General features: G+C 41.9%; 13 protein-coding genes, 2 long non-coding RNA genes and 3 pseudogenes across 38 annotated transcripts; 8 read left to right on the top strand and 10 right to left on the bottom strand.

Annotated features, from left to right (window-relative positions):
- Nucleotides 1-20765: 20765 nt before the first annotated feature.
- Nucleotides 20766-37021, top strand: LOC103718762 (pentatricopeptide repeat-containing protein At1g77360, mitochondrial-like). 4 transcript variants are annotated; one of them, XR_005510787.1, is made up of 4 exons: nt 20766-22464; nt 36301-36490; nt 36611-36817; nt 36917-37018. XR_005510787.1 is itself a non-coding variant. In XM_039123892.1 (2 exons), the coding sequence occupies exon 1, from the start codon at nt 20979-20981 to the stop codon at nt 22425-22427; it is 1449 nt and encodes a 482-aa protein (XP_038979820.1). In that variant the 5' UTR covers nt 20766-20978; the 3' UTR covers nt 22428-22464; nt 35904-36093. The 4 variants fall into 4 exon arrangements, 2 of the variants coding, with proteins under 2 accessions (XP_038979820.1, XP_008805936.2); XR_003387839.2 differs by having other exon boundaries at nt 36611-37021; XM_039123892.1 differs by lacking the exons at nt 36301-36490; nt 36611-36817; nt 36917-37018 and adding an exon at nt 35904-36093.
- Nucleotides 37022-37340: 319 nt separating this feature from the next.
- Nucleotides 37341-46384, top strand: LOC103718761 (syntaxin-22-like). Its single transcript, XM_039123893.1, has 7 exons — nt 37341-38107; nt 42565-42658; nt 44611-44750; nt 45034-45108; nt 45590-45747; nt 45825-45925; nt 46006-46384. The coding sequence occupies exons 1-7, from the start codon at nt 37920-37922 to the stop codon at nt 46069-46071; spliced, it is 822 nt and encodes a 273-aa protein (XP_038979821.1). The 5' UTR covers nt 37341-37919; the 3' UTR covers nt 46072-46384.
- A 266-nt stretch (nt 46385-46650) lies between these two features.
- Nucleotides 46651-54947, top strand: LOC103718760. 5 transcript variants are annotated; one of them, XM_008807710.3, is made up of 6 exons: nt 46651-47513; nt 47959-48035; nt 48184-48252; nt 48429-48708; nt 50781-50960; nt 54064-54947. In XM_008807710.3, exons 2-6 carry the CDS (start codon nt 48025-48027, stop codon nt 54649-54651), a joined length of 1128 nt encoding a protein of 375 aa, XP_008805932.2. In that variant the 5' UTR covers nt 46651-47513; nt 47959-48024; the 3' UTR covers nt 54652-54947. The 5 variants fall into 5 exon arrangements, with proteins under 5 accessions (XP_008805932.2, XP_008805933.2, XP_026664949.2 ...); XM_008807711.3 differs by having other exon boundaries at nt 54070-54947; XM_026809148.2 differs by having other exon boundaries at nt 48435-48708.
- A 6130-nt stretch (nt 54948-61077) lies between these two features.
- LOC103718759 lies at nt 61078-63516 on the top strand. The gene is made up of 2 exons (XR_005510788.1): nt 61078-61723; nt 61810-63516. It is a non-coding gene; the product is annotated as an uncharacterized LOC103718759 (long non-coding RNA).
- Nucleotides 63517-72741: 9225 nt separating this feature from the next.
- On the bottom strand, nt 72742-76898 carry LOC103718751 (superoxide dismutase [Fe], chloroplastic). Of its 3 annotated transcripts, XM_026809145.2 has the most exons (8): nt 76664-76898; nt 76458-76535; nt 76187-76375; nt 75786-75957; nt 75574-75692; nt 73310-73336; nt 73154-73177; nt 72742-73057 (listed from the first exon to the last, which is right to left on the bottom strand). In XM_026809145.2, exons 1-8 carry the CDS (start codon nt 76760-76762, stop codon nt 72851-72853), a joined length of 915 nt encoding a protein of 304 aa, XP_026664946.1. In that variant the 5' UTR covers nt 76763-76898; the 3' UTR covers nt 72742-72850. The 3 variants fall into 3 exon arrangements, with proteins under 3 accessions (XP_026664946.1, XP_008805922.1, XP_026664947.1); XM_008807700.3 differs by having other exon boundaries at nt 73154-73336; XM_026809146.2 differs by lacking the exons at nt 73154-73177; nt 73310-73336.
- A 7288-nt stretch (nt 76899-84186) lies between these two features.
- On the top strand, nt 84187-90548 carry LOC103718749 (rop guanine nucleotide exchange factor 14-like). 2 transcript variants are annotated; one of them, XM_008807698.4, is made up of 9 exons: nt 84187-84381; nt 84465-84527; nt 84922-85014; nt 87238-87654; nt 88398-88552; nt 88641-88715; nt 88884-89159; nt 89318-89665; nt 89949-90548. In XM_008807698.4, exons 3-9 carry the CDS (start codon nt 84948-84950, stop codon nt 90270-90272), a joined length of 1662 nt encoding a protein of 553 aa, XP_008805920.1. In that variant the 5' UTR covers nt 84187-84381; nt 84465-84527; nt 84922-84947; the 3' UTR covers nt 90273-90548. The 2 variants fall into 2 exon arrangements, with proteins under 2 accessions (XP_008805920.1, XP_038979823.1); XM_039123895.1 differs by lacking the exons at nt 84187-84381; nt 84465-84527; nt 84922-85014 and adding an exon at nt 85410-87129.
- A 1812-nt stretch (nt 90549-92360) lies between these two features.
- Nucleotides 92361-116987, top strand: LOC103718768 (dual specificity protein kinase YAK1 homolog). Of its 2 annotated transcripts, XM_039123896.1 has the most exons (18): nt 92365-92997; nt 98424-98623; nt 101031-101184; nt 101276-101385; nt 101503-101572; nt 101664-101746; nt 101844-101922; nt 102054-102094; nt 102434-102556; nt 106013-106163; nt 106255-106369; nt 106483-106565; nt 106672-106746; nt 107017-107091; nt 107284-108110; nt 108880-109026; nt 113427-113698; nt 116689-116987. In XM_039123896.1, exons 1-18 carry the CDS (start codon nt 92800-92802, stop codon nt 116763-116765), a joined length of 2880 nt encoding a protein of 959 aa, XP_038979824.1. In that variant the 5' UTR covers nt 92365-92799; the 3' UTR covers nt 116766-116987. The 2 variants fall into 2 exon arrangements, with proteins under 2 accessions (XP_026664945.1, XP_038979824.1); XM_026809144.2 differs by lacking the exons at nt 108880-109026; nt 113427-113698; nt 116689-116987 and having other exon boundaries at nt 92361-92997; nt 107284-107334; nt 107415-107821.
- Nucleotides 116988-122188: 5201 nt separating this feature from the next.
- Nucleotides 122189-125694, bottom strand: LOC120109971 (pentatricopeptide repeat-containing protein At3g22150, chloroplastic-like). The gene has a single exon (XM_039123897.1). The coding sequence runs from the start codon at nt 125562-125564 to the stop codon at nt 123066-123068; it is 2499 nt and encodes an 832-aa protein (XP_038979825.1). The 5' UTR covers nt 125565-125694; the 3' UTR covers nt 122189-123065.
- Nucleotides 125695-127521: 1827 nt separating this feature from the next.
- Nucleotides 127522-133957, bottom strand: LOC120109972. 4 transcript variants are annotated; one of them, XM_039123898.1, is made up of 6 exons: nt 133598-133957; nt 131609-132568; nt 131342-131536; nt 131087-131241; nt 128826-128936; nt 127522-127894 (listed from the first exon to the last, which is right to left on the bottom strand). In XM_039123898.1, exons 1-6 carry the CDS (start codon nt 133718-133720, stop codon nt 127828-127830), a joined length of 1611 nt encoding a protein of 536 aa, XP_038979826.1. In that variant the 5' UTR covers nt 133721-133957; the 3' UTR covers nt 127522-127827. The 4 variants fall into 4 exon arrangements, with proteins under 4 accessions (XP_038979826.1, XP_038979828.1, XP_038979829.1 ...); XM_039123900.1 differs by lacking the exon at nt 127522-127894 and adding an exon at nt 129635-129772; XM_039123901.1 differs by lacking the exons at nt 127522-127894; nt 128826-128936 and adding exons at nt 128957-129406; nt 129635-129772.
- A 6146-nt stretch (nt 133958-140103) lies between these two features.
- LOC120110026 (pectin acetylesterase 8-like) lies at nt 140104-141748 on the bottom strand. The gene is made up of 5 exons (XM_039123993.1): nt 141689-141748; nt 141579-141618; nt 140491-140676; nt 140334-140398; nt 140104-140226 (listed from the first exon to the last, which is right to left on the bottom strand). Exons 1-5 carry the CDS (start codon nt 141746-141748, stop codon nt 140104-140106), a joined length of 474 nt encoding a protein of 157 aa, XP_038979921.1.
- Nucleotides 140597-145124, bottom strand: LOC120110027 (pectin acetylesterase 8-like). The gene is made up of 7 exons (XM_039123995.1): nt 145085-145124; nt 143166-143245; nt 142936-143022; nt 142739-142863; nt 141689-141897; nt 141017-141121; nt 140597-140676 (listed from the first exon to the last, which is right to left on the bottom strand). The coding sequence occupies exons 1-5, from the start codon at nt 145122-145124 to the stop codon at nt 141855-141857; spliced, it is 375 nt and encodes a 124-aa protein (XP_038979923.1). The 3' UTR covers nt 140597-140676; nt 141017-141121; nt 141689-141854.
- LOC120110028 lies at nt 144498-146161 on the bottom strand (annotated as a pseudogene).
- A 2274-nt stretch (nt 146162-148435) lies between these two features.
- On the top strand, nt 148436-150459 carry LOC103708673. Of its 5 annotated transcripts, XM_039123904.1 has the most exons (5): nt 148914-149059; nt 149285-149352; nt 149464-149527; nt 149651-149733; nt 149955-150459. In XM_039123904.1, the coding sequence occupies exons 1-4, from the start codon at nt 148933-148935 to the stop codon at nt 149710-149712; spliced, it is 321 nt and encodes a 106-aa protein (XP_038979832.1). In that variant the 5' UTR covers nt 148914-148932; the 3' UTR covers nt 149713-149733; nt 149955-150459. The 5 variants fall into 5 exon arrangements, 3 of the variants coding, with proteins under 3 accessions (XP_038979833.1, XP_038979831.1, XP_038979832.1); XM_039123905.1 differs by lacking the exons at nt 149464-149527; nt 149651-149733 and adding an exon at nt 148436-148827 and having other exon boundaries at nt 148980-149059; XR_005510790.1 differs by lacking the exon at nt 149464-149527 and having other exon boundaries at nt 148921-149059.
- A 44374-nt stretch (nt 150460-194833) lies between these two features.
- LOC120104499 lies at nt 194834-196772 on the top strand (annotated as a pseudogene).
- A 2139-nt stretch (nt 196773-198911) lies between these two features.
- On the bottom strand, nt 198912-200191 carry LOC120104500. The gene is made up of 2 exons (XR_005506888.1): nt 199742-200191; nt 198912-199140 (listed from the first exon to the last, which is right to left on the bottom strand). It is a non-coding gene; the product is annotated as an uncharacterized LOC120104500 (long non-coding RNA).
- A 3359-nt stretch (nt 200192-203550) lies between these two features.
- Nucleotides 203551-210077, bottom strand: LOC103720444 (pectin acetylesterase 8-like). Of its 4 annotated transcripts, XM_039123906.1 has the most exons (13): nt 209973-210077; nt 207991-208112; nt 207709-207791; nt 207340-207469; nt 206302-206381; nt 206060-206146; nt 205863-205987; nt 205613-205673; nt 205372-205425; nt 205217-205294; nt 204759-204864; nt 204272-204417; nt 203551-203967 (listed from the first exon to the last, which is right to left on the bottom strand). In XM_039123906.1, exons 2-13 carry the CDS (start codon nt 208109-208111, stop codon nt 203845-203847), a joined length of 1194 nt encoding a protein of 397 aa, XP_038979834.1. In that variant the 5' UTR covers nt 208112; nt 209973-210077; the 3' UTR covers nt 203551-203844. The 4 variants fall into 4 exon arrangements, with proteins under 4 accessions (XP_038979834.1, XP_038979835.1, XP_038979838.1 ...); XM_039123907.1 differs by lacking the exon at nt 209973-210077 and having other exon boundaries at nt 207921-208044; XM_039123910.1 differs by lacking the exons at nt 203551-203967; nt 204272-204417 and having other exon boundaries at nt 204827-204930.
- Nucleotides 210078-214600: 4523 nt separating this feature from the next.
- Nucleotides 214601-221328, bottom strand: LOC103720446 (pectin acetylesterase 8-like). 3 transcript variants are annotated; one of them, XM_039123912.1, is made up of 13 exons: nt 221076-221328; nt 219763-219890; nt 219500-219582; nt 218810-218936; nt 217538-217617; nt 217321-217407; nt 217121-217245; nt 216933-216993; nt 216603-216656; nt 216442-216519; nt 215884-215989; nt 215362-215501; nt 214601-214950 (listed from the first exon to the last, which is right to left on the bottom strand). In XM_039123912.1, the coding sequence occupies exons 2-13, from the start codon at nt 219887-219889 to the stop codon at nt 214843-214845; spliced, it is 1176 nt and encodes a 391-aa protein (XP_038979840.1). In that variant the 5' UTR covers nt 219890; nt 221076-221328; the 3' UTR covers nt 214601-214842. The 3 variants fall into 3 exon arrangements, with proteins under 3 accessions (XP_038979840.1, XP_038979839.1, XP_038979841.1); XM_039123911.1 differs by lacking the exon at nt 221076-221328 and adding an exon at nt 220625-220647; XM_039123913.1 differs by lacking the exon at nt 221076-221328 and adding an exon at nt 220325-220348.
- A 7997-nt stretch (nt 221329-229325) lies between these two features.
- Nucleotides 229326-280024, bottom strand: LOC103720448 (annotated as a pseudogene).
- Between the last annotated feature and the right edge of the window lie 8334 nt (nt 280025-288358).

Genomic DNA, 288358 nt, shown 5'->3' on the forward strand with positions numbered 1-288358 from the left:
AGGCGGAAAGGCAAGTGACGCCTCGATGACGCCAGAGGACGCCTGGCTGCCGAAGGGTCGCTCGCGCCCCAAAGGCGAATCGACACCATTAAGGAAGGATGTCCGCCGAAATCCTCAGACTGCCAGGTCAGCAATAACCGCCATACGCCATAAAAAGGGCGGGGAGCTCGAAGCGCGCGCGCCTCTCCGAGGAACGGCGGCAATCCCGAAACATCACTCCCTTCACCTGTTCCCCTTCTGGTTCCAGGCTCGGAAGTGGGGGGCTACTGTTACGGGGGAAATAAGCCGCCATGCCCCACGTGACCGGCACGCGCGCCCAGGAAGACTACGGCTGCCCTTTGATCCAGCAATCCGACCCCGAGTCGGACATCCTCGGCTCCGCAGCCCGACCCCGAGTCGGCTGCCCTTTGATCCAGCGCTCCGACCCCGAGTCGGACGTCCTCGGCTCCGCAGCCCGACCCCGAGTCGGCTGCCCTTTGATCCAGCAATCCGACCCCGAGTCGGATATCCTCGGCTCCGCAGCCCGACCCCGAGTCGGCTGCCCCTTGATCCAGCGCTCCGACCCCGAGTCGGAGATCTCTTGATAACGACAGGCTATTCCCCAGAGGCACGCCGCGGCCTCCTGCTCCACTACTCCCTGCAACGGCTGTATCCGATGCTGCTCCACGATCTCCTGCATCAGCCGTACAAAGCGGAGCCCCACTATGCCCTGACGTGGCCGTACCCGGTGCTGCTCCACGACGCCCTGTAACGGCCATGTCAGTGGCCACACCATCGTGCCCCACGATAACGAACCCCCCTGAGAGACCCCCCAGCCAGGTATATATGCGGCTGGGGGGAGAAAGGGGGGGTGAGCAATATCTCCCAGAGCACTCTCTTACTTGCGATTATCACCTCTCCTCCTCCTCCAATCTCCTCTGACTTGACCGTCGGAGGGCCATCACCACCCTGGTGGTGGTGCAAGGCTTGTTTGCAGGTTTCTTGGCGGAAGGTGGAGCGCAACCAACACCAACCAAGACAACTCAGACGGAACCCCGTTCACACCGCAGTGCCAATCGTTCTCGGTTTGGACCACCAGCAACATCTACCATAAAATAATTTAATTATATGTTGTACATAAAGTGCTTGTGTACTTTATTTAACTATATTTACCTTGCTGTGTTGTATAATTATGTAGGTGCACCCTAATAAAATTTCAATGAATCTAATACTAGCCCAACCAAAGGACTTGAAGCCTTTTCCCTATCTTAAATTATTTGTTCAACCAAGCTAACTCGGTCCATCCCAACGCTAACTGAATCCAACCCAAATTTGGTCTAAGAGAGGGTTAGATTGGATACATCAAGTTGGACTAGATTATGATCAAGCGATATGCAACGGCAAAATTAGGTTAAAGTTAGCTCCTAATCTAACTTGACATTAACTAAGCACAACTTGAATCTAGACTAAAATGGAGTTAGGTTGTGTTTGATTTGAGAAAATCCAATACAAAGATCAAGTTTAATTGGGTTAGAAATAGGAGGTAAATACCGAACTAGGTTAAATATAACTTTCATGAGGTTACGGATACCTATGAAGCAAAGTTGATCATGGACTAGGCCTCGAGCCTAAACTATATTCATTTTTATTCAGTCTTCAGGTGAGCCTATTTCAAATTTAACATTTTTTGTGCCCAATCCCAGCCCATGATCAGCTCTGCTATAGAGACTCTAGATAACAGGACATAATATATGGGCCATTGCAAGACCTTCCATTGATTGACTACGATTTTGTTGTAATGATCACTATCTACTGTTCTGAATATTCCATTGAAGTAAAGTATGTCTTTCAAAAATGAAGAAATATTTTTAAGTTCGATTCCTATGCCAACTAATTGAAATAATTTTTTTATCTAATAGGCATTATTTCAAGCATATAATATTGATAATTTTTGGTATTGTTCATTCTTTCTCTTATAGTGATTAGCATTGATTATTATAATATCCTTTATTTTATTTATACGCAAATCTAACTAGGACTAAATTATAAAATTAATTGATATTATTTTTCTCTACAATGATAATTACTGGTGTCAAAGAGAGTTTACTGCATAAGGAAGTTGGTATATTGGAAGCTTTCTCTTTGTGCCAATCGCATGGGTTTGCTTTTCATGGTTTTGATTCATCAGAAGAAATGCCCTTTCATATGTGCGATGTCTCAAGTTGGATTCTTTATATATCTATCTATATATGTGTGTGTGTGTGTGTGTTACATAATAATTTTTAAGATGTGTCTGTTAAATCTAACTAGGACTAAATTATAAAATTAATTGATATTATTTTTCTCTACAATGATAATTGCTGGTGTCAAAGAGAGTTTACTGCATGAGGAAGTTGGTATATTGGAAGCTTTCTCATTGTGCCAATCACATGGGTTTGCTTTTTATGGTTTTGATTCATCAGAAGAAATGCCCTTTCATACGTACGATGTCTCAAGTTGAATTCTTTATCTATCTATATATGTGTGTGTGTGTGTGTATTACCTAATAATTTTTAAGATGTCGCATGCTACGTAGTTGTTGATTGGACATGCAAAAACTGAGGAAAAAAAAGGAAGGATATTTTTGGTCAAAGTCCTAAACTAATCTCAACTGAAAGGAACTATCCAACTCTTGAATTTTGACTTTGCTGATTTTGAGCATAGATTTTAGACTATAGTTGATCACGTGTGTCCTTCCCTATTTCAAGATATTTATTTTTTATGAACAAGCATATTTACAGTGCACTAAACAAATTATATAGCTAGACGTTTATTTTCAATTGTTATACTAATCTTTCACATACATGTGCAAGCATGCATATGCGGGCTGCGCATAAGAGACAAAGATAGAGAGAGAGATTGTAAACCATACTTATAAAAAACCTAATATTGTTTCTTATGTGGACTCATTTTTATATAGAATATACACAAGTAGGTTTACCGAAAAAGAAAAAGGCCAAAAAGTATTTAAAATAGGGATCTATATTTGTCAAAATTCTATGTTTGGAGGTTGGGCTTCTCCAAAATCCTAACATCTCCATATTGTAGATGTTGATCGGTCGGTATCACTATCGACCTAGCTTATCATAGGATACAATATAGTATGTGTGGTGTTTGGTATTAGACAAGAGATCACAAATATAAGTCTCTCGGCCTTCTTTGCTATCAAGGTCAAGGATGCCTTGTGTTACTCCATAAATGGCCTTAGAATAGCAGCTACTTAGCTAGTCGCAACTTTCGATAAGTCTCTCTAGTCGTTATCCATATAGAATTTAATCTATGAGATCATTTCCTACAAGGAACCGACTGATGAATGTATATTCTCAATTGAGGATTATGGCTTTCAAAGCTAAGATCCCAAGAAAGAGTAGAGTCGATCTAGTCACTATGAACTTGGATGTCGGCTGAGCCTGAGGACCTTATCCATTCAGCTTAGTCTAAGAACTCTAAGGTTCTTTAGCAACATTATGAATTGGACTTCCTACCAATATATCTTGATGACTGGGCATCATTCTCAATAGCTATCATGTCCCATTGGGCATGCCAGAAAAAGGCTTTTTAGCTTATTTTTTTCCCTTGTTCGAGGTGGGATAGGGTTGCACGATCGTGCGGGCGTGCCATCGGTATCTAAACCAAAAAGAGGTAGGAGTGGAAGTCAATCATACTACCATGAGTGATAACGACTTCCGCTACTAAAATGTTGCCTTCTTGCAAAAAGGGTAGCTGGGACTATGAAACTAAGGTACGGGCTGAAGGTAAACTAGAATAAACTAAAGCAACTGAAGCTAAAGATAAAATAAAAGAAACTAATAAGTGTTTAATTGGCAAATGGCCTATTTATAGAGTTATATTCTAATATTTACACGGTTCATTCTAACAATCAAGTAATTGCTTACTTTTCTCACTAACATCTATCTTTGTCTGATCTCCACTTTCCTCTACCAATTTCAGCAGTTAGTTTCAACCATTTTCCACTTTCCATGTTCTAGTAATTGCCCACATTTTATACCACATCATGAGCTAGGTTGATAGTTTGATCTCCACAGAACACCATATCTGGTCGGCCTCAAGCTCGATACTTAGCATTTGGACAAGTCCTCTTGACTCAGTTTATGCCCTTGATTCGCACTTCTAATGATTTTTCAGCCTCACTTGGACAATATCCTTTTCACTCATCTTATCAGATGTCATGTGCTAGTTTAATTATTTTGAATCATCTCCTTCAATCCATTTGGACTATCCACATGGCACAATTTGGGTAAATCCATAATCAATGTGCCATCATCTCGAATTTTGAATATCATCACAAAGCTACTATTTGCATATATACCCTTATCAATTTTTTTTTTTTTGCATATCTACCCATTAAGGGCATCTTAATCATTTCGATTTTAAATGTCTAATTCTTAACCACATTAGATGGCATGGGTATAGATAATATATATATATATATATATATATATATACTTATAAAAAATATTTTATAAGTATATACATGCAAATATTAATTTTGGAAGGGTATTCATGCAAATTTCAATATTTTGAGGTATGCAAAATACCCTTTCTAATATATCCCGTTGGTTCTTTTGTTCCTCCTTGATGTGGTCCAACTTCACCTTTGCTTGAGTCCCCACCTACTGCTCCTACACCTCCTCCTCCATTCCTTGTCTTCTCCCCCCTTAGCTACCCAACCTCTAGTTGACTCCCTATTTCTCTCTCTTGTTGCTGCTATTAGAGAGCCCCCACCCTCTTCTCCTCTTCCTCCTTTCCTTCTCTCCTCCCCATCATCTCACCTTCTTATTGACCCCCTCTTCCCCCCTTTTCCTGCTGCTACACGAGACACCCCGGTCCTCCTCTCCCCCACCCTCCCTCCTCTCTCCCCTTAATGCAATGAAGAATCTGTGCTCCTCCTCCTCTCCCTCTCGACTTAGCTATGGCGGCACTGCCGTTGCTTTCCTAAGCTCCTCCCACCCTTGGGTCTAAAGGAATCGACCTATGCCTTCGGATTGATCAGGTCGAGCCAAACCATGCCCAGGCTTGACCATTACAAAGTTGGGTCGGGCTGAGCTTTGGCCAACCTCAAGGTTCTCGATATCTTATGATCGCATGAGCACTGCATGGCCCCATGTAGTATATGGGGACTACAGGCCATGCATTTCAAGGAGCCTATACGATGCATTGATGGTTGTGATATATGAACTGGACTTTGTCAGTTCAAGCACGAAGTGGAAAGGATCCAAACATAATGAGAATTATATGAGACAAGAATTTTGCATGTATTATTTATATAACCAATCTACTTGGTGCGGATAAGAGGAAAAAATAAAATCATCGTATGAGAAAGAAAAGAGGGTACATGGAAATATAGATGCACAGGAAAATTTTTTTTATTCTTGGAACTGTTGGATAAACTTCAATAATTAGATAAGGCTAGAGTTCTTGGAGATGTAGGGTAAGTGTTAGAGTTTAAATTTTAATAAGATTTAATTTTTTTCTTATCTTCAAAATTTTAGTTGGTCTAAATGCTTTAAAATATTTTTTTTGTCGTACGCCTCTTTCAGAAGAGTTACCACTCTTCCAAACAAATGTTGGTTTCTGAAAAGATATGGTATATTATGTATCGTTAAGAAACCATCGCATCTTCTCGATTGTCGGACGTCTCTTTCAGAAGTGCTGTAACTCTTCAGAAGAAAATATTGTTTTCCGAAAATATACAGTGTTTTCGAAATATTACATATCTTTAGAAACAGTCACATTTTCTCGATCATCCTATTAGATTCTATAAATAGGCTCTCGATCCAACATCCAAAATTAATCCAACATAATCTAATCTCTTGCTCACACTCATTGGTGCTATATTTCTCGAGAGTTTCTTCCACAGACAGAGAATCTTTCCACTCTTCAACTTTCTGTTTTTTGTTTTTTATTTTTAATTTTTGTGCATATGAAAGAGTTGTTTGGGTCAAGCCTCCCCAGCAATTGTGCTCGTTAGAGAAAGATTGGGTTAAGTAGGGTTGTTGTACCTTAGGGACGAGAATGCTGTAAGCCTATACATAGGGAGCAAATAACATAAACTTTATAAACATAAACTTTATCACTATAATATAATATAATTGTTACGGGGGAAATAAGCCGCCATGCCCCACGTGACCGGCACGCGCGCCCAGGAAGACTACGGCTGCCCTTTGATCCAGCAATCCGACCCCGAGTCGGACATCCTCGGCCCCGCAGCCCGACCCCGAGTCGGCTGCCCTTTGATCCAGCAATCCGACCCCGAGTCGGACATCCTCGGCTCCGCAGCCCGACCCCGAGTCGGCTGCCCTTTGATCCAGCAATCCGACCCCGAGTCGGACATCCTCGGCTCCGCAGCCCGACCCCGAGTCGGCTGCCCTTTGATCCAGCAATCCGACCCCGAGTCGGACATCCTCGGCTCCGCAGCCCGACCCCGAGTCGGCTGCCCCTTGATCCAGCGCTCCGACCCCGAGTCGGAGATCTCCTGATAACGACAGGCTATTCCCCAGAGGCACGCCGCGGCCTCCTGCTCCACTACTCCCTGCAACGGCTGTATTCGATGCTGCTCCACGATCTCCTGCATCAGCCGTACAAAGCGGAGCCCCACTATGCCCTGACGTGGCCGTACCCGGTGCTGCTCCACGACGCCCTGTAACGGCCATGTCAGTGGCCACACCATCGTGCCCCACGATAACGAACCCCCCTGAGAGACCCCCCGGTCAGGTATATATGCGGCTGGGGGGAGAAAGGGGGGGAGGTGAGCAATATCTCCCAGAGCACTCTCTTACTTGCGATTATCACCTCTCCTCCTCCTCCAATCTCCTCTGACTTGACCGTCGGAGGGCCATCACCACCCTGGTGGTGGTGCAAGGCTTGTTTGCAGGTTTCTTGGCGGAAGGTGGAGCGCAACCAACACCAACCAAGACAACTCAGACGGAACCCCGTTCACACCGCAGTGCCAATCGTTCACGGTTTGGACCACCAGCAACAGTTGGCGCTAGAGGAAGGGCACCGAATCTTAGAACGATCGTAATGGCACGGCGAGGTGGTCGTGGAGCTTCCAATGCTTCCGGTCGCGGAGCCTCTCGCGCCTCCGGCCGAGAGGCTGCTGCGTCCCCAACGCACTCTCAGCAGCACTCCACCGCCCCTTCTCCCATTCAGACGGTCGAAGCTGCCCAGTTCGACCAGCTAGCCCAGCAGGTTCGCACCCTCGCGGAGGCAGTGCAGAATCTGCAGGGCGTGATCTCTCGGGTGCCGCAACGGGCTCAGGAGCCGCTGCCCCCCGAGCACTCGCCTCTTCCTCACAACCCGCGCTCCTTCCTCTCCCATGGAGAGGAGCGCCGGCGCGAGGAGGATTCTCGAGTGCGGTCCATTCTGCCAGGACCTTCTCATCGGAGCTGTGCGGGGTACGAGAGGCGGACCCGGGCGCGTTCTCAGACACCCCAGTCCTCGAGGGGCCCGCACTCCAGTCGGTCCCCCTCGCGCCGCTCCTTGTCCCCCACCCACCGGTCGCGCTCCCTGGACCGGCGGGTGGACGATCTCCACAGACAACTCCAGGTCCTGAAGGGCCACTCCAAAGATCCCTTCGCTGACTTGGAGATCTCCTCCCAGCCGGCGCTTGCCTCGAGGATCCTGCGGACCCCGAACCCGCCGGGGTTCAAAATGCCGGCGATCGAACCCTACGACGGGGCGGCGGACCCGCGGGACCACGTGGAGAGTTTCAGGACTCTTATGCTCCTCCATGGAGCATCGGATCCGCTCCTCTGCAAGGCCTTCCCGGCGACCCTCCGTGGCCCGGCAAGGGCATGGTTCGCCGGCCTGGAGGCTAACTCCATCCAGTCCTTCGACCAGTTCACCCGCTTCTTCATCAGCCATTTCGCCGTCAGTAGCAGGCGGCGACTGGTCTCCGACTCCCTCTTTGATGTCCGGCAAAACGAGGGCGAAAGCCTGCGGGATTATCTCACCCGCTTCAACAAGGCTACACTGGAGGTCCGGAACCTGAGCCAGGAAGTGGCTCTCTCAGCCCTGAAGCGTGGCTTCCGGAAGGGCAGACTCACCTTCTTCCTGGACAAACGCCTGCCGCGGAGCTTCCCGGAGCTGTTATCTCGGGCAAACCAGTATGCAGACGCCGAGGAGGCAGCCTCCCACCGGAACAAGGAGGCCGCCGAGGCCCCTCTAAAGCCCGGGAAGAAAAGGCGAAAAGAGGCACCCCAGAGGAGGAGCCCGACGCCTCAACGTCGGCGCAGAAGCCCGTCACCAGCAAGGAACCACGGCGCCACACGCCCTCGTTCTCCGCACCGACGCTTCAACCGGTACACCCCACTCCTGGCCCCCCGGGCCCAGATCCTCATGGAGGTCAAGGGGCGGGAGGACCTCCCGGTCCCGAGGCAGATGAAGAAGATCCCTGGGAGGAGGCCTTCTCGGGCGTACTGTGAGTACCACCGAGACCACGGCCACGATACCGAAGACTGCTTCCAGCTTCGGGACGAGATCGAGGCTCTCATTCGCCGAGGGCGTCTCGGTCGATATGTAAACGACCGACGTCCCCCGGCAGACCCGCGTCCGGTCGACCCGGCCCCTCAGGAGCCTCGGGAGCGGAATCGACCCGTTGCGGGAGTGATCCACACCATCACTGGGGGCTGCTCTCGGCCCGTGAGGAACGCAGGGGGCTCGGCGGAAGCATCAGGAGTGGCCGTCGCGAAGAGACAGCGGGTCGGAAATGTAATCACTTTTTGTGATGAAGATGTAAAGGGGGTTCAGACTCCCCACGATGACGCCATGGTGATCTCTCTCACTATGGCGAACTATGATGTAAGGCGTGTTCTTGTGGATAGTGGAAGCTCAGCTGATATTTTGTATTACGAGGCCTTCCAAAAGATGAGCTTGTCCCGACAATTGTTGCACAAAACATCCACCCCCTCATAGGATTCACTGGAGACGCTATCTCGGCCGAAGGTGTCATTGAGCTGCCTGTGACTGCGGGCGTTGCACCCGCAGAAGCCACGGTGCGACTCGGGTTCTTGGTCGTCCGTGTCCCCTCGGCCTACAACGCTATCCTCGGACGACCCGGACTGAACGCCCTTCGCGCGGTGGTTTCTACCTACCATTTGCTCATGCGGTTCCCCACGGCGGCCGGGATTGGAGAGGTCCGAGGTGACCAACCAACCGCACGGCAGTGTTTCCTAGCAACTCTCAAAGGGAAGAAGCCCATAGAGGCCCTAAGCGTCGAGTCCCTTGACGCCAGAGACGAAGTGGCCTTGCGGCACGGGGAGCCGGCCGAGGGCGTAATCGAAGTTCCCCTCGAAGAAGGCCGCCCGGACCGCACGGTCCGAGTCGGTGCCAACCTCGACTTGGAAGCTCGGCTCCGATTAGTGGAATTCCTCCGAGCCAATGCTGATGTGTTTGCCTGGTCGGCGGCCGATGTACCTGGGATCGACCCTGAGGTCATTTCTCACGCCCTCAACGTCGACCCGACCCACCGACCAGTAAAGCAAAAGAAGAGACACTGTGCCCCGGATCGGATCCGGATGGTCGACCAGGAGGTAGACAAACTCTTGGAGGCAGGTTTCATAAGGGAAGTGAGCTACCCCGAGTGGCTGGCAAACGTCGTACTTGTCCGGAAGGCGAGCGGAAAGTGGAGGATGTGCGTCGACTACACCGACCTGAACAAGGCGTGCCCCAAGGATAGCTTTCCGCTTCCACGAATAGACCAACTGGTCGACGCGACTTCCGGATATCAGCTGCTGTCTTTCATGGACGCCTTCTCCGGCTACAACCAAATAATGATGGCTCCACAGGACGAGGAGAAAACGGCCTTCATAACAGACAGGGGGCTGTACTGTTACAAGGTAATGCCCTTCGGTCTGAAGAACGCTGGCGCTACTTACCAGCGCCTCGTCAATAAAATCTTCAAGGAGCAGATCGGCCGGAACATGGAGGTGTACGTGGACGATATGCTGGTAAAGAGCCGCCATGCGGATCAGCACATTGCGGATCTGGAGGAGACCTTCGCCACCTTGCGGAAGTTTCGTATGAAGCTAAACCCAGCGAAGTGCGCCTTTGGTGCTTCGGCCGGGAGGTTCCTCGGCTTCATTGTCAACCAGCGGGGGATCGAGGCCAACCCGGACAAAATCAAGGCCATCCAAGATATGTCCCCTCCGACCAAAGTGAAGGAGGTTCAGGAGCTCGCTGGGAGGGTCGCCGCGCTCGGACGATTTGTGGCAAAATCGGCCGAACGCTGCCAACCGTTCTTCAAGGTGTTGAAGCGCCCGAAAGACTTCCTCTGGACGGCTGAATGTCAAGTGGCGTTCGACCAGCTCAAGGAGTACATGGCGTCTCCTCCCCTGCTGTCCAAGCCGCAAGAGGGGGAGATGCTCTACCTTTACCTGGCGGTCTCCCCAACCGCAGTCAGCGCAGTACTGGTTCGGGAAGAGACAAAACTTCAGAAGCCCGTGTACTACACTAGCCGAGTCCTCCGGGATGCCGAGATGCGGTACACGAAGGCTGAAAAGATCGCCTTCGCGCTGCTGACTGCGACCAGGAGGCTTCGCCCCTATTTCCAGGCTCATTCTGTCACCCTTTTGACCGATCAACCACTGCGGCAGATCCTCAGCAATCCTGAGAATGCGGGACGGCTGGTGAAGTGGGCAGTAGAACTTGGTGAGTTCGACATCCGCTACCAGCCCCGGCCCGCCATCAAGGCCCAGGTGCTCGCGGACTTTCTCGCTGAGTGCACTGTGCAGGAGGCGGAACCTAGGCCGCCGGAAACACCCAGCCTCGATCTCCCGATCTGGACGCTCCACATTGACGGGTCGTCGAACCCTGAAGGTGGAGGGGCTGGGCTAGTCCTTACCAATCCCGATGGAGTGATAGCCGAGTATGCCTTGAGGTTCGGATTTCCAGTGACCAACAATGAGGCGGAGTACGAGGCCCTAGTCACGGGACTCAAACTCGCCAAGGAGCTCGGCATCCGGCGTCTGAAGGTCTTCACCGACTCCCAGCTGGTGGTCGGGCAGGTTCGAGGGGAGTTCGAGGCACGGAGCCCGACCATGCAGAGCTACGTCCGGAAGGTGCAAGCACTCATTCCCGACCTCGGCAATATTGACATTCAGCAGGTCCCAAGGAGCGAAAATGCTAGGGCCGACAGGTTGTCCCGCTTGGTGGGCGCTGAGGCACACAACTTGTCAAGGGCGATATACCTGGAGACCCTAGATGCCCCGAGCATCGGCGAAGCTGAAGCGGTAATGGCAATTGATCCGGAACCATCATGGATGGACCCGCTTGTAGCTTACCTCGCCGAAGGGATCCTCCCCGAAGATGAAGATCAAGCTCGGCGACTTGTTATGAAGTCCGCCCACTACGTACTCTACGAAGGGAGGCTGTACCGGACCTCGTTCACCGCCCCCCTCTTAAGGTGCCTCCGCCCTTCGGAAGCGGCTTACGTCCTCGGCGAAGTCCACGAAGGCATCTGCGGATCGCACCTGGGGGCTAGGTCCCTGGCACATAAGATCATGAGGCAAGGCTACTATTGGCCGACCTTATTGGAAGACTCAAAGGATCACGTACGGAAATGCGACGCCTGCCAGCGCCACGCCAACATCCAGAGAGTCCCCTCTGTTCCCTTGGCGCCAATCACCGCCCCCTGGCCCTTTGCACAGTGGGGAATGGATATCCTCGGACCATTCCCCATCGCTTCGGCCCAGCGGAAATTTTTGATTGTCGCCATCGACTACTTCACCAAGTGGGTGGAGGCAGAGCCACTGGCCACCATCACGGAGGCGCAAGTCCGGAAGTTCGTAAAGAAGAACATCATTGTCCGATTTGGGGTACCTCGGGTCCTCATCTCGGATAACGGTCGACAGTTTGATAACAAGCATTTCCGAGACTTCTGCGAGGAGTTCGGGATCGAACATCGGTTCACGTCCGTGTCGCATCCCCAAACCAACGGCGAGGCCGAGGTCACAAATCGGACAATCCTCCAAGGTATCAAAGCGCGGATCGGACGGACGGGGCAAGCTTGGGTCGAGGAACTCGAGAATGTCCTTTGGGCGTATCGGACCACGCATCGGACTCCTACCGGGGAGACGCCTTTCAGCCTAACCTATGGCACGGAAGCCGTTGTCCCCGTAGAGCTCGGACTTCCCTCACCTCGGGTAGCCGCACACCGACCCGAGGCCAACTCGGAGCAACTCCGAGGGAACCTGGATCTCTTGGAAGAAGCAAGGGAAATGGCGCAGGTTCGGATGGCAATGTATCAGCGGAGGGTGGCCCGATATTACAACTCTAAAGTCCGACCGAAGCTTTTCAGAATTGGAGATCTGGTGCTGAGGCGAGCTAAGGCATCTCAACCTACAGAAGGTGGGAAGCTAGCGCCGAATTGGGAAGGCCCGTATAAAGTTCGTTGGGTAAACCGACCTGGCTCCTACCAGTTGGAAGCCCTAGATGGCCGAGAAATTTCAAGGGGCTGGAATTCCGCTAACCTGCGGATGTATTACCAGTAGAACAACAAGGCCAGAAAGACAATTTGAAAAGGTGCAACACTTTTCATTTCAATAATTGCTGGTTACAATGGCGTGCTCGTGTGATTACAAGGAATTCCCAGAGGGGAATTAGGGAGTAAAGAAAGCAAAGAAGAGGTGGAGAATCCGTGGAGCTGAGGACCGAGGATCCCAAACCCTCAACCCAAAGCAGCTGCAATCCCACCGGAAGTGGGTGCTTCTAACCGGAGGCGCCATCCAGCACCTCACCAAAAAGACGAGGAGCCGCCGCAGAAGAAGCTCCCGCTGCCCCCAGGGGAACGCCGCCTCCAAAGGATATTCCCATCCTCCCCAGTGGTAGGAAAGAGAAGGAATACGAGGGGGAAGAGCATATGGAGGCGCGGTCCCGGACTGAGCGTCTGGTGCAGAGCTCGATCGGGAGGCTGAACTTCAAGGAGGGGAGATGTGATCCCGGATGAAACGCCTAGAGCGGAGTTCCGCCGGAAAGACCCTCCTTGTTGATCCCAGATGAAACGGCTAGTTGGCTGAAGTCGCAAGGGGAGCGTCTCCCCTTTCCTTCAACAGGAGTCTCTCAGTCATATGCCAAGGAGGAGGTCCGCGATCCATGGCAACCTGAACAGCTCCGGCTTGGCAAACTCCATCGTACCTGCACCTGTATTTATAGCCAAACTGCGGCCCCCTGGTCGTTCCGATGCGGGTGGCTCCAATAAATGCAGGCGCATTGAAACCGGAGCCGTTCCAGTTCCCGAGGCGTATCTCCCCGCGATTTCCTAAGCGTCATTCTCCTTAAACCGCATTCTTTGCGCAGGACAATCCGGGTGTCATGTACCCCTAGGTCCACATATCTCCGCTCGCGCCCAGGCCGTATCCTCCTCGAAGAACCCGCGTATCGCGGCCGCTCAACTAACACTCCTCGCAAGCAGCAGCTGGCGATCCGATTTCCCAGGTAACGCATTAATTAGCGTTTAATGCCCTTCTCGTGTTCCCCCAGGCAACGCTTAGAGAAAAGGAGAAACATGATCGCGGCTGGCCACGGAGAAACCCCGTCGGGCAGCGAGCGACAAGCGCACGACCAGCGAGCGGAATTTTCCGAGGCTCGGCCCTCGGATGCCTGGCTAGCCCGATGATCATCCCGGGAGCAGACTAGCCGGAAGCCCCGACCGGTCGCCTCGGCTTGCGCCAGCCTTGGCCGACCAACGAGTGGAATGTCCCGAGGCTCGGCCCTCGGATGCCTGGCTAGCCCGATGATCATCCCGGGAGCAGACTAGCCGGAAGCCCCGACCGGTCGCCTCGGCTTGCGCCAGCCTTGGCCGACCAACGAGCGGAATGTCCCGAGGCTTGACAACCCTCGGATGCCAGGCTAACCCGACGATCATCCCGGGAGCAGACTAGCCTGAAGCCCCGACCGGTCGCCTCGGCTTGCGCCAGCCTTGGCCGACCAACGAGCGGAATTTCCTGAGGCTTGACGGCCCTCGGATGCCAGGCTAGCCCGATGATCATCCCGGGAGCAGACTAGCCGGAAGCCCCGACCGGTCGCCTCGACTTGCGCCAGCCTTGGCCGACCAACGAGCGGAATGTCCCGAGGCTTGACAACCCTCGGATGCCAGGCTAACCCGACGATCATCCCGGGAGCAGACTAGCCTGAAGCCCCGACCGGTCGCCTCGGCTTGCGCCAGCCTTGGCCGACCAACGAGCGGAATTTCCTGAGGCTTGACGGCCCTCGGATGCCAGGCTAACCCGACGATCATCCCGGGAGCAGACTAGCCTGAAGCCCCGACCGGTCGCCTCGGCTTGCGCCAGCCTTGGCCGACCAACGAGCGGAATTTCCTGAGGCTTGACGGCCCTCGGATGCCTGGCTAGCCCGATGATCATCCCGGGAGCAGACTAGCCGGAAGCCCCGACCGGTCGCCTCGGCTTGCGCCAGCCTTGGCCGACCAACGAGTGGAATGTCCCGAGGCTCGGCCCTCGGATGCCTGGCTAGCCCGATGATCATCCCGGGAGCAGACTAGCCGGAAGCCCCGACCGGTCGCCTCGGCTTGCGCCAGCCTTGGCCGACCAACGAGTGGAATGTCCCGAGGCTCGGCCCTCGGATGCCTGGCTAGCCCGATGATCATCCCGGGAGCAGACTAGCCGGAAGCCCCGACCGGTCGCCTCGGCTTGCGCCAGCCTTGGCCGACCAACGAGCGGAATTTTCTGAGGCTTGACGGCCCTCGGATGCCTGGCTAGCCCGATGATCATCCCGGGAGCAGACTAGCCGGAAGCCCCGACCGGTCGCCTCGGCTTGCGCCAGCCTTGGCCGACCAACGAGTGGAATGTCCCGAGGCTCGGCCCTCGGATGCCTGGCTAGCCCGATGATCATCCCGGGAGCAGACTAGCCGGAAGCCCCGACCGGTCGCCTCGGCTTGCGCCAGCCTTGGCCGACCAACGAGTGGAATGTCCCGAGGCTCGGCCCTCGGATGCCTGGCTAGCCCGATGATCATCCCGGGAGCAGACTAGCCGGAAGCCCCGACCGGTCGCCTCGGCTTGCGCCAGCCTTGGCCGACCAACGAGTGGAATGTCCCGAGGCTCGGCCCTCGGATGCCTGGCTAGCCCGATGATCATCTCGGGAGCAGACTAGCCGGAAGCCCCGACCGGTCGCCTCGGCTTGCGCCAGCCTTGGCCGACCAACGAGCGGAATGTCCTGAGGCTTGACAACCCTCGGATGCCAGGCTAACCCGACGATCATCCCGGGAGCAGACTAGCCTGAAGCCCCGACCGGTCGCCTCGGCTTGCGCCAGCCTTGGCCGACCAACGAGCGGAATTTCCTGAGGCTTGACAACCCTCGGATGCCAGGCTAACCCGACGATCATCCCGGGAGCAGACTAGCCTGAAGCCCCGACCGGTCGCCTCGGCTTGCGCCAGCCTTGGCCGACCAACGAGCGGAATTTCCTGAGGCTTGACGGCCCTCGGATGCCTGGCTAGCCCGATGATCATCCCGGGAGCAGACTAGCCGGAAGCCCCGACCGGTCGCCTCGGCTTGCGCCAGCCTTGGCCGACCAACGAGTGGAAGGTCCCGAGGCTCGGCCCTCGGATGCCAGGCTAACCCGATGACCATCCCGAGAGCAGACTAGCCTGAAGCCCCGACTAGTTGCCTCGGCATGCGCCAGCCTTGGTCGACCAACGAGTGGAATGTCCTGAGGCCTAACCCTCGGATGCCTGGCTTGGCGCCGGAAGAATTTCCTGAGGCCTAACCCTCGGATGCCTGGCTTAGCGCCGGAAGAATTTCCTGAGGCCTAACCCTCGGATGCCTGGCTTAGCGCCGGAAGAATTTCCTGAGGCCTAACCCTCGGATGCCTGGCTTAGCGCCGGAAGAATTTCCTGAGGCCTAACCCTCGGATGCCTGGCTTAGCGCCGGAAGAGTTTCCTGAGGCCTAACCCTCGGATGCCTGGCTTAGCGCCGGAAGAATTTCCTGAGGCCTAACCCTCGAATGCCTGGCTTAGCGCCGGAAGAATTTCCTGAGGCCTAACCCTCGGATGCCTGGCCTAGCGCCGGAAGAATTTCGGGAGCCAGGAGTCAGCAAGACGCTACCGAGAGTTAAAAGAAAAAGAAGGACGAAGGCGAGATGAAGAAACATTCAACTTGTATTAATTTTCATTGTTTCAGGGCCGAGGCCCATACAATTTGGCAAAACCCTGGTATACAAAAAAAAGAGAAGACAACGAAAGGTACAAGAGGTCAGCTTGGAGGAACTCCCGGGTCGGGAACGTCGGGCTCGTCCGCAGGAGGTAGGGAAGCAGCAGGAGAACCAGCAGGCAATGGCGCCGGAGAGGAGTCGAGAAGGGAAATCTCGCTCAGGTCAACTTCGGGGTACTTAGCCGACACCCTTGCCAGGCCCTCCTCGAAGCCTAAGATAAAGGCTTCGGCCCCCGCGTCCGACGCGTCACGGACAAACTCGTCGGACTGACGATAGGTCTGTACTGCCTCCGACATATCATGAGCGAACTCGGCGGACTGGCGATAAGCCTCTACCGCCTGACGCCCGATTTCCGCACTCCCCTCGGCCAGCGCCACCTCTGCCCGCTCCATAATCTGGGCTTTCGCCTCCAAGACCTTCGCCACAATCCGGCCTTCCGCCTCGGTGGAGACCCTCAGCAGCTCAGCCCGAGCCTCCTTGTGCTTCGCTTCGACAGCAATGCGAGCAGCCTCAGCCTCCGTCAGGCGCGAATGAAGCTCCTGATCGCTCGCACGGGACTTCTCCAAGGCCGACTCCAATTTGCCCAGCTTAGCTTCAAGAGACCGGATTCGGTTGCGGGCGTTGTCGGCTGACCGCTGGGCCTTCTCCCACCTCTCCCGGTAGTCGGCAGCCTTCCGGGACTGCTTCTCGGCCCGCTCATCCGCCTTCTTGACCTCGCCCTCGAGACCCGAGGCAACCTTGAGCTGCTCCTGAGCCTCCAACAGTTGCTTCTCGAGGGCAGCAAAGCCGAGTGCCCACTCTTCGGCCTCCCGGAGCCTCGCCTCGAAGTCCCCGGTCGTCCTGCCTGCCACAGCCTGGCCTCCCTTTTCCACTGCTTTCAGCCGGTCCTCGGCCTTCGCCAGAAGCCCCGCCTGTTCCTTGTAGCACTCCTCCAGACGGATCATGTACTGGGCGAGCTAAGAAATAGGAAAAATAAGGGAGTCAGGCGGAGAACAACAGAGCCAATAAATGGTGAAAAGAGGCTAGAAGAACACTCACCGACATGAGACAGACACAGCTGGCAGCCCCAACGTCAGAGACCTCCAACTCCCGGACCCGCCGACGGTCCTTCTCCAGCAGCACTGTTTCGATGAGATTTCGGGCGCCATCGGTAGTGAAGGCAGACCCCGATTTCTCCCCAGAGCCGGACGGTGGTTCTGCAGCCTTACCCCTATCCATCGCCTGGGGAAGAGTCCGGCCGATCGCGCTCGGGGCGGGGGTCACCCCAGGAATTGATAGGGTCCCGCTCGGTCGGGGCCTCGGCGCGTCCCTCCTCGAGTCATCAGGAGCCGACCGAGTCGAAGGCCGGGTCGGGGACCGATCACGTCCGACCCGTCCGTCTCGGGCAGGCTCGGATGATACCTCCGGAGTAGCGGCAATCTTACCACCGGAGGGCTGATACAGCGTCAGCTGCCGGTCCGTGCCCACGACGTCTCCCTGATCGGTGGGCCCGGACTCGTCGGTCGGCGTCGGAGGCACCTCCTTACGGGACTTCTTCGCCGGTGGGGCCCCGCTCGGAAGAGCTCGTTTCCTCCTCTGGGCTGCTTCCAGCAGGGACGCCCTACCAACAGCCTTTGTCTTCACCGACCGCATGACGTCGTCGATCTCTGCAAAAAGGACGGGATAGTCGGAGACGGAGAAACCAAAGGAAAGAACGGGACGAAAGAAGGGAAAAAGTCAAGAAAGAATCGGTGGCGGACTCACGGTCGGTGGGGACCGAGCTCAGACCGACATTCACCAAAGTATCCTCGGAAATAAGGCGGGCCACCGGGGGGAGCTGGCCCTCGGCAACCAACCCCTTCAAGGCGGCCAAGCCATCGGACTCCTCCCTTGACAGTCTCGATAGGCCGATCGGAGACTTCATCGGGGTCTCCCAGGTCGCCCTGATTTCCCAAGAGGGATCTGCATCAACAAAAAAGAAGCGCTCCTTCCATTTGTGAATGGAGGTAGGAGCCTCCTTGACAAGGCCGCATCCTCGCCGCGCTGCGAAGCACCACCACCCTTTGTCCTGGGGGTGGCCGCTCAGGCTGTAGAACTCCCAAAAAACATTCAGGGTGGCGGGGATCTCGTGCATACGGCAGAGAACCTGGAAGACCGTCAGGGCCCGCCACGAGTTCGGCACCAGTTGCGTCGGTGCCACTCTTAAACCCCGTAGCACCTGCATGACCAAGTCCGAAGGGGGAAAGCGGAACCCGGCCTGGAGAATGCCCTCATTGATGGCGATCTTCCCTGGAGGAGGATGGGACATCCTCTCCTCAGGCCCCGGGAGCGTGGCGTTGCAGGCCTCGGGAAGGTGGTACCGAGCCACGAGTCTGTCTAAGTCTGTGGCGACCAGCTCCGACTTAATTTGGTCTGCTCTCACTTCGCCCATTCCTAATGGCCAATAAACCTACGGTCAGGACGGGGACAGGAAGGGGGGAAAGACCGGAGCGACTGGAGTACACTAGTATAAGAGGGGAAAGTATGGAGAGCCCTAAGTAGAAGAATGGGGAAAACTCACCGGAAAAGAGGTAAGAACGGCTCCGAGAGCGCCAAAGGAGAAACAAGTGAACAGTCCGACGGCAGCAACAGCAGCGCAAAGGGGAAACTTGAAAATATCTGTAAAGAAGAAGACGGACGGGGAAAGGCCCCCGATTAAATAGGCGGAAAGGCAAGTGACGCCTCGATGACGCCAGAGGACGCCTGGCTGCCGAAGGGTCGCTCGCGCCCCAAAGGCGAATCGACACCATTAAGGAAGGATGTCCGCCGAAATCCTCAGACTGCCAGGTCGGCAATAACCGCCATACGCCATAAAAAGGGCGGGGAGCTCGAAGCGCGCGCGCCTCTCCGAGGAACGGCGGCAATCCCGAAACATCACTCCCTTCACCTGTTCCCCTTCTGGTTCCAGGCTCGGAAGTGGGGGGCTACTGTTACGGGGGAAATAAGCCGCCATGCCCCACGTGACCGGCACGCGCGCCCAGGAAGACTACGGCTGCCCTTTGATCCAGCAATCCGACCCCGAGTCGGACATCCTCGGCCCCGCAGCCCGACCCCGAGTCGGCTGCCCTTTGATCCAGCAATCCGACCCCGAGTCGGACATCCTCGGCTCCGCAGCCCGACCCCGAGTCGGCTGCCCTTTGATCCAGCAATCCGACCCCGAGTCGGACATCCTCGGCTCCGCAGCCCGACCCCGAGTCGGCTGCCCTTTGATCCAGCAATCCGACCCCGAGTCGGACATCCTCGGCTCCGCAGCCCGACCCCGAGTCGGCTGCCCCTTGATCCAGCGCTCCGACCCCGAGTCGGAGATCTCCTGATAACGACAGGCTATTCCCCAGAGGCACGCCGCGGCCTCCTGCTCCACTACTCCCTGCAACGGCTGTATCCGATGCTGCTCCACGATCTCCTGCATCAGCCGTACAAAGCGGAGCCCCACTATGCCCTGACGTGGCCGTACCCGGTGCTGCTCCACGACGCCCTGTAACGGCCATGTCAGTGGCCACACCATCGTGCCCCACGATAACGAACCCCCCTGAGAGACCCCCCGGTCAGGTATATATGCGGCTGGGGGGAGAAAGGGGGGGAGGTGAGCAATATCTCCCAGAGCACTCTCTTACTTGCGATTATCACCTCTCCTCCTCCTCCAATCTCCTCTGACTTGACCGTCGGAGGGCCATCACCACCCTGGTGGTGGTGCAAGGCTTGTTTGCAGGTTTCTTGGCGGAAGGTGGAGCGCAACCAACACCAACCAAGACAACTCAGACGGAACCCCGTTCACACCGCAGTGCCAATCGTTCACGGTTTGGACCACCAGCAACAATAATATAGCACTTGGATTTAATATAAATATATAGTAACATATATATATATATATATATTCATATTCAACATAAATATAAATATATTTACATTCACAAACTTTAGGAAAAATAAAAATATACTATAATAACAAATTAGGATAAACTAATTTAAAAATAGAAATATAGAGTATTGAATACTAATTATGTAAATTTAAGTGCGTGCAATATATGTGGAACATCTTTTCATAGCGATAACTCTGTAAATTTGATTGAGTTAGATCCTTGATATGCTCAGAAACATGGCTGTCATTAAGTTAGATCTTCGGGTTTTCTAATGAATTGTTTACACGAATGTGAGAGGTCTAATGAGAGACCTAACCATGAACCCTATTGATCGGATGATTCTTGAGTTTGGATTAATGAATTTTAAGTAGTGATCGAATCTCATCGCTTGTCTCATTCTTTATTTCTCCTACTTCGTGCCAATTCTTGAATTTGAATGTGAAAACTATATAACAGATAGGATTTTTTTTTTTTTTTTGGTAGAGAGAATTTTATTTGTGCAAGTACTACTGTTATATCTGGAGTGAACATAATAAGTTGTTTCCATCCCATCAATCCAAATTTTATTCTCCTCGACGTTCTCTAGCTTCTTTCAAACAATAACATGGTTAGGCGGAAAAAAAAAAAAACAAAAATCTGTGGCTTCGGTAAGATATTCCGCAGCGGTCCTTGGTTTCTCTCATTCTCACGTGTATCGGAAATGCGATGGTGTCGGTCGGCTTAAAACGACCCTCCGTGCTCCGGTGTTCCTTAATGCGACTGGAGCGGGTTCCACTTCTAGGCCTGGTGGTCGTCTTTTTTTCTTTTTTTGGTTTGAGCGGTAGCCTGCGTCTTCTTACTATTCTCCTCCGACTCTCCCTTCCTTCCTCCCTTCCCGGCCGCGGGAACCCTAGACTGGAATGATCGCGGCGAAGTCCGCTGAAGTCCCTAGGAACACTTCCTCCGCCGCCGCGGCGTCGGCGAAGGCTATGCTGCCCCCCGTGGATACCCCACCGGCGGAGGATATCGTGGACTCCCGAGTTCACACCTTCTGCGCGATCCTCTCCCGCGTGTCCCTGGGCGAGGTGGAGGCCGTCCTCACGGCCTCCGGCATCGCCCCCCTCCCCGAGCTCGTGGAGGCCGTCCTCCGCCGTTCCTACTCCAACGCCGGCGCCGCCATCAAGTTCTTCCGGTGGTCCGGCCTCTCCCTCCGCCACTCTTCCTACGCTTGGAACCTCATGGTCGACATCCTTGGCAAGAACGGCCTTTTCGACGCCATGTGGGACGCCATCCGCTCCATGAAGCAGGAGGGCGCCCTCTCCCTCGCCACCTTCGCGTCCGCATTCTCCGCCTACTGCTCCGCAGGCCGCATCAAGGAGGCCGTCATGACCTTCGATGTCATGGACCGCTATGCCGTCCCCCCCGACATCGTTGCCGTCAATTCCGTCATCTCCGCCATCTGCCGCCAAGACGGCCGCACCGCCGACGCCGCCGACTTCCTCGACCGCGTCAAGTCTCGCATAGCCCCCGACGCCGACTCCTTCGCCATCCTCCTCGAGGGCTGGGAGAAGGAGGGCAACGTCGCCCGCGCCAAGAGCACTTTCGGCGAGATGGTCGTCCGCGTCGGCTGGAACACCGGTAACATGTCGGCCTACGACGCATTCCTGGCCACCCTCGTCCGCGGCGCACAGGCCGAGGAGGCCGTCAAGTTCCTCAAGGTCATGAAGGCCAAAAACTGCCTCCCCAGCCTCAAGTTTTTCGCCAACGCCCTTGACATCCTCATCAAACAGAATAACCACGCCAGCGCCCTCGCCCTCTGGGACATCATGGTCGGTGACAGCGGCCTTGTTCCCAACCTCTCCATGTACAACGCCATGATCGCCCTCCTTGCTAACAATGGCGACATCAACTCCGCCTACCGGTTGCTTGACGATATGCCCTTCCTTGGTGTCTTCCCCGATTCTCTCACCTACAACACTATTTTTGAGTCTTTGATCAGGAATAAGATGGCCCATGAGGCCGAGAGGTTCCTCGCCGAGATGAGGAAGAACGAGCAGCTGCCGTCGCTGACCAACTGCGCTGCCGCCATCAAGATGTTTTTTGACAAGTACGACCCGTCTGCTGCAATCGAGGTGTGGAACTGCATGGTGGAGGAATGCACGCAACTGGACGAGGAGTGTGCCGATGAGCTGCTCGTCGGGCTAAGGGACTTGGGCAGGTTGAGTGAGGTGAGAAGGCATGCTGAGGATATGATTGACAGGGGGATTGTGCTGCGCTCGTCCACAATGGAGGGACTGAAGAGTGCCTTCTACAAGGCAGGAAAGGAGGATGCCTATGATCGCATTTCAAGGAGGATGAAGCAGCAGTAGGGCTGTGACAGTTGAATCGAAGCATGGTGGATGGTCGGTATGTCTGCTTCTCTGCTTTTGGATTCTATGTTAATATTGTATTAAGATGTTATAGATATGAACGCAATTGGGGATGCAAGAAGAACAACTTTCTTTATGGATCCAACATATGCTTGTATTGCAATCCCTATTTTAATTGAAATGAACCTATATACAGTTCATTTTTGAATGAGCCTCAAACTTCTTGTCATTCCACCGGCTCTTTATCAGGTTCAATTATGCAGCCAGACATATGAGCAATGGGGGCAATAAGTACTTGGCTGTTATTTATCAATCTTTCCGTTCTTAGGAAGCATCAAGAGTCTGTATTCATAGTCCTTGATGCTTCTTAATAAGTTTAATATGGAGATGATTTCAGTTTGCAGATTCCCTATTCTTCATGATTACTTTGACAAATGCTGTACTGGATATTTATTTATGCTCTTCATAGATGTTTTATGGTGTTTTAATTACTTCCTTATGCTGTTTCTCTCTGCACCCCCTTAAAGGAGGGAATTAAGGTCCTGCTAAGTTGTAGGGGGTACATGAGTCTAATATGAGCATGTTCAATGAGCTTGATCTTAGCTCATTTAATTTCGAGCCACCTCAAGCTCAGCTCGCCTCAGCTCAATTATTTATTTTCTGGATTTTTGCCTTAATTCCTCCATGTCTTCATCTCTCACCTTTCTTCTCTCTAGTCTTGCAACCAGATGTTGGCTTTGAAGCTCTTCCAAGTGGAGGACCAGCTGAATTAGCAAGGTTGTAGCGGAAGGAGGATGCCAAGGTTTTAGATACTGGTGGGATGGTGGGGCGTCCCACCATCTTGAATGTGGGGCACTGTCCTGACTCCTGAGTGTTGAGAAAGAACATCCACCATCTGAATATCGAGATGCCGGCCATCCCATTTCATGGAAATTCTATGGGAAAACCGGGCATCCCCCTTCCCACGGTCTTTAAAACCTTGGACGATGGCAAGTTGAATGTCTAGATGATGGAAATCTTATCAAGCCACTAAATTGGTGGCACCTTGATACATACATTATTCTGATTTCCTAATTTAGGTTTAGTTGTGGTAGAAGTTCAGTTATAGGGAGAGTCTAAATCCATTTTGGATTGGCCATCATATGTTTCTTATTTCATTTCTCCTTTTCTAGTAAGTTGAAGAGTCATGGATTGCCAAACTATTTCATGAGTACTGTTTTTCCATTTTGCATTCCTTATTCTTGTAGGATGAGTAATTATGAATATATAAATATGCAATGATGGTATAGGACACATGCTTTGTGCATGTGAGAAGTTCCCTATTCCATGCAGCACAAGAGGATTGGTGTAAATCTTGCAATTGGTGCAGTACATGTGGTTATTTGAATGCTAAGTGGGAAGCTGGCAGTATGTGGGCTTCTATAACTCCTTATGTGCACTAACTTGCACCCCAAATCATTTCCCATAAATGTGTAGTTCCCTAGGGGCTGTCTATATAAGTAATCAATTTAATGAAATCAGCTTAAAAGTTTTTGTAGGTTTTTGTCCCCTTGAAGTATTGGAATATCCCTTCTTCAACATTTTTTCCCTTTTTTCTTTTTTACTGGTAGAGATATAGGATGCTACCACTCTACCATATTGAGTGTTTGTTGTCCTTGGGGCTTCGATCCAATATAGAGAGAACAAAGATGCAATTGAAGTTAGGGCCTAGAGGCAAAAGAGATATGTTGAAATTCTTGGTGAGAGTGTGGATATTTGGGTAGAAGATTTAGGTTGAAGGTGGTAGAGTGAAGGGATATAGATGCTGCCGCAGTTATCATTGTTGGAGAGATATAGGGAGAAGAATGGGACAGTTAGAGATTCATTTGGCTGTCCAATTGATCATATCCATTAAATATCAAATGTTGTAGGTGTTAGTTCGACATCTAGTTAGGCATTTGTTTTACTCATAGGCAGATTGGAAATTGAAAACGTGAGGCATTGAGGTCAATGTTTCACTATTTTCTTTTTTTTTCTTTTTTTGTTAAAAGGTATGTTTGTGACATTTTTTGAAATGGAAATCCTTTCTATCAAAAGGTATGGGGAAGTCGAGGGGTATCTTGTGATGGAAAAAAGCTTGCCATTGCCAAATTTTGATTTAAAGTTGCCATTAGTAACCATTCCATCAAGTGTTTTAAATGGTGGTTTCATTATGCAGGTGGTCAGGGGACCACATAGCACATATGCAGTATGCGGATTGCATATGCGGGTGCGTATGTGATACTATGCTTTAGCTATCTAAAAATAAGTATAATATATTAAATGCAATAATGACAATAATGGTAGTAATTGTTTGGATGGAGAAACAACAATATCAATAACAATGATTACTATTAATTAGTGCTTATTGCTTAGTACTTAATACCTTATAGTAATAATTATAACGTAATTATTAATATCTAGATCAGGCTCAGTGGAAACCTACATCAAACCTAACTGTTAACTTGAACTCGCTTTCCCTGCATGGGGCCACACAAGAGTAGCTGTAAATTTTGGCTCTAGAATGCTAAGCGAGCTCCCATATGCAATAGAACAATACTAAGTAGGCCATATATGTGGCAACATAATGTTATGTGGACCACCTTTTTGGTCTATATGCAGTCTAACTGCATGTATGCAATGTGGTGTGGTTAAGGGACTGCATATGCAGTAGTATGCACCACATTCTAAAACACTGGTTCCATCATTCGCAGTTGCCTCCAAGGTCCATAGGACATCACTTTTATAGGTGCACTCTCACAAGTTCTTGAGAACTTAATATTATAGTTGGTAATGCAAGATAACCTTTTCGTAGCCTGTTTACTCAATTTGGCCCCACATTGGGGAGGAGTGGGTAAATTCTTGTCTCTCCTTTCTCCTTTGGTTGGATACTTGTTCCAGTCCAGGAATTTAGAACTTGATTATCTTTTCTCTTGCCTTAGGGGCAGTTAGTAAACATTTTGTTCAGCATATTAAAGGTTTTTTTACAGGAACTCGCTGTTTGATAAATATAAGTGATAGAGAGTCAATATTTTGGCCATCCTAGCAATGCTAGCTCTGTCTATAATGCATTGGAAGTTTACATGCATACAATATTGCCTAGAGTTAAATGCCCATCTAAATCTACGGTTGCTTCGCCTCTTTGATGCTTGTAATTTTGCATATGAACTTATGATGTATGTAATGCATAAGGGGGAGAATGGCTTTATCTAGAGACATTGGCTTTTTGCTTGGGAGTCTTTACCGTATGTGTTTGGATGTCCTTAGGCACTATATGTTCGTTTATATTAGCCTTAATGTTGAAGAGACAAACTTCTTAAGAAGTAGAAGGCTGATATGATTGGCTGTTTTTTTAAAGCAATAGGCCATGGGCATTTGCTGATGCATTCAGTGGTTAAATCTAAGAGAAAGGAGTAAAGGTGAAGGAGGGGTTGCCTTGAAGAACACCTTGACCTGCCTCAAAATGATTTTAGGGAGAGCTATTAACTAGAGTGGAAATGCTGGTGTAACAGTGATAATTTAAGGACTGTGTTGCACTGTTTTGTAAGGAGAAAATGTTTTTAAGTCATTGGCTGATGCTGGAAATTTGTGCTGTGGTTATATCAAAACTTCACAAATGTTTCTGTATCTCTATCCTTTGGCAGGCGTTATAGTTGACTTAGTTTGGTCAGCATTAATTTCTTTCTTTCTCAATATGAGGGGCCTACTTGCTAGTTTGGGCCTTGGGTTGCTCCTTTTGAGCTTTTGGGTGCATTTCTTAGTGCTGATTGGACTTGTTTTCATTTAGTTTGATTCTAGTTTCACTTATGATGTGGGGAATGCCAATACCTACTTGTTCCATACTTGTTATATGTTGAATTAGGTGGTCTAACAAGTATAAAGTAATGGAATCATGGAAACACCGGACTTGAAGAGGAATACATGGTCAAGACTTAAGAGTAAATGGACTTTAAGAGATTCAAGGGTTATAAATGCTTCACTTAAATCGTAGGCCAATGTGTCTTCATATTGGCCAACCCATCTTTCTTTCCTTTTCTTCTCCTTTTCTTGGCATGCCCATCTGTTCTATGGGCTATCCCTCTCTCTCTCTCCCCCCCCCTCTATCTCTCCTCCCCCTTCTCTCTCTCTCTTCTCTCGTGCGTGCACTTCATTTAGTACCTATTTTGTTCTCTTTTTGTTTCTCTCACACATTTCCCACATCTCTTTCTTGCTTCTGTATTTTGGGCTTGTATTTTCTTAGGAAGCCTTAAAGCCTAAAGTCTCAAGGGCTGAAAAATGGCCCCATTTGCTAAGGTCTTTATTATGTGAGGCATTCCCCTTTTTTCTCCTTTCATCTTTTTGTTACTCTTTGGTTTTTGGTGACTGGATCCGTAGGTTGAGGCATTCAAATGATTGGTTCATTCTTTTGAAGGCATGGAATTTCACATTTGTTGCCTCCCTAGCAGCATATTCATCATATGACGAGTTTATTTCATTATATTTCTTTCTCATCTTTGGTTGATCCGTGCTGTCATCTCTTTTCATAATCTTTAATTGACCAATCATCCAACTCTCTTTTTTCAACTTGCATTTTCATTTTATGTTTCTTCATAAGTCTTCATAATATCGTGATACTTATGGTGTAACCAAGGATGTTTTATGATAGTTTCTTGACTTCCCTTAAAATATTTATATTACCTTGTTTTAGTGCTTTACTATTCTATTTTATTTAGATTTCTGCATGGTGATTATCATTTATTACTCTTTTTTTGAACATGATTTTTTTTTTATTGATGTGATCTTTCAAGTTAAATTGATAAGATTCCATATAAGATGCTGGATTTGACATAAATATAAGATAAACTATTAGATGAGCGTTGTTATCTTGCTGAACTGAAATTAAGAATTTTATTGCTATAGGTTTCTCAAAATTTGACATGCAAAACTGTGAAAGCCGTAGGTTGTATCTATAGGTGCCTTTGTAATATCAGTTTGTTAAACAAGTTTTCGAGAGGGTGAGCCTTGACACAATAATAATGTTGTTCAATTATGCCCTAGAGGTCATGGGTTTGAAACATAGAAATAGCCTCTCCCCACGTGGGGGTAAGGCTACATATATATTAGCCTCCGCAGACCCTACAATGGCGGGAGCCTCATGTACTAGGCCACCCTTTTTTTAAACAAATTTTCGTGGCATCAATTATTTATTGCTTAGTTATTGCACATCTTATGCTGCATGTGTTTTAAAATCTAGTTTTATGATTAGATTTATTTGAACTTCGTATCTAAACATACTTTAAAATTTGAGATTTTTAGCAGATTTCTCAAGCACTAGGGTAGTAAATGGGCAAAGCCAAACTTGTTACTTGACTCATTCAACCTGGTCAAATTCAAATAATCCCAATTTTTCAGACATACATGTTGGGCCTAGGACTAAAAGTTGGACTATATGAAAAAAATTGCTCTATTGGGTTGTTATTTTTCTTCCTAACTTGATTTGGTCTGGCATGTATCAGCTTAGCTTGACTTGGTTTCAAGGTTTGAAATCTTGTGGTGCTCCCCTATACCTACTCATTATTCCCTAAACTGGATGATCCATGTATGATTGGTCAATACAATGCTTAATATAGGGTCAAGGTGGTACAATTTGATCAATACTTCAAATCTTGATGATATACCCATGAAAAATTCCTTATCCACCGTCTTTTTGTCCTCTCCCCTTTTTATCATTTAGCATCCTAATCATGCCCTCTTTTTTCCTCCAATATGGGCACCACTCTAGTCAGCTTATGTTTCCTCATATTAGATTATTTTCTCATATTCCTCCCGTTTTGTTGCCACTCTTTGCTTACATCCCATCTGGTTGGCGTTCCCTCTTCTTTCCTTCCATATGGGAGTGATATCCTTGCCTCCATTTCTGGTCCCCATCTTCTCATCTTCTTGTCTTCTTCCCTTTCCCTTCCGTTTTCTCCACTATGTATTGCCTTCTTCCCTTTGACCTCCTCTTCCCCTTTTTAGATCTCCTTATCCTCTTCCCCCTTAGCTGTGACCTCATTTCCCCTTCCCCTCCTATCCCATCTTCGATTTCATGGGGACCTAGAGATAGACCTTGTTTGACCTTGACTCACATGGACCCGAGCATATGGATCAACTTTAGGTCATGCTAGAATCGCCCACTGTAGTTGGCTTGGTGGTTTTAATTAGACCTTCTTGTCATGTGGGCTGGGTTGAGTTTGGGCTTGGCTCAGCCCAAGGTATCCATCATTTTGTCAGGCTCGAGCCTGACACAACCCAGCCTTCAAGCCTACTTCCTAGGCTGGAGCCTGCTACTTATTAGGCTTCATGCTTCCAGGTCGGACTTTGGGATCAAAACAAAAATCCCACTTCCTCTTCCCCATCCTCTTCACACCTCCCTTTTTCTCTTTCAAGATGTCTCCTTTAAAAATCAGAAGTACCTTAACGGAGATTGTGGGGATTTTGTGGGTCTAGTCCTTGTTAATGATGGCATAGTCAGCGAGTACAATGATGTCGCGCTGCACTACATGGCGCTGCTTAGGATCTCGTTGGAGGATAAGATGGCCAGGATATATCTCACATGCCATGGGGGCTTCGTGTACGCGTACCACAACAAGGACCTGGCAGTGGCAAGGATGCCGGCGGATTCATGCTTAAAGAAAACAAACAAGAAAAGATGGGATTAGGGTAAGGGTTAGATTAGGGATGTAATATTTAAAACTCTAAGGGTACTTAAGGGGTACCATATTTATATAATTATATAATATATTTATTAAATTAAATAATCGGGCGCAGGTTGGGTCGATGCAAACCTGAGCCCAACCCGTTTAAAGGATGAGCTCAAATTTGTCGCTCGGTTCGCCTGCCGAGCTGAAAAATCAGATCCAGACCCGTCCAAAATGCACCGAGTATTTGATCTTTGCTTATATCCAATTCGACCTTACTTTATTAGAAAATGGTTAAATTGAAGTTCAAATTTAAGGCTTGGTTTTGAATGAGTTAGGTTTGGGTCATTTTAAACTTGTTCTGGCCCATTTGCAGCTGTAACCATGGTCATTTGCAGCTCCACACCATATATATATATATATATATATTATATTTGGTGAGAAAAATATAAATTATTTTTTTACGAATGCAAGTCTTTGGTGTATAAGATTCTCAACAAATAATATATTGTACTCCAGCGTGATGCTTGATCTATTGTTGAATTTATTTATTTATTTTTCACTTTGTTGGTATTTTCTTTAAGTATTTCTTATATATAATTATGTTTTGACCACTTTTAAAGAGGGCCTAGATCTAAGTCTTTGCATTTATAGAGTAAGATGCTTGATAACCCTAACATGATGTTTGGTTTATTCTTTAACATTTCTTGAGTTTTTACTGTACTTTCCTGATTATATTTTAAATTGTTCTTTACACTAACTGTTGAAAAGTTTTGCTTTTGCTTCAGAGGGTTTATGAACCCTTTAGGTTGCTGCTGAATCTCAATGACTAGGAACTAGAGTCTTCCTATTTTTGTTGTTTTCCTTCCTTCTTTTTTAAAAATTGACCTCTGTCAAATCATTAAAGCTCTTCCTATCTGAGAAAAATGCCAATTATATTGAAGTTAAATATTGCATCATCTTCAATTTCTTTGGTGGCAAAAAGATATAATTTTGATTATAGTAAAGATGCATGTTTTTCAAATAGCTCGTTTCTACACTGAATTTTACGAACATGGTATCACCATAATATGCTGCAAGCTATGATCATATGTACTGCCTCACACTTTAATATTTCAAATAGAATACTAGGATGATTTGTAAGAATGCTGTGTGTTTTTCTCCTTATTTCATCATTGCTCGGCTACCTCGGCCATGTTTTTTTCTAGAGGCCCAACTTAACAAATTCACTTGCAATATGGTTAGTAGTGCACATGTTATTGATCACTGAAGTGCAATGTCCTATATAACAAATGGCAATGGTAAAATGTCATCTCACTTCCAATCTACACTTAATTTGTTTCCTTTGTCTGGTTCTCTCTAAAAGCCTTCTTGTTTATTAGCATGTTCAACCTCTTGCTGTCATGTTCATCCTCTTGCTGTCATGGTCATCCTCTTGCGGTCATGAATACTAGCTTTCTTGTAGGATCTCTAGCTACACTTTCCTTCCTGCCCACATTCTAGAACATTCCAACTATTAGCTCTTCTTCTTCTGTTCCATCTCACTTAGGTTACTCATAAGTAGGTTGCACGACTGTCTTTGTAGTTGAGATTGAGAAAATAATGTCAGTAGAAGACACTTGTGAATAGCAGGGCATTGCTCATATTCCCGTTTGCCTGCAGTCTTACGTGTTAAGAGTATTTAACCCATAAACTAAAACCATGATCATTATCCACTACATTTTAGGGTCCTTCATTATACTTAACATTCAAAACTTGATTTTTTTACACCCATCCCCTATTTACTAGCATAGTATTTTGTTTTTTACATGTCATTGCCATTATTTGCATAATATAAACTTTATGAACTTCTAATCAATATTGTTTGATAGTTATCCATAAATGAATGCCCAACCCGTTCCAAGCTGCAACCTCTCTTCATCTACCTCTTTCGCCATGCTTTCTCTACCTTACTCAATGTATGGGTTGCTTTCAATTTGCTTCTGCTGGAGCAGACTACACCCACCTAACAAATGATGAATGAACTTTTCAGTAGTAACAAAATGATCTAACAATATATTGGGACCAATCTTGCTATAAAAACCTGCCATCTTAATCTGCATCTATTGCAGCCAAAATATGCTGAACCGGCCCGTACCGAACCGGTACTGGCGCCGATCGGTCAGATTTGGCCACAAAAAACGTATAAGGCCGAGCCGGATGGAATCAGACCAGGACTCGGTACAATGGTCTAGGCTGGTTTGCCAAGGTGATGGGCCTAAGACGGCCTAGGGCATCATGGACTAGGGGAGAGTCCTAACTCCTAACATTTGGCCTTTTTGCACCAAATGGCTGCCTTAGGACTTGAAGCCATGCTACTCAAGTTTTCAATTTGTGATAAATTTATATGGATGTATAATGGTGTTAAGTTGCAACAGATTTTAAGTGTTTTTTAGACGCTACAAGTGTTCTAGTAAACTCAAATGTATAGTAAATATTTTAAATATTCATACTAAGCCTATGGTGATCACATTGCATGCTTTTGGAGTCAACACAAAACCTATACCATGTGTCCATTAGGGGGTGTATCGAGCCCTTATATATTTATACCAATACAGTAATAGGTTAGTGTCGTATGCCGTCTACCCCCTGATATTATTTGGTAATTAACCCCTATCAGTATGCGTCAGTTGTAATAGTGCATATCAAAGCGATATTCATCTTGATTGGTGCACAATATAGAGATAATTGCACCCTTTTGCCAATAACTTGCCAGCCCTATGCATATGCGAATACAGTGAGATATAGATGGGCACTTTAACCCTTACTTTCTACATCAAATAATTCAATTATGTGAACTCCAATAGTTGCTTTGCAACAAGTCTACATCCTCTTCCATGTTCTCTATTGTTCTATCCATTTCTAGGTAATATTTATCAGCAAAACTAGCCTTTTCTTATCAAAAAATTATATTGCTCTGGTTCCATGTCAGGAATGGGATTCTATAAAGCATTCTTGTCCTTGTCATCTACCTTATACATTTTTAAATCTCTTTCAAGTTTCAAATTTGCTTTCAGCTAAAAGAGAACCATTAAGTAGCTTAGTAACCCCTCCATTATTCATGTTTCAGGATAAAGATGATAGGGTAATCGGCGAAGGTTGTGAAATGAGAGGCATGCATCAATTACAGTTTGATGCTGTTGGTGCTGTTGCTTTATTCACTAGAAGTTGAATCTCTCGAATTAGGAAAGCATCATAGGCTTTTCTTTTCTTCTAAATGGAACTCCATAGTAGTTTCTTTCATTGTTAGGTTATTCTACTTTCAGGAATCTTCACAAGTTTCAAATATTCAATGTTTCAATACTATGTTACTTCTTTGGATAATTACTTATGCATGAGTTTGGTTATACTTGATGAAGGATTGTTTTAAATGTTTTGATAGATTTCAAAACTTTCCTTCTAAATGGATCAATACACAAATATAATATTCAACTATAAGAATGCGGAGAAATAAACTTGTTTTGTACTTTAAAGCTTTTGTAAGCAGCTAGAAACCCTTCAAAACATCTGCTGCAATTTTATGTAAGATTGGAAGGAGTGGTTTAGTGAAAATTTTTCATAACTCATATTGAAGAAGATGCTTTTCTGCAGACATGCTAAAGTTGTGGATTATTGTGTTCTTGATATTATTTCTCCATAAAGTGTTTTTGCTAATACATTCTCATTTTCTCTTGTTTGGATTTGCTACTGTATGATCTTGGTTTTGAAGGTAAGATGGTTCATGCTTCACTAAATGCATCTAACTTGAATGTTTAGGGACCTAGAAAGGATATATGGCTTGTCATTCCCCAACCTTGCTGAGTTCTGGCATTAACTTGTTCAAACCTATTCCTTCTATTTCCTTGTATGGACAGCACCTTTATACCCACCATTATTCTTTCCATATAGCATCCTATGTTCCCACTTTTCCAATTTGATTTTTCGCCTAGTTCTCAATCTGCTAGAGTAAATCATAGTAATATACAGAAGAGCATAAGGAGTTCCAACAATGATATTCTACAGGCCATGAAGATCTTGATCTTCTCATTTCTCAAGGGAATAGTTGCGGTACTTCACATCCCATCTCAAGTATGTTTGTTGCCAAATTGTAGTTTGGCACTTCATATTCTTCTGTCTCGATTTCCAGAACCTTTTTGAAATATTCTCATAGACTATTTGGTTGCTTGCTATTTGATAAGAGCCAAATGCTCTTCACTTGAGTAACACATGGGACTTGGTATCTTCATGAAAATGGAAGCAGCTAGAAAATGGAGGTGGGTATCCACTATTGAATACTTTCTAGATGGTTCTGTTGGAAGATTGAAAGCTATATTGGCATTAGAGTCTTGGGCACAAACATATGGTGTGTCGACTACTTTAAAACTTTTCTGCCCAAAAATATTGTGTAGACTACTTTAAGACCATGATATTTTGTGTGGGCCTGATCAGGGCTGACAACAGATCAGATATCAGCATATCCATATTTATATTTGTTTTTAGCTTACGAATATAAAATAGACAGGGATATTAATTGGATACTGAAATTTATATTTTGTTTTAAGCAAGAATATAAATCAGATTATTTGCAGTACAGATATAAATGTGGATATAAATCAATAGTTGAACTTTATGAATTTTCAAATTAAATATATCACTTTATGGAAGGTAAATTGAGTTAAAGACGTGTTAATATTGTTACTTGGTTTCCTTCAAAATTTATGAGAGCTATAAATAGATTGCAAAAATAACTGGATATTCAGATATGGGTTGGATAGTTGTCTATCCATATACGTGTTTTTTTTTTCATGGATATGGATACGGATACAAATATAGTTGGATGCTGAAATTTGTATCCATATGTGGGATAGATTCAGATCGAGAAACAAATTCGAATTGATATTATCTAGTCAATTTTCACCCCTAGCTAGTACTGGTCCATGTCAGGCATCACATACTATGCCTTGCTAGTACTGGCACTTGCATGGGCGAACATGACATCTGTTTAATATTCTTAATATTTTTTAAATTAAGAAAGGGACTTTAAAGTCTTTTCCTTAATTCTTTGTTGAAACAGTGTATGAGGAAAGTGCCAGCATGGCAAGGCAACTGCTGTGCTTGCTGTTGGCTGGCATATCTTGTGCCACCAGCACCTAAATCCTCTTTTAAGACCTTTTCTCTACTCTACAACTTAAAGTCACCTTTGCTTTGGTTGAATGTTTTTTTCTTAGATGGAGACTTCCTGAAGTTTTATGAAGCAACCTTTGCACTTCATCTTTCAAGTGAAAGAAAATTTCCGAGGCAAAGAAATCTACTTATGGACTTGAAAACAAATATTCAATGCATAATTTGAAAAAAAATCGTAAATAGTAATGAATGCAAGTTTACAATAAGCCACGCAAACCATTATATGGCGTAATGCTAACGACATGTTATGGTCATTGTGGATGATATGATAGTGTTGGCAAAGCTCCAGAACTAAAATCATTTCTGTGAAGTATTTTTAGGGCAGAAGAAGCACTACACCAAGGAATCAACAATACGAAAACTTTGTTATATATTTCCCTTTTCCTTATTGGTATCGGGTTTGGAAACTGACTATCTTTGCTAGCAATCATGTAGCAGAGTCGAAGGAAAGAATTAATATACAAGCAACAAATGTTTAAAAACTCAGTCTCTGTTTCGGTTGGCTTGACAGGCTTGCCAAGTGTTGGTTCTTGGCAATTTTTGGTGGCTCTAGTATTTTTCAGCTTGAATTTCAGAGTTTCAGCTAGGAAAAATGGAAAACAGAAATGAGAGAAAAATGATAACACAAATAATGTATGTCATATAATTTTAGAGCATGTTATATTTGTTTCAAAACTTTGTTTTTTTTTTTCTGATTTTGGTATTTCCCAATTGATAGTCTGAGACTATGAAAATGAAATCTAGTAAGAAGTAGTGAAGATATTAAAATATAATATTGTATCGCATTAAAGGTGAAGATGATGAAAGATGTTGGCTCAGTGAATTCTTGGTAAAGGTGAGGGAGAGTATATAGGTACATTGATGTCAGACATATTATGATTTGTTTTGAAATTGGTAAGTGATTAGATACCTACAGGAAGAGAATAAAAGGAATGGTGCATGAATCTGGAATACTTGGATTTGTGAATTGTTGGACCTCATTTATGATTTAGCCTATATTTGATTCAAGTTCCTAGGTGATTCAACCTTGTTCTAGTTGATATTCATCCCGTACTGATGGTAAGCATGATAACATGATGTGGTCTCTCTCAGGGTCTGCTGCAAGATGATATACCAACTTTGTCTCGCTTATCTATAATGAAGGCTTGTCTTATCCAAATAAAATTATATGATTTTTTGACAAGAAAACCATCAAACCGTAATGCTTAATATCCTTGCAGAAAATCTTTTATTTTATCCTTTTTACATTCTAAATTGATATAGTTATTCTGCAAAAAAATTGTTCTATTTGTTGAAAGATTCAGCACTTTTAAGTATCCATCACTGTTTATCAGATTGGTTTTGTTTAGGGAGACCATATCTTCAACATGCATAAACAGCTCCATTTTTCAGAGTAGATGATTTATGGTTTTATGGGGCTTTCTTTGTTCCTTTTTGGTGGGATATGGGGCTGGAATTGGTGGTGAACAATGTTTGATTATCAAGACAAGGAAATTTAGTTAAAACCTGATCTTGGCCAACTGATTTGCAGTCTTCATTTGTGTCTGCTGTTTGTCTGGCTTGACAGAATCACTCCGTTTTTTGTCTGGCTTGACGGAATCACTCCGTTTTCAGTCGGCGAATCACACTGCTTGCACCGGACTCGAATTTGCAGCTGCAACTGTACAACAGGTTTCACTATAATTTGCATAAGTTTTGTATGCCCGAGAATTTAGAAGGAAAAAAGGAATATGTAGGCAAACAGAACAGTGATTAAAGAAGACTCAATAGAAACTTCCTTTTATGCTTGTTGTGGTTTGCATTAATGGTGCAGCTATCCAGTTTAGTGTTAAGTGTGTCTTGGGCTATTCAGGGGCCGCTCATCCAAGGCATTTGAACTAACATTGATTAGAGAAACGCCAGTTGATTTCCTTTTTTCCTGTTATGTACTATTGGCATTTGGCAATTCTGACTCAGTTGTATGATCCATTGTTCTCTTTTATGAAATAAAAAAGCTTTAGGATCTGGTCTGGAAGAGGAAGGAAACTGTATTTGCCGTTAGCGTTCTTCTTTGTAGATGGAGGATATCGATCATGTGCTCAACAAGAAGATTCAGTTTCCACGCATTGTTGAAGTCCGACATTTATTACTACTGTCGACAACTGGAGTTTCTCTCTGTACCAGAAGTCCCACATCCTGCAAAGGGTATTGCTGAATTTTCTGCTTCATGAATCTGTTACAATCTTATAGGAATAATATGATTATTTGGACAGAATAAAGTGTGATCTCTTAACCATTTTCTCCTTTCTCCTTGTTTGCAAGTAGGCGATCAAGTTAGTTGGCTCTTGTATTGGTTGCAAGGGCTCTATTAGCTCGTCAGGTTGCAGTTTATGAAATGTGCAATGAAAAAAAGACCAGTTATCGTTATGCGAGGAGCACACGTCTGCAAAAATGTGTCGTACCATATTAACAGACATGAGAATTTTAGCACCAGAGAAGAGGAGTAACAAAGGATGCAAAATTCTGGATGCGGTTCTTTTCAGCAATACAATTAATTCTTTTTTGCCTTTTTTAAGGTTAGGCTGTGCGATTTCTTTACGAGAATTGAGGGGATCCCGATTTGTCTTTCAGGCCCTTGACCCATTCCATCCAGATCTTGTATCAGTAGAACTGCGGATAGCTGAAGATCACTTTAGTTTTGACGTCGGCATGATTGTGTTGACATCCTCTGCTCTATCAGGCAAGTCGGTCCTGCAATCGTTTCTTATATATATATATATATATATATATATATATATATATATATATATCGACAAAACGTGTCGCATTTCAAAAAATAAACAAAACCAATCCTAATCCTTTTTCTGTCGTTATACTGTTGATTTCTCGCCGGGACTCCCTTGATAGGTTCATTTTTCCGACCTTGATTAAATTAAACTAGTCGATACAACCAAATCCTAAGCGAGTTTTGTTGCAATTTCTTATGGTTGGACGCGTGGCGTCGCAGGTGTCGCTGATCGGACGTGCCCTCCTCGACACGGTGCCGCCGAGAGTTCAAAGAACAGAAAAAAAAAAGAAGAAGAAAGCGACGCACACCGCCGCAGCCGGCACGGCCACCGCCTTCCATGCGAAGTTCCGGTCGTTGACGGCGTAAGAATTTATACATGCAGGAGAGTCCTCCATCGTCCGAATCATGTAAACCACGACAACCGTCCGTTCAGTACGGACCCACGGGACACACCGAATGGATTGGATTACTTGTCATATTGTGATTTGCTATTCTCTGTTTGCCCCAACAGCTGATCGTGACCGCTACCGGGTCCCATAGGACCATCCCGGACCGTCGGATCGGTGGACCCCGTTGAGAAGATTCCCTCTTCTTTTCTCTCCCTCCCTCCCCCCCTCCCCGCTGCGTGACCTCCTCCTCTTCGCTTCTTGCCTTTTGCTCCGCCTGTTTGTTGTCGTCCTTTCCAGCGAAGAAATACGCGGAAAAATCTTGTTTCAAATTCTCCCAGAATTCGATTGCCCCCATAAAATTTCCCTCTCGTCTTCTTCCCACGATTTCTAGGGATAGGGTTGGGGTTAGGGTTAGGGTTTCTGTCGATCGCTTTCGCCTTCGGAGAAGGATTGGAGGATGAGCTTCGAGGATCTGGAAGCGGGGCGGCCGCTGTCAGGGCGGAGGGATCTGGTCAACGGGAGGCAGGACCCGACGCAGGCCGTGGCCGCCGGCGTCTTCCAGATCAACACCGCCGTCTCCACCTTCCAGCGCCTTGTGAACACCCTCGGGACCCCCAAGGACACCCCGGAGCTCCGCGAGAAGCTGTGAGGATCATCATCACTTTCTCCATTATCCCTTTTGCTTCTGATCGCTTTTCTTTCTATTGTTTCTATGGCTTGCGTTCGAATCCTGCTTATCTATAGTTGCTTATTCGATTGTCTGCTTTCTTGAATCAAGTTTTCTGGTATCTGAAGCTCTGTATTGGTTTTTATTTTTTAAAAAGATCTCGATGTTAGCGATCTTTTGCTTCTGTGATAGAAACTCTTGGATATTCATCAGGAAAATTATGGATTGCAATGTGTTTGCACCAAGGATGTAGCTTGCATTATTAAAAGGTAGATTATTTTTTCTCTCTTGCGAAAAAAATGTAGATTAATTTGTGCCATGGGTTTATGCTCTAATAATATCTTTATTTTCTTGGTGCGAGACTATTGTTTTTCTTGCTTGCTTATATGAGAGTTCTAGCGGGGTGTCTTTCCATCTATTTCAAGGAATGGTTGCAGTAATGGGCTCGGTCATTCATCTATTCTTGGTTTGATGAAATTGAAAGTTTGTCTCTAAGACCTAGTGAGCGATGGGACATTAGATGCTTCTTGTGTCATCACTAGTTAAAAATCTCAAGAAGCATCAGTCACATTAATTCTTGAATCTTATGTTGGATCCATGACCATGGGTTCTTTTTCTTCTTATATTAGGTATAATTGATCTAACATCATTGTCCTTCTGACAGTAGGAAAGGATTTCAATTAACATGTTTCATCTGAGCACATCTAATATTCTACTTGTTGTAAGATTTCACCATCCACATCATTTCTTATTAATTTTGGCTCAATGCAGAATCATTTGCACCTTCCCCTTTCTACACAGTTGCTCACTCTAAAAGGCATTGTGACTCGGCTTGCTTGTCGGGAAAGATTCCTTTCAAAACCGCAAGCCTATTGTTTGTAGTACCTGTATCAAACATCTATGTTTGAGAAATGAATAGAGAAAGATGGCTCGCTCTTTTGCAGAGGAGATCTTTATGGAGTCTTGCAGAAGAAGAGCCTTACCAACTATATGGAGTGACATTCGTAACTTTAGATGTTGTTCACGCGGTGATCTTCTATCTTTCCAAGAGTACTACCCTGTAGTCTATGTCTGGGGAGACAGGTGCGGTAGAGAGGTCCCCCACTTCGATTCCCGTCTCGTTAGCATCTCCGATCCGAGAGTTGGGATGACTCCGTTAGGTCTTTTCGGTCCGGAGCCGGACGGTAATGGACCTACAACCCTTGCTTGTGGACCAGCTGCAGAGCTTTTGAACGACCGCATTCGATGCGTCGACACTCGGAGTCTGACGAAACGAGCGTTCAAACAAATCAAAATTGTCCTCCCCAGGGCCATGCATAGAGATCAGTGATCGACATAACCTGGCACTACCAGTCGAATAAAAAAAAACTTCCAGCCAGCAACCACTCATTTGGTCAGGTCTTAATTAATATTCTATATTTTATTATTGTTCTCTTTGTAACAGGTATTGTAATTTTAAGGAAAAATGAATGTGATGCAGTGTTATGGGATGCTTGCCTTTCCAGACCATGTGGTAAACTTCATGAGAAGAAAGCATTACACGGTGTTTGTAGATATTTATACTACAAAATTATATTTGAATAAGCAATAAAATAACTATTAAAAACAAGCTTATCTCACATATTAATTATTAATGTTGAATCTATGAATCCTTATTTATCATTTCATTCGTTCCTAATATGATATGCCTTCTGTAGCTATTCAAATCTGTTTGCAAAATCTCTATGTTATTTGAGGGCACTATTTGACCAAAATCCGCGCTCTTAAGGAAGCCCTTTTAGACTCATGGCACATGAGAATGCTATCTCGATTTATTCTATGATGAATTGTGCGTGCTCCTAAGGAAGCCTCTTTGGATTCATTACACATGCGAATGCTGTATTGGTTTATTCTATAATAAAGTGCTCATAATTTGATGATCTAATTTATTTCTAAAATCATCTTTTATAACTTTACCAGCGACTCAAAATTTTCATCTACATGATTCTCATCTTTTTTGCCCAGGCTCTCTTTATTAACCGAACTCAAACATTAGGTTGGTAACATAAAACCCTCATAGATTCATATGATGATATCATATTGTTACTGAACTCAAATAATTAGAAACTCCATTTCTTTGACCTATAATATTAATGTGTTACAAAGGCTATTGTTAAACAACATGAATCATCAAAATAAATGTTATAATTATTTTAAATATTAATTCTATTTTTCAAGATATAACAACCTCTGCTAGTCATAAGACATATATGACAACTATGATATATATTCATGTTGCAGTGGAGGTGTTTTGATACCATTACAATGAGTCTACAATTGTGTTATGGTCATAATTCAAACCATATATTTAACCTGATGCAGGTTTGACTGGATAAGGGCCCAGGTGCAGGCTGTTTAATTAAAATATTTATAATTTCATCTTAATTATAATTTTTCAAGATATAACAACTAGTCATGAGACAGATATAACAGCTGTTATATAGTCATGTTGCAATGGAGGTGTTTCAGTACTATTATAATGATTATATAATGGTGTTGTGGTCATAATTCCAAACAATATATTTAGCCTGGTGCAGGTATGAGTGGATAAGGGCCCAGGTTCATATCTGGGCCATGGTAAATAACGTTTTTGCTTGATAGTTAAAACTAACATTTGAAACTCTTCTCAGCTTTAACATGTGAACAGATTGCTTGCATCTACTCTGTGGCTATATAACGACAAATATAGTTTTGCTGTTTTGCCTGTAACTTAGCTTTGGTCCTGACTTGATTCAGTCCGTCAGGCTTGTTTGTTGAATGTTTGAATGGTCATCTATTGTGCATCGATTTCTAAAATTTTAATTGGGTTAAAAGCAATAATTTAATAAGAGAAATAAAATTGACATATAGTGCAATCTAAAGTCTATTTTAGTTTTGCTCTTATTCTTTTTAAGAGCATACAGGGTCATTATTGGCTGTTTTTTCATTCCAAATGGACTATTTGGAGTTCTGGAGTTGTTCAGAGTTGTCGAGTATTTCTATCTGTTTCTTGGGGATTTTGAAGCCTAGCATTTGAGGCAAGTGTCCAGCATTTTGCAAGAATTCTGAAGTTAACCTGTATACTTTCTCAGGTGTTATATTGAAGAAACATTGGGAAATGTGAGTTACTGGATCTTTTGTCTAATTGCCTTTGATCTTGATAGATTATGTAGAATCATGAGAGGGAGCATGTACCATTGTACTGCTTGGCAGGCTGGCTGCTTCACTCTTGAGACTGTGACCCTTTAAGGGAACTTATTGTCTAATCTTTTGTCTAATTGCCTTTGCTTCCCCCGTCTTTTCTGTTTGGCTCTTTGGACCTGTTTATGTACCTTTATGGTTTTAATGATTTTTTTTTTCAAAATTTCCTTCAAGAAAAGTATATCTAGAGATGGCCTATGTTACCTGGACCCTTTGATTTAGCCTAATGTACCACACCCAACACTTAAACATGGATATTGGTATGACACTTGGACACAGCTTTATAAGAAGAAATTCTTCTGTAGTAAAATGATCTAACATTTAGACACACACCTGCCCCTGACACACTAACCTGAGTCCTTGTAACATAGGAGGTGGCTTAACGCTTTGAGTCATGGTTTTGTCTGCAATTAGACTTTTGAGGAGAGTTGTGAAGAGACAATTTTAAGGCATTTCATTTTCTTGAAACCCCTACCACTCACCAGTTTCACTTGATGTTCATTTTTATCTAGTTATTTCTCAACCTCCATCGCCAATCACCCTTTTGCAGAAACTATGGAAAGACAAATACGTGCAGATTTTGTGTAGACCTCAATATTTCTCCAATTTCAGCGTTAGATATGATATTAAGGAATATTGATTCTGCATAACCTCACACATTCTTTTTAAAGATCAAATTTATAGAGTATGTAATCCTTATATGCTAAACTTTTACATCGATTTCTATTCACACAATCTGCTGCTATTTGTTTCCATCATTGCTAATGTTCCACAACGATGTGAAGTAGTTGCATTCTGGTTTATTCACCAGCTTTTATATGAAAATTATGAGAACAATTTTTGGGGAGTGAGCACAGGAGACCTAGTCTTTTTTTTTCTTGAACTGGTAATGGGTATTATGATATTCATATTATAGTTCTTCGATGCTACCTGTTTGGTATCTGGTTTTTTTCGTTATCTTCTATTTTCATCAAACTCCTTTCAGGTGATACAATTTCACATGTGTTTATGCTTCACCTTTGTTCTGGCTTCATTTTACTGTAACATGTATTGTAAGGAGTATCTTAGATGTTTTGACAACACCTTTTTTCGGGACTTCATGCTTTATTTTCCTTACATATTTGCTGCCTTTGTAACACCTCCTTTTGTTTTGATCTAGATGTTTTAAAAGTCATATTCTTGATGAACCTATTTTGATTAATTTATTTGCTGGCAGGCACAAGACAAGGTTACATATTGGACAACTTGTGAAGGACACATCAGCAAAACTTAAACAAGCTAGCGAGACAGATCATCGCACTGAAGTTAGCGTGAGTGTTTATAACAAGTTTTCATTAAATTGTTTGACTCATTCATCTGATTTTGGGATGTAAATTTCAATGTTTTAGCTGTTTCGATGCTCCTTGGCTTTGGATGATTGTATCTTGAACATTCTACCTCAATTAATAGGCTCTGGATGAGGAATTTGGCTTTAACCTGACTCTGGTTTTCATGTTTTGTGGTGGAGCTATGTTTAAGTGGGTCACGCCTAAGTCTCGACTCAACTGGTTGTGCTGTAGTTTTGATGGGCATTGGATTTTAGACAAACTCGAAATGCACCAACTTTTGTACTCTTATACTGTCTTGGTTGGCCTAAAATTGTGATACATCTTTATCTTCCTGATTTATGTACCACTTCTCTGAATCTTTAAATCAGATCAAGGAAAATGAATCTTGAAGAGTTCACTGAAGTATGAAACTACATTCAAAAAAAAAAATGAGAATAGTATTTAGTTTTAAGCAACAAAATGAATGTGTAATTGTAAAATTCTCAGTGATCTGGGTTTGCTAATTATTCTGCTTCATATGTATGTAGATAGTTCTTTGTTAGTGTCTTGTGAAGTCTTTTAAGATTATCTTATTGTCATTGAGGAATAAGGAATCACCATCAAAGTGATTCTTTTTTAAATAAGAGTAAAAGATGTTAATAAATGGGTTGGAAATAAGGTTGCTCACTTATCGTATCAATCAGAGGAAACCGTTGAACTTGTGTCATGAACATGACCATGCATACGTAGTGTGACTTGTGGCTCATGATATTCAATCTTTTACGAAGAACAATCTTTACAACAATAGTAGTTCTTTTTAATAGTGATGCGGCAAAAGAGGAGAAAAGTAGAGGTACAATAGGACATTCTGAAGGAATAAACGATATGATAAACAACAAAAAATATATAATCTTTACTCTTCCATTTGTATTTCCAACCTATGGTATAATCTTTACACCTCAATAAACAATATGATATAATTATCATACCTTTTTTCCTTGAACAAGTACTTTGTGTCCCACCTGATTCTTGAGCAAGGCCCTGGTCTCATCTTATTCAGTATTTATGTACTTGGGGAATTATGACATATCCTTCAGAAATATAGCCTCTCAAGTTGTTCAGGCTGTGTTTGGTTCACGAATAAGGAAAATCTTAAGCCGTTTTATTTCTCCGTATTCTTCTGCATTTGACTTTATTCTGTTTTCACATGAATAAGTTTGTAATTTGGTTTGGTTGGAGACTGAAGAATAGCTGCAAGTGTTGTTTGGTTGGATAACTTGAAATTAATAAATAAATACTAAATTTTTGGCAATTTGGTAAGAATGAAAACTCTCGAGAGTTGAGTAAAGTTGTTCGACCCCTCACCCATCCAGCTGAATAGATTTATCGCTGACCAAAATGAGCTTACTTTGGTTAAACGAAATGTGATTTTGGTATTTGACTTTTGGGGTTTATCCATGAGCCAGAGACAGCCTTAGTAATTAATTGCTGGAATTGATCTCTTGAGTTGTTCAAACTATTTGAGAGGTATACCATAGTTGTACTTTTTATTGGTAATTCATAAGCTTGTGCTTGTCAAATAATGTAGTTGGTCATGATTGCAATTACTTTTGGGGTTTATCCATGAACCAAAGACAGCCTTAGTATTTAATTGCTGTAATTGATCTCTTGGGTTGTTAAACCTTTTTGAGAGCTATATCATGGCTGTGCTCTTGATTGGTAATTCATGAACTTGTCCTTGTCAAATGATGTAGTGGTCATGATTGTTGTTTCTGGTGCATAGTGTTTAAATTACTATGGCATGGTGGCAGCTATTTTGAGACTTCCAGCTATATAGAGGTGACATATTGTATATATGCTTCATTCTAATAAGGCCTCTAAGACTATTGGTCTACACATCATGCTGATTTTCCCCCTTAATTCCGTGATTCATAGACATGAATTTCTAAATGCAGGCAAGCAAAAAGATAGCCGATGCAAAGCTTGCAAAAGATTTCCAAGCAGTTCTGAAAGAGTTTCAGAAAGCTCAAAGGCTTGCAGCTGAGAGGGAAACTGCTTATGCCCCTTTTGTTCCTCAAGCAGTTCTTTCTTCGAGGTACTGATTTACTCACTCAGCTCTTATTAGGTCTCAAGAAGTCGTGAATAATGATTGTCAGTCATGTGTGTGTGTCTTTTTTTTTTTTTTTTGGTTGTGCGAAGCTATTTAACATAAATTTGATGTATTGTCATGAATTTTCACTGGTAAATAGTAGTTTTCATAGTAATTGGTGTATTTTCAATGCTGAATTTCTGCATATTATAGTATCAATACATGATACATTGTGATCTTTGTGCCCTGCTGATCATCTGATTGCTGTAGCCTGGTTATTTTTGTGCAGCTATACTGCTAGAGAGATAGATGTTAGTGCTGATAAAACATCTGAACAGCGTGCTCTGCTTGTGGAATCTAGAAGGTGAGAGGTCTTTGTATTTTAATCCTTTGATGCATAATGATTATATAGTTGAGTCCGTTTGTGAAATTGCCATGCTTGGCACAAAAGACTGTAGTACTGATATTTAAACACTTCTAGATGCTGTGCCAGATATTATTTGGCACCGATCTCTTGCACATGCGACTTTTGAATTTCTTGCATTGTTTTATAGATTCATCTAGTTGACCTTGATATGACATTTTCCCATCATTTTGTGGAATCCAGCTGCCTGAGTGCAAAATTCTGTATTGTCGCTCTTTTTCTTGACATCATCAATGTTTACGAGCTCAACTTTCCCTTTTGTGAATTTTTGATTATCGTTCGCTTGATAGTTTTGAGATTGCTGCCATCTATTCTTGGATAGAAATTATCCCCCATTGGCTTCTTCCCTGACATGCGTCTCTGACAATTCTCAGCTGATGTTGGTAGTTTGTGTTTTAATTTTAATTTTGTGGCGTTGTAGACAAGAGGTATTGCTACTGGACAATGAAATTGTCTTTAATGAAGCCATCATTGAGGAGAGAGAGCAAGGCATGCAGGAGATTCAGCAGCAGATCGGCGAGGTGAATGAAATTTTCAAAGACCTTGCTGTGTTGGTTCATGACCAAGGAGCTATGATCGGTAAGTTTACATCCTAGCACTGCCATTTGAAGTAACTTACATTCAGTCGACTAATGTTGCTCTATCACCTGCTGCAGATGATATCGACTCCAATGTTGAGAACTCCCTAGCAGCAACTGCACAGGCAAAGACTCAACTTGGGAAAGCATCCAAAACACAAAAGTCCAATTCATCTCTGGTATGTTTAATCCATCGAATATATCTCATTTTGATATAATTTCGACCCTTTTCTTGACCAGGTGCTGTTGATTTGTGCAGACATGCTTGCTTTTGGTGATATTTGGGGTTGTGCTACTCATTGTGATCATAGTCCTTGCAGCATAATCATTGGAAGGGGTAGTCGCATCTGATCAACGGTTCCAACAGAAATTCTGAGAGATTGTGTATACTCTCAGGTGGTTTGGTAGTCTTGGCCTACTGGGGGTGATAATATGCGGACATCTCGTTGATGTTAAATAGTATATATATAATGCAGTGATTTTTGGTGATGTAAAATTGTTTCAGTTGGTTTGTCTTGCGGTTCCTTTCATATCATTTTGCGAGTCCGAAGTGTGGAGGCCTGGACGTGTCTGGGCAAGGAACTAACAGCTGACTTTAATGATTGATATGTATCAATAAAATTGGTATTCTTTGATTATGTCTCTCTTTTTAACTGAAAGGAATTTCCAAGTCCGGCACTCTTCATGAAGCATCCATCGTATTACTTGTTAGCTAGACTTCCTACACCAAGCGTAACCCCCCATTCGTCAATGTTGTGCTTAGAAATTATCCTATTTACTGACATTATGCCGGGCTAAATCGGTGGGTCATCCCTCAAACCAATCAGCAGGTTATATCTCAGCTGTCTAAATATCTTTCGGTGAAATTTTCTTGTTACTTGATCATTTCTGTTTGTTGTAGTAGAGGGCAAGTTGAACAATAACAATCATCTATGGCCCGTTTGGTATTGTTTTGGTTTTCAGCTTGTGTTTTCGAAGCAGATGATGAAACTCGCGTTTTTAAAATTCTGTTTGTAAAGTCATTAGAACTCCTGGCAGAAGAGATTTATTGCTTCCATAGAAGAGTGAAGATAAAAGCATGGAATGCCGGAAGGTTTGCTCGACTTCAATCTTCATGCTGAGTGGAGAAACAAAAAACACAAAACACCTACAATACTTGAAACAGACCTTATGAAGGAGTCATGCTGGTTTGGGGCGTAGCCGACCCCACAAGCGGTTTCACTTGGACCGTCTTTTCTTCTCTGCCGAGGTAATTGGAGTATGGATGAGAAGTCTCTTCGGATCTCCGTGATAACGGGCGTTCCATGAGGTCACCCGTGAAGTGTTTGGATCGCAGAGGTTGATCTTCTTAAGTACTCGGAGAGAACAATCAGATAGCAGGGTGGAAAAGCATGTGCTGAGCTCGAGAATCCGTTCCTAACGAGATGGCGGCGATAACGGAAACTCTCGGGTGATGCGCCCGGTCCTCATTCATCAGACTGGTGGGTAGACGGACGGCTGAGATGGGTGCTTCCCGTTGGAAGATGAGATGAGGACAAGATCTCCACGCCGAAGGGAGTCGGGGACTCGTCGCTCTTAAGAGGAGGCCGGCCACTTCTCGGCTCTCGGCATCCCTCGTTGCGCACGTGTCCGCATGGCTCTCTCTCCGTTCCGCAACGTGTCCTCTCTCTCTCTCTCTCCCCCTCCCCGTGCCCACCGATAGCTATACGCAGAAAGGAGCAGGTCATCGATGGACTTTCCTCACCGGCTCCATTTTCTCATCCTCAGGTCTTCTTCTCGCTTGCTTCCCCTTCTGCCCCCATTCCTCTCTTTCATTATAAATTTACATGTTCTTGTTGATCTTACTTTTAATTTTTTTTTTCTTCCCTTCCGTTCCGGTGTCTGGGTTAGTGGAATTTGTTAGCTAGGCTTACTATTTTTTATTTCGTCGCTGTGGCATCGAGGAATAGAGTCCCCCCTTGGAGCTCAGAAAGGAAGAGCTTCCGCATCTCTCCTCCCCCTGGTGGCTGCTCGATCTTGTTGGAAGCTCGTCACGTCCTTTGCGACCAGCAATCCTATTCCCTGTTTGATAAATAGAGCAGCCGCCGTTAATTTGTATACCATCTCCTGTTAGGGCGAAGGGATTTACGAATGAGTCTGGTGTAATACTTATTTTTCGGCCTGTTATATATATGTTCTATTTTCTCATTGGCATGTCTGTGCTACCTGACAGCTGTGGACTACATCCATGTGACTGACGAGAGGATATCTAAACATCGACGATGGCAGTCTACGCTTCATGGTCGATGGGTGAGTAACTTTTGAGCCGACTCTTATCAACAATCTGTCTTCTGGGGCTGTCTGGAAGTCTGGTTTTGTTCGGGCATTTGCAGCCTTTTTTGGTGCTCTTATCATGCGATTATATAAAGTAATAGTGCATTGTCCTGCAATATTGTAGGCCATTGCTTCTCTGGACTTTTACATGGCCAGTAGTTGGTCTTGGTAGCCTTATCAACTTAGTTGCAAGGTATGCTGCCTCCTCTGCCATAGGCATCTGAACAAAAAGCTGCAGCTCCTGCAACTGCGGGCCTGCGGCTGCAGATGGACCATGCAGAACAAGTGCAAATTGGACTGCACCTTAATTTCTACAACTTTAATTGCATATCTGACTTCCAACTGGTTTCCTGTGCATCTTGGTTGCAGCTCCAGGGACTGGAGAGGAACATGCATGCTGGACCTGACTGGAACATGTCTTGATCTAATCACGAACATGATATTTTTTGTGACGAAGCCTCTCTCATTGATCCAAGTTGTCTTACTGCTTTGTGCAAGGAGCGTCTGTTTTGTTGCCCTTGCATGGTGGCGGCTGGTGAATTTGATCGTCAACTTCCATGCTAATTCGTGCTGGCAGATCATGGTTTGCTCGGCTGCTTTCTTGACCCTTCCCGTCCGGATATTGACGGCTCTAGAAAGGGAGAGGAAGGTCAGTCTTTGTTTGGCGCATTTTCTAATTTTATTCTTGGAACTACTATAGCTCATTTTTCTCGAGGAGTTATGAATGTGCTAGTTGATGAGTTGGTAGTTGGTGTCCTGATATTCCAGTATCTTCCATGTGTTATTGGTTTGACAGTTGACCCTGATGAAGTGGTTGACAGTAGTGCTGCTTCATCTTCTACTGCTGTAATGTTTTTAAGAAGGGCTGCAAGTAGGATGGGTTTGACTAGGTTTCGGCATGATGTGTTTTATGAACCCATGAGGTTTCTCAGGCTGAGTCAAGTCAGATAGAGTCCAAACATAAACCATAAAAAGTATGTATACATGAAGTCACTTAATTTGTTGTGTCCTAAATCTGGGGTGCAAGCAAACAACAAGCATAGTAACTTTTAGGCATTATTAACAACTCATCCAGTGCAAGATTAGTTATAGGAAATATCTATACATCATCATTAACAGCACATATTAATAACCAACAATTAAAAATTTATTAACTACATCACGTTTGTTTCTTAAACACGAGGAGGGTCAGGGTGCCTTACATTTGCACTAGTTTCAGGTAGGTCTTGTTGTGGACCAGAATTAGTAGTGATGGCGAAATGAATTGGGTTAAGTGGTGACTATTTCATGAGTACATTCATCACTAAATTGGTAATGAAATATGGGATGTTGCCTATATTCCATTAGAAATATATCTATTGTCTTCGACTATTTACAACTTTGAGTCAATGAGGAGCCTAATCTTTCGTATAAGCAGAGTTAGTAGTGATGGCCAAATGAATTGCGTTAGTTGCTGCAAAGCCTGGTTTGAGTGTGATGGATTGGTCAAATAATTTTATGTAGAGGAAGGAGTAAGTCGTAATAGCCTCTGAAATGATCATTATGTATTGTTTGGTCAATCTTAAAAAAATCATTCAACTGCCTTTTTCCCTGACATATATTCCAGCAACCTACAGCGCCTTATATCTATACTGATAGAAATCATGTTATTGTAATGGTATTCCATGCTATAAACCAGTCACCTTATACCACTTCACCAATAAAAGTTTTTCCATGAAAAATGGGACACACAAAAAATTCTGAGCATGTTTAATAAAAATTGACCACATGGTTTGGATTTTTTTAGATCCAGTAGAGGTAAGGTTCACCTTGGTGATTTCATCCAGAAAACAATTGCAAAAACCATTTGATCAAACCAAAATCTAGAGGAAAAATAAATTGGTTCTGTCAAATTTATGTGCTACTAATCAGCAAAGCCAGAAATAAGTTTCTATTTAACCACTCTGAAATCTATGCTTTTTAAGATTCAGGTTTCACAGAAACTTTGTAGAACTAGCAATCAAACTGAGTTTGCTGTAAGCAGGCAATGAGGAAGCGGGTGATCTGGAAGTTGGTTCAGCACTACAGGTAGAATACTGTAGATTAAACAAATATAACTGAGCGCTCTCAACAAAGAAATGTCTTTGAGTAGTCAATCTATGATGCCTGCTTTAAAAAAAATGGATTTTATTAATATGATTTTAAAAGTTTTCTGGTTCTAGTTTCAATCTAGGGAATGAAGCAACTTGCAGGTTCCCAACACCCCCCCCCCCCCCCCCCCCCACCTTTTTTTTTGTTCATTATCTGATCTACACCATTAAACAATTATGTTTTGCCAGATCATGGTACTTGCTGCTACAGTATATCTCTTTGCTTTTTATCTGCTTGTTATTTATACTGTATTAGAAGTCTTTTCTATCATCATTTGTAACTGTCAATTTTCTTTTTTAATGATTTATTTGTGGTTACTAGATTTTTTTTTTTTGATAAGGCGGACAGATCATCCATGAAGTCGGGAAATAAAATATCGTTCAGTGCAATAGGAATGGCTAGGATACTGGGTGGTTACTAGATTCATGAACTAGTTTATTTACTCTGTCAGCATATATTGCCATAAAAATTCGGATCAACTTATCTGCTTGTTCATTTTGATATTATTTAGAAAAAAATCACGACATTTCTCAAAATAGATTTTTTCCCCTTTTAACTTGCGGATGAGGATTAAATGTTGATCATGTACAGCTAGAGAGGCTCCTTAGTGAGATGCAAATTCAGTTGGAGAGCTTTATCTGGGAAAACAAGGAACTTGAAGAACGACTGCAAATGGCTGTCAAAGACCGAAGGGTCATAGGGACAATGCTTCAGGAGATCGAAGAAGAGAATGAAAAGGCTCTTGCTAGAATTGATCTACTAGAGAATGAGGTGAGATTCAGTCCTTTTCAAATCCCCAGTTACAGTATGATGCAAACTCTATATGAAAGGAAAATCAGTTAGTCATTTAATTCTTGAGTTTTTCATAGTGAAGAAACTAAAGTAAATAATCTGTCACATTGTGGAAACAAGATTTCGATTTTGGCTTTCTTTGCTTGAATTTGAGCATGGACGGGCCATTTCAAAATCAATATGTTTAATTTCTGTCATTACTTAAATTTTTAACCATGCCAGTTTAGTGTACTGAGAGCGCAATTTTTTTTTTTTTTTCTTTTGTTAGTTTTGCTTCTCATTTATCTTGAATCACTCAATGATATGCATCCAAAAATGAAGTTTTCCTCATGAGACAGTATCCCTCCCCTGAAAAGTCAGGTATTCTAATATTCAGGTCTGCTTACAAATATTGCATGGCCTAATTGACAGGATGTTGATAAGATTCTTCTTTGTTTTTTTATCAAATTTTCTTTTTTATACTTTCAGATGAGAGATTCTCTCTCTCTATTGTGCATGCGCGCATGTCCTGTTTATTCTTTGGGTAAGTTACTTCCCAGTCAAGAGATAATTTTTTTACATGTAAGGGAGAGCGTGCTTCACTAAAAAAAGTGAAGGATTTTGGTTCAGATCAGCTTAAATGTATTGAACAACCTATTCTATGATTTTGTAGGTTTTTTTCCTACTTTATTTTTTTCATCAACTTCACTGTTCCAGATAAGATTTACTTTTGCTACTGGCTCATCATTTGTATGAGTTACTATGTCATCTGAAGAAAGTTTTTCATGTGTGAGAGAGTGCCCTTCATGCAAGTCTGATAACTTTACTCAAGTTGGCTCATGTCTAGCACAGCCTACTCCACATGCACAATTTTTCTTTTTTTTTTATGGTATCTAATGTGTTTTTATTCCATGTTTCCTACTTATATGTTCTTGCTGTAGCCTATAAACCCTGACTTGCTGTTCTTTTCATGTTTAGTTTCCTCTTCTTCTCCTGCTGTTTTCTTCCTCTTTGACTGCCTCGTTTGACATGTGGCTTTATTGAATATACTTGTCTTGTTTGCCGTTTTAGAGATGTAACTAGCTGTTAGCTTTATGTCAATATGCTTGTCACCTTTTGCAACTGTTAGATTTCTTTTGATGAAAAAACCTATAGTATCAAAATGCCACAGCATATCTTGAACTCATATGGAAAGTCTGCTGTGAGAAATAAAATTCTAACAGAGTAGATAGTGAATAACATCCCTTAATCAACAAACAACATTAGTCACATTTTACATTACCATGCTCACCTATTTCAAAAATATGTGACCAATGTATGAATAGAAAACTATTAGACAAAGTTACATCTCTTGAACATCGGATAATACAATTTAGATTTTAGACTTTAAAGAACTATGTAAGCAGAAGAGGAAGAAGAGAGGCTAGAGGAAGTGAATGAGGTGAGGTTGATAGGCAACAAAAACATGGAAAAAAAAGCCATCAAGTATGACATGAAAAAGCAAAGAATTTTGCATGTAGAAACCAGTTGTGCAAGACGGAATCAGGTTTGGGCCAAAGTACCTAACTCCTCTTATAGAGGGTGACCTCTTTCATGTGAAAAAACTTTATTTTGACCAAGGTTTTAAATACCGGTGCCAAATACCTATTCTGTTCTTTCATCGGAATGGTACGGTACTGGCATGATGCCTTGAACCTAAAATGTCGAAAGAAGGTTGAGCTATGATGATTCTCCATTCACATAGGATGGAACAAATGACACTAAAAAAGCTCAATCTCACTTTGAGAGTCAAGCAACATGATCCATCATGGCGAAGCATGTCAATGTCTAATTCATGAAAGAAGGGGGCAGCCCTTGGTATCGATAAACTGAAAACTTCAAAAAAATTGAAAACCATGACCTGTCAGTATGGTACCACCGGTTCACATGGATAGGTACAGACGGCACATACCAGAACAACTGATTTCGGCATCCCAACCTGTATTGGTGCTGGTTTCGCATCCGAATGGTGCAATATCAGTTGCACCACTCTGTTCCAGTGGTTTGTGACACCGTGATTTTGACTGCGAAGTAACTCATTTGAAGGACAAGCTGGTAGGAAAAGTAATCTCATTTAGAAGGGCAAAATTGATAGAAAAATTGAGGGAGGGAGGAAGAGAAAAGAACCACTCTGTGCAACTGTGGATATATGAGTCTGCCATCTAACTCTTGGAAACTATTTGTTTTGACCGCGTACTAAGTTGGCCAAAGATATGCCAGTGGAAAAGTGAAGTTTACTGAGAAAAGTTGGACCAGGAAAAACATTTAGGAAAAAAAGAGAAAAAAAAGAAACCATATGACTTATGACAAGTAGGGATGGATTTTCAATTCAAAGATGACTTATTGTGTACCAAAAAAAGAAAAAAAGATGACTTATGACATGCTGAGTAAGGTTTGATGGCATGTGGTGACCAATCATATGCTGAAAATCAGCTGTCTTAGCTTTTGGAGTGCTGCAGGTTTCCAAGTCTGGGGACTACAAGAAATTGGGAGTTGGAGAAATGGAAGTGGAAGTGGTAGATGATGGGATTTGGACAAGAAATTTAGATGGAGGGAGGTTGATGGTACATTTTGGGGAAGAGGAAAAAGATGAATCCTTTTTTGGAATATTACCCTTCCCAAAGTTCTTATTTTCACACTAGAATAGATGTTTAGCAAAGGTGCAATCATAACTTTTTGAACAAGATCTTAGCCATAAAAGAGGGTTGAAAAGACCAGCAGCAGCAGCAGCAAAAAAAAAACGTTAGGAAAAAAAACAGAGGGAAAAATGGATAAATAAAAGTTGTTGTTTCAAACAATTTTCTTCCCTGATGTTGGCCTTGGTTTTCTTATATGGAGTTCGAACAGGCATATATAGTATAGTTGCGTTAGAGGAATTCAGGAAGATGGTGAAATCCCAAATACCATGGGATTTCCACCTTAGCTCTTAGGGATTGAATATACTGATACCTCGCCATGCAAACTGTTAGGGAAGGATTAGTAAAGTGTCATGCGGCAGTCCCAAGGTTTCCTAACGGATCACCCACCACCGGTCATACTTCACTAACTCCCTACATTTTGACAGCTGCAGGATCTTAAAGAAGAGAATATGCGCCTGAAGGAATCTCAGGGGAAGGCCTTATGCAGTCGCAAAAGTCACGATGACATGCCCCTTGGCACTCACCATGGTATTCCCTCATGGAGGAGTCCCAGCTGCGGCGAGAGCGGGATGAATCCTCGGCTGCATGGGGACTCGCGGTGCGCCGGTGACAAAGGCAAGATTACTCGTGGCACTCACCAACTTGTTTCGAGCGACATGATAACGATGGATGAGTCGCTGGAGAGACAAAGGGTCGTGGCACTTCACCGGAGTCTGTTCGGCGCCATGCTATCGCTTCTGGTGGGCATGATCATCTGGGAAGCCGAAGACCCATGCCTGCCCCTGGTAGCAGCACTGTTTACAGTGGTAGGGATGTCCCTGAACAGCGTGGTCCAGTTCTTCTCCACTATAAAGAACAAGCCAGCTTCTGATGCTGTTGCTTTGCTGAGCTTAAACTGGTTCATACTTGGTGCTCTCACCTACCCAACTTTGCCCAGGGTTGCTCGAATGCTCGCACCCCAGGCCGTCAACTTTGCAGAACAGGTGGTCTGCTGGCTTGGCTACTCCACCTAGCCTGATGGTGAGCTGATGGCTTAATTGCAGCCGTGGGGCAGGAGACCTGTTTTGGAATTCCTTCCAGATTTTGAGCTGTAAATTAGCAAGTTTATCTTTTTACAAGTTTTAGCTTACAGATTTTGGAATACCTGTTTTGGAATTCCTTACGGATGTCCGAGGTTTGGCTGGGGCTTTCTGGCCGTTCGTGTAGCTTCTGACTAGCTGTATTGTTTGCAATCTTTTCTCGCTTTTTGCCACACATTTCATTGTGAAAAATGGATGGCCAAAGCTTGCATAAAGGATGATTTTTATTACCCTGCGGAGTTGCATCTTGGCAGGTAAAGAGCAAGCGTAGGGGAGGGGAATGAGGTTTACCTTGAGAGGGGACAGAAGGGTCTTGACAAATACGAGTCGTGGAGAGAAGTGGGGGAAAGGGATAAGTTAAAAGGGGCATTACTAAAGGTTTATGTAAGATGGGAAAAAGAATAAGCCGATCAGGTCGAGCACCTAAGATGCAAAAGATTTAAATTAGGGTTGCAAGTTCTCTCTCTCTATATATATATAGCTTCTGCATGCCAAGAGAAGACGAAGATTGAATTCAGAGTCCTCTGTATCTTCTTTGCTCCCGTTGTATTTGGTGGCAAGGCAGTTTTGCCAAATAATGACTAGTATTGTTAGGGTATAATTCTGCATGTTTGCGACGAAGGCAAATATACTCCTAAAGATCTCATTGCTGGCTGCTTGATGGTCGAGTCGCCTTAAAACAAACTTTATGGCAGCATAATTCTGCTCATTTGATGGGGCTGTTATGCACACGGCAATGCATGAGCCTGCAGTTTAGATGGAATTGACCTCATCCCTTGCAGCACATGTCTGCGTGAATCTTGATGCCCCACACGTGCATGTCCTTAGTGTCCCTCTTTAAGGGTTCCACCAACCATTAGTGAGTCAAGTTATGATGATGCGACCGCAAATAAGGTAGGTTGGAAATTTCACAAGTAACACGCATGCATGCGATATGGGTAAGCTGTTTCAGCTTTTATCCGTACTTCAATTTGCTCATGCACCTGCTCTCGGGCCTCAAAACCACACCAGCTATTTCAATGTCAAGATAAAGCTGTTTATTAAAAAGAGTTCATAGCCTCAGCGAAATGTCAAATATTCAAGTAATTATATTACTTCGATCAAAATTTTAAGGATACTTCTTCTCTCCAGTAAAAAGAAAAAACTTGGATCTTGGTTGGGGAAGGTATGAAACTAGCTAGCGAGGTAACCTGTTGGTCGTTCGTATGTATGAAAACATAAGTTTCTCAGATCTTTGAAATAGCCTAAATCAAATTTCGTATCATGTTACATCCAAAATTTGCTATCTCGGTACCAGATATCGTACTGATGCCATACTAGTATACCGAGTGTCGGTATCGCGTATCGGTATGCGATCTGGATTGGGTATTAATGTACCATGGCTATAACTACATGACGTGTTGTTTAGAGAGGCCCCCGTAACGCTAGAATCCGCGTGAGAAAGCAAGGAGCAACTGCTCCTCCATCCCCCGGCCGTCCACGAGCCATGACCCCACGAAGGGACAAGGCCCTTTCATCTGTTAAAGAGACCCGTCTTTTCTCAGAGGTAAAAACCTGGGCGAAGAGGAAACCTTTAGCCTGGCATAGATCTGCTCTTCAATTAGATTGATTTGATATTGTCAGAAACATGTCACTCATCTTAAATATCGCCACAAATACATTAATTGATGGGGTATATGAAGACATGCTCATCTTACTCTTGACTCCTCTGAAATAATGGGAGGCTTGCTTGCAAGGGAGCCATTCTGCCATAAAATAACAGATGCGCATTGCTCCTCGTATCCACTAGCATTAGAGCCAAGTGATCGAGCCTTCTTCGCCTCAAGCTTCATCCGGTTGCAGCAAACGGAAACTGGATTAAATCTGGGTTAAATCTGGCTCATTGGGTAAAAGGAAGTGTCGGCCGGGTACAGGTTCATGTGAAATGTCCTTTTTTTTCCCCTCAGCAAACCAAGTGTGCAAAATAGTAGGTAGATAAACTAGACTTAAAGAGGGTGGGCCTTGGCCTAATGATAATTTCTTCTTCCTCTCTTTCCTCCATATTCATCCGTCCCAATCCCAGTGATGCACCTAATGCTCCTGAACATCCAAAAAAAAGATGCAGTACTGTCCTAGCTAATAGACCAGAAGGACAACAAATAAGAGTTATTATAAATAATAAAACTGGGCGTCCCAGTTGCAATGTGCATCGCTCCAGAAGAATCAATGCCTCATTGCATCAATCAGCAATTCAAAAGAATCCTTTAATATGGTCCCATCGATCATCTAGTTTCAAGGTATTTCGTGAGGATGAGCACATATAGGTCATCCATATATACCACTTCAGCGGTGCAATCTTTTGCAGCATGATTCTCTAATTGAAGAAAAGTCTGAAGCTAGCTAGGGTGTGCAGGTGCAGGAGCATGCATATGATTTCATCAGTGCGAGCAGTCTTATTCCCCCTAGCTAGCTTCCTTGGACACACCCTCATGCTCTAAGTGGCATCAAGACATGCATGAACCCACTTCAATGCAAATTTGCCGGACGTGCCCCGCCATGCTCTTCAGAGATGGCAGGTCAGGTGCAATTGAAAGACGATGCATGGATCACAATTGAGTGCAGTATGAATTTGGCAATAAAGGAGAAAGACTGCATGCAGCTGCAAATAATTTCTCCTGACCCTTCCACCCCTTAGCTCCAATCCAATGCTGTAAATGCTCCTCTGGATGCTATGGGTCTAGACTCTAGAGTCTTGTTCATGACTAAATAACTGAGAGCATCCTTCCTATTGGAAGTTTTGCCATTGTTCCATTCGATATATTCTTTGGAAGCCTAGCTACCCCTTGCATGGAAAAAGGAGGCTTCCGGACATTCCCGGGACCTTTCCACGCTCCAGCCATCATCGACGTCTTCCCTTCCTGATGGACGACATGGTCAACTTACGAAACTTAATTTATGCATGGGACCCAGGTCCGTAGGATCATAGCTGTCATCCCATAATGGACTTCCACCGAGCTGCCAACAATGGAGGCCAGAGCAACTCATGTGCATGGCTTTGAGATGTCTGCTGGGATCGTAATAAGAAAAGAACTTTACACAGCTAGCTAGAACTCTAACAACTTGACAAGCTCCTTTCCTGTTAAAAGAGAGAATTGTCCTGGGCATCTCTGGAAGGAAACAACCTCCTTTCTTGTTTGGACTGGAATGAATGGAACGAGATTCCATTTGACTCGAATGGCTCTCAAGGACCAGGCCCTTTTTATATCGAACTGTCAACAGCTGTCCATGTCTACTTTTTTGGCGTCGAGCATAGCCTGTGAGACGTAAATCTCCGCCCTCTCGCTCTTCTCCAAGCATGGCATTGGAGGGCACAAGAAAACACAAGACCTAATAGATGAGATTTCCTATCAGTTTTGAGACTTGTCTGCAATTTCGCTCTTTCTGTCATTTAAAATAGAGCACTCGCCACCAAGGTGGTAGCCTAGTGGTACTCGGCAGCAATTCTAACCACAAGGTCCCAAGTTCGAATCGCTGCGGCGACGATTAAATTGTGGACCAGAGCTCACTACTTTGGCCACTGCTTGGACTTGTGGTGTAGGACCGCTCTTGAACCGCTAGTAGCCGGGGTGGTGCCGGGTGTGACGTCCTCACACGTGGGACTCGAGCCAGAGCTCAGAGGAGTAACTGAGCCGGGCCTATGGGTGGGGAGGGTATGAGTAAAACCGGTCGGGGTGCCCAACACACGGCCATTTCTGCCCGCATCGAACATTCTCCTGGCGGGGCGGAAGCCCAGTGGGGCTGCTACGCGGGGGTGGGCTTGTCCCTTCCTCCCCCCTACCCCTTTTCATTAGCAAAAAAAAAAAAAAAAAAAAAAATAGAGCACTCAACAAGAGTGATCAGAAAAGGGTTTAGAGAATGAGGATTTACAAGGGGGACGAGGAGGGCAGCAAATTCATTATGTGGGGAATTCATTATGCAGCAAATTCAAAAGCCAGGGAGTTACCAGCTTGTGCTGAGGCTCTGGTAGTCTTTCTTGGACCCACTCTCTGGGCCTAACAAAACAAGCTTGGAAAGGTCCCTTCTTTAGTGCTTAATGAAGTTTGGTTCGGGTTTGCTTCTCATTTTTCTCCAAACAAAGGATTAAAAAAAGAAAAGAGAAGAAAATGACATCCACCATGCCTTCTTTGCAAACCGCAATAAAGTGATTGCAACAAGTCATAACATTAGAACTTTATCAGCATATGAGGAAGCAATTTTAAAGGGAAAAGATACAAAAGATACACGATGCCCATCGATTCAGCAACAGAGGATACAATATATTATCCTCATGCAATCGATGCCTAGATGCAATGTTTATCCATCATATGGCCTTTTTAATTTGACACACACCATAACAAAATACCCTGTCATGCACGGTAGCCTTCTGATTACTAGCACCAATGAGTTTGATCAATTGATCTCAGGAAGATGCCGTCTTAGCTTTTAGAAAAGTCCCTTTGCAGCAGCTGTACTAAAAATCTGGGTTCAAATCCCACATTCACGACTGGAGATGGTTCTAGCAGCATTGGGGGAGGTGTCTCATGCATTGTGTGGTCTATTGTCTCGGGCCTTCTTCCAATTAAAAAAGAAAAAGCATTGCACACGATCCTTTATATATATATATATATATATATATATATTGCTTGCCAACCTTGGGTCAAAAAGGCTCACCACATCCCTATGAATGCTTTGCGCCCTATGTTCCACATATTGGATGTAAGCTCGGTAGCAGCAGCCAATCTGGACTGCAGGAATAAATCATGGCCGAATAATGGTTATTATAACACAATGATGCTTTCCAACCAGAACAGCCAGCTCTCTTTGATTGTTGAGAACGAATGGAGAAGAAAAGTTTTACATTTACAAGTTCTAGAAGATCGAATCCAATCAATTCTAGAAGGTCCACTTAGGATACAAATTCAGATCCCAATCTACTTAAGAACACCAGTAGTTACATATACTGGCCTAGCTTGGTTATTATAGGAATACTAGCTAGTTCGAGTCTAAATCAATTTGCTCTATTATATATATATATTTCTTGGAACCCTAAAGGAAGAGAATAATTTGAGTGTTCTAGAAATTGGATGTATTGAGAGCTAAAGTTTGTGGTATTTTTTTTTTTTTATAGTGAAGCTTTTGCAACAAAAAGTGACTACCAGAAACATGAATTGCGGGAATGGGGTCCTGCCGATGGAGAAACTTACACCCATACATCATCTAATTCGTCGGAGCAGCCCAAAAGGGACCAGTCTAACTTCTGAATCACCAAATGGGAAACTTAGAGAGCTCTTCAAAAATTCATCTATCACGTCTTTGAGATGGTTTGAAAGCTTTAAAATATTGTAGGTGAAGTGCAGACAATAGCAGCATCTATTGCTTTCATACAGTTGCGTAGAGAAACTTTTTTTGTTTTTTTTTACAAAGGCATGATAGAACATGCTTGCTTTCAATTTATTCTGATCAACTTTGTAGACAGCACCAAAATACAGCTAGCGTGGCCTGACCAGGTACTTAGGCAGCATATTATACTGCCGACATGTCACTTGGAGCAACAGTTTAATTATAGCTGCACTCTATATTTTGAGGAGGATCCAAATTCAAAGCTCGTAGATGTTTCATCAAGTGCAGGATCTTATTTGAGATGAGCGGTTGCTCACCTAAACGCCCATCATCATCATTATTATTATTATTTTTATTATTATTTGGGCATGCATAATAAATACGATAATTTGAGGTGACACAAAGGATCCGAGTTTAAGATCTAATGAATTTTGAAATGCATGTTAAAAAAACAAAAGGACAAATCATTTGATGAATTTTCATGACTAGGGTGGTGCGTGGTGCTGAGGTAGGTGAGATTAAAGAGGCAGCATTCAAGAATGCTGTCGGATTGGGTTTGCAGAAGATTTGATCAAATCCTCTATGCTTTTTCTTTTTTTTTTTTTGGTCATCAAATCCTCTATGCTTTCTAACTTGTAGTGAAGGCAGCAATGGACCAAGATCTGACAAGTACATTATGTTCCCTGAAGGAAACAAAGATATATGACGTCACCTCTTTTCCTGCTGCTCGTAGAGCGCGGTCAGCCACGTCACCACATTTATTTCATTTACTTCCGTGTCTTCACCGCCCTGTAGTCTGTAGACGCCGATGCCAATATTTCACCCCGCTCCCTTGCCCTTGTCTCCTTCTTCCTCTTGTTTTTAACCGTTACCAGCTCTGAATTTAACTCTTCTATGTTACGTTTTAAGTTTTAACCCACCGTCGGACTTCTCGAAGTCGGCAGCCACGTGTCTGAATCTTGCGCGTCCAATCCCTCGATATATACCCCCTTCCCGTGGCCGCCCAATCCCCTGCGGAGATGACGGGGAGGAGGAAGGAGAGAGAGGGGAAGGCGAGAATGGATGGATGGATGGATGGATGGGGTTTAGCTCTCGTCTCGTCTCGTCTCGTCTCGTCCGCTCGCCGCTCTCTCTCTCTCTCTCTCTCTTCTTGCTGTTATCCTTTGGATTGATTGGAGGATTTCTAGGGTTTTGTTGTTTTATTGTGGTCGCCGCCGCCTCTGATTCGCTTGGTGCAGGTCGGGAACGGCTCCATGTTTTGCCTGCCGGCGAGCTGGATCCCGCCTTGCATCAACTGAATCGGAGCCGGAATGCGAAGATCGATGCTCCGGGTGCTCCCGCCGCACCGCATCCCGAGATTTCTCTGCTGAAAGGTTAGATCTTTGCCTTTGTTTCGATCCGATTTCCCCAGTGGACTGGTGGGCTGTCTCCCTCCGAACCATCTGTTCAAGATGGCAACTTTATGCCTAGATATGTTGTGATTTTTATGGAATTGATGGATGCGAAGATTTCGATTATTTTATTGCAAACGCTTACACTTTGGGGACTGGGTTTGGGCTTAAACCTGTTCGGCTAAATTTGCTCGAAATAGCTTGCCGGACGATGGATTACAAATGCCTCCTTGTGTGCTGGATTTCCTGCCGTAAAGGTCGGATCTTTGTTTTCTCTCCTCATGGGATTTCTCTGCTTCGGGCTTATCGGATTGGTTCCCTCATTTCTTGGTTTCTGATTCAGAATTTTTCCATAGATGGTGTCTTTATCGCGTGATCTGTGACTCTTGTTGAATCAGTGGATTCGATGAACTGTGTTCTTTAGTTGCATTAAAACTTCGTCGAATAAGTGGATATGGATTCCGTCGTTTTAAACTAATTGATTAAACTAGCTTGTATCGTGATCACTTCATGGACTGTTGAACGCTAGCTTGTATGCTTGAATCCTCAGCTTAAAGTTCTGATCTTTGCTTTCTCATGTTATGGGATGGAATTCCTTTGTTTCGCTGTGTTTCCGCATTCAGATCGATCGAATGACTTGGATCCTCCAAGTTCTTGGTTTGTTATGCCAGTTTTATCTTGTTGATCTGTGACTTATGGGACCTTTATTGCTTTGAATGTGGTTTTTATTGATTTGATGGATTGATTGAACTAGTTTGGCTTTCTTTGTTGCTGCTGGTTTTGGTTCCTTCCTTGCAAAATTGTTGGCCTCTGCAATACTCGAATAGCAAACGTCCAACTAGCCTTTTCGCCTTTTTACTGAAGAATGGCAGAAGCGATTTGAGCAGCTGACTATGTTATTCATAGCCAGCAGCTGGCTTTACACTGACAAATCAAAAAAGGCATTAGACTATCATCTTCTTGGAGCATTGACGGCAGATTGCTTCTCCATTCTTTCTTTTATCGTATCTGCTGCCGGATGGATTTAGCATGTGGAATTTTTTGGTGGGAGAAGTAAATAGCAGAGATTTTTTGATGGTTCATTGTGAGATTCTTTTTGCAGGACATGGATTACTGCTATTTAGGTAACTTCTTCAGCAGGTATCGTTGATCTACTTATTCCATCTCCTTTCCATCTTTTTTAATATTTTCTGCTAATTGGGATGGTCTCAAGTACCACAGGTGGCTGCTCTAGCTATCTATGTTAATCTACTCAGCTCAAATAATATCTGCCTTCTGTTAATTCTTTTAAATGTCCTTCTATGTTTAATTAGTTTGAAATACTAAAAACATCTTTTTATGATCATTTATTGTCAAGATCTATCAGAGTAAAAATTTGTGGTGCAAGAAGTCTAATAGGGAAGAGATGGGTCTTACTAACGTTGCTTAGCATCTAGATGGCAAGGAGTCAATAGTTGGCCTGCTAATTCTCAACACATGTTTGATCTTATTTGCATTGTATGACAAATGTGTAACTGGATATTTAAAAAAAAAAAACAAAAATTGTCCTTGTGTACGAAGCTTCCACAATTATGGAGTTTAGGGAGGATCAGATGTATGCAGCTTTATCTTGGCATGCGGAGAGGCGACAATGGAAGCAACTTTACGCCCGGCGCTCTGACCGAAGAAAATAGACCTTGAAAATACCTCATCCATTGAGAGCTCTGGCAATGATTGCAGAAGTAATGAAAAGATTATGCTAAATGCCTTGGATAGTTGGAGAGAAAGGATTAGTAGAGTGGAGGGCGGAACTACTACAGCACAAGGTAAGGCAGCTTTCTCTGCTGTCTTCTCTTGTTGTGATGTCTAAACAAATTTGGATGCATATGGGCTTGGTGCATCATATAATCTGCTTGTTCCTGTCCTCCACTCTTATCAGCTTTCTTGATGAGGATGAAATATATTAAATTGGTGTAAGTTGAGACCTTTTCTCGAAATAAAGAGTGTCGAACTTAACAATCTTTTCTCCTGGATGCTTAGGTAGTAAATGATATTAATCGAAATATTAGTGCCTCCACCAATCCTCTTAATCTCTGCTTTTTAAGCTGCTGTTGCTTGACGCACTTTCAATTTGCATGGAGGATTACAGCATTTCTTTAATTATTCCTCGACTTCAAGTTGCAAATGGCATGATGAAATGATATCATAATACCAGTGTCTATGATATATCCATGATACGAATTATCAATTTTTAGTTATTAAAATAAATGGATATTGACGTATGAAAATGGTGGATGCCAGAATTTCAATGCGTTTGCTTCTTGTCCAATTTTATACGCTACAACTTCTAAGAGTTGTTTCATGCTGGCTGGAGCATCATAACTCTGTTCCAGCACGCCTGTCAGACTTTGGGGCCTCCATGTCGTCACACACACACAGGATTAAATTAAAAAAAAAAAGGAAAGAGATAGAGAAGTCCGTCCAAGAAACATGGAGCATTTAAACGAGGAAAGAGATAGATGGTGGTAAGTGATGTTCAGATTTTGAATGCTCCATGTTTCAGCGGTATTACAAGGAAATTTTAAATGGTAGCTGTTTCCAGCTTCTTTCTTGTTTTTTTTTCTTTCTTTCTTTCTTTTTAAAACATAGTTACTCGTTTCCAAATGCAAACACCCTACGAGAGTTCAAGGGGTACCACCATGTCATGATTTATGCTGCTTGTTAGTGATGATTCTGTATTTCAAGACTTGGGAGACATGGGCCATGAACCCTTCTTCTTCTTTTTTTTCCGCTTAGGCGACCTATTATACAGATCGGGTATGAATATAACCTCAAAAAGCAGAAATTAAAATGTCTCTAAATGCTCATGAGCCTCTGAAGACCCTCTCGGATGATCCGCCATAAAAGTAGCCATCCAGTCCGCACACTATTAACCTTTCTGTAAACGTGCTTTACCATAAATGCAGAACAACCACCCACCTAACACCAGATATCTTGAATCAGGAGATTCGACCCAATAGCTCTGGCCCTCCTCTGGATCCTAAACACAACATAAGCGGCTAAAGTAGCACCTAATCTATATTGGGGTCTACTCTATTGGCTCCTCAGATGCAGAAGGAAAGTGGCCCCCAGGGTCAATGAAGAGAGCACCTTTTGAGGTATGTCAATCAGTCTCTAGACACACACAACTCTCATGCACTAGAAGAGGACATGATCCACCATTTTCTCCATCTCACAGCAAAAGTAGGTTGACGGGATACTCACCCCCCCCCCCCCCCCCCATCCTCTGAGAGCATATCCGGTTGGCAGACATTCCCAAGAGACCTTCCAAAGAAACAAGGCGACTCTTGGATGAACTCCTAATCTCCATATCCAAGCACAGTCACGGCTTTGAGCATGTTCTTCCCCAAACATGCCATAAAGATTCCTTACCCAAACTCTTGGGCTATAAGAGGATCTCCACACCCGCACATCTGGGGTCTTAGACACCAAGACTGCAATAGAAAGGGCTCTCTCTACAAGCTGCTCCCCAAAAAGGCAACTGATCTGACCGGTGTTCCAACCACTCCCCTCAAGACTGAGGAGATCGCAGACCTGCAAGCTATCCCCCATCTCGGTGCTAATAATAGTCGGCCAAAGACTTAGAGGAAGATCGTCCAACCACGCATCACTCAGAATTGTGACACTCCGCCTATCCCCAATCAACCACCTCGTGTTGGCCATCACCAGTGCTGTGTAACCACATATCTCCTCCATATGAAGGAGTACCTCTGACCCCAACGAATATCCCTCCCAAGGGTCCTGCTACCGTACTTGGCATGCATTATGACACTCCATAGATTGTCCAGCTCAGGCATGAATTTGGTTGCATGTCTAGCAATCACCATTTCACTTCTCACCACCAAAGACTGAAGACCAAGACCACCCTCCTGAACAGCCTGGCATATCACACCCCACGCCATGAGATACACACCGTGCCCACCTCCATAGGAGCTCCATAGAAGACTCCTCATTAGCTACTCAATCCTCCTAAGAATGGTCTTCGGCATGATAGTATTGAACATGAGATAGACTGACATGGAGCTAAGAATCGATCTCATCAGGATGAGTCTAACCATCATAGATAAAAAAAAAAAGGGACTGCCGACCCTCTAGCTGCTCCTGGATGCTCTGCTCTAAGCGGATGTACTCAACCCTCCGCAGCCTCCGACTGGTAATAGGAATGCAGAGGTAGGTCCCGAGTCCCTCCTGCTCATGGATGCCACGACACTCCCTGATCGCATGCCTCACCCTCGGCTTGATTATTGGACAAAAGCACATCATAGACTTGTGCAAGTTTACTCTCTGATCTGAAGCCAAACAGTAGTTCTCAAGGATACATTTGAGTACCACCGTGTTCTTTAGGATGCCATGGGCCAACAACAAATGATCATGAGCAAAAGAACAAGTGAGAGACCGGGTGAGCACCAAGAGCAGGCATATAGGCCTCCAAATCTCGGTGCATGCACGCAGACATTGCGTCAGCACAAATGACAAAGAGATATAGTGACAGAGGACAATCTGAACGAAGACCAAATGTAAAACGAAAGAAAGGGATGGGCATACTATTGATGAGGATGGAGAAGGATGGGCTCTGCACATAGCCCAGGATCCTCCGTATCTAGATCCCGTGGAACCCTATCCTTTGCATAAGTTTTGTTAAATTGCGAGGCCGTATGTATGTGTGTGTGCGCGTGCGTGCGTGGGTATATATATATGATGAATTTTGAACGACTGCAAGCCCACGGAGAGTTAAGAGACCTAATGTAAACAGGATCCAGAATATATACTTACAAATTTCAGAGAGAAAACACTAAAAAATTGCTCTCAGCTGGCAACTAAAGCCTCCAGCATGCTTGCCGTGTTTTGATGGATTCTTTCGGCGCGTGCGTTTGTTAAAACTGAAGTTGCAATTCTTGGGGTTTGCTCCAAACTAAGGAAAAGCATGGTCGGCTGTCGACACGCATCCCTCTGTGGGCATTATCTGAGAACAACGATGGATAAGGTTTGGCGGATTTCCTGCAGCTAAGGGCAGGTTAAGCTAAATTGCAGCTCCTCACGACTTGGTAGTGGCTTCAGGCCTACACCAAGAGTAACAAGCTCCTTTACCCAAATACTAAAGAACTCGGGCGAACAATTCATTTGCCATTTGGATTTAGTAACAGGATTTTCGAACCTCTCTCTCATGGGAAGAGGAACCGCATGCCAACGTCGAAAGCGTCAAGGTGATGTCCAAAGTTTGAACATATTAATGTGTTGTCAGCACCCACGCCGGAACCCACTCACACCGGCGCCGCCACCGACGTCGGACAAGCAAAGAGAGAAACAAACGGATAAGCACTCTCTCGCTCCCTCGACACCGGACTCAAGGATCACCACTTCGCTTTCGCTGCGAAGGGCAAAAGATTACCCCTGGTATCAATAGGGTAAAACACTTGAGCACCGCAACGGATTATCAGACCAAAGGAAGAAGAAAGAAGAAAATAGCAAAGCAAACACAAAGATGTAACGAGGTTCGGCTACAAGTAGCCTACGTCCTCCACCGGTCCAAATCTCAATTAGGATGATCTGATTACAGAGATAGCACACACCAGAACGATCACAAGCGACCGCTCTACAAGAGATTCACACAGAATTCCCTTTGCACAAGAAGTAGGATCCCAATCCTCTTCTTCTCTAGAACCCTAGCCTCACAAAACAAGAGTCTCTCTCAAATATACGGCAATCTCTATACCCTAGGGCTCTCATGAGTCCTATATATAGTCTCAAGACCTTCAGATGATCATAGCCGTCGAAACGCCAACAAAACACCAAAAGAAAACTCATCCGTATGATTTCCCGCGAGCTCGAGTCGACTCGACTTTAGTTCGAGTCGACTCGGGCACGTCTGGACAACTTTCAGTATGACTGGCACGATCTCGGGTCGACTCGACTGTGCCTCGAGTCGACTCGACTGTAGCTCGAGTCGACTCTGACAGTCCAGACAGAAACATGGTTTTTGCGGCTTTTCTCCTCTCGGGTCGATTCGACGAGCCTCGAGTCGACTCGACTGTTCCCGAGTCGACTCGACTGTAGCTCGAGTCGACTCGACTGTAGCTCAGAACTATGCAGAATTAATTCTCCTTCAATTCTCTTCATCACCAATGGTCTCCACATACCCCAACAATCTCCCACTTGGAGACCTTAGGTATATCCTCTTGTTACTTTGTTCTCCTCTGTGCTCCCACTGAAACTGGATCATCCTAGTGAAATCGGTACGATGCCTCCTCAACGTCTTCAAGCATGAAGACCAGCAGAAGCTGAACAACTCCTCAGCTTCTCCACCGTGACGACCTTCGTCAACATATCTGCAGGATTCTGACTTGTATGAATTTTCTCCAACTTGACGAGTCCCTGCTCGAGCAATGACCTCACGAAGTGGTACTATGTCAATATGCTTCGTCCTTGAATGGAAAGCTGAATTCTTCGCCAGATGAATTGCACTTTGACTATCTGAATATAACATGCAATCCTTCTGCTCCTTCCCAAGCTCCTTCATCAAGTCTTGAAGCCATATTAGTTCCTTGCACGCCTCTGTGGCTGCCACATACTCCGCCTCCGTAGTCGACAATGCAACAACTGGTTGCAACCTGGAAATCCAACTGACGGCTCCACTGCCCAAGGTGAACAAGTACCCTGTCGTGCTCCTTCTTCCGTCCAAGTCCCCTGCCATGTCTGAGTCCACAGAGCCCTGTAACTGGATCTCAGAACCTCCATAGCACAATGACATGTGCTCAGTGCCTCTCAGATACCTCAGTATCCATTTGACCGCACGCCAATGCTCCAAGCCTGGGCAGCTCATAAAGCGACTCACAACTCCCACTGCTTGAGCAATGTCTGGTCTCGTACACACCATAGCGTACATCAAGCTCCCCACTGCCGATGCATACGGAATTTTTGATATATTGAGCTCCTCCACCCGTGTCTTCGGACTTTGCCCTTTTGAAAGCTTAAAGTGGGCACCCAGCGGTGTGCCAACAGGTTTGGCACTCTCCATGCAGAATCTCCTGAGTACTCGGCTGATGTACTCCGCCTGAGATAGTCTGAGGATATGTTTAGACCTATCTCTGCTGATCCGCATCCCAATGATCTGTTTCACTGCTCCTAGATCCTTCATTGCAAATTTTCTTGACAGCTTCAGCTTCAATTTTGCAATCTCATGCATGCTAGCTCCTGCAACTAACATGTCATCAACATACAATAGCAAGATAATGTAAGATGTACCGAAGTCCCGGAAGTAGCAACAGTGATCCTCCTGACATCTCCTGTATCCTATCTCAAGCATGTAACTATCGAACTTGAGATACCATTGTCTGGGTGCCTGTTTCAAACCATAGAGGCTTTTCTTTAATTTGCAGACTAAGTCACCCGTGCCAGCTGCAATGTATCCCTCCGGCTGCTGCATATATATCTCCTCATCGAGATCTCCGTGGAGAAAGGCCGTCTTCACATCAAGTTGCTCTAAGTGAAGATCCTCTACTACCACCATGCTCAGCACCGCTCGAATAGAACTCATCTTGACTACAGGAGAAAAAATCTCTGTGAAGTCGATACCTGCTCTCTGCTGAAATCCTTTTACAACCAGCCTGGCCTTGTACCGCTTCTTCCCACCCTACTCTTCCTTCAGCCTGTAAACCCATTTGTTTGACAGTGCTTTCTTCCCCTTAGGCAGATCCACCAAATCCCACGTTTGATTCTGCTCCAATGACTTCATCTCATCATCCATGGCCAACTCCCACTCCTTCCTGGTATCAACCTCCAATGCCTCCGTGAAGCATTCAGGTTCGCCATTATCTGTGAGCAGCAAATAACTAAGAGTCCCATCATACCTTTGAGGAGGCTTCCCATGAGTACTACGAGTGGACCTTCTTAGTTGTGGAGGGGGTGCCAATGCTTCAGGTTCTTGCTCTGACTGAGTCTTCTGACCAGAATTTATAGACTCCTCTTCAGGATCCACAAAACACGGCTCAACAGGTTTTGTTTCTGATTCATAGCTCTGCTGCATTTTCTCATTGAATACCACATCATTACTACGAATGATCTTCCTGTGTTCGGGATCCCACAGCCGGTACCCAAACAGTTGACCTCCGTATCCAACGAAAATGCACTTCTTTGATTTGGCGTCTAGTTTGCTTCTTTGACTGGAATCAACATGGACATAACTGGTACAACCGAATACTCGTAAGTGCGCCAAATCAATCTTCTTCGCTGTCCATGCTTCCTCAGGAATCCTAAATTCAAGTTTCTTTGATGGCCCTCTGTTGATCAAGTAGGCAGCAGTGTTAACTGCTTCCGCCCAAAACTGCTGTGGCAATCCAGCATGTATCCTCATGCTCCTGGCACGATCATTAATTGTTCTGTTCATCCTTTCAGCAACTCCATTTTGTTGTGGTGTCCCTGGAACTGTCCTCTGCCTGACGATCCCAGCATCTGCACAGTAGTCCTCAAACTCCCTGCTACAATACTCACCACCGTTGTCCAATCTCAGGCATTTCAACCTCCTTCCTGTCTCGAGTTCTACCATCGCCTGCCATCTCCTGAAGACCCCAAATACCTCTGACTTGTGCTTTAAGAAGAACACCCAAAGCTTCCTGGTAGCATCATCAATAAAAGTAACATAGTACTGAGATCCACCAATGGAAGAAACTGGTGCAGGCCCCCACACGTCCGTGTGCACGAGATCTAGCTTTTCTTGCTTCCGAGGTTTACCTTCTTTGTTGAATGAAACACGCTTCTGCTTTCCGAAAACACAATCCTCACAGAAGTCCATCTCAACACTCCTGAGACCCTGCAGCTTTCCCAACTGGTGCATCACCTCCAGTCCCTGATAACTCATGTGCCCAAGTCTGCAATGTCATAACTTGGCGTCCACATCTGCTGCAGCAACTCCAATAGAGTTCTCCGTGCCGTTGGCGACATAAAGTGTCCCAACCTTCTTGCCACTAGCCACCGTCAACGAACCCCTGGATATCTTCCACTGATCAGCTGTGAAAATAGTCTTGTACCCCTGGCTCGCCAACTGTCCAACAGAAATCAGATTCCTCTGCAGTTGAGGCACGTGCCGTACGTCCTCAAGCTCAAGTGAAGATCCAAAAATCAACTTCACTTCCGCGCTTCCCCTTCCTTGTATGGTGCAAGGCTCTCCATCCCCTAGGTAGACTTTGCCGAAGTCTCCCTTCTCATATCCTCCAAGAAGCTTCCGTTGGGATGTAGCATGGAAAGACGCGCCCGAGTCTATCACCCAAGACTCGTCACAGGTAGATAAAGATAGAACGAGGGCATCCATATCACCGTCTTCAGCAAGATTTGCCAGATCCTTGCTGACTCCTTCGGTGTGGTCGCCTTGCTTCCCTTTAGGAGATTTGCAGTCCCTCTTAAAGTGCCCCGTCTTTCCGCAGTTCCAGCACTTCACTCCCTTGTTCTGAGGTGCTCGAGACCTGCTGGATCTCGACTTCGGGTCGCTTCGAAATCGACCGTCCTTCTTTTGTCTTCCCCGGTCAGAGGTGTTTAGTACACTTCCAGACGACTCCGTAGCTCCAGAAGATTTCCTTCTTGCTTCTTCACTTAGAAGCACTCCCACAACGTCATCAAAGATCAACTTCCCCGTCGCCGAAGAGTTGCTCACCGCCATCACCAGGCCCTCCCAGCTATCAGGCAATCCGGAGAGGATTAGCAATGCCCGAATCTCATCGTTAAAACTAATCTCCACTGACTCCAACTGGGCCGTGAGTCCATTGAATTCGTTGAGGTATTCTGCTATGCTGCCGCCATTTTTCATACGAAGATTAAACAACCTCTTCATGAGAAATACCTTGTTTGATGCTGAGGGTTTCTCGTACATCCGCGACAATGTTGCCATCAACTCCATCGTCGTCTTCTCGTTTTTGATGTTGAATGCCACTTGGGATGCAAGTGACAATCTAATAGTGCCGAGCGTCTTCCGATCGAGGACCTCCCAGTCTTCATCGGGCATCTTCTCTGGTTTCTTTGCTCTACCTCCAAGAGGTAAATAAAGATCCTTCTGGTAAAGGTAATCCTCTATTTGCATCTTCCAAAACCCGAAGTTCGTGCCATTGAACTTCTCAATTCGCACCTTTCCTTCATCCGCCATCGCAGAAAACCAATAGCTCTGATACCACTTGTTGTCAGCGCCCACGCCGGAACCCACTCACACCAGCGCCGCCACCGACGTCGGACAAGCAAAGAGAGAAACAAACGGATAAGCACTCTCTCGCTCCCTCGACACCGGACTCAAGGATCACCACTTCGCTTTCGCTGCGAAGGGCAAAAGATTACCCCTGGTATCAATAGGGTAAAACACTTGAGCACCGCAACGGATTATCAGACCAAAGGAAGAAGAAAGAAGAAAATAGCAAAGCAAACACAAAGATGTAACGAGGTTCGGCTACAAGTAGCCTACGTCCTCCACCGCTCCAAATCTCAATTAGGATGATCTGATTACAGAGATAGCACACACCCGAACGATCACAAGCGATCGCTCTACAAGAGATTCACACAGAATTCCCTTTGCACAAGAAGTAGGATCCCAATCCTCTTCTTCTCTAGAACCCTAGCCTCACAAAACAAGAGTCTCTCTCAAATATACGACAATCTCTATACCCTAGGGCTCTCATGAGTCCTATATATAGTCTCAAGACCTTCAGATGATCATAGCCGTCGAAACGCCAACAAAACACCAAAAGAAAACTCATCCGTATGATTTCCCGCGAGCTCGAGTCGACTCGACTTTAGTTCGAGTCGACTCGGGCACGTCTGGACAACTTTCAGTATGACTGGCACGATCTCGGGTCGACTCGACTGTGGCTCGAGTCGACTCGACGATGCTTCGAGTCGACTCGACTGTAGCTCGAGTCGACTCTGACAGTTCAGACAGAAACATGGTTTTTGCGGCTTTTCTCCTCTCGGGTCGACTCGACGAGCCTCGAGTCGACTCGACTGTTCCCGAGTCGACTCGACTGTAGCTCGAGTCGACTCCGACAGTCCGCCAGACAGAACTATGCAGAATTAATTCTCCTTCAATTCTCTTCATCACCAATGGTCTCCACATACCCCAACATAATGATTGGGTTCGACCAATCTTGTGCACTCATTAGTTGAATTATCAGAAAAAGCCACCCCTCATCCACTCAATTTTGGAGGAGTCCACCTGCTTTACTTGAAAAATCACAAAGCACACCATAACTAGGAAAGAAAGTGCTTCTACTGGAAGAGAGGTGCTCCTATATTAACCAAATAATACCAGCTGCTCACCATTAGTTGCGCATAACTATCTTGGCATATGGTAAAAGTAAACAACATGGTTTGTTTCATTCAGGCTCTGAATCATTGTCGCTGTCTACATACATCTCCACAGCCTCTCTGTTAGTGATTTCTACATCATCTTCTCGTCTTCTCCTCTCATCTTCTCTTGCTCTCTCTGCTGCTCGAGCCGTTGCTATGTGAAGCCTCGAGCTAACAATGTCCCATGAAACAAGCTTTTCCATAAAAATGGACACATAATCAGCTCTCCGATTCTGCATAATATCCCAGACAGGTCAGGGAACATGGTGCAATATATATTGCATCACTTTGACAGTCAAAATGAATGTATGCTACTTATGGAAGCTCACCTCATAGTCAAGGTAGTAAGCATGCTGCACAAACAGAACAAATTTGCACCGAAACATTAACGGTAGATCAGTACATGCTCTTTGCCAGCCAGAGTACAACTTCAAGAAAAAGAAGACAAAGAAAGAAAGAAAGAAAAGAAAAGAAAAATCACATACCTCCCAAACATCAACGGCAAGGAGGGGCTGTAACAGGGCAACAAACTCTAATGAGATCCTCTATGGATAAAGCAATATACAGTATTTGCAACACTAAAATTCATCAATGGATAAAATGAATTATCACAAGAATATGGAACGAAGGTTAACCTTAAAGTTCAGCTAATGTTCCACCTAGATAGGCACATCCGAGTCTTCAAAAAGTTTTAGGTAGTTAACTAATGGGTTATCCCCTGGCCAACATCTTAAGAGTGCACCAAGCAAAACTGACTAAACAAAATCAACATTTAAAAGGACAATTCGGGGGGAAAAAAAAAAACTAAATTATCGCTTTCACCAACAAAATTCCTCTGCAGTCCAAGGATTCATTATATACAACCAAAACTTGTGCTGATCGAGACGTCTCTCGGAAATGTGCAAGCTTGTGCTACCAGCCTATTGCTATATTGCATTTTGAGCCTACTCCAGGTAGATCCAAGATGAATATCCAGGAGCTCAATAAGGAATGGAAAAACTCTATTCGCATATTATTCGCTCGTTTACTTATCCGGTCAACATTCGTTATGTTACAGTATTGGGATGAACAAATCTACAAGCTTGTCCTATTGGACTCACACTATATAACATTACTGGCCCTACTCAAGGTAAATCCAAGAGGAGCACATCTGAAGTATCGGTCAGACAAGGAAAATCTCTATTTGCATATTGTCTACACATCTACTCGCCCAGATATAGAAGTACACAAATTGTTGACATTTAAGAACAGTAATGCAAAACCTTCTTGGCATTTCAAGCTTTGAACATGTAAAGACTAATGGCATGCAACACTACAGCTTCAATAAAACAAGATCTATTGGCCATTGATCCCTTTTAGCTGCCCATCACAAGAAACAAAGTTGTTATGATGCGATTCCATCACTATCTCAGGACATAGTTTATTATGACTTGATGGATCTTTGTCTTACACACGGTATGTAAACCACCTGCAGAGCTTCTTCATGATTCATCAGTTTGTTTGCCACATCACATGGAGAGATTAACTAGGGTAAGCTGTCAAATAAAGTTGAATATCATTAAAACAAAGCTTGTTTCTCCTGGCATAGGCTCCAAAAGTGTTGCTGAAACAGACCAAGAATAATTTTGACTCAGTGCCCTATCAGTTTCAGGCTTTCAGCTGCAACAGACTTCAAGAAAGAGAGCTTGAAACGGGGTAAATTTCGGTCTAATTTCACGCCTAGATTGATCCTACAGAATTGGTATTCGTTCTCAAAGAATGTTTCGTTCGGAATCCAAACATATTATTTCCAACCAAAAAATCGCACTATTGAGGCCAATCCTTGGGGGAAACAGTGGAGGTTTGATACCAAGTTGATGGGCCGGCCATCATTAGGGGTAAAGCTCAAATGGTAAACATAAAGATGATGTCATATGGTTGTAGAAATATTTGGTATTCATTCTTAAAAGTAAAAGGAAATGAAAAGCATTTGAATGTCATACAATTTAATTAATAAACCATAATATTTTTGTCGGACAAAGTGCTGGAAGAAAGATTTTTTTAAAACAAAAATGTCAAAAACCTTAAAGAACCGATGTGAGTTTATTTTGAAGAATAATAAATGTCATTTACCTACTTAGTAACCATTAAAAAAAATTATGGAGACAATGAAGTATCCATGAGCGATCTCCACACAGGACAAGTTTATATTTGACTAGTGTAGGGAGAGAAGGGCTTTAGTATTTGCCCTTCATTTAGGCCGAGATGATTTTTCCATGTATTCAAGTGAATGAATCTCATTAATAGTTACATTCCATACTAGAACACCTTACATCAAGAAGCTGCTCAGAATTCTTTTTCGACTATCCGGAGCTGGTTGTAGAAGAAATATTAGGCATAAATATGGCAAAGGTGCTGAAGTAACTTAGTTAGCTACGAACAATTCGAACAAGGGATAGTGGAAATAATGCGTGTTATAAATCATTTACCAGCGTAACATCCAAATATAGCATTAAAATGCATCACATGACCTCATATGGTTTACAGAATGAATCCTCTCAATTAAACTAGAGCATGATTAAGTGATACGCCTTGCTAAGGTGCACTAGCAGAAGCCTAGTTGATATTGTAGGTTTTTCCAATTTTCAAGCAATCAGCTAAGGTAATGAAGAACTTGTAGACAAGCACTATTGGAATGTGCAACGAAATGGACAGACAGCAGATGAGAAGCTAAGCGGAAATTAGAAAGCGTCTGCAGCGATGTGCTCACCGAGTAATCCCAAACCAAAGGATTCACAGCATTTGGAGTCTTTGCTATCACAAGCTTGTTGTCCTTTTCGGAGGGACAAGGATTTACAGCATTCCCCACATCTAACCTATTCGCCTTGTCTGAAGGGAACAAAAAGGAAATTAAGAAGAAACCAATCGAGAAGCGCGCTTTAGTTGGACAAGATTAAGTAACCGAGAAAAAGTTGCACTCACATGCAAGCCAAGCCCAACCAGAACCGAACTGGGTCGATGCAGCTTCTTTGAACTCCTTCAGCATTCGCTCGAACGAACCAAAGTCCCTCTCGATCAATCCCATGAGCTCTCCGGATGGCTTCCCTCCGCCACCTGGTTCCATGGATCGCCAGAAGAAGTCATGATTCCAGACCTGCAATTGAATCAAGACAAACAGAGCTCACGGCGATCTAAATGAAGAAAATGAGATTCCATCAAGAGCTTTCATGCATAAAACTCGAAACTAATATCGAAGCAAGCAAGCCATCCCTATTAGCGATTTGCCTCAAAAAATTCGAGCATAGATGGGGGGAGGCAAAAGGGCAAGCACGTATCAAGCATCATAAGGGATAAAAATTCTAGCAAAGGCAGCGGGGGCTCGCCTGGGCGGCATGGACGAACGGAGGTAGAGGGCTTCCCTTGTTGTAGGAGGCGACGACGACGTCCTCCAGCTCCATTTCTTCCAGTTGGGTCCCGGCAATTCGGGCGTTGAGGCTGTCCACATGGCCCCGGTGATGCCTGCCCCAGTGATGCTCCAACGTCTCCCGGCTCATGTGCGGCTCCAACGAGTCCTACAGGCAGCAAAGAGAGGGAGAAAGGGAGGAAGCGATGTCATGTCGGAGAAGACGATGGAGTTGGGAGCAGAAGCCATACCAATGGGTATGGAGGAGGCTTGAGCTCAAACTGGGCAGTGATGGGCGCACACCGAACTTTCCTGCGCGATTTCCTCCTCTGTTTGCGAAGAAGAGCAGAAAAGATTAGATGTAGTTCTGGAAGAACCAAAAGGATATGGGTTTAGGGTTTAAAGGAGAAAACAGAGGGATTTGAGAGGGAGAGAAGGGTGGAAAGAAGCGAGAGACCCGGTTGGGAGTGGGGCATAGGAATGAGTGCGGGGGAGCTCCAATGGAGGAAGAGCTCACTCCACAAGCGAGCGCAGAGAGAAGAGATGCTCCGCCCATCCTTCCTTCCACTCCCTCTCGTTATCTCTATCTCCTCCCCGCTTTTTCCTTCTTCCAAACCGGGTTAAATGGCAGCCAGGAAGGAACGCCAATCGGGTTCGACGTCTTTTATTGCTATAGATTTTGTTTTTTTTTTTTTTTGTTTTTTTTGTTTTTATAGATTTTGCTACATATAAAATAGGTTGAAGATAAAAGTGAGAAGTCCACTATAATAAGCGTAATAGGAGAAACTCCTCGAGATCAAGATGATTATGTTGAATTTATTATTATCCACGGATTTAGAGAATCTGCTGCCTTTACAGAATGGATTGATAGAAATTCGGCATGATGATGACGATATAAAAATATGCATAGTTTGTGATTCAATTAATATCATGTTTAAACCGATTTGTATGACTCGGTTGCTCCAACATTTTGGGTTAAAAGGATCAAGAAATTGTAGATCATTAGAAGAATAAGTCTACATGTACCATATAAAATTTGTCAGTATTTTTATTTCTTAAACAGTAAGGATTTGAAAGTATCCAAACACATATGTTTAATTAATTTTACATGGAGGTAAAAGGAATTGATTATTTTAACTTTTATCAAAAATAAGTGATGGTCAAAATATTGAGTGGATAGCATCTGTGAACTAACACATATTCTGCTGCTTGATGAGGTGTTAAGAGTTAACCTTTGTCTTGGTGGTTAAGAGGTTGCTGAACAAATCCCTGCCGTCAAAACACAATTATTAGAAAAATTTTCGTGGCCGGACCACATTTTTGGGCCTACGTAGAAACTAGACCGGGTGCAGGTCCGGTTCGTTGGTTTCTGGGCCGCTTTGGTTCCTCATGAAAGCCGGCCCTTCGGTAGCAAATTAGGAACAAGCCCTGAGGCCCATCTATGGCAGACCGCTATAATCCCAAAAAACAATCCTGGGTCGCCTCCTTTACTGCTCACCATTCTAGAGAAATTTTCTAGACCCATTTTGTATCTATTCCTCTACCTCTGTGGAGTATTTTGTCACTTGACTCAGATGGCAATGCTCATGCGAGATTAGTGTAAGCTGCCGATGTACCCAAAAAATAACTCGGCATCAATCTTTATGCAAGTAGAACCATTGATCACCAAAATAAGCAAAAAGAATCTCACTAATTAGAAAGATCAGAGATATAATCCAAGGCAGTAGAGCAGGCCCAAGATGCAATTACCATTAGGAGCCACAATATTGGCGAACTAGAAACATTGCAGAAAGGCTTCGATGAAATCTTGAACTCGTCACCAGTCATTCTCTGAGGAAATGATGAGCTCCTAGATAACAATTAAAAGAACGGACCATCCCAAATCATCTCATACGAGGTCGATGATGATGAAAATAAGGGAAGAAAAATAATTGCTATCGGCGTCACGAGACTGAAGATCGCTCAGCCAAAATGTGGATGTGGATGTATTTTTTCCGATTCTCACTGAATCTCAGAGTCCCAACTCTCATAGATGAATGGATTTTTTTTCCCTTGACAGCTTTCATTGCATCCCCTACGAAATGTTTTACAAATCTAATATATTATCCGTATGATTACGTTAGTTAAGATTGCATGTCTCATGCATTAAATTTTTTTTTTTTTTTTGTCTTTTTTCTTGGTGAATAGGGAAGGGGACCTACCCTATACTTTATTAGCATTAGGTAAAGGTACAAATCTGACCAACCATCCTATAAGGATGCCACGTCGGATTGAATTCCTGATGCAGGCAGGCTATTATGATGCTGCTTGCAGTGCCACAGAGAGCGAGCGGTCAACAGCCTCCGAATGGAACAGATGCAATAAATAGGAGACGTATTGCTGTTAACTATGGTAGAACATGCATTTGCTTCTTTTATCAGTTGGAGGCAGATGAGCAGGAGGAGAAAGATTTTCCCTGTACATGGGCCATAGCTAGGTTCTGGCACTATGTGATTGCAACTAATACTGCAATAGATAGACTTTTTACCATCCAATATCTATCCGGCAAGTATCTGATCATTGTGGGCACCCCACACACTGATTGCTCTGACTTCTTTGTGGGACAGACAGGCAAACCATTCATGCCTGTGAGTGTTTTGGACCTACCAATTGAATTGATTTGTTTCTTGTTGGCTCCCCACGTCTTATCTGTTTGTTTTTTCGCGCAAGATGTTTTATTCCTCTGCTGCCTTTCTCAATTTAACCTATGCGGACTTATATTTAGTTCCACATCGGTTATTTGCTAGAAAGATCTTTGGTGCTTATATGGAACTAAGCAATCGAAAAAATAACTACCGGCCGGCCTTTTTGGATGAGGTCCCGAATTGTGACAAAATACTTGTATATTTTTCTTAGGGCTGGTGTGGTTGCTGAGCAACCTTTGGTTGTTTGGCAGCTTCCAACCATCAAAGAACCTATGCTCTGGTTAATCAAGTCGTAGAAACCTAGATGATATCTTCTCTTCATAAATTGTTATGCTTTATACAAGACTAGCAAATAAACACATATAATGCATGCTTGATAAAAAAATAATAATAATTGAAATAAGATAATAAATTATTTTTTATTTTATTTTTAGATTAAAAAATGTATATAGATGGTAAAATGGATAAATTGAGAATGCGGAGCAAAAATGAAAACAAATTAAACAAAACAAAGTATAGAATGCAATGAGAACATAAAATAAAAATAATTAATAACGAAACGTTCATTAGAAATGCGAAAATTATGGTTTCAAAAAAACTCGAAGTATAAATTTAGAAAGAAAATATAGAATAAAATAATCGAATACAAAAATATAAACCAAGATTTACATAATAGATATTTAGAAATAATATTAAAAATATAGATTACTTTCAGGAAAATAAGTTAATCTGAAAGATAAAAAATTTAAATATTTGATAATCGATATAATTTTTTCAGAAATATTGAAATTGAGCAAGCATGAGATCATGAAACCATTAACATCCACTGGTTCAACTCTAAACCTTTTGGGCCTGGTTCAACCTTTTGCAGTCATCTCTGCAATCCTTCTGGTTGTTGTCGACTCTGATGAGGTTCTATGTAATCGTCAATTTCAAATCCTGCTATCCGGTCTCTTTCCTTGAAAAGAAAAAAAAAGTATCCTGCCATCTGATTCATCTGCCTACAGACAAATAATGCTCTATTGCATCCCGGATGCAGCTCTTTTCCTTGGTAAGCGAACTGAATTCCATCAGTTCACAATGTAAAATATCTTGAAAGAGAATACTCCACCTGCAAACTGAATCATTCATGCTAACTACTCCCTGCAAATTGAATCATTCATGCCACCTTTTTTGATCTTTAAACCATATCCATCTCTCTGCGTAGGGGCTATGGAGTAATATATGCCAAGATCCTTGGGCTATGGAATCCTTTTCTAGTGCAAGAAGGACATGCCCTTATCTCCTCTCTGTTGTAGTGAGAATGACACCTGGTGCTGTTTTTTTAAAAAAATTACCTTTTGTTACAGCCCCTTGGTGCCTAGAGATTCCTTTCAGCCAACAAAGATCCATCCTCTTCCGGGTGTCACAGGCCAAACTTTAAGATAGAACAAGGAAAACAGCAAGGATGTACAGAAAATGGTGGTCTAAGAGGACACTTGGGAGGTGGTACCACAAATATAGAAGGAAGAAGGGGCAAAGATCAAACGATGCGGTTTGCAGCCGCAGCGCCAGCCTCCGCAGGGAGTGACTGTGCTTCCCAGAATACGACATTTGCAAGGCAGCCACCACCAACGCTGCTGCTAAAGGGCGATCAACTTTTAAACGATACCGTCCTTGTCACGCCTAAATCCGAGCATGCAAGACTACAAATCAAGTCATAATATTATAAAATAATAATAATAATAATTTTTCGATTCTCGAAATTTGATTTAGTCAAAATCTAAATAAAATTATTTTCATATCAATTGTTGTAAAGAGGCATAAGTTAAAATATGCTAACTAATTCAAATCAAATAAATTGTTCTAACTAATCTAAGCTAAATTAGAACTTCAATATCTTCAGAAGATCTAGCACACTCCTCCAAGTCTCAAGCAAGATTCGGGATCTAAAAAATAGAAAAAAAAAGAAAAAATAATGAGCTACACTAGCTAGCCTAGTAAGCAACATAACACCAAAAAATGGAGGCATGCTAAATAAATAAGTAATTAAAGAGCATGGTACCTCTAATCTCTACAAGGCTTGGTTGTGATTTCCGACGAGCACAAAGAGCTTAGGCTGTGGGCATTCAAGGAAGAAAAAGAGAAAAAGACGGCGGCATATGCGAGGATCTTTTGGTGAGGATGAACTAGGAAGGGTCGATGGCTTAAATGGAAGTCTAGACTACGCTTATCCTATCCTCCGATAGAATCCATGGTGGAGGAGGACTCCTCCGCCGCCATAGTTCACGAGGGCTCTGCCCGATTCTGAATGGAAAGAGGGCCTTTGGGCCTTCAGTTGGCGCCGGGCCGAATCAACAGGCTGGCCCAATGAGGCTGGGCCTCCCAATCATCCTGTCACATTTTACTTTTTTAGTAGATGTAGTTTGTCACACACATCGCAGAATAATAACTTCGAGATCTGTGTAGATGGATGAATGAAAATGCTTGAAGTGCTTTGAGATCTGTATGAAGTACGTCCAATAGATGATGCCACGAAAGAATAATCATTCTTGTGCATGGTAGAGGACAACCCAAACCCTAGGTTGTCCGCCAACGAACTCGGGAGCCTTGGACTAGATATATTTAAAGAGCATAATATAATATAATTATAAATTTATATTACCTACTATTGATAATTATTTATATATGGTATTATTAAATGAGGTAAGAATATGTTATGTTAGATTTTGTCTATCAAATTCTATGACCATGATACTTTAATTTCCCTCTCCACGATTATCTGTCAAAATACTATTAAGAAGTAAGATATATATCACACGTACTTCTCTCTTTCGGTGCCTACTAAGAGGACTAAAGGTATATCCAAGCTCCATCCTAGGAAGAGGGAACCCGAAAACCAGTTGTAAATACTGTTATTTTAAACCTTAGATTTGATCGGGATGTAGCTCAAAAAGGTTCATGTAAAAGGTGTGGCTGTATTGTAATAGCTCTGTAACTGTTATCTTTTTCCTTTGGCGCTTGCTCTGCTTTGTACCAAGAAAAGAGGGAGGCAAATGGAAGTCTCCACTAAGATAAATCACATGCAGCTGGGTCCGGCTCATGGTGGGGCTCCGCCTGATTATTCCCACCCTAGTGTGATATCTCAGTCCCAGGCCGGTCACCCAAAAGTCTAGTGGGATATCTAGGGATCCTGTCACCCATCCTTTCTCATGACATATATATATATATATATATATATATATATATATATATATATATATATATATATATATATATATGTATATATATATGTATATGAAGTATGAATATATTTCAAAAAATTAAAAAATGACGAGTTCTGTAATGCACCAAGCAATCCTCTCTCATAGCCACAAAATCTCTCCAAAATAATTAACCATATAACGAAACTATCTAACCTACTGTTCCGCTGCATTACGATATACATGTTTTGCCTCCAAAGACCATTTTTTTCTCATGTTGTCCCAAGTTAAATTAGAGGCACCCCTCTCTCACTCTCTCTCTCCTTGCCACAAAATCTCTCCAAAATAATTAACCATATAACGAGACTATCTAACCTACTAACCTACTGTTCCGCTGCATTAAGATATACATGTTTTGCCTCTAAAGACCATTTTTTTCTCATGTTGTCCCAAGTTAAATTAGAGGCACCCCTCTCTCACTCTCTCTCTCTCTCTCCTTGTCTCTCATTCCAACAGAGCCCTGTTTGAAATGGTGACGATCTATTAATGCTCTGATTATGTTGTCATTAATGCCGTTTTACTTACTGGGAATAATAATAAATAAGGAAGTGCGGTTGGTGTTCATGCAGCGGAACGGACCGGCAGCAGCCTCGTTTTTGGGTTTCAAAAAAATTTCAAAATTTTTTACCGAGGAAGAAGCCTTTCAAAATCACTACCAAACAGTATTATTATAACTCGTCGACGTCGGAGTTGGCGTATCGTGTCGCAGGTTCACACGCATTGCTCTCGGGTCTCGAGGCACGGCCACCCGCCGCTCCTCCCCCTCTCCTTAGTATCTTTGTTTTTAATTTTTTTGCTCACCCAAAAGTTGATACCTAAATGTATAATTTTTTTTAATTTTTTTATATTTATTTAATCATAAAAAATAATATATTCCAAAATAATTTATATGTCAATATATATATAATATTATATTTTAATAAAAAATTTTATTTTATTTTATCTAAAAATTTAACTGTAATTTTAAAAAATAAATATACTAAGCAATAGAAAAGTTTTTTTTATTTTTTTAAAAATTCTAATCAAATATAAAGTATATTTTTATTTTTTTACTTTGGCTTTTTTTTTCCTCTCCCTCCTCGCAAAACAAAGGAGTTCTAAAATAAAATTGGTACCGATTCATGCTCACGAGAGTTTAAGATTCCTAATATTTTGATACAGTGAATCTTTTCAAATGTGTTATTTGCGGTGGTAACAGCCTGGATTCTTCCATTTTGGGGCTAAGTCTATTTGAGAATAGATGGTAGTATGCTACGTTTACAACCACTGTCATTGATCATTACAACGAACACTGTAATATTCTCGTAGATGAATTTGTATATTTTCAGAAGAATAAATTACAAATTAACTATTATATTCATGTTAACAGTGCAACGGCATGATAAATAATCTGTAATTCATTATTTTAATTGAACTTAATTGTTTAGCGAACAAAGATATTTAAGTATAAAATATTAATTCATATGGATAAATAGCCAAAGTGATATATAAGGGTCATTAGCTACCATTTAATATAAATATAATAGCACGGCGGTTTCTTTTTGTGACTCAAATTTAACGGAGCCCGTTTAAATATAACGGAGCCGTTATTTTGGGGCTCGGGGTAGACGGTGAAAACATTCGCTTCCGGACAAAGCACGGCATGCATTTCGTAATTCGGTCAGCCGTCGGGCTGGGGGCACGGTTGTAAATTTTGGGCGAAAGAAGGATTCCCCGTCCTTCGAGCGAAGCCACCGCTGGATCATCCGTTGCACAGATCTCAACGCCATCCGGAGAGGGGACCGATGGATGATCCAACGGTGAATTCGCGGGAAGGAAGGGAAATCCTTCTTTCGCATAAAAGATACAACCCGAGCGCGTGGAGCGGTGATCGGAGGGTTGACGGAGTTTTCTTTATCCTTTTTTGCTGTAATGCACAGAGGGCCATGCTTTGGGATCTGAATCCATTTTAAATCCAACGGCCTCGGATCTAGCACAAGTCTTTCCAAAAGGAAGAAAAGAATAGAAAATAATGGGTGCATTTATAAGCTTGCGCTAGGTTGCGAGGAGGGAGGAGCCTCCGTTTCTGGGACGGTTGCATAACAGTAACCGGCGTTGGTGGTGGGGCTCTATTTCTCCAACCCCAAATCGGGTCCTCTTTCTCCACTTCCCTCTACTCTTCTTCTTCTTCTTCTTCCTCTCTCCCTCTCTCTCTCTCTCTCATCATTCCTCTCTTTTCGATGGAAATGCTGACTCCTGGAAACTATCAGGTAACTTCCTCTGCATTCCTGAATCTTTTCTCTACAACCAACTTCGTCTCTCACCCTCATTTCCTGGATTTCTTTTTTGGCAGATCCGGTAGCCATTTGAGATCTTGCAAGCGGAACCGCGCAAGTTCTTCTGCCCCCAAAATAAGGTCTCTCTCTGTCTCACCAATCCGGACTCCATTTTTAGAATCTTCACGAAGAAATTACTTCTTTGTGAAATTCCGAACTGTTTGGAAAAAAAAAAAATCCCAACATTTCGCCGAAGTAGTATTTCTGCCTCTTTCTCTGGGTTGCTCCGAATTAATCTAAAGAGAAAAGACGGATCTATTTTACGGATCCTCTTTCTCCTTTTTTCCTTTTTTTTTTCCTGAGCAAAAAGGCTTTTCAACTTTTTAATATAGTGGCCTTTTCTCCGGATTTCCTTTTTTTTGTCAAAAAAGCTTCCATCCATCGTTTTTAAATTCAGAATTTCTTTCTGTTGCTTTTTTTGTTTTGTTTTCCTGACTGATGTGTGACCCGAGATCGCATCGCTTTTTCCCGCAGCGGTCTTAATTTTTAATTATTCAAACATGAGGAGATTAGTCTGCTGTCGCCGTCGAACCAAAGACTTCAGCCTGGATTTCGAGGAGCAAGAGAGTATGTCATCTTCACCCTTGATCTACCGTCCATTTATTTCTTTCTTCAGAAAAAGAAGAATAGATATGCCTTTAAATTTTGTTTACACCGCGTCGTTACCTCCTTCTCGAGCTTTATTTTCAGTCCAGTATTATTTATTTAACGGAAAGCAGAGGATGGTTATGATGCATCCATGGATTTGAATTACCAAAAGCAATTTCCATTTGGAGAAAAGGAAAAAAAAACCAAAATAAAGGAGGATTTCTCCATTGGGTACCTGCCGCGTTTCGGATGTTGAGCATCGCCTGTCTGCTGTTCTGAGCTGCCCACCTGCTCTGGCTGGTGGGAGCGAAGGGATCGGAGGAGATCTGAGAGATCTCAATAAATGGCGGCCGTGCGACACGGCACGATATGGTGCGGACTCACGCCCACCATTTAAACCGCGACTATTTAATAGCACCAAATGCTGGCACGCAAGGCTGACACCTGAGTCTGGTCCGGTCCATGCATTGGTTCAGGTCCATTACTATAAGCTAAGATATTCGTATACGTATATGTATATTTTTCTGACTAGCAGTTAGACTTCTGTAAAGTTTGGCTAGCCGTCAATTAAATAAGTTCAGTTACTAGCTGAAGTCATGGAATCCAAATTCATGTTTGTAAAGTCTACTACTAGGTTCTTATCAGAATATCGTGATACTTCTAGGTGGTAGCGTTCCCATTTAATACAAGAGTCATTTCAAATGTGAACGAGCTCGAGGTTCTTATCGTCCCCCCTGCGGGGTTTCACGTGGCTGATGCGGTGCGCACTGCAGCTGAAACGGAAAGACTGGGGACGCGGTGGAATTTATCCGTTGGGGTTTGTTTAAATGATGTGGATTAGAGTAGGTGGCCTGATGGCCTATAAAATCTTTAGATCTGGTGCTGTGGTCGAATGGTACGTGATCATGAGTTGCTCCTGGGTGGCCCGCAGTTCCACTTGTTAGCAACTAGTGCGCGGTGGCCAGCAGATCATGTGATCGGTCATGTCGGACCACGCAAGTCCTCTTCAATCCAGGCTTTAGAGCACAAACATTTCTGTGCTTCATAATGGCCCACATATGAATGAAGACACTTCATTTATGCATGGTCGTCTGCAATTTTTATCCCATCTTGCTTATGCATCAACCTGTTGGCTGGGTCATTATTAGTCTTGTCGCCTTCAGATGGATGATGATATTGTTCCTTTTCTTCCTAACTACGTTTTTTGCTGCTGGTCCCATATCTGATTGTCATAAGTTTCTTGGGATTGCGTCCTTTCTTGGACTTTTTAAATGCTCTATATATTTTATGCTAAACAGCGGTCGAAGATCTACGCAAAATGATATGAATCAAATGCAATCAGTAGAGCTTGGAGTGGTATCAATTTTGATGGTGAGTGTGGTCAAGCAACTGAATGTCAACAGCTCTAACATGCTGTCGGTTACAGGTCATGCTATTCTGCCAGTTTCAGTCTGGGAACTGGGTACAGCCATAGAGGACATACACATAAATATACCTAACTCATCTGAATCTGACCTGACCTGACCCGTCGATTACTATTCTTAACCATGACCAAAATCAATGATAGATGGTTGTGCTGCTGCAAACTTGCAGCACTCGAACCGTTTCGGAATCAACAAGAAGCAGTAGAACTAATTCTTGCAGAAGAATGTATGGAAGAGGTCACCGACCTTGTCATGTTAGAGATCTATTCAATTGTTCCAACTCTATAAAAATAAAGTGGCAATTCTCTTAGACAATAATTACCTTTGCTTAATTTGGTAAAAGATGTTGGCTCTTTGATAACTAGTAACTGGATAACGGGGCTTCAGTCTGTTTGTCGGCGCCTCTCTGCTCAGCACTTCAACTGGGGAGAGGTCCCAAGCTCAACTGGGAACATTCGTGCCTCCATATTTATTCTTGAAAAAATAGTATGTAACAGGGTTTCTAGAACTTGTCAAATTGGGAATAGTTAGCTTTTAGCAATGATTAGATTATGCCCAGACTTTCCAAAAGAGCATAAATCTTGTGATTCCATGGCCTGGGCTCGGTGGGCCAATTCTTGCAGCGGCCTTGAAAAATCAAGGGCTGGGATTCTTGGTGAATCGGCAGCAGGTGAGGCCCAACATTGGTGTCCTTAGTTGCTTTAAACTTGTCTTGAGAGCTGATACCAAACAATTTTACTAGGAACAATGCATTAAGAAGAAAATTCCGTTCATGCAGGGGTGATGACATATAGCGGCCTTGAGAGTTGCATCATCAACAGTTGCTCCTACGATAATGAGACTGGCAGCAGCGGCATGAGTCGAGCTGATGGCTGTGCTACCGTTGACTCCCTCGATGAGGATGCCTCAAGCTGCTCTTCTAGCAAAGATGCCATGGGCTCCTCCTTCTCCTCTCAATGCCTGATGTCAAGCAAGCAGGAGGAGGAGCAAGCTCTTGGGGAATGGGATGCCTTCCACAGCCTCCATCATCTCGGTGTCAAAGGAAAGGCTTCAGTTACTTACAATATGGATGTCTCGGACGTCGAGGCTATGAAGGAGAGGTTTGCAAAGCTATTGCTTGGAGAAGATGTGTCAGGTGGGACCAAAGGGATCAGCACTGCTCTTGCATTGTCTAATGCCATAACAAATCTCTCAGGTATTATTGATAGATCCTTCATATTACTACTTTCACATGTTTTAATTTTCCTCTTAAAATATAGCTTTCTTTCTAGAAAGATTCATCGTACATCTGGATGATTTAAAGGCGAGCATTAAGAATGATTCCAAGCATGAAAATTAAGATTAGCAGTAGTGCTAGCATTCTGTTTGGAAACCATAATAAGACTTGTGTTGATTGATACCATTGTTATTAAATCAGCCATTTTAAGTATGAACAGTATGAAAAGTTAGGGGCTTTGGACATTCTGCAGATTAGCACACAATCTGTGGACTGCTATATTTTAATAATGGTCACTGTGTAAGAAATCTAATGACATTTTCTCCATGATATCAGTGTCTGTCCAATTTGTTATAGTTACAAGATCAAGTCGATACAACTTCAGAATTCAATAACCATTTTTTTGTGCAGTTCACTCATTTTGCATAAAAGCTTGTTCATGAAAAACAAGAAATGCTTTTTTTTTAATTTTATATATCTGCATAGAACATGTCAACTGGCAGGATACTAAGAAAATTTGGTCCAAGTCATATATTTTAAATAATACAGTAAAGTAAAAGCTACAATTTTCCATATATTAAAAACCTATCTTATTGGCTAATAAAGTTAGCTTGATAGTGTAGTCTTCAACTTTGTCTTATTTGTTTATGATGTGCCAGCTACTTTGCTTGCTAATGACTTAATGTAGTTCTGGTTTTGCTTAACATCCATCTCATTTTCAGCATCAGTTTTTGGGGAGTTGTGGAAATTGGAACCTTTATCTGAAGAAAGAAAAAACAGGTGGCGTAGGGAAATGGACTGGTTGCTCTCCCCTACCAACTACATGGTTGAGCTAGTTCCTGCAAAGCAATATGGCACTAATGGCCAGATGTTAGAGGTATGGGTTTGGTAAATGAAGTATCGCTACAGGAATTTTTCCATTCAAGAGCAAGGGTCTTTCATCCTATTTTTCTATTGCATTGCAGATAATGACCCCCAAAGCTCGTTCGGATGTTCATATGATCCTTCCTGCTCTTCAAAAGCTAGATTCAATGCTAATTGTATGTTAACAATTTTACTGTTTGAAGTACAAATTAATCAAGCAATGATAAGAAATAATTGGATGGTTTGCATTGTAACTGATGTCTTTGTTATTCTTAAACATAATTTTCTTTTAATTCTACTTTCACTAGTTCATATGCTGGCCGATGAAAAATGAATTCCTGCAGGAAGTATTAGATTCGATGGTGGAAACGGAGTTTTGGTATGTGGAAGATGGTAGCAGAACTGAAGGGCGGAGCGGATGTGGTGGTGTTAGGCTGAGCAAGAAATGGTGGCTCCCATCTCCTCGGGTCCCTGATAGCGGACTATCCCCTTCTCAAAGAAGAAGGCTTGGTTTCCTGGGGAAGATTGTTCACCAAGTCCTCAAGGCTGCCAAATCAATCAATGAACAGGTCCTGCACCAAATGCCCATTCCAGATGCTATCCAAGATGCCCTTACAAAGGCAAGCAGCCACCTACAACCATCTGTTCCTTCCAAATTATTCATACCTGATTCTAATCAATACTTTCTGGCATGACAAACCTTAATCTGCATGAGAATATGATTTAATTTGAATTCATTTTCAGCCTTGTACAAGCCTGTAAAATTGTACTTTTGCAGTCAGGGAAGGCTAGCTTGGGTGAAGGTATCTACCAAGTTGTAGCTGTGGAATCCATTTCAGTTGAGGAAGTCCTGCTTTCTCTCAGTTTGAAAAGTGAACACAAAGTCCTTGAGACTGTGAACCGATTAGAGGGTGCAGTGTTTGCATGGAAGCAGAAAATGTCTGAAGAAACAAGCAAGAGATCGCCAATGCGGTACCCATGGTACTTTGGGAGAGATTATGGGTCGGAACTTGAAAAGACGGCAGTATATTTAGAAAGAGCTGAAGCACTACTGCAAATTCTGAAGATCAGATTTCCAAACCTTCCACAATCCTTTATTGATGTCACCAAGGTGAAATACAACAAGGTGAGATCATCATTTTTGCATTTTGGTTCTCTCAGGAGGACCTTTCCTATACGATTTTCTGTTACAATCATAAAAGGCTATGAATATGATGTTAAGTGGATGTGTTTAGCCAAGAGTACTCTATACAGTTTGTTTCATCTATGTCCCTGCTCTGTTTTTTGCTGTTTAAAGAAATCTAATTTTGTATGTAAGGCTTGTCAGCCTGCATTTGGATTCTTTTGCAGTGATTAGTTTTATACCAGGATCCATAAAATCACTTGCTCTGCTCCATTCTGTTGTGTAGGATGTTGGGCATTCCATTGTTGAAGCTTATTCCAGGGTTCTTGTAGGCCTGGCATTCAGTATGCTGTCAAGAATAGGAGATATCTTGCAGGAGGATGACTTGAAGAAGCCCACTACTCCCATTGCCACTCTCAAGTTCGATTTCACCTCTGATGTATATCTTGCTGGGATCACTGAAACTCCACCTGGTCATATCAAGCGCTCTCTCATTGAGCAAATGAACATGGTAGACGGGCGGTATAGCAAAGACAATGAAAGTAAGATCATGGAGGAGGAACCTTTCTTAGATGACAAGGGAAAAAGCAGTAATGGTGGTCGAGGCTAGCCCATTTAGAAGTACAGCTTGGTGCTATGGAAGGGAAGTTTGTGTAAGCACCCCGCTTTCAAGCTCTCCTTCAGCAGGGAGACGGCCTCACAGCCGACGGAATTTGTAAGGTGATCACTATATAGAGGAAGAGAGTTTGAGGTATTGCAGTCTCTGTAGAATGACCCACTTTTAGAAAGATATGTACTGCAGTCAATTTCAGTCAATGCTGTGTGGTTGAAAATTCTCATCTGTACATTCTATATGATAAGATCCTAATGTCTAAATTAGTTGGGAGTCCAGAGCTTGTGAGGCGAGGCATCTGAAGAAATTAGAATTTTCTGTGCTAAGAAAAAATAGCGTCTCCATGGTTAGAACAAAACGAGGAAAAAAATTCTCAGAAGTTACTGAATTAGAGTAGTTCCAAGAGGATCATTCTCTGCTCCTTGCTTCCAACCGATAAAAGAGTGAACTTGGGGGCAGCTGCATGCAAATAGTTTCAGTTATTTGATAGCGTCTCTAAGGCAGTTGGCCTGGCCTGCACATCACAATCCCATTGGAATGTGTAGATTTATGCCATTTTCCAAATCACAGGTAATATCTACCACCTCCCTCAGCAAATACATCTGTATGTCAGATAGTATTGTGCTGCATACAATGAAGCTATTGGAATTTGTTGTATGATTTTTAAGCAACACATACTGCTCGATTTTTCATCCAATGCAAAAATATATCTACATCCACAAGGGAGCCTAGCATCCGAACGGCTCTTTATTGCGATCAATTGTGCCAACTGGGTGCAATTTGTCTTCAATCGCGTATCTCAAGCCGGACATCTAATTAGGAGAAGAGTTCAAACGTTCAGCAACCGTCAACTGGCGTATCCAGTTTCATTAATTGGCTTGAGATATCCAAGACAGCCGCATCCCTCCCTGTCCCTGGTTGTGATATCAGGTTGCTTGAGGAGCCCGCGCTGTCCCCATCCACTGAAAGGCTTCACGTGTTCAATACGTTTACACGTGCGGCGACAGCCAAATCCATAGCCCCGTGGGCTCCACACCCAAGGGGGCCTACGTGGTGCCAGCTCGTTGCCCGCCCCCTCCCGCTGCCGCCCTCGTGGAGCTCCTGATCTTAGTCAGACGGGATGCGAGTACACGGCGACTCGCTGGTCCGCTCGTGTGTTTGGTGGGATTGACAGTACTTTTATGAAATAGATCTGATCTCCATCCAACGGCCCAGGTTACTCAGTACGTTTCATTGGTTTCGAGATGTAAGATAATGATGTTGGGATTTTTAATAAGATTTTTTGTTCTTTTCGACGGCGAGTAATCCGGAAGAAATCTCCCGGTGGACGAGTGGTGGAATGGCTCCATGGTACGGTCAAGTTAACCCTCCAACTCCACCTGGACCTGCACCCACTCGGCTGACTCTACGTCCACGCGGAGGTCATACCAAAACAACCTATTTATCGTTATAATGAAAATAAACTATGTATAAAACATATTCTATTTTACTTTTTTCACTAAAAAATTAATTTTTCTGACTCCAAAAAGTATATATTTTTTAAAATTTTATTGGAAAATTATGTGTGTGCCTCCGTGCGCCAATTTCTTATCTTTGTATGTTCATCAATTTTGATTGCATGCTCTTTTTTTTATTGGAATAAGTGAACTAAATTGGTATATGTTTATATGTATTTTAAAATAAGCATGCATTGAAATAAAAATATAAAATAAAATTTATTTGTACAAAATTATTAAAAAAATTACTATTTTTAAAAAAAACAAACAAAAGTACTATACGTTTTATAATCATTGGTGAACCAGTGATTAGCTACAGTCCTACAAATATTGATTGAATTCAGCAAAGTATGTAATATGAATGTATACCGTTCATTGCTTAGAAACATCCAGGCTACACTGTAAAATTTATTATTTTTTATGTCATCGGATGTGTGTATGTTTGATACTTTCGCTTTAGTAAATATATATAAAATAAAAAAAAAGCCGGCGATGCGGGTCTCAAATCCGGGTCTCTTTCGCGGTGGACGGAGCAAAAGCCCGCTGCTTAACCATAATTAATAGCCAAGAAATATATAATAATACGCCGAGAAAGAAACGAGGGCAAGCGGAGTTGGAGAAGGAAAGGAAACGAAGCCCAATTCTCTTCCCCGACGCCGGGTTCCCGTCCCCGTTCATCCCCTCAGCCAAGAAGAGCAAAGAGGGTGATTCCCCATCTCCGTCTTCTTCCCCTCCTTGCCCTTAAACCCTAGCCCTAGTCACCCTCGGGGACCTTTATCCTCCCTCTTTCGAGCTCGGGATCTCCTTCATCGCCGCCGGACTCGCGTTCGCAAGATTCGTAGCACCGATTGATCCGATGGCCGGATAGGAGAAGAACGGGCATGGGACCCGAGTCTACCGGCGGGATTCGGCACCTGGATCGGACCGGGGGCGTCGGTGCGGCGGCGATCGGCGGCCGGTTGGTTTGATAGGACTCGTGGCGGGGCGATCGGATGGTGGCGAGTGGCTGATCGGGCGCCGGCAGGGCGATGGAGGAGGGTGAGAGTAGCAGGGTGGATGGATCTCGTGCCGGGGAGTCGGATGGGGCCACGTCGGCTGATTCCGGCAGCTCGTCATCGTGGAAGCCGAGTGCAAAGGCTTTCCGTCCGTATGTGCCGCCACCGCAGTCGTCTACCTGGGCAACGTTGGTAAAACCCGGCACGCTACGAGTCATCGTGGGGAAACCTGTACGTTTTCCGCTCCGATAGCTTTTGCTTTCCCAGCTTTGAAATTTATGGAAAAAAAAAGAAGGAATCTTTTCAGGGTCCTGCTTCGTGATTTCGTAATGCATTTGTGTTAGATTTTCGGTGTTGTGCTTCTCGTGCTGACAACTACAGAAGGAATTTTGCATCGAAAATTGAATTGTTGGCTGTGAAAGGTTTTTCATTGTCTTGAATTGCGTAAAAAGAGAAGCTAAGGAAAGGCTAATGCATGCATTGACTGCAAGAAAGTCTTTTTATCTGTGGTTAGGTGTTGGAATGAACAGTTGAGTGGGATCAAGTGAAGGAGTTGGGTGTTAACATTGGAATTTTGTCAAGCTCTGTTTGATGGCCTGAAGGTCTAATAGACTCCAATGATAAAGTTTCGTATGTCTCGAGGATTCAACATACTCGAGGCTTAAAGCTTAGTTTAGTGTAAATGTCGGCTCTGATTACATCACAAGTTCTTCAGGCTGTGGGACTGATATCTTTACTTCTAGAATATTAAAGAAAGCCAATAAATCACACCCGCACACACACCCACACACAAAAACCCCCCTTCCGATGAACTTCTTCAGATATAATCCTCTCCATATGGTAGATTGCTAATATGCACCGTAAGCATGTTACTCAGAAGCCACAATAAATTGGTCGGCTGTAGGATTATTCTTCTCCATTCATTTTTGTGGAACTGCAGGTCTACTATTAAAACTAGAATTCTATATATTCTTTCTATCATCTCTAATTAAGTGATGTTAAGCAACAATTTGTACCTTTTATTGTATCTATGTTGGCCTTTATCAAACTTTTTTGAATCGAGTGCAATCCGCACAGAATGGAACTTCTGAAAAGTTCCCTTGATTCCTTTTTATTAACTTTTCCTATTTCAACCACAAATCTGCCTCTATGATCACATCAGTACCACATTCCCCCTTTATATATGAATTTTAATTGTTTCATAACAATATAAAATGTTTAATACAGATAGTTTGATTGTTGTCTTATATTACTAGGCTGTCACTATCGTATATCTTTTTTTCACTACAACCTGTCAGGACCTTTCCACTACATCTAACGTCTCCTGGAGAAATCTTCATCTTTTCCTTATTCTTCTGCCTGATAGAACTAACTCATATGAAGGCCTTAAAAGTCGGCATGTCGAGATTTTGTTGCCCAGCAACTATGGTTAGTGCCCTGTTCCAGTCAATTTTCCATCAGCGATCCATACATTATACTCTATTTTGGTTTTTGGCCTTCCGTTACACTTGCAAATATCAAAAACTAATTGTCACGATACATTTATCATATTTATCACCCACAGGCACAAAAACATCCATTAACTGGATGAGGGTACTCTTGATATAGTGAGTGGTCATCTGGTTTAAAGTCTCCTTGATCAACCTCTTGCTCAGAGAACACTCCTAAGGCATGTTAAGCAACCTATTGTGTTTATTGCTCTTCATTGCTCTATAGTGATTTCCCTCATTACTTTGGGGAAGCATCGAGGCAACTTACTTGATATACTCATATGAGGGTTGAACTTGATAGTACATACTTAAATGCACATATATATATATATAAATACATGCATACGTACATATGGTACATACATGCATACATATTTATACGCATTACACTCATTTTTATGTTGCTAAGTGAACCAATGCATATTCTAGAATAGTTTAAAAGTTTCCTTTTCTGCTTGTAAAGTTCTAAAGAAAGGGAGAAAATAAATCAATGAATAAGCTAACAAAATATATAGAATCTTCTACCCTTATTCCTAGTAATTATCCTCCATATACGCAAATTGAATTAGGACTGAAACCTGCACAATCAGGGGAGCCTAATTTGATTATATTTTTAACCTTAAAGTGCCTTAAATCTGAAAAAAAAAACTTATATTAAGGAAATTGAAGCAAAACTATTCTCTATGAACAATATGAATCCCTGCACTCTCCTCCCAGAAACTCACCTTCATCTCATGCATATTCTTCAAATGCTGGTAGACAATATCGACTATGGTGTTGAGCACAAGCAAGAATCTTAATATGGTTAACAAGAAGCTGGTTTGAGTGTCTTGAACTTTTACATTATTCATTATAATATTATGTATGATATATTATTGTATGCACAGATCACTATGTTTAACCCAGTGATGGATGCTCTCTCTTTTGAATACAAGGGAGGTGCAGATGGGGAGGGGTAAGGGCATACTTTCCCTATTAGCCATTGGAAATGATGTGGGTGAGGAGACCTGTAGCTGATGGCACTGCTGCTGTGGAGATAGGGGTTGAGTTGTAAATTGTGAAGTGGTTCAAAGACCAAAACAGAAGAGCAGTGTTGCAATAAGACATGCTTAAATGAGTGGGAACATGCATCAAGTGCGAGACTTCGACATCAATACAACTAAGAAGGCGTGGCCGCAGCAAGGTCTCAGCTTTATTGACATTAATATGAATACAAAAGTGAATTTTTTGTTGTCAATCATGAGAGGATTGATCTACACATCTATTGAGAGAGAGGGGAAAAGCTCATTTGAATTGTGAAAGCAAAAATGGAGAGAGATTACAAGAAAACAAAGTTATGAAAGTTACAAGGCTGGTTGATGATAGAGAATGGCTGTGGCACATCTAGACTAGTTCATCCACGGGTTAGGGAGAAACATTAATTAACCATATAAGGTCAAGAGAAAAAAGGATGAATGTGCACTGATTTTGATGAGTTAAAGAGGAAGAATGCTAGGAGCCCATTCTTCTACCGCTAATTGAATCATTGAAATCTTTGATACATGAACAGCAATACTAGGCGGAATCTCTCACTTATTCTTGATGGTTACATGGTGAGACCCAGATGCGAACAGTTGGATGTGGAACTGTGCATTTTGGACTTTTTGGGGGGTGGGGGGGTGGCTGCAGGTGACGGGGGTGGGGAAGCTGTACCAAAGGAAAAAGAATTATAGTGGTGCCAAGATGGTTAAGTGAATCAGGGTTAAGAGGGAGATTTGAACTTTGGGGGATGTCATGGCCTCCCCAAGCCTTTACTTGTTTCCGCCCTCGCATACACAACATGTTCACCACAGCCAGTTATTCGAATTTTTTATACAGTACCTATTAACTCAATTAATCTCTTTGCTAGATTGTTTTAAAATAAAAAAAAAAGGATGTAGTTTTAACATATGGCTGTAAAAATGCGACAATTTGCCTCTTAAATTTTATCTCCATGAGCTCCAAATGGAGTGCTAGTTAGTTTTACTGCTTGAGACGTTTTAGTGATCGGCAATTTTAAAAGCCGTAGGATCAAATAAATTATAGGAAATGAACTTCTTGATGGTTTAAGATGTAAATAACATGAATCAAGTTTCGAATCCCATGATCCGAGGAACTGTATAATTCATAATACAGATCTAGTTCTTATGACATCACCAATGTGCTGCCACCTAATGGTGTTGAGGCCATTTCCCCTTCTATTCATCTATTTCATTGTTTGTCATCCATTAGCTTGCTGTTGCTATCCGGCTGCTGCCCACCGATGAGGAGACTCCTATTCTCTCCCTTTTCTATTCTTCTAGCCTGCACCCAGGCCACTGCCCAGTAAGAAAACTACCCTCCCTCCTCTCTTCCTTTTGCTCTCTTCCACTCCCCCACCTGTCCAGTAATGCCACTGCATCCAGGCCCACCATTGACAAGACCCCCTCTCCCTCTTGCTTCCTTTCCCACCTCCTTTTCCTCTTCTTTTTCTTCCTCATTTGATCATATCATATCAGATCAATCTGTCACGCCAGACATTTTTAACAGACTCGGATTGTGTTGTTATTAAACAATTCTTTGTGTTATGGGATTAGATCAGGTCATATTTTTTAATTAATGGTCCAGATTTGGATCAGTTCTGTTTGATCTGAATCCAAGCCATTTCTAGGTCTTGTTGCTACAAAGTCCTGTATATGTGATTCATAAGTCATTGTTACAGAAAGAGAACACTTAATGCTATAACTTAACTAGAAATCTGTGGAAGGTTCAATATCAAACAATTTGATTAAGTCCATTTCATTATAGCTACAGTAATTAACATGTTTTATTACTTCTCCGGAACAATTATATGGATTTTATGATTTGTATGTAACAGGTTGCTTTACTTGCATGAAAGAATATGGACAGTCACCTAACTGTTGCTTTATTATTAAAGTAGTGCCAGAGGGTAATTAAATTGATTTAAGCAAAGTAGAATTGTTCTAAAAGGCTACCGAGCTTTTATTAGAAGATTGTGTCAATAATTGGAACGAATTGTGTCATCAAGATGCGAAAACATACAAAAGGGAGTTTTTAATGATATCTAATTATATAATGCTGTAACAATTGACCAGTCAGTAAGACCCCTTTTCTTTGTTTGAGATCAAGATAATTCTGTAGACCATTTATATAATTATTAGCCCTGCATATGTGAGTAAGTTATCTCTCTTCAATCTTAGAAGATTAAATGCTTTTCCGCAAGTACCTGCATCTGTTAATATCTGATAACAATTGGTTGTCCATGTACCTCTGAAAATAAATACTTAAAGAATGGTCATATTTGAATTCATCATCCAGATGTTCTGTCCTTAGCAGCTATTAAGGCTGTTCAGAGGTATTCTTAGGTGACCCTAACGATCATTCCATCCTGTGCCAACAAAATTTGTTGAAAATCTCTATTACTTAATAGAATTTTTACCCTTGTCCGTAGGGATTCAGCATTACTTTCTGTTGGCATAACATTTCACTTTCTTGTTCTGTTTGGTTATTGCTTTTTTCATAATCTAGGAAAATCACTAAATAGCTTTGGAATCCCGTTGATATCTGCATCTCCTTTTATTGTTCTTCGAGGTGATGTATAAATTAATAAAGCAGAAGTTAACAAACATTAAATAATTAAACTAAGCATAAGACAGGAACTGCTGCCGAATCATATTCTACAGAATATGAAAAGTTTATTTACTCAACCAACTTATTTTAGATTGTGGATATCTGTTTTCTAAATTCAATTAAGGATACATGTGGCATGCCCTGTAGAAGTTGTGTTTAGTGACCTCACGTTCTTGAAATTGTAAGCTGTGATAAATGCATGCTCATGTGAGGTCAAGTTTCAGAAAAGCTGTTTATCTGAGTATATGGTTTTTTCGTGATGGTGCACTAAGTAGCTTTGCCTAAATTTATAAATTCTTGTTGTTAGATCCATATTTTATAAAGTAAAACTGGAAATATAGCCGTCAGTTATTTGATGGAGCTCAACAAGGTTATTTTGTTTCAAATAATCTAGCTTTTCATATTGGCATAGAACATTTTGATTGCTATTTCCTTTCTACATTTCTACAGCATACTCTGTTGGAATGAAATTTTTAGTATATGGGTTTTATGAACTGACTGACAATTTTACTTGTGCAGTTGGTGGCAAGGGTAACCAAAGACATACTTGAAACTTTCCAAATATGTAACCCAAATTTTAAGTATTCAGAGGCACTGAACCCGAAGCGATTCCTTACTAATCCATCGGTTGGTGTGCTGAATGATGGCCATGATAATGCAAATTCAGACCTTATCTTACATGTTAATTTTGTGTTGGTCAATATGGAGTCAAAACAAAGGTTTGGTTCCAAAACCGAATTAACCTCCTTAACAACAAAGTTCGCATGTAGAGTGCTTGCTGCTTGTGCTTACATCTTCTCTTCATTTTCTTTTTCAATTGCAAAATTTGTTTCCAGACATGTACTAGAGGATGCATTTATGATGTCCATAGGCAAGATTATGGTAGGGTGCAAGTTTTGAGGTGGATACAGAAAGGTCTAGTGTTTTAAATGGTCTAAGAAAAATAATCCAGTATTTGAATAATTGAAAACAACAAAAAGGGAGGCAACGAGCTGTTAAAATCAAACATTGAGGTACCATACATAATGACTTTGGAAGAGGGATTAGGAGACATGTTAAGAGTTAGGGAGAATGATGAAGGGTACTGTTACTTGTATTAAAGATGAGATTGGAGGATCTTTGGGAAAGATGCCGTCATTGAAACCAAGAGAATACTGTCAGAATTGTGTTGAAGCATGACTTTGCCTTATTTAGGAAAGTCTGTCCTGATTCCTGGGGAACTGTGTTTCATGTGGATTTGGGGGTTGTCTAGCGACAAAAAAGATGTTAGATTCGAATGCAAAAGATTTTTTATTGCATATCACCCAAGTAATGGACAAATTAAAGCCTTGATGATAAGTTTCAGAAGTTGCTTATAATGTTGTTTGGCTTGAACTGCGTTGTCCGAATGGTCTAAGGCTTATGTAGGGTATCACATTATTATGCATGTTTTCTGAGGAAAACAGCTAGAGGTAGCAAGATGAAGCACCCAACATGGTAAACTGCAGCTAGTACTGTCCTTTGATAGCTGTGTAAATGCTTATTTTGTCAAAATAGCTAACATGTTCCTTACAAATTCAGTATTTTGGATCTGTCATATTGCCATGGATTTGTTGATATATGTTCTAGTAATCTGGATGAAATTTCAACTTTGCTCCTAGTTTTAATAAGTATCAACTTTACTTCTACTTGTATTTCTTGGAAACCAAGAACAAAGTCAAAGGCAATAGATAAAAGCAAGGTAGGCTGAACCGGTATCAGGACCCATACCGGTTCATTACCATACCGACACATGGGACGCCCTATTATTGGGTGTTATCTATTTTTTCCTCCATTTTTTTGTGGTGCATAAAACATAACTTTTTAATATATTCCTCCTCTAATCCACTTAATAGATATCAATCTTTTAGATTATTGATAGATTGAAATCTATCAAGTTGAGTAAAAGGTTGTCAAAGTGTCTAGACGAGGCTAAGTGGTGGAACCTCTATGGTCTAGGCGGGCATGCCTAGGCCCTTAGGCGACCGCTTGGTGATGAAAGCCTTCCAGCTTTTATCATAACCACCTTAGTCGCTCATGTATAAATAATCATGTGCATATATCATATATATGCTCTTTCTTCACCAATATTGGCATCATCAAACATATTTTTCAACATAAAAGTTTAAAGGCCAAAGTCTGCAAGAAGAGAGTTGCAGCAACATTGCTGCCATTACGGCAGCCAACATGCTGTAGAATATCGCCAACAGCCAACAAGAAGCAAGCGGAGGAGCGTAGGAAGCAGTAGCCAGCAGCTTGCTGGGGCCACAACCAACAACCATTAAAGAGGAGGCAAGTAGAGCAAAGGTAGAACAAAAAAGAGAAATTAGGGGGAAAAGGAAAAGAATGGTCAGATGAAGGGGTAGTAGTAGAAGAAAAAGAGAGAGAAAAATTAGAGCGAGGAGGAGAAAATGAAGATCGATCTAAGTTAGAAGAAAGGAAAAATATACTACGTACTTGTGCTGGCCATTGTCATCATGCCAACAGTTCTATTGGAAGTCATTGATCAGCCCACTAGTCGATACAAGACTGGTGCGAGCCTTCACTGCCCTCTTTCATTTCCCGTATGGGACTCAAATAGGGAAAGGAAACGGAAAACGAAAACCTTAGCACTAGGGTTTAAGCTGGCTTGGCCTAGGCTGCCTGGCCAAATTAGGCACCTAGCGGCTGCCCAGACACCTAGGTTGCTGCTTTTCACAATGCTGGTAAGAGAGATCTTGATTTCGAAAGCATCTGATTGCATCTGATTGTTTTATTCATGCATGTCTTATTACACTTTCAGATTGCAATGCAGTTGTAAGAGGTGCTTTGGTTCTTTGTTATAGAAATCAGGTTTAAGAACTGAGGGCTGATTTTACCTCCTGTACTCTGTTGGCTAAATTCTCAGTAGTGTGGATTTTGAAAATTATAAAATAAGAGCAGCCTAGTAAAAAATTACTGCCATGCCAATGGCTGGTCATGCCTCAGTAAAGCATGTTAAAGCTTCCATAATAGTTTCTATAGTGTACATTTAGTAGAATTTTAGTACATTTGTAACCAATTTCACTGTAAAGGATTAAGGATTTAGCAATGATTGAATCTGTTTATCATTATTTTTTTAATTTCTAGGTATATTGTCAAAGATATCCTTGGCCATGGGACTTTTGGACAAGTGGCGAAGTGCTGGGTTTCTGAAACCAATAGTTATGTTGCTGTCAAAATTATCAAAAACGAGCCTGCTTATTATCAGCAAGCATTGGTTGAGGTCTCTATGTTGCACATGGTAATTGATGTTTGGTGCTCAGATATGCTCAGGCTAAATATGCCTGCAAATTTAGTTTTATGGTGCTGATTATGCTTTGATTACTTTGCAGCTGAATCAGAAGTTCGACCCGGATGATAAACATCACATTGTCCGCATCCTTGATTATTTTGTCTATCAGCGCCATTTATGCATCGCATTTGAAATGCTTGGATCAAATCTGTAAGCTAGTTGTCAAATGTTTTGCTTGTATTAAATAATCTTTTTCGTTCAATAATGAACTCAGTTTATTAAATAAAATCTGATTTTTATGCTGGTCTAAAAACTCTTGCTTTGTAGATATGAGCTAATTAAAATGAACAACTATAAAGGGTTGTCATTGAATATTGTCCAAATGTTCTCAAAACAGGTGAGATATCTGGATAGTGCACTGATCTTTTCTACTGTATGCCCATTTGTCTTGTTTTTACCTGATAATACATATTTTGTCATGTTCCGAGATCCTGCATGCATTGATTGTCATGAAAGATGCTGGAATTATACATTGTGATTTGAAACCAGAAAATATACTGATATCTACAAGGTGAGATGCTCATTATTAGCACCTTGACTGTTCATCTGGAATTCTTTTCTTGTTTCCCTGTTCACTAAACTTTACTGTGGCATTTTGAATTTCACAGAGTGAAACCACCAGAAATAAAAATTATTGATTTTGGATCAGCATGTATGGAGGGTCGGACAATTTACTCATACATTCAGGTCTTCATATCCTTTCTCAGCTCCATGTTTGACTTGCATTTGATTAATGACTATATACAAATTATTCAAGCATGCAGTAAGTTCACATTACTTGGTTCTTATCATGAAATTCTGGTCCCTTTCTATTGCAGAGCCGTTACTACAGGTCTCCAGAAGTTCTTCTTGGCTATCCGTATCCTTTTTGACATCATAGGAATTTTTTCTCACAAATCAAAATTTTGTAGAGAAGAAAACTGGCATACTTCTTCCATTATGTGTTTATTCTTCATGGCAATATGTTAACTTCATTTGCTTGTTTACATGCTGTCTCAGATCAGGGGCTTGACCTTGCCTGCCACATTAATTTTTGGTCCTAGTTTTTTGCTTGAGCAGTATGCACTGGCTAATCCTATGCTGATTTCAGAAACATCTCTTCAGTTTTAACTTCTGTTCATTATTGAATATTATATAATTCATGGAATTTTCACAGTCATATGATTATCTTTGTTTTGATGCTTAACCCTTCCATCAGATATACCACTGCTATTGATATGTGGTCTTTTGGGTGTATTGTTGCTGAGTTGTTCTTGGGGTTGCCTTTATTTCCTGGAGCCTCAGAATATGATCTTCTTAAACGAATGATTGAGATACTTGGGTATGTATTGTTCTCTGCACTCGAACCTGATTTTCCATGTCTGCAAAGCAGTATCATTTTTCTAGTGTTAAATGCATAGTTCATTACAAAGCAGTGATGAAGTTGAACATAGTATTGAGAAGTGTTGTTTTTTTTATCATACAGAGTAAGAATAGAATTGTGATGATGAAGGACTCTTGAGCCAACTCACTAAAATGGGCATATTTTTTTTGTTGTTGTTGTTTTGTTTGTGGCTTGTGTTTGGACGAAACCTTGAAGGCAAGCCTTGGCGTAATGGTAGGATTGCTCTATTGTGACTTGGATGTCATGGGTTCAAAACACAAAAATAATCTCTTTATATGTGGGGGTACACGTGGGGGTAAGGCTGTGTGCATATATAACCTCCCCAGACTCTGTAGTAGCGGGAACCTCATGTACTTCAAAATGCATTTTGTTTTGGACAAAACATTAATGATCCCCATGACTTAAACAGGCTGGCTACCAGTTACACCTGCACAACTTAATGGATCATTGTAAGGATTTCTGCCAAGATTGTAACTAAACAATATTTGTGCCATGAGGACAAATTTGCATTATCGCCAAATTCTGCTATTTTTTTCTAAATATTCTGGTTAGTTCAAGAATTGGACTCTAGGAGTTCTGCATCATCTTTAATCCTAAGTAAAATTGGTCAGAACGACAATCGTATTTGTGACTCTAATAGTGATATTTTAGTCATGTGGGTTATGTGGGCCAGCTAGAGGCTAAGAGAGTCAGTTATTTGGCATGTGAGTTCAACAGGTTGAATGCACGCCATCATATTTGATCGGTTAGGGCATAGGGGGACATTTTAGGATGCCTTGTTCGTTTTTTTTTCTTCTATATTCGTGTATGTGTGGGTAAAATATGAATCAATATAGTTAAATGTTAGATGGGGGCATTTTAGGTTTTTTTCATTTCCTTTTTTTTTATTATTGGGGCCTACATCTTGGTTTAAATGTCTTTAATATTAAAAATTTAACTCTTGGTTGAGAAATAGTTTTAGTAGGAAAGATAAATATTGATTTTGATTGGGAGTCTTGTTTTTAATTGATTTCAGGGTGGCTAAAAAACTGAATGTGCTTGATTATGCAAAATCAACTTTTCCATTGTTGCTCTCATTCTTCTCTTTCTCCACCAATTTTCAACCAACTAGATTTCCAACTGTTCTCTCCCTCAGGCATTTCTAAAGTATAGTGTATATGTTTTTTCCCCTTCTTTTTGGTGGAAAGCTTATTATATGAGATTTTGAAAACCTCCTAATTTGTTTCTTTTTCTATATATTTCCTTTTCTTCTGCTTCTTACCCCTGTTTTGGAAATTTCATTGGAAATAAGAAAACTAGGATTTAGATAACACCTGAACATCAATTTGTAGGTTGATCGCATAATACCCCATATTATCAAGACAAATGTAGCCCACCTACATGTACTGCAGTTCATGAACAAACCCCTCTTAATGTTGGGCAAACATTTGATTCATGTAAGGGCCATTATTTAAGGGGGGAATACTGTGGTTCATTCAACATGTAGGAATCTCCACATACGCACACAGTTAGTTTATTCCATTCTCAATCTCCTTTCTTTGGTTTGGTGGATAAGATGTGCAACATTTTTCTAGTGTTTCTGTCAGCAGTGAATGTGAATAAACCTTATATGCAAGGCTTTCTTGTTTTTCGTTTTAATCTTAAATCTATCTACATGATTCTTCATATGATCCAACTAAACATTTCAAGTCAAACATTTTGAGAATTTATTTTCCAAAAGCAAGCTTAAACATGGTTAAATACTTCTTTCAACCTCATATTTGCTTGTTCGAAACAAAACCTTCCTAGTTTCATCATGCATGGTTATTTCGATAAAGCCAAGGCATATCATATTGAACCCATACTATACGACATATTAGTTATAATTTGACAAGTTTCTTAGTGGTCATCAAGCTTCTCAGGTCATCAATAATATTCAATTCCTTTTACTTGCTAAATTTATATTAAAAAACAAGATATCAATTTTGCAGCTTCATATAAATCTCTAATGGTCAATTTCTACCAAGGTATGCCGAACCGAGCCGAACCGCCTGGCTCACCCTGTCCCGAACTGAACCAGTGGGGAACCGGGTAGATTCAGCCCTAAATTTCGAAATCCCCCCGAATCGCCCTGAACCACTCCAAACTGCCTCGAACTCCATCTTGGTTTTCTTGCCTAATCAAGCAACCCCAACGGCATTTAGCCCTTACAGTTTTAAATTAAATGGCTCATCATTGATTTTGGAAATATTAAATCTTGTATGAATGATGTAATAATTCAAAACCAATGTTGGACCACCCAAATTGAAGATTCACACTGTTGGTTTCAAACTCAACAAATAAATGTTTGGAAACCAAAAATCATGTATTTGGTGGTGCTGAACCTAGGTTTCAACTAGCTGTAAAAATGAACAGTTTTAAAAACATGATACTATGTTTTGCTATGAACTAATTATCAGAACTTACTCTAACCATGTTTTAAGATTTGTAGATCATGTTCAATGAAGTAGTTTTTCAGTTTATGCTCCCTATCACATTTTAGCATCCTATTGCAATTGATATTGTTCATTTAAATATCCACTTGATTCTAGGTTAGAGATCTTTGAAACATATGATTTTTGTGTTTTATGCATTTTTCAAGGTATAAATGAAAAACAATGGCGTGGAGATCTTCATTTTGGACTGTCCATAATTGATTTTGAATATCTATCAAATCTTTTATCAAGATTTCACATTTAGGCCTGTTTGGCAATATCCTGTGGTTCCGCCAAGATGCAGGGAGAAAAGTGTGGGTGGGGAAGGTGAGAAGCGGCCGAGAAGAAGGGAGATGGAGCATGCTGGGAGTTTGCAGGCTCCAATCCCTGTGGGAAGAAAAAAAAGACTTTGTGAGTTCTCAAGGTCTTTTTTCCCCCTTCCCACTGGGATCGGGACCTGCGCCCCCGTGCTCTTCCTCCCCATCTCACACTCTCTTCCTTCCCTCCCTGTGTCTGGCCTGACTTGCCGGATCCCACCAGATCCAGCAAGATGTTCCCAAACAGGCCCTTAGTCTGGAGTCTAACCGGCACACATATATACCGTACATATATGCATATCACTATCTTATTGGCATGCTATTGACATCAATCATTTGAAAAGACATTTTATGATATGGGCTGAAGGCAAGGCACATTTATGATTTAGGGCCTATCCCTAAGCAATGAAATTCAGCTGATAGGTAGGCTCACCATGCAGCCTGTGAATCCTCCCTCCCTCTCCGTCTTCCCCCACATCACCTGTTTCCCCCCCTCTCCCTCGCACACAAATTTTTGTTGTAATCCTTGTATGCAAAACTACTTTATTATCTTCTTGAGTTTTGTTCCAGTCATGCTTATGATGCTTGTTGATAGTGTTTCTCATACCATCAAAACTCTACAGTGGACAACCCCCTGATGATCTGCTTAGGGATGCAAAAAACACAAGCAAGTTCTTTAAGCATATTGGAAGTATTTATAGGTTGGAAGATGATGAGGCCCACAATGGAGTTACTAGTGCTTACCGTGTCTTAACTGAAGAGGAATATGAAGCAGTGAGTTTTGGGATTGTTCTGATTAGTATGTTTTTCACTGCATCCTTTTTGTTTGTCTAAGTTAACATTTCAGTTGCTGAATTTTATTCAGAGGGAATCAAAAAGACCAAAAATGGGGAAACGCTATTTTAATTTTGTGAAGCTTGAAGACATTATTGCAAATTATCCTTACAGAAAGAACTTACCTGAAGAAGAAATCAGTAAAGGTTAGTCTGGTACTTTTGGTTGATTCTAAAAATAAGCATATCACGACATAAGATATTTTCTAAATGTTGATCGGTATTTGCTATGCTTACTCAACATCGTGATCTTGTTGCAGAAAATTTGACCCGCTTAGCATTGGTTGATTTCTTGAGAGGCCTCGTTGAGTTTGATCCAGGGAAACGGTGGTCACCATTACAGGTTGCAACAAATAACTATTTATTATTTTCAGTAGTGTAAAGAGATAGATATACTTGTCTACTCTAATTTATCGAGCATTATGTTAGTTTGAAACACTGTTTCTCAGGCTTCACACCATCCATTTGTCACTGGTGAGCCCTTTACATGCCCATATAAGCCTCTGCTGGAGACCCCACGAATTGTAAGTGCACCATAACAATATTGTTGGTTTCATTGTCTTCCCTTTTATCCATATTAGACAGATCAGCAATTTGTAAATTCAAAATATTTACTTGAGATTGTTCTAATTATGATCTACTATCCTGATTGCTGAAAAAGGCTATATTTAGCCCACTTGATTCTGTAAAGGGATGCTTTACAATTAAAAGACGAGCATCTGCTGGCTTGTATTTATCTCTTGAATACTGCATTAGACAAATTGGATATCATGACTAACTTTATTGTATTTCAGCCTGTTATTCATACTGTTACAGTGGATCACAATCCAGGAGGGGGTCATTGGCTAGCTGCTGGTCTCTCTCCTCAGGTTGGTCTGCAATCTCTCTATGATTTGTCAGGTTTTATGGAGCACAATATCCTTTAAAATATCTTTCTTCTAGAGTTCATGATCGTAATACAGGCATGTCTTTTTAATCTATCTGTTTTTTTTTTTTGAAAAAAAAATCTTTCTTTAGCTGAATATTTTTTTATGAGATTTAAAATTATCTGGCCTTTATAGGTTTCGAATTCAAGCAGATGTCTTCCGCAGCATGGTGCTCATTTTCAGAAGGTGCCTTTCTCTTACAGCAGTAGTTATGGTAGCTTGGGAAGCCATGGTAGCTATAATGATAATGTTGGTCTTGGAAGCAGCTATGGAAGCTACGGTGATGTGAATAATGTGCACACATATTATTCACAAATCGGTCCATGCAGTGTCAACGTACATGCACAAGTTGGGGGATCATTTCTTGGAGCTAGTCCAGATGTTAGGCGTAGGCATCAACTGTCTTATGGAAATGGATTCAGTATAAGTCCTGGAAGTTTGGGACCAATGTCTTTGGGAGCCAGTCCGTCACAATATACTCCTCCAAGCTCCCAAATGCAGATTTCAACTGCTTCTTCTGGAAAGTATGGTCCTACTTCTCCTGTGAGAAGTGGAGTACATGTTCCCTCTTTGGGCAAAGCAGCTGCTGTTGGCCATTACAACAGAAGAAGAAATTGGGGATATCCAACTATGTGTATGCAACCATATGAATGTGCATCTCAGCATGGACTAGGACACCATGGTGATGGCATCAGTTGTAGTCACCCTGATGCCTACTCGCGAGGACATGGTGGTTCTCCTTGCAGTACACTTTCAACTTCCAATCATTCTAGTTGGAAGCAACAGACGGGTGTTGGGACTGGCTTGTCTTCAAGCCCCTCTTCAACCAATCACCAGTCTTGTGCGGCATCCCATGCACATAATTCCAACACAGTCTCCTTACATTCCTTGGAGGTTTCGCTTGATAAGCCTGAATCCAGTTCATCAGTACCAGATCCCGCAGATTGGGACCCAAATTATAGGTGAAATGGAAGCCCCTTAATCTCTCTGATTCTGGCAACTTATACTGCAGCTTGCAACTCTACCATATTCTGGTTTTTTGCGCTAAACCTCATGAATCAGAAACCAAAAATTTCTGCTCTTTTATCATTTAGAGAAATTTCAGATTGTATTCTATCATTTAGAAAATATTATTGTGCAGTGCCCATCATTTATTTTTTTTTCATTTGACCTTGAAATGTTGATGCATCTGTGTCTTGCATGGTGAATAGTTCATTGTTGCTCATCTTGCATGGAAATTTCATTGTCTTTATCATTACAGAACAATCACATTTGTGGTTCTAGAATACTGGTCACTGTGTCTCGATAAGGTTAAATGTCTACGAATTTTGTCAATTATTTTTTCCGAGAAATTACTTATGAAGGTAGTTTTATTGACATGCTGAATTCTTATGACCAAAACTGTAAATAGCAGAGTTCTTCAAAGTTTTGAATGAACTTGCCAGTTATCATATGCCTTAAGGTGTTACAATTTTAGTAGCAATTTTGATAAATGTAGATATCTTCTTGCCTAATCATTTCTAATTCCCTTCAAATGGGGCATTCCTGATAGTACTCTAGAAAAATTGGAAGCTTTTTTTTAAAATATTGTATCTTTCTAAAATATGATGCTGATTAACAGATTGTTTTCTTGTTGAGATGCCCATCTATATTTTACCTGCTTTTTTACAATTCAGTTGGGAGTAATATATTAATTTTGATGTTTTTATCATTGATCAATTTTTTTTTCAGTGATGAATCTCTTTTGCAAGAGGATAATGCAGACACCCTAGCCTTTGAATTTAATGGTATCCGCGTTGGTAATACAATGGATGCCATGAGCAGATTTAGTCACGGCCATAATCAGGCTCAAAAGAATTTTATATCAACAAATCATAGGTATGCAGCATCATTTTCAAAAGGACCAGCATTGAGTAAGACTTGGTTTTCAATTTATAGGATACCTTAATTGCTAACATCTCTGTAGCTGGTAAAGAAAATTCCTGGTTGGCTGATGCTTGTCCATCATTTTTTTCCAATTCACATTGGAAGATTCAAATGCTTTTGTGCATCTTTTCTGTACATATTTTCTGCCACAGCATGCTGAAAGTTAGATTTACTTAATGCTGGAACTGGATGGATATATTCTGCATCAGATCATTTGATATCAACCAGCAATACATCCTAATAAAGTAGTGCAAACTATTTTTTTGGCCCATTTTTTTTATTTGTCATAAGACCAATTCTTGCTGGTATATCACTTAAGAATCTATTAGAATGAACTAGTTTATATGTTGTTTTAGATAATCGTTGACATTGTGAACCTATTTTCTCTGTGCATGTGGATGTGGGTAGGTGTAGAGGACATGAGTTAGAAGATGTTGTTCTAGGGCTTGACCACATGCAGAAAATAAAAAAGACAACTATCTAATAACCAGTTTGATGCAAGAGGTATGCAATAACAAAAGTTTAATGATATCGAAAGAATAAATGGGAACTAAATGAAATCAATAGCTGAAATTTTAACTCTAATCACATGTTCGATTAATTTGACCATGAACTTGTATTCATAAATCTATCTTTATATTATTCAATGCTAATCTAGTACATGATATCAAATCCTCTGAAAAATGTGTTGTTTTGTCATACCCCAATATCTGAAGTTTTTGAATCTCAAGATGTAATCATCATAGCCAATCAAAATATCACCAATATCTAACATCCTTGAAAGAAACCATAAGATTAAATATAGCAATTCTGTAACTGTATTATTATCCAATTTTTTAAAATAAAAATCCAGTTACAAACATAAACATAGGGTATCATGCCCAATAATATACCTCCAAAAATACAAGCAATTAAACACAAACCCAGACATTGTCGATGCCACATTCATAATCACTAATTCCAAAAAGGCAATTTTTTAATAAGTCAACCAGATCTCTCACCAATCACTTTGGAAAATTGTGTAATAAATGAAAAGTAAACTTCTACCATGATCAAAGAAATTTAGGGTCCAAGGGAAAGCACATGACTTCAAAATGAACACATGATCATATTATCAATATAAAGCTTGACTGGAAATTCACTGAAATCATTTTGCTATGAAATTCCAAAACCAAAGGTTAATGCAAAATATGATGTCACTAAAGGTTCAATCTCAAGTTTAGAAAAGAGCCCAAATAATTTATATGAAATCACAAGTCAAATACTTGTTCAAAACTCAAATGGCCAAAACACAATTTATATTTCGAAGGCTCTTATATTTCATAAGTCATATAGTTTCATATTTCTTACAAAGTTCCACTTATTCCTCGAGGCCGCATAAAATACTCATCATTAACTGGTGAGGCTTTATAAATCCTGACCAAAAAGTGAATCAGCAAACCAGATGAGGCCCCATAAATCCTCCATGTTATTGCAGATGAAGCCAAATAAAATCCTCAAGGTCTGCATGGACTACTTGGCCAAGGGTCCATATAAATCTGCATAGATATTTTGAATAAGGCCACATATGCCACCTAGCTAAAGGTCCGAAAAAAATCCTGATTAGTTATTTGAATGAGCCCGATATACCACCTGGCTAGGGGCTGACTAAGTCTTTCACTTTTGTTATATTTCTAATTTATCATTATAAATGCATTTCATAACACTTAGATGTTCTTATGGTTACAAATCAATGTTGGGGTTCAAAAACAGGCTAAAGTTTCGCTCTATAACTCATGTGACATTCGAAAATAACAATTCAAAATCTCATATAAATTTAGAACTTGACATATTAAAACCAAAACACAACTTCCACTTAGAAGTTAGAATAATACCAAATCTATGGTAAGTCGAAATGAAAAGGCTTTTGTATTGTCAACAAAAGACATGAGAAAATAATAGTTACAAAGAGGATGTTTAGTGGTTCACTAGTTCGGCCCATTATGTGGTTCTTTTGTATTAGATTTTTAGAAAATAGTTGTTTGCATCTGATGTAGTGATTTAAGCAAGAAGTAAAGAATAAATGCTTATCAACTCAAGCCAATTCATTTTCTGTAAATAAATATTATTGTATGCTGATTGAAGGCACAAGAAAGATAAGGACATCACTTAAAAGTTACACATAATTTTTGAGAAACTCGGTGGGAATGCCACCACATGTCCCCAAAGCTAAGATCAGTCCCATCTGGAGGGCATGCCAACCTGCTGAGCCTAAAGCTACAGATATATGGCAAGATAACAAGTGCCTGACCTCTCAGATGCAACATCTCAATCATGAGTTCCCCCATCTGAAGCAATCCAAGATATGAACTACCTTAGACCCACTTCCAAAAGCTTATGACATCAAAGGCTACCTTGTCCTCAAATTAGCATCATCCATCTTTCCATAGTTTCCTACTCCCACTACCATAATGCAATAGTTAACATAAATTATTTTGGAAAAATCAAGTGTAAGATTGAATTCCATTTCCTCTTTCATTATTCTTAGAGAAAGAAAATAATTCCCCTTGCAAATTCAAAGTATTCTGAAGTATAAAGTGGAATAGAATATGCATAAATATAATGTACATACCTTGATTTAGTACTCTACTTTCTTTGTGCCTTGAGCTTCTCTTCCTTTCATTAATGATCTCAAAGACATTATAGTTTGGTTCTTGTTAAATGCTTATATTGTGTTTCCTAATTCCTAGTGTGAATTCCAATCAGTTTCAAGTGGGTGGATATAAGAGATGAAAGGTTTGGGAAGGTATTGCCCTGGAAAGAGATTGTGGGAAATCATAAAGAAATGTTTAAGGGGAAAAAGAAAGATGCCAACTTACCACAGAAGAGAAGAGAAACTTGTGACAACTACTTTTACATTGAGATAAATAAGAGTGAGACTATAATCGAAATGACCTCAAGTAGATGGATAAAAAAGACAAAATGATAAAGAAAGAAAGAAACCTTACTAGAGGATAAAAGAACTATATTAGGCTTGTGGACAGTGAAGAATGAAGATAGGTGTTGTGTTTCTTGGTGGCGATGTGTAAGAAAGTTACTGAAGGAGGAGAAAGGCTTGACATGCAATGAGTTTTAATGCCCTCAATGTGGAGAGAGGGGATGAAGAGAAGGGTTGAGATGTTGGAATGCTGTTTTTTGCTCACAAGAGTGAAAATAGAGTTTTTAAGAGAGGGAAAGTGTTGCTTGGGCTGAGCTCGTGTCATTCGTAAGGGATGGGTTCTAGAGAATGAACCATTTTTGGTGTTGGATAAGAAGTGTTCTAGCTCCTCATCCATTGAAAAATGATCTTTTCTGTCAGGGATCAGATGGCTACAAGGCCAGAGAGAGATACTGCATAGGATTGAGAGAGCATCAAGTGGCCCTTTTGCAGTTATCAATCCTATTTCCTCATACGCAGTGAAATGGTCATTTATAATGGGGGTTGGATGGCTGCAAGGAAATGGAGAGAACCTAGACACAATTAGAGAGTAAGAGGACGCACGTGTGGCGTCAAGTTAAGAGTCTTCATTCATGCACGAGGAAATGGATGGATTGTAGAGGTAAAAGAGATATTGGGGGTGGTATATAGAGAGAATGTTCTTATGATAAAGAGAAAGGGAGAGACACTTGTATGGCGAACAAGAGTCCTCATATGTCAGTAGACGGGTGGGTCAGATAGATGAACTAATATTGTCGAAGCCAGGAAGAGTGAAATTCAAGAGGATGTGCTTAAAACGTTTTTCAGAGATGCTATATGGACCTTATATCTTTAGATCTCTCTCTCTCTCTCTCACGCGCGTGCACACACACACCAGGACGACCTTTATGCATTTGATGATGAATCCTTGCTACAGAATCTGCTGACAACCATAGTAGAGAATAAATGTTTGACCTAAATAGTGAAATTCAATGATATGGACTTGATCTTCATCTGATGCAAGAATGTCTCTTTCTGGACGTCACCCTCAGACCAAGATGACCTTAATATATTTGACCACAAAAACCTTGTTATTTACTGTGCTGACATATGGAGGACTGTGAAATGTTCATCTTTTCACACTAGCATATACCTGTATAATTTGTTATATATATATGCATCATTAATCCACGACGATGTGATCAAAGTCTACACTAATTGCTTATACTCATGGTTGAGGTCACGAATAATTCACTATCTGTGCTGAAGTTATGGTAATTGAATTGTCGTTTTTGAATTCTTGTAAAGTTAAACTGGGTTTCCTAGCTTTGATGCTGTGTGCTCCATTCTATTATCTTTTGTCTCTCAAGAAAATCTAATTCTTTTTCTTTTTCCCATTTCGCTTGTTTGATTACAGAACAGATGGAGTGTTTCAGGCATATTCACTTGGTGAGAGTAGCCACACTTCTATGCATGATATGCATGCTGGCTATGGCCATTTGCCCCATTTTTCACAAAACTTTCCTAGCCGCTTTGGACAGCAATCAGTTCATCGGTACAGTCATATGAACTCAACTTTTATGCATGGTGAAAGAAATCATCAAAATAGTCAGCCAACTCATTCAAACTACAGTATGGCAGATTCTCATTCTTCTACCAATGCTATGCTCAGCAATGGCATGCCCTGGGGTAATTTACATAGCCAAGTCATTTTGTTTAATTCTTGACACACACTTTTAAATGAAATTACTTATTATTGTATTAGTTCTTTTATGCAATATTGTTTTTAGTTTTTATTCTGGTGCAATGACTTGAAATTTAGTGTTTTTGATTTAGAAGTACTGTTGTGTTTGACCTGGTCATAAGTGTATGTAGATGAGGTTAGCATACCTTGCATATGAACATATACTAGACCTGAACCAGACCCAGACTTTGTGCAGAGCTATCCCATATGGACTTGGGTAGTGTCTGATCTATGTGCCCAAGTGTCAAAGCCTTTTAGTCTTTAAGAATATCGTTTTATGGAGTCATACACATGTCTAAGTGTGGGTACCATAGGTGATAGGAAAGATTTGCTAAACATGCAGCTGCCAATTGGTCAGCCCTTGTGATCTGATTCAACTTGACTGAAGTCAGAGTTATATGACCTTGATTCCTTCTAATTTAGCCCTTTGACAATTATAAACCAAAAAAAATTCTAGATGTAAAATATATAGATAAGACCTGGCTTCCAACCATCTCCATACAACTTTGAGGTGGAGAAAGGGAGGCCAATTTAATCCATTTTTTTTGACCATTTCTTTTGTGACTGTAAGAGGCAAAGGGCATACTGGCTTCTATCCATCTTATTTGGAAATTCTCCCATAAATTGCATAATTGGAGCTGAACTGTGCCTAGTGCTTGTAATCATAGCATCGATTTCCTCCATCTTATCTTTACACCACAGGGCACCTCTCATATGGCAAAAAATGTTAGTGCATTTAAATAAACCCAAATTTGAGACCCATAGTAAGTCAAAGCTTTTATCCAAGCCTGATCCATGTAAAGTTTAGGTAAGAATCGACTTTATTAAACCTTTGCTTATTCCAAACCTAGCTTGCATTGTGATATTTGTTACTCAATTAGGCAAAAGAATTCTGCCATACTTTATCATTTGGGAATGATGGAGCCGGGATAGACCAAGTTTCTAGAGTAAAGCCACATGACTACTATGTCACATTATCTAGAAGTCTTGCTCAAGTACTCCTTCGAAATATTGATTCATGTTCTAGAATAGCCGAGATATAAGGTAAGGCAATCAGACTCTTAGGCAAGGTGTAGGTGCAAACTCATTGACTTTGATTGTGTAATCAAATGTTCTATGAAATAAGGTAAAAGCAAATGAAAATTGAGGTAAATAAATGTAAGTGTTGTGTTTAGACTTCATTTTTTTTCCTCCACGAGTTGGGAAGCATGTGACAACACATAATACTAATATGTACTTATCATGAAGCAGAGATATAAAATGGATTGACCTCTTATCAACTCACCGTTCATGGATATTGCCTAAATATGAGCACATATATTATGCATATGCATTAATATATGCTCTCTCTCTCTCTCTCTCTGTATATATATATATATGGGCTTTGCTACTCTTGAGTAGATCTTCACTCAGATCTGGTTAGGTCTACGTTGGATAATTAGGGTCCCTCATCGATGATCTGAACCGTTGGATGTGATTTACCATCTCTAATCTCCTTACATACCAAAAGTCATGTGATTTAGAGACTCCTAGCCTATGTATTAAGTGATCAAAAAAATCATATATAACTTAATGTTATTTAGATTGCCTTATTTTTTAACTACTTGATGTATAGGCTTGGAGCCTCCAAATTACATTGTTTTTGGTATGTAAGCAATTTAGAGGTGGTAGATTTCATCTAATGGCTCGGATCATCGATATGAGACCCCCATCATTCATTTTGGACCTAACCAAATCTAAGTGGAGATCCGCTTGAATGTAGCCAGTCTGGCTATATATTTATATACATAAACTATCATGGTCAAATATGCCAATATTTTATCGAGATGCAGTATGTAATCTATTGTTTTGGTATGTACAAATCTTGACGGATTTGGCTTCTTATACAGTTTCAATTTTGGTTCCTTGGACAATATGGAGATGCGCCTCCTTTCCAGGATTAATAAGAAAATGAACTGAATTCTTGTATATTTTGATTAATTTTTATACAATTATGTTCCATGAGGACAACTGCCTATTTATTTTTCTAAGATAGTGGATTAGGCCAGAAAGTGGGACAGCAAAGTTTTGCAGCTGCAACACTTCCAATGCTCAACAGAATTCTTCAGCATGTAAATTTAAATCGCAACAATACATGTGTGTTACTGTTAAAATTAAGGAATATTTTGAAGCCAAATTGTCTAAGGCCTAGTTGAACTGCATGCATAATCTACGTATGTGTATTGAGCATGCTTCATTGTTTAGCATCTCAAGTAGCAAATTTTGCTAAGATACATAAGTATGCTAAATGATGTTGTATCTTGGTTGAATTTGTCAAGAAAGTAGTCATGCATGGGATTTCACTTTTTGGATCTAGGCAATTTTTTATTTCCTGATGCAATTATATGATGTATCTCCTTGAAGGTGCTTTTTTTTCCTGTTTCAAATAATGCAAGTTTTGCTTTTTTTTTTTTGTGTGTGTGATTACAAGTGGCGTAGTATCCTTATTTGCCAAGGGTATTTCACCATGCCCATATGACATGGCAAGTGGCAACTGCTTGATGACTAGATGCTAGATTACCAGAGAACATACCGCCATGTTGCTGAGCATCCCCTTGGACATCTGTTGATGGGATGAATTTGATCCTTTTGATCCTGTTTCACTAGACATGGGAAATGTTAGGAAAAACACGTGCGAAATGGGGTTATCTGGAAGAAACATAAGTATCCCTATGGTCAAGTACATCCCTTGTGTTTTGCAAGTCTTCCTGTTTCCTAGATTACTTGCATTATCACAGCTAATCTCCTTGCCTTGCATTTCATGTATTGCTCTTATGGTCAATTCACAGTCTGGTGTCTTCATTTAAATGTCACACTAGGTTGTAGAAATTATTTTGTCTCTATGGTCGCAAGATATTATCTCCTCAGCATTGTGACAGGCTGAATTTTGTTGTAGGACGAAGGGCTGGGCATTACATTGGAACGACTGTACCATCGTCCCATGCAAGAAAGGACTATGGAAGGATCTCATGATCTGGAAAGGCTGACCGATAGGGATGTCATATTTATTGCAGGCACTGAAATTTGTGCTTGAAAATTCAGTTGCCTTGTGCTGTTTCTGACAGTCCTCATTTGGGTCTTGATAAAACATTGTGCTCCAAAGATATAATGCTATAGCTATGGCAATTTCGCATTCTTTGTTCCATGTGATCTTTGATCTTCCAACTCCCAAGCCCCATATGGGCTTTTCTCTCTCGTTTTTGACAATACGGATAGCAAATATATAGCTAGATATTTCTATGGATGTTTCTAACATTCTTTCTGAGATCTACCCGCAGCTGGAAAAGAAAAGTAGGGAAAGGTGGTTTTGGCATCGACCACAATCTGCTGGAATTATTTAAAAGGTAATGACCACCCTTTTATTCTTATAGCATACTGACAGATGATTAAAGAAAACTTGGATGGATTTAGCAACCATGCGGTTCTGAATGATTTTTAAGCTTCACTCAACAGTTTCAAAAATGTTATAGACATAGGAATTCCGATGACATTTTCAGACTGTGACAGGGCTTACTTTTGCAGCTATGATATCTGATGGTCCCCTTTCCCTTGTTTGGCCACAATCATGGTCTTGATGATCTGTCAGGGGCATTTGAGGAAACAAATGAGTGCATATTCCATTTTATTAGAACTGGATAATTTGAACATCCGAGGTTTACTGGCTGCTTTGAAAGTTTTCTTGGTGTGTATGACTCTTTTTCGGTTAAGCTAGCAAAACTGTGTGTGGACACTTATCTTCCATATAAGTGAATGTATTTGTTCCATATTCCAAATTTTCACCTATTTGCCTGTTACCTCATGTGCCTATTTCCATGGTTACCAATGTTGTCGGTATTACAGACCATCTTACTAGATTCTTTGTTACCTACAATGCAACAAGTCTGCTCACTTGTTCTTTGTGTGCCTACTCTAAACAGTTGGAATTGGCATTCCTTCCGACCACAGTGTATATTTTGATCGTTTATAACTTTTTCATACTCGTCCTTATGAACATCTAGTTCCTGCCAAAATGAAAATTGGAAAAAAAAATGTAATTCTCTTTGGCTAGATAATTGTTCAAAATGCTTGAGTAGTTAGATTTGGAGCTCCATGTAGAATTTAACTTTTTTTCTAGTTTGTATGACAGTCTTTCTTTAGTACAAAGGATAATGTGGAGGGTAATCTGGAAAATATTTTTTTTATGCTGGAAATTCTGCCGGCATTTTGTTCATTATACTCACGAAGATCGGGCGACAATGGAACCAGAATGCGGTTGGTTCTTTAGAATTGTTGTGGTGCTATATCCAAAATAATAATGAAATTCGCTTCAACGGCCACGTTGCTTTAGTGGATATCTTGATCTGAACCCTTGCAGCTTGTTGCATTATTATTCTTGAAGCAGGGTACGAGAGAATTTGTATACTAAATGGCATTGGCATCTTTATTATCAGACTTGTGAGCTCATCCCATTTGATGCATTGCTCTCCACAGGTAATTCTCATCCCTTCTTAATCATTTTTTTTTAAATTTTAGAACAAAATTGATGTCCATGATGTAAGGGAAAAAGGTTGTCATCAAATTGAACACATTAAGTGTCAGAACCAATGGAGCAAGTTATATTTGATTGATCCAACTTATGGCTGGATGGGCATGTTACCAATTTATGATTGGGTTGCAATTTGTCAAAAAGTTTTGTAGCTTCTATATTGAAGGATGGTCATGATCATTTTGTGGCAAAGTAAAACATCAGTAGTTGATGAAATCATCAATCTTCAGATTAATAATCATTCTCATACGGGTGATCACCTTATATGGATTTTCTATAGAACAATCTCCCAAATGAGGTTCTGCAGCTTTATATGGTCTTTTCTTAATGCAGCATTTTTGGGTTTTCACAATTTTGTGGTAAGTTAATCCTTTCAAATAAAAACATTAGGGCTCGTATGGTTCGCAGGAAAAGGAGGGGGGAAAGTGTGGTCAACGGGAAAGTAATGAAATGCCTCTTGTTTGGTTGGAGTTTTCAAAGAAGAGAGATGGGAAAGTTGTATTCCCATGGGAATATGATTCCCACATTTCATGGGAAAGTCTTTCCCATGAGAAACATGGGAAAGTTACTTTCCCATGAGGTAGGAATCACTCCTTTTTTATTTTTTCCCAAAAAGACCCTTCAGCATTAAAGAAGCATTAAAGAGGCATTAAAGACCTAATTTTTATTAAGGGCATAATAGGAATTATACTTAACTTTCCTAGGAAAGTGGATGGTCAACCAAACATAAGCACTTTGGAAATTTGTCACTTTCCCATGGTTAACCAAACATGCCAAAAGTACTTTCCTAGGTATTCTCTTCCTAGGAATCTGATTCCCAGGAATCATATTCCTAGAAGGAAAAATACTTCCCGCGAACCAAACGAGCCCTTAGTGTTATTTTCCTGACAAGTAAAAATACTGTGAGTAGATATTGAAAACGTGGTGTTATTTGGTCAAGCCACATTTTTTTATTGATTAACAGATCATTTCTTCCAATCAATATAAAGATTTAGTTTAAAAAATATTACTTTCTTTAGATTATGATGAAGACATGAGATAATGACGATATAGTTACTATTATGGAAGAATAAAAGCTTCATAGCAATTGTTATTTAGATTGCACAGTACATGCAGGCGTACACACAAAGAGATTTGAGTAGACTAGCATCTGGTTGAGTGGATTCTCCAATCAGGTCATGATTGGAGGATGGAGGTCTAACATCAATGATCTAGAGCCAGTGGAGTGATATACTAGTTCTAAATTATTTACATAAAAAAAACCATGTAATTTGGAAATTCTAACTTATGCATCAGATGGTTAAAAATTGGACAATTTAAATAGTATAAAACAAATGTGTGTCCAAACTTAATAGAAAAAAGAAATGTTTTCTTGGATGTATCAAAGTACGATGTTCTGCACCAGTAAGGGCAATTTATGTCTTTCTGACTCTTATGTACTGTTCATAGAATGTGGGAAGAGTTGGAAAAGACTTTGTAGTGAGAATGTGGACATATGCGAATATGATGAAACAGAATTTTATCCTAGAGTCACTGGCTACAGATTAAACTTCTAAGCTTGATTGGATGCAGTATTTGGGCACAAAAAATCTATTACTTAAATTCAAGCGACAGAGTACATCTATGCTTGCTTGTTGAGGAGGTCAAGATTGTTCTCTAAATTCAGATAACTCTAGACTAGTACTTGGTTATTAGAAGTAGGTGCGGGAGCATAGTTGGCTGTGGGTGCAGGGAAGTGGATGTCTTAAAAGTATTTTAATAAAGAAGCCGTTGCATGACCAGTTTCTAGGGACTCCCATTTGCTAATAAAATTCCTATTTATTGATGATTATGGTGCCGGTTTTATTTCATGCTCCGAATTGACCGCAGGATTTAGTTCATCAAGCTGTTTATTATTCGTTTGAAAGGAAGACAGCAAAGCCTCTTACCATCATCTTCTTGTTTAGTTGGACGCACATTTGTTCCTTGTATCTTCATTGCTTGTGCTGCCTGCGTTTTCTTGATGTAGTTGATTGAAAGGTCATTCCAAAATTATGAAACTGTGTTCCATGGCAGCAAAATTAAGAGCAGTGCAGGTGCTTTGATTTTGTAACATGTCCGGGATGTTTGATCTTTTAAATCTTTTACTTATCTATCATCAGTGCAATATATATATGTTTGGGTACGAGGTGCAATTTATTGAAGAGGAAACAAAGAGGTTGGCAAGTCCTGTTCGGTGCCTGACCTTCGTAACGGAGAACACACCGATGGCATGGTGGAATTTTTTTTTTTCTTTGCTAGGACAGGTGGATCATACTTGATGGGTACTGATATTTTCAATAAAGTTAAAAAATAGGATACCTCGAAGTGCAAAGGGCACCTCTTCATCTCCAGTCCAGAGGGTACCTTCGTAGTGTTAAACTACATACGTAGCCATCTAATTCGCAGCACCATTGGCTTCATGGTAAATATGCTTGGCCTGAAAGGCCCCTCCAACTCTTACTATAGCTCAAATGATAGCATGGTGGACATTGCTGGTAAAGGTCGTAGGCAAGAACGGGAGAGAGATGACACAGCATAGAATATATCTCTTTTTATTGGTAACTCCTCTACCGAGAGACAGCCCGGTGGATAGATGGTAGAAGTTGTAGGCAGGAGATGGCAGGGTAATAACACAGCACATAAAGTATATTATTTTATTAATGACTTCTCCATACAAAGTTACTATTCGAACCAACCATATGTATATATGTATGAGCTTTCATGGGCACGAGTTAAAGCTAGAGCCAGACTCCCATGCAACTCCCACTACATGAGAAACTCCATCTCCTTTGTGGAGCCTATTCCATTACCCATTCAAAGCTACACCATCTGACATAACATCATACTCTTATGCTCAAATGAATAAAACTCAAGTTGTATGGCTAAATTTGGATTAAATTTCCAACATTCTGGACCACGAAGAAGGAGGGAGGGAGGGAGAGCTGGGTTGTGCATTAGAAGATGCAAAGAAAAATAAGCCAGTCAACCTCCACTCTGTTGATCCTTTGACTTTCCTAAATATTAGCAAATGGCAGCTAGCACCCTGTTCTCTCAAATGTGTCGGCCCCATGGAGGATGAAGCATAGGTGATCGTATAGTACAACCAGAACAATACCAGAAGTTAGTGTGAGGAAGAGTTGAGGAATACCAGAACAGAAGCCAATTTCGTGAATATATGAGCAGCTAATTTGACCGCATTGCGTTTGTCAGCATGAGACAATTGTCTACTTGTGGTTATGCTAGTCATGATCTTGGTGAGAGGTGCAGGATTAGCACAAGACCATATGTTGGGTTTTGCAGCATTCTGATAGACAGCTTATTTTGCTTGCATTGCTGATTCCGGTAATGAGGTACGTGCTATCATCATCAAATCTTACTTTTCTTCACCACATGGTGCCATGGAAAACTAGTTGTAATTGCAATCAGTCTTGTTTCTTGCGAGTCCTGTAATACTTCCACAGAGGATCTCATTGGATCCATTAGTTCTTTATTCTTGGATTTCTTTCTCATCTTAACTCCTAGTGCATCACACCCCGATGACAACATGAGCCGGCCGCAGGTCCCACACTGTTGGGCTCCACAAGTCATGCAAGACCTGTCGAATAATTTTTATAATTCTAGAAATTTATTTCTCCAGATAATAGTGAATATCATCTAGAGAATTCCTACATTTCACCATAAAAATTTATAAAGCTAAACTCTGATAATTCAAGAATCACATTTAAACAATATCCAAAAATTTCCTTTAGCACAGTTCCAAAACACTACATAAATTTGATTCGGAATTTATTTAAGCAAAAGCCACGACTGCACCCTAATATATCCTAATGATTAGATTTGAAATGGATGATATTGTAAACCCAGTGATCGCAATAAAAGTTCATCATTGTCAGTGGCATCTTTCAGACACATTACAGTTGTATCTGTATCAGAATTCTAATTATCACTTGTGTTTTCTGCCATGCCTTCACTGCATTTCAGTAATATATACAAGATAAGAATTTTTCCCAACTTGTCCTATGCAATAAAATTGTTCTGCAGATAAAGCAACATCAGTGATAGTAACGATATAGTAATGATGATAAACTTGATAGCAAGGCTTCTTGTATTCTTGAGAAAAAAACAAAAGGCTTCTTCCCTCTGGCTGTACCCACCACTTTAGTGACATTATGGAACAAAAGACTTGATCAACTAGAATCATATGACATCTGCACTCATCTGCACTATTCGGCAGCTTCATCTTTCACCTTTGTTCTTCAAACAACATAATATCCACTAAAACCTTGATTATTTTGGCCAGCGAATCATTCTTGGATACTCAAGTCTCCCCTTTCAACCATCAACGCCTTGGCGGATATCCAAATTGGCCCTCACAAAATCATCTTGGTTCATATTCATCCAGCACAAACAGTCAACACTCTCCTTCCAAACCAAGCCTCCGCCATGCCTCCAGAAGGCAAGCCCCTGATCATGAGAAATATGCACCGCAGGCAGCATAGAACCCATACACAAACTAGCTTCATGCCAATGAAGCACAATAACATGGACAAGTAGGATCCTTATTAGTTCAGAAGTTGAAGGACACCAGCCACCAAGCATGCATCAGCTAAAGCACTACTTATCCACAAACCATCAAGCTAATGATCCGCCCATAAGCTGCTTTTGTTCACACCAATACAAAAGAAAATCTTGAGTTCTTGATTAAGTTGAATCTATAATGGGAGTTACTAATCAACCTCAGATTTCCCATCAACAAGGCAAGGATCAGGGGTCTCATGACTAGGCAACTTCATCTCCAAGGCCAACTCTTGCAGCATTCTGTATATTTGGTCATACTCCGGGTGCTTTTGGTCTCTAGAGATGAACCTATGCGTTGTATCCCCAACATCAATCCAACTTGACCCAGGTTCCTTCCTCAAGCCCCTTTCTCTCATCTCCTTCCTCACCCTGTCAACATTGTCCCAATGCTCCTCAGCAGCATATACATTTGAGAGCAGAACATGGTAACCTGCAAGTCCATTTTCCTTTCCAATCTCAAAAAGCTTTTCTGAGACCAACTTTCCCAGTTCAAACTTGCCATTAACTTTACAAGCTGCAAGTAATGATCCCCAGATTCCCACAAGGTTTCCCTCATCACCCAATCTTTGAATAAACTCATATGCCGCCTCCACCCTCCCAGCTCTACCCAACAAGTCCACAATGCAGCAATAATGCTCCGGTGTAGCCACGATCCCAAACTCCTCCATTGACTCATAAACAGAAAGACCCTCCTCCACCAGCCCAGAATAACTACACGCTGAAATCACTGCTACAAAGGTGACAGCATCAGGCCTTTTTCCTGATTCTTTCATTGACTGGAAAAGAGATAGGGCTCTCTTACCGAGACCATGTTGACCATAGCCTGATAACATTGTGGTGTAAGTAACAGTGTTCTTTGCTTTCATGCCATCAAATACTCTTTCTGCAGATAAAATCTCACCACTCTTGGAATACATATCCACCAGAGCAGTACCAACAAAAACATTAGAATCTAGGTAGCGTCGGATGGCAAATCCATGGATCTGCTTACCAGCTTGAATTCTTCCAACAGGGTTGCAAGCAGGGAGGACAGAGGATAGGGTCACTGAATTGGGTACCTGGTTTTCTTCAAGCATTTTTCGAAACACTGAAATAGCTTCTTCAGTCCGTCCACTTTGTGTGTACCCTGCAATCATTGCATTCCATGTGACCTGATCTCGCTCATCGACTAGAACACCGTCGAACAGCTGACTTGCAGTCCTGACAGAACCAGACTTTGCATACATGTCAATCAGATAGCTCTCCAACCCTTCACACTGTATCCCATGCCTAATGAGATATCCATGTGTTTCTTTCCCGATCCTGAGACTGCCCAGATTGGATGCTGCAGAAAGCAGGGCCATCACTGTCACGGAATCCACAGAAAACCCCTCCCTCTGCATCTCATAGACCAACAGGAGACCCTCAAAGTTCAAATGATTCTGCACAAAAGCAGAGACCATGGTGTTCCATGAGACAAGATCTCTCTCGGGCATCTGACAGAAAAGCTCAAAGGCAATTTGAACACAACCACACCTCGAGTACATAACAATAAGTGCATTACAAAGAATCAAGGGCAGTGCCATTGAATACTCTTTAACCAGAAAAGCATGGACCTGCTGCCCCAGCCTGACATCCTGTAGCTGCGAAACTGCCACTAGGGAGGATAAGAACGTCACGGTATCAGCATCAACCACATCCGACTCCAAAATCTCGATGAAAAGGGTAACAGCTTCATCAAACCGATCATTCTGAACGTACCCACCAATCATGGTATTCCACACTTCGATGTTCTTAAACTCAGCTTGATCGAATATTTTCCTTGCAGACTGCACATCCAAGAGCTCCGAATACATAAATATCGCCGAACTCAAAACAAACTGATCACTAGCATACTCACTTCCATGCCTAACAAGAAAACCGTACAACATGTCGGCGCACCTCCCGCCCCCCACACTGACCGCCGCTGGGAGCACATTGATAAAACTGACCGGCGTTGGCCGAACTCCCACCTCAATCATGCTTTTGAACTGCGCCAGCGCCTCAGCCGGACGCCGCGACCTGACATACCATCCTATCAGCGTGTTCCACGAGACCACATTTCTCTTGGGCATTCCGTCGAACAGCAACCGGACAGCATCGGCACGTGCCCATTCCGGGGCCAGAGCGGAGGCGTACATGTTGAGGAGGGAGTTGTTGAGAACGCGGTTCTTGGGCGGCGCGGGGGAGCGGCGGAGGAGGTGGCAGTGGATGGACCTGCCGAGGGCGAGCTGGCGGGCGTCAGCACAGGCCTTGAGGGCGGAGGAGTAGGTGTAGTGGTCGGACCGAGGGGGGCCGCCACCGGCGGCGGCGGAGGAGTTCATGAGGGAGTAGAAGCGAAGGGCGTCGGCTGGGAGGGAGTTGGAGGCGTAGCCGATGAGGAGCGTGTTCCATATGAGGGTCGGGGCGGGGCGAGGGAGGGCGTCGAAGAGGCGGCGGGCGGCGGCGAGGCGGCCCTCCTTGCAGAGCTGGCTCAGCCGGGACCGGAGAGTTGTGGGTTTGGGTTCGGGGCTTGGGTTCGAGGTGTGGTCGGGGTTTTGGGGGAGGGAGAGGAGGAGAGGGGTTGAGGGAGTCGGGGTGGGGAAAGGAGAGGGGAAGGAGAGGTGGAGAGGAGGGAAGGGGGATGACATGGCTTGGAGTTTTTGTTTCCCATTTCCTTGTATCGTCTTCTCTCTTCTTTATTCTGCTCTGGTGTGCTGTGGCCTGTGCTCAAATTATCTTCAAGAAATAGACTGGGGTGGCGCAGGAGCCAGCCAGAGTTCTGGCAAAAGAAATATGTTTTCTATTTCTATTTTATAAAATAATATTATTTTTTTTAAAATTTTATCTATTATTTATTTATTGAATAAATAGTTTGCTAGGACTTTATTGCATCACTAGCTTCAATCAAATAATAGGCAAAATTGCCTGATAAAAATGCAACAGTAATCAAAAAATATCTTCTTAATGTTCTTTTCCCTAGAAAAATAAAGAAGAGGATAAGGATAAGGATAGGGTCAAGATGGTAGGCAGGTCTAGAGAGTCGACCCAAGGATACTAATAGCAGGTGAGACAAAACATATCCAAGAAAGATAAAAAAGGTAGGGTTCAAGTGAAGGATGGGTGAATTGAATTTTCAAACCTAAAATTTGAATTTTGATCTAGAATTATATTTTTCATAAGAAATTATACTATTTAGATGAAATGGATACAAGTGAAGAAAAGAAAAAGAATATGACTTTCTATCCCATTGTTTGGACACCTACAAAGTAAAGAAATCTATTTGGATTATTGATTTTGGAACGAAAAAGGAATAAAAAAAAATATTTGCATCGTCCTGTTTTTCTCTCCAAATCTCTTGACTTCTAGTGATTTCTTTTTATTCAAGATCAATTTGTCTCCTCAGTTTCTCTTGTAATCATTTTCCGCAATCCGAATAGCATGTTAGCTGGATGCTTTAATGAGATCAGCCAATCCTCAGATGAGTTTAGCAAACATTAGCTGTTATTGGATCCACTTAAACACCATGGTAAATTTTTTCTTGGACAAGCTCCAATATTGGCTTGAATAAAGCCATCCTCTCTTATCTCATATCAAATATCATTGGAATTTGAATTAGTAATGAAATGTTGTCCCCATTTTGCTCAATATATTAGTCAAAAATTAATCCACAACAAACATTGTAGAAGTTGGAAGGAAGTGAAAACATGCTAATTATCCACAAGTGGAGCCACATGCAACTCAAATTGTAGGCAGAGACCAGTCCACTTTTTGGATGCTTGCAAGTCAAATAGCATAGTAAGTTAAGACTTGCTCATTGACCTGCAACGTATGGTAAATCTCCTCCACCGTCTCGCCGATCGTCGCATCTCCACTCCCCTCACACACTCTTCATCTTCACCAAGGTCCTCTACCCTAATCTTTCCTTTGGACAATCCTCATCCATTGTGCCGCCCTCCTCCTCCTCCACCGTCGCTCATCTTGTCCGTCTCTACACCACCATGCATTGTCTTTGACCGCTACTCACTCTCCCTATGGGTGTCTAGGTCCAGACCCTTGTCACCCGTGGCTTTGATGCCGACCTTTTCGTTTTAAACACCCTTATCTCCATGTACATCTAAGTGTTCTGATCTAGCATCCACTTACAAAGTCTTCAGTGAAATATCTCTAACACCTCTCCTTTCCCTGAACTCTTCTCCAAATACACAATGAGCTTCCTTTAAGTTCGAATACTGCAACTTAAATTGCAATGCAACTCAAGTTATAGTGCAACCTCAACTATAACGCTCCAAACAACTCTGAAGTGAAACAGAATCTTTCAAAAATCGAGCAGTGTGTGAATTCTGGTCAAGTTGAACAAATTCACATATATTACTGCAACAAATAAAATGGAGTATTAACAATGAGGATTTTTTTGTTAAGGCCGCATATATATATATATATATATATATATATATATATATGTCCGCAGCTGAAGAGATTAAGAAGAATAATAAGCATAAACTTCTACAGGGAAAAAAAAACCTACGTCATTGGCTCGTATCACCTGCAAGCAGTAGAAAATTTATCTTTAAAAGGTTGAGCAGTTTGAGAAGAAATCAGTAACCGGAGCCTAAATAATATAGATTAAGTTTCGCTAAAAGATATTAATTAAATTCCCCTGCTTCAAATAATCAAAAAAATCTCATGGTCGCCCTTTACATCTGCAAAGCTTCTAAGTGGCCGTTCATAAATTTGAAAATCGAACAATTACATGAGGAAAGGCCATGAGGACCCAAAGCCATGAGCTGCAGTCACTAATAACACAGCACAACCCAATGCTTTGGTTTCCTGGAGGAGGCAGAAATGCCACCAATTCCATGATGCATGGAGCAAAGTATTCAGTGCAGATCATCTCACAATCACAAATCTGTTTCAACCAAGCTTCTCCGTGCTTGATGTGTCCGATCTGCAGACATCCCCACGACAAAGAGGACAGACCCTACAGCAAAAATAAAACGAATCTTCACATGTGAGCAAGTATTATTGCATGTGAAAGTCCTTAGATTTGGAGATGGAAAAAGGAAAAATCAAACAGAATGCACAGGAGATATTTCCTAATCCGTCTTGTGCAAGCACAAAGATCATGAAAAACTTATAACATAACAGGATTTCCCGACTTCACTATTTAGCCGTAAACCTAACTAGGCAAAATAATTGTGATTATAATTGCGCAACAGATTAAACTTTATATTTAATGGAATCAAGCACCAAAATATATGAATACATAAAGTGCTGTCAAGCTGTTGATCAGAACCCAACAGACAAACACACAGCACAAATTCAAACAGCCAGGAGCCAGCTACTTAGCAACTTAGAAGATATAGAGGTTGATAGAGATGAAATTAAGTGGACAATGTATTGTGGATCAGAGTTGGAAGCATATAGAAGAAGATGCTTGAGCTTTTCTCTTAAATTGATAAAGTTGAGTTACTTTGAAATTTCTCATAAATCATGAATGATTTACGATATTTGTTTGAGATATGCAGATGAAAAATACTTATGCATTTATCTAATTTACCATGGTTGAAAAAAGGAATAAACTTAAAAAGAAAAATATTAAAGCTACAAAAGAGTGGTTAAACTAAATGATGAAGAAATCTAACAAGGTTCAACAAGCACTAAAAGGAACAGTTTCATAATAACCTGTATCAACAGAGCTAGAGCAAAAATTGTTGAAAGGGATCATATCAAAGAATTACAAAAAAAAAAAAAAACAATAAGGAGTTTCTTTGAGTTTTATAATAATGAATTATCTAATTCTATTTAAAAAGGTTCTGACATTAATCATCCAACGGTAGCAGGAGAAATAAGGAAAACAATAAATAGTAGACCTAGAAGCAGGATGAACAATGGATCAGATTAAAAGATACCTGTGAATCTCTTTCAACCACTTATCTATACATGTTCGGTGAAATTCATGATTGCAAGGCAGTATTCGCATGCAATCTCCTTCTTCATACTCCACAAGGCAAATATAACATCTGTCAACCAAATGAAACCCAAGATAATGCCTACTAAGTTTAAAGATGCAAATACAGAAAATCCAAAAATAATAAATAAAGAGTGAAAAGACTTCTAAGCCGCAGGAAAAGACATCTAAAACAATCATACATCAACAAAGGAAAAAGAAGAATTTTGCAATTAGAATCTAGCACATTCTACCAAAAGGATAAAACCAACCATTAAAAGAAAATGCAAGTCATGTGCACTAGCAAATAGTACAGAATGGAAAATTAGCTCGTTAACTGCATTTTCTATTCAAAAAAAAAACTTATAGTTTATTTTTTTTTTAGATGTGTATTCATAGAACCCTCTCATCTTATCACTTAAACCAATTTAAGCCTGATTCAGATATGGTGCTCTAGAAGCAGGAGTTGATGCTTTAATACCAGTCGATTTGGTCATTGTGGGACTGCTTTTAGGGGCATCACTGATTTAGATTCCAGACCTGCTGTAAATATAAAACAAATTGTAGAAATAATTCTCGAGAAGTACAAGAAAAGTGAAGTTAAAGAGGAGAATGAAGGCAACAAAGAGGACATTCAGAAAGGTTAAGAGAGGGAGGAGAAATGAGAACGCCACTAGCCCAAATGAATGAGAAGAAAATATCAAATTTTAAGATGCTGATAACTAAGCTGGCCAGCAAGGAAACTTTCTTTGGGCATGGATGCCATCTAACCTTCTTCTAGATGCATACTAGCCACCTTTGGCTGCAAACTGGCTTCACTCCATCTCAAGGGAGGCATATAGCACCTCAACGACTGGAAACTTGCGTTCTCTCTGGCCAGCAGAACCATCCTGTTTTCTCTTTTCAAATCTTCAGTAACAAGTCTTTATCAGCACAAGAGTCACAAATAATGATAATCTTAGAAAACAAGTTTCAATTGGTGAAGCTAGGCACTAACAGTGAAGAGAGGAGAAATCATGGATAGAATGTTTTTGATAGCATTTGCCTAATCATATCCCATGCTATGTTGGGATATGGTTAAAAGATAAGGTGGGCATTCCACTAATAATGACATATGAGTGCTATCAAGAGCTTAGGAAAACTGAAGCTCGCTTACATGGGTGACAATTTTACTTGACTATGTAGGCCCTAACAACTAACCCTCCCTACCAATAAACTAACTTCTCATCTTCAGCGTTCATAAATAGACTCTATACTGAAATGAAAAAGGAAAACATAGAAAAAGGATTCAAAACAGCAAGTTATGCTCATAGAATGCCTTCTAAAAACCAGACAGCCCATGCAATGGATCTTGATGGAGAATCATGCATGCACCAAGTCAGTTATTAACCTGCACTGATCATTAAGAAACTGAGTGGGATAACTATAACTAGGGGCATCACAGAAAACATATTGTATCAGGTGATATGTAAGTTGAAGATTAATTAACTGATACAATATTTAATGTCACAAATCTCCAAATCTTATTGTACGGTAGCATCATCTAGAATTTTGAATACAAATAATAGAGCAATCTCTTGTTAAATCAAATTAAAAAATCTCATTCATTTATACAAAATGATTTAACTATGTCGAGTAGATGCTATGTTTAAAAGATGAGTCTTGACTTTAACATAATTTTAGAAATGATGATCAAGTGCCGGCAATGGTTATAGGTTCTAAATTTTGATTTATATGTAATAATAGAACAACTTAATTATGTCGATCTAGTGTGTCCTCCGGACAATTTCCAGAGATCATGTCTCCCACGGTTTCCATACACTGCATCTCAATGATATCATAGCCGTGTTACCCGCTTGCAAAATTTTACAGGTTATTTGTTAAATAGCAAACTCACATTCGTAACCACACACACAAACACAATTTTTGACTCCATAGTTACATGCAATTTTCTTAATTACACAAGCAAATTTATCTAAGCATTTCTAAAAAATATGCATATCTGATTTGAAAAATAACAAAAATATAATGACAATTTGATAAATGTGAAATCATGATTACTGTCAAATGTATGCAAACTTACATTTTAGTTGTGATGCTATCAACTAAATGAATTCTATCAATACAACAGCAAATGTTAAATCATAACCTTCTAACTCAGCAGAGGACAATAACGACTTGAGAGGGAAAAGAATTTAAGCTTCAAGGCAAAGGACTACTTACTGTGCAGCCTCATCATTTTGGTGTTTATGTGGCTTCATGTATACTTTTAGTGGCATACATTCTACGACTTCCTTCGGAGCAGGAACAGATCCAATTGAGGAAAAAGACGGTCGAGATGAGAGAACTACAGACTGCTGATGAATTTCATCCAACACCTAGGTAAAATGGCTAAAGGAATAAAATTACTTTGACCAAGCAGTAACACATGATTAAGGAACATGATACAAGAAGTTCCCCGAAAACATTTCATCATACCTCAAAAAGTGCTTCCGCTAACATAACAATTCTAGATATGCTAGCCCTAGCACTTGTGTCATCATCAGGATTAGCAGCTCGATTGTTTGTTCTGCATGTGCAGTGACCTGTTCGATGTTGACCAGATAATATACATGATCTATCATGACCTGATAAATTCTCAAACCTGCTACCTAATCGCTGAAGGGCCCGGACCTGCTAAAAGAAGCAATTCTTCATGAATGTTACATATACAAGAAAGTAGAAGGCAAATCCATTTAACTTTACCTGAGATCTTATTCTCCTTCTTCTTTCAAGGAATGCTGATCTATGCTCCAGTAAATCACGGTTACTGGTTTCTCTTGGCTGCACAGTTTCCGAGGCATGATCAGCATTTATGTCTGTAGTGCCAGTGATTCGATAGGGGTGATGACTAGACGAATCTTGCAGCACTTCATTGTTCCTGTTGGAAGAAGATTGTGCTCGTCTTGTACCACCCAAGAGTTGTCTCCTGTTAACATGCTCTGTAGAACCAACAAACCTATCCTCTAGAAGAACAGGACCATATAATCCCTCAGAGAGGGAAGTCCTTCGAAGAACTCTGTCACGAAGCCGTCCGACACTGAGTGTTCGGCTAAATCGCATGCTGCCTTCTAAAGGTTCTTGCGGTCCAAGTCGTCTACTAGAATATCTTAATGCAGCATTTTCAGCTTCTAGTCGATTCCTACGAGAATATCGACTATTTGTAGCCTCAACCCTTTCATTGTTTGCGACCACATCTTGGGGACAATTATTTTCCACAACAGTACTCTCATGGGTATCATTTACATTATTTAGAGAACTATCAACATCAATAATAGCATCATCACCTGCATCATTGTTTGGAATGGAAAGAGCAGCTGAGAAGAGAGAGTGGGCCCTTGATGACCCCAAACTGACAGCTCTGTTTAACCTGAAACTAATTCCATCTGAGACAAAACCAAAACGAGAGCGCGACCTGCCTGCAGGGTTTGATGATCGGCTAATAGCAGCTGATGTGCCAGAGTTATTGCTGGCAACTGAATCAATTTGCAGTTCCCCATCTTGATCTTCTCCACTTTGTTCACCATCAGAGGAAGTTAATGAAGGCATTTTACTAGGTCCAGAAAGCCTAAGCTTCATGCAGCCTTCATGATTCCTTCCAGAGGCTTTTCTCTTTGTTTCGTCCGCTCGAATATTGTCTTTAGATCTTCCACCTTCTTCTTTCTTCTGAAAATGAAATCAAAATCCAAACTATTTCAATTCTCGAAGCTCTTAAAACTTATCATTCCTATAAGAATCCAGAATTTAGGATGCGACACCAACATAATCCAATATCCAGAATGACAGTAACATGTGCAGAAATTGTCAGACAATACATAAGATCGATAAGCAAACCAACCCAGTGGCATTTACATGGAATTTATCTTCTACTGAAGTTTACTACGTTGACACAATCCACAACTCGATTCACTTGCCAAGAAAAATGCATCTAAGAAAAGATAAATAGAATGAACGAACAACCCTATGTCTTTCTAAGGAAAATAAAATGAAAAACCAGTATCCGCATAGCCAGAGCCTGTGTGACGACCAAGGTAAATGTGCCACCAAGTCGGAGCAAATCATGCAAATTAAAGGGGAAAAAGATAACTCAATTTCTTGCAAACCCAGGCTACTATATTTCAATAATTAAATTTTTTCAATATTAGTGGTTTCTAATTTTGAATCAGTGTCCCAAAAAGCTCAAAGCTTTTCTTCATGGGAGAATACAATAACTTGAGAACCCAGCCTACGAAACATCATAAATATCATCCATTAGAAGAAAACCACTCTTTTAATCAACCCAACAATCACAACTTTCATGGAAAGAAGATCTCGTAATTGCAAATTGCTGTAAAACTATACAAGCTTTCAAGTTCTTCCAATCTTCTGCTATATCAGTGAGCTCACAATGACGAGATCCAGCATTTTAAAACAGAATCAGAAACCAACTCTAAAGTATATCAGAAACCAACTCTAAAGTATATCAGAAACCATCGATTTGAAGCTCAAAGATCGCAACTTTCTTAAAATGAGAAGCTTCTCATCACCTCAAACTGTCATAAAACTAAATAAAGCTCTCAAACTGTCATATAACTAAACAAAGCTGCCAACTTTATTCAGTGAGCTAATGACGACAAGATCCCGCATTTCAAAAACCAAATCAGAATAGGAACAGAAGTTAGGAAAAAGTGAAAAACGTAGATAAAAACAACTCACCCGGGCATCCCAAAGAGTGGATGAGAGGCGAAAGCAAGAAGAGCTGAAAACCCTAACACTTCTGGATCTCGCCTTCCGTCCTCCACCCGCCGCCGTCGCATCCTTGCTGCTCCCGGATCCCATCCCCTCTCCCAAGCGATCGCAATCCAACCTAATGCCGTCCCAATCCGGCGAACCCCAGCTCGATTTCCATCGCTCCCCACCCCCCAATGCCGAACCCTAGAACGATTTAGAGAGGGAGAGAGACGAAGGCTAAGAAGAAGATACCCGAGCTCGATCTATTATTCTTTATTCTATTTTTAATATTTTTCTTTCTCTTCTTCGCCGAGTTCTAGGGCAAAGCATGAGCGCGATATGATCACCGATGGTGGGTTTAGGTCTTAAATCTCCCCATGATGAGAGAGAGAAGGTGGCTAACAAGTACTGCCACCCCACGAGATTCTCCTAACATTCAGACTCCGGGGTAAAATGACAGATTTCTTACGGTCATTATTTGATGGATAAATATTATAAAAAACAATTAACCGTTATCTAATTTACCCATATTTTCATATTTTTCCAGATAAATAAGTTATTTTTTATAAATAATATTTATCCATAAAATGAGAAAAAATCTTACCCATCTAAAAAAAAATGAGTAAGTCATTTTTATTATGTATTATACTATATAGTAAGCTATGATATAATATAATATAATATAATATTTTATAGTATAATAATATATTATATTATATTGTATTATAATATTATATAATAATGATATCATTATATAATCTTATAATATAATATGTTATATTATTATAAGATAAAATATTATAATATAGTTTTATTATAACATATTATGTTACATTATATTATATTATATATTATATTATATTATATTATATTATATTATATTATATGTAATAATATTTATATAATAAAGAGTATTATGGACAATATGGATGGATCACTGACCTATTTGAAAAAATAGTAATAAAAAAACATAGATAATAAATTCTAAAGTCATTTTTTAATATATAAAAAATATAAATAAATTATTTTTTATTTTAATCTTATATAAAAAATATTTATCAAAAAAATATAGATTGCGGGACAAACTTTTTACTCTCCAACCCAGTCGAGTAAATGCCATCGAGTGTCAGGATTTAGAACTTTTGGGGGAATGTATCGGGGTGGTTAGGCAATAGTATTTCTTTTCCTTTCAAATTTTGGAGCAGCGACGCAAGCGACAAGGATCTTTTGCAGCGGCGAGCGATACGTCGGGTTCCCCAAGTGCTGTCCTAATTGATGGGATGATGATCCGCTGTTTAACAACGATATAGATATGTAGAGTAAATCAAATGGAGGCCTGCCACGTGGGCGTTTTTGAGTAAGTTTAAACTTTTAAACGCAGGTTGCTCGGTGGCGGCTGTTACATTGAAACAACGGCCATTGTAACGGTCTTCGGGAATCGGGACATCCGTCACATCGTGTCACGGACTTTCAAATAGACCATTTTTCTTCTCCGTGCTACGTCGACCGTTGCAAGTAAATTAGAGTTTAAAAAAATAGATTAGATAAAAATAATACATAACATTTAATATACAAAAATAAATAAAAAAATAAAGGAATATAAAGCGTAGAAGTGCATAAAGTTGTCTCAAGGCGACATGCTAACTTGGCTAAACTTTGTAAACATTAAGTGAACTAATATTTAATATGTTTGATTGAATCCAATACATGCAATAAAGTGAACTAAAATTAGGGAACCATCTTGATGATGAAATTTAGCTAAATATGTCATTAAGTTAAAACAACATATATAGTTATATATATATATATAGTTTTAACTAAATGCACAAAAATACTATGTGACAAAAAAAAGATCCCAACTGCAAAAGCATGCATTCTTTGATTGATCTTCTTTCCAACTGGTCTAAATCTCTACTGTGCTTGCTGCCTAGCAGCCTCCAGTCCACCCATTGTCACTTAATTCCTTCCTCTTCGCTGGGAGTTTCCAGGTATCACCCCTCTCACTGGTGTTCTGAGTACTTGAGCTGCCATGAACTGGTGCTAAGGTGCTACTTGCCTTAAACTGGTGCTGATCTGGCTGGCTTTTTTGGGTACATGTGTGGCTTGGTTAGGTGAATGGTTGGCTGTTCTATGGCTGCAATGTAATGAAATGAGCATAAAAATATCTCATTGCTATATAAAATTTCACACTAACAGTAGTTTTCTCTTGGTTCATCCATAAAATAGCCACCATGATGGAACTGTATTGTAAAGTAGTCATGATCAGGAAACAGGTCAACAAAGTAACAGAAACAAGATAAGCTCGGTCAGCAACAAAGCAATACAATATCACAAATATATACTTCAAAACTCATTTATAACACAGGACACAGTAATCTTATACCCAAGAACACATCACACAATTAGCACACAGGCCATAGAGAGTTTAATAAAGAAATGAAATATCACAACAGCGCATATACTTAAACTATAGTAAACTATAGCAATTACAGGCCACATGGAGTTAAACAATCAGAGCAATGACAGGCCACAGAGAGTAAAAATCATCAGATAAATTACAAGTCACACAGAGTTAAATAAAAAAAAGGGAACATCACAGCAGCATTTTTTGGAATGGAACAGAGTTAAATTAAAAAAGTAATTACATTGACATCAAAATAATAAAAAATCCCAAACAATCAAACAAGAATGAAAGAAATTTCAGATGAAAGCCTCAATGAGTCAATTTGGCTTCGAATACTCACTCCCTTGCTTTCTACTTTCCAATGCTATCTTCTTTTGATATTGACCTTTCTCGGTCGGATTTCCTCTCTTCGCTCCAAAATGTCTAACAAAAGCCATAACCTTTTCCCTCCGATTTCATAAACCAACATAGGCTTACTTCCAGAAATGCGACATAAGTAAACTGGAAAACACCTACCATCTGCCCTTCATGGACTACACCAAGTCTATTAATTGCACCAATCATCCAATGTCACAGGGCAAACCAGCAATGAAGGGAAAATTTTTAGTACCAGGTCTGGGCCCCTTGCTTCTGTTCAAACGTTCCAATACTGAATTCCATTGAGATAATCCGGGAAAATAGTACGGCTAGTACAGAAAAACACATGATATGTTGGCTCATCTCAACTATAAATGATGAATAAGGAGGCTCCACTGTACCTTCTCCGCCCAGAGCACCGGAGTGCTACAGTTGATGGGCTGGCATAGAGGCATATTCCATAAAGTATAGTCCTAAAGAATATGCAAGATCTACTAATAGAATAAAATTTCAACCATAATTCATTATATCTCAAAATAAGACAAATAATTTTAATAATACTAAATAACAAAAATAATTCAAATACAATGTTCAAACACCAGGTGTTATTGAAGATATCTTAATTTTCTTCTACGTCTCACTAGTGAACCTCAAACCTCAGTCGAGTGCTAAGTATCCTGCAGCTCTGAAGAGGTCGAGAGAATGATATGAGCTAATAGCCCAGTAAAAATCCCTGCCCTCAAACACACAAACATAAATAATTAAATGGTAGATAATAATAAAGATAGCTGTTTAGAGTAACATTAAAGAAGAGCACAGTTAACATGATTAAAGCTAATCATGGGCCGAGCTTGGGCACAGAAAATAGCAAATTTTATATAGGCCCGGCCAGATTAAAAATGAAAAAAGTTTAGACCCGAGGCTTGACCCACGATCAGCTCTACGTAGCATGCTATAGAAGGACCCAAACATAAACTTGCACAGAATGGGCTGCACCCAGTCTGGCTCAACTGAATTGGGCCTGGGTCTCATAATATTGTTGGACTGTATGGAATCAACCAACCTATCAAACATAAACCTAAATAGTGTTCATTTTGATGAAATGGTACCTTCCATATGGTATTCTAGAGCGTTCAGCACCCCCTAAGGCTTCAGATGTATCAGTGACACATAGCTGCCACTCACTACGAAGCATTCTCATTGATTTTGTTGATGTGCCATTTGGTTCGAGACCGAAATCGGAATGCATTGGAATAGAAATCAGAATGCATATATCCTCCGATGTGTTTGGTTTATGCCCAAAATCAAAATCAAAATCGGAATGAAATTTGAATTTTAAGGGAGAGTAGGAATTGGGTTTTGGAGGATTGGAAAATTCCCATTCCCTCCAGAAATCGGAATGGAAATGGGACTCTCCAACCAAATGGCTGAAATGAAAGTCACTCATTTCCATTCCCATTCCAGAGTCCAAGCTGGTTAGACACTTAACCATTCATTGATGCCTTGGGTGCATCTTTGCCATCAAATATCTCAACTATTCTGCTCCAAACTTGATTGCTACCCTTGTTGAACTATGGTTATGCCTAGAATATTGGCCTAACTGATTAATTCTTTCAGTTCTGGAGGTAGGGCTGAAACTGGATCAGATACGGACCAGATAACAACATATCTATATCCATATTTTTTTTGTTTGATGTAAAGCTCAACTTTGCCAGGATAACGAATTTTCTGTTCACCTTCCACAATTTGTTCACCAATTATTTCCACTGCACTTTGTTTCTGATTCTAGCTAACCCAAATCCTTGTTCATCTGTCACATATTTGCCATTGACAACCAAACATATTTAAAAGCCATTGATAACCAAACATATTTAAAAGCCGTAGGATAAACTAAAATTCAGGAATACTGCAATACTATTGTCTCTCTCTTTGTGTTTTTTTTTTCGTGTGTGTGTGGAAAGGCTGAAAATAGCCCAACCACCTTGTATCTGTTATTTCATTCCCTCCAGTATCTCCAAAAGCAAAAAGAATGAATTCTGAAGAGTAATACTGTCAGTAGTCATGATAGGAGAAATGGTGAACTTAATGTTCCTCGGATAGACAGGGAATCAAGAAGTTAAGATGATGTCGTGCAGAACAAGAAGTAGATCAGCAGCACCACTTATTACAGAATGCATCATTTAATCGATTCGTTAATTTTTAGCTAAAGATGTGTCCCTTTATATAGGATCCGGATTTTGCTTTCCTTTTATGCATTTGTTTACTTCACTAATTTTCTTTTGCAAAGTCATGCTAAGTGGGTGTCTCATGTTTTACTGCTATACTTATACATGACTGTGGTAGCAATAGAAGATTTATAGTTGATCCAGTAATGTGGATGCCACATGGATCCTTTGTAACCATGCCAAACAAAGCAAAGAGAGGTATCATTAGCTTAGAGTGGGGCAACACTGAATACCCAAAAGAATGCTAATATACCTTGAAAGGATGAGTTTTAAGAACAAATTTTGAATAACCTCAGTATTTGAAAGGTTGAGTTGATTTAAGTAAAGAATCTGCATTAATAAAGAGAATTTAAGGGTTAGGAACCCCTAGAATTGCAGGAAAGAATATATCAAAAGATTATTTTTTTGGAAAATAAAAGAAAAACTTGTTTCAGTATATCCATTGAGGAAACCGCATAAATAGGAACAATTACAAGGTTTGGTTATCGATATGTGAGCGATTCTTCATGTGAAAGCTCGCTGTAATCAAAACCAACTCTCACTCAAGTCACTTGTAAGTTACACGACGCAAGTTAGAATACTTGCATAGCAAAAGGTATATTGAATCTTTAAGAAGCATCAACTAGATAATTCGCAAAGCAACAGATGAAAAAACAAGCAGCTTTTGAAAGATATGACAGCATTACCAGCTAGATTTGCAGTCTGACAATCGATTCCCATGGATCAAACTCTATGATACAGTATGTAAAATAACCTCTGAATGAGCAAGACGCATTCCTTCTATGATGATCATGGTAATTTACCAGATCAAAAAAAACCCAACAATTATGATAATTTAGAAGAGAAATATTATTGTGATAGGAGAATTATGGTAATAAGAGGAACTTGAGTCCATGATATCTTAGCAAAATTATCTTAGCAGTCATTGTTTTCTGCATAAAATAACAAAATTCAATTAAATCCATGCAAAATTTAAAGTGAATTTTTTCTAGTCTCCTAGATGCTCCAGAATATCAAAATTTAAGACCAGCACACACTTAATTAAGGTACTTTAGCACTTTTCACCTGATCTGGAAAATAAAACATAAAATTATGATGCTTGGTAAGATCAAAGCTCTGGAAGCAATATCTCTTCTCGAGAAGTTGACAAAATATCTAGCTTGAATTTTGAAGAAGTAAGGAACCAGGAAAACAATTGTATAATCTGCTGATTTCTTTGCCAATATGATACTTTGCAATAAAGAACTTAATTGATATTTAGATATATTGTTCCATACATTCCCTTAATGAAAACATCAGTTGGGATCTGGCCCCTCCATTCTCCTTAAAAGAATAATGTCAAATGCATGAGTCATGAAGCAAGACACAAGCGAAATTTGGTGCTGATGTGCCTTGCCTTATTCTAGGAAACATAATTGTTTGTTATTTCCTCTAATTTTGAGCTTTAATTATTGCAAAAAATGTAGCATGATGAATGAGAATAATAATGGAGAATACTGTAATTGCTATGCTTCCGAATTGTCTTCAAAGATGCGGCTGTGACATGTTGAGTCACAAAGGTAAGGACAGTCAATCTTTTGGAAGGCAATCCTATCATAAAACCAGTCTCCAACTGCCTTTGCAATTGGCTGCAAAAAAAAAAGTTTGCAGAACATTAACATATACAGTAAACTAGGAAATTTGGAGGACAACTAATTTCTATAACTTTTAGCACTCAGAGAATAAATAACCTGACCAGAACTTTGTATACTTCACCTAGAGGGATATCAACTGACTCCCTCAAGAGCCCAAAGTTCAAATCTAACATGATATATTTGGTAAATCAGAGAAAGAGAGTAATGCTAAATTAAAAGAGACATGAGGGTGAGTGCCATGTAGGCACTAATTTGTACCGTTATCTAACAATCTATAGCATATGGTAATGGATCTGACAATCTTCTCAAGCACAGGAGAATCAGAACTTAGCCATGTCTCTTGCATTTCTGACTGGCAGTGGGCATAACAAGAATTTATGAACATGCCTGTAGAAGAAGAGCTCCCAAACCCAGCCAGTGCATTTAGAAATTGTGTCCTGCAACCTATTATAGCAAATGATTTTGTCTATAACATCATTCAACTGAGCAACTGCTTGCATAATTTCAGAACAGTTGTCTGACACTTTACAACTCTATCTCACTGCAATTTGAAATACTTAAACAAAGATGGTTCACAACTGGTTGCAAATGACTGAATGCAATTAATGAATCAAATCAGAACAGACATCTTTTGTAGATTGGAACGCATTCTATCCAAAAGTTTAATTGTTAAAAGCAGATATATGCCTTTCTCAGATGCTTAAACTTGAGCTATTCACTAGATTTTTTTTTTCACTGCCAAAAAGGACTAGATTTTTCACTAAGTTGAGTGTTAAGTACTAACCCTGCATGATTTGAAGTTGAGATGAAGAGCACTGCTGTATATCAAGCTTGCAGTCATGCCAGGTACCATGAGGATCAGCAAACCTGGTACTAAAATATTTCTTATCTGCAATGGAGAGGCCTAGTTTTCAGTGACATGTAAGTTGCATCATCAAGCAATGAACATTATATCATCTAAAAAGCTATATACATGAACATTATATGAACATCTAAAAAGCTATCTGCAATGGAGAGGCCTAGATTTCAGTGACATGTAGTTAGATCAAAATATCATCTAAAAAGCTATCTACATGAACATTATATGATCATCTAAAAAGCTATCTGCAATGGAGAGGCCTAGATTTCAGTGACATGTAGTTAGATCAAAATATCATCTAAAAAGCTATCTACATGAACATTATATGAACATCTAAAAAGCTATCTGCAATGGAGAGGCCTAGATTTCCGTGACATGTAGATAGATCAAAATATCATCTAAAAAGCTATCTACATGAACATTATATGAACATACATAATTTGAGTGTAAGAAAAGTAATTTAATATGTCATTTAGAGAATATTTACATTGACAATATTCTGTCTGCTTGTTCTTCAAAATCTTTTCCTGGTTTAGCAAATTGAATTACAAATCAAACTGCACAATAAAACACACTTGGTGCAAGACTAATTCATACCTGCCATGAATCATATGCAGCATTTAATATGAAAAGTGGCGTGCGTATCTGCTGCACCATGTTTTGAGGGAAAAAACACTGCATTTTCATCGAAAGTGTTGGTAAGATAGCACAATAGGGTTGTTGGAATATTTGTTGATTTTAGACATACAACCCATGCTTGGTGTCAGCCTCGAAGTGCATGAAGATGGCAAATTCTGGGCTGATCCCTAAAAGACATGCATAAACCAGTCAACTGGGGTAAAGAATAGTTACAATGAACACCAGAGAAGATAGGTTGCATCAATTGTGAACATGCCACAGCCCCCTTCCTTCCCCTAAACCCAGAACTAAAATGGAAAGGAACAAGGGGAGCAGCTAGCCAAGTTACAGGAAGAGTTGAAGAAAGTGAAGGGGTCTGGAATAAAAAACAACATGAAGGGATTGACCCTTTTTCCAAAGGTTTTTTTTTCCAAAAAAGGTGAAAGATGCCTGACATAGACAAATACGATGGAACTGGCTAAGACTCATCTGCAGCTGTTTTTCTCAAATGTAGATTCTAAGGAGAAACTGTAGAAGCCTCGAAAATATATTAAGTAAACACTTATTGTATGTTATGAAACTATTAGGGGCATGGTATGCTGTACCGGTCGATACCGGACATACCATACCGGTACCGATGGGTACCGGTATCGGTACGCCAGTATCGGTACGTCTAGCATACCGCATACCGTACCGTACCGACATTCGGTACGCCTATGCTGGTGCGGCACCGGTATGGGGTTCGGTACCGGTACGGCAAACCTTGATTAGGGGCATACATGTGTCATGACCACATCACTGAAGAAGGCCTTAATGTGTTCTGTTCCAGTAATATCCTTCATGTTATTGCCAAGATGTCATCAAATAGAATGGTAAGTAAAAACTTGACATCATAATTTAACCATGATGAGCAATCTGTATCCATATTTTTGAAGCTGGTCTTTTATTAATGTATTTTTGGAGCTGATTAGAGGTGTGAGTCAAACACTCCGATTAAAATATCAAGTACGTAAAGGACGAATAACTTACAAATTGATAAAATAACCAGCATCTGAAAGACATTTAACTCTGGTACCCAATGGTAAAAGGGCATGGAAGTTGTCACGGTGTAGAATGGATATAAATCCACCGGCAGAACAGCCTGAGAGAAGAGCCTGCAATCACTATTAGTGTCATAAAAAAAATTCATAGTAAACACAAAAAACTAGGCCTTGAGAGAAGCTTACATTTTCAGCCTTGCTCATTCCCTTTGCAAGTAGATCTTCCATAACAGCAAGCCATACCCTTGCTCCTCTATAATGAAGGTTGGTGGTCTAATCAGATGCATGCATGCAAACAAAGTTAATTTACATATATTCCAAATTCTGTACATGATCTTAAGCCTATTTCATGAGCAAACCTCTCTATTCTCACATTTAACATTGCAGCAAGAGAGAGCATACTAGATTGAACCTACAGGATTTACTCTCTTTACATCTCCGGTAAATGATGAACCATCACAGTAGCGAACCTTGACCTTGTTCCAATTGTAGAAGTCTGGATATCACATTCCAATCAACTGAAGTTGCCAGGAAATAATTTGAGACCAAAAACTACTCACCAAATGTATATTGGTTTTGATAGCATTAATACCAGAATAGGGGAGTGCTCTTTATGTTGATGTGCTTGGAGTAAATGATGAACCATCACAGTAGCGAACCTTGACCTTGTTCCAATTGTAGAAGTCTGGATATCACATTCCAATCAACTGAAGTTGCCAGGAAATAATTTGAGACCAAAAACTACTCACCAAATGTATATCGGTTTTGATAGCATTAATACCAGAATGGGGGAGTGCTCTTTATGTTGATGTGCTTGGAGAAGACAATAATGTGTGCTAGAAATATAAGAATATTTTCTTTGCCTGTCGCAACATTGTTTTGCCTAAGAAAAAAACAATCTTATGGCCTTGAAATGTCAGTTTTTACTGATATCACATTTCTATATAGTTGAAGACAACTTGATGTATATCCCTGTGTGTTACAACAAGAAGAATTTATTGCAATTCAATTCAGCAACTTTCAAGGTAACAGCCAATTGTAGATATTCATCATTGTTGTACCTTTCACTAACACTAACTGACTGGACTTTTATGAAGATCCATGGACAAAACAGCTAATGAATTTTTGCTTTGGCCTAATGCAGACAAAGATGTTCATTGTGGTCACCTACTGATTTGAAGTGGAGAACAGGGATCATGGTGCAGATTTTTGAAGCAAATTGAAATGAAAGCATCGGCCATTAAGCTGTTCGATCATTATAATTTCCCACAGCATCTAAATTTACTGACATGAAGCTTGTCTTGTAGATCTACATAGCTTGAAACAAAAAAATTATCAATCTATCTTAGGTGCAGTGTACATGAAGAAAGAGACAGATTGGACGAAGTTTTTTTTCACTTAATGGTATAGTTGAATCAATACTATTTTGGAACTAACATGAAGCATTATCATCTGATGCAGGTAAAGATTCTAATTTTTGAATTTTTAGTTGAAATATAGGTTGCAAACTTTCATTTTAAGTGTAAAATGCCAATATAATCTTTTTACATCAAGATCTGTAAAAATTTTGACATTCAATTATATTATAAGGAGCTATTATTTTTGCATATTGTTTTCAAGAATCTGAATGCATGAAGGGCGATTAAACCTATTTTATACTGAAAATAATTATTTATTGGTACCATCAATAAAAAAAAATATAACTAGAAGGTACCGTTACACAAACAAGATAATTTACGGGTTATATATGTAAATAAAAATAAGAATAAATATGCAATAAGCTGTATTTTGAAAGGTGTATGAATCTTTCTTTTTTTTTTTCTTTTTTTTGTTGGGGGAGCTGGTACGGGAGGCACACTTAGAGAGTTAGGGAGAGAGGAGAGCAATTCTTGGCTTCAATGTTTGTGATGGCCGCATGAAGTCTCTTCAATTACACTCATTATATATATGTAGATAGGAAGTGATTTTCAGTAGTAGTGCCCCACCCATTATTCACATACATAAAGTGAGGTAGGATGGCGAGTAGAGCAGAGTCAAAGGGCCCCAGCCTATGGGGATTGGAACCTCAATAATAAAGATGCACCTGATAGAGTTTCTGTTCATAAAGTTCCATTGTGATAATTAGAGACCTTGCATAATTTTTTTAAATGTTATAGAAGTTTGTTGTCATACCGGTCTCACAGAAAAAAAAACTAATAAATATGATCAAATTGCAAAGTTCAAAGAATAATATGATCAACATCTGCTTAGAAAAGTAGAAAGCATCTATAGCGTAGAAAATATCTCAACAATTCGTTATAAAAAGATCATATTGTCTGGTTGTCTCCAATCTCACCTAGCAAGTGTTCCCCTTTGTCGAGAGTTTGGAGAGCCATTTGTTGCCTATGGGACCTCCTTAGCCCTTCTAACTTAATGGCAACTTCTTACATAGTTGGCCTTTATTCTCTTTTCAAATATAAGCACCTCCTCGCAAGTTGTGCAACCACAGAGAGTTGCTCTATTCTAGATTTCTCTATAATTTGGGGCTTTGCTAACTGAAAACATCAACGCAAAAAACGTAGCTAGATTTTTCTGATCTTCTGATCTAGCTAAAGAGATTGAAATTTCTCTAGTTAATAGCTCTACGAGAACTATTCCAAAGTTATAGACATCGCTTTTCTGTATTAGCTTGCTTATATAGAAGTACTCTGGATCTATGTATCCAAATGTCCGTTGCACGAGGGTGGTTACATGTGTTTGATCAAATGGGACGGACCTTGAGGCTCTAAAATCTGATACTTTGGCTGTATAATTCTCATCTAATAGTGTGTTTGCCGACTTGACAACTCTATGAATGATTGGTACTGAAGCAACTGAGTGCAGATATGCCAACGCTCCAGCAGCTTCTGCTGCTATCCTTAGACGAACTTACCATGGCATTGAGGAATCATGACTCACACCATAGATATGGTGGGACAGGATTCCGTTAGATATGAACTCATAGACAAGTAATGGAACTTGGATCTCTAAACAACAACCCAAGAGTTTGACAACATTTCTATGATTGATTTGAGAAAGAATGATGATCTCATTGATAAATTGCTCGATCTGGCTTTGGTCAACTAACTTGGACTTCTTGATAGCGATGACATTTTGACTTGGCAAAACCCCTTTCAATACCGTACCATAACCACCGCGACCAGTATTTAGTTTTCACTGAAGTTGTAGGTTGCCTTTTCAAGTTCCTTTATACTAAAGATTTTTAGTCTTGAATTAGAACCTTGACTTAAGTTTTGGTGCTGAATAAACAAGCCTCCATTTTGTTGAAAAAATTTGGCTTTCATATTTATTAGTTTTCTTTTTTTCGAGACCTAGTATGACAACAAATATCCAATGATTAGAATGAACAAGACGCTAAACCCCACACCTGCATATAATCAGCAAAGACTTTAGTTTCAAAAAAATCTCAGTTGATAGTTTTTTATTTTGACAGCAGGAGATGCTTTTATTGCTAAAGTTTAAAATTTTAAACAATGGTAGAAATTTTACCACTCCAATTGTAAGCTTGTTTGTTGGAAAAAATAAAAAGTAAAACAAATCAACAAATACTTATGCATGGCATTATCTTGATCGTTAGAAGTTAGATTTGAAGCAAATGATACATCACCTTTCTGTAGAATCAATTAAATTTTATTTAAAACATATTTGAAGCAAGTGAAAAATAATTTTTCAAAAATTATTTAGAAAAAAATATAATCAGAGAGTTGAGGCATGTGATGCAAGCAGCTTTGCATGACAACACCATATCCCTTGTACAAGGGTATGGTAGTAAAACTAAACAAGAATCACAAGCAATCTTAATAGAGAAATTTTTTTCTCTTCTTAAAACTAAACAAGAAACATAAGCAATCTTAACAAAGAAATTCTTTTTCTCCCCTCAACCCCCTACGCTTGAAAGAAAAACAAAATATGGGATTAGTTTGATATTTTGAATTACCTTTTCAAATATTAGATAATGAATCGACTTATTTTAGAAAAGAAATATAAAATATTAACAATATTTAGAAAAGTAAGGTAATTTGTCTGTTAGGCACTTTCTTTTGGCACTCTTCTCAATCATAGCCTTGTCGTAGGTTTTCTCTTTTATTATTTGAATGCGGGTTCCCAAGCACATCAAAATCCAAAACCAAGATTAGGTGAGCATATCATAACCTTGTTACGTTGTTACTTATATCAAAAGTCTATTATCTGAAATTTTAAAAACTTTTAATCCCTCATATAGTTATTTCCTATTACGAAACTTCTGTAATATTTGAAAAGATTACCCAAAGATATTCTGGCAATATATGTAAACATCGTTTGAACTCTTAGATCTATCAGAACATGAGAAATAGTCAATAAATTTCTTTCTTCCTCTCTAATTTCTATAACTTTCCTTCTATTCTGGAATATAGCTGCTTAGAATTCAGAAGAAATTTAGATAAGTTACTAAACATAAGTATCGATCGACAATAATTTGTTGCTTTTTACCAACATCATGTTAAGGAATTTCTGGACCTAGAAATTCATTTCATACAATTGAACCTTTTCAAACTGTTTCTTTTTAAGACTGTAAAATATTAACTTTATACATTGCATTTTCTATGCATTTTTATCTTTGGAATAGTGTTGTTATGAAACTATATATAGTTACGTGTGTCCATGAATTTACTATTTTATCCACAACAAAATAGTGCTCTTATGCACACCTTTAATAATTTTTGTTTTTGTGAGCATGGTGGTTAGCGCTGCCTCCAAGGGGCTGCGACTGCGAGTAAGACCCTTGTAAAATCTAACTTGGTAACAAGAATCCAATGTATATTGTGTATATATTATATGAGTTTTGATTAATCAAGATCAAAACAGAACTCACAAATCCCACATGGAAGTGGGCCATGGCAAATTATCATGTATTTTCTAGAAGTGTTCCAGCAGTTAACGTCTAACCAAGTAATCATAAAAATATATAACTCTAGCCTCTGGGCGTAGCTACCTATTTAGTAATTGTAAGAAAATTTGAATGTGTTACCTAATGCGACAACTAGTCGGGAGGGTGTCTCCTTTTCCTTCTTCATGCAGCCGCTTCCCTGCTTTCTACCGGCACCATGTTGATCATAAGGACAGAGGCAAGAAAAGCTTCCTGGCTTGTTGATGCACCTTCCTACGCAAGGATTGCCTTCTGGATCCTCGCACTCATTAATATCTAGCAAGAGCAAAAATGTATTGAAGTCAACAAGAATTGAGGTAACAACAATATATTAGGATGGATTAAAAGTAAAGGTAAATTAACAAGTTTTGGTAATGGTTGCAAACTAGGTTAGGCCTGTTAACGGGCCGAGCTGCTCGGGCTCGGCTCGGTAAAAGCTCGGCTCGGGCTCGGCTCGTTAGGCAAACGAGCCCGAGCCCGAGCTCAAAATGAGGCCCGTTTAAATTCGAGCCCGAGCCCGAGCTCGAGCCCGAGCAGCTCACGAGCCTAAACGAGCCCAAGACTTAAAGTTTGAAATTCAACGGTCGAGATCATTTGGAAACCAAACCCTGCATCCAACGGGCCAAAGCCCTTCTCCCCATCTCTCCCTCTCCTAGTCTCCTAATTTTCTAAACGGGCAAACGGCTAAGCCTCCTCACCTCCTCGGCTCCTCTCCAACTCCAAGACAGACTCCAAGTCTCCAACCATCCTCCATTCCTCCTCCTAGCGGCCGGCGCGGACCTCCATTCCTCCTCCCGGCGGCCGGCGCGGTGCTTCTCTTCTTTCTCATCGTCCTCCTCCATTCCTTCTCCCAGCGGCCGGTGCGGTGCTTCTCTTCTTTCTCATCGTCCTCCTCGGCGTCACGATGAGTTCCCTCTTCTTTCCTCACGGTGGATTAGAATACAAAGGATTCTGATGTCACCCACCTTCTTCGCCTTTGTTTGGCATTCACTGCGCCCATCTCTCTCCTCTCCATATCACTTTTCTAGTGAGCTTTCCTCTGTTCCCTTCGTTTTTTTTGCTAATTGGGATTTTTTTATGAGCATAATGTGATTCTGCATCAGTGCCGGGAGAAGAAGAATGTTTCCCAAAAGGTGAACCGAGAAGGGTTTCTATTCCTCCTCTCTTCTTTTTTTGGCGATCAGTGTTGCCCATGATATTAATATATTCTGTTCTTCTTTCCTTTTTAATTCCCCCGTATGCTTCGGTCTGGTATCATCAAAATTATTTCTCGATTTCTTGTTAGGATCAGTGCTGTTGGGCTGGGAAGCTTCTTATTTATGACTTCTTCGCAAAGAAATTTTGGTCCAAGTTCATCTACTCAAGGTAGTTCTTCTTATTGTACTAATATTGGATGCAGAACCCCTTGAATCTTCAATAGTGAGCACTCAAGATGTTGACATTAGTTACAAGCTTTACAGATCATTATTTGTCCTTATAGTAACTATTATTTGTTTTGGTCATATAGACTAATCTTTTGTTGATTTTCAGCTTCCATATGATGTATATGGCTATATTTTGATTTCTTAATATTCTTATCTTTTTCTGCAGGGATAGATGCTGTAATTTATGTGAAACTGAACAGCCGAATTTGTTCCCTAGTTTTGATGCATAATCAGGTGATTATTTTCCAAAATTATAAGATCAAAGGAAAGACATCATGAATTTAAAAAATCACATGTAATTGCTGGAATTGGGTTTTAAATTTTAAAGATCTTTTTCAATTTCAGGAGCTAGGCCTATTAGCTGGAACATTGTTTGGAACTAGACCTATTAGTTGGGTCATCGAGCAGTGTTCGTCAGCTATCTATCTTCATCTTTGTTTAGTTTATTATACCTTTTTTATAGGCAAGAGCCAATCCTGTTAACATCAATGGCTGTTTAGAGATGCTTAGTGTGAGCTGATTTCAATGGCAGACCTGTTAACTCTCGTGCCATGGAATGAACAGTGCAGCTTTGTTCCTATAACATGGCTGTGATCCTATAACATGGCAATTCAGGTTGGTGAATATGCCATTGTATTTGTTCCTATAACATGCCATTGTATACTTTTTTCTTCACAAGCAAATTCAGCAAATTCTTAGTTGTTTGAAAATAGTCAAACAAATTAGTTCCCTTTCTTTTTTGAAAAAAACCCTGCAAATTATTTCTTACATTTGCTTTTATAATCTTGTTTTGTTTAGTAGCCACTGCACCTAATTGCTTGTTTGCCATGATACAGTTTGACTTGCGTCCAAGGTGGCCGTTGGGTGAGGAATACTCCCAAGGGAAATGCGAAGCTCATTCCTTGAAAAGAGCCAGGATACACCCATAGTTAACATCGCCATAGTTGCTGTCGTGCATCATAGGCTGAACTGATGCGTCAAATAGTCAATTTTCTCCTTCCAGGCCACAGGATGTTACTGAAATGGAGCCATGGAGGTTATCAGCTCAAACAACATCCAGAACACCTGGCGGTCACCATAGCTTGCTCATGCAGCGGTCTCTTTGTAAATTAAACAGCAGAGGATAGTGATGAATGTCTAATTCAAAATTTTCTTGTCCTTTTTATTGGCAGCCAATCTGATGAATACCATTTAAGATGTCTTCGTTCAAGATGATGTATCTTTTTAACAACTTGTGTTCATACTTTCCCTTAATTTGTTGTGACACTTGTATCTGTGGTCTTATGGTACTGCAAGGCGCTGAGCCAAAAAGAATTTATGCTGGCATAATTAAATCTGAAACTTATGTAGTCCAATCTTGCTTGTCTATTTCTTACTTGTTTATTGTTCTACCACTTTATGATTTCTTTTATATACATTCAAATTATTTCTGTGCTGTTTCAAGGAAACAAAAAACAGACCAACGGGCTCGTATCGAGCCTGAGCTCATATCGAGCCCGAGCCCGAGCTGCTCGGGCTCGGGCTTGTAATTGAAACGAGCTTTACGATCTCAAGCCCGAGTCTTTATTTTGCCAAGCGAGCCCGAGCTCGAGCCCAATACAGAGCTCGGTACCGAGCCCGACCCGAGTTCTGTGAAACGAGCCGAGCCCGAGCCTCCCCAAGCTCGGGCTCGGCTCGGCTCGTTAACAGGCCTAAACTGGGTTATAATCTTTAGTGAGGTGGATCATAGCTTAGTAGTTGTATCCTTTGTCCATTTGGAAAAAGATTCCAAGTTCAAAAAGATTGGTCATACTTGTACATCCTTCTTCAGTGTAAAAAATTTCCATGGTAGCCTTGGCTGCAATTGCTACAATACCCAAATCTACTGGTTGAATTGTAACAGTAACTGTTTTTTTTGCAAGCATAGGTTTTTATATTCCTTTTTGCTTCTTCACGTCTCCTTCCTAATTGCCCAATGCAATGCCATCAGGTAACGTTCTTAAAATACTAGCTTGTTATAAATACTCGGCAGAATATCACTTGAAAATTTAAAGCGGTTTTGCTTAATAAAGAAAACCCGGCTGCACACTATGCCTTCATTCTTAACAAGGATTACGTGGCCTTTTCCTATGCCACGATCAATTACGCTTCCAAATATCATGTTGAAGCATTTGAGATCTTTAACGATAGAGGCCTGACAACAGCCAAAACCGCAAAATCCACAGTCGACAGTGTTAACAACGTTAAGGATGGAGTTACAGAAGTTACTACAAGCGCTTGACGAGGTGCCAGGATGTCATGAGATTAAAGACATCTCGCTGCTGCGAGGCAATCTGAGCATCTATGTTGGTGCTATTGCTCAGGGCTGCGACGGAAAGTTCACTCAAGGATCCAGCTGGATGGACCTGGAGGGAACCCCCCACACGATATCGGACACAGAGAGCTCGGAAAACGTGTGGACGAATGTTGGTTGTTAGGCTATTGTACTTCTTCAAGGATATTCTAGCACCTCGTCAAGCGCTTGTGCTAACTTCTGCAACTCTACTCGTAACACTATTAACATTGTCGACCGTGGATTTTGCGGCTTCGACTGTTGTCAGGCCTTTATCATTAAAGATCTTAAAAGCTTTAACATGATATTTGGAAGCATAATTGATCGTGGCGTAGGGAAGGGCCACGTAATTCTTGTTAAGAACGGAGGCACAACGTGCAGCTGAGTTTTCTTTGTTAAGCGAAACCGCTTCAAATTTTCGAGTAATATTTAGCCGGGTATTCATAACTAGCTAGTTTCTCAAGAACGTTACCTGATGGCATTAGATTGGGCAATTGGGAAAGAGACGTAAAAAAGTGAAAAGGAATATAAAAACTTATGCTTGCAAGAAGAACAGTTATTGTTACAATTCAACCAATGGATTTGGGTATCGCTGCAATTGTAGCCAAGGCTACCATTGAAATCCTTACACTGAAGAAGGATGTACAAGTAAGACCAATCTTTTTGAACTTGGAATCTTTTTCCAAATGGACAAAGGATACAACTATTAAGCTATGATCCACCTCACTAAAGATTATAACCCAGTTTGCAACCATTGCCAAAACTTGTTAATTTACCTTTACTTTTAGTCCATCCTAATATATTATTGTTACCTCAATTCTTGTTGACTTCAACATATTTTTGCTCTTGCTAGATATTAATGAGTGCGAGGATCCAGAAAGCAATCCTTGCGTAGGAAGGTGCATCAACAAGCTAGAAAGCTTTTCTTGCCTCTATCCTTATGATCAACATGGTGACGGTAGTAGAAAGCAAGAAAGCGGTTACATGAAGAAGAAAAAGAAGACACCCTTCCGACTAGTTGTTGCATTAGATGACACATTCAAATTTTCTTATAATTACTAAATAAGTAGCTACGCCTAGAAGCTAGAGTTATATGTTTTAATGAATTACTTGGTCTAACGTTAACTGCTGGAACACTCCTAGAAAGCACATGTTAATTTGTCATGACCCACTTTCGTGTGAGATGTGTAAGTTTTGATCTTAATTAATCAAAACTCACATAATATGTTCACAATATACATTAGATTCTTGTTACCAAGTAAGATTCTACTAAAATCTTACTCGCAATCGCAGCCCTAACCACCATACTCACAAAAACAAAATTATCAAGGGTGTGCACAACATTATTAAGGACATTATTGAACCTATTTTATTGTGGATAAAACAATGGATTCATATACACACGGAACTATATATAGTTTCATAATACTATTCCAAAGATAAAAATGCATGGAAAATGCAACGTATAAGTTAATATTTCACACGTAGTAACTTATATAAATTTTCTTTGAACTCTAATCTGTTATATTCCTGTATAGAAGGAAAGTTATAAAAATTAGACAGGAAGAAAGAAATTTATTGACTATTTCTCATGTTCTGATAGATCAATAAGAGTTCAAATGATGCTTATATAAATTGCTAGAATAATGTAATCATTGGGCAATCTTTTTAAACATTATAAAGCTTTTGTAATAGGAAATAACTATATAAGGGATTAAAAGTTTTTAAAATTTTAGATAATAGAACTTTAATAGAAGTAACAACCTAACAAGATTTTATCATTTTTAAAAATTATTCTTATTATTAGAAAATATTGTATGATATGCCTACCAAATCTTGATTTTCGATATGATGTGCCTGAACCCATATTCAAATAATAAAAGAGAAAAGCTAATCGATAAGGGTATGATTGAGTAGAGTGCTAAAAGAAAGTGCGTAACAAACAAATTATCTTATTTTTCTAAAAATTATAAATTTTTTATTTTTTTTCTAAAACAAGTCTAATCATTATCTAATATTTAAAAAGGTAATTCAAAATATCTAACTAATCCCATATTTTGTTTTTCTTTCAAGCGCAGGGGGTTGAGGGGAGAAAAAAAAATTTTCTATTAAGATAGCTTGTGGTTTTTGTTTAGTTTTAAGAAGTGAAAAAAAAAATTCTCTATTAAGATTGCTTGTGGTTCTTGTTTAGTTTTACTACCATACCCTTGTATAAGGAATATCGTGTTGTCATGCAAAGCTGCTTGCATAGTATGCCTCAACTCTTTGATTATATTTTTTTCTAAAATTTTTTTGAAAAATTATTTTTCATTAAGAAGTACAGTTATGCTATTCCTAATAAGATGCTTTAAATATGTTATCAATCCGTATAAGAATAAAATTTAATTGATCCTACAGAAACATGATGTATCATTTGCTTCAAATCTAACTTCTGACGATCAAGATAATGCCATGTAGGAGTATTTGTTGATTTGTTTTGTTTTTTTTTTCAACAAACAAGCTTATAATTGGAGTGGTAAAATTCCTACCATTGTTTAGAGTTTCAAACATGGTCTACCGTACTGATCGGTACGGATCGGTACGTACCGATACCGAACGGAACCGGTACGGTACAGCTATATTTTTTGGTTCTGACTATTCGCAACCTGTACCGGTCCGTACCGAACCGATACCGGCCCGTACCGGCCCGTACCGAACCGGTACCAACCCGTACCAACCGGCTCGTACCAACCCGGTACAGTACCGGTTCGGTTCGGTATGGTACGGTACCGGTGCCCACCGGTACATCGGTATGGTCGGTACAGCGGACCTTGGTTTCAAACCTTAACAATTAAAGCATCTCCTATGCTTAAACTTGTTGCTGGAAAATGGACCCGGGGGTGACCACTGGCTGAGGAGGAGGAGCTCCGGCGGGTGGTGCGTCAGCGGGCTACGTCCTCCGGGGGACCTGCAAAAAGCCGGTGCCCGGGGTTTCCGGCACCGGCCTTCCAATACTTAAGTCAAAGTGGGCTTTTGTGGAGAAAAAGAGAGTCTGTATGCAGGAGTCAAAGTCAGAAGTCCCCAGTCCCCCCTTTAGAAGAAGAAGTTCCCTTTTTATAGGAGGGATGCCAGGGTTACCTGCGATGTGACTGGGCGAATTAATGGGTTACCTGTCACGACCCCCGTCCCGTTCCCGTTACCTATCAATCATCAATAAATTCTGAAAATTTTGGCATGATACATACACAAAATGATCACCTTTCCTATATTGACATGTCAGGATTATCTCAATACATACAACACTACCTGTCGGAGCAGCAATCACATAATCTGTCACATAATAAACCTAGACAATATATAGCAATACATTATCACAGGCACACAACTGATCTGCACATATATATATACCTACTTTCCAATCCATCCATGGTCAACCCATATCCACAACAGGATCTATGACTGTAACTATACACTATATACAACAGAAGGTTTATAATACACCAAAAGGTATAAACCTCTATCTACATTATACTATGGAGCGGCACAGCTAGCAGGCAATCTCTAATCCTGCTCCTCTCTATACAACACCTGTCCTGAAATCAAAAACACCAAACTGGAGAGTGAGTATATGAATACTCAGTGAGTGGAGTAGTGAGTACTATGCACATGAGACAAGATATAATCATGGCTCGAGATGAAATCTCAAGATCAATAACAAGATGAACATGAACTCAACATAGAGAATATGGAGTAAATCATCAATATCACCACAATCACAATCAACTCATCTGGAGCGCATATGGAATAATCAAGTAAACATATATGCTACTCATGAATATGCTCGACAGATTATAATGCTGGAACATACAAATCGGGTGTCAATATGCTGAATCATCGATAAATAGCTATCGGAAGGTGGGTCTTACGCCTCAGGCGAACCACAACAACTCTCTACTGCCATATGCATACATAGAATATGACACCACACCAATATGTAAATCAGGGTGTCAATATGCTGAAACATCGATAAATAGCTATCGGAAGGTGAGTCTTACGCCCCAGACGAACCATAATAACTTTCTACTGCCATATGCATGCGTAGAATATGACGCCACACCAATATATAAATCAGGGTGTCAATATGCGAAGTCATCACTAGACAGCTGTCGGGAGGTGGGTCTTACGCCCCAGGCGGACCACAACAACTCCCTACTGTCACATGCATATGCAAAATAAGACACCACACTGATCATGTAAATGCCGGCCAGTATCCAGAATAGAAATCCATAAAAACTCGTGAGAATCATCTCACATCTGACTACTAAATGGCACCTCGCGGAAATTCTACATCCGCGGAAAGCCATACTGCACCTCGTGGGGTCTTACTATGCCCGACGGCAAGCAGAATATAAGTCGTAGGACCGGCCGATCCTACACCTAGGGTTGTGTCCCTCCTATGAAGGGACTGGGCTCCGCCCACCCAGAAGGCTACTATGTGCACACAGGCTGATGTCCAACCCCATCGACTATAGGTGTCCTGTAGATACTGCCAAGCCATGCATAAATGCCATAATGCACCCTCCCAATACTCTACTGAAAATGAGTATAATCAAGACTACCATTCACTCGACCACGACCCAATCATAAACTAACATCAGGGTTACGAGTGAGGGTCAAGGAAGTGCAATGCAACTCAATATACCACTGAAAAGGCTCTACAAATCTTTGAAATAGAGGAAATGAAATCAATTCACAAAAGAAGTCATTTCACAATTTGGAACCTGTTACGGGGGAACTTAGCCACCATGCCCCACGTGACCGGCACGCGCGCCCGGGAAAACTACGGCTGCCCCTTGATCCAGCAATCCGACCTCGGGTCGGATATCTTCGGCTCCGCAGCCCGACCCCGAGTCGGCTGCCCCTTGATCCAGCAATCCGACCCCGAGTCGGCAATCTCTGACAACAACAGACTGTTCCCCTGAGGCACGCCGCGGCCCCCTGCTCCACTACTCCCTGCAACGGCCGTATCCGACGCTGTTTCACGATCCCCTGTAACAGCCGTACAAAGCGAAACTCCACTACGCCCTGCCATAGCCGTACCCAGCGCTGCCCCACGACGCCCTGTAACGGCCATGTCAGTGGCAACCCCATCGCGCCACACGATGACCAATCCCCAAAAGAACCCCCCAGCCTGGTATATATGCGGCTGGGGGGAAGGGGGAGGGTAAGCAAGATTTTCCAGAGTATCATCTTACCTGCTACCTCTCCTTCTCCTTCGATCTTCCCTAACTTGATCGTCGGAGGGCCCCCACTACCCCGGTGGTGGTGCGAGGCTTGCTTGCAGGTTTTCCGGCGGAAGATGGAGCGCAACCGAAGCAATTCCAAGGGAACCCCGTTCACACCGCTGTGCCAATCGTTCTCGGTTTGAACCCCCAGCAACAGTTGACGCTAGAGGAAGGGCCGGATCTCAGAGCGATCGTAATGGCACGGCGAGGTGGTCGTGGAGCTTCCAATGCTTCCGGTCGCGGGGCCTCTCACGCCTCTGGCCGGAAGGCCGCTGCATCTCCAACACACTCTCAGCAACACTCCACCTCCCCACTGCCCGTTCAGACGGTCGAAGCCGCCCAGTTCGACCAACTAACCCAGCAGGTTCGCACCCTCGCGGAGGCGGTGCAGAATCTGCAGGGTGCGATTTTCCGGGCGCCGCAGCGGGCTCAGGAGCCGCCGCGGCCTGAGCATTCGCCTGTCCTCCTCAACCAGCGCTCCTTCCTCTCCCATGGGGATGAGCGCCGGCGCGAGGAGGATTCTCGAGCACGCTCCATTCTGCCGGGACTTTCCCACCGGAGCCGCGCAGGGTCCGAGAGGCGGGCCCGGGCGCGTTCCCAGACCCCCCAATCCTCGAGGAACCCGCGCTCCAGTCGGTCCCCCTCTCGCCGCTCCTTGTCTCCCACCCACCGGTCGCGCTCCCTGGACCGGCGGGTGGACGATCTCCACCGACAACTCCAGGTCCTGAAGGGCCATTCCAAAGATCCCTTCGCCGACTTAGAGATCTCCTCCCAGCCGGCGCTTGCCTCGAGGATCCTGCGGACCCCGAATCCGCCGGGGTTCAAAATGCCGGCGATCGAGCCCTATGACGGGGCGGCGGACCCGCGGGATCACGTCGAGAGTTTCAGGACCCTTATGCTCCTCCACGGAGCATCAGATCCCCTTCTCTGCAAGGCTTTTCCGGCAACCCTCCGTGGCCCGGCGAGGGCATGGTTCGCCGGGCTGGAGGCCGACTCAATCCGGTCCTTCGACCAGTTCACTCGCCTCTTCGTCACTCATTTCGCCGTCAGTAGCCGGCGGCGACTGGTCTCCGACTCCCTCTTTGATGTCCGGCAAAACGAGAGAGAAAGCCTGCGGGATTATCTTACCCGCTTCAACAGGGCTACGCTGGAGGTCCGGAGCCTGAGTCAGGAGGTAGCTCTTTCAGCCCTGAAGCGTGGCTTCCGGAAGGGCAGACTCACCTTCTCCCTGGACAAACGCCTGCCGCGGAGCTTCCCAGAGCTGTTGTCCCGGGCGAACCAGTATGCGGACGCCGAGGAGGCGGCCGCCCACCGGAGCAAGGAGGCCGCCGAGATCCCTCCAAAGCTTGGGAAGAAAAGGCGGAAAGAGGCACGCCAGAGGAGGAGCCCGACGCCCCAGCGTCGGCGCAGAAGCCCGTCGCCGGCGAAGAACCACGGCGCCCCACGCCCTCGTTCTCCGCCCCGACGTTTCAACCAGTACACCCCTCTCCTGACTCCCCGGGCCAAGATCCTTATGGAGATCAAGGGGCGGGAGGACCTCCCGGCCCCGAGACAGATGCGGAAGATCCCTGGGAAGAGGCCCTCCCGGGCGTACTGTGAGTACCACCGAGACCACGGCCACGACACGGAAGACTGCTTCCAGCTTCGGGACGAGATCGAGGCTCTCATCCGCCGGGGGCGTCTCGGTCGATATGTGAGCGACCGACGTCCCCCCGCAGACCCGCGTCCGGCCGACCCGGCTCCTCCGGGGCCTCGGGAGCAGAATCGACCCGTTGCGGGCGTGATCCACACTATCACTGGGGGCTGCCCCCGACCCGTGAGGAACGCAGGGGGCTCGACGGAGGCGTCGGGGGCGGCCGTCGCAAAAAGGCAGAGGGTCGGCAACGTAATCACTTTTTGTGATGAGGATGTAAAGGGGGTTCAGACCCCCCACGATGACGCCATGGTAATCTCCCTCACCATGGCAAACTATGATGTAAGGCGTGTTCTTGTGGATAGTGGAAGCTCAGCTGATATCTTGTTTTACGAGGCCTTCCAAAAGCTGGGCTTGTCCAGACAATTGTTGCACAAAATGTCCACCCCCCTCGTAGGATTCACCGGTGACGCTGTCCCGGTGGAAGGTGTCGTTGAGCTGCCTGTGACTGCGGGCGTCGCACCCGCAGAAGCCACGGTGCGACTCGGGTTCTTGGTCGTCCGTGTTCCCTCGGCTTACAACGCTATCCTCGGACGACCCGGGCTGAACGCCCTTCGTGCGGTGGTCTCCACGTACCACTTGCTCATGCGGTTCCCCACGACGGTCGGGATCGGGGAGGTCCGAGGTGACCAACCGACCGCACGGCAATGTTTCTTAGCGACCCTCAAAGGGAAGAAGCCCGCAGAAGCCCTAAGCGTCGAGTCCCTTGATGCCAGAGACGAGGTGGCCTTGCGGCAGGGGGAGCCGGCCGAGGGTGTGGTCGAAGTTCCCCTCGAGGAAGGCCGCCGGGACCGGGCGGTCCGGGTCGGCGCCAATCTCGACCCGGGAGCTCGGGCCCGGTTGGTGGAATTCCTCCGAGCCAATGCCGATGTATTTGCCTGGTCGGCGGCCGATGTACCTGGGATCGACCCGGAGGTCATCTCTCACGCCCTCAACGTCGACCCGACCCACCGGCCAGTGAAGCAGAAGAAGAGACACTGTGCCCCGGATCGGATCCGGGTGATCGACCAGGAGGTAGACAAACTCTTGGAGGCAGGATTCATAAGGGAGGTGAGTTACCCTGAGTGGCTGGCAAATGTCGTACTTGTCCGGAAGGCGAGCGGGAAGTGGAGGATGTGCGTCGACTATACCGACCTGAACAAGGCGTGCCCCAAGGATAGCTTTCCGCTTCCGCGGATAGACCAACTGGTCGACACGACTTCCGGACATCAGCTGCTGTCTTTCATGGACGCCTTCTCCGGTTACAACCAGATAATGATGGCCCCACAGGACGAGGAGAAAACTGCCTTTATAACAGACCGGGGGCTGTACTGCTACAAGGTAATGCCCTTCGGTCTGAAGAATGCTGGCGCCACTTACCAGCGCCTCGTCAACAAAATCTTCAAAGAGCAAATCGGCCGGAATATGGAGGTGTACGTGGACGATATGCTGGTGAAGAGCCGCCAGGCAGACCAGCACATCGTGGATCTGGAGGAGACTTTCACCACCTTGCGGAAGTTTCGCATGAAGCTGAACCCAGCGAAGTGCGCCTTTGGCGCTTCGGCCGGGAGGTTCCTCGGTTTCATTGTCAACCAGCGGGGTATCGAAGCCAACCCGGACAAAATCAAGGCCATCCAAGGTATGTCCCCTCCGACCAAAGTGAAGGAGGTTCAGGAGCTCGCTGGAAGGGTCGCCGCGCTCGGACGATTTGTGGCAAAATCGGCCGAACGCTGCCAACCATTCTTCAAGGTGTTAAAACGCCCGAAAGACTTCCTCTGGACGGCCGAATGTCAAGCAGCATTCGACCAGCTCAAGGAATACCTGGCGTCTCCTCCCCTGCTGTCCAAGCCGCAAGAAGGGGAGATGCTCTACCTCTATCTGGCGATCTCCCCAACCGCGGTCAGTGCGGTGCTGGTTCGGGAAGAGGCAAAGCTCCAGAAGCCCGTGTACTACATCAGCCGGGTCCTACGGGATGCCGAGGCGCGGTATACGAAGGCTGAAAAGATCGCCTTCGCGCTGCTGACCGCGACCAGGAGGCTCCGCCCCTATTTCCAGGCCCATTCTGTTACCCTCTTAACTGATCAACCACTACGACAGATCCTCAGCAACCCCGAGAATGCGGGACGGCTGGTGAAGTGGGCAATAGAACTCGGTGAGTTCGACATCCGCTACCAGCCTCGGCCCGCCATCAAGGCCCAGGTGCTCGCGAACTTCCTCGCTGAGTGCACGGTGCAGGTGGCGGAACCTAGACCGCCGGAAATGCCCAGCCTCGACCTCCCGACCTGGACGCTTCTCATCGATGGGTCGTCGAACCCCGAGGGTGGAGGGGCCGGGCTGGTCCTTACCAGTCCTGATGGAGTGATAGCCGAGTATGCATTGAGGTTTGGATTTCCAGTGACCAACAACGAGGCGGAGTACGAGGCCCTAGTCGCGGGACTCAAACTCGCCGGGGAGCTCGGCATCCGGCGTTTGAAGGTCTTCACCGACTCCCAGCTGATGGTCGGGCAGGTCCGTGGGGAGTTCGAGGCCCGGAGCCCGACCATGCAGAACTACGTCCGGAAGGTGCAAGCACTCATTTCCGACCTCGGCAGCGTCGACCTCCAGCAGGTCTCCAGAAGCGAAAATGCCAGGGCCGACAGGTTGTCCCGCTTGGTGGGCGCAGAGGCGCGCAACCTGTCGAGGGCAATCTACCTGGAGACCCTGGATGCCCCGAGCATCGGCGAGGCTGGGGCGGTGATGGCGATTGATCCGGAGCCGTCTTGGATGGACCCGCTCGTCGCCTACCTCGTCGAAGGGATCCTTCCTGAAGACGAAGATCAAGCTCGGCGACTTGTCAGGAAGTCCGCCCACTACGTACTCTATGAAGGGAGGCTGTATCGGACCTCGTTCACCGCCCCCCTCTTAAGGTGCCTCCGCCCCTTGGAGGCGGCCTACGTCCTCGGCGAAGTCCACGAGGGCGTCTGCGGATCGCACTCGGGGGCTAGGTCCTTGGCGCACAAGATCATGAGGCAAGGCCATTATTGGCCTACCTTGTTGGAGGACTCAAAGGATCACGTACGGAAATGCGACGCCTGCCAGCGCCACGCCAACATCCAGAGAGTCCCTTCTGTCCCCTTGGCACCAATCACCGCACCCTGGCCCTTCTCACAGTGGGGAATGGATATCCTCGGACCGTTCCCCGTCGCTTCCGCCCAGCGGAAATTCTTGATTGTTGCAATCGACTACTTCACCAAGTGGGTGGAGGCGGAGCCGCTGGCCACTATCACGAAGGCGCAAGTCCGGAAGTTCGTAAAGAAAAACATCATTGTCCGATTTGGGGTTCCCCGGGTCCTCATCTCGGATAATGGTCGACAGTTCGACAACAAGCATTTCCGTGACTTCTGCGAGGAGTTCGAGATCGAGCATCGGTTCACATCTGTGTCGCATCCCCAAACCAACGGTGAGGCCGAAGTGACAAATCGGACAATCCTCCAAGGAATTAAGGCGCGAATCGGTCGGACGAGGCAAGCTTGGGTCGAAGAACTCGAGAACGTCCTTTGGGCGTATCGGACCACGCATCGGACCCCTACCGGGGAGACGCCTTTCGGCCTAACCTATGGCACGGAAGCGGTCGTCCCCGTGGAGCTCGGACTCCCCTCGCCCCGGGTGGCCGCGCACCGACCCGAGGCCAATTCGGAGCAGCTCCGAGGGAACCTGGACCTCTTGGAAGAAGCGAGGGAAATGACGCAGGTCCGGATGGCGATGTATCAGCGGAGGGTGGCCCGGTATTATAACTCTAAAGTCCGACCAAAACTTTTCAGAATCGGAGATCTGGTGCTAAGGCGGGCCAAAGCATCTCAGCCCGCGGAAGGTGGGAAGCTGGCGCCAAATTGGGAAGGCCCGTATAGGGTTCGCTGGGTAAACCGACCTGGCTCCTACCAGTTGGAGGCACTAGATGGTCGAGAAATTCCAAGGAGCTGGAATTCCGCTAACCTGCGGGTATATTACCAGTAGAAAGACAAAGCCAGAAAGACAGCTCAAAAAATATATAGTTCTTTTCATTTCAATAATTCCTGGTTACAATGGCGTGTTCGTGTGATTACAAAGAATTCCCAGAGGGGGATTGGGGAGTAAAGAAACTAAGGAAGAGGTGGGGACTCCGTGGAGCTGAAGATCTGGGATCCCGAACCCTCCGCCCGAAGCAGCTGCAATCCCACTGGCCGTGGGTGCTTCCCCCCGGAGGCGCCATCGACGCCTCACGCAAAAGACGAAGAGCCGGCGCGGACGAAGAAGAAGTTCACACTGCTTCTAGAGGAACGCCACCTCCAAGGGATATTCCGGTCCTCCCCAGGAGAAGGGAAGGAAAGGAATATAAGGGAGAAGAGCGCGAGGAGGCGTGATCCCGGATGAAACGCCTAGAGCGGAGTTCCACCGGGGAGAATCCTCCCATTGATCCCAGATGAAACGGCTAGTTGGTGGAAGTCGCGAGGGGCGCGCCTCCCGTTCCTCCGGCTGGGATTTCCCAACCACGCGCCGGAGAGGAGGTCCATGATCCATGGCAACCTGAACAGCTCCGGCTTGGCAGGCTCCACCGCACCTGCGCTTATATTTATAGCCAAACTGTGGCCCCCCGGTCGTTCCGATGCGGGTGGCTCCAATAAATGCGGGCACATCGAATCCGGAGCCGTTCCGGCTCTCGAGGTTTATCCCCCCACGATCTCCTAGGCATCATTCTCCTTAATTGCATTCTTCGTACAGGACACTCCGGACGGCGTGTATCCCACGGTCCACGTATCTCCGCACGCGCCCAGGCCGCATCCGCCTCGAAGAACGCGCGTATCGCGGCCGCTTAACTGGCACTCCTCGCAAGCAGCAACTGGCCGGTCCGATTTCCCAGGTAACGCCTCAATTAGCATTTAATGGCCTTCTAGTGTTCCCCAGGCGACGCTTCGAGAGGGGGAGAAACACGATCGCAGCTGGCCACGGAGAAACCCCGTCGAGCGGCAAGTGACAGGCGCGTGGCCAACGAGCGGAATTTCTCGAAGCTCGGCCCTCGGATGCCAGGCTAACCTGATGATCATCCCGGGAGCAGACTAGCCTGAAGCCCCGACCGGTCGCCTCAGCTTGCGCCAGCCTTGGCCGACCAACGAGCGGAATTCTCCGAGGCTCGGCCCTCGGATGCCAGGCTAACCCGATGATCATCCCGGGAGCAGACTAGCCTGAAGCCCCGACCGGTCGCCTCGGCTTGCGCCAGCCTTGGCCGACCAACGAGCGGAATTCCCCGAGGCTCGGCCCTCGAATGCCAGGCTAACCCGATGATCATCCCGAGAGCAGACTAGCCTGAAGCCCCGACCGGTCGCCTCGGCTTGCGCCAGCCTTGGCCGACCAACGAGCGAAATTCCCCGAGGCTCGGCCCTCGGATGCTAGGCTAACCCGATGATCATCCCGGGAGCAGACTAGCCTGAAGCCCCGACCGGTAGCCTCGGCTTGCGCCAGCCTTGGCCGACCAACGAGCGGAATTCTCCGAGGCTCGGCCCTCGGATGCCAGGCTAACCCGATGATCATCCCGGGAGCAGACTAGCCTGAAGCCCCGACCGGTCGCCTCGGCTTGCGCCAGCCTTGGCCGACCAACGAGCGGAATTCCCCGAGGCTCGGCCCTCGGATGCCAGGCTAACCCGATGATCATCCCGGGAGCAGACTAGCCTGAAGCTCCGACCGGTCGCCTCGGCTTGCGCCAGCCTTGGCCGACCAACGAGCGGAATTCCCCGAGGCTCGGCCCTCGGATGCCAGGCTAACCCGATGATCATCCCGGGAGCAGACTAGCCTGAAGCCCCGACCGGTCGCCTCGGCTTGCGCCAGCCTTGGCCGACCAACGAGCGGAATTCCCCGAGGCTCGGCCCTCGGATGCCAGGCTAACCCGATGATCATCCCGGGAGCAGACTAGCCTGAAGCCCCGACCGGTCGCCTCGGCTTGCGCCAGCCTTGGCCGACCAGCGGAAGAATTTCCTGAGGCCTAACCCTCGGATGCCTGGCCTAGCGCCGGAAGAATTTCCTGAGGCCTAACCCTCGGATGCCTGGCCTAGCGCCGGAAGAATTTCCTGAGGCCCAACCCTCGGATGCCTGGCCTAGCGCCGGAAGAATTTCCTGAGGCCTAACCCTCGGATGCCTGGCCTAGCGCCGGAAGAATTTCCTGAGGCCTAACCCTCGGATGCCTGGCCTAGCGCCGGAAGAACTTCAAGAGTCAGGAGTCGGCGAGACGCTACCAAGAGTTAAGAAGAGGAAGGACGAAAGTGAAATGAGGAAGCACTCTGTTTGCATTAACTTTCGTTGCATCAGGGCCGAGACCCATACAACATGGCAAAACGCCAACATACAAAGAAAAGAACAAAGAAAAGTACAGAGAGTCAGTTTGGAGGAACCCCTGAGTCGGGAACGGCGAGCACGTCCACGAAGGGTGGGGAGACGGTTGGAGAATCGGCAGGCAATGGCATCGGAGGGGAGTCGAGGAGGGAGACTCCACTCAGGTCAATTCCGGGGTATTTAGCGGACACCCTTGCCAGGCCTTCATCGAAGCCTAAGGCAAAGGAGTCGGACCCCGCGTCCGACATGTCACGGATGAACTCGGCGGACTGACGATAGGCCTGTACCGCCTGACGCCCGATTTCCGCGCTCTTCTCGGCCAGCGCAGCCTCCGCTCGCTCCGTAATCTGAGCTTTCGCTTCCATGACCTTCGCCACAATCCGATCGTCCGCCTCGGAGGAGACCCTCAGCAGATCGGCCCGAGCCTCCATGTGCCTCGCCTCGGCAGCGACGCGAGCAGCCTCAGCCTCCTCCAGGCGCGAATGAAGCTCCTGGTTGCTCGCACGAGTCCCCTCCAAGGCCGACTCCAATTCGGCCAGCTTGGCTTCAAGAGATCGGGTTCGGTTGCGGGCGTTGTCGGCCGACTGCTGGGCCTTCTCCCACCTCTCCCGGAAGTCGGCAGCCTTCCGGGACTGCTTTTCGGCCCGCTCCTCCGCCTTCCTGATCTCGCTTTCGAGACCCGAGGCAACCTTGAGTTGCTCCTGAGCATCCAACAGTTGCCTCTCGAGGACGGCGAAGCCGAGTGCCCGCTCTTCGGCCACCTGGAGCCTCGTTTCGAGGTCCCTGGTCGTCCTCCCCGCCGCAGCCTGGCCTCCCTCCTCTACAGCTTTCAGTCGGCTCTCGGTCCTCGCCAGAAGCCTCGCCTGTTCCTCGTGGCTCTCCTCCAGGCGGATCATGTACTGGGCGAGCTAAGAGATAGAAAAAATGAGAGCGTCAGACGGGGATCAACAGAGCCTATAAACGACGAAAGCGACCAAAAGAACACTCACCGACATGAGACAGACGCAGCTGGCAGCTCCGACTTCAGGGATGCTCATCTGCCGGACCTGCCTACGGTCCCTCTCCAGCAGCACCGTCTCGACGAGGTTTCGGGCGCCGGCGAAAGTGAAAGCCGACCCCGACTTCGCCCCGGAGCCGGACAGTGGTTCTGCAGCCTTACCCTTACCCATCGCTTGGGAGAGAGTCATGCCAACCGTGCGCGGGGCAGGGGCCACGTCAGAGATCGACAGGGTCCCGCTCGGCCGGGGCCTCGGCGCGCCCCCCCTTCTCGTATCATCCGAAGCCGACCGAGTCGAAGATCGGGCTGGGGACCGACTGCGTCCGACCTGGCCGCCCCGGGCACGCTCGGATGACACCTCCGAAAAAACGATAGTCTCATCACTGGAGGGCTGATACGGCGTCAACTGTCGGTCCGAGCCCGCGGCGTCCCCCTGATCGATGGGCCCGGACCCGTCTGTCGGCGTCGGAGTCGCCTGCTGGCGGGGCTTCTTCGCCGGTGGGACCCCGCTCGGAGGAGTCCGTTTCTTCCTCCGGACCGCTTCCAGTAGGGACGCCCTACTAACAGCCATTGCCTTGTCCGACTGCATGACGTCGTCAATTTCTGCAAAAAGGACGAGATGGTTAGAAACTAAGAAACCGATGGAAAGAAGAAAGGAAAGAGGAGAAAAGAGCTAAAAAAGAAGAAGTGGTGGCGGGCTCACGGTCGGCGGGGACCGAGCTCAGACCGACGTTCACCAAGGCATCCTCAGAAATAAGGCTAGCCACCGGGGGGAGCCGGCCCTCGGCAACCAACCCCCTCAAGACGGCGACGCCATCGGACTCCTCCCTCGACAACCTCGATAGGCCGATCGGGGACTTCATCGGCGTCTCCCAGGTTGTCCCGATTCCCCAAGAGGGATCTACGTCGATGAAAAAGAAACGCTCCTTCCAGCCATGAATGGAGGAAGGAGCCTCCTTGACGAGGCCGCACCCTCGCCGCGCCGCAAAGCACCACCACCCTCTGTCCCGGGGGTGGCCGTTCAGGCCATAGCATTCCCAAAAGACGTTCAGGGTGGCGGGAACCTCGTGCATGCGGCAGAGAACCTGGAAGGCCGTCAGGGTACGCCATGAGTTCGGCACCAGTTGCGTCGGCGCCACTCTTAAACCTCGAAGCACCTGCACGACTAAGTTCGAGAGGGGAAGGCGGAACCCAGCCCGAAGGATGTCCTCATTGATGGCGACCTTCCCTGGAGGAGGATGGGACATCCTCTCCTCAGGCCCCGGGAGCGTAACGTTGCAGGTTTCGGGAAGGTGGTACCGGGCCACGAACCTATCTAGGTCTACGGGGACCAGCTCCGACTGAATGCGGTCTGCTCTTACTTCGTCCATCCCTAACGGCCAGTGGATCTACGGTCAGGACGGGGTCAAGAGGGGAGAAGGGACCGGAACGACTGGGGTACACTAATACGAAAGGAGAAAGTACGGAGGGCCCTAAATTGCAGAGTGGGGCAACTCACCGGAAGGGAAGGAAGAACGGCTCCGAGAGCGCCAAAGGAGGAGCGAACGAACAGTCCGACGGCAACGGCAGCAGCACAAGGGAGAAACTCGAGGATGCCTGTGAAGAGAAAGGCGGACGGGGGAGGGCCCCCGGCTAAATAGGCGGAAAGGCGGGTGACGCCTCGGTGACGCCAGAGGACGTCTGGCTGCCGAAGGTTCGTTTGCGCCCCAAAGGCGAATCGACGCCATTAAGGAAGGATGTCCGCCGAAATCCGCAGACCGCCAGATCAGCGACAACCGCCATACGCCATAAAGAAGGCGGGGAGCTCGAAGCGCGCGCGCCTTTCCGAGGGATGGCGGCAATCTCGAAGCATCACTCCCTTCACCCGTTCCCCTCCTGGTTCCAGGCTCGGAAGTGGGGGGCTACTGTTACGGGAAAACTTAGCCACCATGCCCCACGTGACCGGCACGCGCGCCCGGGAAGACTACGGCTGCCCCTTGATCCAGCAATCCGACCTCGGGTCGGATATCTTCGGCTCCGCAGCCCGACCCCGAGTCGGCTGCCCCTTGATCCAGCAATCCGACCTCGGGTCGGATATCTTCGGCTCCGCAGCCCGACCCCGAGTCGGCTGCCCCTTGATCCAGCAATCCGACCCCGAGTCGGCAATCTCTGACAACAACAGACTGTTCCTCTGAGGCACGCCGCGGCCCCCTGCTCCACTACTCCCTGCAACGGCCGTATCCGACGCTGTTTCACGATCCCCTGTAACAGCCGTACAAAGCGGAACTCCACTACGCCCTGCCATAGCCGTACCCAGCGCTGCCCCACGACGCCCTGTAACGGCCATGTCAGTGGCAACCCCATCGCGCCACACGATGACCAATCCCCAAAAGAACCCCCCAGCCTGGTATATATGCGGCTGGGGGGGAAGGAGGAGGGTAAGCAAGATTTTCCAGAGTATCATCTTACCTGCTACCTCTCCTTCTCCTTCGATCTTCCCTAACTTGATCGTCGGAGGGCCCCCACTACCCCGGTGGTGGTGCGAGGCTTGCTTGCAGGTTTCCCGGCGGAAGGTGGAGCGCAACCGAAGCAATTCCAAGGGAACCCCGTTCACACCGCTGTGCCAATCGTTCTCGGTTTGAACCTTCAGCAACACTAAATGTATTGTAAATGCATGTATCAGTTGGGCAAGAAGCTAGAGAACAAGAGGAGGAAGTCCTCTACTGCCTATTGTAGATTTTTGGAGGTGTATCAGGGTTGTGCCAGATTGACAGGTGAGTGGAAGTCATGTACTTTGCACCATGAGCATTCTTAATTCATTTTCATGAATGTCGCCAAGTGTGAATTGATTCCACTTGTGCATATTGATTGATAATGTAGTAGATTCCTCTATAATCTTGTTTCTCCATGCTTGATTATTTTGTACATGCATTTGAGGGAACATTGAGAGGAATTACAAGGGGTTGAAGAGTAGTCAAATTGGTTCTGTTGCTGGGGGTTCAAACCGAGAACGATTGGCACAGCGGTGTGAACGGGGTTCCCTTGGAATTGCTTCGGTTGTGCTCCACCTTCCGCCGGGAAACCTGCAAGCAAGCCTCGCACCACCACCGGGGTAGTGGGGGCCCTCCGACGATCAAGTTAGGGAAGATCGAAGGAGAAGGAGAGGTAGCAGGTAAGATGATACTCTGGAAAATCTTGCTTACCCTCCCCTTCCCCCCCCAGCCGCATATATACCAGGCTGGGGGGTTCTTTTGGGGATTGGTCATCGTGTGGCGCGATGGGGTTGCCACTGACATGGCCGTTACAGGGCGTCGTGGGGCAGCGCTGGGTACGGCTATGGCAGGGCGTAGTGGAGTTCCGCTTTGTACGGCTGTTACAGGGGATCGTGAAACAGCGTCGGATACGGCCGTTGCAGGGAGTAGTGGAGCAGGGAGCCGCGGCGTGCCTCAGGGGAACAGTCTGTTGTTGTCAGAGATTGCCGACTCGGGGTCGGATTGCTGGATCAAGGGGCAGCCGACTCGGGGTCGGGCTGCGGAGCCGAAGATATCCGACCCGAGGTCGGATTGCTGGATCAAGGGGCAGCCGACTCGGGGTCGGGCTGCGGAGCCGAAGATATCCGACCCGAGGTCGGATTGCTGGATCAAGGGGCAGCCGTAGTCTTCCCGGGCGCGCGTGCCGGTCACGTGGGGCATGGTGGCTAAGTTCCCCCGTAACAGTAGCCCCCTACTTCCGAGCCTGGAACCAGGAGGGGAACGGGTGAAGGGAGTGATGCTTCGAGATTGCCGCCATCCCTCGGAAAGGCGCGCGCTTCGAGCTCCCCGCCTTCTTTACGGCGTATGGCGGTTGTCGCTGATCTGGCGGTCTGCGGATTTCGGCGGACATCCTTCCTTAATGGCGTCGATTCGCCTTTGGGGCGCGAACGAACCTTCGGCAGCCAGGCGTCCTCTGGCGTCACCGAGGCGTCACCCGCCTTTCCGCCATTTAGCCGGGGGCCCTCCCCCGTCCGCCTTTCTCTTCACAGGCATCCTCGAGTTTCTCCCTTGTGCTGCTGCCGTTGCCGTCGGACTGTTCGTTCGCTCCTCCTTTGGCGCTCTCGGAGCCGTTCTTCCTTCCCTTCCGGTGAGTTGCCCCACTCTGCAATTTAGGGCCCTCCGTACTTTCTCCTTTCGTATTAGTGTACCCCAGTCATTCCGGTCCCTTCTCCCCTCTTGACCCCGTCCTGACCGTAGATTCACTGGCCGTTAGGGATGGACGAAGTAAGAGCAGACCGCATTCAGTCGGAGCTGGTCCCCGAAGACCTAGATAGGTTCGTGGCCCGGTACCACCTTCCCGAAACCTGCAACGTTACGCTCCCGGGGCCTGAGGAGAGGATGTCCCATCCTCCTCCAGGGAAGGTCGCCATCAATGAGGACATCCTTCGGGCTGGGTTCCGCCTTCCCCTCTCGGACTTAGTCGTGCAGGTGCTTCGAGGTTTAAGAGTGGCGCCGACGCAACTGGTGCCGAACTCATGGCGTACCCTGACGGCCTTCCAGGTTCTCTGCCGCATGCACGAGGTTTCCGCCACCCTGAACGTCTTTTGGGAATGCTATGGCCTGAACGGCCACCCCCGGGACAGAGGGTGGTGGTGCTTTGCGGCGCGGCGAGGGTGCGGCCTCGTCAAGGAGGCTCCTTCCACCATTCATGGCTGGAAGGAGCGTTTCTTTTTCATCGACGTAGATCCCTCTTGGGGAATCGGGACAACCTGGGAGACGCCGATGAAGTCCCCGATCGGCCTATCGAGGTTGTCGAGGGAGGAGTCCGATGGCGTCGCCGTCTTGAGGGGGTTGGTTGCCGAGGGCCGGCTCCCCTCGGTGGCTAGCCTTATTTCCGAGGATGCCTTGGTGAACGTCGGTCTGAGCTCGGTCCCCGCCGACCGTGAGCCCGCCACCACTTCTTCTTTTTTAGCTCTTTTCTCCTCTTTCCTTTCTTCTTTCCATCGGTTTCTTAGTTTCTAACCATCTCGTCCTTTTTGCAGAAATCGACGACGTCATGCAGTCGGACAAGGCAATGGCTGTTAGTAGGGCGTCCCTACTGGAAGCGGTCCGGAGGAAGAAACGGACTCCTCCGAGCGGGGTCCCACCGGCGAAGAAGCCCCGCCAGCAGGCGACTCCGACGCCGACAGACGGGTCCGGGCCCATCGATCAGGGGGACGCCGCGGGCTCGGACCGACAGTTGACGCCGTATCAGCCCTCCAGTGATGAGACTATCGTTTTTCCGGAGGTGTCATCCGAGCGCGCCCGGGGCGGCCGGGTCGGACGCAGTCGGTCCCCAGCCCGATCTTCGACTCGGTCGGCTTCGGATGATACGAGAAGGGGGGGGCGCGCCGAGGCCCCGGCCGAGCGGGACCCTGTCGATCTCTGGCGCGGCCCCTGCCCCGCGCACGGTTGGCATGACTCTCTCCCAAGCGATGGGTAAGGGTAAGGCTGCAGAACCACCGTCCGGCTCCGGGGCGAAGTCGGGGTCGGCCTTCACTTTCGCCGGCGCCCGAAACCTCGTCGAGACGGTGCTGCTGGAGAGGGACCGTAGGCAGGTCCGGCAGATGAGCATCCCTGAAGTCGGAGCTGCCAGCTGCGTCTGTCTCATGTCGGTGAGTGTTCTTTTGGTCGCTTTCGTCGTTTATAGGCTCTGTTGATCCCCGTCTGACGCTCTCATTTTTCCTATCTCTTAGCTCGCCCAGTACATGATCCACCTGGAGGAGAGCCACGAGGAACAGGCGAGGCTTCTGGCGAGGACCGAGAGCCGACTGAAAGCTGTAGAGGAGGGAGGCCAGGCTGCGGCGGGGAGGACGACCAGGGACCTCGAAACGAGGCTCCAGGTGGCCGAAGAGCGGGCACTCGGCTTCGCCGTCCTCGAGAGGCAACTGTTGGATGCTCAGGAGCAACTCAAGGTTGCCTCGGGTCTTGAAAGCGAGATCAGGAAGGCGGAGGAGCGGGCCGAAAAGCAGTCCCGGAAGGCTGCCGACTTCCGGGAGAGGTGGGAGAAGGCCCAGCAGTCGGCCGACAACGCCCGCAACCGAACCCAATCTCTTGAAGCCAAGCTGGCCGAATTGGAGTCGGCCTTGGAGGGGACTCGTGCGAGCAACCAGGAGCTTCATTCGCGCCTGGAGGAGGCTGAGGCTGCTCGCGTCGCTGCCGAGGCGAGGCACATGGAGGCTCGGGCCGATCTGCTGAGGGTCTCCTCCGAGGCGGACGACCGGATTGTGGCGAAGGTCATGAAAGCGAAAGCTCAGATTATGGAGCGAGCGGAGGCTGTGCTGGCCGCGAAGAGCGCGGAAATCGGGCGTCAGGCGGTACAGGCCTATCGTCAGTCCGCCGAGTTCATCCGTGACATGTCGGACGCGGGGTCCGACTCCTTTGCCTTAGGCTTCGATGAAGGCCTGGCAAGGGTGTCCGCTAAATACCCCGGAATTGACCTGAGTGGGGTCTCCCTCCTCGACTCCCCTCCGATGCCATTGCCTGCCGATTCTCCAACCGTCTCCCCACCCTTCGTGGACGTGCTCGCCGTTCCCGACTCAGGGGTTCCTCCAAACTGACTCTCTGTACTTTTCTTTGTTCTTTTCTTTGTATGTTGGCGTTTTGCCATGTTGTATGGGTCTCGGCCCTGATGCAACGAAAGTTAATGCAAACAGAGTGTTTCCTCATTTCACTTTCGTCCTTCCTCTTCTTAACTCTTGGTAGCGTCTCGCCGACTCCTGACTCTTGAAGTTCTTCCGGCGCTAGGCCAGGCATCCGAGGGTTAGGCCTCAGGAAATTCTTCCGGCGCTAGGCCAGGCATCCGAGGGTTAGGCCTCAGGAAATTCTTCCGGCGCTAGGCCAGGCATCCGAGGGTTAGGCCTCAGGAAATTCTTCCGGCGCTAGGCCAGGCATCCGAGGGTTAGGCCTCAGAAAATTCTTCCGCTGGTCGGCCAAGGCTGGCGCAAGCCGAGGCGACCGCTCCCAGGATGATCATCGGGTTAGCCTGGCATCCGAGGGCCGAGCCTCGGGGAATTCCGCTCGTTGGTCGGCCAAGGCTGGCGCAAGCCGAGGCGACCGGTCGGGGCTTCAGGCTAGTCTGCTCCCGGGATGATCATCGGGTTAGCCTGGCATCCGAGGGCCGAGCCTCGGGGAATTCCGCTCGTTGGTCGGCCAAGGCTGGCGCAAGCCGAGGCGACCGGTCGGGGCTTCAGGCTAGTCTGCTCCCGGGATGATCATCGGGTTAGCCTGGCATCCGAGGGCCGAGCCTCGGGGAATTCCGCTCGTTGGCCACGCGCCTGTCACTTGCCGCTCGACGGGGTTTCTCCGTGGCCAGCTGCGATCGTGTTTCTCCCCCTCTCGAAGCGTCGCCTGGGGAACACTAGAAGGCCATTAAATGCTAGTTGAGGCGTTACCTGGAAAATCGGACCGGCCAGTTGCTGCTTGCGAGGAGTGCCAGTTAAGCGGCCGCGATACGCGCGTTCTTCGAGGCGGATGCGGCCTGGGCGCGTGCGGAGATACGTGGGCCGCGGGATACACGCCGTCCGGAGTGTCCTGTACGAAGAATGCAATTAAGGAGAATGATGCCTAGGAGATCGTGGGGGGATAAACCTCGAGATCCGGAGTGTCCTGTCCGGATTCGATGTGCCCGCATTTATTGGAGCCACCCGCATCGGAACGACCGAGGGGCCACAGTTTGGCTATAAATATAAGCGCAGGTGCGGTGGAGCCTGCCAAGCCGGAGCTGTTCAGGTTGCCATGGATCGTGGACCTCCTCTCCGGCGCGTGGCTGGAAAATCCCAGCCGGAGGAACGGGAGGCGCGCCCCTCGCGACTTCCACCAACTAGCCGTTTCATCTGGGATCAACGGGAGGATTCTCCCCGGTGGAACTCCGCTCTAGGCGTTTCATCCGGGATCACGCCTCCTCGCGCTCTTCTCCCTTATATTCCTTTTCTCCCCTTCTCCTGAGGAGGACCGGAATATCCCTTGGAGGTGGCGTTCCTCTAGAAGCAGTGTGAACTTCTTCTTCGTCCACGCCGGCTCTTCGTCTTTTGCGTGAGGCGTCGATGGCGCCTCCGGGGGGAAGCACCCACGGCCAGTGGGATTGCAGCTGCTTCGGGCGGAGGGTTCGGGATCCCAGATCTTCAGCTCCACGGAGTCCCCACCTCTTCCTTAGTTTCTTTACTCCCCAATCCCCCTCTGGGAATTCTTTGTAATCACACGAACACGCCATTGTAACCAGGAATTATTGAAATGAAAAGAACTATATATTTTTTGAGCTGTCTTTCTGGCTTTGTCTTTCTACTGGTAATATACCCGCAGGTTAGCGGAATTCCAGCTCCTTAGAATTTCTCGACCATCTAGTGCCTCCAACTGGTAGGAGCCAGGTCGGTTTACCCAGCGAACCCTATACGGGCCTTCCCAATTTGGCGCCAGCTTCCCACCTTCCGCGGGCTGAGATGCTTTGGCCCGCCTTAGCACCAGATCTCCGATTCTGAAAAGTTTTGGTCGGACCTTGGAGTTATAATACCGGGCCACCCTCCGCTGATACATCGCCATCCGGACCTGCGCCATTTCCCTCGCTTCTTCCAAGAGGTCCAGGTTCCCTCGGAGCTGCTCCGAATTGGCCTCGGGTCGGTGCGCGGCCACCCGGGGCGAGGGGAGTCCGAGCTCCACGGGGACGACCGCTTCCGTGCCATAGGTTAGGCCGAAAGGCGTCTCCCCGGTAGGGGTCCGATGCGTGGTCCGATACGCCCAAAGGACGTTCTCGAGTTCTTCGACCCAAGCTTGCCTCGTCCGACCGATTCGCGCCTTAATTCCTTGGAGGATTGTCCGATTTGTCACTTCGGCCTCACCGTTGGTTTGGGGATGCGACACAGATGTGAACCGATGCTCGATCCCGAACTCCTCGCAGAAGTCACGGAAATGCTTGTTGTCGAACTGTCGACCATTATCCGAGATGAGGACCCGGGGTACCCCAAATCGGACAATGATGTTTTTCTTTACGAACTTCCGGACTTGCGCCTCCGTGATAGTGGCCAGCGGCTCCGCCTCCACCCACTTGGTGAAGTAGTCGATTGCAACAATCAAGAATTTCCGCTGGGCGGAAGCGACGGGGAACGGTCCGAGGATATCCATTCCCCACTGTGAGAAGGGCCAGGGTGCGGTGATTGGTGCCAAGGGGACAGAAGGGACTCTCTGGACGTTGGCGTGGCGCTGGCAGGCGTCGCATTTCCGTACGTGATCCTTTGAGTCCTCCAACAAGGTAGGCCAATAATAGCCTTGCCTCATGATCTTGTGCGCCAAGGACCTAGCCCCCGAGTGCGATCCGCAGACGCCCTCGTGGACTTCGCCGAGGACGTAGGCCGCCTCCAAGGGGCGGAGGCACCTTAAGAGGGGGGCGGTGAACGAGGTCCGATACAGCCTCAGGCGTCGCATTTCCGTACGTGATCCTTTGAGTCCTCCAACAAGGTAGGCCAATAATAGCCTTGCCTCATGATCTTGTGCGCCAAGGACCTAGCCCCCGAGTGCGATCCGCAGACGCCCTCGTGGACTTCGCCGAGGACGTAGGCCGCCTCCAAGGGGCGGAGGCACCTTAAGAGGGGGGCGGTGAACGAGGTCCGATACAGCCTCCCTTCATAGAGTACGTAGTGGGCGGACTTCCTGACAAGTCGCCGAGCTTGATCTTCGTCTTCAGGGAGGATCCTTTCGGCGAGGTAGGCGACGAGCGGGTCCATCCAAGACGGCTCCGGATCAATCGCCATCACCGCCCCAGCCTCGCCGATGCTCGGGGCATCCAGGGTCTCCAGGTAGATTGCCCTCGACAGGTTGCGCGCCTCTGCGCCCACCAAGCGGGACAACCTGTCGGCCCTGGCATTTTCGCTTCTGGGGACCTGCTGGAGGTCGACGCTGCCGAGGTCGGAAATGAGTGCTTGCACCTTCCGGACGTAGTTCTGCATGGTCGGGCTCCGGGCCTCGAACTCCCCACGGACCTGCCCGACCACCAGCTGGGAGTCGGTGAAGACCTTCAAACGCCGGATGCCGAGCTCCCCGGCGAGTTTGAGTCCCGCGACTAGGGCCTCGTACTCCGCCTCGTTGTTGGTCGCTGGAAATCCAAACCTCAAGGCATACTCGGCTATCACTCCATCAAGACTGGTAAGGACCAGCCCGGCCCCTCCACCCTCGGGGTTCGACGACCCATCGATGTGAAGCGTCCAGGTCGGGAGGTCGAGGCTGGGCGTTTCCGGCGGTCTAGGTTCCGCCACCTGCACCGTGCACTCAGCGAGGAAGTCCGCGAGCACCTGGGCCTTGATGGCGGGCCGAGGCTGGTAGCGGATGTCGAACTCACCGAGTTCTATTGCCCACTTCACCAGCCGTCCCGCATTCTCGGGGTTGCTGAGGATCTGTTGTAGTGGTTGATCAGTTAAGAGGGTGACAGAATGGGCCTGGAAATAGGGGCGGAGCCTCCTGGTCGCGGTCAGCAGCGCGAAGGCGATCTTTTCAGCCTTCGTATACCGCGCCTCGGCATCCCGTAGGACCCGGCTGATGTAGTACACGGGCTTCTGGAGCTTTGCCTCTTCCCGAACCAGCACCGCACTGACCGCGGTTGGGGAGACCGCCAGATAGAGGTAGAGCATCTCCCCTTCTTGCGGCTTGGACAGCAGGGGAGGAGACGCCAGGTATTCCTTGAGCTGGTCGAATGCTGCTTGACATTCGGCCGTCCAGAGGAAGTCTTTCGGGCGTTTTAACACCTTGAAGAATGGTTGGCAGCGTTCGGCCGATTTTGCCACAAATCGTCCGAGCGCGGCGACCCTTCCAGCGAGCTCCTGAACCTCCTTCACTTTGGTCGGAGGGGACATACCTTGGATGGCCTTGATTTTGTCCGGGTTGGCTTCGATGCCCCGCTGGTTGACAATGAAACCGAGGAACCTCCCGGCCGAAGCGCCAAAGGCGCACTTCGCTGGGTTCAGCTTCATGCGAAACTTCCGCAAGGTGGTGAAAGTCTCCTCCAGATCCACGATGTGCTGGTCTGCCTGGCGGCTCTTCACCAGCATATCGTCCACGTACACCTCCATATTCCGGCCGATTTGCTCTTTGAAGATTTTGTTGACGAGGCGCTGGTAAGTGGCGCCAGCATTCTTCAGACCGAAGGGCATTACCTTATAGCAGTACAGCCCCCGGTCTGTTATAAAGGCAGTTTTCTCCTCGTCCTGTGGGGCCATCATTATCTGGTTGTAACCGGAGAAGGCGTCCATGAAAGACAGCAGCTGATGTCCGGAAGTCGCGTCGACCAGTTGGTCTATCCGCGGAAGCGGAAAGCTATCCTTGGGGCACGCCTTGTTCAGGTCGGTATAGTCGACGCACATCCTCCACTTCCCGCTCGCCTTCCGGACAAGTACGACATTTGCCAGCCACTCGGGGTAACTCACCTCCCTTATGAATCCTGCCTCCAAGAGTTTGTCTACCTCCTGGTCGATCACCCAGATCCGATCCGGGGCACAGTGTCTCTTCTTCTGCTTCACTGGCCGGTGGGTCGGGTCGACGTTGAGGGCGTGAGAGATGACCTCCGGGTCGATCCCAGGTACATCGGCCGCCGACCAGGCAAATACATCGGCATTGGCTCGGAGGAATTCCACCAACCGGGCCCGAGCTCCCGGGTCGAGATTGGCGCCGACCCAGATCGCCCGGTCCCGGCGGCCTTCCTTGAGGGGAACTTCGACCACACCCTCGGCCGGCTCCCCCTGCCGCAAGGCCACCTCGTCTCTGGCATCAAGGGACTCGACGCTTAGGGCTTCTGCGGGCTTCTTCCCTTTGAGGGTCGCTAAGAAACATTGCCGTGCGGTCGGTTGGTCACCTCGGACCTCCCCAATCCCGACCGTCGTGGGCAACCGCATGAGCAAGTGGTACGTGGAGACCACCGCACGAAGGGCGTTCAGCCCGGGTCGTCCGAGGATAGCGTTGTAAGCCGAGGGAACACGGACGACCAAGAACCCGAGTCGCACCGTGGCTTCTGTGGGTGCGACGCCCGCAGTCACAGGCAGCTCAACGACACCTTCCACCGGGACAGCGTCACCGGTGAATCCTACGAGGGGGGTGGACATTTTGTGCAACAATTGTCTGGACAAGCCCAGCTTTTGGAAGGCCTCGTAAAACAAGATATCAGCTGAGCTTCCACTATCCACAAGAACACGCCTTACATCATAGTTTGCCATGGTGAGGGAGATTACCATGGCGTCATCGTGGGGGGTCTGAACCCCCTTTACATCCTCATCACAAAAAGTGATTACGTTGCCGACCCTCTGCCTCTTTGCGACGGCCGCCCCCGACGCCTCCGTCGAGCCCCCTGCGTTCCTCACGAGTCGGGGGCAGCCCCCAGTGATAGTGTGGATCACGCCCGCAACGGGTCGATTCTGCTCCCGAGGCCCCGGAGGAGCCGGGTCGGCCGGACGCGGGTCTGCGGGGGGACGTCGGTCGCTCACATATCGACCGAGACGCCCCCGGCGGATGAGAGCCTCGATCTCGTCCCGAAGCTGGAAGCAGTCTTTCGTGTCGTGGCCGTGGTCTCGGTGGTACTCACAGTACGCCCGGGAGGGCCTCTTCCCAGGGATCTTCCGCATCTGTCTCGGGGCCGGGAGGTCCTCCCGCCCCTTGATCTCCATAAGGATCTTGGCCCGGGGAGTCAGGAGAAGGGTGTACCGGTTGAAACGTCGGGGCGGAGAACGAGGGCGTGGGGCGCCGTGGTTCTTCGCCGGCGACGGGCTTCTGCGCCGACGCTGGGGCCTCGGGCTCCTCCTCTGGCGTGCCTCTTTCCGCCTTTTCTTCCCAAGCTTTGGAGGGATCTCGGCGGCCTCCTTGCTCCGGTGGGCGGCCGCCTCCTCGGCGTCCGCATACTGGTTCGCCCGGGACAACAGCTCTGGAAAGCTCCGCGGCAGGCGTTTGTCCAGGGAGAAGGTGAGTCTGCCCTTCCGGAAGCCACGCTTCAGGGCTGAAAGAGCTACCTCCTGACTCAGGCTCCGGACCTCCAGCGTAGCCCTGTTGAAGCAGGTAAGATAATCCCGCAGGCTTTCTCCCTCGTTTTGCCGGACATCAAAGAGGGAGTCGGAGACCAGTCGCCGCCGGCTACTGACGGCGAAATGAGTGACGAAGAGGCGAGTGAACTAGTCGAAGGACCGGATTGAGTCGGCCTCCAGCCCGGCGAACCATGCCCTCGCCGGGCCACGGAGGGTTGCCGGGAAAGCCTTGCAGAGAAGGGGATCTGATGCTCCGTGGAGGAGCTTAAGGGTCTTGAAACTCTCGACGTGATCCCGCGGGTCCGCCGCCCCGTCATAGGGCTCGATCGCCGGCATTTTGAACCCCGGCGGATTCGGGGTCCGCAGGATCCTCGAGGCAAGCGCCGGCTGGGAGGAGATCTCTAAGTTGGCGAAGGGATCTTTGGAATGGCCCTTCAGGACCTGGAGTTGTCGGTGGAGATCGTCCACCCGCCGGTCCAGGGAGCGCGACCGGTGGGTGGGAGACAAGGAGCGGCGAGAGGGGGACCGACTGGAGCGCGGGTTCCTCGAGGATTGGGGGGTCTGGAAACGCGCCCGGGCCCGCCTCTCGGACCCCGCGCGGCTCCGGTGGGAAGGTTCCGGCAGAATGGAGCGTGCTCGAGAATCCTCCTCGCGCCGGCGCTCATCCCCATGGGAGAGGAAGGAGCGCGGGTTGAGGAGGATAGGCGAATGCTCAGGCCGCGGCGGCTCCTGAGCCCGCTGCGGCGCCCGGGAAATCGCACCCTGCAGATTCTGCACCGCCTCCGCGAGGGTGCGAACCTGCTGGGTTAGTTGGTCGAACTGGGCGGCTTCGACCGTCTGAACGGGCGGTGGGGAGGTAGAGTGTTGCTGAGAGTGTGTTGGAGATGTAGCGGCCTTCCGGCCAGAGGCGTGAGAGGCCCCGCGACCGGAAGCATTGGAAGCTCCACGACCACCTCGCCGTGCCATTACGATCGCTCTGAGATCCGGGCCCTCCTTCTAGCGCCAACTGTTGCTGGGGGTTCAAACCGAGAACGATTGGCACAGCGGTGTGAACGGGGTTCCCTTGGAATTGCTTCGGTTGCGCTCCACCTTCCGCCGGGAAACCTGCAAGCAAGCCTCGCACCACCACCGGGGTAGTGGGGGCCCTCCGACGATCAAGTTAGGGAAGATCGAAGGAGAAGGAGAGGTAGCAGGTAAGATGATACTCTGGAAAATCTTGCTTACCCTCCCCCTTCCCCCCCAGCCGCATATATACCAGGCTGGGGGGTTCTTTTGGGGATTGGTCATCGTGTGGCGCGATGGGGTTGCCACTGACATGGCCGTTACAGGGCGTCGTGGGGCAGCGCTGGGTACGGCTATGGCAGGGCGTAGTGGAGTTTCGCTTTGTACGGCTGTTACAGGGGATCGTGAAACAGCGTCGGATACGGCCGTTGCAGGGAGTAGTGGAGCAGGGGGCCGCGGCGTGCCTCAGGGGAACAGTCTGTTGTTGTCAGAGATTGCCGACTCGGGGTCGGATTGCTGGATCAAGGGGCAGCCGACTCGGGGTCGGGCTGCGGAGCCGAAGATATCCGACCCGAGGTCGAATTGCTGGATCAAGGGGCAGCCGACTCGGGGTCGGGCTGCGGAGCCGAAGATATCCGACCCGAGGTCGGATTGCTGGATCAAGGGGCAGCCGTAGTCTTCCCGGGCGCGCGTGCCGGTCACGTGGGGCATGGTGGCTAAGTTCCCCCGTAACATTTAGTCTTGTATTAAGGGCCATAATCTACGTGCCAATCATAAATATAGGAAACTTTAATTGATTCAACTCCCCCCTTTTCTAAATCCTTTCCTTTTTTTCTTTTTTCCTATCAATTAATCTTCCCCTTATATGTATTATGATGCAAAAGCAACACATACACACCTTAGGCCGCTGCTATAGGGTCAAGGTGCGAGAAAGAGTCAAAATCCACCTTCACTAAAAATTTTACTGAAGCCTGAGTCGACCCCAACCTCATGAGTCGACCCCGACCACAGAGCCGCAAAACTTCATTTTCCGGACTCTCAGAGAGAGTCGACCCCCAACCTCGTGAGTCGACCCCCAACCTCGTGAGTCGACCCCTCTGAGGCATGAGTCGACCCCAATCTACCCCGAGTCGACTCTAGTTGACCTCGAGTCGACTCCGACGCGTTTTGAGGCGACTCCCACCATTTTCTCCCTTTTTTTCATCTCGGATGAACAGTAACCTGGATTGACAGTGGGTTATTTCATCCCGATTTTGATCCACTTTCCGAACTCCAATTTTTATAAAATTATACCCAATGTTCTACACTCATAGGGGTTTCCAGAATGGTAACATGCATCACCATCGGAGGCCGATTGACCCCTGAAATAATTCACCGAAGTTGGGACTTCGACACAGTTTTTCCGCAGTGCCGGAAAAACTTGTCGAAATCCAATTCTTCCTCTTTTAACTACCTCTACAACCCTTATCCGACCCCTCTAGACTACATCCACCTTTGTATAGCCTAATTTCATCAAAAGACTTTCTTCTTTCTTCTTCTTCTTCCTCTTCTTTTCTTCCTTTCTTTTCTTCTCCTTCTTTTCCTTCTCTCTGTCACCGCCTGAGACTCCTTTTCTTCTCTGTTTCACTCCACGGACAAAGCACCAAACCCATGAATTAAGTCACATCAAGCACTATTCACCCTTTGTTTAATATTATTAAATTTCCATTTTGCCCCTAACACTTCAACATATCTACTGTTATGCCATTAACTTTTGATTCCTCCCCATTTTACCCTTGCCACTTCAACGCATCTACAACTATGCCATTATCTTTTGATTCCTTACAATTTTACCCCTTATATCAATTTTAAAGGACTATTCTATCCCTTTATATATATATATAAAAAATTTTTTTGGGGTTATTACATTACGTGAATTAATGAGTTGCCGTAGGTGCCTGGACGGAGTTGAGTGAGTCAACGAGTTGCCATGGATGGCCTGAGATTTTGGGCTGGCTGGAGGTCCGTAGAGATCGTGCGCATTTAATTGCTGACAATTGCTCAGACGGAGATCACGAGATTAGATCTCAGATGAGGAGAGGTCTGCTTCATTCTTTGATTGGGTCTTCTTCGGACTTAAGATCGGTCGGGCTCAGCTTAGCCGAGATCAAGGCTGCAAGGCTGTGAGCTCTGAGGTCGGACGCGCTGAGGTCGGGCGCCTTGAGGGTTGCTGCCGTTGCACCTGTCATCACGTGTCGGCGACGCATCCACATCATGGAATGCTGTACCGGCCCGTACCGGCCGGTACGGGCCGGTACGTACCGGTCCGGCCGTGGATCGGTACCGGAACGGATAAAAAATCGGTATTTCCCGGTTTTTTATCCAAACCGGCCGGTACGGGTGCGTACCGGCCGGTTCGGGCCCGTACCGGCCGGTTCCGGCCTCGTACCGGTGCGAACCGGCCGGTTCGCACCGGTACGATTTTTTTTTTTTAGAACCACAGCGCCACGCGCTGTGGTTTTTGAAACCACCGCGTACCGGCCGGTATGGGACCGGTACCAACCGGTACGTACCGAACCGGACCGGTACCGTACCGGTCCGGCCGTCCACCGGTACGCCGACCGGTACCGGTACGGCGGACCTTGATCCACATATTTTAGAGCAGTCCATTTTTCCTCCAACACTATCCTCCGACTTCCGAGTTCGAGCCGCTAACGAGCTCGGGCAAAGAAAGTAATTGTCTTTATCACGCTGGTGGGACCCGGTAGCTTTAAATTGCTCCGCTGTTCCGCGCGCTTCGGGACGTCTTTAATGAGGGCACGAGGCGACGCCCTCTTGCCTTTCGAGGCAGTTTTGAGCCGCGGGCTCATAATGAGGCTCCGGGATCCGACGGGACGCTGCTTCGATTTTGCTTTTAAAGCATCGATCCAGGTTGATACGCCGCTTCGGTTTTTGGGGCCGATACGTGGCGCGATCTAGACGGAAGGCGGGATCTGGCCCGGTCGATCTAGGCCGTCGGGGGGATCTATATAAACCCCGGCCTGGCCTTAAAAGCTCTCATTTGGCCGCCACTGTTGTTGCTTTTCTTCTTCTTCTACTTTCTTCTCTCTTGTCTTCCGATCTTTGTTTAGTTTTTCCCGACGGCGCTCCGAGGCGTTTCCCGGCAATCGTCTCGATCCTCCACTTTCGGTTGTCGGTGCCTTCAGTGAAACCCACAGTAGGTGCTTCTTCCTCGTTTGCTCGGAGGGTCTGTCTTTCTTTCCTTCCTCCTTTGTCTTCCTTTTTTCTCAGCAGTGTCAGGCGATGCCTCATTTTCCGGTAGGGACCTATCTCACAGGAGGGAGGTCGCGTCGGAGACGGGTCATGGTCCCGACGGAGTCGGGTCCAGCTTTGACCGAGGAGTTGGAGTTGATTCGCGCCTGGTTTTTCCCTCAGCGCGGGTTTCACCTTGAGCCCGTGGGACCGGAAGACCGGATGACGAGACCTCCTCCAGGTCGGGTCGAGGTGTACGTAAAGACACTCTGGGCCGGCCTGCGATTCCCCTTGCACGAGTTTGTGAACGAGCTCCTGGCGACGTATCAGCTCGTCCCATCGCAGCTCGCTCCAAACTCGTGGAGAACCATTATCGGTTTCTTATCCCTTTGCCTCGCGCATGGGATACCGACCTCGGTGAACGTCTTTTGCCGGTGCTTCATGTTGAAGTCCAACCCGACGGACAGGGAATGGCTCTACCTCGCCCTTCGGGGCGGTAGGCCGTTCTTCCGAGGTGCTCCTTTCTCCATTCATGGGTGGAAGGAAAAATTTTTCTTTTTCTCCTCCGAGCGCACGTGGGGATTTGACCCGAGGTGGGGGCAGCCCCGGCTCAAGGCCGTCAACAAATCCCCCAAACTTTCACTGAGCGAGCAGAAGACTCTCGATGCTCTTCACGGCCTCGAGGAGAATATTCTTCTGAACGACCTCCTGAGCGAGGAGGCTTTGGCGAACGTCGGCCTGAGTTCGGCGCCCCCCCAGGGTAAGAGCAGTTGCACTGCTCCTCCTCTATTTTGTCGTCTTTTGTCTTGTTTTCTTCCTCTTTCTTATCATCATTCTTTGGTGACGACCTGACACTTAGGCCTTTTTTCCTTTTCAGACATTGCAAGGATGGTGACTAGCAATGCAGCTCTTCTTGCCCGAACAAGAAGAGGGCAGCTGAGGCCGGCGGGGCTCCACCTGAGCCCAGGAAGAAGGCTAGGTCGGCCTCAACTACTGCTCCCACCGAGGTGAGGGGCACTGAGGCCGGGACTTCCGACTTCATTTGGAAGGAGGTTCCCCCAACGAGCGCGCGGGCTCGAGCTCTACGAGGAATCCTGCGGCCCTTGCTTGCCCAGCCCCCGTTTCCCAGCGACCAAGTCGTCAGGTCATCCGCTTGCGGCGCTCAGGCCCTGTAATAATCCCAAAATTTTTTTTATTTTATATAAAAAGGGATAGAATAGTCCTTTAAAATTGATATAAGGGGTAAAATTGGAAGGAATCAAAAGATAATGGCATAGTTGTAGATGCGTTGAAGTGGCAAGGGTAAAATGAAAAAGAATCAAAAGTTAATGGCATAACAGTAGATATGTTGAAGTGTTAGGGGCAAAATAGGAATTTAATAATATTAAACAAAGGATGAATAGTGCTTGATGTGACTTAATTCATGGGTTTGGTGCTGTGTCAATGGAGTGAAACAGAGAAAAAAAGGGGGGGAGTCTCAGGCGGTGACAGAGAGAAGGAAAAGAAGAAGAAGAAAAGAAAGGAAGAAAAGAAGAGGAAGAAGAAGAAAGAAGAAGGAAAGGGAGCCCCGGTTGCGCTGGCAACTGAAGGAAAAAGCGTAGATCTCATTTTTCTCTACGCAAAGACCTCGATTTTTCGTAGAGAAAAAGGTAAATACCCATCCCTACCTAGTCTTTTGATGAAATTAGGCTATACAAAGGGTGGATGTAGTCTAAAGGGGTCGAATAAGGGTTGTAGAGGTGGTTAAAAGAGGAAGAATTGGATTTCGACAAGTTTTTCCGGCACTGCGGAAAAACTGTGTCGAAGTCCCAATTTTGGTGAATTATTGCGAGAGTCAATCGGCTTCCGATGGTGATGCATGTTACCATTCTGGAAACCCCTATGAGTGTAGAACATTGGGTATAATTTTAGAGGATTTCATAATTAGGATAGATGAGAAGATCCGGTTAGTCTAATTTCTTCCACTGACTTCACCAAATCAGATTAGACTCAAACCGGTTAAGAAAGCACCTAAATCAATCAAACTGATTTTTCTTATAGGCATGGGCTAACTTGAATTATTAAGTGATCCAATCAAAATGTGATTGATCATGTCGGGCCAGGTAAGTGAGATCGGTGGAAGGAATATGCCATTAACTCGACAAAGACGAATCAGTGCGAGTAGCTCCCAATTAAAAACCATCGGTCGAGTCTGCCAAACTTACCTTAGACACCGACTAGTTAATCAATTTCGATTTGATCACTCAAATAACTCGGGCTCTACCTCTGAGCCTAAATCAAATTCCATCTTGGTCTAATCAAAGCCATGGAATTGATCAATCTACAACTATTGTATTTGACCTAGAGTTTCCTTGACCTAATCTAGTTACTACTTAATTAGATTTGATCAATTAACTCTAATTAGACCATGTTTGATTCTAACCCTAGGTCTAACCAACTTGATTTGAGCTAACCCATATGCCCCAAGAATTATGCAATGTCAATTAATTGAGTTACAATTCTATTTCTCAATTAAGTTTAGACTTATGAAAGTTTTGATCATTGCATATTTCTTTTTAATTACATATTAATTACAATCTTTCAGTTCTTAAAACTTATTTTCAGATCTGAGTATTTGTAATTAATCATATGTAATCAGATTTAATTCATGTTTAAGTCATTATGTTTTATGTTGATGCATCACATATACATAACTACATGAATTAATTCAAACAACATACATCTTATGTAATTTTTTTTTTATTTTCAGATCTGATTTGTTCTTTAAAATCAGAGATCAATTGAATCATTAATTTAATTTAGATCTAATCTAAATAATATTATGATTTCAGATTTGTTTATGATACAAATCTTAACACAAACATGCATCATATGCATCCAAAATTTCAGATCTAGTTAATCATGCATAATTAGCAATTAAATCAATCATAAAAAATACTTTAGATCTAATCTAAGCATGTTCACGATTTCAGATTTAATTGCAAGAATTAAAACATAAAAGTTTAAGTACGAACCTGGCTCTGATACCACTGAAAGTGAATCCTAGGTTCTTCGGTGTTAAGCATGCTGAATTTTTTTTCTTAAAACCATGGCTGAACCTGATCGGGTTGCCTACGTACCCCTTCACAAGGGGGATCAAGCCATACGTAGTTCTTTTTAAGTTTCAAAAATGCAGCGGAAAAATCAAATCAAACAATTTAATTCGTGCATGCTTATAAGATCAAATCTAGAAATCAGATCTGAAAGGTGTCTATTCCGAAATCGTTTAAACAATTATGCTAAAACTTTATGCATGATTAACTATCAGATCTGAAAGGTAAACACTCTATTCCGATTCATCTCCGAATATCCATCGAATGGATTCTGGAGATAACTCCGTGAGGAGCCCCAAAGAAGGATAAAACCTCGGAGAATCGGACCCAGACCCTGACTCCAAAATAAAAGATTAATATAGAATTAATACCTTTTTATGATGGAAGAAACTTGTGGATCTGATCCTTGACTTCACAGCCACGCACACGAATGGCCTCTATGAGAAGTACACGTGAAGCCCTAGGTAGATTGTCTTCCGCGGGAGTGCTAGCTCGCGCAAGAACGTTGCAATGGCTGAAGCTTTCTCCTTCTAAACACTCAACCTTTGATTGTTCTTCAACGAGATGGAGGATGGACATGAGAAAGAAGAAGAAGAAGGGATGGAGGCCCTCAGAAAATTTTTTCAGAATTTTTTGAAACCTCTAAATATTGTATATCTTGAATCCTAGGCATGAAGGTCTTTTATAGCCAAAAGACCCCCCCCCATGACTCATACCTAATTTAGCCAACTAATTTGGCTGATTAAATCTTCAAAAAATTCTGGTTATTTGGCAGCTAAAATTTCGTGCATTTTGGATCCGTAAAAGATAGGAATTCATGCGTCCAAAGTTCAGCCGCAGACCACCCTATTTCATGTGCCATGCAATCCCTACAAATTAGAAAATTCATCTAAATCTTTTTAGGAAGATTTGAGGCGCCACTTTTATAGAAAATATAGCCCCACGCCTCTTCTCTTCTCACGCCAATTTTTGGCCAAAAATAAAGAGGATAAGCATAGAAAATATTGGGGATAAATGAAGGTATCATTCTTCTCCAAGAAGATAAGGATGGGTTCCTAAAATTTAAGGATTCTTCTCCTTATCCAATTCTGATTATTTGGACTCATAATCCTCATCAAATAAGGTCTTCTAATTGATTTGGATCAAGCCCAATCCAATTGGGTCAAGTTCCATCAATTGGGTCAAGCTCAATCTACTTGGAATCCAATTAGACCTAAGCCCAATTACTCAATCAAATTGAGTTCATTAGCAATCTAAATGCTAATTAATCCTCCAATAATTCAATAATTATTTTAATGCAACTTTTGCTTAAGATAATTTGTCAATCGAATTGACCAAATTATCCTTGAATGATTTTTAATCATTAATCAACCATTTGATCAACCTATAAACTTCTATGCGTGTGACCCCATAGGTTCGAACCTAAGCCGGTAGCAGAAGAACAACTTTTTGTACTAATCGAAATGACCATCTAGCAATGGTACCCGACATCCGGATAGGCCGAATGATTGCAAAGCAACATTCAAGAACGCTTGGACTATGGTTACCGTATAATTCATCCCTTTGACTCCTAATGCCAGGATGACTTAGAGCTCACTGTCAACCCTATAATTAGTACATCCATTATGTGATTAACTTTAGATATCTCGTGACTCCTCACTGGGATTACCCTGGCCAAAGTTTTGCTAAATTAATCACAAGATATTATCTCCTATTTTCAGGAGGGGTCAATTCCATCTCGACTCACAACTAACTACGCAAGTACTTGACTGCACCCAGTGACCTTCCGTTACTGAATTAGAAATTTAGGTAGTCCGGTACCAAAGTACAGTGAGTTGCTTGCTAGTCACAGATTGCGGTCTCAGGTTAGAGGGCCAAACTTATACCTATATCCACTCGGAACATCTCTTAACAGTAAAGCGTTCCGGAATTGGTCACGTACAGTGAAATGTACTCCTACACTTTACCTGTGTGACATATCAGTGTCCCCACACTCCTTGGTTAAGAGGACAACCAACGTATATGTCACACAATGACCGAATCTCAATAATGTTGTCGTCCTAGTAACAACATATCATTTGATCGCGAACAGTTTTAAGAACTTGAAGATAAATCCTCCTTTATCATAAAATAAGTCTTAAGGACTTCATTATATAAGAGTTCATTTAAAAATGTACAATGAAATGATGAATAATGCCAAATAATACTTTATTAATTTGTCAATTCATTTACAAAATTCAATTATCAATATGCTGACGATTGACATTTAGGATACAAATCCCAACAGGAGGATCGTGCGCGAGGCCGAGGGAGCTTGGGCTCGCGGTCGGCTCTGCGGTGCTCAGCGGTGCTTTCTGAGGTCGAGGGAGACTTGGCTCGCGGTCGACTCAGCGGGGCATCCCGAGGTCGAGGGAGACTTAGCTCGCGGTCGACTCAGTGGGGCATCCCGACCTTGGTCAAAGGATTATGCGTGAGGTCAAGGAAGCTTGGGCTCGCTGTCGACTCTGCGATGGTTCATCTTTCGTGGGTGAGATTTGTTTAGTTTATCTCTACGGTAATGTCGGGTCTTACCTGAACCAATATATATCTGCCTTCTTGTTTGCATCAATTCTGGATCTGAAAACTAGGTCGAGGGAGACTTGGCTCGCGGTCGACTCAGCGGGGCATTCCGACCTTAGTCGGAGGATCATGCGCGAGGTTAAGGAAGCTTGGGTTCGCTGTCGACTCTACGATGCTTTCCGAGATCGAGGAAGACTTGGCTCGCGGTCGACTCAGCGGGGCATCCCGACCTTAGTCGGGGGATCATCTCAAGGTCGAGAGAGCTTGGGCCCGTGGTCGACTCAGCGGGGCATCCTGAGGTCAAGGGAGACTTGGCTCGCGGTTGACTCAGCGGGGCATCCCGACCTTGGTCGGGGGATCATGCGCGAGGTCGAGGGAGCTTGGGCTCGTTGTCGACTTTGCGATGCTTCCCGAAGTCGAGGAAGACTTGGCTCGCGGTTGACTCAGCGGGGCATCCCTACCTTAGTTGGGGGATCATCCCGAGGTCGAGGGGGCTTGCATCCCGAGGTCGAGGGGGCTTGGGCCCGCGGTCGACTCAGCGGGGCATCCCGAGGCCGAGGAAAACTTGGCTTATGGTCGACTCAGCGGGGCATCCCGACTTTAGTCGGAGGATTATCCCGAGGTCGAGGGGGCTTGGGCCCGCGATCGACTCAGCGGGGCATCCTGAGGTCGAGGGAGACTTGGCTCGCGGTCGACTCAGCGGGGCATCCCGACCTTAGTCGGAGGATCATCCCGAGGTCGACTCAGCGGGGCATCCCGAGCTTGGTCGAGGTCTTGTCGCGACGGAGCGTCCCGAGCTTAGTTGGGGCATCCGAACTTGGCCGGGCATACTGAAGTTCACAAGTAGATTAACATCAGAAGAAATATTGAATAATTAAAAGAAAGTCTTAAGTAGATTATCATAGGGAGAAATATCAGCTGTGTTCTCAAACGTCGAAGACCCCTAGGGGCTTCACTGATAATACATTCAGAGATTCTCGGAGTTCCAGCTTCAGAGAATGGTCGGGTATCCGGACTTGGCCGGGCATACTGAAGTTCACAAGTAGATTAACATCAAAAGAAATATTGAATAATTAAAAGAAAGTCTTAAGTAGATTATCATAGGGAGAAGTATCAGCTGTGTTCTCAAACGTCGAAGACCCCTGGGGGCTTCAAAGAACTCCAACTTGTACGCTCCGGGACGCTGGACTCAAGCAACTCGGTATGGCCCCTCCCAGTTCGGGGAAAGCTTCCCTTGCTCGATAGGTTGAGAAGCTTCAGCTTTCCTCAGGACGAGATCTCCCACCTTGAAGAGCTTGACCTTTACCCTAGAGTTGTACTGCGTCACTTCTGTTGGTATCTCGTCATGCTGACTCGAGCGGCCTCCCTTGTCTCCTCGACGAGGTCCAAGTTGCTTCTAAGCTGAGATGAGTTGGAGGCTGCTTTCTCCACCCTTAGCGATTGAAGTCCGATTTCCAAGGGGATGACAGCTTCCGTTCCGTAGGCCAGATTGAAGGGGGTCTCGCCGTTGGGGAGTCGGAACGTAGTCCTGTAGGCCCAAAGAACATTGTAGAGATCTTCAACCCATTGCCCTTTAGCTCGGTCGAGTCTGGCTTTGAGTCCTTGGAGGATGGTGCGGTTCGTCACCTCGGTTTCTCCATTCGTCTGTGGATGAGCGACCGAGGTGAAACGATGGTCGATGCCGAGCTCAGAGCAGAACTCTCTGAAGCGGACGTTGTCGAACTGGCGACTGTTGTCGAATATGAGGATGCAGGAAAGTCCAAATCTGCAGATTATTAACTTCCAGACAAAATTTCGCATCTTTGGCTCAGAGATCCGGGCCCCCGATTCAGCTTCAACCTACTTGGTGAAGTAGTCGATGGAGACAATGAGGAACTTTCTCTGCCCGGTGGCTTGGAAAAATGGTCCCAAGATGTCGATCCCATTGGGCAAATGGCCAGGAGGCACCGATCGAGGTCAATGGAACTGAGGGTCGGCACTGAATGTTGGCATTTCGCTGACACCGATCGCATCTCTGGAGTGTAGGCAAGTAATATCTTTGGCGTAGAATCTTGTGGGCCAGGGCTCGACCTCCTAGGTGGTTTCCGCAGATTCCTTCATAAACCTCTCGCATGGCATAATCCGCCTCTGAAGGGCGGAGGCATCTGAGAAGGAGAGAGGTGAATGATCTGCGGTAGAGCTTGCCTTCGTACAGAAGGTATCGAAAAGCCTGACGCTTAATCCGGTGGGCTTCGAGCTCGTCATTGGGAAGGACTTCGCTCTGCAGGTAAGTGACGAACGCGTCCATCCAGCTCGGTTCGGTCTCGATGCAGAGAGCTGGTTCAAGCTCCTCGGGCACTGTGGTCTTCGGGAGTTCGCTCATACGGAAAATCGCCAGTTTTGATAGTTGGTCCGCCCTCACGTTCTCCGCTCGGGGGATATGCTGAATATCGAAGGAGCCTAGTGAGGAGGTGATGTCGCGCACCTTTTGGAGGTACCTCTGCATTGACGGCTCCCTTGCTTCGAAATCTCCCAAAATCTGGCTTACGACCAGTTGGAAGTCGCTGAAGAAGGAGAGAGGTGAATGACTTCGTACAGAAGGTATCGGAAAGCCAGACGCTTAATCCGGTGGGCTTCGAGCTCGTCATTGGGAAGGACTTCGCTCTGCAGGTAAGTGACGAACGCGTCCATCCAGCTCGGTTCGGTCTCGATGCAGAGAACTGGTTCAAGCTCCTCGGGGCTAGGTGCTTGGAGGTACTCGAACACCGTGGTCTTCGGGAGTTCGCTCATACGGAAAGTCGCCAGTTTTGATAGTTGGTCCGCCCTCGCGTTCTCCGCTCGGGGGATATGCTGAATGTCGAAGGAGCCTAGTGAGCAGGTGATGTCTCGCACCTTTTGGAGGTACCTCTGTATTGACGGCTCCCTTGCTTCGAAATCCTCCAAAATCTGGCTCACGACCAGTTGGGAGTCGCTGAAGACCTTCAAGTTCCCGACCTTCAGCTCCCTTGCCAGCTTTAGCCCGGCGATAAGTGCCTCATACATTGTTCGAGGCACTTATCGCCGGGCTAAAGCTGGCAAGGGAGCTGAAGGTCGGGAACTTGAAGATCTTCAGCGACTCCCAACTGGTCGTGAGCCAGATTTTGGAGGATTTCGAAGCAAGGGAGCCGTCAATGCAGAGGTACCTCCAAAAGGTGCGAGACATCACCTGCTCACTAGCCTCCTTCGACATTCAGCATATCCCCCGAGCGGAGAACGCGAGGGCGGACCAACTATCAAAACTGGCGACTTTCCGCATGAGCGAACTCCCGAATACAACAGTGCTTGAGTACCTAGCCCTAGCCCCGAGGAGCTTGAACTAGCTCTCTGCATTGAGACCGAACCGAGCTGGATGGACGCGTTCGTCACTTACCGCAGAGCGAAGTCCTCCCCAATGACGAGCTCGAAGCCCGCCGGATTAAGCGTCAGGCTTTCCGATACCTTCTGTACGAAGGCAAGCTCTACCGCAGGTCATTCACTTCTCCCCTTCTCAAATGCCTCCGTCCTTCCGAGGCGGATTATGCCATGCGAAAGGTTCATGAAAGAATCTGCGGGAACCACCTAGGAGGTCGAGCCTTGGCCCACAAGATTCTACGCCAAGAATATTACTAGCCTACACTCCAAAAAGATGCCGTGGACTTCGTCCAGAGATGCGATCGATGTCAGCAAAATGCCAACATTCAGCGCCGACCCTCAGTCCCTTTGACCTCGATCGGCGCCCCCTGGCCATTTGCCCAATGGGGATCGACATCTTGGGACCATTTTTTCAAGCCACCGGGCAGAGAAAGTTTCTCATTATCTCCATCGACTACTTCACCAAGTAGGTTGAAGCTGAACCGGTGGCCCGGATCTCTGAGCCAAAGATGCGAGACTTTGTCTGGAAGTTAATAATCTGCAGATTTGGACTTCCCCATATCCTCATATTCGACAACAGCCACCAATTCGACAACGTCCGCTTCAGGGAGTTCTGCTCCGAGCTCGGCATCGACCATCGTTTCACCTCGGTCGCTCATCCACAAACGAATGGAGAAACCGAGGTGACGAACCGCACCATCCTCCAAGGACTCAAAGCCAGACTCGACCGAACCAAAGGGCAATGGGTCAAAGATCTCTACAATGTTCTCTGGACCTACAGGGTTATATTCCGACTCCCCACCGATGAGACCCCCTTCAATCTGGCGTACGGAACGGAAGCTGTCATCCCCTTGGAAATCGGACTTCCATCGCTAAGGGTGGAGAACTACGATGCAGCCTCCAACTCATCTCAGCTCAGAAGCAACTTGGACCTCGTCGAGGAGACAAGGGAGGCCGCTCGAGTCCGCATGGCGAGATACCAACAGAAAGCGGCGCAGTACTACAACTCTAGGGTAAAGGTTAAGCTCTTCAAGGTGGAGGATCTCGTCCTAAGGAAAGCTGAAGCTTCTCAACCTACCGAGCAAGAAAAGCTTGCCCTAAACTGGGAGGGGCCATACCGAGTTTCTCGAGTCCAGCAGCTCGGAGCGTACAAGTTGGAGTCCCTTGAAGGGACCCCCATTCTCCGAAGCTGGAACTCCGAGAATCTCTGAATGTATTATTAGTGAAGCCCCCAAGGGTCTTCGACGTTTGAGAACATAGCTGATACTTCTCCCTATGATAATCTACTTAAGACTTTCTTTTAATTATTAAATACTTCTCCTGATGTTAATCTACTTGTGAACTTCCGGATGCCCGGCCAAGTTCGGATGCCCCAACTAAGCTCGGGACGCTCCGTCGCGACAATTCCAAGTTCAGTCCCCATCTCTGACAAGACCTCGACCAAGCTCGGGATGCCCTGCTGAGTCAACCGCGGGCCCAAGCCTCCTCGATCTCGAAATGATCACCCGACTAAGGTCGGGATTCCCCGCTGAGTCGACCGTAGGCCCAAGCCCCCTCGACCTCGGGATATGAAGAAGGCAAAAAAGGAGGAAGGAAAGAAAGACAAAGACCCCGAGCAAACGAGGGAGAAGCACCTACTGTGGGTTTCACTGAAGGCGCCGACAACTGAAAGTGGAGGATTGAGATGATCGCCGAGAAATGCCTCGGAGCGCCGCCGGAAAAAACTAAACAAAGATCAGAAGACAAGGGAGAAGAAAGTAGAAGGAGAAAGGCAACAACGGCGGCCAAATGAGAGCTTTTAGGCCCAGGCGAGGGTCTATATAGACCCCCCCCCCCCCCGACGGTCCAGATCGATCGAGCCAGATCCCACCTTCCGTCTAAATCGCGCCACGTGTCGGCCCCAAAAATCGAAGCGGCGTATCAATCTGCATCGACACTTTAAAAGCAAAATCAAAGCAGCATCCCGTCGGATCCCGGATCCTCATCATGAGCCTGCGGTTCAAAACTGCCTCGAAAGGCAAGAGGGCGTCGCCTCGTGCCCTCATTAAAGATGCCCCGAAGCGCGCAGAACGGCAGAGCAATTTAAAGCTACCTGGTCCCACCAGCATGATAAAGACAATTAATTCCTTCGCCCGAGCTCGTAAGCGACTCGAACTTGAAAGTCGGGAGGTAGTGTTGGGGGAATAATGGACCGCCCCAAAACACGTAGATGCGTCGCTTGCACGTGATGATGGGTGCAACGGCAGCAACCCTCAAGGCGCCCGACCTCAGAGGCGCCCGACCTCAGCGCGCCCGACCTCAAAGCTCACAGTCTTGCAGCCTTGATCTCGGCTAAGCTGAGCCCGACCGACCTTAAGTCTGAAGAAGACCCAGTCAAAGAATGAAGCAGACCTCTCCTCATCCGGGATCTCATCCCGCGATCTCCGCCTGAGCAATTGTCAGCAATTAAATGCGCACGATCTCTACGGACCTCCAGCAAGCCCAAAATCTCAGGTCATCCATGGCAACTCGTTACTCACTCAACTCCGTTCCGTCATCCACGGCAACTTATTAATTCACAAGATCACGCCTAATCATGACGGTAACCCATTAATTCACCCAGTCACGTTGCAGGTAACCCTGGCACCCCTCCTATAAAAAAAAAAACTTCTTCCTCTAAAGGAGGGACTGGGAACTTCTGACTTTGACTCCTGCATACAGACTCTCTTTTTCTCCACAAAAGCCTCCTCTGACTTAAGCATCGGAGGGCCGACGCTGGAAACCCCGGCCACCGACTTTTTGCAGGTCCTCCGGAGGATGCGGCCCGCCGACGCACCACCCGCCTGAGCACCTCCTCCTCAGCTAGTGGTCACCCCCGGGTCCAGTTTCCAGCAACAATTGTCTATGAGTTCATATCCAATGAAACCCTCCCACCATATCCATGGTATGAGTCATGATTACTAAATGTCATGAAAAGTTCGTCTAAGGATAGTAGCAGAATCTACTGGAGCGTTGGCATATCTGCACTCAGCTGCTTCAGTACCAATCATTCACAGAGATGTCAAGTCGGCAAATATACTATTAGATGAGAATTATACAGCCAAAGTATCAAATTTTGGAGCCTCAAGGTCCGTCCTATTTGATCAAACACATGTAACCACCCTTATACAATGGATATTTTGGATACTTTCTACACAAGCAAGCTAACAGAGAAAAGCCAAAATGTCGTCACTATCAAGAAGTCCAAGTTAGTTGACTAAAGCTAGATCGAGCAATTTATCAATGAGATCATAATCCTTTCTTAAATCAATCATAGAAATATTGTCAAACTTTTATGCTGTTGTTTAGAGACCCAAGTTCTATTACTTATCTACGAGTTGATATCCAACGAAACCCTCCCACCATATCCATGGTGTGAGTCATGATTACTCAATGTCATGAAAAGTTCGTCTAAGGATAGTAGCAGAAGCTACTGGAGCGTTGGCATATCTACACTCAGCTGTTTCAGTACCAATCATTAAAAGAGATGTCAAATCGGCAAACATACTACTAGATGAGAATTATACAGCCAAAATATCAGATTTTGGAGCCTCAAGGTCCGTCCTATTTGATCAAACGCATGTAACCACCCTCGTACAACGGATATTTTGGATAATTTCTACACAAGCAAGCTAACAGAGAAAAGCAATGTCTATAGCTTTGGGGTAGTTCTCGTAGAGCTATTAACTAAAAAAATTTCAATCTCTTTAGCTAGATTAGAAGATCAGAAAAATTTAGCTACGTATTTTGCGTTGATGTTTGATGAACAACGTCTTCTTCAACTAATAGAGCCCCAAATTATGAAAAAAGCTGGAATAGAGCAACTCTCTGTGGTGGCACAACTTGTGAGGAGGCGCTTATATGTGAAAGTAGAAGAAAGGTTAACCATGAAAGAAGTTGCCATGGAGTTAGAAAGGCTAAGGAAGTCCCATAGGTAACAAGTGGCTCCCCAAAATCTCGACAAAGGGGAACAATTGCTAAGTGAGATTAGACCTTCAACATACTGAGGAGCCAACTAGACAATATGATTTAGAAGATGATATGTTACTTTTCATGGATCTCCCTAGGTGATGAATTTATGAGAACCAGATTTTTTTATAAAGAATTGTTGAGATATTTTGTACGCTATAGATGCTCTCTACTTTTCTAAGCAGATGTTCATCAGATTATTCTTTGAACTTTGCAATTTGATCATATTTATTAGTTTTCTTTTCTATGAGACCGATATGGCAACAAACTTCTATAAGACTATAACATTTAAAAAAATTACGCAAGGTCTCTAATTATTACAACGAAAACTTTATCAACGAAAACTCTATCAGGTGCATCCTTATTCTTGAGGTTCCAATCTCCATTGGCTGCAGCCCATTGACTCTGCTCTACTCGCCACCCTACCTCATTTTATGTATGTGAATAATGGGTGGAGCACTACTACTGAGAATCACTTCCTATCTACATATATATAATGAGTGTAATTGAAGCAACTTCATGCGGCTAGCACAAACATTGAAGCCAAGAATTGCTCTCCTCTCTCCCTAACTCTCTCAGTGTGCCTCCTGTACCAGCTCCCCCCAACCAAAAAAAAAATCACACACCCTTGAAAATACAGATTATTGCATATTTATTTTTATTTCTATTTACATATATAACCCTTAAACTATTTTGCTTTTATGACGGTACCTTCTAGTTAAATTTTTTTTTGTTGATGGTACCGATAAATAATTATTTCCAGTATAAAATGGATTTAATTTTCCTTCTTGCATTCAGATTCTTGAAAACAATACGCAAAAATAATACCTCCTTACAATATAATTGAATGTTAAAAATTTTACAGATCTTAATGTAAAAAAATAATATTGGCATTTTACGCTTAAAATGAAAGTTTTTATATCAACACCCTTGATTAAAAATCTCGCAGAATGGATTTTATTGTAAAGACAAAATAATTTTCAAGTATGTACGCAAATAGAATTTTTCAGAAGGTAAATATACTATATATTTACAAGAATATATATGCAAAAGACCCAAAAGAAAGAAAAATAAATGCTTTATTTGATCTCTTTAAGGATTAGATCAGATTAATTAGGGCTGGGCTGGGTTGAACCTGGCCCGACTTGGCGGATGCACAACTCTAGCAATCACCAAGTTTATGACAAGGTTATCACACAGATCCCACACAGAGAAGTGGACCAACATGGCAAAGATATAAACCGACATGCGTTAGCTAGGAGTACTTCCAGCAATTAGCATCAGACTAAATAAATCATAAATAAAAACATATAACACAAGCCTCTAGGCATAGCTATGTTATCCAAAGCAACCCCCAGTTGCACCATATTCGAGCAGCCACTTTCCTTTAAGCTTCTAAGAAGACTGCTGAATCAATGTTAATAGATTTAGTGGCTAGCTGCTCTAATGCATGGACAAAGTTAAAGATAGAAAAAGAAATGTGCAATTGAGCAGGCAATGAAACCCTAATAGTATAATTATTTGATGAGAAATATTGAAAAACTCAAAGCTTACCCCTATATAACTATGGAAAAAAGAAAAGAGTTGGTCTTAGCAAGGATGAGTGCTCAAGGTATGAGTGCTCTATAAGTTAAATTGGGGGGCCAGTTTAGTAGAATGAGGCTTTACCAGTCAAAATGAATTTTCTTTTTCTTTTTTTCATAATTTGAGTATCTTTTCTCCTCCTTTGAAAACTCAATCACCAACAGACAAGAATATAACCTTAATATTCTGTCTTTGTCTGTGGGTAGAGGTCAGACGGACTTATATTCTGTGTGGAATCCATACCAAGCAATCATCAATGCAACTTGAGAAGATGGAATAAGAAACCTATTTATGTTTTGCATCATAAATCAAAATTCAAACCGAACTTTCTTGTGCTGCTCCTTGTGAGAAATTGCTTGACCAATGGCAAGGATATTATTTTCGTGTGAGGATTTTTTTTATTAAAAAAAAATGTACCATAGAATATTTAGTGTATATCATGATATATTATGTATTATGGTACATTAAGTGTATTATGGTATACTAACTATGTACCATGGCATATTAAATATGTACAGTGTTATATTAAGTATTTACATATTCTAGTAACCGTGTCCAGGAGGATATTAAGTATGTATTGTATTATACCTCAATGCATATAGCCAGACATTCTGGCTATGCCAGTTCCTAATAACCCTGTAGTTGGCTCAAGAGCTCTCAATATATTAGACCTCGCCTATGATCCTATAGGATTACAGTTGGCATCTCAATACTACCGGTAGCCTCCCCTTATCCTGTGCCTATATGAAATAAGCAATGCCCGAACTTGGCTTTAATACCATAAGTGGAAAAGGAGGGAGGGGAGGAGAGGAGAGGAGCCAAAGAAACCAGAAATGAGCTGGTTCCCTTATCCTGTTCCTCCATCCTCCAACTTCCCTTCGAACCAAAGAGTTTTAGTTGCTCAACAACGAAATGTCATGACAGGGGAACTATATCAATAATCTCTACTATCATAAAGCAAATAAGCAGAAAAGTTGATAACTTCATCCAACAAATAGAACAAGTGTCAGGCACATCAACAATTAGTGGGTCTAGCAACCAGCAAAAATGGCAAGCATGGCAACAAATTGATCTATTAGCTGGTAAGCTGGGGAAATTTTTGAAGCACTGTTCATTATAAATTTTCTTAGTTTCAATGAAAAGGATTCACTGTGAATCATCGTTCAGTTTATCAAAATCCACACATAAATGTACAGTTCACTGATAAAATTAGTAACTCTTTGTCTAAAGCTGAATTAAATATTGGACCATGATGTACATGATTTAAATATCAACAGCTATCTTTACGTTATGAACCAAGCACTTCTTTTTACTGATAAAATCAGCTATCTTTTCAAAGGCTTTTTGCCCTACTCTAAAGCTTGTGTCTAGGATATTGCTTCTTGAAGAAGTCTAGTCTCACTGCTCTTTTTCCCTTGCGTGAAGTTTTTTTTTTTCTAGGTGTTAGAAATTTTCTCTAGCTGCTTATTTTGAGTATGAGCATATAATTAGTGAAAGCAGAGTTAAGCACATAAAAAGAAAGAGAAACCAATGAAGGGCTCATACCTGTGGTTCTAATTCTACAATCTTACTGTTCCAGAGGGCAGACAACGGTGCTGTATCGCCAATATTTGTCTTCTTGAATTTGGACAGTTATCTACAATCACAGAAAACCTGGTGTGACTGATATCTTGAATTTTGAGATGCTGTGGCCTGTGGGAATTGTTTCAATAAAGAAAAAAAAGAGATGCTGTGGGAATTGTTGGCTGTTTGCCATTGCGGGATGAAATAGAAGAATTTATGTTCAAAAAAAAGGGGTACAAATGGCTGGGAGGAGAAGGCTTACAGGTTTATGTTCAAGCTTCAAACTGGCTGTTTTGTGGATGACATCATGTGTATCAGTAATCAGTGTATGGTGTTGGCAAGTTCACAAAAGAATTGCTCTCACAAATCTACAACATATGATTTGAACATTGAAGTATTCTCAGTAGGATTCCATCTATTCCAATTTTTACCCAAAATACCCTCAAAAAAATGATAATTACCAAGTTCCCTATTCAGGTAAAATTAATATCTCTAGTTACATGTACCCTTTCATATGTAATTAAAAAAGATCAGTTGATTTAAAAAAAATTGGTTCAAAATGCAGGACTAAATCAACCGGGGAAGAACCGAAGAAGTCAAGAAGGTCTTCACTGAGTTCACTCTTCCGGCTTCCGGGGAGAAGGGGGCCTTAGGATTTAGGAGTTAGGGCTTACCGGCTTAGTGGTCCTGTGGTTGTGGTCCGGTCGACCGGGAGCCCGGGGGTGGCCGCCGTCAAGGTCCAGAATTAAAACGGCAGAACCAGAACGAACTGAAGGTGAAGGTCTTCACTCTTCCGCGGGTGGGACGGCAGGTTCTTGCCTTCTTAGAGCCGGAGACAAGCGACAAGATCGACTCTGATCGAGAGGAGGAATGGAGGATTGATTAGAGCGGAGAAGCCGAGGAGAGGAGGACTTGATCTGTTGAATCGTTGATCAATCGGCTTCTCTCCGAAGGGGCGAAGGGTGGATTCGATCGCCGCCGCTGCGGCCGCTCGGGACGTAGCGGGGCCTTCTTTGGGCAGCGACGTAGAACGGCGCGGCGGCAGCGGGGGCCTTCTTTGGGGCCGGGGGCCGCACGGATAGAGCTAGAGCTAGAGGGAAATCCCAACTGTTTTTGTTTAAATACTTGGCTGCGCTCCATTCACAACGGTCACTTGATTTCAAAAAGGAAAGGCAGGGCGTGGGGTCTGATGGGCCGCACGGATAGAGCTAGAGGGAAATCCCAACTGTAGACTAGGTTTTTGTTTAAATACTTGGCTGCGCTCCATTCACAACGGTCACTTGATTTCAAAAAGAAAAGGCAGGGCGTCGGGTCTGATGGGCCGACTAGCCGTTGGAAAAGTGGCAGGATGGGGACAGTAGTTTTGTTTTGGGTGGAGAGAAGGAGAGAGAGGAGGGATTTGGTTGGCTTGATGCACGTCTGAAGCCACTCTTATATTTCATCCCTTCTCTTTTTTGGTTTTGGTCTTGCTTTTCCTTCCCTCACATTACTCCTGATCCAGCTGGGCCATCAGGAAGAAAGATGGGGGATTGGAGATCGACTTCTTGGAGGGTGGAGATTCTTTCAATTTTCTCCTTTCGGCTTCTTCTCCCCCCTTGGTTGGTAGAGAGAGAAAAGGAGGGAGGGGGCCAGGGGATTGAATGGCTGCCGTGCTGTGAATATGTGATGTTGCAGTTGCTGCTTGGGGGTACTCACTTGAACGGGAGATGAGATGGTGGGATGAGACTTTTATTAATTAGATGAAGTGAATTTTCCATAATGCCCCTACTTTCTCTTATAGAGAGATCTTTTCTGTACAAATTCTTTTCTTTACCTTGATGACCTTTTCCAATTCTGCTCTTGCTTGACATGGTAAACAGTATTGCCGAGCATTATCTCAGTTATTTAATCAGTTTCACGGGCCTTTCAATTATTTTTCTGTGCTTCCATTCAAAAATTATATTAAACTGAAAAGGATAGCTATCTATTTCCATATCATTTATTAAAATATTTTATACTTATCAAAACAAATATTATTAAAAAAAAGAGGCCTTATTCATCGGATTCGCTTTAGACCTCCAAATGTATTGGGCCGCCCCTGGATCGGATACAGACTGGCTCGGGTGTAATTGGAAAGAACATTAGCCGTCGGTTCATTTCACGTAGAACCTGATGGTAGGCGATGTGATGAACTCAATGGACCATCGAGAGAGACATGCTAAGATCGAGCACCGGCCGCGCTCATGGAGGTGTGTGACTAGAAGTCTAGAATGTGACCCGCACACATGGAAGGCCTAGAACAGTGTTTGGCATAAAGGGGTTGGCGGAAGGTACTGAGATATCTCTAAAACAAGTTATTTTCTCAAAAAATTTCAGAATGATATATATTCGGAGATCTTTGCGCAATTCTGCCCTAAAACAGTAGGGGATGAATGATCTCACAAATTGTGATCCAATTTGGTTCAAGAACATGGTGGCTTAATCCCTAAAACAGTAGGGTACTCCTTGCGACTTGAGACGATGGAATGATCTCGCCAAAAAGTTTGCGCAGAAAGGCAAAGCTTGCCCTGGAAATCCACAGGACTATAGGCTGCAAAGACCCAGGTGGTTACTGTGCCCACAAAGGGTTTCAAGGGTATGACCTATTTGTGACACAAAAGAATGGGGCCCAAAGAACTATCATGAAAGCCCTCATAAGTTTAGGCTAGATAGGCTTCTTTCCTAGGTCCTCCCTACCAATGATCGGGCGCTATAACTCCTCTCTTCTTGCTCTCTTTTGTGCTGCTAGACAAGAATCAACAATGGGAGAAGCATAAGTATCTTGGCTAGAAAAAAAGGCAAGTACCAATATCACAAGTATTTACTACTACCAAACATGATCTCATAACTTTGGTGACTGGGTTTGCCTCATGCATTATCCCCACCACATGGGACTCAATGCTAAAAAAAAATAAGAAGAAGGATATGTAGCAAGTTATTGGATTTTGGTTCCACTTCAATCCCTCCGTGTTTTTTTTTTTTTTTTGGTGTGTGTGAGGAAAGGCTGAAAATAGCCCAACAACCTTATATCTGTTATTTTATTCCCTACGGAATCTCTAAAAACAAAAAGAATGAAGTCCAAGAAGTTAAGATGATGTTGTGCAGACCAAGAAGTAGATCAGCAGCACCACTTATTACAGATTGTATCATTTAATCGATTCGTTAATTTTTAGCTAAAGATGTGTCACTCTATATAGGATCCAGATTTTGCTTTCCTTTGATGCATTTGCTTGCTTCACTGATTTTCTTTTGCAAAGTCATGCTAAGTGGGTGTCTCATGTTTTACTGCTATACTTATACATGACTGTGGTAGCAATATAAGATTTATAGTTGATCCATTAACGTGGGTGCCACATGGATCCTTTGTAACCATCCATGCCAAACTAAGCAAAGGGAGGTATCATTAGATAAGCTCTCTTAGAGTGGGGCAACACTGAATACCCAAAAGAATGCTAATATACCTTGAAAGGATGAGTTTTAAGAACAAATTTTGAAGAACCTCAGTATTTGAAAGGTTGAGTTGATTTAAGTAAAGAATTTGCATTAATAAAGAGAATTTAAGGGTTAGGAATCCTTAGAATTGCAGGAAAGAATATATCAAAAGATTATTTTTGTGGAAAATAAAAGAAAAACTTGTTTCAGTATTTCCATTGAGGAAACCGCACAAATAGGAACAATTGCAAGGTTGGGTTATCGATATGTGAGTGATTCTTCATGTAAAAGCTCACTGTAATCAAAACCAACTCTGACTCAAGTCACTTGTCAGTTACACGGCGCAAGTTAGAATACTTGCATCGCAAAAGGTATATTGAATCTTTAAGAAGCATCAACTAGATAATTCGCAAAGCAACAGATGAAGAAACAAGCAGCTTTTGAAAGATTTAAGATTTGACAGCATTACCAGCAAGTTTTGCAGTCTGACAATCGATTCCCATGGATCAAACTCTATGATACAGGATGTAAAATAACCTCTGAATGAGCAAGACACATTCCTTCTATGATGATCATGGTAATTTACCAGATCAAAAAAAACCCCAACAATTATGATAATTTAGAAGAGAATTATTATTGTGATAGGAGAATTATGGAAATAAGAGGAACTTGAGTCCATGATATCTTCCAGCATATAGTGTTATCATGGATATCAAAGACTAACAAGAATTATCTTAACACTCATTGTTCTCTGCATAAAATAACAAAATTCAATTAAATCCATGACTCAAAATTTAAAGTGATTTTTTTCTAGTCTCCTAGATGCTCCAGAATATCAAAATTTAAGACCAGCGCAAACTTAATTAAGGTACTTTAGCACTTTTCACCTGATCTGGAAAATAAAACATAAAATTATGATGCTTGGTAAGCTCAAAGTTCTGGAAGCAACATCTCTTCTCGAGAAGTTGACAAAATATCTAGCATGAATTTTGAAGAAGTTAGGAGCCAGGAAAACAATTGTATAATCTGCTGATTCTTTTGCCAATACGATACTTTGCAATAAAGAACTTGATTGATATTTAGATATATTGTTCCATACATTCCCTTAATGAAAACACCAGTTGGGATCTGGCCCCTCCATTCTCCTTAAAAGAATAATGTCAAATGCATGAGTCATGAAGCAAGACAAGCGAAAATTTGGTGCTGATGTGCCTTGCCTTATTCTAGGAAACATAATTGTTTGTTATTTCCTCTAATTTTGAGCTTTTAATTATTGCAAAAAATGTACTATGATGAATGAGAATAATAATGGAGAATACTGTAATTGCTATGCTTCCGAATTGTCCTCAAAGATGTGGTTGTGACATGTTGAGTCACAAGGGTAAGGACAGTCGATCTTTTGGAAGGCAATCCTATCATAAAACCAGTCTCCAACTGCCTTTGCAATTGGCTGCAAAAAAAAAAAAAGGTTATCAAACATTAACATATATAGTAAACTAGGAAATTTGAAGGACAACTAATTTCTATAACATTTAGCACTCAGAGAATAAATAACCTAACCAGAACTTTGTATACTCCACCTAGAGGGATATCAACTACCTCAAGAACCCAAAGTTCAAATCTAACATGAGATATTTGGTCAATCAGAGAAAGAAAGTAATGCTAAAATTAAAAGAGACATGAGGGTGAGTGCCATGTAAGCACTAATTTGTACTGTTATCTAACAATCTATAGCATATGGTAATGGATCTTACTATCTTCTCAAGCACAGGAGAATTAGAACTTAGCCATGTCTCTTGCATTTCTGACTGGCAGTGGGCATAGCAAGAATTTATGAACATGCCTGTAGAAGAAGAGCTCCCAAATCCAGCCAGTGCATTTAGAAATTGTGTCCTGAAACCTATTATAGCAAATGATTTTGTCAATAACATCATTCAACTGAGCAACTGATTGCATAAACTTCAGAACAGTTGTCTGACACTTTACAACTCTATCTCACTGCAATATGATATACTTAAACAAAGATGGTTCACAACTGGTTGCAAATGACTGAATGCAATCAATGAATCAAATCAGAACAGACATCTTTTGTAGATTGGAACACATTCTATCCAAAAGTTTAATTGCTAAAAGCAGATATATGCCTTTCTCAAATGCTTAAACTTGAGCTATTCACTAGATTTTTTTTTTCACTGCAAAAAGGGACTAGATTTTTCACTAAGTTGAGTGTTAAGTACTAACCCTGCATGATTTGAAGTTGAGATGAAGAGCACTGCTGTATATCAAGCTTGCAGTCATGCCACGTACCCTGAGGATCAGCAACACCTGGTACCAAAATATTTTTTATCTGCAATGGGGAGGCCTAGATTTCAGTGACATGTAGTTTGCATCATCAAGCAATGGCTCATTCACCCTGAAGGGAAGATGAATAAAGAAAGAAAGATCGGAGATTTTTTTATTATCATTTTAGATCAAAATATCATCTAAAAGCTATCTACGTGAACATTATATGAACATACATAATTTGAGTGTAAGAAAAGGAATTTAATATGTCATTCAGGGAATATTTACATTGACTATATTCTGTCTGGCACATGCATATAGTTGCTTGTTCTTCAAAATCTTTTCCTGGTTTAGTAAATTGACTTACAAATCAAACTGCGCAATAAAACACACTTGGTGCAAGACTAATTTCATACCTGCCATGAATCATATGCAGCATTTAATATGAAAAGTGGTGTGCGTATCTTCTGCACCATGTTTTGAGGGAAAAAACACTGCATTTTCATTGAAAGTGTTGGTAAGATAGCACAATAGGGTTGGTGGAATATTTGTTGATGTTAGACATACAAACCATGCTTGGTGTCAGTCTCGAAGTGCATGAAGATGGCAAATTCTGGGCTGATCCCTAAAAGACATGCATAAACCAGTCAACTGGGGTAAATAATAGTTACAATGAACACCAGAGAAGATAGGTTGCATCAATTATGACAATTTCACTTCCTAAATGTTTATCTCTAAGGAGAAACTGTAGAAGCCTCGAAAATATATTAAGTAAACACTTATTGTATGTTATGAAACTATTAGGGGCATACATGTGTCGTCACCACATCATTGAAGAAGGCCTTAATGTGTTCTGTTCCAGTAATATCCTTCCTGTTATTTGCAAGATGTCATCAAATAGAATGGTAAGTAAAAACTTGACATCATATTGTAACCATGATTAGCAATCTTTATCCATATTTTTGAAGCTGGTCTTTTATTAATGTATTTTTGGAGCTGATTAGAGGTGTGAGTCAAACACTCCGATTAAAATATCAAGTACGCAAAGGACGAATAACTTACAAACTGATAAAATAACCAGCATCTGAAAGACATTTAACTCTGGTACCCAATGGTAAAAGGGCACGGAAGTTGTCACAGTGTAGAATGGATGTCAATCCACCGGCGGAACAGCCTGAGAGAAAAGCCTGTAATCACTATTAGTGTCATAAAGGAAATTCATAGTAAACACAACAAACTAGGCCTTGAGAGAAGCTTACATTTTCAGCCTTGCTCATTCCCCTTGCAAGTAGATCTTCCATAACAGCAAGCCATACCCTTGCTCCTCTATAATGAAGGTTGGTGGTCTAATCAGATGCATGCATGGAAACAAAGTTAATTTACATATGTTCCAAATTCTGTACATGATCTTAAGCCTATTTCATGAGCAAACCTCTCTATTCTCACATTTAGCAATATAGATAATATTGCAGCAAGAGAGAGCACACTAGATTGAACTTACAGGATTTACTCTCTTTACATCTCCCGTAAATGATGAACCATCACAGTAGCGAACCTTGACCTTGTTCCAATTGTAGAAGTCTGGAAATCACATTCCAATCAACTGAAGTTGCCAGGAAATAATTTGAGACCAAAAACTACTCACCGAATGTATATTGGTTTTGATAGCATTAATACCAGAACAGGGGAGTGCTCTTTATGTTGATGTGCTTGGAGAAGACAATAATGTGTGCTAGAAATATAAGAATATTTTCTTTGCCTGTCTCAACATTGTTTTGCTTAAGAAAAAAACAATCTTATGGCCTTGAAATGTCAGTTTTTACCGATATCACATTTCTATATAGTTGAAGACAACTTGGTGTATATCCCAGTGTGTTACAACAAGAAGAATTCATTGCAATTCAATTCAGCAACTTTCAAGGTAAGGACCAATTGTAGATATTCATCATTGTTGTACCTTTCACTAACACTAACTGACTGGCCTTTTATGAAGATCCATGGACAAAACAGCTAATGGATTTTTGCTTTGGCCTAATGCAGACAAAGATGTCATTGTTGTCACCTACTGATTTGACTTAGGAGTGGAGAACAGGGATCATGGTGCAGATTTTTTAAGCAAATTGAAATGAAAGCATGGGCCATTAAGTTGTTCAATCATTATAATTTCCCACAGCATCCAAATTTACTGACATGAAGCTTGGCTTGTAGATCTACATAGCTTGAAACAAAAAAATTATCAATCTATCTTAGGTGCAATGTACATGAAGAAAGAGACAGATTGGATAAAGTTTTTTTTTACTTAATGGTATAGTTGAATCAATACTATTTTGGAACTAACATGAAGCAATATCATCTGATGCAGGTAAAGTTTCTAACTTTTGAATTTTTAGTTGAAATATAGGTTGCAAATATTTTATCACCACAAATACTAAAGTCTTGCAATATATCCCAATCTGAGACTGGTTTAGAAAAATCAAAAGAAATTAAAGCGATGCAATGGCCGATTTAACAAACAACAGAGAGTTGTTAAATGCCATACCTGGATTAAATGTTTGCCTATTGTTTAAAATCCCAGAAAAGGCAATCTGTTTCACCATTTGTCTGGAAGAGCCTAAACGGGTGCTTTTGCGGGCTAAACAAGTTGTTACATTGTTGCACCATCCACCTCCCTGATATTCAAATGAAAATACTGAAGTGACAGCCATTCTTGTTATATTAGAAAAAAAAATCTTGAGTACAATGAATTCAGAAACGGATGAAGATAAATCTCAATAGTGGGAACTGAACATTTGCATGAGATAGCAACAAACAATCGCTCTTTTGACGAAGAACGGATGCTATGAACAGGCATGAAAGGGGAATAGACATTGGCTAGTATATTTGATCAACAGTTCAAATATAGTCTGACCTCGATATGTACCAACCAATTGTTCACCCCTGATCCAAAACCTGGAGACAGATGATAAGCTGGGGGGCTTCCATCCAAACAAACTGCATGATGCATCACGTAGGTAAGAGATCAGTGGCTCCATGTTAAAATCCAACCACTAAAAGAGGAGACAAATTAGAAAAGGAAGATTATTTCAGAAAATACTCAAGGATGCTTGTTTGGTGCTTGACTATTTTGTTTAAATCAATGAAGCCAATCAAGATGGGAGGAGAATCCTGAGTAATGATGACTTATTCTCACCTGCTCCTTTGGCCACGGCACTTTCAACATACGTGATGTCCACAAAGTACCCTTCTGCTTTCAGAAATATCAGCAAACAAATCAGAGCATAAATCCATGTACGCAATTTAGCATCTACCATTCTGCAGAATCAAAGAAATATATATTTATAATAAGACAAAGTCTGTAGACTCGTGATATTTTAAAATTGGTGCAGTATGAATTGATGTATTGACACTAGAAGTATAGTGGAGATTAGATGCTCTAGCTCCAATAACTCTTGTATACAGAAACAAGTTGGATGCCTCGAATAATTCTTCAACATTCGGTTGATTTAGTTTACCCATAGTTAGTACTCCAAGACTTTTTTGAATAAAAAAAGTTATAAAAAAAGCTTTAAAGTACTAATCATGAGCTACACTATTATTTTGAAATTGGAAGCAGTAAATTCAGAATTTAGCAGTTTTAATTTAAGAATTTTTAATCATGGAATTGCATAAGTAGATCCAGAATAGTCAGAAGCAAGAATTGATCTAACTTTCTTTTCTTGAGAAAAGGGGAGGGAAAACACAATGGATCTAACTTTCAGTATACAGCTCTAGATTGTGGGAGAAATATATTCCAACCTTATTAAGAAATTCTTCTTCCTCTCTAAATGCTTAAAAAAATTTACCCAACGAAATTTTACCAGGTGATCGAATTTTGCATAGGCTCAAAGCCACAAAATTTAATTAAATTAAGTCATTTGATGTTCATGATCCAAAAGCCAAAACAATTCTTTTTTTTTTCCTCTTATTTTTTTTTCCTTTGGATCCCATTGCCTAGCTTTCCTTGGCTAAAAATTTAAATATCAGGTCACCTTTCAGAAGATACTTAAAAAATGCAGCCGTCTTTAGATTGTTTGCTAGAAATGAGCCCTGAAGCGCAAATTGGAAAACAAAAGCCTTCTAATGTAAAACACCAAGCAGAAAAAGAATCTTCTACGTAGAAGGAAAAGAATCCTTGAAAAAAAAAGAAGAAGGCTGACAGAGAAACTACTGAAGATTCAATGGAACTAAAACACTTAAATTGCTAAAATGAAAATCTAGCAGTGAATTGTATTGGCGAGATTAAATGCAATGATAAAAGTAAGACAAATTTGATATGTTTGCAGGACCTTATCTGATTGATATATGTGTGTGCCTGTGAAGGATGAAGTATTAAAAATATTCATAACATCTTTCTTTCAGAAATCTAGTACATTCCTCATTCATTCGTTAAAGAATTATCAGATAAAGTTATTAAAAAAAGTTCGACCAACTTTCACCATATAATTCACCTACCCTGGGAAAATCCATGCCTTTTCATGTTTAAATAATCATGACCAAAGCCATGCTTCGTTTTCTCAAAACTTCGAAAACAGAGTTTCCCATCAAAATTCCCAGATCTCATTACAGGCTCACTGAAAAGAATACACCCAAAAAACCCCTAATAGGGGAAAACCAAGATCATTCACTAGCCCAAAAAAATAAAAAAATCCAAACAAGAAATTATATAAAAAGAAGGCAAAAGAAGAAGCTTTAAAAACTGAAATAAAAACTCTTCCAATCCAATAATTCAAGAAAAGAAATAGCAAAAGGTCCATCTTTGAGCTCGTATTACTAAACTCTTTGATTTTTGACACTTCCAGATGACTCAAAACCAAATCGCGTTGACTTTCCCCACGATTTTTCCTAGTAAGAACTTAAAAAAAGACCTCGTCTGATCCCATACATCCAAAAAAAAAAACAAAAAAGAATGGAAAAGATCCATTTTGAGTTCATAACATAGAATTTTAACACTAAATTCATCGATTTCTAACACTTCAAAAAAAAAAAAAGAGTGAGACAAAAATGATCTCTACCAGTATCTTGCCCAAACAGATCTGTTTTTTAAGAAAAAAACACATTTTTTTCTATAAGAGCGCCTATCAAGAAGAAAGGAGAGAGCAAAGGATTGAAACTGAGGGAGTCTGGAGATCCTACCCGAAACTCGAAGGTTCCCCGCCAAGTCCGGCAATGAACTCTTTCCCGCCGGAAATCTGAAACAATTTCCCTTGGTATATGACGGCAAAGAGACAAAAGACCCCTGTTCACATATATAAAACAATACCTTGTCCGAAGGAAAAGGTTCTCCCGTATATAAAAAATATAAAAAAAAAGACGGTGGCCATGTTCTCTTTTCAATTTTCTTTTCGGCACAAACAAAGCATTACCTTCCTCCGGGACCCTTATTCAGCGCTCAAGTAACGGCGGAGGTAAGTATAACGGGACAGGGAGGTTGGATTCTCTCATTCACTGCGTTAATGGTGCGGAGATATTGCTATCTCTATTGATTGACCGAACCGGCATTGCCTCCTGAGCCCCGTGACATGCAGGACCCGAGATAGACCTGCACGGTGCCCTGTCACGTGAAACCAAGACAATAGAAGCTTGCCACGTGTCCTAAAAACTATTTTGCCAAGGCTTATTTAAATATCCTGCACCATGCCCACCAACCTACCATACCAACCACCTCGTGTTGCTTCGTAGATTCTACCCATATAATTTTAAAAATGGCATAATACTCTATATCATTTCATAATATATTTTTTTTATTTTTTTTATTAGCATAATCTGATTAGAATAATCTTAAAGATTATGTAACAATTTATATTAGCTTATAATTTTTTTTTATATATAGAGCAATATATGAGTATATATAATTTTTGAGATGTACATAATGCAATACAGCAGAAATATAAAGTCATTTCTCTCTCTCTTTCTTTTTTCTTTTTTAGTAAATACTTTGACATGCTCGTCTTAGTGATTGGTCCGCACAAACGAGATGAGGCAATTTGCATTGTTCATGGCTATGTTGGTGCATGCAGTGCATTAGATAATTTCTTGCGTGTGATTTGAAGCACCGGACTTGCTTAGCTTGCAAGTTTCTACAAAATGGCCTACACTACCTAATCTTATGATCATAAATCATAACAATGTCTCATGACTTGCATCTGAAACAAAGTCAAAGCAGGCATGATTCAACAAACATGGTAAAAGCTGTGGGTTCTGAACCAATCACAAGATTCTATGAGCTAAACCAGAATTACAGTTAAAGATGGCTTCAGTTTCCTTTTCAGTAGCCGACAGTGCACCGTTAAGTTGGGTACGTAATGGGATCTTGGGCTGCATGCAATAACACCGTTACCATCAAAAATTAAGCTACCCCATAAAATTATTATTTTCTCTTGAAACATGAACAGTAATTATTATTTGTCCAGCTCAACCCAAAGGTGGGCTAAGTCGGGAACAAATTAAAATGGCAAATAATAATGGATGGACAATGGTTTTCTCTTTTTTTTTGATTTTTAGATGGAGTCGTAGTTACCTGAATGAAAGTAAAAATTAATTGACAAAGGATGAAAATGTTATCTTATATTGATGAAGGATGAAAGTGTCAAAAATAACTATATTTCCATAATTCTATGACTATCGTTACAAAATAATAGCAAAGGAAAGAATCATCTGCAAAGACTTAATTGAAAGATAAAGACATCCTAGAATTATGTTAATCTTGTTCCTTCTCAATCAATTTGGCCGGCTTTTCTTGTCCAAACCTTGCGATGACCATACGTATGTGTTCAAACAAGTCCATCCAAATTATCCATTGATGAGCTATGTATTAAATCATGGAGAACTAATCAAGGAGCGCATGGCAATCATATATTTTAACTAACATGTTAATTAACCAGCCATAGTCCATAATTACGATGTGAGGTTTTCCCTTAGATTGCATTCTTTAACTTTTATCACTTATTAAGAAAAAGAAAACCTTTTATAATTCTATCAAGTTCCATATTGCTTTTCACCATGCAAAGAGCAATGATGTTCCTTAAAATATACATGTGCAACCTTCAAGGTATGTTTTTAACATAAAATGAAATCGAAGCCAGACAGATGAAATGTACGTGAGAGTTATTATATATAGTATGTCTTCGTACATTAAAAAAAAAAAAGAATGGCAATAAAGTTGGTCGAAAAAATCGGGTTAGAGCTAGCAAGGCTACAATAATTAAAGTTTATATAATTTGAAAAATATATTTCAATTCTCACGGAGCTTTTTTTGTTTTGTTTTGTTCATCTCTTACATATAATTGAACAGCATCACGTAAATAAGTAAAGTAAACTCAGTAATGCATGACACCCAGCTGCAACAATGTTTAAAGTGCATCTTTAACTATTCTTTTGTAACTTTGCTGATAGAAGACGTGATGATGATGCCAAAACATGCAAAGCTATTTCAAAAGGTTATCAAGCTTAATCTGTGAGGTACAAATTGCATGAGGATGGATTTGATTTCACCCTCACACTGAATGCGACATGGAGAGCAAATCCATGGAAACATCATTCCAAGTTCGTTAACAGGACACCAACAAATTAAGTGATTTTGACAAGGAACCTAGCATTTCAAAAGGATGAAGATGACCCACAAACAAAAAAAAATGCTGTTGCTGATAAGATTAAAATTCATAGTCAAAAAGAATAATTTCGGCTGCCATGCTCTGCACTTAAAAAGTTATTCAAAAAGAAAAAAAAGATAAAGTGCCTCAGAAACCGAAAGTAGCACACAAAAAGATAGACCAAAGAACGGCACTCTGAAAAGAATAGCCGAACGGCTTTGAATGGTTGGTGGGCCCATGAAGATTATCGCCACATGACTCGAGCGCACACTTTTTGACCTTTCAAGTCCAGGTTTCAAACATCACCATCAAAAAAAAATATTTCAGATATATTTTAAAAAATAATTTTATATATTCATACATAATCTAACGGCCTAATTATCGATTGATCGCAAAATATTTTTCCTTATTTAATTTAAAACATCCGTCTATAAATAAAGAAAGAAAAAAAGAGAGAGAGAGAGAGAGAGAGAGAGGAAGAGAGAGTCTCTCCACGTTCCAACCTCAGAATAGGGACGAATTAAGCTACTCCACCAGAACAGCGTAAGTTGTAATATTTTGCACTAGAATCTCATTCTGTTTCTTCATCACTGTTGTTAAATTTTTGTGCCATCCTTTACGATTGGTGCGAAACGTAGGATACGACACTCCGCGGAGTAGGTTAGTGCGAGAAAAGGAATGGACGTTAACGTCCTTCCCGAGATGAGCATGGGCCGGATGTTGCTCTCGATCAACGTATGGACTCCTTTTCGTGTTTCATTAATTTCTTTATACCTATATATATATATATATATACTTTACAGCTTGCACCGACTGTTCCTTGATGGTTCTTGCTCGGTGGTTTCCTTTATCTGCTTGGAAGTTCCATGTTCTAACAATCATGGCCATGTTATCCATAGATCTCTCTAGTTTGATAATGAAGTCTTTTGATGGTTGTAATTTAGATATGAAACATTGATTTAAACCTTCATCCCAATTTAGAAGCATTTCAAGATGGATACTAATATTGTTTGGTCTATCAAAAACTAATAAATAACGAGTAGCTTTGTTGTGGAAGTAGACATGTTTTAGTAGGATAATGTTAGAATGGTGTTCTTTGAACTCAGATTTTTTTTCTTTCAGAGATAGTAAAAATGTTCTTTGAGTGCTTAATATGTTAATTATCAAAATAATGTTTGTTGATTATTTTGCTTTCTTTTTTTTTCTTTTTTCTTTTGATTTGCATTTTTTTCTCGATCAAGCTGCATCGGCTTGCATTGAATTAGGGCTTGCCTTAAGGAAAGTTTTGATCTATATGACAGGTAGAAACATCCAAATCTAACAAACATGACCTCATTACCTTCATCAATTTTGGGGGGCATTGTCTTGAACAAACATGATGCCGACCCACGCATGTTGGATATAACAAGTGTAAGATCCAAAATTAATTTTTTGAAAAGTCTCAATTAAGACTCTGCTGCCGCGGAGAGTTAATAAATAATTATAAATACTTTAATTTTGTATGATGCTCAGTTCAGGATCCACTATTATTTTTTTATTTTTTTATTTTTTTGAATTCGAGATCCACTTTAAATGCATTTAGTTGCAGAAATAAATGCGAGCAATAGCTGGAAGGAGTAAAGTCCATTTAATGCGCATTCAATTTCGCAATAGTTTGAATGGCTAAATTGACATATCATTTTTTCGCATTTATAGGGCGAACAAGTCCCAACTAGCACTTGAAAAACAGCGAGTTTTCACCGTATAAATCTATTTCCTAATTAATAAACTTATACCATGTCGAACAATTCCGCTCGCAATGATATAAACCTCCATTTTGAGACTACTTTGGTTTGCCGGAAAAAAAAAAAATTCTTAATTTATTAAAATTTCCAAAAAAATATTTTTTTATAATAAAATTTTTATATTTTATTAAAAAATATAAAGAACATGAAAAAAATATATTTTTAAGCCATCAAAACTATTGAATTAAATTTTTCTCTTTATGAAAAATATAATAAATATTTTATACATTTTTTTAAAAATAAATGCACAACCAAATATAAATATCTGAAATATCGTTTTTTTTTATCAACTAAACATACCCAAACTATTTTATCAAATATTATATATTTAAAAATTATTTTTTAAAAAATAAGAAAAAGGGTGCATCCATATATCAAACTCATAACATCCAGGAGCAACCTTACCACCGTACCAAGATTCACTTTTAGACTATTACTCTCCATACATAAGTAAAACAAACTGCTCTTTAACTTAATCAAACTGGCTTCTGCTGACAGAAGACCAAAGACATGCCTACAAAGAGCACAAAAGAAGTGCCACTTGATTTTAGGAATGGTTTGCATGAAAGATAAACAATATAGTGACATTATAGCACATCAATGCACAAGCCAAGGTAGCTAATTTTATACTTAATCAATTTCGCGGTTGTGACATGTTGGGTTGCATGGGTAAGGGCAGTCAATCTTCCGCATGGAAGTCCGGCCGAAATACCAGTCTCCAACTGCTTTTGCAATTGGCTGCAAAAAGAAAACTATAAAGATAAGACAGCCTATAAAAGTTGTGCACTTGGAATGATCATAAATTCCATTGCACAAGCCTAATATTAAGTAATTTTTATTTAGATACAAAAATCTTGGTTCAAATGCAACATAACAACCTACAACATGCAACTATATAATAGATCATAATGAGGGTGAAAAGTTGAAAAAGAAAAAAAAAACAACTAAATGAATCAGTAGCCTGCAATGGCGCTAAAACAATATATACTTCTAATCAACATATTTCAGACTAAGCACTGCAAGTTATGACAGAAGGAACAATAATATCTTTTTTTTTTCTGTAAAAAAAAAAATCAGAAAGTAGCGATCCACACGTGTCAACTACCACCACTGAATATTTGGAATTAAGTAGAATATAGTAGAGTTTACCATCTTATCTATAACAGGAGAATCACTTCTTAACCATGTCTCCTGAGCCCCTGATTGGCAGTGGGAATAACACGAGTCTATAAACATGCCTATAGATGATGAGTTTGCAGGCAGTGCACGCATAAACTCTGATCTGAAACCTGTTATAACATCAAAAAATATGTTAATCACATACTCTTCAAACACAACAAATCAACAGTTCAACTGCCCTAGAGAAACTAAAATCTCCAATTATAATAAACATGTAATAATTCATGACTCTGCATCGTTACATGATGATATCTATGCTGCTGTTCCCAGGTAAGATAACTAGAAGGAAGAACTGGAAATTGGGCATACTATTTGATAGTGATTCAATCTCTCTTTTAGCAGTATCACCAAAAAAATCTCTCTTTTAGCAAATAATGAATGCGTGTGTGCACAGAATTTCAGTGGTGGAGGCTCTGAAAATCCAAGCCTGTTTGGTGAATTTGCTATACAAAAAGAAACTTCTTTCAATAAGAAACAACTTAAAGTGCTGACCTTGCATGACCTGAAGTTGATTCGAAGAACACTTCTTTATATCAAGCTTGCATTCACCCCAAACTTTACGGGGATCAGAAGGACTTGGTGCCAAAATGTTCTTGATCTGAAATACGAGACATTTTATTCACAACTTAGAGGGGTTTTGAAACAAGCAATGGTCCTTCTGTATATATTTGCTCAGAGAAAAAAAAAAAAAAGACGAAAGAAACAAAGGTTCAAGTCTATTTTCTATCATCAAAATCGGCAGGTGATTACCTTGGAATATCTATAGAGTGCATATGATCTATAAAATGAAAGATATTTAACTATATCTTGGTTGCATTAAAGGAAAACTATGGTATAAAAATCAACAGGGTTTCGATATATAGGATATAACCATCATTTAGAGAGGGCAGTACTTCAAGGATAACCATATACACTGATCAAATTCTTATATATACAGTTTGCTCTTTTTTTTGATAAGAATCATTGTTTAATTAGCCGAAGAAAGATATCACTGTTATGATATGAAGAACAAGTCGAAAAGCGACATAATAAATTTGAGGAAATTGTTACCTGCCATGCATCATATGCTGCATTTAATATAAAAAGTGGTGTGCGCATACTCTGCACCACATACTGTGGGAAAAAGCACTGCATATACATTTGAACCATGTTTGTACGATGGTGCTATAAGGTTCAAAATACAACAATTGAAAAAAAATAATATTACTTACCATGCTTGGCGGAAACCTTGAAGTGCATGAAGATGGCAAATTCTTTGCTGATCCCTAGAAGAAACGCAAGCTCCAGCTTAGCATGCATCATTCATTATTACTATTCGGACTAGATGCTATTACATAATTTTCAGAATGTCAGAATTGAGATTATTATTCACAAAGTAATTGTAATGGCCTAAATTTTTCTGCAGTTTCCTTCTAAAACCACCTCATGGCCAGGGGCTTGTCACTGACCCCAACCTGTTTATTAGTATCATCGGAAAACAGTAGCATAAATACAAGAGATGGGTTTATATACAGCAGGTTAAAGTAACTAAACAAACATACATGTGTCGTCGCCACTTGATTATAGAAGTCTTTGATGGACTCCTTTCCAGAAACATCCTTCCTGTCATAATATTGCCAAAGAATGTCATGCTAGGATTTTTTTTCTCCTTGTTAGAAAGTTCGATAACTGGGAGTGATTGTCTGGTATGATGAGCAAATTGGAACATGGATGCAGAGTATAAGCTTACCCATTGATAAAATAACCAGCATCTGAGAAGCATTTAACTCTTGCACCAGCTGGTACAAGATCACGAAAGCTGTCGCAGTGTAGTATGGATGCCAAACCACCAGCTGAACAACCAGAAAGAAGCGCCTGCAGCCATTCTTCATATTATTAGAACACTGTATTGTACAAATAAAACATTTTGGCTACTTTACAGGAACATACATTTTGTGCCTTGTTCATCCCCTTTGCCAGTAGATCATCTATAATAGCACGCCAAACCCTAGCTCCTCTAAAGTGAAGATTTGTTGCCTAAGTAGATGATGCCATAAAAACCATTGTTATATTAATGGATTTATGATTTGTAAATAAAAGAGGAAAAATAGTAATCAAATTGCAAGTACAGCACATTTTGCCTAAGCAAAATGCGGAACAGACTTACAGGATTTACTGCCTCTATATCACCAGTGAATGATGAACCGTCACAGTATCGAATCTTGACCTTATTCCAGTTATAGAAGTCTACATGTAGCCCCAGAAAGACATATTAATTTAAATTCAGAAACAGTGTTTCATTAAAATAAATGAAAAACTTAATCTTAGCGTTCAATTACATAGAATATAGGTAAATATGTGATCACTTAGTTGTGAATTATTGGACAACAGAAATTACAAATGGCAGGTGACTGCAGAAACTGACTGGCCCTTTGGAGAAGGAACATTAATATTTAATATGAATAGAGCGGTATCCACTAGCAAGGAGTTGCATCTGGAGACCACGAAGCGGACAACTATATTTAATTAATGAAGTGGCTGAAATTACATATAAAACATCACAAATCAGAAATAATTGCACTACTTGCAGAACAAGCCACTCCCCTGTTTGTATGCAAGGAGATATATGCTCATAGTACTAAACCATGGAGACCCACCCAAGGAGACTTCATTAAGCAATGACAAGGCCCTTGTTTGTATAAAGATATACTAGACCAGCCTGAGAGAGACATTCTTTAGCATCGTTTTCTCGTGAATTTTTGGCATATGAGATAAAAAGGGTATATATTTTCAATGGATGGTTGAAAAGCCACAAGCCAAAAGAGAGATTTTAAGGCATGATAAATGTTTGTCTCATTAACTCACATGATCTGCATGAAACATTATCTATCTTGCCAGTCACTTCATCCAGAAATTCATTAAAATGCTTTATGCTTTATTTTTCGTCATCCAAGATTCTCTAGACCTTGGAATTCAGTTCGCCTGAATTTCCTCGGCTGCGGGATAACGAAACCTGGATAGTACTTAATCCAGAATAAGCCACCCTCGACTTGAGAAAACCTGAAGTAATCCTGCTACTTTGGCAGGATAGCTTTATCTAGGTATATTCACGTAAGGTGGCAAGAAGTTGATTTTCTTTTTTTTATTCACACTTTTATAGGTTCCTTTTGTCCCTGGTTTAAACTGGGTTCAAAATGTCATTTGGCAGAAACATATAGAAAATTGGAGGAATACCAATGCGTAATCCACAACAACCTGCCAAACAAGGTCTATAGAATTTATTTAGAAGCTCTCCTTTTTGTCCACCTCATTTTCATTTGTTAATAGAAAAATTCTCCTCAAATTATACCAGCTACTATATAAAATTCAAATTAATCTCTCACATTATTGGTAGTTGATACAATGATCCAGAAAAGGAGATAATCGTTGAATGCTATACCAGGATTTAAATTTTGCTTCTTGCCTAAAATTCCAGAGAAGGAGAGCTGCTTCATATACTTAGAGGAGCCTCTGAAGTTCTTTATGCGTTCTTTACATTCTTCAACATTCCGGCACCATCCTCCTCCCTGAGAAAGATTAGTGAAAAAAAGATGAATCCAATTGATAAAAAGTGGAAGCCAGGGAACTTGGGACATCCCATGAACTTAAACATTCACCCTGCTGATAAAGAAGCCATCCTTGCAAGTTAGCAACTTATGACAAGGACGGTATAGTCTTCATTCCTTTGCAACAAGTATCATGGTATAATTTTTGTGTTGCAGAACTATGCATGTCCTAGACATGGAAAAATATGAAGAATATCCAGAATTGAGATGCTGTTGCAATCCTTGCGGATCTTCAGCTCATGTGTGATAATGATTTCTGGACTGGCAATTGGGACATGAAAATGTGATATATTCTCATACTGGACCTCTTTATATTTCAAAATTCGCAAACAAAAGTACCGATCTAGTAAATATACAAGAAACCTGCCAGAACACTTTCAATTAGTAGATATGAGTATCACTGAAGGTTGAACCTGAGACTCCATACCAACTGATTAACAGAAGAAAGCATACTGTTTCCTTGCCTTATGAAACGAAAATAGGTGGATAGGCCTTAATGTTTGCTCACAAAATATCCAACTTACCTCCATGTGAACCAACCAGTTGTTCACCCCTGAGCCAAAGCCTGGCGCGAAATGATACGCTGGGGGACTTCCATCCAAACAGACTGCATAATGATTCAGAAGTCATAGAGCCAAAGAAACAATTAGATTCGAGACAGGAGCAACGGGCGTAGTTTCTGAAAAACCATAGAATCCTAATTTATATCCTAGTATACATAAATCATGTTAGCCTGATAAAATGAGAGGAACATTGCATGAGGAAGCAATTAATATAATTATCCAACCTGCTCCTTTGGCCACAGCACTTTGCACAAGAGTGAGAGGGACATCGAAACCCTCCACTTTCATCGAGATCAGTAGCTCTAGTAAGATGAAAAGATAAATCCATCCTCCTGGTTTAGCACCAAGCATTCTGCAGGATCGATTTCAGCACATAAAAACAAAGCAAGCGCTATTGCTCCAAGACCATAAGCAACACATCTGTCAACAGTAATAGCTAAAGCCACTAGACTCCCTGGAATTTCCAGCATTTCTAAGAAACAACTGAAAAGTGTGTCAACAATCTGTCCAAAATTAAAAATTCATATAGCAAATTACTTAATCCCTAGTTCAATATAGGTGGATGATTAGGTTCTGAGCATATACCCTGCAACTGGCTAGCAATAAGCACTAAACAGTAGATATCCTTTTTCTTTTCTCTTTTTCCTTACTAAAAGATGAATGTAATTTTTTTAAATCAATAACCATTTCCTTGACACATGAGAGGGACAACATATGGCAACAAATTTGTTACCATATGGAGGGGGGAAAAAGAAAAGGAAGAGGAAGAAGTCTTGTCAACTTAACCTTTTCCCTTCTTCCTGATTAGATCAAGTGAGCTCTCATCATCCTATCGAGGCAAAGAAAACCCAACTTTTCCTTTACTGTAACTTCAATATTAGCAGTTTGACTTGCAGAATTTTAAGCAGAAAAAGATATCAACTTTCCTATATATGCAGGAATTAGCATGGACCGGAAGTACTGCAACTGCTGATCAACAAAAAATTTCAATGGGATCCAATATGTGCAGAGAAGTGGTGATATAAGTTATGAAATTGTCATGAAACTAATTTGTCGATTGTATCAAAAAGGTTTTAACAGACATACACCAACATTTCATAGCCCGGCAATCCATATTACGAATCCGATAACTAAAGCCTCTCATTTGTTCCTTTCAAAAGCTCATGCTCTCCACTTTCTAAGATGCCATACGATAGTGATGTCCACTCCACTATTTCTCAGATGTCCCTCCTTTAGACTAATCAAAAAACAGATCCCATCCTTAAATTCTTATTCAACAAACAACCGGCTTCACTTGCATCTATCCAACCACCACAAAAAAAAGTAAAAATAAAACAAAAAAAAATGCATTTTAAGCTGAACAAGAATAACAAAAAGAAAAAGAACTCTTTGTGAAGGAGGAAAAAAGAAAAATGAGAGCAAATCACATCAATAGCAGCTCACTCGGTCGATAAAGAACAGTTCAAGGGGTACAGTTTTCTGCAAAGATATATTAAACAAATGCACAGCCCCTCAAAAATCAACAAGAGAGAACTACCTCGAAAAACAGAGGAGATTACTTCAAACTATACGAAATTCGCTCAGCCCACATGAAATATTTGGGGATCACCCGAACTGCACCGCTTAAGTTCTCACACCACATATATTTTTATACTAACATATGCAACTCACAAGCCATCCCCCACTCTCTTTCTCTTTCTCTGGGGCCTTTCACGTGGAGAAAGGCCAAAGGTGGACGCGATTCCCTTGCTCGTTAGAACTATGCGGGGGGCTTGATACCTTCCCATATTTTTTTCTTGAAATAACTTCTTGATGAAGCAATTCAAAAGTTGGAAACAACTTGTACTAAAATTTGTTCCTAAGTATATTGTTGTGGAAACGGTTTTTGGCCGGAGCCTCACACAACAGCATATCCCACATTAAGCTAGCAGAAAAAGAGTACTGCGTTCCTCTCGAGGTATTATCCATTTTAGGGGGAAGACCACTGTCCTCACGATTTTGTTCTTCAAAAGGTGCCTCGAGAGGAAAGGATTTTCATCCCCCATTTTAAGGCACAGAAGCTTTCCGCTACTAGCCGATGTGGGACTAAATTCAAGGCCCCCAACATATATATATATATATATATAATATTCAATATGAATTTTTAAAAAAAAGAAAAGCTTTTTATGGGAATAAAATTCTCAAATTTTATAAAAAAATTATGTAGGATACGAAAAAGTTTAATTTTTATGGATTGAAAATTGTGATATTTTTTTTTCAAAAATATTTTTAAAATTTTAAATAGAATATAGTAAGCTCTTTTTTATAATAAATATTTTATATTTTTTAAAAAAATAAATACTTGATCTAATGTAAATTATGGTTTTGTATGGTCAACTAAATTTGTAAAAATTATTTTTTCAAATATTAAGATTTCAGAAAAATATTTTGATAACAAAAAATTCTTTTCAATTTTATTGTTACATACTATGGTCATGGTCATGTAATATACACCAACCAAATTACTCATATTATAAGTGTATACCAAGCAATAATTAAATCGAAACACAGTTTTCATAACATAATTTTAATTAATATAAGCGTATAGTTTTTTAACTTTATCTAATATAAATATATATATATATATATATATATATATATATATATATATATATATATATATATATATATATATATATATATATATATATATATGTATGTATTTTTTTTTAGATTTTATGAACTTGTTGATATCAGGATTCTAAAAAAAAAAATAGAGGAGAAAAAGATTTGGAAAGAAGAAGAACTACCCTATCGAGCTTTGATAGGCAAGGAAGGATAGATCATTTGTAAATTTTTTTTAAATATTTATATTATAAAATTGACAACTTCATTAGCAAGTAAATTTTTTCTAACTTTTAGATTACTTAAAGAGATGATCATTAAAAAAATCATAAGAATTTTTTTTTTTTTTAAGCTGAGTGGGGGGTCCATCGTGACTATAGTTCAAATTTTAAAATGATCAGCGAACCAAAAAGAATCTCAAAAATTATTGTTGTGATCCAGCCAGAACACAGTATTAGATTTTGAGCCATTGAACGTGGGCTGGTTGGTGCGCGCGTCGCGCATTGATGTCCGTCAGCTGCAGGTCTAATCCCTTTCCACCCTCGCAATGCGTACTTGTGGGCGGTTTTGTCCGCGATGGCGTCGGACAAATGTTCGGCGAAACGCGCCTGTCGGTGCGCGGATTCCCAGCTGATTTTGGCCTGTGAGGCTGTGACCCACACGCATTTCTTTTAGTTTCTTCTCGTTGTCCCTTCTGTCGTCTAAAATTACCCACCAAGGGAAAACGAAGCAGCAACTTAGCTGTCTCTCTGCAATCTCCATCACTCTATCCGAGACGCGGTGAAAGTCTTTGGATTAGTCGACAAACTGCAAGCTCATGTCCACCGCCAAGTGAAATTATGAGGCACACCTGCTCAAAAGAAAGAAAAAAACTAAAGGGATGAGTGTTTCAAGTCATGAAGGGCGCCAATGGGCGGCCTGATTTTTGTTTGGTGATTCAAACTACAGGCTGAAGCTTAGCTGACTTGGAGGTACCATTCCTGAACCCAATCCGAGTTTTGTATCTTCTTGTGTTGGTCCTTATTTATGGGTGGTAATTGGGTCGTACCAAAATCAAATACAGGCTGAGTTGGATGCGGATTGAGACAAAAATTCAGATCTGAACCTGACTGATTTATTAAACAGATAATCCGACCCAACAGAAAATCTAACATGTATAACCAATTTGTTAAATAGGTCGAGCCAAGTTAAATGGATAAAATAGGTTAGGTAGGTCTTTAACAGATTAAATAGATCAAAATAGGTTAAACATGTTAAAGAGATCATATAAACATGTAAAAATAAGGTAAGTATATGTTGAATGGTTAAGCAAGTTTTAAATAGATTAAATAGATTGGGTTATGACCCAATCAAATTATTAAACGAGTCACCGTGGGTTGAACCACTCAAAGGTCTAAACCAAAAGCCTACCCATTTAATAACCAAGTCTAAAAAAATTTGCTCATTTATGATTCAAATTCATTTATGCCAAACCAGAATATGCTTACCTAACTCTGCTCTTTTTGTACTCAAAATTTAGGGCATGGCTCACAAAGAAATTATTTAGGCTCCCTGGGTATTAGGCCTAGCCCATTGATAGCCCTGGTAAAGATCTTTCATTGAAGCTGTTTCTACCACCAAGGCTATGTTTGGTCTGCAAGAATTGGAAGGTGAGAATGGATGCTAGTTTTCCCATCCAAACTGTTCCCCTGTATGGAACTCATTTAGATGCGAGAAATGTCGATTCACATGAATTTGCTAATATATTAATTAATAATATATTAATTTTTTATATTATATTAATATATTCATCATATATTAGTATAATAAATTGCTATTGGTGTATTTTAAGACAATATTTTGTTAATATACTAATACTATCAATATTATGAATAATAAATTATAATATTATTATATATGAATACTTGACATACTATATCAATATTAATACTAATATTAAATATTATATTATGTAATATTAAATATTAAGTATTATACTAATATAATATATTATGTTTCGGTGCAATCCCATTATATTGATTGTGTGGTTGCGAAGATCATGCGAAGCTCCTCGATAAGCGAACGATCTCTACCTACTCTTGCACGACCAATACTGTAGCAATGTTACAGCATGACAGGTCCACATTTGTTCATTTGCATTACTATATCTACGTCAACTTACTACGTCTACATCCACTTCCACAAGACTTGTACTATTATCACAGTTATAGTACCACCAGACTATGTGGCCCTAAATCACCTAGCTAGCTGAGCATGCATTCATTGGAAACATGATGTGGTATAACAACTTGTAGAGAATTAATGAAAACTGTTCTTTTAAGGTTTCACTCACCATTTTGTACAAATTAAATTGTAGTTAGACATGAATTACTCTTCCACGATTAATTACTCTCACCCTTCAATATGGACAAACACATAGCTTGAATTCCTTAATTCCTCACTATTTCCTAGAGAATACATTCAACTAATGTCCGTAAGGTTTGAAGCTAACCCGTGACAATAGGCAGCATCTGGTTCTGGAAGAAGACGTAAGGCTTGCATTAAGCCTTATCCCTGCTAAACAGCTTTTCAGAAATAAGCATAAACTTAAGGTAAGGTTATTCTATCAAGCTTGCTTATGCCGTACGTTATGCGGTGCATAACTATTCCAAGGGAAAAGCTGTCATGAGCTATTTCTAGCATAAAACCACCATTTTTTTTTTTTTTTTTTAGATGCAAAAACGCTCGTAGCCTTGAATTATTTCCAAAAATGTAACCAAGAAGAAGTCAGAATAACTTATGGACTAACTATCCCAATAGACTAATATTTTCTTTTCCATCTTTTATTGTTCTCTCTAATAAAAGTGCCATCTCCACAATATTTCCTTTGCAGAAGTTCGTATCTCAAAAGATAACAATAGATGAAGAGAGAATAATGCTAACATCACATGCATGTAAACATGCTGCAGTCACCATGTTTCAAACCCTAGACCTCTCCCAAGTGGCGAGGTATGCCAGCCAGCGGAGCTAAAGCTGGCTGGCTGAAACATCTCTAAAGCTGGTCATTCTAGCTGATGGATCAGCAACTAATAATTTGATTAGTTGTAGAATCTTTGACAGTGTCTGTGCGATCGCTCCTTTTCATCCCACAGAAATCCATATCATCCTGCAATTCATCCATATAACTAATCTCGCTGGTGACCCATGAATCGATCTGCACTAGTAAGTATGTACGGGCATAGTTAAACCTCCGATAGAGTGGAATCTCATGCATGGAAACCACGGCAGAGATAATTAAACTTAAGGGCGCGTCTATTACGGTTAACAATTATGTTTCTAATTGTGCACGTAATGGCAAACTGGAGCTCGATCAAAGCGATAGTAATATGTGGAGAGCTTCAAGTAGAAGGTAATTAGCGATATTGTACAGGTATCTATCGATTAGATCACATGCATGCATGATTCTGTCCATATTCATATCCAAGAGCTCACGTAAAAGGACTACAGGACAATTAATCACCTCTGATATATATCTATTTTCTAAACCACACTGGAGGTAACCGGCACCACAACGGGGATCGAGAAATATGCTTCCATGCCCATTAATCCATTGCCAACCTCTGAAGCACCACAAGCTTCATCTCGGAAACAATGCCTCCGAAGCTCCTTTGCCTTGCTCACAAGGTATAATGCAGGCGAAGAACCTCGGGCAAGCAGTTGCTTCACTCTCTTCACCATGCATCGAATTGGAGGGTTGTCATCATGAGGTTTCCTGGGGGCCTTGTCACGAACCTTCAAGGAGTAGGAATATGAGCTCTGATGGTGAGGCAAGAGGAAGGCCGCGGCATCGACGGAAGCCGCGGTGGCCTCGGCGCCGACCAGTTGAGCAGCCATCTGCGGCTATGAGGGGGTGGGGTTGGGATGGTGAGCTCTTCTTTATATTGTGGGAAGTGGAAGGTGAGGAGAGGACCAAAACGGGGTCGCCACTCTCTGGCTTGTGGGTTTAGGCCAATGACCGTAGAGCCCACGTGATGTGGAGGCCCATGACGTAACTCGTAGGGCTAGTTTTGTCCTTTTTAGGGGACAGCTAAGGTATGGGCTGAGCCAATGGATTCGCACGGACGGTTGCCTTCTTCGCACGGGAATTTAAAGCACGCAGCGTCACAAATCAGTGTGGTACGGCTTACCAGCCGTCCAACCTTCCATTTCAAAAGACGAGGAGAGAAGAGAGCGCTTTTATTTTTAGAGAATCAAACGAGATAAGAAAAAAAATTATTTTTTATGCTATTATTTTTATTTTTATTTTTAAAAATTATTTTATTGTTTTTAAAAGTGAAAGTAAGATTTTTTTTTTTTCACTATAATTTTTGAAAACAAGAAAAAAATGTATGATTTTTACCATTACTATCATCAGCATCGGCACGACCTCATCGTCGCCATTGCAGTCACTGTTGTTGTTACCATCTCTATGACCGCTATTGTCGCCACCACTACTGCTTCCATCACTACCATAGTTGCCATTCTACTTGGTGACATCTCCCGTTTTTAGGATTTGGCGGGAAGTACATATATAGAAGGGTAATAATTTGCAGAAAACTAGCAATTTGGAAGAAAGTTACACCATATATATTTAAGGTTGTAATGAAAAAATCATTTTTTAGAAAAAAATCATTCATATTTTTTTTAGATGACAATTAGAGAGCCGTGAATAATTTCAAAGAAATGATAAAACATATCAAACCTTGGGAGAAACAGCTCCAAAATCCTCAAACTCCAAACTTGATGCAAAAATCAATCATTCACAAATTACAGCTGGTATAGCTATATATCGTGCATGCACACATCATTGGATGCAATGCAACAAGCCATTTCATGACAAATGAGAGTGACTTCTCACTGGAGCTCAACTGTTACATACAGCGGAGTGAGATCATGATCCACCAGGCCCGATAAGTTCACTGTAGGTCAAGCTTGGTGGCCACTTTCAATTGATGAGGACCCATGCCTTTAGATTTAGGAACTTTGTGTGGCTACTTTTCTAAGATCCTGCAACTGAGTCTATCTAGTGGTTGAGTTTCACCTCCAAGATGGTGATGGTGATGATGATGGTGATGGTGATGGTGCACAGGTTGGCCATATAGCCATGCCGAGGAGAGTGATCCAAGCCACAACTTAGTAGAACAAATGTCGATCATAAAAAAGTTCTTTTTTCTTCTACATAAACAGAATTTCCAATTAAAAAATCAAGACACAAGCTTTTCTTGAAGGGATTGTAATTGGGCATGGATGAGATAGGGCAAGAACTCAAGTGAAACAACCCTACCATGCGTGCTGATGGATGCTTGCCTAAATAATGCTATTAGTATGCATCTTTTTCCTTTTGAGGACAGAGAATTGTCTAGCTCTCGAGCCACATAATGTGAGATTCATGGATTTTGAAGTGAATCTGACTGCTTCTATGAATAGAAGTCGGAAAATTACAAATGTCATGCGTGTCAATTAGGCTAGATTTTTGCAATATTTTCATAATCAATAATTGATGCTAAATTCATATGGTTATCAGGAATTCCAGGGTTTTCTAACAACGTATATAGTAGGTCGGCCAAAGCTTAAATATTTTACTCCTTTCTTTTATCCTTTTCACCAGAAAGGTAGACAGGGTTCGCCAACATTTTGAGGGTTAAAACACTGATGATACTTCCTTCGAGTTCTTATCAGCTGGAAAATGGAGAAAATGAGATTGTCATGAACTCTGAAAACTACTTTTGTATCCACCAGGGAATCCGATGAATTCACATGAGGAAGCCGAAGGGATGTAGAAGATATGCTGTCAAGTCATTAGAGGTCTCGTAAATATCTCAGAACTTGTATATGGCATCCATGTATTACCCTGTAACTCATGACCCTAATTCTCCTCTTTGATCCATGAGAATCAACTGTCTGGTATTAAACTAGTCAGAGCTCGAAGCTAGCTCTAAATCAAAAACCTAACAAAAGAGCCGACTAGAGCAGGAATCTGATTTAAGATTCAATTTGTCAAATACTGTATCTTTTTGAATTTTCTACTCCATGACTTCACCGTGATCACAAATTCTGCTCTAGATATCATCAATAATAGAAGCTATTGAAAGGGCCCCAAAAAACTTTGCAATTCCAGAAAGGTAACAAGCATCCTAGCTAGCTCCTTCAGGTGCCTTGCGAAAGCTAAATAAAATCCACCGGCATAGTTCAAGTTTGATCTATGATTACGACAATGCTTATTTCAATTACATTGTTTTTTTTTTTTTTGTCTTTTTTAAACATCAGTCTGCAGTAAAGAATGCATATATAAAACAGCCGAGTTGCATCATGCATTGGTTCAGCACCGACAGCACACCATAATTATCCAGCTCCATCACATCTACATCAGAGTTCAACATCTTATAAACATCAACCCCAGGTGGATTCCAAGGGCATTCCCTGGTTTGCTACTCCCGAGTGTCAATCTGGACCCTCCCCATGATTAAGCTAATGTGTCCTATCACATCGAGTCCGTAACCACAATACCACATTCCATCTTTGTTTCTCCGTAAACAAGAGCATTCTCAGAGAAGCCCGCATGATAATCCAACCATCAGTCCAGCTTGCGAACTCCTCATTCTTCCTGCTGCAGTTATGACTGGAAAAATGAACAGTTCAACACCAAAGACCTTGGAGAAGCCAGTAACCGATGGGTCGAGGCTCAAATGCTGGGTTTGGCAGAAGAACATGGTGCCACTCAAGGATTCCGAGAACCACAAAATTGAAACGGGAGATGTCTGGCAGCTGGTAGAACCATCTGCAGCACCGAGAGCTGGTTGCGGATTCTAGAGGATTTCGATACATGGCCTGGCTTCTTTCTTGGGGAGACTGAGGGAACTCTCAGGAACAGCAGAGGGTTGCAAGGAACTGGAGAATCCGGAGAAGCCTGGTTCTGGGAGAGGAGAGCATGTTGATACCGATCCCACCAACATGTAATTTATGCGAAGAGCTATGAAGCATAGACAGGAATGCAAGATGGAGGTCAAGCATCCATCCATGGGTTCAGATAGCAAGGACCTGAATGCAGATAGAGGTCATGCTTTGGTACACATTCGAGAGTTGGTACCCTAAAGATCCCTTGGATTTTTAGGGGAGTACTGTCACTAAGCTACCAATTCAAGCAAGTTTATTCTGCCAACTGCGATGCTACACAAACCCCAAGGTACCTGTACATTAGATAAATGACATTTACAACATCTTTAGTCTGTATTCAATCATGTCTCTAAATGAAACAATTGAAACAGAACCAGTCAAATAACAAAAGATCATTAGACTAACAATTTACATCGAACCCATCTTCTCAGCAGAGTGATAGCACACTTCCCCAGCAAAAGCGTCCATGCTCATCAGGTTTAGAGCCTTGCATTTAACCACGAGGATGCCCTTCTACCAAAAAAGATAAAAAAGCCGGGCACAGCTTGTGGCACACCACCTGGACAATTCTCTCCAATTCTCCTGCACTTCTCTGAGAGTGAAACCACTCATCGAAACTATTTCCTAATTTTAACTATTCAAGAATGCTTTCTCTCCCATTTTCCTTCACGCCTCCCGTCCCTCTCTCTCCTCTCTACGATCTGCCTTGACTTGCTACCCCGTGACCCATGCCTAGGTGCTGACCCGAATCCACCTGCCAACCCATCAAAGGCCGAAGCCAAGTCTGGATCGCCAACACTGCCTGTATCCCCCGAATCCCTACTCCCCTCAATATGCTCTTCGTAACTGGTGGCACGCTCATCTGTGCGGTCCCTTGATTGCAGTATTGTTGGAAGTTGACCTGAAAATGATCGGGACCCAGCCAACACTACAGTTGGTGCAGGAGAAGCTCCGCTGGAGCCAGAAGCCGCGATATGTGGAGCACCACTCTCACGATCTCTGCTGCTTGATCTTAGGCTTCCTTCGTGTTGTCCGGACCTCCCATTCTCTCTTTCACGGTACCTTTCCCTGGGCCGACTACATAGAATTAGAGTGCATGAGCAATAAGCTTTTACAAAGTTTGGGAAATAATATCATATGATGATAGAATCTTCTCTATAAACTTTATGAACAGCAGGAAAAACCAATTGCAGTATGCGAGCAGCCAGAAGATCACATGGAAATCAGGCAAGAGTCAAGAAAAAAAAAAAGAGGAGAAAAAGAACTTGAGTAACTTGACTCATAGACCTACAATACCAATTAATTGAGATTAAAATTGCAATGCAACAAAAAATGTTGCAATTTAATTTTTACCTATTTTCGTTCATTTGCCTGCAATTATGGTTAGAGCAACTATTTTTTTATTGAGACCTGGAACAAACAATTGCAAATATATTTATTTATTCCACTGCCAAATGCTAAAAGAAAAGGCGGGCCTTAGCACAATGATAACTTGCTCTATTGTAACTTAGATGTCATGGGTTCGAAACATGAAAACAACCTCTGCTTGTGGGGTTAAGGCTCCACATCTGACCCTCCCTAGACTCTACAATGGCATGAGCATCATGCACTAGGATGCTCTTTTTGTCAAATGCTAGACGAGATGCAATTATCTTGAAAAAGTTACCCTTCTAAAAACATTTGACATGCTTACTAATTTGATACATCCAACCAGTATTTGGACACGAGAGAGGGAGGGAGGGAAATAAGAGGGTGAGATAGAGGGAGTGAGAAAGAGAGATAGGAGTAGGACAGTAGGAGCAACCTAATTGTCAACTATCACTAGGGCTAAAAGAGAGGGGGAGGAAGAAAAAAAGTAAGAGAGATAAAAGAAATGACAGCAAGAGAACTGAGAGACTAGAGGAGGGATGGACTAGATATTGGCAATTTTGCGCTTACTAGTGAGGAATGAAGGGGGTATGAAAAGTTAAGAGAGAAGGATGAATGAAAGAGAGACTGGAGAGGAGGCAGTCTAGTTGTTGCTTACCGCTACACTTGGACTGCTACACTATCAAAGATGGAGAGAGAAAAGAAAGGATGAGCCAAAGAGATAATAAGAGAGTCAAGAGAGTATAGAAGGGATGGCCTGGTTATCAATTATAGCTTAGGCTAATAGAATGGTAGAGAGAGGAAAAAATAGGGGAGAAAGTATGAAAGAGAGAACGAAGTGAGACGATCTAGTTATTGGCCACCATCGAAGCCAATAGAGAAGGAGAAGAGAAAGGAGGGAATTGGAGCAAAAGGAGAGAGATGGGTAGAGTGCAGGTGACCTGATTGTTGGGAGTCATTTAGCTAACAGAGGGAGAGAATTGGATACAACATAGACCATGAGAGAGAAAGTACAATAGTAGGAGTTAGAACTAGGAGAGACATGAGAGAAGGCAATTGGTTGTCAACCACTAATAATGGTAATAGAGAGCAGGAGAGAAACTAAAAGAATAAATAAGTAGGAAAATTGATAGAGCAAAGTTGGGGCTAAGGGGCAATTGCTCCCCTAGAAATTTTAAAACCAACCATATGAAAGTGTCACGCCAAGAGATTTGCCATGGAAGTTATATACTAAAACTATTGTGCATAAGAGGGTGCCAACTAGCTCGGTTAAAGTCGTTGGGTGTTGAATACCAGTGACCTAGGCTTGAATTTCACCCTCACCTTGACTTTGGCTAGGCTCCTCCAGTCCTAGTTCACAAAAGAAAAAGTGTATAAAGTTGCTTCACCTTTTTAAAATTCATTTAAGATCCAAAGTGGGTCAGAAGTCTGCATTTTCGTCACTACATATCCAGTTACAAGTCCCTATCTAGTTCTATATTTTTAAAAATTTGTTGCCTAGACTCTAGCCATGCTAATTCACTATTGGGGATTTAGTAAACCCATCTATGGATTATTCTGTTTCCCTATCAAAGGACGTATTCTTTCTGTTATTCTTAATTATATTTGAAGGCTTTTATCCAGCATATAAAAAACTAACCAAGAGGAACAAATAAAAAGGAGAATGCAGTTGCACCTTCAATAAAATTACAATTTTCTTTCGCCTCTAACTTGTGCACACTTTAGGGGTTGTTTGCAAACTTGCAATGTTAGATACACTATAGCTCAAGTAGCATGCAGCTGGATTTGCATGCAACTACGTTGCATGTGGCTACAGTTCATCGTGTTTGGTTGGATGAAACTACAACTAGAGTAACTATAATTTTCTTGCTTGACTAGACAAGATGCAAGAAATGTATTAATCTTGCAATCTTACCCCTCACTTTCAAGTTATAATAAATATTCTATTTTATATGTATACCATGATTTTAATAATATCAATATCTCAAATTAATGAACACCCCCCTTTGCCATTGCTTATTGTTATAAACCAAAATAACAGTCATGTGCCAAAGTAGGAATATTTGGGATTAAAATATTAATTATTATAATAATTAATATGTCATTACAAGAAAAGAATGAACATTAGCTAAGAACCTCTATTTTCATTATTACCATTATAACAAGTTTAAATCTGCCAGATTAAGAAAATTAAAAAGAAACATTTGTAATTGTCAAGTTGTCAATATAAAATATAGCAACATAAATATATAATTGACCCAAATCATTGCTCATCAAATAAAAAAAAAAGCCTCTAGAATATTATTGTTTTCACCAGAATTCATAGGCTTCCCTAAAACCTTGTCAAGCCCATGGAGGTGTGTCGGCCACTCGTCCAAAACTTCCTCATAATACGCATTCTAGCTGATCCTCCTCCCTCCAGGTGAATGGTCAACAATTTGCAGCCATGGCCACTGGTATTGGGCCAAAGGTAGGAAGGGCACTGCATGTCCTTTGCTTCCAAGAAGGTTGCTCTGATTATCACTCCTCAAAGGAGGATTTGCTTTTAATGGGGCACCATCACAGGGGACTCCGATGTCCAGGATTCTAACAAGAGAGGTGATTGAGGAGGCGGATTAGGATGAAGGATTGGGTGAGTGATGTGTTTTAGGATCAGCAGGGACGGGATGGGAGATGAGAAGTTGAGGGGAAAGAGGGAGAAGGGGTTAGAGGAGACATTGGGATGGTGATGGCATTGCCAAGGAGGACTTCACTCTTGATCTCGAGCAGATGGAGAGCTCGTGCAGATTGAGGGGCGCCAGGGGGTAACAAGAATCAGCTGAGCTGTTGCAGCTCTGGCCTGAGTTACATGTTGGCCGCATCTTGACTTGTGGGACCTCTTTGAGTTACAAGAGTCAAAACAGAGGGGCTGGACAACACCTGTAGCTCAACCTGCAGGTGGGTCGAGCTACAAGGTTTCTAATAGAACCTTAATCTCCCTCGAAACCAACAGGAAACAAAAGCATATGATCTAGTTCTCTTTTATCATTTCATGGAAAGTAGTCTCGAGCCATATTTTTCTTAAATTTGTTGTTCTTTTAGCTTTCCTGCACAATATTTAGTATATTAGTATCTTTGAATTAGTTTTGATTTATTCATTTGGATAATCCAGATTTTATTCCCCTCTATATTGTCTTTTATGAACTTTTCAGACAAAAATGCCCAGTCATTTTTTCAAAACTGTCAGTATCTCTTCACTGAATCTTGAAGTATAGAAATTCAATTAAATAACAAATACTTACTCTTTCAGTAAAATAAATAGGGAAGCATATTAGCTCTTATCTCTGTTTTCCTTTCCTATTTTAATTGCTCAATTCACACATCTCTCAAATCATAAATGGATAAACCAATAAAACTATTTTAGACTAATTAACATTAAATTTTAAATATTAAAAGAAATATTCAACTTAGAATATTTTATGTCACATTTTGTTTATACAATATTATTGTTTAAGTAACGTCTTTTTATAGTCTATTAGTAATGTAATTTAAGAGTTTATTTTCATTTTCTTCACACAAATTTGCATTGCACATGTACAGTTGTCAGCAACATTCTTAATTTTAGGTGAAATTTGCCCTGCCATCATATGTGGCAACCTGGCATGGTATCCTAGCTGATGGTGGGTACCATGGCAGGTCTCAACATCAATACAGTGGCTGTATGGTGGGTCCAAGGCAAGCACCATAAGCCTGTAGCAGCTAGACCAGTTTCCAAGTGGTTCTTTCCTAACAAATGATGGTTTAACAACAAAGCTCCACGATACCTCTCCCCTAATAGTCAACTCTCTGTTTTAGGATTTTGCTTTCTTAAGTAATGATATAATGTTTTGAGTTGTGATTGTATAGGAAACATAATAATTGGTCCAACATAGTCATTGTGAAGTGTGATATAAATAACAAGTGATTGCATTTATTACTACTCCTAAAATCTTAAATTAGGCACATGAAATGTAAGCGAAACATTGTCCATTGGATGCCTAGTAAGGTAAAATACTAATATCTTTTCAATATATGCCTTGAGCTCAAGTTGCCCATCATCCACAGGATGCCATAACCCTCAACCGTCATGTCTATCAAGTGCTTTTAACTATATTGGTTGCTAATGTAGATAAAAATATTTTTGAAGTTTTAAATATATTGGTTTCATAAATTGTCATTTGTTATCATTGACACCTCACAAAGAAAAAATCCTAGCTTTGTCATTAAGTGGGAGTGACAGAGATCCAGCTAGATTCAGCAAGAGGGAGAAGGAAGAGGGGGGAGAGAAAAAGAATGCAAGGGTGGGTGAGAGAGAGAGAGAGAGATAGAAGAGAGAGGGCACACATTGCCAATCTGATGAGTGATTGAGAGTGAGGGAGGATGAAGATTGTCTAAAGCTAAGGGAGGCAAGGTCTTGAATGAGAAATGGGTCAGAGGACCAGTCACAAGACAAGGCTTTAGCTTGACTCAGCCAATTTGGCAGTGTATCAAAATGCTGCAAAAACTGATTAATTGCATATCATTTAACCTCCAACCACAGAAAGCTTAAAAATAGCCAAATATTGCAGAAAGCCCACCTACAAGTCACTAACAGCAAAGACACTTGTACACAAGTCTTATGCAGGACAAGTTAGCTTGAGATAGTCTTCTGCAAGCAGAGAAGCAGTCCCTAAAGACCGATTTGGTTGCACTGTAAGTTAGCTTGGGATAAATGGATTAAGGTATTACTAACCCACTTAATTTCAGATTAAACTCCAACCCCATACGGAAAAAGCAGTGCTCATGACTTTCTAAAATGCCAACTTTTCCCCATGACTAAAGTTGGTTGTTGAAAGGTGCATGGAAATAATAGCTGGAGTAGATGGTAAAAGAGTTTCATCTTAACCTAGTTAACAGATGCAACTTTAATGTGACCAGCAAAACAAGCTAACAATAGCACTATAAAGATGGAAATGAATAACTAATCAAGAATTGATAGAATTTCAAAATAAAGGAACTGACAGCAATAAGGTAGATAGGAAAGGTATAATTTGTTTGCATCATGTGTAATACTGGTATGCTCCACAAAATACCTGACCCATCGATGGTGCCAAGGTCCACTCAAGCCACTTAGGCACCTGCTAAGTGCCTGCAGATGTATAAGGGTTGACATGGTCCATAGACTCTAAAGACAACAAACAGGGGACTGCCTAAACCTATGCTGCAACTTCCACAACAGCCGCAATAAGGAATTTTTTTAAAAAAAATTAGATAAGAACAAAAGGATGTTGTACATAAAATGTGATCACCGCATTCCAAGTGGCTTATTGCAAAAATGGAAAAGATTTGAAATATTCCGACATCATCTTTCCTAAGAATACGCAGAACAGTTTTTCTGTTTCTTGATAGAGTGTTGGGTTGCTCAATTAGCAATTAGAATAACTATTTCTTTTATCCAACTCTTGCTGATAAGGTATCACTGGAAGGTCATATATATGGACAGGGCACAATATTTAGTTTACTAAGATTTTATCCAACACTTGCTGATAACCAGAACATCCTTAAAGCCCTAAGTGATATGGACGGGGGTGCTACACAAGTATTCAAAGTATCAAACAAGGCCACATGATGCAACAATTTGTCAATTTGATTATCTGGCATTTCTAGTAATACCTATAACTATAATCAGTATCCAACTATACCTGTGTTGGTAACATGTCTGATAGCTCACCAAATTAATGAACAAGTATAACATGTAAAATGCTAGTAGCAAGTGGAAAATCAATCAAGGTCACCAAGATTTATATGCAAATATACACCTGACCATAACTTTTGTACCCATGATCTAATTTTTAAATTTTGAACAAAAGAAAAGGGAATGGTTAAAAATATCACCTGTTGGGATTAGAAGAGAATTCTCTTCGAGATGATCGTACTCCAGACTCAACCTGCTCCAGTTCTCGTTGAAGTTCTCTCTACACACAGATGGATAAACATGCATTATCAATACACATTTACAAAACATTCAAAAATACAAAAACTTGCACAAAATTTGCTTAGAACGAAATGATGCGATTCCCATTAATCAGATATAAGTTTAATAAATTATAGGTTTTTAGATGATTAATGCAGCTTATTATTTTTGTTTACCCTAAAACAAGATTATATGTTGCCCAATAATACTAATTTTTAATATATAAAAGAAAACTAATGTTTTGTCTAGTACAATTTAAAGATCCAAACGATTGTTTGTGTAAATTTAGAAACACTAGATTTTTTTACTTCTTAATCTGCAAGGTTTTAAATACCATGGGATGGGGCCACCCTAGTTTTTTCGTGGAACAAGATGCCCCGCATCCCAACACTCGAGAAGTAGATCTCTTGTCCTGTCCTAGTCTATTTCCCAACTTGTCCCATCCCGACAATCAGGACAGTGCCGCGTCGCATGGGATGGTGGGATGTCTCGCTGTCCTGTCAGCATTTTATAAGCTTGATAATCTAATTTTAAGAGAAGATGCTATTGAATCAGGTTACATTTTTTTCTTGGGTGCCTTGTTTTTATCTAATGTTATTACAAAACATAAAAGCAAGCCTGTTGTATTTGCTTCGAAAATATGGGATCTTGCCAAAATTTGAGCAGCACATCTCATCAACAGCTATACCACAGACAAAATATGACATGACAATTAATGTGGCAATCTCCTAAGCAATAATGGTATTTCTGCATACAAGTTAATTATAACATTTACTTCCCATGATTTCCTCCCTGATCCTTCATCCTTGCTTCAATCCATTTTTCTTATCGCCCTACATTCTCTCAGTTATGGCCTTAAACCAGATAAAATTAAAGACTTTTCCTTATTGTTCCTTTCCGTAGATATAGAACAAGCTACCAACCTTTTAGAAGATTCTACGCAGCAAATGGGTGGCCAAGGTGCCACCTAGTGCTTTGGCTTATGTTAAACTAAAGATACCATTTTTGACCTAGCCAAGAGTATCAACACTTTTAGACACTTAGACATGGCATAGTACGATGTGGCTAGACACTCCACGTCGAAATGTCCTGCTAACATCAACAGAAAGTGTCCGACACTTGACACACTTAAAACAGAGCAATGAGAATTCAATTTAAACTCTTCTATCCCTTTTTTTATGGAATGCAGCATTTTGATTCTTTGACGTTTTAAAAATAATTAAATTTATATAAATAGGAACTATTTATGTACTGTAAGAGAGATGCAAGCACATTTTGGAAAGAAAAATGACAAATGGAATCAAAACAAAATTTTCCTTATTGCAAATTGTACTTTTAGATATGGTATATATATTTTATGTATTCATATATTTATATATTATCCCATATATAATTATATGAGGACACTTAGATTCCTGGCACCTATGTCAAGTGTATCGGTAAAACTGGCTTAGGCACTCGGCGGGTGCTCAAAGGTGAGTGTGACCCAAAAATAATAAATTCAAAAATTAATAAATGTAGGAATAAAGCTCAAAAAATATTTATCATTTAAATAAAATGTAGCAAGTTAATAGGAAGTACCAACTTGGCAACATTCAATACTAATTCATATATCAATTTTATATTACACACTCATTAGCATGGTGCCCAAGCAGAAAGCGTTGTTCATTAGAACATTGATCCATTTTGTCACCACTTAGCACTCATAGCACTGTTAAGCTGCAAAGGGTACCCCAAACTGACCTATATATTCATCCGTGAAATAAAGCCACCTCAAAATTTTGCTGCCTATGCACATTAAACACCAGAATTCTATTCTTTCTAACCTCATCAACTAACCACTACATTTGCTAATGTCATTGTCCAAGATTCACTACTCCTAGTTCATTATTGCTCTTCCGCAGTTCCAGCAATAGATCCTAAAACATGTAACAGATTTAATGCATGTTATAAAACCTGCTTCATCAAAACCAAAATATTCCAAGATTTTGTGGCCATGCTTTCTCCAAGCCTGCCTCATAGACACATAGAAACAAGATATGCTCAAATCTTCTTCTAGCAATAAGCATTTTGAAGAGTTAATATCTCCCTTATTGAGAAGCAAATCATTTTAAGCTTTTCCACATAATAACTTAGCATGTGCTTTAACCATTTAAGATGATTTATAAAATATTGTTTTTTTGTTCATTACTTCAGGCCGAAACTGTGATTAAGGTAATAAAACCAAACAAACCATATGGACCTAGGTAACTAGCATTGAGTTCGAGAAGGCATGAGAGATGGAAGAGAGAGAGAGTGATGGAGGGGGAGAGCAAACAGAAGAGGCAGATCATCAAATGTTTATTGCCATGAATGTAATTATGTGGTGTTTTAAAAGCCCCGATCACAGCGCGTACCATAGGCACAAGTCTGATTAAAAAGATATCCTCAATTTCACCAATTTTTGCTGGTGGTATGAGCGTATAGACAGTTTCTAGTACACACTCCAAAAGGTATCATAATGTTCTCTAAGACTTTTTTGTGGTAGCAGATGATATATCTCCATTACAGCATATAAGGTAATTATTAATTAGTTAATTAGTTAATCCTAACTTACTACTTAGTAAAGCAAATCTCACTAAGTGCGTCCCAAATCTACTTCTGGAAAAGGAAACAGTATTGCAGATATTACCTCCGTACTATCTCAAAACCATGTCATCACATCGTTTTCTTGAATCAACTTGGTATAATTTCACAATGATTTGGATTATCCACTATGACAAGGTTCCAAATACCAAGCGTACCCGCCCATACTGACTGTTATGTATTGATATCTAGCATACCTCATGGTGGTTCCTTAGGTAAATTGGCCCAAATTGCCCTATACCAGCCATAACTCGCTTGATAACCACCCAATACCAAGCTTCAAGGTGTTTTTAAAACTTTTTACTTTTCAGTACCAACTGGTAGCCTATGCCTGTAAGGTACATATAGTGGTATGTATCACATCAGCCAGATGCACAAATAAGGGGCCATAAAATGATATCTGAGACCCTGCATTCTCAAACTCCGGTTCTTTATATAACAGTATGAGAGACCTTCACACACTTCTCCCGTGGAGTAAACTTGACAACTTCCTTTGATATAGTTTTCTCCACGTTCACTATGTCATCAAGAAGAGGAAAAATTATTATAATTACTTTCACCATAAACCACACAAGAAACTAATAGATTGCTCTCCAAATCTTTAACTATAAGAAAACTGAGGTCCCAAGATATAAAATCAGCAACAGATAGAATCTCTGATGATGCATCATGGAGTGAAATAAATAAATAAATACATATAACAGAAAGGTTTAGAAAAAGAGATGGAATATCTAGACATTTACATCTATCTTGGGTCCTGCACACATACCATAAATAGCAGCAGAAGCACAATACTTCAAATCAAAATGACCACTTAATGACCAAACAATAAGACACAAGCAACCATTGCATACATCAGATCCTCTCTATTTTACATCCATATGGGTGCACACACAGAGATGACAGCAACATGAACAAAAACACAGGCAGAATATAAAACATAATGGTCATTTTCTCTTCACAGAGATAGAGGGTTCCCCAGGAGGTGGTCTTTGAATGAAAATTGCTTACAAACAAGGTGATAAGTTAAAGACACTGGAGGGAGTTTTGGAGATGCAATGGTACATGATAATTATCACATATAAGAAAAGGTGAAGGGAGAAGAAAGAAGAGAGAAAGGAAAAGATCGGGAAGAAAGAGCAGCTTCACATGGTAGCAACCAACATGTGCAGCAACAAATTCTTTGAACCATTATCAGGAAGGTTTGTTGTCCTAGTACCGGATCCCATACTGGTACTATCCTGCTACTATATTAGTACGCTCAGTGGGGAAGCCAGTTCGGCGTACCGACACTTGGTACACCCTCTATACCACATACTGGTTCGGTACAGATACCAATACGGTACGGTCGTATGCACAGGACAACAGTACCACAAAAATATTAAACCACTGCATTTCAATGCTTTGGGACCAGTGGCTAGAAAATAATGCACCATACACAAGAACTTGTATAAGAAGTTCTAAAATGATGGTCGATTCATCTCAACATATGGAGATATTACATTTCTTCAGTGATGTAACTGATTTGTTCAACAACATTAGGTGATTGAGAGTAAGAGTATAGCCAAGCATATCTACAAGGATTACAAAAACCTTTTTATAAACAAAAGCAATTAGAGATATGAAGTGCAATTCATTTCCTTCATCTACTGTCAAACAGGCCCTGCATAACATTTATACACAACAAGCTCAAGAATTATATAAAGGAGTTGCATGTGGAGTTACAGTTTAAGTGTAAATTGCACTATCGCCCTCCATTAGTGGATCTAAGCATTAATGGAGCCCGGTTTCCATAATGGTACCTGTGTTTGCTTTTCCCTTTCCATATCAAGGTTGAACTGCAGTTCCCTAGTTTTCGCACGTTCAAGTTCTAAATGCCTCTGTCTCTCTATCTCACGTTCCAACTCACTAGCTCTTTCCCTGGATATATATTAATTAGAATAGTGATCAAAAGATTTAATTTCATACTATATTGAGGATAAGAACGAAGAATTTTTAGATACAAACTTATCAAGCTCTTGTAGAAGCTCCATTTCCCGTGAAGCTGCCTCTTCCATATATTTTTGACGTGCGCGTCTCATTAGAAGCTTCTTTTGCCTCCGGACTATAATATCTTCTCGAACTTTGGACCTCTCTCTGGTCAAAAGGACAAATTAATTAAAAGAACAGTAAGTATAACAAAAAGCAAGAATTTAATGGCTTCTGGAGCTGAAAAAAGTTATCATAGTGACATGTAAGTGGATCTAATTTTATGATCTAAAGGGAATCATATGACATTAGCTTTTCAGAATAGCTCAAACTCGCTTAATAGAAAAAATGGCATGGTCAAAAAAGAGAAGGGTACAATGCAATCGCTTGCAGCATCTTAAGCATCCTATTCATGATATAGATATTGTATTAGTTATAAACTTGTGAGTACTCATTAAATGTTTCGTTAGAAATTCTGTACCTCACTAGTTCAATTAGCTCGTATCTCACCAGTTTCGTCTACAGTTATAGAAGTTCAAACGAAAAAGAGACCAACAAAGGTGATCAATTAAAGAATTATGATAAAGATGGAGACCAAGGTTCGTCGAACCGGTACCGAGACCTATACCGGCCAGCAACCGGTATAGTTTGGTATCGGTTCGAACCGAACTAAACTAGGCTGTGGCAATTGCCACAGCCCCACAGCGGGGCCTCGGATCCAATGCGAATCGGTCGATTCGCACCGAATCTGAGTCGAACCAGATGAAATTGTCTGGTTCCGGCCGGTTCCGACCTGCTAGGTTAGCACCAAATCCAAGTCGAACTAGACAGAACTATTCGGTTCTGGCCTGTTCCAGTCTGTTCCAGCCCCTAGCAGGCCGGAACTATTTTTCATTAGAGAACCGACTCGGTCGGAGACCGGGTTGGCTCGGTTTGGGCTGAACCAGCCGGTTTGGCTCAGTTCAGCAATCCTTGATGGAGATAATTACGATGGATGAGTACAACATAGTATTAGCACCCTTTGGAAAACATAATCTAGCTCTAGAAAAGATAGATGAAGTAACAGCCCATGTAGATAATTCTCAAATTAATATGCATAAGTCCCTCTTTATGGTTGAAATGAAAAAACTCGACATTCAGTAATAGAAAAAAGATTCGTTAAGATAACTACCATTTTTATTTAAGCATGTATGCCTTTATCATTTCACAGGCTCCTTTTAATAACATCCATTGATTAGTCTTCTGAAATTATTTGCAAGAAAGCATGTCCCCCATGCACGAGTATTTCTCTGAAAACTATTATAGAAAAGGAAACAAAAAGATTTTTCCACAAAGGAAGAACATGTCAAAAACACCTAAATGGTAACAGGATCATTATGAACTTCATCCCCTATATGACAATATCATGGAAACAACAGTGGTTTCCTAAAGGTGTCCCAAGATGTTTTCCTTGTGTTTTCGAATTAATACCTGTCCTTGCTTTAGGAAATAGGGAGACTCTTTAATCCCATTTTCCACTTCACAAAGTGGCAATTATGATTTTGAATGTTGATTATCCACAAAGTTGACTTAGAAAACTATTATAAAAAATCCCTAACATCTTCTGTTTCAACCCATTCAACTCTGAAATCTAAAGCTTCTACAAGCCCTTAATTGGGCCACATTAAAAGCAGAGGAACTGCTAGGACATCATAAGGCACTGCTAATTTGTACTTGATCCTTCAGCCCAAAATTGAGGGGTCTTGAATCCCATGTCATCAAAAATGTTCAACAAAATTCTCCCATATTTGGAGGAATCTTAATAGTATAAAGATCCCACATAATCTCCTTTTTATGAGATGTTAATTCATCAAGCTTCCACATACTAGGACCTAATTGCAAGGATACAAATGGGGCAAATTAGAGAGAATTTTGGTGGCTTCAAAGACTTTCAGTAACTTCCTATACCATCTCTTTCTTGATAAGTAGTTTTCATTGTTTCAGAATAATTAATTGAGTTTTCAGACTCTTCTGTGCAACTGGCGCTAGATAATTTAATTTTCTACATGAAAATAGTTTACTTTCCTTTATTTCCATGTGCAAGAATCAGATGCTTCAGGTTTTAGCTCATAATTATCTTGCTCATGTTGCATGCTTGATTGTTATCTAGGTCCATATTTCATAACCCAATAATTGTTGTGGCAGGAAAAGTTTCAAATCACTGTGCATCTACAACAAACATCTACACTAAGCCCTTTTTTATGCTAATCATTGATGAACTAATCACTAATACTGAGGATGCATCAATTCTGTATGTCATTTGCTGATATATATCATCATTGATGAGTTGAGGACAAGATTAAATGCTGCATTGCATTCAAAGAGGAAAGCCCAAGTGGATGAGGGCTTAAAATTGGTGAAATTATATGAAATGCAAAATTAGCAAAAGTAGAAATAAAGATGAGGCCTCAACCAAGATTGGTGGACAAAAGATACCAATGTTTGATCACTAATGTCGTACAAGATCTATTATTTAAAATAATAGAGAGATAAATGAAGACATGCATTAGAATTAGAGTTGACTGAATGAAGAGGAGAGGTATTTCTAGGGTAATATGTGATCAACAGATTCCTTGGCAACTTAATGGAAAATCTATAGAATGACAATGAGGCCTGCTATGTTCTATGGCTAAGAATGGTGGGTGATAAGGACGCTCCAAGAAAATAAGTGAAAGTAGAAGTGATTATGTTCACATGAACGCGTTATAAAAGCAAGAAGGATAAAATGAGGAACAGATATAGCTGAGCCGTAGTTGTTGCAACAATTGAGGAATGAGGATCAAGTGATGTAAACCTATTGACATAGCATGGACATGTGCAATGTAAACCTAAAAGGGGCATTCAGCAAGAAGGGGTAGTTTAATTTTTGCTGAAAAATTCAGAAACGAAATAGGAAGACCCAAAGTTACATGGATGAAAATTGTGAAAAAGGATATGGAAAAGGTTGAAATAATATCCATAGTAGCCCTAGATAGGAATGCTTGGCAAATGAAGATTCAGCCAACCCCAAATATCTAGGACAAAGGCTTGCTATGTATTATTAGTTATGAATCCAAACCTTACCTAACATCAAGCATTGTATTATCCTCACAAAATCTCTTGATTGAAGGACTTAAGAAAAATGCACTTATGGTAAAGCAAAAGGCAACTCAGTCGAAATCAAAACATAGAGGAGGGTACCATGAAACTAGTTACTGAGCTGTGTCCACAAGAATTATTCAATGCTGGGACGACAAACTCTAATGAGAAAGCAAAGAATATCAAAGCTCCAAATTCATACAAAACTAAACAATCCAAAACAAAACCTTTTACTGAAGTGCTCTTATACTCAGTGTGTGTAGATGAAAACTGGTCATTGTAGTGACATTTTTAGAAGTCTAGTGAAACTTACAAGGCTCCAATGTCATCCTTAATTTTCTGAAGACGGCCGTTATCCCTCTTATCATCCTTCTTATCATCTGACATTGAAAATTATAAAAAAAACATGAGGTCAGATAAGGCTTCGAGGCAGCAGGGAAATCCAGAGATGATCCTTCTAGCAACTTTACATGATATATTTTGAGATAGAGGTGCTTCATCTGGTGGACACCCAGATTGTGCCTGCAATGCTTTTTCTCTTTGAAGAAGGTCCATTTCAATCTCAGCTTCTTCTAGTTCCTATACATTTGCAAACATAAAGTGTAGATCAAACATTCTGAAGCATGATAAGATCAAAATAATGTTAACGGAACTTATGTTACCTGAGACTCTCGTTCAAATTTCTCCGAGAAGAAATCGAAGTATGATTGCAGGGAAGTCAGAGAAGATAGCACCTATTGAAAATCAAAATATTACCTTGTAAACATGAAAATAAATGTCATTGCACATGTCCACACAATAGCATGTATATACATACAAAATGTGTATATATATGTGCATGTATGCACCAAAACATTGCAAACAAAATGAACTAAAATAGAAAAAGAAATCTTTTTTTGGCCTATTTTCCATATGGGCTGCTCAGGGCTCTGACCTGGAGCTTGTTAGATGGAGTATAATTATGTTTCCTTTGTGAGTGTGTGTGTGTTGTAAGAGAGGGAAAGCCCTCTCCTCAAACCGTGCTTGCTTTTTGCATTGCATGTGACCTTCCCTTTGTACAATTCACATCCCAACACACGCACATATATAAATATTCACATGTAGCAATAAATTTTGATTAGTTCTGTGTTGAAAATAAGGAGCTTGAGTAGAGATTTGGATTCATACCTCAAAGCAAATAGAGGGGTCTAGCAAAAATTCTGTTATATGGACTTAGTAATCTATCATAAATGAAGAGTGAAACACATACTTTTAAAAATCCACTTTTTTATATAATTAAACTATTGCCAACATAAAAATTACAGCCAATGAACAATAAGATGATTAATAGAACAGAAGAATAATCATTACAAACTACCAAAGATTCAACTTACATTCTAGATAAAAGTAACCTTTCTCTCTTTTGAGAATAAAGGCGGAGGCATGATCCATCATTTCAAAGAGTATTGATGCGAGAATTATCTAAAAGTCAAAAAGATGGGAAAGCACGTCCCAAGATCTGAACCTGAAATCATGCAATTGCAGGGCTATAGCCCAGCTTGCAAGATCTCTTATAAAAATAAATCATAACAGAAGTTTTTGTAAAGCAGAGACATATTTTTTTTAGCTTTTAACTTGAAGTCATGTGGTTTACCCATTCAGGTTTGTTGAAAGTAGCATCTCTACAGATTTTAATAGAAATATCTTCATTAACCATTTACTTTTGGCATCATTTCAATGTAACACTCATTGTGTCATTTTCCAGAATGCAGGACATAATAGCTATTATTGTAGTGGCATCTAGAAGAAAATATACTTGAAAAGTTGATTACAATGCCATATGCCTCAGGAGCAATTCATTTGCACCAATGAACAAACTAGAATTTAGATTGAGCAAATCATCTTTTAATGCAACTCACCTCAAGAATTGACTCACGGGTACTTTCAAAATTAGGAACACTTGGTTTTTGCAGCAGAGCTTGATGAAAGCACTTCTTTCAGAACCTTAAGTGCAAACATGGCAAATAAATAAATCTTTAATAATAAAATAAGGTATTATCAAGTTTGTGATTATGAGAACTTCTGATAGATAAGCAAGCAAAGGAAAGAAACTTACTGCTTTCGTGCTATCAGACTCGGTTCTAAGTTTGCATAAAACTAGACATAATTTTTTCTCCATATTATCAAGGACTCCTGAAATAAATTGACATTGTGTGTGGGTTTTTATTAAAGCATTTTCAATCACCTAAAGTAAAACTATGCACTTAAAGTAATCATTCTACATAATAAGTGGACACACCAGTTTTTGACATTCCCATGCTCTCCAAGTTCCTCCAAACACCTTCAGGTATCAAAGCAATATCTTCAGAAGGAGAATAAAGACATGCAGTTGCAAGAAGACCCAATGAAAGTCGTGTCAAATGACCCTCTTCCATTGAATGGGAAAGTTTCCCCATACCCCGCAGTATGGTATTGGTTGCCATGAGAATGGATTGCAGCTGAGTTCGTTCAGCAAATGGCATATAACCTGAAAGCAAAGCCATTGAATTTGTTCTCAGTTGCATTGAAGGGTCAGATAAGGCTAATGCTGCCACTCCGTTCCATGTCTTTGAGACCAAAACGGATATAACTGATTCAGGAACACATATTGCAGAGCCAGATCCAACCACATTCAGATTAACTGGGTAAGATAGTTTGGTGATTCCATCACAGCTACTCAAGTCAACAATTCTACCAAGAAGCCGTAATGCAATCGATCGTTGTTCTGGTTCTGAATGGCCCAACATTGTGCAGAACAAATCGACTAATGAAGCTTCATCGCCACTAAGACTACCAATACCCCGCATAAATAATGATGATATCCATTTATCAGACTGCAACCGCCATGAAATTTTTGGCGCATGACAACAGAAGTGCTTGATTGCAGAGCATATAGAAGAGATCACACAGTCAACAGAGATGTTTTTGGGCAGCTTGAGTAGATAGTCTAGCATACCTGAAGCAACCTGCCAACAATGATTTTGTTGACTTGTCAAGATAGCTCCGGTAAGTCCCTCAAGAGCATTTCTCCAATATTTAGGGGTCAGATCACTTGATTCTGATGGAGGATTGTCTAATCCACCACCATCACTACCTGTTTGACTGATGGAACGCAAGCATCTTGAGAGTAATATACATTTTGCTGATGTATACGTGAGCTTAAGTGTCAACTGGTAGTGAAGTTTCCAGCTGACCTCAATAGCTCGAATTAGCTTGAAAATCAACTTTTCTAACCCATCTAATAATCCTTCAATTTCATCTGCTGATAGATGATGAAGCTCTTGACTAGCACCAGGCTTGCTACTTTCAAACTCTTCCATGGGCCTGCTTATAGTAGCCTGTTCTGCATTATCTGGTAAACTAGAATGGCAATTTAAGCTGCCATCAATTCTTAATGTGCTAGCTGTTTCAGATGATTGTTCTATCTCAATTGGGTTGTGAATGCCAAATGATCTTAGATTCTGTGATAGTACAATATCACAACTGTCCATGACTTTCTGAAAAGCCAACAGGTAATTATATAAAGAACATGTTGGTTCTGAAGTAGTGAAATCAGCCCATAATAACAAGGATTGTAAAAATTTCTGTTTTCCTCTTGAAGGAGAGATCAGGAAAGAGAGAACCCAAAATGAAGATCATCAGAGATCCCTGGAAGTTCTTTTCTCCAGAATCATCCTTGGATTCCTTTCTATACCTAATACTATCAAATAGTTCTTCAAAATTCAATAACTCAAAATCCTGCCAAGAAGACACATCAGTCAACAACTCTTCATCATTAGTTGCCTTTCTCAAAAAGTAAGAGATAAGTGGTCTCAATAAACGTAGTACAGAATCAAGGAATGCAACATCGCAGTAAGAGGCTCTACATAATGACATCAAAATGTGAGCAACCCTGGGCATTTCAGGAACCATTGCTTCCATATGTTCTCCAACAATTGATTCTAGTACATATATGACAACAGCCTTAGCATTTACGGCAGTATATCCTTTCAAACAATCAGCAGTATTTGGAAAGGTAAGCTGGTCCTTCAGTGTTTCAACATATGGCCACAAACACAAATCAGAAAACCAGCAAAGTATATCTGGAACAGCACTATAGGGAAGGCATTTCAACTGCAACCCAATAGCTTCCAAAATAATTTCTCCAAATGATCTAAATTGCTTTTTCATATTTGGAAAAAACAGATGTAGAACAGGATAAAGAACTCGTAAAGAATGTTGACCATCTAAGCGATCAGAAAGCCCAACTTGCAGGGTTTGTTTATTATCAGATGGTTCTGGAACTGTAGGCTCAACCTTCTGGTTTCCTACATTATCCATCAATGCAAGTTCATCCGCAAAAATAGAGAGTAATGATGTAAGCTGTGAGAGATCAGAGGCAAGAAATAACCGTTCATTCAAAAACTGCTTTGCATAACGAGACACAGCCATCCACCCTAGGAACCGAGGAAGAGGGCATGCATAATTTGAAAAATTTTGCTATTTTCTGCATCCATGATGAAGGCGGAACTAAACTTCGATACTGGAAACCATTCATATTGCTCATGAGATCTGTTCCACCATCATTTCCAGATGATGCCATCACCAATCTTTGAAGAAGTGCCCAGCGCCTTTTTATTCCATGTAACTTCTCAGGATCAAGTTGTATATTTCCAATTTAAATTTATGATATAAAGCCATAAGCTGTTGATTAAGATTTTCAGCTGACTGCAGTATAATGTCAATCACATTTTCAGGGGAGCAGAATAGTTGGGTTGCAGAGTTACAACAAAAATAGCAGGCTCTGCAAGAGAATTTCATGTGACGAGTGCTGTTCCCTTCGCAACTGCCGATTACGAAATGACACAGCAAAGCCTGATTCTGCCTAACCAAGGTTACAGCATCGGCAGACTCTGTATCTAGTGGGGATATTTCTATATCAAGCTCAATGTCATCAGGGTCACATAGATACGGTTCACCATTAGATGTACTCTTCTGGTATTCCCTGTCCCAGTTAGCAGCTTGGAGGAGTATCTTGTAGAACAGTTGTGTCTCTTTTCCTTTCAAGATGAGCTATTGTCTCCAGATCAATATTAACATTCTGAAAGTCACTTTTAAGCTCCAATGAAATCATATTTTGACCTAACTTGGACCCAATAATTTTCATTTGATCGATAAGCTTAGATGTGGGTCTAAAGGACAACATAAAGAAGGGGTTGACATAGCATTCTGCAGCCAAGAGTAAAGACATCTATTGCAGCATCATGGCCCTCTGGAGTGATGTCGGGCTGGGAAGCTTAAATCCAGTGCCAAGCGTTGAAACTCTGAAGCCCTGAACTCACAATCTTGATTGCTCACAAGTTGCAGATAATCTGCTGCAAATTAAAGTAATCAGCAGAGAAACCATTCTCCAATTGAGAGTGGCTGGTCGAGATGGTTCTCATCAACATGTTTCCCTTCTGAGACGCCAATGATTAGATTCTATACTAACTTTTTCAGGACTATTTCTTATAAAAGGGTTAGGAAGACTTGTCAAATAGTTTTTTTCCAATTCTATAGGGGCAAAAAGGGAGTTGGCATCTTCGAACACATCTATCTTTAGAGTTCCTTCGGATGCATCAATCTTTAGATCAGTTTCTTCAGGGCTACAGGATAAGGTAGGGAAACCCATGGGGTGGATTGAAGAGCCAGATGAAACAGTCAAATTTTCTTGTTCAAGAACTTTCGAAACTGAACATTTGCAAAGATCAATTTCAGAAGCAATGGCATGTGTGGACCCAGAACAGAAAGAAGTACACTGCATAACAAATAAAGTAAGATGGTAGAAGTATTAATCTATTATCAATAAGTTGGATATCTAAACTGCACCAGTATGTGATCCCTAGACTAAGTACAGAAGCACAAAGTTGTCCATATACGGAAGAAAAATCAAATTCTTTAATTTGTAATTAACCCAACTTTTTATTGACTATACAAGATGGCTAATTTCTATTTATGGAATAATAAAGACAACTTCCTAAACATTGAAAATCTTCAATAATTTCAATTTTTAATTATTAAAGTCTAAGTATTGACATTTTTAAACATTTTCATTATCAGGGAGTTTAGCATTAAGAAGAAAATAACTAATAGGTTATATTGCTAAACCTTGGAGCAACAGATTCCTCTTCTCCAATTCAGACTCCAGGGATGGAAGAACACAGGCCTTTGCACTGCTGTACGAATAATATTTAGTGCAATAGCACAGGATCTCTCCTTTTTTTTTTCCAAAACTATAGAAGAAACGTCTCCAAAAGCAATTGTATTCCTCCATGGAAGTTATGGCAGGATCAAGAACAAGGTTCTAGCAATTTCCAGAAGAAAAGAACTCTATGTTTGACTTCCTGAAGAAGGAGATAAGCATCAGTTATGCCAGAAGATAGATTGGAAATCGTCATAATAAGCTAGAAATGAAAAGAAGTTATGCATGAAACTCAGTCTAACTGGAAAACAACAGCAGAAATCAACACCTTATATTTTGCTAGCACATCATCCATGTGCCCAGTACATTGCAAGTATTATATATTCAGAGCAGCCACGAGCACGAGCAATTGATTGGCAAGCACCCTGATAGAGACATAAAGAAGGGTAAAACTACAATAATAAGCATGAAAATATTTGTGGCATGCAAGATGCCACCTCGTGAATGATGAGAAGAAACAGCATCTAAAATAAGTAGAAATTATTGCATAGGGTAAGTATATATAATTGTGCTTAATAGAGGTTAAAGTGGTGGCTATGCCAACAAATTATGCAGCATGTTAAAGCATTGAGCTCCTAGGACTGGGAAAAGAGGAGGAGAAAAGTAAAAAAAGAAATTTGAAGGGCAGTATTGAGAAGTAATTTTAATATTTTATTTAGCATTTTAATTTATTCAAAGTGAAGTCCATAAAAGACAACCCTGGAACTTTCCAAAACCAATGGTAATACACAATCAGTAGAGAACTAAAAAAAAAGAGTAATCTTACTCACGTAAGAAAATGAAGCATTTGATTCTAGAAGTACACATGCATTGACCACTAGAAATTCACCAGAATTATATAATATTGCTCATGTACATGTGATTGAGCATCAATCATGAACTTCTATAATATACATTGCGATTGATATGATGATAAGAAATCATGTACCTGGATAACACCTAAGAGGTCTCCGAAGCTCAATTGCAAGATCGGCCTGCATTCGGGTCAGTACAGTTACTGAAAAAAAATATTTAAAAATCTATAGGGCACTCAAGAGAAAACCTTTGCTGTAATGGTAGATATCCAAGGTGATAATGGCCAGAGCATAAATCAATACCACGCATGCTGCCTTCGCCTGATGGTGCAGTTAAAGGAAAAAAAATGAATGTCTTTCTCAAGTGGGTGACCTATTTGATGTCTCTGTAAGTTACATAGTTATTCTAGACAAGTTGATGAAAAGATACTAATAGCTATATTCAACATGCAACAAGCCAACGAACATGTGATGATAAAAACGAAGCCAGATAGCCTGCACAAGCTCGAAGAAGGGGACGGTATACTGATGACGACGACATTGTAACTATCTGCAGTAACAGTTTAATGTTAAATATCAAGGCTTTGCTACATATGCAAATCACATGCCATGAATATTATGAACATTTAACATTAGAAACCTGAGAAAGAGCATTCTGGACAGAAGCATGTTTCCATAGCCCGAAACTATCATCAACATGAACTGGAGGAGTACCATTAACAGGAGGACGAAGTGCTAAAATACGAAAAACCATTAGCATATCAAACTCCTTTTTAAAAGAGAAAGCAAGCTCATAAATATATCCAAAAACAGAAGAACCATCACCTGGAAGCAGTGCCTGCACAAGTGGTAGTATAGACCAGAATTTGAACTACCGTCAGCCAACTTGCAGCAGAGAAGAGGCTGTGCATATCTCAGATCATAAAAGCAGTCACAATTATAAGAATACAAGACTACTCTTTTGGTAGCGAAACTAATCTGGTCACAAGACACACTAGTTGTTCCCTCAAAAAACAGCAGTTACTTCACTAACAACTACTTTGGCAGCTAGAAGTTGCACCTACTTGTGATGCACAAGCATAAAGGACATGGAGAATTCCTTCTTCAACTGCAGCGATATCCAGGACATTCAAATATGCAGCATCAAATTATCTTCAGGTATTCTAAATTCTTCTCCAAACAGCTTGAGTAATCGGCAATATGCACATGACAGGTGACTTCAGTTTTGGTTATTTCATCAGAGGTTGAAGACAAAGTCAAATCACCAGTAGGCATTGACTCTTCCCCGGTTGTAATAGGGTCTATAAGCTTTTGTAGTGTTCTTGCAGCCTAAAGAAACAACAAAGATAACCCCAGAAGAATATTGATGATGATGATGAGATGATAGGGAGGTAGGAAGCCAGTACAGAACTACCATGAAAAGAAATAAAGATAATTGATACATACCATACGGCAAACAGTCCAAGATGAGAATCTTTATGTGCTTTTCTTAACAGGATGATAACAGCATCAGGACGAAATGCTATGAAGCTTGAAGCAGGCTGAACAAAGGGTGATGGACTGCGTGATCTCCTAGGCTGTGCTTGAAAATAAACTAGTTAATTAACAGCATTTAAAGAAATCTTAATGAAGTGCTTAGTCTCAACAGATACAATGCTTCAAGCCGTCTACTAAGCATATATATATATATACATATATATATGCACTCATATATTATACAACTGAAAGTATTACATAGGAAACAAAACAAATAATTAGCTTATTTAAAAATAACAAATTATTGAAGTCTGAACACAATTTAGAAATCTCACAATTGCCATTAATTTCAGTGTAAATGTATGACGACAATATGAATATATGATGTCATAATCTTAAGCAATTATTTCACATCTATGCATTATAGGCCTTACGGATCAAGGTATGATTATCTTATTTGCCAAGACAACCTTGGGGAAGACAGGGTTTGCCATGAAACCTAATAAACAAATCAATGGGTAAGGAAACTTGACATATTGATTCCACTGTTACAGCTTATGCAACCAAAAGCAGCCTTTCAAGTTTCTGTAGACATGGAATAAGTCTAGATGACAAGCAAAGGCAAACTACGACAGAGCAATTGCTCGGATGATAAACCCTTGCCACTTGCATGAGGGGGCAGCGGTTCAATTCTAGTTGGAGTCCGTCCCAAGGGTGGATGGGCATGGGGTAGAAAACGTGGCGATTAGCCCCTCCTAATCTCAGGAAAAAGAAAAAGAAAAAGATAAGCAAAGGCAAACTATGATATACAGACCCAGCTATATTGAGGTACAAATTTTAAGTTATAAACCAATAAAAAATGAAAGATATAAATAAAGAAATCAACATAAATTTGCCTCATTGAAATTAATTTTATGAAAGAATATAAAAAATAACATAGAAAACTCTCATGTCTGTCAGCCAAAAAGAGATGGCTACTACAACAATGAATACTTGGATAACAATGACAGCTAAAACTGGTGGTATTTCCTCTGGACACAGAAACAAAAGGCAAAAGCCAGCTTTTCTCAGAAGTGCCTAAAGAGAAGAGAAGAAGGAGGGGGGGGGGGGGAGCATTTGCATCGCATACATGGATGATAACTCATAAAATGCCACACTACCAGGCATGAGGATCTCCATCAGTAAGACATGATGTATAAATGCTATTCATGCCTAGTTTTTCTATTCATATCCTAATACGATGTAAAAGGTGTATATTAAAGCTATTCCACGGTCCACCTAATATGATGATTTTCATGTTGGAAGCAATCGTTGGTGCGTAACTCCTAGAGATTGTTAAACTTGGTTCTGAATTTGTTTAAATGACATCTTTCAATGTGAATTGTTTTGCTTGTTTAATGTTCATTACAGCTAGCAGATTCAGTATCATGATCGTTCTCCGTATAAAGAGACTATTACTCTTTAGAAGGCTACTTGAGTATTAAAAGGATATAAGAAATATACGAGGCAATACCTTAAAAGGACGTCATTATTTACCAAAAACAAAAAAGGACATCATTCATTTCCTGCAACTACATATTCCTGCAAGGAAGCTTTGGAAAGTGCAAAGCTAAAATTACTAGCAACAAAAGACTTGTCTAATATATCTATTGCACGAGAAAGAATAGCAATGATCACTTAATGGCAAGTTTTGGAACTAGTCTACCCTAGAGAATTTCTCAAAGTATCTAAAGCATGATCCATGCATCTGAGAGCATGGCATTGGCAACCCATGAAGAATAAATGGCGGATTAACATTCTAATTGTAATATGTATTATTTTAAATTGGTTTTATCCTCCAACTGCACATAATCCATGTTATATCCCCTGATTAATTTGAAGAGAGCATGGTTGTCAAAAAGGTTAACAATCAATAAAAGCACTTTATTTCTTTGACAGTTAATCAGTTTAATTAGTTTGAATGGGCACTAAGAACAGCTTACTGGTCACAAACAATGATAAACTGTGATTAAAAAGGAAGTAATAAATAATAATCTAAATTAATATCACAAAGTGGATGCCTTTTTCAATCAATATGAAGTATTACCAATCTCTAGGAATAGAAAGAGCATTAAATAAATATGAGCAAGCATGAAAGATAAGAAAAAAAGATGATGAAGAATCAAGAACAGGAGAGAAAAGCAATGATAACGATGTTGACTATGATTAGGAAAAAAAATTGATGACAAAGAGATGGCAATGGTTCAGGAAAAAGAATCCAAAGAATTGAAGCAAGGACAGTGGAATTGTCCCAAACAGCTGGTTAGGGAGCATACCGGCGGCAGATCGACATAGTTCCAGCCTTCAAATTGAGAAACTAGCAAAGAAGGGGAGAGGGAGAAGGAAAGAGAGGAAGAAAGAGAGAGAGGAGGGAGGGACTTCACTTAAAAATTTCGAAAAGAAAATAATAGGTGAAGTCAGCTATGGTTGCAAACTTCATTAAAAAAATTTCAAAAGAAAATATAAAAAGGGGTCGAAGACCCTTTTTCTTTCAAAATAGGGACTTTGCCCCTATTCCGATGCATGGAAAGAGGACTTCAAAAGCCGTCTCTCCGCCCTCCTTTGGCCCTTCCAAGCGGCCCTCACTCACCGTTGTCCTCTGCCCCTCTCTCTCCTCCCTCCCTCTCTCTCTTTTTCCTCTTTCCTTCTCCCTCTCCCTGCCTCTGCCACTCTCCCTCCCTTCTTCCCTCTCCCTCTCCCTCCTCTCTTTCTCTTTTCCTCTCTCATTCTCCCTCTCCCCCTTCCTTGTCGGTTTCCCTATCAGTTCGCACGGGAATAGCACAGCACGGGGACGTACCCTACCATACTGCCAACCTACTGACACAGGTACCAGTTCTAGTATTGCGACCTTAATTGAAGGTGTAGAGATGAAATGATCTAAAGGATCACCAAACTCGCTGTAAACCACTCTCTAGTCATCTCGAAAAGGCCTGGACAGGGTTCGAGAGCAAGAGTCACCACACTAAAAGCCAAATTGCGCATCAAAACTTTCAGATGTCATAACCTTCCCATACACATTGGATTGAGGAGCCATTTTCTTCTTGAAATTAGAAACCTTTTAGGATCTACAACGATGTATCGACCCCTAAAGGGTTCGAATGCATGGCAGAAATCGGGATATACAATGACTTTTGGCCTCCAAATAGGATGGTCAAAGCTTCCTTTTGTGGAAAGATTTGATCGGGCATAATTATAATCCGGGATGAATTAGGTGAAGTGGCTAAAAAGAAAATTGATACAAAAGTTAAGATCTAGCTTCTGGAGGATATAGCTTTTCCATGATTATTTCCACTAGTTATGGCTATTTTAAAAAATTTGTAACTTCTTCCAACTACAAGATAAACCTAAAGTTTGTAAGTATGAACCTCACTAGCTAGTTATGGTTATTTTAAGAATTCGAACTTCTTCCAACTAGAAGATAAACTAAATTTTGTAAGTACGAACCTCACTAGTAATAAATGGATGCATTCTAATCAATTATATTAGGAAAACAATGAAAGGAAATGGATTTTTGAAAACTCTCGCTTTCGAAATTCTCTTACTTTTCCATGCTTTTTAAAGAAGTTCAAATTGAGTGGGTGGAAGGAAATCCTTTCTTCTTCCTGATTGGATCATGAAAAGGAAAAAAACTTGATGCTATAAGAACTAGACAAAAGAAATGGAAGGTTTCATATCATTAATCAAGATATCAAAAGTCGGGCAAATGCCTTTGTTCATCAATGAGGCTACTGGATAGTCGCTTGCAACATGATTTTCTCTGTTCAGGAAGCTCAAGCAAGAATCTCACTTCAAGTTGTAGACCCATTCCAAACCATTGTTTCCAAAACATACAAGGATCATCTTTACATCCTTTGTTATATAGACAACTGATTCACCTTGCATATAAAAAAAGGGTGGCCAATGCACGAGGCTTCACTAGTACAGGGTCTGTAGGGTCAAATGTGTGCGCAGCCTTAGCCCCGTATGCAGCAAGGCTATTTTCTGTTTCTAACCAGTTACTCCAAGTCATAATGGAGCAACCATACCAATGCACCAAGACTCACCCTCACTGATTCACCTTGCATAGTGACACAAAAATTTGCAATAGAGGGAAGCTTTTGTCAATTCATTAATGGTAATCCATGGAAGATACCATGGCTAGTTAACAATCCACAAACTGATCCACCTTGCATAGTTAAACAGAACTCAATACTGGAAAACTCTTACTAATCCACTTAACATCCTCCATAGGAGGGTACCATGTCATTAGCCAATCACCTTCAACATGTTTATCAGAGCTACAGAATCAGCTTAAACAAAAGACTTTCCAGTTTCCATAGTTGAAACACTTCGACAAATTAACTTAGTGACCGTTTGGTTTGCTGCAACAGGATAGCCTGCATATTCAATTGCAACAACTCAACATTCTTGTCTATTTAGTTTGCTGCAACTCAAGTTGCAGTTTGGGTCCCAGATGCTACAGATGGCCTTCAGCCAAAACAGACCATATGAGAAGATGCAACAAGTGGAGACATCAGCACTCGATTAAACCATCATTATTCTCATTTGATAGTCCTTGGCTTATATATCCCAAAAAAAAAACCTTCTCCTCATCCACTGATCTCCCTTTCCCACTCCATTAGCGGGATCCTGAAATATGTCATGGCTTCCCAAGTTTGGGTCCCAGATGCTACAAGATGGCCATTCAGCCAAACAGCCATATGAGAAGATGCAACAAGTGGAGACATCAGCACTCGATTAAACCATCAATTATTCTCATTTGATAGTCCTTGGCTTATATATCCCAAAAAAAAAAACCTTCTCCTCATCCACTGATCTCCCCTTTCCCACTCCATTAGCAGGGATCCTGAAATATGTCATGGCTTCCCAAGCTTTGATGGTGCCTACAGACTCTGTTTTCACCTCTCTACCCAAGTCATGGTTGACAAGCAGCAACATCAAAGGCCTGGAGCAAAGAAGATCGCATGGAATGGGACTCCAGTGCCAGAAAAGTGATGGTATTGCTGAGTTTCACATGGATGTCAGCAGGATCAAAGGGCAAGAGCAATGAGGAGACTGTGGATGGGGGCTTCAACATTGGAGACAATGATAAGAATATCAGATTTGGTTTGTGTTCCAATGGATAAGAGCTTGGGCAAAAAGGTTATAGAAGGGGGCAAAGGAAGCTCCGATGATGGCATGGTGATGAGTTGCCGAATATAGGTCAATATGGGATGAAAAGGATCTAATGCTATAGATGAGCCCCATGTGGTAGTCAAGGAAACTAACCAAGAAAAACAAAAAAGGGGGAAAATTGGATAAGGAAATCATTTGCATATATTTTTTTAAGTAGTAAACTAAGTTATTAATGGAGCCAACCAAAAAAAAACATTAGACTCAGCATTCATAATTGCATCATTTTTTTCAAATAGAATATTTAATAATTGCAATTCTGAACGCTACAACTCTAACCACAAGCAATTCTAACTACAAGGCATCTTTGGATGCAAGGAACCAAACAGACCCTTTAAGTAGTTGCTCCACGCAATAGTTAAATGTCTGAACCTAACTTGTGCACCACAAAGTCCCCATTTGCAGCATTGAAATCCTTCTTCCACTTTCAAAGCTTCAAAAGTTGCTTAATTGAAAACACAGAACTCCAATGCACACCTTAAACTTGTCTTTCTCAGCTATGATATTGTGTGCGCATATATAGAAGTTGATCATTGTACTAGGAGAGGTTCCTCCACCAACCACAAATTTTATAGAACTCATTGAATATTTTGATATCTTCATTCAGCTTCATTCACAAAGTCTTCTAGCTCTTTGGTGAGCTAAAACACATTGGTCCTACAGATATCACATTACTAATTGCAAAGGAGATCCAATCAAATGAAGCTTTCCTAGGTCTTAATTTTGCATACCTGGTTTTGCTGAATATCTGTTTAGGCCCTTCAACATGGATTTTTCCAAACCTAGTCCCTCCCATTCACTCACCACATCTCTCCCCTTCATATCTCCCCAGGGGATGAAATCTATTGCCAAAAAGATCTTACTAGGCCCCTTAAACCAATACTTAAAGCAGGATCCACTTCCTCGACTTGGCTCCCTGACTCACCAAAACCTTCCCCTCATCATCTCTACTCAAAGGCTTAGTTGGATAAAGATAAATTAGAGCCCGCTCCCCCCCCACAAACCAAAAAAACAAAAACCACAAACATACACACAAAAAGTTCATAATTGTTTTCTGGTGACAATAATTTATGGACAGAATCATGTGAAAGTGATTAATAGCTGTCACTAATAGCTCCAAAGTTCATAATTGTTTTCTTGTGACAATAATTTATGGACAAAATCATGTGAAAGTGATAAGTTAGTTTATGCTGATTGCATTGTTTTTTGAAACAAGTGACAGAAAAAAATTATCCTTGATCAACGTGCTTTGGTTTATCTTGATGGTGCCTATATTACAACATGAATATACGCCAGCTACAAAATTCTGCCTTCTTCATGTAGCTCTGTATTTCGTCTAAAACAAGATTTAGAACTTGTAAATGATTTTTCGAGATAACCAACAATCGACTTTGTAATAAATGGGGCAGAACCAGCTCATAGTCTCTGCAGAAACACAAGGAAAAGAAAAAAGAGAGGGAAAAAAAGAACATTACAACAAGGTTCAAATTTTCAGCACCAATAACTCACTTGATACATTGTGGTACCATACCAACAAAAAGTACACCTTTTGATCCAAGACAGCAAAACAGAAGTGAATGACCATGTGCTAATCTGTAATACTTGTACCTTACTGGTACAATCTCTGTTTGGCTAATACAAGCTAGTATGCATAGTATTTAAATACTTCCATTGAATAATTATGATCAATGGTAAACTATCAGCTAAATAATCAAAACTGGTAAGCACCATTTTTCAATGCATATGACAGTAAAAGATAAAGAATCATAACTAATATGTCTTAGAAGCTTAGTGCACCTACCTCAAAATTTGAGGACACAGTTAGAGTAGACATCTGATTGGTCCTAAAAGCATCAGAATCAGAAGAGTAAAGCAGTGTCTTTGCAGCTTCCCTACAAATTAGTAGAAAAGGGGTGTTGATCCATCAAAAAAGACATATAGAAACAATATTTAATAGATATCTTCTGTAACATGAACAGCTTGTTTTTGATAGTAGTGACAACTCTTGGGTACGCAAAATTATGTTCTTCTATATTGTAAAATGCTTATAGAAATAAAAATAAATTTGTTAATAATTAGTTATATATTATTAACCTCAGCATCTATTTGTTAAAGCTTGTTGAATCAGACATCTAATACTTTGCATCCAAGAAATTTCAACACTTGCACCCTTCCAATAAAAAATAGAATGTTTTCTTCTGCTTTTAGCGTGCATCTCACTCATCTTGCCTAAAAGGCATCATGATACTCCCAGCCAAGGAAAGCGTACCGGTCCGTACCGGCCGGTACGGGCCGGTACGAACCGGTCCGGTGCTTGACCGGTACCGAGAGCGATGAAAACCGGTATATCCGGTTTTCATCTGTGTACCGGCCGGTACGGACCCCGTACCGGCCGGTACGGGACTCGTACCGGGTGCGAACCGGCCGGTTCGCACCGGTACGGGTGGTTTTTTTTTTTTTTTTTTTACGAAACCACAGCTTCGCGCTGTGGTTTCAAAAACCACGCGCCGCGCGTGGTTTTAGGGAGAAGTGGCCCACAGGGCCACTTCTTTCAATTTTTTTTTTTTTTTTTCGGGGACCACAGCGAGGCGCTGTGGTTCCCAAAACCACCGCGGCGCGTGGTTTCAAAAACCACGCGCCACGCGTGTTTTGTGAAGGAAGTGGCCACCGGCCACTTCTTTCAATGAAAAAAAAAAAAAAAATTGCTGTGGCCGACAGGCCACAGCTTTCTCCCTTTTTTTAATAGGAAAAGGAGTGGCCGGAGGCCACTCCTTCCCATTAAAAACCAAGAAGCGGCCGACCGGCACTTCTTTCCGTACGAATTTAACATTACTAAGCTGGAATTTTCTGTTAATCTGGGATTAACTTAAGCCTCTCGTTCGGGTTATAAAAACCGAACGAGGCTCACTTCTTTCCCAAACAATTTGAGGTTGGACTTGAGAGGTTCTGTTAAGGTGCGGAGACGGAAAGATTTGAGAGATAGCGAGGAGGAGGTCCTGCCAAAAATCCAGCGGAGACTATTTAAGGTGCGGTTTTTTTATCCTATATTATTTTCATTATTGTTGTTAATAATTTATTTAAAAAAAATAGTTTATAAATTACTTAAATGATAGATAATGCAAAAATTTACTTTATTAGCTTAATTTTTTGGATAAGTTGTCCTTTTTATGATAGAAAATGGACGCCATCAAAGAAAAACGAACCCTGCAAAGCGTGATATTGGTGGTCTTATGGGCGAAGACTTGGAAGTGAGGGGCAACGACACCAGTTTCAATGCAAGTTTTGCGACAAGGTTTTCAAGGGAGGAGGGGTAACCAGGTTGAATGCAACACTTAGCCGGAAATTCCGGTGAGGTTTGCTACGTGCCGAAATTTGTCCTAGAACGAGATTCGTGTGCTGATGAGGCAGAATCTTGCTGAGGCCAAAGAAGCGAAGGAGGGGCTTCCAAGAAGAGGGCGGAGGTCGATCGCCAAGCGGCAGAGCCACCTTCCTATCACTCTAGGGAGCCAGAGGAGGTCGAGATCTAGATGAGGAGGAGGCAGAATATTCAGCGGCCATGCATGCAAGCCTGGATGATCAGTGGCAGCAGGAGGAGGTGCCAGGCATAGAGCTCGATTTGGGCCCTCTGCATACGAGTTCGGGCGGCGGTTCTCGAAGCACTAGACAAGATCCAGAGTTCTTGAGGACAACTTCAGTAAGGGAGGGCGTCGGCAAAGAACGTGGCCGGATTGCATCTATGCTGGGTGGTTTTGGTAGCCGAAAGAAGTCATCTAGAGGAGTTGCAGGAAGGAGCGACAATTCATGATGTAGATCCGCATGCTCTCCCCAGTAGAGATTCAGGCAGCAGAGGGTAGACACAATGTGGATGAAGGATAAGAAGAAAACTATGTGGCGAGCTATTGGATCCTGGTTTCACTTCAGCCACATCCCAGCGAATGTGGCAAGACAATACATACTACAGGTCTGGCATTTGCCGCCCTTAACAGCTGCCGGTCCCGGTGTAGCTCCTCCAGGCCCGAAGGATTATACGGTGAGCTTCTTGACAACAATAAGGAGGAGCTGGAGAATTGGATTGACTCCTACAAGAGCAAGTGGCCCATATATGGACTAACCATCATGTGCGATGGTTGGACCGGTCCGACCAGGCGGAGCATCATCAACTTCCTGACATACTGTGATGCTAAGACCTTCTTCCACAAGTCGATTGATGCTTCGGCTTCTGTGCACAACACCTCGTACATGCTGAAACTTATGGAGGATGTGATTGATCTGGTAGGAGAGGAGAATGTCGTGCAGGTCGTCACTGATAATGGGCCGCAATATAAGGCTGACGGGCAAGTCTTGATGGAGCGGCGGCCACATATTTTCTGGACCCATGTGCTGCACATTGTATCGATCTTATGTTGATGGACATTGGAAAGATCCGTAGGGTGGCAACAAACGGTGGAGACAGCCCAACGCATTACGGGTATATTTATAACCATAACTGGGTTCTTTCATTGATGAGAAAGTATGCAGGGGGAGAGATTCTGAGACCAGGAGTCACACGGTTTGCTACCAACTTCATCGCACTTGATAGCATACTCGAGAAGAGAGGAGCCTTACGTCAGATGTTTGCCAGTCCGGAGTGGTATGATAGTAGATATTCTTATGCCGGCTCTGAAGGGAGCAAGATAGAAGACTTTGGTGACGAGACAACCATTCTGGCAGCGGGCTACTACAATGTCAAGGCTATCAACCATTATATGAAGTGCTGCGGGCCGTAGATAGCGAGATCTACCCCCAGATGGGATTTTTGTATCACATGATGGTCAAGGCAAAGGATCAGATTATGGAGGCAGATCCAGCACATGGCCGGGTCATACATCAACATCATTGAGCAACGGTGGGGGAGCGCAAATGGGTACGGAATTACATCTAGCAGGTAAACTAAGATATAATTATAGTGACAATTATAGTGATGGATATAATTATATAATTATGCTAAGATAGTCTCGTATATGTGCGCATACTACCTAAACCCCCGGTTTCAGTACAGCATAGATGGAATTGGTATGGATGAAACACTTCTGGATGCTTTGCGTAATGTGATTTACAAGATGGAGGCAGATCCAGAAAAGCGGGCCCCTATATCTTGAAGAGGGTAATTATGATTTAGTATTCTAGCATGTGTAAGTATATCAGCATCTTCAATTATTAACATGGTTTTCTTATGCTTATTTTTCACAGAGCAAATTATTTAGAGAGGGCAGCTACAGTTTTGGCCAACGAGCGGCTGTCGTCAGCAACCAATATGAATCCAGGTACGTGACACATCAGCAAAACATTCACCTGGTGTTACTTAGTTACTATTATGGAACTATTATATATGTAATCTTCATAAATATTTTTGCAGCTGAATGGTGGGTGCATTTTGGCGGATCCGCGAGAAATCTAAAGCGGATAGCTATCCGGATCCTCTCCCAAACAGTCTCCTCTAGTGGATGTGAGCGCAATTGGTCCACCTTCGCCCTTATCCACAGCAAACAAAGAAACCGTTTGACGCAAAAGCGCCTCAACGACCTTGTTTATGTGCATTACAATTTGCGGTTGAGGCTAAAGTGCATCCAGGAGGAAGTGGAACTCAAGTATACAGATCCGATTTACGGGTCCTTCACCGCTGATGACGATGATCCACTACTCGGCTGGCTTGTAGGCCAGCAGCAGGAGCCCGAGCTTGACGAGCCAGGATCGCCTCCACGACCAGCTACCTTCATAGCCACCGAAGCTGGGGTCGATCCAGAGCAATGGCTGAGCGCAATATTCCACGCACTCCCAGAGCTGATCAGCCGCAGGCACAGGGGAGCCAGACAGAGAGGGCCAGGAAGGAAAACAAAGAATCCCAATGGAGGAGTGTCGAGGAAGAGACTTGGCTAGTAGCGATGAAGATTCTGGTGGTGATGGATCTTCTAGCCATGGAGGGAGCGGAGGACAGTATGGTACTCATGAACACAGCGGAGGGTGGTCTTTATTTCACCGGTGAAGTCCCAATTTATGGGTGCTACACAGGATACGGACCACGGTCGACCACCTGATAGAGATCGTGAGGATATTATTGGATATAGAAGACGGGCTCCTCCGAGGTCGTTCAGGAAGACAGGATACGACTGCAGATCCGAGGACATACGGATACGGATTCTATTATCCACAGCCTCAGCCTGACGAATACGGATATGGTGCATTGGATTTTGCTTCCGCCATATTTGGATGGGCCCCTACACAATCAGAGGACACCTCTCAGAGCCAGAGCGTGAGCGAGAGATCCGACAGTTCTTATAACCTGGCGCGTGTTCCTTCTGATTGGGTTGATTTGCCTCCTCCTGATTATACTTATGATCCAGATATCTACGAGAGCCATCGGCACTCGTCCCGATTTTAGATATCCTAGAGTACTTTAAATGTATGTAAATGATTGTATCTTAATTCGAAGATATTTTATGTGTATGATTTTATCATTTCGAACGGGAGGAAAACGTAACATGCAATCATGCATCATATGTGTTTCATAATTTCAAACCCTAAATTTCAAATATGAAAATATCAAAAATCATGAAAAAGTAATAAAAAAACATCAATTTTCATTTAATTTAAGAATCCAACAGAGACAACATTTAAAAAAAAAAAAAGTCTGACTCGTGGAGCCCCGGCGGTACCTGTACTGGTCGCCCGGCGACCGGGTACCGGACCGGACCAGTACCCAGGTTAGCGGACCTTGCTCCCAGCCTTAGTGTCAGGTTGATCTCCGGTACAAAAAATCAAAAAAACAGGCATAACTTTTCTGCAAATACAAATAATTAAATCAGCTTAAGTGAATATGTCAACAAAGAAAGAACCTGAACAATTCATTTTCATAAGAATTAAAACATTACAATTTTCATTTGAATTAACGATGTCAAATTCATAGATTTTGAAACTATATTATTTACATAAAACATATATTTATAATAGAACATATTATTTACCGTAAACACTACATCCCTTGTATTATTAATGGGGGAATTTCTTTTTCTATTTTTATCCTTCAATCACACATAATCAGAATCATAATTATCAAGCCTTTTCCCCCAACTATCTGAGGTTGGCTTTATGGATCCTCATTCTCTGAGTATTCCTATTTAGATCATCTGCATTGTTATTATCCTTCAAATTAACTGCCACATAGAATTTTCAAGAAGGCTCACCAATTGTTGCAAATATCCACAACTTTAGGGCTACCTCAATCACATTATTCTTTAGTTGGAAAAACTAAATATCAAAGGATCAGATGACACCATATACACCAATAACAAAAAAGTACAAAAAGGAGGCATATAAGAAGCATCAAAATTCAAAACAACCATCTGCCGTTTAAAATTCCTCACATCTATTATTAGAGAGGCTGATGTTAACACCATTGTGATACGAGTGTACAATATTAGATCATGAATTTTATTCACACTAATATAAGTGCCATAGCCCACCCTAACTATATATACTGGACTATTGGGCCCTGTTCTTTTCTCGGTAAAGGGGATTGATGTGAGATTTGTCAGAATTTTCCACACACTCCAGATTAATGCAAAGCCCAAAACCATCATTTTTTACACTTTGAAGATGCTCCTAAGAAGATCACCATAATGGGTGAATAATATGACAGACAATTTTTCTCATAACCATGAATCATTTCTTCTAAATGTCTTTTGGAAGCAATTAAGCTTTCTCCACCTTTCTAAGTGGTTTTCCGAGTAGTTCAAGGGACAGGTTTGAATGAAATATGGCTCAAATCTTTTTTTTATAACTTGTGTTCTCTTTCATCCGCAATGTAAGGGCAAATTCCTTTGCATGGATGGCGCCTTCCTTCCCTTGGAAAAAGTTGTTTATATTGCTTACTGGTCCTTTTCCTTCGTATAAGATACCAATTTTTGCATGGTTTGTGTCAGATCAATTGGCTTTCCATTGTCTTTTAGAGTAGTTCAAAACTTCCTTAGTAGATTTGGTTGTCTATGTCTGATACTTGCTATCATGTGACTAAGTGTTTCGGACTATCATTTGTATAATTTCAAAGATTTCTCCCTAGCTACCTTGTAAAGATGGTTCCTACCCACCTTAGTCACCATCCTTTGGTGCTTCTCTTATAAACACCTCACTAACAAATGGGCAAGGCCATGATTATCCTTCCAACCTTGAGTATGCAGTAGTCTCTTTGCACCTTAAGGAATATGATTAGTTGGATGGATTGATCATCTAAACCCAAAATCACATCTTTACAAAAGTAGGCAAGATTTTTGTGGTATACACTACACAATCTGACATCAAATTAAATCACTGGATGGACGCTCTTAAGATTTCTGGTCTCAAATTATTGGGAATTGAATATCTTGTGGCAAGGCCTTTCTGTCGAGTTCTCCAAAATTGGCCAATATAAGGCCACAAGCACCATTTTTTTTGTAATTACGCAATTCCACTCAAAGCAACTGACCAAAGGAGCGGTAATACCACTCACATGATCAAATTATCGGCACAAACTTCAAACAAACATAGCCATAGCTGTCTCGACACAATCAATTGAACTCCACATCATATAGCCACAAACCAAAAATGAAAATTCGAATTTCACATCTCCACCAGCATCTCCCATGATGCCAGTCTAGGTTGCAAGCTCTCCTCTTTCTAACTGGACTGACTTAAGGAAGGACAATTTGACCACCTCCTCAGCATACTTCATAGCCACTCATTCATACCTGACTAAACAGCAAAATCTATCTCTCAACGATTCCTTCTCTGCTAATTACAAATGCTTTCAAGCTTGAATGACTGGCCAACCCTTTTCCAAGTGAGTGTTTGTTGGCGAGCCAGAAAGGACAAGCCCTTGGAACACGTTGAGCTGGTTTGATTTACTATTTTGCAGGGATTTCCCTCGCTAGCTCAATCAGATTGAAAGCAAGGGTCATTTGTGAACTCAACCATTTAGAACAGGACACCGGTCAGGAGCGAATGAACAATAAAGGTCATGCAATGGATACTATAGGGACGGGTAGAAAATAAGTTGAAGAAGAGGGAACCTCATTATCTATCCTAAGTCTTTCTTTCCCCATCCGAGAAGCCTTTCTAGTCTCCATCTCTTATCCCACCACCTAAGGAAGTGATCAATTGAGGCTCCCTCCTTGGTCCAACAAAGATCTTTACGCCCTTGTTGGTCAAGGACAACTGATATCTTCCTATGTGCATGGCATGGTAAGTAGCTTAAAACCAAGGTCGGCGGAACATCCGAGCTGTACCGGTAGCTCACCGGTACGTGTTCCGGGCAACGAAAACAAGACCCCATTGCTAGAGCCGAAGAAGAAGAGAGCAAGCAAGGGAGGGAGGGAGGGAGGGAGAGGGAGGGCCGCGGGGGGGGGCGGCAGAGGCGCGCAGCAAGCGATGCTCCGCGGCCGGTTTCTCCTGTTTCGAATGAAACAGGAGTCCAGCCACGGCTTAAAAATTTCAGAATTTTTAAGTGAAGTCAGCAAATCGCTTGCTGACTTCACTTTAAAAATCCCGAACCCCCCGCGGCCCTCTGCCGGTGCCCTCCACCGAAGTCTCTCTCTCCCCCTTCTTTCTCTTTTCTTCTCTCCCACACAAGGAATGCTGAACCAGCCCGTACCGGCAGGTTCAGCCCCGCACCAGTACGGCCGACTCTGACCGGTCCGGTCGGCGTTAAAAACCCGGTACCCAGCCCATGACCGACCAACCATACGGCCCCATACTGGTTCTAAATTTTTTTGGGGGCTTTTGGATGCGTAAACCAGGCTGAACCAGTGATACCGGTTCGGTACCGGTGCCAATCGGTACGCCTACTGGTTACCGGTTTGACAATCCTTGCTCCCACGGTATCGTGCCCTCGTCGATACAGGCCCGACACGGCTCATACCGACTCGTGCTGCTGGAAAACTAGGACGCTACGCAGTACAGGTTCCTCCAACCTTGGCTTAAACAAAGAAGAGACTAGTCTGCTTTGAATTTAGGCCCAACCCGCCCGTCTGCCCCAAATTGGTTTGGTTAGGGCAAAAGATTGAAGAGAGGAGCTTTTTACTTTTTTCTAGAACAAAAGAACGTGCCTAATTAAATTAAGAGTAGTATTCAGTAGAACAAGCCTACCCTCTTTTCAAAATGGAAGAATTGATCACCACATGAGTGGAATGATCTAAATACGCTTTTCTACCCTCATGTGACTATCTTCATAGCCTACGCGGAAAAGCAGTTTCAGCTTCTCACATACTTTTGCTAATGCATCTACTCTTTGGCCTCAAAACCATACCCGAAGGAAGGCCAACCTCCTCTTCTAGAGCCTTTGGGGTTAAGAAACAATAATTGTAATTTTGGCCAGCTAGTAGAAACATGAGTAAAGGCAACTCCCAAGTCAGCATGTACAAGCTAAAAGCAACCCCACCTAAACATACCGTCAAAGGCTTCCAAATCTATGGCCTCGTCCACATTCATTCTTTTGCACCTTGGAGCCCACCACAAAAAAGCCTTTCCAATCCCTCATCCACAGCAGCATCGAAAAAGCAACTAAGGATATTGGTCGGCAAAGATCAAAGTTTGATCCAAGCTCACCAACAACGTCTCTTCTCCTTTTTACTAAGGCTTAATATAAAAGGAAAGAACTCTCCTACCTCTCTCCTTATTGCTAAAGGAACGAATAGAACATGATTCCTTTCCCCGCTCCCCAGGAAGAGAAGGCCTACCAAGAATCCAGCACTAGAAATGACCATGTCAACTTATCAATGTAGTAAAGAACGGGGCAAACAAATGGGAAGGGATGGCTCTTTCATTGCATTGATAGAAATGATACTATCAAAAGGTCTCTCTATATCTTTTTTTGAGAAGAGAATCATTAGTTTGACCCATGAACTACGTGAGAAAATAAATAGACCTTAATGAATTATTGGCTTGCATTTCCTCGATAACACATTTTTTTTGTTAGAACTTTTTGAAACAAACAACGAAAGGTGGACAAATTTTTATAAAGACTGGACTTGCAAAGAATGCAAGTCGAAGAACTAAAGAATAAGAAGAATGAATTTACCTTTTTTAGTATAATTGATTTCTCCTGTAACTCAATCATCACCTTTCATTGTTAAAGTATGGAATTCTCTCCAGAATTGCGGAACTCGCGACTCTATTATAGAATAGAACGACCAGCCTTACACTTATGCTTCTGAAAGGAAAAGTAGATCATATCGCTTATGGTCTCACAACTCATCTATTGTGATCACAACAACCACCGAGCACTTCATTCCGCATTTGCTTTCCCTAAAGAGTTACCTTCTAATGACCAATCAACCACTCAATTCACCATTTCAAACTTTATACAAAAGGCTTTTCCATATCAGCTCCTTCTACCTATAACACAATTGAAACACCTAAAGGAGAATTTGGTGTCTTTCTTCATAGTAATAGAAGCAATCATCCCTACTGTCGTAAATACTTGCACTTGGCTCTACCCATTCACAAGTACTCGTTTTTATATTCAAACATCACATGCCAGCAGATGTAGCCACCATAATAGGTACTCAAGTTATTGTGTCTAAAGAGGTGGACAGATAGGCCTTGGTGCTCCAAAGTCTATGATTTAGTTCATGCTATTCACATGATGGAAAATAGCCGCAATTAGACATCAAAAGAATCCATAAATGAGATATTCTTTATTTCATCTCAGATTTACGACTTAAATTAACATCTGAAGCAAGCAAGGTAGGAGCATGAGCACTCAAACCCATATCAGAAAGCCTTCACTTAGCTATAATGAGATCAATCACTTAGTCTTTGCTACAGAAGATAGCTAAAGCAAAATCAACTGAGACCCCATTAGTAGCAGCAAGCCAGAGTAGAACAAGGGTTTGAATCAAAAGAAATCTGAAGCGGTTTTATTCAATTTCTTGTGGATGGGATGATGGAAAAACCAACAAGCAGCAAGCATACTTATTTTGTTTTCTAGACTGGTGATATCAAGCCTCAAAGCTATTGCCAATACTGAATCTTTCGCTTTCCCTTCCTTTTCCCAGTCAAAGTAGAGTTTCTTTCCATTTGCTGATAGCTAAGAATACTTAAAATCACCCTCTACCTGCTTCCATTGGGAATTCATTCCGCAACCCAGGCGAAGTCATATGTCATTATGCTTTGTCACGGAAGGCTAAGGATTTTTGGTAACCCATCAGGATGGCCTTGACCTCCTTTTCTCCTGCGCACAAACACACTTTATGCCCAGTCTTAGGTGAGGTTGTATCCCGTTATGCCCAAGAGAGAGCCCATATGAGGCACCGTAAAATTTTCTGGTACTTATGGGATGCATTTTTCCCAAAAATACTACGAGGGCAGTCACTTTATCAAGACCTCATTGCCTCATCTTCATTCTGAAATTGCTGAGATGGTGGTTGAGAAGACTCTTCTTTAAATTGTTCCAAAAAATAACCTCATGGACTATTCTGAGCATATGTATTGCGCTAATTGCCCTTGATAGTGGATTCTTGCAATATTGTAACCCATCCAACAGTTTTTCTTTACGCTATGATAGCACTCAAAATATAGTGTAAGATAGTTTTCTTTCCTACAAAGGGAAAATAAGACCAAGCAACAAGGTTGTCACAAGTGGCTGATTAGGCACTTGGACAATCCAACTTCCTAGGCATGTAGGTCTTCCCAAGCCTTCATGCAAGGTGCCCTCCTAAGCACCTAGGTTGTCGCCCAAGCCACCTAGGGGCAGCCTTTGTCTCAAGCTATTGCCTCGTTCTTTAGTTTACAAAAAACATCAAATTGTCAACTAATTCACTTTTCAAATAAAAAGTGGTTACTTGAACAAAGAAGGAAGCTGAGTCCATCTATAACATGTTCCTTTGGATATTAATTGATGCTTGGACATGTAATGTTTCTAAGAAGATTCAAATAATTCAAACCACTTAATAGAAAAAATTATTAAGGAAAACTAAATTAATTAAATCAAATATTTTATAATTGTACAGCCTAAGAACTTAACAGCCTTATCATTTATCAACATAATGTTCTTTCTGTGTTTCTAAGAGCTGTATAGTTTTTTTGGGTAGAAATTTTTTTATGAACTATACATGATTCTATATATTAAAACATATAGGGTAGTCAATTTTTAGATTTTTTTTTTTACTCAGGCACCCACCTGGCCGCCTAGACTTTCTGTCTAGGCTTTTAAAGGGGTCAATCCCCTGGACTGCCTAGACAATTTGACAACATTGCAAGGAAACAGTAGAATATAATACCATAAACTACTTGCTCCATACATTTGCTTCCCTAGGTATATACCATAGGTGGTTCAAATTATAGTAGTTTGATCCAGCTGTAGTGCATGTGAAGTTAATCCAAGTGCAGATAAGTTCTGGAAACATATTCCACTTTATCAAAGAAACAAGCTCAATAAATTAGTTAATATATTCATAGCATGATAATATGCTGAAATATTTGAAATGTTGCATGTTAAATGCAGCAAATGAGATAAATCATTTATGGCTAATTGCAAACATGGTATCTCTAAACACTGCAAAACAAAAAAGAGTAATTCTAACCTTTCATTTACAAGGTGCAGAATTGGATAAAATGGACCAGCAAGCATTGCCAAAAACCGTATGTTAGTCTCAGCTGCATCTGCAAAACTGGTAAGCTCTGCCTGCAGTGATAGGATAAACCTAAGAAAAATTCTAAATCTAAATCTAAAATTCTTGAATAGAACAAAACAAAGTAATTATAAGTTTATAACAGTTACAAATCATGTTTGAAACCTAAGAAATCATAACCATACCTCAAGTTGGGGAAGAAAAACCAGCAATCGGCTTGCCATATCTTGAAGCAACTACGAACTATACAGCATTAGAATTTGAAGCAATATCATTACAGAAAAAGTTTAAAAAACCAAATGAAAAGGAGGGTCAATGATATAGATATTATGATTTACCTGGAGATGCACATCATGGGTATCTTGTTTGTGTGAAATAATTTGTGGTAACAAATAATTGATGACAGGTTGAAACTCAGGCTCCAATCCAGCCACAGTAACTCCGATCAGCTGGGCAAATATCAATTGATTGTTATACATCAACAAAAAATTGAAGAGGAAAAAAAAAAGATGAATGATAGTGGATATAATAGTGGATTTCTGCAGGAATACCTTCAACTAATATTCATTTCCCAGGTCAACAAAAGGCAAAAAAGAAGAAAGAAGGCTTAACAGATATAACCTTGAGGCCAAAGTTTTGGAAAGACAAAAAAAATGATTCAAATGGTTACCAGGTCATTTTGAAAAAGAAACTTTATCAGTCATGAGACTCCTGACATATATTTACTGTCTGAAAGATCAACTTCTTCAAGAAACTTCTTCAGGCCAAAGTGATGATGGTAGTGTATCAGAAAAGCTTCCTGCTGAATCAGTAAAATAGTGGACAGGGAGTATTTCCCAGGTCCAAAGCACCAGGGAGTATTTCACAAAATACTATCAGAATAGGCACCCAAAAGATGCCCTTCCATGAAGATAATAACTATTGACACACACATAATAGAACTTTAAATGTTTCAAAGCTACCATGGTGATAATGGGATTTATTTCCTCCAACCAAACTCCAAGATTTTAGATATTTTAGTCTCTGCTTGATGGATTATTAAAAATTATAGGCTCACTTTTACAAGTAGTGGGTCTTAACCTAGTATAGGAGGGAAAAAAGATAAAAAAATACCTGAATAAAAAATATAGCTATTGGATTTCCTCGCAAACAAGATATCCGTACATAACGGCATGGTGTATAGTTCACAGGATACACCATATCACGCCTAGGAGCCTCACAACGTGGACGGACTTTTACAAATGTCTCAGGCTGGGGGGAACAAATTTGAATCATTAATAGTGGTTAGCCGTTAAAAAAAGATGCAATAACATTAAGAGAAAGTTTGACATACACAAATATGCATAAATACATATAGATATAAGAGCAAGCCACTGAAAACAGGTGAAAGACTACTAAGTTTGAAAACAAAGGAGCTTGATGAAGTTAAGAATGATCCTCTGACATAGAAAACTAAATATATTTTTCCTGTTATAACACTAAAAAATGCTGCAAACATTCATGTTGATACTAAAGACTGCCGGAGTATTAACATTTTCAATTTTCTGACAATTTCAATACATCAACTATCAAAATAAGAAACTTTACTCAGGAAGTACTTGTCTTTGCACTAAGATGAATTAAGTTCCAGTATCTTCTGACAAGTCCTGATCTCTGTCCTACTCTCTCCCACAATTTCACTATTACTTACAAGAAAGATTTCATGGTAAAATTTGAGCAATTTTGTAAATCTTCTGCTGTATCACAATTCAGCAAAAAGCATATAAGGCCCATCATGGGCCACCCTCCAAGCTTTCAAAATCTTTTGTAGATATATAAACCAGGCAAATTAGCTAACTCCTTGTCATTACTTCAAGTGGCATTGCACAGTCCTAAAAGTTTTCCTCTCATCCTTCCCCTTAAACAACGTGGCCAATGTTATATTAAGCAATAATTTCTGAACTTATCCTCTTCATTACATAAGTATCCTACCTCCATCCTAATGATGCATCCTAAGTGATTTGCATTCCTTGTCTACTTTTTCTCATTTTATCTATCCCAAAAAATGTCTGTTTCAGGCCATTTCGAGCTTTAATAGCTGTAAAGATAATAAGGGATACATATTGTATCTTATAATCTTTTTAACCGATATTTTTCAATCATTTTTCAAGTTTCTGGTTTTTGAAATGCTTTAACACAAGACTTTATTCACTCAACTGCCTCTTGGAATTTTTCACTCCAGCACTATGTTTACTTGTGCATGCAATTTTCGCATTAAACATTCTAAGGACCCATCTAGCAACTTTTGAGTGAACACATTAAGGCTCTGCTTGGCATTACTGTACGCAGTAGAGCTTTTATCCATAAAACTTTGGACATTAGGGGTTTCATTAGTAGAGCTTTTAATAAAAAAAAACCGTTTACTGTTTGATAACTGCATTTTTAAAGCACTATAGAACTTTAACATCCATTTATAACCCTTTATAACCCAATTGAGAAAGTACTTTTAGTATCAAGAAATAATAACAAAAACATTATATAGTGCATTCAATTGTATTGTACTATCAAAATTGCTATTAAGTATTCTTAATTTATAAATTATTTATTTTGATATTTAATCAAAATAATATAATAAATTATTAAATAATTAAATTTATCATAAATTATAATAATACTTTTCCATATTACTACATTATAATTTTTATTATAATAGAATATTAATGATGATAATTATATTATCATAATATAATATCATTATAATCATTATAATATAATGATATTATTTTAATATATTGTATCATCAAAAATTGTTATTATAAAGTATTGCTAACTTATATTTTTAAATTAATTTTTCAAAAAACTTCCGTTGTCAGGGCTCAAAGTCGAGTCTCTCCGAAAAAAACAACTTTCCGACATATCTCAAGTAGAGCTTTTGCCCAAAAACTACAAATTGAATCTTTTCTCTAGTGGACCTTTTTCAGCTTTTGGAGGAGCTAGAAAATTGTTTCAAAATTTTTACCAAACACCTCAAAGTCACCCAAAAAGAGTTTTTAGCCCTCCAAGAAGCACTTTTTGGCCCTACAAAAGCAATGCTAAACGGGCCTAAGCTAGCATCCTTTCATGTTTTGCTTCTCTCTGTTGGTACCCCCCCCCCCCCCCACAAAAAAAAAAAAGACTAGTTTTTTTTCTTTTGGTAACATTTCAATTCCATCAACTTACTCCTAGCTACTTTTAGACTCTAACTACTCTTTTAAGTCTTAATGCAAACACCAATAACCACCATCCTACAATAGCTGGTTCAAACTGTCCCCGCCTTTGTATGACAAAAATAATCTGTAATGTGATGAATTTGCACCGCTCCTGATAAATATGATAATCTCAATGCTCTAATGCTCCAAACCTTTGGATTATCTAAGTAGCTACAACCAAATACTAAGATAAGGTTATGAACCAAATACTAAGATAAGGTTATGGATAGGACACCTAAATATAGGTCCATGAAAAGAAAATTTGTAGGAAATAGAAGGGTCCAACACTTAGATGTAACGATACCCCACACTCGTATCCAACGCCATGTAACATAGCCTCCATGTTCCTCTATATTATTGATTTTATACATTTTGAAAATCAGTAGGCATTCCTTTTCCAGAAAATGTAGAAGCTGCCAACAAATTAACTTTACTAATATTCTGTTTGCTATTAAAAAATTATACCACTATATTTTCAGACATCTTATTTACAATTTCATCACTAGATTCAAATCTTACCCAGCATTTGTCAGCTAGGTTTCAGCTGGGTATTGTTGAGTTTTTGTTTTATCAGAGGAGGTGGTTTTGGCAACTTTGGTCTGACTTTCGGAGTTTAAGTTAAAAAGAAATTAATATTAGAAAGAAAAAAAAAGTGAGACGACAAAACATATTTCACCATATTTAACAAGAAGTTGTATTCCCTGGAAAATTTGAATGTATAGATTCAATGTTTTGGACCAGAAGTTTGAAACTACAAAGAAAAAAGAAAAAGAAACTATAATTATATTACAAAATAATGGAAACCTAACATAACATGTTATACAGTAATTTAGGCATGATATAAAATTTAATTGTTTTCTAAATCTAATTATCTAATATGCAAAACTGCATAAATATCTAAAAAAGGAAGACATACAAGATATAAGTATAAGACTGCATACAGGAACTTGATACAATGTTTACCAAAATATCAAGTACCAAATATCAACATATTAGAATCTATAAAGTCTGAGAATAAAATGATACTGAAAACAAAAGGTCATTTATCTGTTCATGTGATTTGAAATCAAATCTCCTAATTTTGGGTGAATGCTCTTGATATACTTTGTAAAAGCTCTTCTTATTTATTTCTCCTCCTAAAATCTTTAAGGAAAAAAAAAGCCCCCCACATCTAAAAAAAGGTCATTGTGCTGAATTTCTTGAAACATAACTCTTAATTGCTGCCAATATTCTCAGTTGCAATAAATCTATGTTTACTTTCAGAAGAATGGTTTTTTAAGGACAGGTCTATCAATCAATAGCCAACTGTAGCATGTTGTAGCATCCCTAGAAGATTAACTGTCCAAAATTAGAAAATAATGCAATTCATTGTTCACCTATATTTTAGAGAATAAAACCAATTATATGTAAAAACACAGTGTTCTCATTCCAAACTAGTTTTGATAAACTGGTTCAAATAATGAATTGAAGTAGTCTTCTCCTTCATCTACTTATTTATCCTTTTCAAGATTGGGCATATAACTTTTTATTTGACAAGATATGTTTAAGGATTGAACTAATATGAAATGGAAAAATTGCTAGTGTAGATGACATATGCTACTATGCAAGTTGAATTCCCATTTACTAAAAAGAGAAATGTAAGATGACTTCAAACCAACACTATTTACTCAAATATATTTAAAGAAACAAAATTGAGTCTAGAATGGCAATAAACAACAAAATATAATTAATAAATACATCACCCATGTAGTGGCAGTTTCAATTGAAACTGAATGAAATTAGCCGAAACCCAAAATGGAGGTCAATTTTTGTCTCGTTCTGGCCAAAACAAATGCATGCAGCCAAAACAAATGCATGTAAATGGAAACTTAAGACCTTCATCCTAAACTTCCAGCCATGCACTTGTATCTCTTGATCGCATATGCCATTTGAGACCATATCCTCTGTTTTTCCTAATCTTTTTAAATGTAAAGGGTTCATCCCATCCAAAATTTCCCTTTTGACTATGCATTTACAAGAAATGCCAACATAGATCCCTTTTTATTCTGGTGAGGAACATAGATCATTTCAAAGATTAAATAATTTGTATTGTATTAGTGCTATGTCCAACCATGCAGAAACACATAGAGCAGTGATGCATGTCATGCTTTTGCAATATGTGCCATGCTTCTTGAGAGCCAAAAAAATACAAGGGTGTCTGGAATGTTGCATGCACACACATGTATATGTAGTATCTAATATACATCTTGTATACCAACCCTCTATGTTTCATCTCGGTGATCCTTTCCTAGTCATACTTGTCTCAAAACGCATGCACAGGAAACCATGGTTTCAGCAAAGCCGATTCATAACCATTGGTTCCTGGGAAAGAGGGATCACTAGCGGAGGTTGAAGAAAAGTCAGGAAATTAAATAACCTAGGTGCACCTTTCACCCGGTATATTCGTCTTCCACTAGGAGAAAGGAAGGATTGAGAACATATGATAGTGCTACATATGGTGATTGTACCCATACCAGAGTAGCATGGCAGCAATACATACTGTCAAATTTTGGTATAGCAGTTTCATCTGAAAAAGTATAGGCACCAAACTGAAAAATTTAATAATAAATTATGGTCATGAAATAAGTTAACCGTCAGTTCAGCTTTTTGCAGTATCTAAATTTTTCATCAGGCCTCCAAATATTTTTTACATATGTAAATCTGATAACAATGACCAATTAACATCTGAACAAAGTTATGACAACCAAAATGAATCATGATGTCATTAATTGCATTCTAAAACTAATTGTACTCCAATATGAAATGAAGGCAAACATAAGCTTTGGGCTTTTAGCTTGGTTTTGTCTGTTGGTTTCATATTCCACAACGTTCAAGCATGCAGCATGTATTTCTAATTTTAAAATTCTGCATAAGCAAACACAGAAAACATTCCTAAATGAAGAAAAATAACAAATCTTATACATGGGTTAAAATGCCGAACACGATCTGCAGTAGTCTTAATTTAATTGCATGATGACATTATCACAGTAAGAAATCATGTGTGTACTACAACGGAAATGATAAAAGAAACAGTGCAACAATTTCCAATATAAAAAATTGAACACATCCTCCTCAAATTGGGTTGTCATAATATACTTGTAAAGTTTACATAATGGAGTTTTGAGCATTTTGGATCCTTCAATGAAACTAGAACACAATTCCAAACCTTATAGCGCAGTCCAGCTGTGATTTCCCATTCAAGAACAGACTTATTATATATCCTTATGTGCGAAAGTAGGCAAGCTTCCTGCAAGAAAAAGAATAGTTTAGGAGAAGTACAAGAGATGTTTCATAAAGATATCTAAACTACAATCCCGACAAAATACTCTCACATAACTTTTTAGAAGACCAAATCAAAAAACTGCAAAAATCCCACAAAATTCTAGTCCATCAAATCATAAATTTCACAACTCAATTGTTGACAAAAAAAGGTTCAACAAGTTAAAGCGCCTTTCATGTGTGGTATTTGTTTGGCTTTCCAGTAGGGCTTTTTGTTGATCACTTCAACGAAAGTGCTTTTAAGAGAAGTACCTTTCTACTTGTTTTGTGTTTGGTAACTTGTAATGCAGAAAATTTTTTAGAAAGTATTTGGTCCCAGTTCAGTGTAAGGACTTCAAGGTAATTTATAGGTCTACATTAATTATAGGTCTACGTAATTCACATGAATCTCTAATCCATCTATAGATTAATTATAGGTCTACGTAATTCACATGAATCTCTAATCCATCTATTCTTAAGTAGGTTAAGCTTAAATAAAATAGGTATTCCATATAAGCACAAGCTGAAATCTAGATTTTAAAGCTTCTTGCAAAAGTACTTTTGAAAGGAGACCTAGGAAAGAGCTAAGCTATTCGCCAAGCTGGGGCAAACAAAGCCGTCCGGCCCTACCGGATTAGGAATGCGAAGGCCTTTCCTTCGAAAGGAGACCCGGGAAAGAGTTATGCTATTGACCAACCCCCTTTAACTTATACATGAGAACATTTTTTTTCAACATTATCAAACATATTCTATAATTTCCTTCGAAGAAGTGATTTAAGCTGGTTAAGTGATGTTTATATAGGTGATGCCAAAGACACATGGTTAGCGCCATCCATGATAACAATGCTTTTCACCAAGAAGAATATTGAGATAAAACGCTATACAAGCATAAAATTCTGCAAACAAAGATGCGTGCAAACAACAGGTCCATGTCATGATCAAGAGGACTTACACATACTTTTCTACAACCAAAAAAGAAAAAAAAAATCATCTTTTGCTCGAAGATATCCTAAATTGAGATGCTTTCTTTCTTGTGACCTAAATATTGAGGTAATTTCAAAAAAAAAGGATGGCCAATGAAACAACAGTTCCACATCAAGATCAAGAAAAGGACTTACTTTCCATACTATCATACAAGTAAAAATAAATAAATAAATAAATAAACATCGTTTGCACTACAAAATCTTACATTTGGAGTGCCCTCTTCCAACAAATTGGTCTGCCAATCAAGATCAAGAGATGATTTTTTTTCTCTCTTTATAATGACCTAAATATTAATGTAATTTCAAGAAGAAGGACGGTAGATAAAACCACAGTTCCACATCAAGATCAAGAAAAGGACTTAGTTTGCATTCAATTATGCAAGTAGAAAAAATAAACATCTTTTGCACTACAAAATCTAACATTTAGAGTGCGTTTTTTTCTCTTTATCATGACCCAAATATTAAGGTAATTTCAAGAAGAAAGACGGGAAATGAAACAACAGTCCACATCAAGATCAAGAAAGGACTTAATTTCCATACTATTATACCAGTTAAAAAATTTTAAAAAGAAAAACATCTGCAATACAGAATCTTACATTTGGGGCGCGCTCTGCCAACAAATTGGTTAGAAATCAAGAGCAAGAGATGATTTTTCTTTCCTGTGACCTAAATATTAAGCTAATTTCAAGAAAAGGATGAGACAAAGGGGGAGTACGCACGTCGAGCTCGAGGAGGATCCACTCCTTGGTATTAGTAGCGGTGGACCAGTGGGTGCGGAGATCGGAGTCGAGGACGTTGGCGGCCTTCTGGGCGGGGGATTCGCGGGACATGGCCTTGACCTTGTAGGCCAGGGGCTTCACCCGGGGCTCCAACTCCATCTCCATCCTACCCTTCCCCCCTCTTCTGAACTACGGTTAGCGCACCGGACGAACCCCTCTTCTTCTATTCTACCAGCTAGCTTCGTCTCCTTCCTACGATATGGTTCAGAGAGAGTGAACGAAGAAGCGAGAAGAGAGCGGGGACTCGATGACAGAAAAACGAGGAGATCAAGAAAAGGAGAGTTAATCGACGCCTCTCGAGTCCCCCTCCTCCATTCAATGTACACGCTTGCGTATCGCACGTGCGGTACGTGTGGTAAAACCTATAGCAAGTGCGAGAGTCCGGTGCGTATGCAATGCACGTGATCTTCTTTAGGATTTGGCAAATGTACCAGAGTTCTCGAAGCATTCCCCCCCCAAAAAAAAGAAATGATAAGAGTTTGTTTTCAAAAATTTAGGTGCAACTAGGGCTGTGAATGGATTGGGGTGACCCCTCATCCTAACCTGATTAGACCTAATCCATTCCGTATTCGAAGATCTAGGGGCTGGTTCAAAAATTGGATCTAATCTAAATTCCAAACCGGACATATTTGAGTAAATGAAAAACAAACACAGCCCGACCCAAATTAAATATGGTTTAACCTAAAAATTGGAATCACTGAATGAACTCTTATTTAAACTAATTCATTTTTTTTCAATTCAACAACTACATCTCCTTTCATATACTTTGACTTAATTATAATTAGACGTTCATAATTTATTATTTGTTTTGATGAATTTTAACCCCAAATATGCATAAATACATACATACATATATATATTAGAAATTGTAGTTTATAAACTTTAGAATGATCACTTGCTCAGATAAAATTGAAAGTTGTTGAATGAAAAATCAATTTTAAATTATTTTTTAGTTTTTATTTATATTCTTTAGTGTTTTATATTTAATTATCAGTTGTTATATTTTAGCTATAAAAAAGTAGCTAGATGTTTGACTTCATTTGCAAATCTGATCTGACCTTGTCCCTATATAAATCTATGTATTTTCGGGTTGAGTCCGAGTATACTTGACCACGACACAGCTCCAATGACCCACTAGATCAAATTCTTTATGTTGATCCAACTTGACCTGATCCAATCGGGTAATAGGTTAGTTACAAGTCCAAAAATATGACCCAAATATGAAATTAGATCGGGTTGAAGTCCAGCATATCTTAACCTGATCCGACCCATTTGCAGCTTGAGTCGCAACTCAAAGAGTTGCTTTGAGCTATCATTCATGTGTGCAACAATGCACGTGATTTAAAAGCCTGAAATGCTGAAGGAAAGAGAAAGCATGCAAAGTAGATCTCTAAAAAAAAAAATCTTGAGTTATAGAAAAAAATATTAAAATAATGGAGTCCATCACAGTGGATCTCTAGGATCGGGAAGGATATCTAATATTGAAAAATATTAAATTAAGGGAGTCCAAACTGGTGTGGTATTGAAACAAGTGACGTTCCATGATGATAAATTTTGTAGAAAAGAGTACATATATAAATTAATCTAACCTTAGATTTTTGAAGGCAGTTCATATATTTTAGATTGCCTCATTAGGCGCTAGTAGCCTAACAACTAACATTCATGTAGTCACTGGGGAGGTCTCATTGAGTTAGAGTTAGAGCTCCTGTCATACATACATATGCCTTCATAGGTTCTTCTTCTTCTTAACCTTCTTTCCGGGGACCGTGAGAAATGAGGGCCCCTTGTTTAGTGCATCTAAGTTGGTAGTCAAAACAGAGCAAACACTAAAAATTAGGTAACTCCAGTAACTCAACTTGCAAGCTATTAAATATACAAACATAAATGAAACAAAGCGTTAATCAAGTGTGCAGTAAATTGTATCCTTGTTCCTTGAATTTACAGTGTGCTTAAGATAATAATTTATCATCACGTACAAATTAGGTTCAAAGTTTGCTTTCAAAGTTCAAAGCAAGAGAGGGATGTTCAACTCCATGAGCCTCAGCCTTGATTTCGATCCATGCATGACTATAGTAAGCCTACTCCCTCCGATCTCAAAAAAATAAAATAACGAAAAGAAAGATGAGAAACACAAAAACTTGCAAGTAGCATCAAAGTTACATCAATGAAAAACAAGAATTGGTTAGCAAATTAAATAATAATCCATATGGAACAAAAAAAAAAAAAAAAATGTGAAGAAATTCAAATGCTTTGTTAATAGCTTTGCCTCGACCACCTTTCCCTCATTTAATCGTGTTACGCAGCAAGAACCTGCATTATTCACTAGATCAAAGTCTTCAAGAAAATTTGGCCCTCACAAGCTTTGATCACTAAGCAAAGTAAGATATTATATGCTGGTATTGAAGCATATCTAAAAGGAACTAGCTCTAATAATCTTTTGACAGCGTTACAACAATTTGCGGCCAAGATAGACTTATTCCAATGGCAAGTTTCAGGGCATACTCCAATTTGGTAGTTTCTACCGTCTGTTCATGGTTGAGCCCTGGGCTTCGGCAACAAAATTAAAAAGCTTCTAACACCCAATCATTTTAGATAGCACTTGCATCTTTTCTCTTACTATGGTTGCTGGTATAAAGTTAGCTGATGCGTACTCTTTAAATCCCTTCATTGCTTCTTCTCTAAGAAAATAAGTTTATGGGACCTTCTATCTCCATGCTACATTGTTCCATCAAATTTTAACCCATTATGAAAAATTTCTTATTGCTGCCTCCCTTAGGAGTCTTGGTCGTGTCTCAATCCTGATGCAATTGATCATCCTCTCAAACTAGCTACTGATCATTGCCTTGGTAAGTTATTACCTCACTAATTAGCTAAGTAGATGCAAGCCTTTTCTCGGGCAGATTCCTCCTTTTACTCCTCAGCCTGCAAGTATTAGCAAACAAAACTTTGAATTTTGCCGAGAAACCAATTTTAGTCTCAAGATTTGATCTAGAAGAGTATATGAAATCTATAGTAGATTTTGTGAAAAGAAATAGACAAATTACTACTAACACAAGTTATGCAACTGACGAATGTACTTTCCCCATTTGATGGTAAAATGAGAAAAGAAAGTAGTTCTTTGAAGTCAAATCATACAAAGAGGAACTTTAGGGCATTATAGTGAAGTCATCTTTAACATGTCATAATATGTGATGCAATATATAAGGGATTATTTTTCACTAAATATTAACATGTCTCAACATTCATGGACAATGTTGATTTTTAATATTCAAGCATCTTGCATTGTTTTATCCTATTTATGCTATCTCTAATTTCAATTCTATAGCTTGCATTATGTATGATACACAAAGCTATTGACTATAGAGGGTACTAATAATCTCACATTGGATGGGAAAGGGATCTTAGTGGTGCTTTTATACTTATGAGCCCATCCTTGGTGGTGCTTAATTAGATACCCATGCGCTTATCCACCTATTATCTTAAGCTTTTGGGTTGGACTCTAACAAGCTTCTTGGTTGGTCTTTAATATTGATCACCTCAATGATAATCTATTGACATATGACAATTTAAAATATTCACAATGTACAAAAATGAAAATAGGAAACTAGGCAAAATGGTAAAATTTTCTAGAAATAGGATGCAACATGTAATGCCTTGTTAGTATGAGATTGTAAAACCACACAGTTTGTAGAAGGTCTGATTGTGCAGCTACAAGGAGACTCGATTGCTAATGTTTTGTTTGGGAAGGTAGAAGCTTACAATTTTCTTCAGATTGCAAACCACTCATTCTCAAATCACAAGATAAAGCTCATGTGTCCATGTTAACACATCAATTTGCCCTACATCTTCTTCGTTATTATTCATAAGAGCTCATTTGGTTTGCAGGAAGAGGAGAGGGGATAGTGTGCTCAAGAGAAAAATAGATAAATACCTCATATTTGGTTGGAGTTTTCAAATAAGAGAAACGAGAAAGTAGCTGTTGCCCAAGGTGACAACCCAAGAGGGGAGGGGTGAATTGGGTCTTTTAAAACTTTTAAATTACTTCTAATCTTTTAGATTAATTATGCTAAGTTGTATGGATGCTTAGTGAAGCTTAACCTTAGCAAGAGTATGATTCTAATCTAATCAACTATTAAGCAGTGGGTTCAATAAAAGATTAGTCTAATTTTGCCCTAGTATGCTATTCAATTTAATGATTGAGTAAATTGATTATGCTTGCAACTAAAGGATGCACGAAGAAGAGTTAAGCAAGCTTAATATCTAAGTAAGTGAGTGAGGAGGTCAGTCAACAAAGAGCATCACAAACACAACAAAAATATAGTGGTTCGGTGCATCCCAGCACCTACATCCACTCCCCAAGACCTCTTGGGAATTCCACTATAATCCTACAGATTACAGCCGGTTGTTTTACAAGCTCACAACCCAACTTGTTGTTTTACGAGCGCACAACGAACTCGGTCGGTTTTCCCAGGCTCACCGACTAGAACCACTCCGATTGTTTTTCCGGGCTCACAATCAAACCCTTACACGTTGGTTTTACCCTCGGCTCACCAACAAACCTAAACCCCCGTTGGTTTTCCCCTTGGCTCACCAACAAACCTTAAACCCCGTTGGTTTTCCCTTTGGCTTACCAACAAACCTTTAACCCCTTGATTCAATCCCTTGATTGAATCAAGTTACAAGATATTAAAACAAAGAATAAAAACAAATCAAAGCTTCTTAAACAAGCAAATATAACAATGTAAACAAATAAAGTAAAGAGAAGCCCTCAAACGAGTTTTGAAGATGGAGGAGCTCGACTTCTTCTTTACTTGACCCTCTTCTGATTTGGCACGAAATAGAGGATCACCGCGGCAGCACACGGATGGTGAGGAAGCTTTGGAATACACTTGGAAGCTCTTCTTCTCTCTATTTCACTTTGAATGGCCCTTATTGTGCTTATGGGAGATTTCCCTTGGAATCTCTTCCCTAAATGTGTTCTCCTACTTCCATCCGTTCTCTCCTAGCTCTCTTCTTGTTTTTATAGCTTTTGATAACGTGGAAACAAGAATATAGCCGTTAGAGCCAAAAATAGAGCCGTTGGAACCAGTCTGCAGCTCCTGACAATATGACCGTTGGGTTTGGAGTCGACTCGCGCGATCAGGAGTCGGCTCGGCTGTAGCAGGAGTCGACTCGAGCTTTTCCGGAGTCGACTCGGCAACTGTTCCAAGTTTGAATTAAAGTTGCCGTCTTGACTGGGAGTCGACTCGACTTAACCCGGAGTCGACTCGCCAACTTCTGGCGCTGACCTGGCAATTTTGGAGTCGGCTCATCCTCTGTAGTCCGTGGATCCAAATTTGAATTTTGTCCACTCGAGTCGACTCGACTGTCCTGGGAGTCGACTCGAATCTCAGAGCCCGAACTCCCGATTCTCTGTCTTTTGGCTCATCCAGTCTTGGAGTCGACTCGAACTTCCTTGGAGTCGACTCGGCTCTCAGTTTCCGAAAGTTGGTCTTCTGCCATCTTAGTGTAGCGCTGCCTTGGAGTCGACTCGAGCTGTCTGAGAGTCGACTCGAATCTCAGAGTCGGAAAACTGATCCTCTGTATTTTGGAGCCGCGCTGCCTTGGAGTCGACTCGACTTGTCTTGGAGTCGACTCGCCTCTCAGAGACGAAAATACCGTCTTCTGTCTTGGGGTTGTTCTGTCTTTGGAGTCGACTCGGACTTTATGGGAGTCGACTCGAATCTCAGTGTCCAAAAACTGCTTCTCTGAGTTTTCCCTTGTGTACCACTGAGAGTCGACTCTCGCTTTCTTTGGAGTCGACTCGGCAACCATTGGAGTCGACTCGAATTCCTCAGGAGTCGACTCGAAGACTATTCTTTTGAATTTTCCTTTGAATTTGCTCCTTCAATTTGAATCTTTTGAACTTTAAAGTTGGGCCAATGAATTGTAGCTTTCTTCTAACTTTTCTTGAGTGCTTTTGGAGGCCTTCTTGTGTTCTTCCAACTTGCTATGTTCCTTGCAAAATAAATATATTTCTCCTTGCAACATAAACATTAGTATCTATACTTCAAGGTGTTGTGATCATCAAAATCAATCTATGAATCAATCTTTGGGTCATCAATCTCCCCCTTTTTGATGATGACAAAACTTGGAGTATATGCAATATAAAAGATATTGTTTTCTAGAAGTAATACATAGCAAAGTTGCATGAAGTAGACAACATGTATATTTAAAACAAAACATACTTCATGATAATGCTTTAGATTTAATCAGCTTAACACAATCAATATATTTCAGTTCAAGCTGATTATCACAAAGCATTATAAGCATATACTTAGATATTTCTCCCCCTTTTTGACAACATCAAAAAGATAGTGAAACATTAAGTACAAAGATCAGAGCAGAACACATCGAGTGTGAATTCAAGAGATTTTCTAATTTGATACCACAGATAGTTTTCTAATCAAGTGTAGGTGGAATCTTCCTTAGGTTAATTCAAGAAGTACCACAATTAATAACCAAAAATATGAGTGGAAATCTAACCTCTCTTTAATAATAAGTATGAAAGCTTGTTCATTGAAGAACTTTTGCCCAATCTATTAAGTATTTTATCAACATGAGAGCAATTTAATTGATTTTCAGAGTAAAAGATCAAAACTTATATACTTGAAAAACATATCATCATGTTGGATCATGACTTCAAAGTTCTTTTTATGATAATAAGAGCATTGGGGCAAAAATACCAAAATATGAATTCATGCAATTTATGATATATCTTAGAGCTCTTTTAAGGACTTTCTTTTATTCCTTTAGAAAATAAGCACGATTTGATACATATATAAAAATATGAATTGGCACAATATTGAAGTTCTAAAGAGCAAGCCAATTAGGACTCATTAGTGAATTCCAAAATAGATTTTCTACGAGATACTCAAGAAAATTTAACACATTATTCTCCCCTTTTTTCATTAAATTAGAGGCTCTTAAGATCAACTATTTGAATTGCAATTTGGTTCATGATTTGTGCAGAAGATATATTAACCAAATAACATGCCTCAAGGTGTATCATAAAGATTTTCATATTTAAATTTCAGATGATACATATTGGAGAGTATTAGGATCACTTTTCATTTAGTATTCTTTCCCTCTCCTATAGATTTATGTAATTAAGTTCCGTGAGACCTCTCCTTCTGAAATTTTCTTTCTCCCCCTCTATTGATCATTCCATTTAAGAGTTTAGAATTTGAAGATAATGTTCAATAAAATTGTCAATCTCAAAAATATATTTTCTATAAGTTTCAGCTCATTTTCATAAGACTCAAGGTTTGAGATAAGACAGCCTTTATAGAATAAAGCATGTCTTGCAATATAAGGAGGTTCATCAAAATCAATCCATAAAATTAAAGTTTCTTTAGGATAAGATACTGAATATCTAAAGCTCCCCCTCAAAAGATGCATTCTTCTTTAATCATTCTTTTCTTTGGTTGAATTTCAGAATTTAATAATAAACGTGAATAAAACTGAAATTCTATGTTATCGAGAATGTAGAGTGATCTAGAATTATTCAAAATTTATAGTATTCACTCTATATATATATATTCTGATAATAGTTTCTAAGAATGTAGGAGAGAAAAACATATAGATGATCATTGAGGTATGTGTATTTATAGAACTCAATTTCTTAATCACAGTTCTTCAGCAATGTATACATGAAGCTCAATAAATTTTTTTAAATATTAAAATAAAGTCATATATTTTAAAAATATTTACTTGCAATCAAGATCATCGTAAGACACATCATTTGAATCAAAATTATTATACTTTGAAGGTAAGAAATGATATGTTTCGGATGCGTATCGGAGCAATCAAAATAAATTCTGTTTTTCTTACATTAACATTTTATTTAGTAATCATATGGAGTTTAAACTTTTATACAAAATCGGATTCTGAATTACATAGGATTTTCAATAGAAGCTTTCTAAGTCATAATATGAGATATGTATCTTTCACAATGTGGCTCATCTTAAATTGTTACGATTGAAAAATACATATTTCAATAACATTAAAGCACTTTCAGAATCTTTGTGTTTAATTTTGAGTTTCGATACAAAATAAAGGATATTTTAACAAGTATTAGGACATTATGTATCAAAGTTAGGCAAGTAGAAAGATAGATCAATATCAATTTATTTTTCCTAAATAGAGATGTTCTTCTCTTCTCCTTTCTACAATTTTATTTAGCTTTCAGATTTTAACAATGATTGTGAATGACAAATCTGAAATTTCTTTTCAATAAAACTAAACAAAAGATGTTATGTAGCAATTCAAACATTCAATCAAATTGTCCAAGTATGAAACATTACAAAATATTGAGAATCCATAAATCAAGACATCATACCATATGCAAAATATACCATGTGTTAAGTCATGCATTAAAATACTAAGTACAAGAATGTCAAGGATCAAAATCAATTCTTTTCAAATAAACTCCCCCTATTTAAATATAATCTTGCAATGATTTCATCCTTAAAGTGTGTTTTCAAGTGATTAAAAATTTGACTTAATTCTACTTTCATTTACTTTGTTTTTCATTTATAACTTTCTTATGCTCTATACTCTATTTGCTCC

Source organism: Phoenix dactylifera, chromosome 2 (genome assembly GCF_009389715.1).
Source record: "Phoenix dactylifera cultivar Barhee BC4 chromosome 2, palm_55x_up_171113_PBpolish2nd_filt_p, whole genome shotgun sequence".
NCBI lineage: Eukaryota > Viridiplantae > Streptophyta > Magnoliopsida > Arecales > Arecaceae > Phoenix > Phoenix dactylifera.

Bases quoted from the DNA above. Each gene is read 5' to 3' on its own strand.
- LOC103718768 (XM_039123896.1), top strand. From the start codon at position 92,800: ATGGAGGAGGGTGAGAGTAGCAGGGTGGATGGATCTCGTGCCGGGGAG. The intron at 106,370-106,482 runs GTTAGTCTGGTA...ATCTTGTTGCAG, and splicing joins TGAAGAAGAAATCAGTAAAG to AAAATTTGACCCGCTTAGCA. The intron at 106,747-107,016 runs GTAAGTGCACCA...ATTGTATTTCAG, and splicing joins TGCTGGAGACCCCACGAATT to CCTGTTATTCATACTGTTAC.
- LOC103718760 (XM_008807710.3), top strand. The intron at 48,253-48,428 runs GTATGCTGCCTC...TCTTGGTTGCAG, and splicing joins CTTATCAACTTAGTTGCAAG to CTCCAGGGACTGGAGAGGAA. The intron at 48,709-50,780 runs GTCAGTCTTTGT...GATCATGTACAG, and splicing joins CTCTAGAAAGGGAGAGGAAG to CTAGAGAGGCTCCTTAGTGA.
- LOC120110027 (XM_039123995.1), bottom strand. From the start codon at position 145,124: ATGGCTCTCCAAACTCTCGACAAAGGGGAACACTTGCTAG. The intron at 143,023-143,165 runs GTAGGTTCAATC...GCATCTGATTAG, and splicing joins ATGTAAAGAGAGTAAATCCT to ACCACCAACCTTCATTATAG. The intron at 142,864-142,935 runs GTAAGCTTCTCT...TAGTGATTGCAG, and splicing joins GAATGAGCAAGGCTGAAAAT to GCTCTTCTCTCAGGCTGTTC.
- LOC120109971 (XM_039123897.1), bottom strand. From the start codon at position 125,564: ATGTCATCCCCCTTCCCTCCTCTCCACCTCTCCTTCCCCTCTCCTTTC.
- LOC103720444 (XM_039123906.1), bottom strand. From the start codon at position 208,111: ATGGTAGATGCTAAATTGCGTACATGGATTTATGCTCTGATTTGTTTG. The intron at 206,147-206,301 runs GTAAGTTCAATC...GCATCTGATTAG, and splicing joins ATGTAAAGAGAGTAAATCCT to ACCACCAACCTTCATTATAG. The intron at 205,295-205,371 runs GTTTGTATGTCT...ATGAAAATGCAG, and splicing joins CGAGACTGACACCAAGCATG to TGTTTTTTCCCTCAAAACAT.
- LOC103708673 (XM_039123903.1), top strand. From the start codon at position 148,933: ATGCTTCGGTCTGGTATCATCAAAATTATTTCTCGATTTCTTGTTAGG. The intron at 149,060-149,284 runs GTAGTTCTTCTT...CTTTTTCTGCAG, and splicing joins TCCAAGTTCATCTACTCAAG to GGATAGATGCTGTAATTTAT. The intron at 149,353-149,463 runs GTGATTATTTTC...TTTCAATTTCAG, and splicing joins TAGTTTTGATGCATAATCAG to GAGCTAGGCCTATTAGCTGG.
- LOC120109972 (XM_039123898.1), bottom strand. From the start codon at position 133,720: ATGGGATCCGGGAGCAGCAAGGATGCGACGGCGGCGGGTGGAGGACGG. The intron at 131,537-131,608 runs GTAAAGTTAAAT...TTCTTTTAGCAG, and splicing joins GAAGGAGAATAAGATCTCAG to GTCCGGGCCCTTCAGCGATT. The intron at 127,895-128,825 runs GTATCTTTTAAT...TTTTTGCTGTAG, and splicing joins TGGTTGAAAGAGATTCACAG to GGTCTGTCCTCTTTGTCGTG.
- LOC120110026 (XM_039123993.1), bottom strand. From the start codon at position 141,748: ATGGTGCAGCAGATACGCACGCCACTTTTCATATTAAATGCTGCATAT. The intron at 141,619-141,688 runs GTATGAATTAGT...TTGCTAAACCAG, and splicing joins CTGCATATGATTCATGGCAG to GAAAAGATTTTGAAGAACAA. The intron at 140,399-140,490 runs GTACAAATTAGT...ATATCATGTTAG, and splicing joins CTATAGATTGTTAGATAACG to ATTTGAACTTTGGGCTCTTG.
- LOC103718751 (XM_008807700.3), bottom strand. From the start codon at position 76,762: ATGGGCGGAGCATCTCTTCTCTCTGCGCTCGCTTGTGGAGTGAGCTCT. The intron at 76,376-76,457 runs GTATGGCTTCTG...TGCTGCCTGTAG, and splicing joins AGCCTCCTCCATACCCATTG to GACTCGTTGGAGCCGCACAT. The intron at 73,058-73,153 runs GTGAGCTTCCAT...GATATTATGCAG, and splicing joins CTTACTACCTTGACTATGAG to AATCGGAGAGCTGATTATGT.
- LOC103718762 (XM_039123892.1), top strand. From the start codon at position 20,979: ATGATCGCGGCGAAGTCCGCTGAAGTCCCTAGGAACACTTCCTCCGCC.
- LOC103720446 (XM_039123911.1), bottom strand. The intron at 217,618-218,809 runs GTATAGCATTCA...GGCTACATGTAG, and splicing joins GAAGCAAAATTTAAATCCTG to ACTTCTATAACTGGAATAAG. The intron at 215,502-215,883 runs GTCAGCACTTTA...ATGTTATAACAG, and splicing joins TCAACTTCAGGTCATGCAAG to GTTTCAGATCAGAGTTTATG.
- LOC103718761 (XM_039123893.1), top strand. From the start codon at position 37,920: ATGAGCTTCGAGGATCTGGAAGCGGGGCGGCCGCTGTCAGGGCGGAGG. The intron at 38,108-42,564 runs GTGAGGATCATC...ATTTGCTGGCAG, and splicing joins CCGGAGCTCCGCGAGAAGCT to GCACAAGACAAGGTTACATA. The intron at 45,926-46,005 runs GTATGTTTAATC...TGATTTGTGCAG, and splicing joins AAAAGTCCAATTCATCTCTG to ACATGCTTGCTTTTGGTGAT.
- LOC103718749 (XM_039123895.1), top strand. From the start codon at position 87,000: ATGATTAGATTATGCCCAGACTTTCCAAAAGAGCATAAATCTTGTGAT. The intron at 87,130-87,237 runs GTGAGGCCCAAC...CCGTTCATGCAG, and splicing joins TCTTGGTGAATCGGCAGCAG to GGGTGATGACATATAGCGGC. The intron at 89,666-89,948 runs GTGAGATCATCA...TCTGTTGTGTAG, and splicing joins CCAAGGTGAAATACAACAAG to GATGTTGGGCATTCCATTGT.